The sequence below is a fragment of the Python bivittatus genome, unplaced genomic scaffold (assembly GCF_059951505.1).
Source record: "Python bivittatus isolate LINGU-HERP-01145 unplaced genomic scaffold, Pbiv_v1 ctg000700_np1212, whole genome shotgun sequence".
Lineage (NCBI taxonomy): Eukaryota > Metazoa > Chordata > Lepidosauria > Squamata > Pythonidae > Python > Python bivittatus.
In genome coordinates, this window is record NW_028277098.1 from 14,623,925 (window position 1) to 14,869,746 (window position 245,822).

Consider the following 245,822-nt stretch of genomic DNA (forward strand, 5'->3'; position numbering starts at 1 on the left):
GCACGCATAGAAACACTTCTGGGACCTGATTACACATCTTCTATAATCATCAGATTTAAGATTAAAATTGATTCATCAAAAGATTTTATTTCGAGTGTATCGGACTCCCCAAGGAATGTACTTTAAAGGATAGAAGTCAGATTCTTTTTGTTGGCAAACTTAAATCTTGTGAGTCACTGGCATTTTTCCGAAACAACGTTTTAACCCATATAAGTAGATTTATGGGGAAATCTTTTAATGATTAAAATATTTATGTTATGTTAAATTATGTTCCAAAACTCTGGAATTCGATTGTTTTGAGGAACGATGCCTACATTAGGCATGGGGTGTTTTGAAGAGAATTATTTTGGAAAAGTAGTATTATTCCTGGCCCTCTGCCATGAAATGCTTTATATGTGATAACCAGCAGCTTGAATTGTACTCAGAAGCCCATCGGTAACCAGTGAAGCTAGATTTATTCACTAAAGGAGATTTATTCTTGTTGACTACAAACAGTGACATCAGGGCAGGTCTTTGGAATAGAAGTCCATGGTCCATATTCAGGGGAATGACCTTAAGGTCTCCAAATGGACTGGCTTAGGACATCTCAAAGTAAGAAATAAAATGCACATTTCTATCTCAAAAATGGGGCTCTTTAAAACCATTACATCTAGTCTAAAGACAATTAGCTGCACCCCTGCTAGATGAGTGCCTCTCTGTTGCTTCTCATCTCATTCATCTCCATCAATTTTAAATTCCACAAGAGCTATTTTTGTCTGCCTCTGAATTTCAGAGAAATATAGTGGCCCACCTTTTAAATAACTTCTCCTGTGAGGCCTCTAAGAGCACCTCAATCTGCATAGACCTGCAGGTGTAGCTCTCTGTAGATCAACCTGATATTGATGTCACAGGAATAGATTTTATGTACGTGTGGGTATGTGTTTTCTCTTCTAGGTATATAAGCAGTTCTAGGTGTACAGATTTTTGTCTGACTTTTCCCTTCATTTCCATGTTATTTTCCTCTTGAGCTAGAGGCTATCCACTTCTGAATCACCCTCTCCACAGAGTTGCTCACTTGTATTTAGGTTGATTGACTTTAAATGTGTTCCAGATGCCACTTTCTGTTTTCCCCTGCCTGGCTGCTTACAGATGAGGCATTACTGAACCAATGGCTAATTCCCACCAGCCCCTTAACCCTCTGTAAGCTCTCATCTGTGTCTTACAGAACTTTTAGAAATGGTTGCATCACAACACACTTCCTCAGGCCCCAATGACTGATTGAATCAAGTCAAGAAAAAGCATTTGCAGCTGGTACAAAAATGAAATCAGCAGTCTTCTGCAGAATTGACAGTTCTGCCAGAGCTTATAGTTTTTTCTTCTGCTAGTAACACTTCTTTTAAGTGAAAAGCTTTTATCAACCAGCAGAACAGCCAGATGTTGTTTATACAGACATTTTATACTATTTGGCCTATTCTTTTTTTTGGGGGGGGGGGTATCTTAAATATAGAATTAATTATCTAATGAAAGAGTGAGGAATTAATCTGCCCAGTGGTTGAATTGCAACATACTCCAACTAGACAACAGTGGGCAAAGTTCTTCTCCCTTAACCAAATCCCTGCCCACTGTATTTTCTTTCTTGGATCCATAAAACTACTTGCCTTCTTTTGCAGTGAGAAAGGAGAAATAAAAGAGACTAGGGAGATGAGGCCTGGCTGAGGGAGAAGGAACAAAACCAGGAAAGATTGCTGTTGGACTGGATGGAAACTTTTGTCTCATTCAATCCTGAGCATAAAGGTTTTCCAGGCTGATCTAATGGAAGACAAGGTGTTAACAGGAACTACAGGTTTCTAGTTAGCACCATCTGTCTAAACATCAGGATTCCATGTGCTATGAACTACTGCATAATTCATTTTTCTTATGCAATAGATTATGTTATGGATAGCTGAGTGAACATGTTTAATGTATTACCATGAGAATTGACACTACAGGTGCTTTCTCTTGGATCATGTAAATGCCCTCACTCTAAAGAACATGACAAGATCAAGGATCAGATCCAACACTTATAGTGCAGCAATATCATCTCTGATTGGGTTGCCCAGCAACTGGTATTAGATTAATGCTGCTTCTGGTACTGGAAGCAGTAAAGGGTCATGGTGTGATAGCTTTATCCTTAATTTGTGTAGCCCCTTTCAAAAGCTTTGAAAATAGAGACCATTACTACACCGTGTTTGGAAGAAAAAAATAGCTTTACTTTGCACTGTGTGAAAAAAATCATTTTTTTAAAAAAATCTGTCCTGAATTTCTCACCATTCAGTTTAATTGGCATTATGAGAAAGGGGGACCTCTTTATTCCTTTCCTCCACACCAAGCACAATTTTATAAGATACTGTCTTGTATTTCTTATTCAGTCTTTTTTTCCACCCAAACTAAAACATCTCAGATATTAGGCTAAGCCCTGAATCATTTTTGTTTGCCTCTTCTGCACTTTTTTATGCTCTACACCACCTTTTGGAGAAATAATGGCAGGAATTCTAGATCCCACAATATATTTATATAAAGTAACAGGACAGAAAAGGAGAAGAAACATTTTTACCAATTCCTCAATGTAGGAGGGGACTTCAAACTTGCTTTCTTACTTCAGCATCTTATTTTAGAGTTTTTACAGAACTTTAACATGGGACTGATAAGTATATATACATACATATCCTCACACTATTCTCTTCCAGGGTAAGCAACATTATGCAGAATGCAGAAACGGACTAAGAAATAACATGGAAAATAAATTAAAGGCATAATAAAAAGAAAGTTGCTCATGTTGCTCACACCAAGGCCATTCAATGGATCTCTCTATACTTTCTATCCTTGGAAACCACCCTTCCTTCCAATACATCCACACACTTGTCATATAAATCAATATATAAATAAATAATAGTTGCTGCTGCTTACAAATATTAATGCCTGGCCCCTCCATCCCTGCATTTCAAGCAAAACATTTTTAAAAGAGAACTCTTAATTCAAAGTAAAAAAAAAAAAACTTTTTAAAAATCATTTAAATTAAAATTACCTGTCTGAAATTCCAAGAAGCACAACCAGGGAAAACTAGACAAAACAGCATTTGCCCTGGCAGAGAAAACTCCATACTTTTTTACTAATAGAGTTATAGCAGAGTCATTGAGCTAAGGGCATCCCACTGGGTTCTATATTTCATTTTCTTTTTCTTATATCATGCTATTTAACATCCACATGAAATAGAAAGGGACATCATTCTGAGCTTTGGATTAAAGTGCCAACTGGATGCTGATGACAGCCAGCTCTAGTGCTCCTTACCATCTAATTCCAAGGAAGCAATCATTATCCTTGGACTCAGTAGTGGTTAATCACACCTTGATTACATCCCACCCTGGCTACAGCAATTACTGTGTTTGAAAAGAGTCTAGAAACTTCAACTGATGCAAAATGTGGTGGCTAGACTGCTGACCAAAGCAAGGCATGGAGATCACATGAGAGATCTGTGCTGGTTGCCAGTGGTCTGTTGAGGACAATGTAAGGTGATGGTTTTTAACCTGAAAGCCCTAAACAACTTAGGATCTGACTATCTGAGAAACTGGTTTTCCTGACATGAAACCATGAAAGACCGTGAAGCTCTACTCCCAGTCACATATGCCTTGGTCACCTCCAGAGTGGATTACTGTAATGCACTCTATCTGAGGCTGCCCTTGAACAGTATCCAGGAGCTTCAACTGGTGCAGAATGCAACTGCATGGACAGTTATGTGTGCCCCTAGGACTGTTCCATGAGCTGTATTGGCTTCTGGGTGCAATTCAAGGTTCTGGCTTTGACTTTTAAAGCCCTACATGGCATGGGGCCAGACTATTTGAGGGGCTGACTCTTCCTGATTACATCTACCCATCCCATCAGGTCCAGAAACGTTGCAGGTCCTGTCTGCTAAAGAGTTCCATCTGATGGGACCCAGACGGCATGCCTTTTCTGCTGTGGCTCCCACTCTCTGGAACATCAGTCCCCCTGAGGTGAGGTTAGCTCCATCCCTGTTAGCCTTTCAGAAATCCCTGAAAACATGGCTTTTCCAGTAACCTCGGGGATCCCATGGGAAGCCTGCAAAGTAGTTATATTGTGTTTAGATGGCTGTTATTCTCCTGCACTCTTGCTTTGTATTTATTTTTATGGTTATTGTGTTTTAATAGTTGATGATATTGTTTACGTTGTTGTTGTACACTGCCCAGAGTCACACTCAGTGAGATGGGCAGCCATATAAATTTGTTAAATAAATAAATATGAAATAAATAAATTCTTCAATCATTTAGATCAGCACTTCCAGAGGCTCATCTATCTGGTATGTGGGTGAAGGCTTCTGTTGTGCTGTCCCTAGGCTATGGATGCTTTCCTTAGGGAAGTGTGTTTGACACCACCACCACCACCCCACACACACTCTCCCAGCATTTAGGAAATGGTCACACTTTTGGACATCTCTTTCACCAAGCTTTTGATTGTTCATTGATTTTAATTTTACTGATTTTAACATTCTGCTTTAAATGTTTAAACTTTTTTCTTAAATTTAAGATCCCTTGATATATTTACAAAGGCTTATGTAAGTAATAAGGGTGTGTAGAAATCTAATAAATGAATATACAAGTTTAGATATTTTGCCACAATGATAAAAAATGCATTATTTATGTTCTCATAATTGTAACGGTTGTCTTCAAATTCATTCTCTCTTTTAAACAAAAAATACATGATTTTAATTAATGACTCTGATCCAAGTCACACTGAAAACTTTCTTAGGAAAATAGAAATTTCTATGGATCAGGTGTTCAACAAAATTGGGAAATGAGGAGTAATGTTGGACAACATTTATAATGACTGCTCTTCCACCAAAATATGGCTACAACCTTACAACTAGAGGAAGGGAACAACTCATGCTTTGCATATTGGTGCTCATGATGACTATTCATCTAGCCAGAGAGACCTATGTCCATTTATACTTGCCCCATCTGAATTGTGCTGACAGCATTTTAAGAAAGAAAGCACTTATTGAAATGCAAACAGCATCACCATAACATGCATCTTAGAAGTAAGCATACATGCATGGCCAGACTAAAATAGATGATTGAAGCAAAATTTTGTATTGATCAAGTCATAATTGACATTCAACCCAATGCAATTATTAAAAAAAAAAAAAAAGTATCATTAAACTTGCTGTGCCTGAAGGGACTACTGGAAGCCATGTGAAATCAGGAAATTGACTAATGATGCCTAAAAGTAATAAATTATACCAGTAGCTAGACAGTCAGCAAATTGGAAGGTTGCAGGGATTTCTCTTCAAATATACTTTGTAGGTTAATGTTTTAAATAGTGTGATGTGTATTTCCAAGAACACAAAGGAAAGCAAGGTAAAGGAAAATGTTTTAATCCATTTATTTGACTAAAAATATTCTGGGAGGGGGTGGATTTTCAAATAATAGATGAAGCAAAGAGAGCAAAAATGTAGATTTGAAAGGAAAATGAAATGCCCCTTATAGACTTTTTGCATGAAACAGAAAAAAACGAAATTATGATTTACGGTTTTGATGATTAGAAAAAAGAGGTAATAGAAAAAAGAGTTTTCTTTTTTGTAACCATAGAGTAAGAGGTAAATTTGTATTTGTACTTACAATTGCTGTAAAGAAAATCAGAAGCGACTTCTTTCTATGTCTTTTCATTCTTTCTTTTTGCACTTTTAGCTCTTTCTTTGTTCTCTTTTCTCCTTTCTCTCTCTTCCTTATATTAGTTCTTGTTAGTTTTTAATCTCCTTTTTAAAATTCTTAATAAAAATTATATATTTCTAAAAAAAAAAAAAAAGGAAAATGAAACGGTGTGAAGATAATTGTGGTCCCTAAAATTGCACCTTTCTTCTGTAAAGTATATCAGCAAAAAAAAGAAAGTACATACAAACACCCCTCCCACAGAATTTACTTTCCTTCTAAACAGCTTGAAAAACATGTCTTCTTTCTTTTTCTTTTTCCTGAGATGGCTACAGATGTATATTTCAGACAACTGAGGAAGAGAAAGGCCCTGTTATTCTTCATCAGTGTTCCTGTACTAACAGGTACAGGTTGATATAATATTAGCACAATCGAAGCTCTACTGGTTGCCAGTTTGTTTCTGGGTGTAATTCAAGGTCCTGGCTATTCCCTTTAAAATCTTAAACAGAGGGGGGTCTATCTATAACGCTCCAAATAGAATCTGCCTACCTCTCTGCCTGGTCAAATAGATTCTGGCCACCTAAAGAATGCCTGCAAAGAGTACTTGTTGAGAATTCCCATCCCATGGTACCTGGGATCATTGGGGATGCTAGCATTATGAATGATCCGTGCTGAATTATCAGTGAATATAAGGTTATGTTTTATGATTATTAGATTCGATTTCTGATTTTGTATTTGCTTTATGGTTATATTTTCTTGTATTGTATTATTGTACATTCTTTTTGCTTCTGAGCTGCTTAGAGCTGGAAAGATTGAAGTAGGATAAAAGTATACTGTATATACTAAGGTTTTACCACTGAGGATAACAACATCAGTATGAAAATGGCAACAGGCATTGGTTTGGAAGAATCTGCCCAATTTTTACTTATTTATTTATTGCAGTGGAAAAGCTTTCTCCCCCCCTCCCCCACCAACTTGTTTAAAATGTTTTTCTAAGGGATCCTGAGAAACATACTTATGGACCTGCACAGACATGTTTTCCACAGCCTGGGCACCTTTCAAATAGCTGGATTTCAGCTCACTGAATTCCTTAGCCATCATAACCATTGCTGAGAATGTTTGGAATTGAAGATCGTACATTGGAAGAGCAGTGGGCTGATGAAGTTTGGACTATTCCCCATATAAAGAAGACTGTGCTATAGTGAGAAGCCTGGCAAGAAAAAAGATGGCTCCATGAACATAATTGAATGTATATAAGTTGAACTACAGTCTTTAATGACTTAGCACTCAAGGCCCTATTCCTGGATGGACAAACCTATCAGTTTTAGTTGCTTCTACATCTATTTATTCATGTATGCATTTCTTTATAATCCTAAATTCTTTCTAGCAAATGCATGAAAAAATGTGAATGTTTATAAGTTGATTAAAAAGAAAAGGCAATACCCCCATCTATTATGATTTGAACTAAAATACATCAGATAAAATTCGGCTCTTTCTTGTTGCAATTTCCATCTGAACGTGGTTTCCAGTGGTAGAACATATTTTAAAGCTCCCATTGCATTTATGCAAACTTGTTCATATTTATGGAAGTAGACAGCTTGCACAAAGTAGTTTTCTTCATCTATATTTCATCAAGAAAATCATTCAGGCAAAGACACATTTGGAAGACTGTTCCATATATAGCAGCCTCTGAAGTCCCAGAGATCTTAATTAGCGTAACGGTACTTTAAGCAAGCCCCTTTCTCAATGGAATATCCAACTATCTATAATTAAGCAGATCTGTGTACCAGCATTCTTCATTAGAACATAAATCATCATACAATTGCAAGGAGAAAGTAGATAAAATTAGTGTGATGAAATGCTAGCATTATGCTGTGTGATCAAAGAACAATGTAAGTGTATTGCATTCTTAGTAAAAATCTAACAAAGGAACCCACAGGTTCAGAGTAAATAAGACATTTAAAACAAAGAAAATGTATAGCAATAGTCTGCCATATACACAACCAGATAGATGACAGGAGTCATGTAGGATAAGAATGTCCAATGGGCAAATACATGCATGCCATAGTGAGTAACCTGGATGTCCAGAATATCTGGAGGACCCCAGGTTCCTATCCCTGATATATAGTTTTGCATTGTCATTTTTAAGGATTATGAATGAAGATTTGATCCTGTAATTAAGAGCTTAGACTTTGAAAGCTGTTATTTGTAACAAGAATAACTGCCTATTAAATCTGATTAAAATGTATCTATTAAAACATTGTGGGGTTTTTTTAACCTTGGCCAAGGAGAATCTTCTTGAAGCTCATAAGCAAATCATGACAACAGTTCACTCCTATCTGTTCCTAATACTGTGGAACAAATAATAGAATACAACTTTCTCCTAGGAATTCTATTTTGATTGTATGGCTAAGAAGATATTAGAGCTAATGTATCCTGTAAAACAAATACTACTTAATGAAGAAATAATAAATACAAAAATTGCAATTAACAGTAATTGTCAGAAAGGAGTATAACAAATCACAAGATAAATTCTCAGAGTATTGTAGAACATAAAAAAGGCAAAAATTCCCAAGTAAGCTTTTTACAGAGATACACACAAACGAATGTAACTGAACTGGTAACCTACCTTGATACACTTTCAGATGCTTAGAATTGGGCACTGGAATTCTTATCTTTACAAAACAGCAGCTACAGCTTCTGGATTTGAGTTATGTGCTGCATACCTTATTTAATTTCCAGTGCACTGAAAAAAAGTCCAAATGTATCACCACGTTTCATGAACAATGTGTACTCACTTGAGTAACCCTCATGAGCTATCCATTGATGGTTACTTTTTTTCCTGGTATCAAATGTTTCATTTCTACAAACAGAATGATTTATAGAGTAGGACAAATAGATCCCCAGGGACAGTTAATTAGGCATTGGCCAAGTTTCTAGTTTGCCTAAAGGACAAAAATGATGTTAGCCTTCCAATCTGGTACAATTACCAATGTTAATTAGGGAGGATGATCCTTGGTAATTGGACATCTGGAGGAAGAGTTTCATAAGGTTTTTTGTTGTGTTGTTTTTAATTATGGTTTAGTAACCTTTTGGCAATCCCACAGAGCAATATTTTATTGTTGCTGCTGCAGCTGTTGCCCTTGCATCAAACCTTGTATTCAGAATTTGGTCCTTGAATTATTTAATCCAGATTTGGAGTGCCAGAATACAGTATTGAAAAATGGTGACGTTGTGTTTTATAGTGATCCATGATATTTCCTTCCTTCCTGTCCCTCACTCCCATGCTTTATGTTCCCAAAATAGTTTTTTGTTGTTTCATTATCTTTATAATGACTACTTTCAGGCTTGATCACAAAAGAAAAATAAAGGTAAAGTAGGATTTGGGCAAATAGAGACTGAGTTTCTCATTGTGAGAATGAGAAGAGTTAGAACATGTTCAACCATCTTTATTGTACTTTAATTCAATTATGCCCCTTTCTTGCCACAGACACGCATTTCATAGCATTGACTATAACATTTGGCTTTGTATCAATAAATAGTTTGGCCCTTGGTATTAATTTCACTAGAAAACATGCAAATCTATTGATATGGATCCAGCTGTAACTATGGAACTTCAGCAAATGTACATTTTATAAATGTAACTCTTCATCAATAAATATTACTAGGGGTAATTTATAGCAAGAATTAATTATAGCCTTTGGCACTGGGTTGTTTACAGTTAAACATGTTTAGGTCCCATTGACTTTATACTAAACCAAATTCCTCTATAAATGCTGATATATGGATCAAATGCATTAATAAAGAGAATAGTGCTAATTTCTTTTTCCAGAGAGGCGGGGTACAAATCAATATGAAGGGGAAGAAGGAATAAAGAATATGACTCTCAGTTAAGTGCGAAGGGAATAGAGTTCAATCTCACTTAAGTCCAGTCTTTTAGGAAAGAGGCATAGCTTAGTAGCAGAAGACATGGGTTGAATTTGGAAAGTTCCTGAAAGTTCACATACATCTAGAAAACTGTTCCCTGGAACATTGGACAGTGACTCCCATTCATGGTCACCAACTAATGGACTGGTAGTATGACTTAGTTTAGGGCGTGTTCTTATGTTCCTAGGAAAACACAATTGGAGGTGTTAGGGCTAAACACAAGGAAGGTAGATTTTCTGCACAGAATTCTTAAAGGTCAATACAGTCATAAAGCCAAACAGTTTTAATATTAGTTCAGTAATGCATTTATAATGGTCAACTCACAGTAAGAATATATATTGAAAAAAACAGTTTCTATTCTGTATGTTATAGATTAACTGAAGAACCACCAGTCTTATTTACTGATGTCCAGATGTAAAAAAAATTATAGTAATTTTGCCTAGTCTGCTTTCCTTGTTTTTTGATTATGTTTGGTAACTTAACCAATAACTGAGAAATTGGTTTCATATCTGGGCAATATCCCCAAACATAATTATAAAATCAAATAAAAAATATAAAAGCAATACATTTTATAGCAAAACTTAAAAATAAATTAATACCCTAGCTCCTATGTTTTGGAATCCTCAAACTCTGTTTAGAGTCTGACCTCATGTGGTCCCAAAATTTATTTAAAGCACTTTTTTTAGGCCCTTCATATAGCTGGAAAAAAACATCATTTTTGGTTGCAGCAGCCAATAACACTTTAAATTATGTTCTGGAGTCTGATAATGTTTCAGCTTAATCTAACTCCAGCTCTAATGTAACTTCAGCATAATTTAAAATGACATCTCACAGTATGTTGTAATTTTATTGCTATTTGCTTTTATAAGCCCATATCAAATAAAAATATTACTACCACCACAAAGAAAATTCATTAGCCAAATTAAAACACAGATCATCACCACCTTCATCTCTCTGATGCGGTGAAAAAATTGCTTCTGTTTTAGAGGCTGTGAACAAAAAATGATTTTAAATACCCAAATAAATATCCATGCCTTACATTAACAACAGCAACATGTGTCAGACATTACTCGCTTGTTTCTGGCAGGGGCCATGGCAAATGAAAACAGTATTTGTAAATCTGGACAAATGTCAAGTGCCTCTATCACTCTACTGACATTTTTATAAAATGTCAGATTTTTCTGATTAATCCAGAAACTCCTGCATTTTTCACATTCATCCCATTCTTATTATACGTGCAAACATCTTTTTAAATGGACAAGGCTAAATTTGTTAGCCTATGCTAGTAATTAATATTTTAAGGTATTTATAATTTTATATAGCTTATTCTGTCTGGGTTGAGTGCTCCGTGTAGTGAAAGGATTTTGGACTAAATAGTTTAACATTCAACCATGTTCATGATTTAACTAGTACATTAATTGCTAACATATTAATCAACAAGAAACTGAGGTGATTAATTGGTGAAATAAGAATTAAATAATGAATTAATGTGTGAAGAGTAGGTCCTTATTTAATACTATTTTTTCCAGCATGTGACTGTATTTAATGAAGAACAACACAATATAAAACTTGAATTTTCATTATAAAGATGAATTATAGTTGCTTCTAAAAACTTTACAGTGTGTATATCTCTTCCCTTACCTCAGAAGGAACATACATTGAAATATTGGTAACCTACACATTTATTCAACACTAACAATCTATTAATTGGTTAAAATGAAAATAAGTTATCAACTAAGTTTTACATTTCAATTTGCAGACAAGCAAAAATGTCTAGGTGAAATTGAAATGGGAAAAATGAATGATACTTCAGGGAGCTGAACAATGGAAATCTCCCTCCTTTGTTTTTGCCTTTATTTAATTAAACAGAACATAAAAAGGAAAAGAAGGAAAAAGAAGGAAAAAAGAAGGTGAATAAAAAACAACAAAAATATTATACATATGAGGGCTTTATATGATGTTTTACATAATAGTGTCAATAAACAATGATCGTATTTCATTATAATTATCCATATATAATCTACATTTGTAAGCAACTCAAATACATCAAAGCAATTGAGTAATTGAGGCCATACATTTATCTTTTCAATGTTGAAGGATAAGTCTCTTAACAATAAGAATGGCACAGTAAAGCTATTTCCATTGCGCGACATTCAGTTTCCATGTGTTATGTATATATGTATACATATATACATAATATGGATGTATATACATCCATAGATAGATAGATAGATAGATAGATAGATAGATAGATAGATAGATAGATAGATAGATGACCAAATTCTCAAAGTCAAATGAGTATGCATCATATCAGCTCCACTAGGCAGACCAGACCAAGAAATCCACTCTATAGGAAGGCAAAACTACTTTTATTGAGATTGGCTGTAATAACAGAATCTTACAAATCTGATTATTTTGCACCTTCTCCTCTACTTAATATTTTAGTGAATTAGAGAGGTGTCTGTCTGAGCAACTTCTGAATGTTATCTGGTTGTTGTGAGCTTATGGCAGTGTTGTCCAAACTTGGCCACTTTAAGATGAGTGGACTTCAACTCCCAGAATTCCCCAGCCAGCCATGCTGGCTGGGGAATTCTGGGAGTTGAAGTCCACTCATCTTAAAGTGGCCAAGTTTGGACAACACTGGCTTATGGTTTCCCCATTGTCACCTTGGCAATGGAGCTCTGATCTTGGCAATGGAGCTTTTTTCATGCTGGGGGAAAAAAAAAAAAGAAACCAAAAGGCCAGCCCAGCCCAGCCCAGGAGTGCAGCACAAAGAGGTGTTTTGGTGTAGTGTGGTTCAGGGGCTGCTTTTGGCTTTTTTTTTTTTTTTTGCAGTCGAAGCTCACTTCATCAGCAGCAGGAGCAAGAAGATGGCATAGATCAGCTGAGGCAGCAGAGCGCAGGGGGCAAAAAGATGGGAGGGAGATAGGCAGGTGGATGGAGTTGAAGTACCTGTGCAGGTGTAAGTGCAAGCAGGCTGCCAAGTGCCCGAATTTGGATCACGTGACCGTGGCGGACACTGCAACAGCTGTAACTTCAGCCACTGGTCATAAGTCACTTTTTTCATCATGTTTGTCACTTCGAACCGTCACCGACGAATGGTCATAAATTGAGGATTACCTGTAATGTGTTGCGTCTTTCAGATTCTGATAATAAATGCTTTATGTCTAGAAGGTTAGGATACTTCAGAATCACTTTATTATTTGAGGATATGAAGGCCATTACAGTAACAGATTATTTTTTCCTTTCTTTTCTTAAGCCGATCCAGAATCTGATTCACTGATAGATTATTCTCAGAGATTTTCTTTTTATTTATATAGACTCAGTTTTCCTTCAGATGGTGAGACACTAAAATAATGGAGAATTTTTGAGGATATCCAGTAAGGAAAAAGGAAGCCAGTTCTGGATAGAGCTTGCCAGCTGAAAGGAAAATATGTTGAATTCAAGACAACAATAGTGAGAAAGTATTATCTTGAGGCCCGAAGAAGAATGATTTATACAAAATAGAAAGCAATTCCTGCTTGTCTCTGTCACTAAAACTGTTCTATCCAGAAGAGGGGTTCCAATAGATTAGCAAGCTGTGTACTATGGATAATAAACTAAATAAGCCCTTCTTTCACTTCAGAGGAGATCTTACCTTATTTTCCTCCTGAAACTATTTTTCCCCAGTTTGGGTTTTAGAAAAATGAAATGGAAGCAGAATAATGATCACAATACCAAAATGTGGGGTGATGAGGAAATATCCCTGCAAGGTTTATCACCTGATTATCATTCAGCAGTGACTTCTGCAGAGTAGTAATAATGGATGCACAGCACATATAAACAATAATGATGAAAAAGCCATTCATGTACAAAACCATTAAAAGCTACTTCCAAGCTGGCAGTCCTCTTGCAGATGTTTAATTCATAAGAATTTTGACTGCTACCTTTAAAAAGCAAGCCATTTCTCTTGTAAAAGAGAATTTTAAAAACAATACAAAAATCTACAAAATGGTGTGATAAGCCTAAAGCTGTGTTGAGTAGAGAAACATGGGATAAAATAACCCAAAATAAGTTAACAGGAGGAAGACACGTTTCAAAGATACTGGTTCAGTGGGCCCATTTCAGTCAGCATATATTCTGAATCAGTGTGGCCTAGCAACAATAATCCATGGTTTCACCACATCACATCTAGCCTACTAGAATACACTATCTGTGCTGGTATCTTTTCAAAGATACCAGCACAGATCCAAAAGCTAAATTTCACCATTTGGCTGTTAACATGTAAGAACATATGCATATATGAAGAGTCCTGTTGGATCAAGCCACAGGTTCATCTAATCCAGCATTCTGTATCACACCGTAGCCAGTTGGATGCATCTGGCAAGTTCACAAATGGTCAACAGCCCCCTTCCATTGTCACTTCCGCACAACCAGGAGTTAAGGCATATTGCCTGACCCTAACAAGGTGTAAACAACCATGAGTACCAACAGCCATTGACAGTCTGATTGTCCATGAATCTGTGCAGCCCCCTTTAAAACCATACGCATTGGCTACAACACTGGCAGTACATTCAGTAGTTGAATTGCGGCACTTTGTTTTTTTTAAAAATGGCATTTCTTCCTGCCAGACATCCGTCTCCCTGATATTTAGTTTCAATAAACAATTTGGAGTTCTAACATTGTAAAAGATGGAGAAAACCTTTTTTCTCTCTGCATTATCTTTGCATATACGAGTTTGCATACGTCTTTCATGTCTCCCCTTGTCCGCCTTCATTCTAAACAAAAACTCTCCCCTGCTGTAATTCTCTTATGTGAGAGAACTGCTTGAGAGTTTCTGCCTCATATCCTGACCCAATTTTGTCCATAAATATGATCTGGTGCACTTTATTAATAAAATAATTGCTGATATGGGGAGGGGGTGGGACCTGCTGAGCTCCCATTTCCTTTTTTGGGCTGCTGTGGGCACACCCCCTCTCCTTTAGATGCTTGGAATTGTTCTCCCTGGTTCCTTTGGCTTGGGCTGCAGGATAGATGAGACATCTAGTTTATGCAAAGGCATCCGTCAACATAATGCCTGACCAGTACTTGTCAGGTTTTATATCGGCTCCTTATAAGTACATGTTTAGCTTTTTAAATATATATATATGCTTTTTAAAAAAAATTTAGATGTATTCTGTATTTTATATATATTTATGGTTTTAATGTTTTTTTAAGTCACCCAGAGTCCCCCATTGGGGGGCGGGGGAGAAATTTGGCAATAATTAAATAAATAAATAAATAAATAAATAAATAAATAAAGTTAAACATGACTTTAGTGCTTTTTAGAAGGGAGATTCATAGGGTGAATAGAGAGGAACTGAGGAAACTTCCTCTGCCATGATGACTTATCAGTTGGGTTATTTCTGAGTACAAGTTGAATGCTCTTTTAAAGGAGGACAAAACCTTCATTCAAAGGTAGCCTGGCCTACAGTCACAGATGGGATGGGGAAATGGAGTTGGGGACAGGCTCATCCACAAGGGGATCAACAATGTCAGGACAGCAAGACCAGGATGATGAAACCCTGACCCTTTTTATCTGTGTTCAATGCAAGCAATGCATGTTAAAAAGGGTGCTTTGATCAACTGATCATGCCCACCATTTTGATATTGTTTACACCCACCCACCCCCAAAACATCCCTAGCAGGGGCTATTCACCAATCACCTTAATTTAGCCTGCATTGATTCACTAAGGATTACATTCTGAATGCCTCATTTAAGTAAGAAATTCCAAGGACATCTTGATTTTAGACAAAATATGATGGCAATTCTAAAACAGAACAAATGGTTCAAATTATTCTTAATTGCAGTGTCTAAAATTAGTGGCTCACATGTTGAACAAATTGGGACTAAAAAAGTAAATTAGCTGTGTGTAATACTCTTTCAATATTGTAGTTGAAATTAGGCACTGTTAGTTATCCTTCAAGAAATTACACATTTCATAAACCTAGGACACTTCCAAGTTCTTCTTTTAAAAACTATAAGGACAGTGTCAGGAATTGTATTCACAATTCTTTGTGCATATCCCTGTTTATTTTTACAATTTCACATCTGTAGTGAACAGGCAAACTCTCAGTCCAGCAAGCCATTCCCTTTCCTACATTCACTTAGCCTTTGACCCAAGCCTGTGGTACATGTAGGCAAAATCCACATTCACCCCATAGACTTACCCTAAATACTTGAACAGGCAGGCAGGAGAGGTCATAATGACCATAAAATCCAACTTTCAAAGTATGGGAGGTAAAAAATTTGCTTGAGCTTCAGCCCCACCCCAGCTGAAAACAAAACCCTCCTTTGTCCTAAAACAAAAGGGAAAGAACTGGAGATGTAAAAGGAAGCAGATGACCTCAGAAGGACCAAGGAGAAAGACCATCTGGAAGACAGAGAAAGAGATAAGTAAGCAAGATGGAGACTGGAAAACAGCCACATGGTTTTGGTGAGCTAAATTTGAGGAGCAGAGCTAAGGGTGTCTGGGCTGGAAGTGAGATAAGGAGCCAACCATGAACCAAAATTCTCTAGGTAGTCAACAGGAGCTAATATGAAGTTTTATATTTATATATGAAGGTTGCAATCTGTAAGAGCTGGGAAAAGCTAGCTTGAGAAGTGAGCTGCAGAAATCTCTCCTGTCTGAGTTCTGTGCCAGAATTTATGTTCAGATTACTTTGTTTTCAGGGATGCTAGTCTGCCTAATGGATTCTGATATTTGGAATGTGTCTCCCAATTGTTTGAAGGAATTCATCTTTGATTTTGTAAGAGAAGTTCATTCTCTCTGTATAGGGAATAAAACATTCTCTATATGTTTTATTCCATCTAAGCTATTTGAACCTCTAATCATCTCAACTATGTGAACCTAGCCACTAAATCAAATCACTGATTGTTAACTGATAGTGACTTTCCCTACCTTAAAAGAAAACTGAAGCTTTCTACATGAAAAGCATACTGAATATTCTATCACGTAGCAGAATGTTTGTATTCATTTCCAGTAATGCAGTGAGATATATCAATATGTTTAAGCACATGTGCATTAATAATTCCTTAAAGTATTGGGCTGGCAATCTGATCCCCATAGCCTTAATTTTGTACTGCAGCAAAAGGATAAAAATGTTATACTTTAACATTCTAATTGAAAGAAAAAGGTTTAGAATGATAAAAAAGGACAACTTGCATGAGTCATCAGGAAGATATACAAAAGCCTCAACTTCAAGCTTTTAAAGTTTAAGGCTTAATTTTTAGATTTTAGAAGGTACATATTGACTTCCCTGGAGGTTAATTGAGCTTCTCAATGAAAAAAAAAAACATCTAAACAAGGATTTTTCTGGTCAAATCTCATTTGCATGCATTCTTACCATCATACTCTTCTCATTAGGAAGCTGTGAACTTTAATAGAAACAGCACTCTTTCAAATCATAGCAAATTAGAATTTTGTTACAAAAAAGTATGCCAGAAAGTATGCAAGGTTTAATTGGGCAATTGAACCCCTGATTCTAAGTATAAGTTGAAAGTTCTCTAGATATGCTTTAAATGAATAAGGTACTGAACATTAAAGCATTATTTTATTTTTACCAGAATCTCTTATTCCCTGCAGGAGGTGGTACATTATTCATTTTATTCACAGTAATGGATTTCATCTTAATTTGCTGTGGAATCTGTTATCATTTAACTTTTGCTTCAATTCCCTTTTGTTTCATTTCTTTCCTTGAAAGTATTTGGAGAGGGAATTGCTCAAGGTGATGTAGACATAAAGGTGGGCTCCCACGATGTTTGATAGGGCAGGTGCCTCTTCCTTTAGGATGTTAAAAATATTTCTTCAGCTAGGAATGAATCAGTCTATCCCCAGATAAGTGGCTAAATGGACTGTTGCTCCCCCCAACAGTTTGTCTGAGAATAAATTAAGAGAAAAGGAGGCAGACCAAGGTGAGTCTCTTTCCTCATTTCCAGCTCAATAAATTGATGCTACCCTAATTCATATGAGCAGAGCTGACCTTTCCTAATTTATTACTATGAGCCTGAAGCTCCCTTGCAAATACAACAGAGTATAATTTATTAAGACCTTGGTGCTTCCCAAGTCACTGGTCCCAAAGGTAGAAGCTGGCCATCAATGATTTCTGCAATCACAGACAATGAAATAAAGCAACCCAGAATCTAATTCTTTCCTGAGAAGTTAATATTCATGAATCCATTGGAGGTTCTGAAGACAATAATTGCAACAGTTTTAAATTTTGCTGGGTTCAGTTAATGAATCAGAAACATAAAGAACAAATTATAGCGAAAGTGGAGACTGGTACAATCCTTGCTACCTACCTTTATACTCCTTTGTGAAGGTAGGGTAGTTATGGAGAGACTTGTGCATTTTCTAGGCACCAGGATGTGAAGTATCCAGGTTGTCTATAATACAAAGTACCTTTAGTAGATGGGCAACACTGGACCATTTTTAGCTGCATGGGGAGATACTGACCCAATGCCATGTGGATAGATCAAAAGAGATTCAGATTAAATCCCTGCAAGATGGAATTGCCATTTGTCAGTGATAGATCTGGCTTACCCCAGCTCTGGTTTTAGCTCTTGACAAGGTCATTGTCTGCCTTACTAGGTAGACCAGACAGGAAACATGACCAGATGAGCTAAGATGAGGTAATTCTACTTTATTGTAAAGCTACATTAACAGAATCTTGCAAGTCTGAAAGTACAATTTTCCTGCACAGCCTGATAAACTAGGGAGGGTCTCTTCTGAGCCTCTTGCCCCACCCACTGTCCAGCTGCAGGCTAAGCTGTCTTTTATCTGACCATTCCCTAGGTAGCATTTCTTGGCCCATTCTCCTAAGATCTTTCCCACATACCATTACAGTCACACTTCCCCTTAAGGAGCAGCTCCACAATTTGGGGGTCCTCCTGTACACCAGTACCTGGAGCAGCAGATAAAAGCTGTAGTTGGGGGGTGGGGATGCTTTGCCAAGCTCCAACTGGTGCATTAAGTATAGAATTAGCTGGATTAGCAATAATAAGAGTAGCAATCATGCTTCAAACAGTAGCCCTCCAAGTACCCACTAACCTGCAAACAAAGCTGAATCAGGCTCTGGAAATTGGACTTCTTTTTACATGATGCAGCTCATCCAGGATCTCCTTGGCCAAGCTTCAATTGTACTGGCTAAATATCTCAGCTTCATCCCAGGTAAGGTTGTGAGCTAAGAACTAGAAACCATTCATACTGCTTTCAATGAATACAAGGCTATTGAATCACTATCAGTTACCCTTGAGGAAGTACTTTATTTTTGTCTCAACATGGCAAAACACCTTATTGAGGCAAATGATTCTGTCTCCATGAAATGATAATGCATGGCCAATCTGCTTCAATTAACCACTTTTCTTTGATGGGCATGGTTTCTGCACATGCACAGAAGACACTTGCAGAGCAAATGAACACAGCCATTCCATGGGTTAGACATGAAACTCCATGGTGCTTCAGTGAAACACTTCAAAGATATGTGTCACTCGAGCATCATCAAAACAAAGTGAACCTTCAGATATATAACTAGCCCTAATAAAGACAAAGAGAGCCAGTTTGGTGTAGTAGTTAAGGCATCAGGCTTGAAACTGAGAGACCATGAGTTATAGTCACTCCTTAGGTACAAAACCAACTGGGTGACCTTGGCCAGTCATTCTCTCTCAGCCCTCAACCTTCCTTCAGAATTTCTCTAAAGGAGGAAATGGCAAACCACTTCTGAAAAACCCTGCCAAGAAAACTTGAAGGTACTAAAATAAAATAAAATAAAATAAAATAAAATAAAATAAAATAAAATAAAATAAAATAAAATAAAATAAAATAAAATAGCTTTGATGGGGCTGTTTGGGAAAATGAGCACTTAAATAAGGAACTGAAGCATTTGGAAATAGATACAACAGAGTATCTTTTATTGGCATGTACAACTACAGTGATCATTGGGCTCCTTGCCAAAAAAATCCAAAAGACCCCTGCAGCCCTTACCAGTTATATACCCTACAAAATGATACATAAGAATTACAAAAGGCAATGTAAATTATAACAAAACTTTACACCTTTCCCATCTTAAGGCCTTTCAGACTGGCAAATATAGGGACAGTGTCAAAAAGTATTCCATTGGTCATTTGATAGGGACAATGGAGAGTCAGTCTCCAAATCAATCAAATGACTGTCCAGAGACCAGCAGTCAAAGAAGAACATAGACTAGGTATATGGTAGCCTATTTTGTGCAAAGGAGCAAAGATTCAAGTAGATTCAAGTAGTCAAAGCAGAAAGAAATCAAAAAGATCTGGACAATCAAGGCATGCAATAATAGAACAACAAAACTAATACTATTACCTTTCTACTGAAAAGAAACGTTTCTATGTTCCTGTCATCAGCACCACACTCATCACTAATTACAGACTAACCAGTGAAAAGGGATACTTACATGTAAGACATTAATGTACAGCAGATGTGTTACTTCCATGGAGAATTTCTCTGAAGTGAAGCATGTTTGTGCTTGCAGGATGTTTCACTTTGAACTTATAGCCATTTGGGGGCATCAGCAAGACGTCAACTCTTGGTCAGGAGTTAGGACTGAATGCTGACAAAAGTGACTCAATGTTACTTTGCTGTTGGGCCAGGTTCCAAGGAGTTTGCATTGTTTTCTGGGGCTCATTATAGCAATACTGGCATGGAGAAGATTTTGACTGATCCACAAATCCCTAAGGCTGACAGGAGAGTGGCAAAAGCTGTTTTTACTCTAATATTCCCATACCAACATATTCTAAATATAACATGAAATCATGAAATTTTAAATCTGAATCGAGACATCAATGGATCTAAAATAAATCAGAGCTATCCATGATGTTGGATATTAAATAATTCAGACAAGTTGCTTGTACTTAAAAAGATGATGAGGCATGAAAAATACAGAAATGAAGTATGGGACATTTGTTTTTATTTTCCTTCACTGCTATGTATAGTGTCATATACACAATAGCCAACACAAATTTAAACAGAACAATATGTCTGATCCCCATTAGCTTTTATAGAGAGATACTCTCTAAATATACATTTCTTTCCTTTTCTGGAACTTCCAAAATCATGTGAATACTACTCTCCAGTTTGCCAATATTCTCTATTTTTAATCTGGCATAATTGCTATAGTTATGGTTCTCAGCAATTTATTACACATGTTTGTTCTGCTACAGGGAAAGGATGAGCAACCTATAAAGTATGGGATGAATTTGCCTCTTCATACCAATTTTGCAGTCCAGAGCACCCTTAGATCATGCTGCCAAAATTCAGTAGCAAAAGCTCTGATTTGTGCTCACTTGATTTTTTTTCTTCTTCCTCTTTTGGATAAAGGCAAAACCTAAGGCCTTTACACCTCTTAGCCACTCCCTCCCAACTTCCCCCAAACAAGCCAAAATATTTGGTTCCTCTATCTTTGCATTCTGACACATTATGCAGAGACCTAACTCTCGGGAAAAGCTTGTAATGCTGGAAATGGTGGAATGAAAGAGAAGAAGAGGATGTACAGCAGCAAGGTGCATGGACTCAGTTACAATGGCAATAAGTGCACTGTTAGGGGAGCTGAAAGAACAGGTTAGGGATAGATCATCATGAAGAAAATCTCTCTATGTGGTCGCTAGGAGTCAAAAACAACTCGATGGCACATAATCAATCAATCTATCTTTGCAATGTCGTTACATCACCAGTCCAACCTCACACAGCTCTTAGAAACCAAAAAAGAAATTCAAATGAGGCACACTCTTGTTCTAAGGTTGACAAAAGTTCCTTAAGGAAGTGGCACCAAGATTTTTTGAAATTCTTTTGACCTTTCTCAGAACTCTACTATTGCTTTTGCCCAAAGGATAAAAATTCTAATTTTGTACAAAAAAAAAAAAAAGTCTCCCGTGAGTTAAGCTTGACACCTGCTAAATACAGGGACATGTCTTGGCAACTATGGTTCATGATTGTCTTGTCCCTTGTCTTTTTCAATTCCTCTCTGTAGCCTGCTGCTCTGGGATTTCTTGATTGTACCCCATCCAAATACTAACCACATCTAACCCTGCTTAGCTTTTAAAGTTCATCCAAGCTAGCTGCTGCCACCAAGTGGGCTGAATTTTCTTCTAAATAAATGCTGATGAAAATGGACATTACAAATTAGAGATGTGGGTGTGGGGGAGTCCATTTAGTTTCTCCTTTCATAAGAACTTATCAGTTCACATTTTTCAAATCAGTAGGCAAAGTGGAACACAGTTACTGCTTCATATTTGTGCTTTTATGATGCAGCTCTGCTAATATATATTATTTTATGATGCAGCTCTGCTAACATATATTAGAGAGAAGTGCTCCCTGTAAGTGTATATAAATGGTGCACACAGCACTAAGTATGGGTAAATGGAAGTAAAATTGGGGGGCATAATGCTCACCTTACCTTGAAGACAGGTATTACTAATCATACATAGGCTGACAATGGAATTTTCCTGTACAAGATGTAATAGTGGCTGTTTAAGATATAAACCGAATTCTTGGATAATAAGCTGAGAATTTATTATCTACTCAGAATACCTACTGCTTGGGAACAAGGACTTAGGAACGTTGGCACAATTTAATTGTAAAAACCTTATTTTCTATATTGCTAAGATCTACTTTGAGCTTTTGAGCAAAATAGTTACAAGACAAGTACAAGCTTCAGCACTTTTCCCTGTGACACTTTAGGTGAAAAAAGTAATTGAAGTATGCAGAAAGACTGGCTTTACCATGCTGGCTTTTGGAACTGATTATAGTTATAAGAACAGCCTTCCTTCCGGACGACACCCTTTGATGTAGAATAGAGTTGGCATTCTTTCTTTGATTTTTTTTACTCCACTTCCTCTAAAAATAGCCTAGGAGCTGAGAAGAGTGAATGATCAAGTTTGGAATACCCGGAGGTAAAGCACAGAGAGCAGTGTAGTAGGCTGCTGTTTATTTTGTGAAGCCAACCCAAAGAATTGAATAGAAAAAGAATTGTTTGCTCATGTCTTTTCCTCTAAGATTATATGTATCATTGTCTTTATACACACTTGGCTGAATACCCTTTTTATTTTATTTTTTTTAAAAAAGCTGGACAACTACTCAATTCCTTTTTACAACTCATTTGTTTTATATGAGAAATGTGTAGTCCAATTTACTCATGAATTCTCTCATCTTCTTTGTGAGAAAAAGAGAGCGGTCCTAGTGGGAGAATCTTTTTTTTTTTAATTCTGGTAAAAAGACTATATTTGGGCATCTCATTTAAGAAAAACAAAAGCAAGGTTATATTGGCAAACAATGTGTTTGCACAGTTATTTATACAACATTTTCATATCAGGTAATAGGTATCAGTAATGAAACTCTGGACTCAAACTCTCCCTCTAACAGTCTACCAGTTCTGAATGTCTTCAGTTGCACATAGTGGCCAGGAGAATGTAGGGTACCATCCACAGCACTACACAACAGTCTATCCCTTTGAGCTAGCAGGGGTGATCACTGGCCTGCCAGTAGATTACCTTAAATTCCTTGTCCTGTCTTGTCAATGTCTACACTGAACTTGTCCACTTAGAAGGACTTCATGGCTGCCATGTTGACCATGGTATCTGAACCCACACGTAAACCCACCAGCAAAGCACTTGTTGTATTGGTATTCTGTTTGGCTGGAGCCAGCCATATGAAACTGGAAGAGCTGTGACTTATTCTCATAGGCAGATCACTTCAGTATCTACAGGGGTGGAGAACTGCTTAAATAGTCCTATTTTAATTTCTGTTGGAATGGTTTCCTAAAAGTGCTTAGAGAACATTGTGTCTCATCTGCTGCCAATACTGTTGAATTCTCGACTAATCGGTGGAACCCAGAGAGAGCCCAGACTGCTGACATTATTACTACCCTGGTTCTCTCATTACTACCCTAGTAGAATGACATAGGTACCTTGGTTTACCATGATGTTAAGAGCAAGCATGTAGAGAGATATAAGGGTAGAACAGAAATAGAAGAACTTTTTGGATATATCATATCCATTTGGCCCCTTTTCAAGGCCCATCTGAAAGTCTATTCTGTGGCAATGGCCACCTCAGAATAGAATGATGATACTTTGCCATAATATGTGCGTATGTGCATCTTCTTCATCCAGATGTTAGGAGAGGTTTGCTCTAAGTAATTTTCATCTTTTTTTATTTTTTTGCAAAGTCAATCAAATTTACTTTGATCTAGGCTCCATTGTTGGGCAGGTCATATGGACGCAACCTTTTCTCCTGTTCACATGGATACATTTCAGCTTGCAGAGAGAAAAGACATACAGGGGATATGAAGAGATGTGGATTCAAACCTTGCCCTCACCACTGGCTAATTAAATCATCCAAGTTGAGACTTTCCCTATGCTTAAAGGAGGTAATTAATGCTTCCTTGTGTGTGGGATGTGTTTCCACCTGCTTAAGAAGACAGTTATAAAATCCTTACAAGAAATCTCTCTCTTGACCCAGAATATCAATGTAATTATAGGGCAGTCTCATATATTCCACTATTGGTAAAGTGATTTTAAAAAGTGGTGGCCTCACAGCTCAAAATATATTTGGATTAAATTAAATAGACCCATTACAACTGGATTTTCAGCCAGTTCATGGATCTTTAAGTAGCTTAGATACTAAAAACTACATCTCTAATTGGTAGGTATATTTGTAATTATTGTAAAATAAATACTGCATTTCAAAAAAGGAGATTTCTGTAAAATCACAGACGATGGAACAGTTATAAACTGCTTACTGCAACCCCGCAAATTATCACTACCATCTCCCCTTATCAGCTGCCGTTTTTTTAAGTATGTGTTTTTTAATGCTTTTCAATTTGCTCCTCAGAGATTTTCTTTGTTGTAATGTAAACCAAAAGTATTCAACCCTAACCCTAACCCTAAACCTAATTCTATCCTCTAGTCACAGAGTTGAGTAAAGTGGGTTTTCATATCTATACATACATAGACACACACACACACCGACTTAAGAAAACCAAATGGCAATTAAACACTTTTTTCACTCTCCTATTCTCTGAAACAATTTGAAAGTGGCCCACAATCATTTTTTCTGTTGCTGGCTTCAAACTCCAGAGAGCATTCTGGTAACACCATGAGCCAATAAATGTCCCTTCCTGCTGGTCAGTGGAAAATGTTATCCAGACACTTCTCACTTGTTGAGGGAATGTGAATAACAAAAATCCCCTCATTTCTGTTCAATACAGAAAGAACAAAAACTTTATTTCCAGGATTTGTACAGTCCTCAGTCCTTGAAGGTGCTAGTGTGATCATTTGCTAAACAAAAATCAGACCTATTGGCATAAGCAGAAAGCTTTGTGTTCTGAAGCTACCATTTTCCCATGAAGCACTCACTCTTGCTTATTAAAATGCTCACTCAAATGAAAACTCACTCAAATGGAATCACACCATGATAGAAGTTCAACAACCTGAAGTTTCCACTGAAGACACTCAGGAGGCTCATCCATATATCCTTCTTCCTCTGGCATTGAGATGAGCTGTTTACCATTTGTTGGGGACATGGCATTGGAACGAAACCTCCATTTTGTTGCCAGCCTGCCACTTAGTCACACTGAAATTGGATTAAGGTAATCCCAGAGGAAACTAATATTTTCTGCTGGAAAAGAGAACAATCCTTCTTTTATGTGAATATTGTACGTCACATGAAAGAGTAGCATGGTGGATTTCTCCCATCCAACTGCAGGGCTCTGTGTGTTCATGGTGTTCATCTTTTGGATGCTAGAAACACTATTATTATTATTATTATTATTATTATTATTATTATTATTATTATTGGTTGTAGGCATCTCAAGCTCATTGAGCACATTCTATGAGGCTGATGCCCCCCTTTGTCCACAGACACTCTTTTCGACTTTTTCCTCCAATGTAAATGATACACCTGCCTTCTGTAGCTCTGCCGTTTATTTTCCTTGCTTCTCAACAAGGCAACCTGAGCTAAGGTCCATCCATGACCTTCAGGGTGTTTATCATAATGATGCAATTTTTAAAAAATAAATGGATAAATGGGTCCAAGAGTTGACAGAGTAGCAGAAGAAAAGAGAGAAAGAGAATGAGAACAAAGTGGTAGCCCATGTGAATTATTCCTGAGGAAATGCAATCCTTCCTAGAGAAAATATTCCCTAGTTCGATTTATAACCCCCATCTGTTACTGATTACAACTAATTTTTCCCTGATAGGGAAGCTAAAGCCATCCTTAAATGTTGAAGTTTTTATTTGCACTGGGAGGTAAACCTCCTTCTGAACCAAGAGAACATTCATACCAGTGGAAATAGGTTATAATCCTGATAATTTCACTCCTTCTGTCATCCATGCATTTATATTATATACTTATACCACTGGTTTCAGCTTGCTATTTACAAGTCAAGCACCTGCTACGTATTAAAAATACATTTGTATTTAATAGTGCATGTTTTTTAGCCTTGTATCTCAGGCTGGCAGGTCAATATTTTGGTTTTGTTAGATGCCTTGCACATACAAGATTTTGATATGCTAAAAGTTGGGGACAGGAGAATAGTGTCTTTTCCTCCCAGAGCAAAGCCTTAGGTATAAATGCAGGCACAGGAGAGGTTTTGTTTGACTCTCATCCCCTCAACTTTTCTGTAGGCAGAAAAGCAGCCTACAGATAGTCCTCATTTAGCAATTGCCTCATTTAGTGACTGCTTGCAGTTATGACAGTTATGAAAAAGTACCTTGCAACCAATCTCTACATTTATGACTTTTGCAGGTCTGTAAATCAAAGGAAAGCTGAAGTAAGATTGTAAGCACAGTCACGGTTTCACTTAGCAATCCCTTCACTTAGCAACTGAATTGCTGGTCCCAATTGCAGTTGCTAAACGAGATCTATAATAGCATGACAAGTATGTTTGTATAATAATTTAAATTATTATACTACATTCCTTATACGTTTATCCAGAAATATGTTAAATCACCAAGGGGACATCACAGATCTATATCACAGTCCCTGCTAAATATTAAATCATTTGCTAAGCATTCTATTTATTCTCAAGCATCCTTTGCTTCTACCATATACATTCTTAGCATGTTCAGAACAACCAGCTTTCAACTCCACATTTTTCCAAAACCTTTCATAACGGAAGGCTATTTATGTACTGCACCCTTTATTGAAATCAACGAACTTAGACTACAATTGCTTTCTCATGTTCATATGTTTCTCAATTACATACTGAAAAGCAAGAATCCGCCCAGCATAAAGCAGCACAGCACTTCCCAAATTGTGTTTCTTGTCATCTTGTATATCCTTTCATTCTGACAAACAACTCTACCAGCTTGCTTAGCAAACTAATTCCCCTGTAGGTTTATTTTAAAAATTATTATACACTTTTCCTTTCCCTTGCCATAGAATGCCACTCATCCAATCATTGACACTCCTATGTGTCAGGTCCACTAAGTAGACCCGAGCGGGAAATCAACTCCACAGAAAGACTGGAACAACTTTCATGGAGATTGGCTACACTCACAGAATCTTGCAAGTCGGACTGTGCTATACCTGGGCCCCTTCTTATAGCCCGGTGAATCAGGGAGGTGTCTGCTTGAACTGCTTCTGATTATTATTTTGTTTTCCAGGGCTTAAAAAATGTTTCACCCTCTTTGCCTAGGTTTCCATCAAGGTCATCTTCCTTACTCTCTACACGTGTTAAACAAATTGCACAGCCTTTTCACAATGAAACCACATTGACATCTGAATAATTCCTCAGTTGTACCATCTACAACTGCAGCTGTACCATTTTTCAACATCCTCACAGCATCTAAAATTTTATTTTCCTTGGACATGAACACTTATAGCATTCTCATTGATCCTTTGCTGATTAATTACCACTATATATTGAAGCATAGCATGCAACTATCACCAATTTATGAATTCCTACTTTCATCTGTACCTGCAACAATCTAGATGATACTAATTCATATTTTCTGATACATATTCTGGCCCCTTCATTTATAATTAAATCTCTGCCTTCAGTTCTTTGTCTTTCTGATGAATACAATACCTTGTATTCACCAAGTCCACTCCAGATGATTAGACCACCCTCATTCATATCTATGATATTTGTCCCCTTTCTCTTAACTTCACAAACACATAACTTACATATTTTTATTTCTTTCATTCCATTCATTAATTCATACTCTTTACCCTTTATTCCTTTTACATTCCAAGATACAATATGCTATGGCCGTCACTGCATGGGCCTATACATTTTGACCTTTGCTGCCCATCATGGATTTGTTCATATTTCATACCCAAGTCACATGTAGTAATCCATACCAGTGGTAAGGATACAGTTATGGTCAATTAGGCAGTAAGTCACAAGCACAACCAAAATCTAGTTTTTCCCCAACTATGCACACAATTCTATGCAAATTAGAATCTTTAATCTAGAAACTACCTTGTAAGCCAGTATACTTCCACCATTGTGCTGATGACATCATCATCATCATCATCTTCAAAACACAGAGATTTCAATATTTGGCAATGTATTTGGATTCATTGCTATGGTATATCTGAAGGTGCAGTTTGATTAATGGAAAATAAAGCAAAACAAAAAAAACCCTCATCTACATCTTGGACAGTTTTACAGTAAAGGAATTCACATTTGGAAATGTTCTAAATCACCTTTCCCTATCTTTGACAGATTCATGTGAAGGATGTATTGTAATCTTTTTTTTTTTTTCCAAATGAAATGGATGAAAAAGAGATAATACATATGACAAACATATTCAACCTATATACAAACATACTTTTTCATTAAATCAACCCTTTTTATTGCTTTTTCTTCTCCCTCAATGACTCACATTATGATTCAACAAACTACCATCTGTATACCAAAGACAATTATGTCATTTCATGACAAGATTATTTATGCCTGTTACAGAGATTTTATAGAACTTGTTAACCTTTATTTTTGCAACCAAGCTTGAAATTGCTATCTTGTAGACAATTTTCAATGAAGTCATAGTGAAAATGGAGGCAAACTGACATTTCAGGAATTTCCATTTCTTATCCTCTCATTCATTTATAGTTTTTGTTAATAATGATTATTGTTATTATTCTGATATATTCTTTATATCTTTATGGTAGAATCTATTAGCCTTGAACCAATGAACCTTGGTGTCAATCTGATTTAGGATTAGTTAGCAATACATCTCCTCTTCTTGAACTGTAGGTTTGGAAACAGGCAGAGAGGAAGGTGAATGTATACAATCATACATAAAGAAACATAATCATCATGTTCCAATTTGGGTTTAAAGGTAGCTCCTGGATCTGAAGACTTAAAGCACATGGCTAGCAAATCATCATTTACAGGCCTTTCCATCTGTATGTGTAGGGCAGGTACTCAATCAGGTGCTTTTCAGATGTGAATTAAGTTTTGGTGATAGGAAAATTTACCCAGTAAGCTTTGTGTTTCAATGGAGATATGAACCTGGGTTTTCTCACTCCTGCAGATCTTGATCCAAAATCTCAACACTGGAGTCTCAAACTCTTAGAAGTTTCTATATTGCCTAGACAATGGGAGAGTGTCTTAACTTCTATAGCAAGAGTGTCAATGGACCCTAAACTATGATTTATACAACAAAACATAATATTTAGAATTTATTGGACTCTACTACATGTTGTAGAAAAGGATTGTCAAAAACAGCATTTTTTTGGAGATGTAATGAGGATATTTTTACAATATCCTATACTTACTAAGTTTGAGGAGAAAGTAGTGGACTATATAAATGTGATTGTGTGACAAAAGCTAAAATTTTCAGAGGATACTATTCTTTTGAACTACACACCTAGTCCATGGAATTTGATATCTGGACAATGTAAATGGATTCTCCATGCCCATACTATGGCCAAAAGACTGATATCGCAGCATTGGAAAGATTAATGTATGGCCCCATTCATTCAATGGATTGAAGACCTGATTGCACTTGCCACTTATGAGCAGATTGCTGATAGACGTAGACTTTGTATGGACAAGTATAATGAAATATGGGACTCATTTATATAAAATACAGTAGGTTAAAAAATATGATAGTCACAAAAATGAATTGGAAATATACATGCATCTGAATAATATTTGCATTAGATAAATATATATTAACCGCCCAGAGTCACTTTTTCATGAGATGGGCAGTATCTAAATTTGAAATATAAATAAAATAAATATAAATATAGATTTGTAACTATTCACTGTTATAATGATGTACTATGCTTTTATTTCCTTTGTGTATTTTTGTCACTTTTTTGTAATAGCACTTTTTAATGTTTTTTTTCTTCTTCTTGATGGTGTATTATTATTATTGTGCTTTTTCTTTTTTGTTATTAATTAAAAAGCAATAAAAATTATTTTAAAAAACCACTGGAGTTTCAAATTCAAATTGTCATGAGGACTAGTTCATTAACCCAAAGGCAGCAACAATGATTTCATACATTGATCCCAAAATTGCAAATGAATAAAAATGGAAGAAAATGAAGAGCTTCATAGTATGCTATTAAACGTACATTTATTACATGAAAAAGCATCACTGTAAAACAGATCCATTTCAATTAGCTAGTAGCATGTTTCATTAAACATTAAACAGAATACCAATTTCTGATTTTATTACTGGGTTGATACATATGTCTTCAAGATCATATCTAGGGTAATACAATCTAGGAAATCTATCCCAGAGTTGCCTAGATCCTTCTTTTTTCCCTCTTTCTCTGCAGGGAGAACTGCAGGGATTCCAAGAATGCTCTGGATTATAGTAAGATAGAAAGCCTGTCCGGGTTTCTTTCTGTCCCATCTTGTACTAAACAAAATCAAGGTGAGGTTGCTTTGAATTTCTTTCTCACACGTCCTTCTATCTCATGTCTAAATAGGTCAACTCTACCTTCCCTTACACTTGGGCAGCCCCAGCTTCCCCAGCCTTCTCTCTGCTGCCCTTGCCCAGACAGCCTGGTACTGCCTCAGAAGTAGCCCACCAGAGGATAGTTGAGGATTCCCAGTGGGGACCACTGTTGGGGGCCACCAACTGCATAGCCCAGCTAACCAAACCACACTGTTGCCAGGAGATCCACTGGATTGGGTGGTGAGATATGAAGATGCACTCTTCCTGGAATGCTTTTTGTGACTGAGCATCCACATGGTATCCACCGGGCAGAGAGGATATCTGCAGACTCTTCCCACCCTGGATATAAACTGTTCCACCTTCTTCCTTCAGGACGGCGCTACAGAGCACCTTAAAACATCTAGACATCGGAATAGTTTTTTCCTTGTGCCATTGCTCTGTTAAATACTACATGACTTGATATGGGCTGGACAGTGGCTTCTCCCTTTGAAAAAGTTATTTTACTGTGTAGCGTTGTTACTGTTTATTATTTTTCTGTTGCTATCCAAATGCACCGTTGATCTTGCTGTTCGTCACCGAAGACAAATTCCTTGTATATATTTTATACTTGGTTATTAAAGTACTTTGTATTCTATTTGTATTGTATTCCACCCAATGGCCTTGCTAGGCAGCATTCTCAGTAACTACACAATATTGTTGCAAATTTACAGAAAATGATTTGGATATAGACTGTGGACTGAGTTCTGAGGACTCCTGCCCTCACTACAGTGATTCTCACTAAGTGTAAAATCAAATGAGTGTAACTCATAGTTCTGAGAACTAGCACATCTTATAGGCAATGGATAACTTCCACATGAAATTAACCCTTAACAGTTTGTTCTCATTTATAAGTAGCTTACAGCATTGGTACAACTTGTGTGTGAAAATATCTATTTATTAGATTTATGTCCAACCTTATGTGCAGGATCTCAAGGTAGCATGCTCCCTCCCCCTATTTTTCCCTACAACAAGAATCCTGTGAGGTAAGTATGGCTGAAAGAGAATGACTGGGCCAAATTATCCAATGAGCTTCTACAGCTGTGAGTAGTCTAGAATATGGCTCTTAATCCAACACCTTAACCTCTGCACCACACTCATTTTTATTTAAGGCCAGATCTAGACTGGAACACTTTTCATTTCTGAGACACACAGTACATGCTGTTGTCAACTAGAGTCAGTTCCAGAGTGGTGCCCCCCCTCCCCCCCAGTACTGAGAAATTCTTAAGTAGATGCACAGTGAAAAATTGCTAAAAATGTATTTTTGCCCACAAATCATTTCTCCCACTTGAGGGTATTGTGCTTTGTCAGCCCAATTCAAGGTACTTATTTTGGTATATGAAGGGCTTTACAGCTTAGGTCCAAGTTACCTGCAGGATGTCCTACTCCTGACCAGTTTGCCCTGCATTCTCTAGTCTTAAGAGAGTTTCTTTGCCAAGTTTATCTTGAGTATGTTTAGCGTCAACTCATAGTACTTTTTCAACGGCAGGGCCTATACCAAGGAAGGCACTGCAGGTAAATTTGCCTTCTTATTTTATTTTTAAAAGACTTCAAAATCTATCTTTTTATCCTAGTCTTTTACAACTTTAGAATATGTTATGTTGTTGACAGATTTTTAGGCTGATAGATTTATAAACTGCCCAATGCCAGCATAGATTTACCAGAGAAAAAGACTTCTTCCCTAGATCTTCAGGCAAAAAAAATATTTGAGTTTAAGAAAAGCAAATTGATTTTAATGAGACAAAATAAGGGATGGGGATCAGGAATAAGGAATGGAAAGTGGCCCATTTCACCCTGCTCATGTTTTCAGAGGGACCCATTGCTTCTTTGAATTTTTAAAAGTTTTATTTTCTTTATCTTGTTGCTTAATAAAGTGTGAGATTCTAAGAATTGTTTAAGATACTTTCCTCCCAGGTTTTAACAATTCTGCATCACCTTCCCAGCCTTCCCCTTGTACCACATTCTGGTCAAGATGGTTCTTAATCCTCAAAACAGCAATCTGGAGCTAAGGAGGAAACCTAAAATCTCAGTCTATGAATTCCAGCTGTGAATCTAGGGATCCAAATCCATTTTCTCAAACTGGATCTAGGCAGGCTATTCAAAGTCTACTTCATTTCAGGGAAGGTACCAAAACTAGCAAAAACTGAAGAAATTGGACAGGAGTAGGAAACAATTTTCATTGATTCTGCCCTTTGTGTTATTTTTCACATTGTCTGAGCAGGAAGGGTGTTCTTATAGTTCTCCAGATCAATATTACTTGAGACACCAAGGGACTGTAGGAGGACTTGGGAAGATCAAGTCCCTCCCTGCTTCTTCAAGCACAAACAAAACTCTGCTAAGCATAATGCTGGGCCGAACCCTAAGGGGAAAGTTAAGATATGCAGACCTGGTTCACATCTCAGTTTTCCAGGTTAATAGAACAGAAACCAAATGATGTAAAAGTTAGCATTAATGTTGGTCATGCATCAATAATTGCATTTCTTAGTATTCTGTGTTATAATCATTACTCAAATTACCCTAGAGGAGCACAATAGGTGAAAATATAGCCCCTGACATTCACGCTATTTGAAAAACACTACCAACAAATAAAGGGGTGGGAAACTCTGCTTCAATAGCATGATATATTAACAGTCCCTGACAACTTCGGCTTTTTAGAAAGAGTGATAAATATAAAATGCTACCTTCTCTGACACAGGAGCTGTTTCAAAAGCAACCCTAGAAGCAGAATCCTTTTCATATAAGTAAGTGCCAATATTTTAAAAAGAACAAAAGTTGCCACTCTGAACTAAAAATATTTGTTCTCTATCTCTCATCATGTGGTTCTCTCATGCGGACATAAATAGACACACACATATACACATTCCATTCTATGAAAAAGTACCTGCTTCCTTTCAGATTTTCAGATTATTTTCTTTTTTCATCTCTTTGCCTTTGAATGTAATCAGAACTCCTCAAGGTCCCCTTAATGTATGAAGGGAGTCTGAGTGAACAAGTGAGACCAAAGGTTGGCGCTTGGGTTGTTTTTTCTCCCCATAAACAAAGTGTTCCAATATGCAACGTGCCATGTGAAAAAGCAGTTGTTCCCTAGATTCATTAACTGGTTGCACCACATTTAGATGCAATAACTGCAACCAAACACTTCCGGGAATTGGTGATCAGTCATTTACGCAGCTCTGTGGGAATTCTGGCCTATTCTTCCATGAGTAGACTAAGTAAAACAAGAGAAAGTAGGAGTTTAATTTGTACTTCCCATATAGTGCATTTATGGTCTATCTCAGTTGCAGTTGAACTTTCAATTAAAGTATGCCTATACAATTTGGTCAAGGTTATACCTGATCATAGGGTTCTACTGTAGCTTTTATAGCTCTTACTTTATTAATAAGACTATAATACCCTTATAATATAGTATAAATTATGCTGTGTATCTTTCCTTCTCCTGATATCTTCTATCCTGAACAGGCAAAACAAGAACAGGCTCTAAAGGCTCAACTAAAGATTCTATACTATCCATTAAAAATGCCACTTAAAAAATTATGATTATGTATTTATGGTATATTGTACAGAAATGTGTCTAACCACAAAACTTATTTTCAAGCAATATAAACAACAAGACAGACATAGAAAATATTTATTCATTGGCCTATGCATATATCCCAGTCAATAAATTCAGCTGAATTTAGCAGGGCATGCTTATAGCACTTGGAATGGAATACAGTACAGGGAGAAGAGACCCGGCCAAGGGAACGGTCAGATAAAAGACAGCTTAGCCTGCAGCAGGAATGTGGGCAAGGCAAGCAGCTCAGAAGGACCCTCCTTAGTTTCATGGGCTGTAAAGGGGCCAGGGGAAGAAATGTACTTTCAGACTTGCAAGATTCTTTTTTTAATAGTAATTCTATTAAAAATTACAACTACAACAATAAAAAATTAATACAGACAAAAAAAAATTAGAAAAAGAAAAAGAAAAAATTGAAGGTGCAGAAAAGAAAAGAAAATAGGAAAGAAAGGAAAGGAAAGAAAGAAAAAATAAGAATATCATAAAGAAAAAGAAAAGAAATATGTAAAGGAGTGACTTCCCACTTTCATCACAACAAATATAAACAATTTTAGTAATTTAATGCCTTCTCTTAAAATATAACAAATGATCTCTTCTTCCCATATCCCATCTCTTATCTCTGGTAACTTTTAATGGATTTTTGCTGACATCAGGACTGAACGACGAGGCTTTATGGATTTGTTTATAGATAAGAGATGGGATATGGGAAAAAGAGATCATTTGTTGTATTTTAAGAAAAGGTGATAAGTTACTAAAATTGTTTATATTTGTTGTGATGAAGGTGGGAAGTCGCTTCTTTATATATTTCTTTCCTTTTTCTTTCCTATATTCTTATTGTTTCTTTCTTTTCTATTTTTTCTTTCTTTTCTGCACCTCCTACTCTTTCTTTTTATTCTTCTATTTTTTTCCAGCTTGTATTAGTTTTTCCTGTTGTAATTATAATCTTTAATAAAATTACTATAACAAAAAGAAAAAATAAATCTGCACCCACCATTTTGAAGACGTTTGGCCTTCCTTGGATGCCATTGGTCTCCTGTGTTGATTTTTGTGCCTACATAGCTGGAACCAAGGTTGTAATTCTGTGCTCCATGGGTGGAAAACCTGTGGCCTTACAGATATTGTTCAACCAATAGCAGCCATGAGAGGCAAGGGGAAGTCAGATTGATGAGAGCAGCATTGCAATGTTGCAGTGCTAGCCCAGCACTTTTTCTACGTGCAGTACTACACATGCCCAAAAGTACTGAAATCTTGTAGACATTGCTCCTTATCAGCCTGGTAGGAAATCCTGGGAATGGTAGTAAGTAATAATTTCGAGGTTAAAAGTGATCTTTTTTATCAAATTCTCTGAAAGTATGCCATGTTGCATTCAGTACAATACTATCTTGAGCAATGATGTGGATAAAGATTGAAGTTTTCCTTCATCAATGGCTGTAATTGTCCTTGACTGAGCCTGAACGTATTGACTTCTACATGCTTCCATGTGATAGTCGTAGGGAGTTAGGCAGCAATCAAAAGCAATTACTGTTCTGCAATTTAGTTTGAAAATGTGTTTGGTTTATGCATGTGTTACAATTTATATACTGTGTTGGAAATAACTGAAAGCTACAGTATGTCAAGGGAGCCAGTTTGGTGTAGTGGCTGAGGCATCAGGCTAGAACCTGGGAGACCATGAGCTCTAGTCCTGCTTTAGGCATGAAGCCAGCTGGGTGATCTTGGGCCAGTCACTCTCCCTCAGCCTTAGGAAGGAGGCAATGGCAAGCCACTTCCAAAAAACCTTGCCAAGAAAACTCCAGGGACTAGGCCAGGTGCTCACCAGAAGTGAAAAACTGACTTGAATGCACACACACACAAAACCCAGTATGTCAGGTTTTACTTGTATCCAGGGTTAAAGATATATTTTAAAATCATTTATTTTTGGAAACAGTGGCCTACCTGATCCTTTGTTTTTGTTTGCAGAACGACTGGAAAGTAGCCACTGAGATAAGGGTAGGAGATTTTGTCGGGAAACACTAGCTGGCAGGCTTATAATCTGCAGGAAACAGTTGTTTAAGAAGGCCATTCTTATTTCACATTCACATTTCAAAGGACATTCTAAAGAAGGCAGGAAAATGCTGTTGGAATCTTAGATTCATCATATTCGTTTTAATTACTGATACCTTGCTTTAAAAAAAGACATTTCAACCTCACCCCACCCCCGTTTTAGTTGTAAAATGTTTATAGCATGCTTTATGCAAATAGGATAAGTAAATATGTAGTAAGCACTTGATTGCTTTGTACAGCTCTGCTTATGCTTCAGATTAAAACCAGCCATTGATCTTGCTATCACACCAAAAGAGTAAGCAAAACAAGATTTTTTTCATTGTCTTATTCTGAATCAGGCAACCAGCAGGAGGAGTCTTGGGAGCCAAAGATGAATGTGAGCAAACCTACTGCACTGCTTTATGAAATACACAGCTAATTTGTCTTTTCAGAGAAATAGAATGTTACAGGCACTTGGATATTTCTGAGCATGACTGTTTCACTTCAGCTCCTTCTTGAGAAAGATGGATAGGTCTGATATTGTTTTAAAATGCTAGAAATTGCTTGCAAATGCATGACTAGCTGAGCAAAGTGGCTACTTTATTAGAAATACAGAACCAGATTCTTCTTGCAGACACTTTTAACTTCAAAAACATCATTGGCGGTTGGAATCGTTTGACATTGATACTTGGGTTCTTTCTTTAGCTTAAAACACCCAGTTCCATAGTTCCCTCTGTTACATATTTTGAACCCTTAACGGTATGACTGCTGCCCTACTTTTTAAATATGCAAAATAGAAATCGAAACAAGTATTTGTAAGCATGTGGTATTTGTTCCACTCAGATTTTAAGTGGAAATCTTTGGAATTCAACACTTGAGGCAGTATTCCTTCCCCAAATAATTTCTTTAAAGTTGTTGGCACCCAGTAAATACATCCTTGGCTTCATATATGGAATCTATATATACAAGGATATCTATCTCTCTATATAAAAATCACCTCTCACCCCTATGGGTAGTATGTGTCTTCCTCAATCACGGGTCTTCTACCAGAGGCCTGGGAGTTTGAGGGTTCTGCGCAGTATCTTAGCTGTTCCTAGCACTGCACTCTTCTGGACGGAGAACTCTGATGTTGTTCCTGGGATCTGTTGAAGCCACTCTCCCAGCTTAGGAGTCACAGTCCTACCACCACTGGGACCACTTTGGCCTTTACTTTCTAGTTCATCCTTCAGGCCCTGGTACTTCTCCAGCTTCTCATACTTCTTCTTCCTGATGTTGTCACTACACCACCACTGTCTTTTGGTCCTTGCTATTACCATGATGTCTGGTTGATTGGCCAGTACCTGCCTGTCCATCTGGATCTGGAAGTCCCACAGGATCTTAGCCCTGTTATTCTCCACAACCTTCTGTGGAATCTCCCATCTGGACTTGGGAGGCTCTAGCCCATACACTGTGCAGATGTTCTGTACATAATGCCAGCTACTTGGTTGTGCCATTCAGTGTATGCTGTTCCTGCCTGTATCTTACATCCTGCCACTCTGTGTTGGGCTGTCTCTGAGGCCTCTCTGCACAGTCTGCACCTTGGGTCCTGTCTAATGTGATAGACCTCTGCTTCTATGGACCTGGTGCTTAGTGCCTGTTCTAATAAACAAACAAACAAACAAACAAACAAATAAATATTAGATGCATAAGAAAGGGATAAAAGAGTAGGATGTTTCTAAGGATAAAGAGAGCCAATTTGCTGTAGTGGTTAAGGTGCTGGTCTAGAAACCAGGAGACTGTGAGTTCTAGTCCCACCTTAGGCATGAAAGCCAGCTGGGTGACTTTGGGCCAGTCACTCTCAGCACAACCCACCTCATAGGGAGGTTGCTGTGGGGATAATAAGAGGAGGAAGGAGTATTATGTGTGTTCACTGCCTTGAGTAATAAAGGTGGGATAAAAAACCAAAAAAAAAAAAAGAGTAGGATACAAATGAATAAACAAGGGATTTACCAATGTCATAGAGACTGTAAAGTTCCAGTATATCATTAATTGATTGTGAATGACTGAATATATTGTTTTAACAGCCTGAAAATTGCTACTGAACTCTACACGAAGCATGAATATCAGGAACCATAATCAGCACAATAGAAACCACAAAATGATATTGTAAACCTCAGTAAATTCTGTCCATAATACTAAAAGTTTATTCTAATTAAAAATCGTATCAAATATAAATCCATGTATTGAATTGTAGTCTAGAAATAGCTTCCAATTTGAATTACATTCTTTGTCAGAGCTTTACATATCAGGTTATTCTAAATATTGAAGCATACTCCCACAATTGACAACCGTTCTTTCACAGAGGGGATCAAATGTCTTTTCCAATAAAAGGCATACAGTAGTATCCTTGCAACAGTTAGCATGTACAAAGCTAGTTCAGTAAAGTTTAAGGGAATATATAGTTTATTAAAGGTTAGTAAAAATACTGCAGGTTGGAATGGGAATTCAACATTAAAGGTTTGTTTCATTCATTTTGAATCATTTTCAAAAATGTTGAACTTTACGGCATTGATACTAGATATGAAAGATACAATATGAAAGAATGATTCAACTAGTTCATTATATTTCCAGCAACTTTTTAAAAATGAACCGAACCTTTCAGCAATCAAAACAGGAATAATGTACTGGTAAATCATCTTACACCAATTTTCTTTAACTACAGTATTCAATGTAAATTTAACACTCTTCTTCCAGTGAAATTCCCACTGTTGCATATTTATTTCTGCATCTACTTTTTTTTTACTTCTTTAGTTTCTGAGTCATACTTCACTATCAATTTATAAATAAGATTTAAGAGATTCTCTGGGTTAAATATTGTAAGTTTTTCAAATTCAGTCAAGTCTCTAAGTTTTTCCCTTTGTTTCTGCAATACTTTTAATACCATGCTACATATCTGAGGATACTGAAACCAGTCAGATATACTAACCCACTGTAAAGTAAGATAAGACTCTCAAAAGATTTCATCTTTGTCTTATTAATAATCAAATCTTGCAATCCACACAGATTATTCTCCCTCCACTGAGCAAATTTCTTTGTGCTTTCCTCTTCATAAAAGTAAACACTTAATAGCAAGGCAACAGAGGAAAATAATCTGGGTTTATTCTTTTCCTGTACTGACAATCAATACTCTCCTTATTTTTGCATGTTCTCTTACAAATTGTTCTGTTTGTATCAGCCCAGAGATATTTCTGCAGACCATCTGGAAGTCCTGCCACTTTCACAGAAGTGGCCAGGCTATAAGGAAATACAGACCACTTTGTAATCCATGTCCAGCAACTGGCATGGTAAATAAAAATTAAATCTTGGAGCTGCCACTCTGCCTCACTCTTTTGAATCCTGTAAAATCTTGAATTTAATCCTTGGTCTTTTAGTGGGATATATGTAGTTCATTATTTGTTTATGTCAGTCACTTCATACTTTGTTTTCAATATACAGAGTGCACCAAAAGTTACATAAATTACATTACATGTTTGATTGGTTGCCATTTTCTTCTAAACTTGTTGAGTTACATGACAATAGTAATAAAGAGAAGTCTAACATAGACTCTGTTGTTCAACATGGGTTTTGCTTCCACCTAGCATTTTTCCTCCCCCCCCCCAAAAAAAATCTGTGATAAAGATGAATGGGACTTGTACTTACTTTGTACTGTTATGAAGAAATCTCCAGCTGTATAATCTTCTTTTCCTGGCATTTCCACTGACCATACAGTGACCATACAACATGGAATGGTGACATGATCTTCCAGGAAGTTCCAGAAGAAAAGGAGCTGTGCCTGATGTCTGTGTTTTTAAAAATTGGGATTTGAGAGGGAAGGAACGTGTCATTCAAATGGAATTGAGACAACCATTGAGAAGTGAGAAGGAGAAATAAAATGGAAAAGAGTTTAGAAGCCTACAATCCATTTTGTACTCTTTACAGGTAGTCCTTGCTTACCAACTACTCCATTCAGTGACCATGCAAAGTTATGATGGTACTGAAAAAGGAGAGTTACAACCAGTCCTCAAAGTTGTGGCAGTTGCAACATATCCACAGTCAAGTGATTGTGATTCAGGTGCTTGGCAACTCACACACATTTACATTAGTCACAGTGTCCCATAGTCATGTGATCACCATTTGTGACCTTCACAGCTGGCTTCCAACAAGCAAAATCAATAGGGAAGCCAGCAGGAAGTCACATGGTGTCACGTTTAACAACCCATGGTGATTTGCTTAACAACCACAGCTGCAACTGATGAACTAATGTCGTAAGTCAGGCATGTTCATGTGACTTTTCATTTTATGACCGCATCACTTAGCGGCAGAGTTGCTGGTCCCAATTGTGGTTAGTAAGTGAGGACTACCTGTATAATTATGCATCCTTGTAAACCCTAACTCTTGTAAAACTGCTTTTTTGTGGTGGTGGGTGTGTGTGTGTCTTCTGTTATATAGCCTAAATCTTCCTCTACACTATACAGCAAGGCATCTTTTAAATTCAGGAGTTACAAAATGGTATTCAGTAGGACCAGCAAGGAAAATGCTAGTGTTTTACAAATACAGGCCAGCTCACATATCCAGGGGAAATTTACTTGAACCCTTCTCTGCCAACTTTTAATGGTACATTTTACATTCTGGGAGGCACTTTTTATACAGGACCCCAGGTTCTGATGTTTTACTATTGCTACTTACTGATGTTTGTGTGTGTGTGTGTGTCTGTTATTGCCAGCTGTTATTATTTTCTGTTCTTATTTAGTATATCTTGCTGCATTATCTTTAATTTATCTGTCACACTGAATACATCTTTCTATAGAAAGATGGTGTGTGTGTGTGACAGAAAGAGAGAAAGAGAGGAAGGGAGGGGGAGAGAGAGAGAGAGAGAATTTGTGCTAAGAATTCTTAGCACATAAAAAGTGTTCTTTTAGGAAGCTACACAGAAGGATCTTTTATATATAAGGCAATGAGTAGGGCCAGCCCTACCAGAAGGAGGAAATTACCTTGGCAAATTCCTGTGAGCAATAGTGGCAACTTTCATGATATGTTTTATAGTCTCTTTTGTTGAAAAGTAGAATTAGGTATACCCCACAGCTTGTTCCATGGACCTTAAACTAGGCTAATGGCTTGCTTCTCACAGGGACACTATTCATCCGCCAGTGTTAAGGAAAGTTTCATCTGCCAGTTCAGCTACTTCTCTGCTGCCTGCAATCTTTTGAAGAGGTAATCTTGGGAAGAAACACCACCTTGTTCTTTGCCGTTGGCAGCAAAATGTCTTGGGCCGCTCCTGGCCCTGGAAAGTTTGACTGAGACCCATAAAAGAACAAGAGCATGATTTTCGGGGAGAGCCACTGTAATTTTAGAAAATTCTAGCATGCAATTGTTACTGACACAAAGGGTCCAAATATTCCTCTGCTTCTATAGAATCTGTATTTTGGTCTTAGCTTCTCATGTAGGGTATTCATATTCTAAATTTAGATCTCCAGCTACTCTTAGACTTCCTTGCCAGCTTGTTGGCTTACTTCATACTGTTTCCAGACTGTCTGACCTGACAGTGTATGGATTTGGGGGCCATTATTATTTCCTCCTCTGCACACTCTATTCCAGCTACATATATACCCACTATTTCTTCCATAAAAAGGCTGCCTTGAAGAAGACTGTCTTCCTCACAGTAATTTTCTACAATAGCAGAGTTTCACTTGAACCACAGTTATGTTGTCCACTGAGTCTTCAAGGGATTTTACAGACCAAATTCGTTCTATTGCTTAATTTCATCTCTTCAAAGTACAAATCGCATGAATGTTAGGTCATTAAAAGTATTTGTGTTAAAAAGAAGATATATATGAAGTATCAGAAGCATGATATTGTAGAAGTGTCATGTAAAACAAAGGCTTAATCATTTGTGAAATTCAGTCTGTCAGCCTGTCAGTTTCAATCCACTTCTTGACAAAATCCATTTCTCCTCCCTCTCCAACCTTGAAGAAAATGGTAGACTTTAGTATTGTCAAAAGACATTCCCATACTTGCTACTGTCGATAAGTAGGTATTGTTTTGTATTGCATTGTGTTGTATTGTATCAATTCTATAGCCACTTAACTAAAAGTAAATCCCACTGAAGTTCATTGGGTAGGCTTGGGTAGGATAGCACTGCACATTTAGCCCTAAAGCAATTGAGAAATTCTATAAATAAGCACCTCTCCAGGTATGAACTTTTGAATATACCTATGACCACCTAGTGCCACTTGATTACACTTCAGAATGGCCAAGAGAAGGGCAGCCTCATGTTGATAATTTCCTCTTGGCTCAGTTAAAGTGCTTTCTACCCATTCCTGAGCTAACAGAAAATTGAACCAGCATGAATTTTCCTGTCCCCATTTTTGATCTTAATTGCCTCTTCTCTGACTTTCTTTTGGGCAGCAGTGTCCTAAGGTCATGTATGCAAGGTATGCTAAGTAAAATGAATGGTGTATTCTTCCAGCTTTGTTGTCTTCCCTCTCTATGCGTCAGAAGCCAACAGAAATGATCCACCAATCCCAACAGAGCTGCAGCAGTGGAGCAGGACTTGAGGCAGGAAACCTGAAGTCTTTTAACCTGACATCCTATCTGTCAAAAGGAAGCTAACTTGCTAAAAAACTGAAACAATGATGGTAGGCATGTTCTTCCTTCAAAATGTTAACATGGCTTATAACCCTGACTTGGCTAGAGTGAAGCAAGATTCTTCTCCCCTGCCAGTTCCAAGCATTGCTGAAATCAGATAAGTGGTGTCAAATCAATCTACAAAACCTTTGCATTGCCACTCAAAACTCTTACTTAATGTAGAGAAAAAGGTGGAGAAGGAAGCTCTGCAAAGTCTTGACAAGCCCCACATAGCTAGCAAATCCAAGAAATGAGAACCACATAGATTTCAGAAAGACATTTTTAAAGCTAGTCAGGGGTAAAAACATGGAAACTGTAAAAACAGATTTCTAGGCAGACTTATAGCAAGCCAATTAAGCCATTGTCTCTTGAAAGATTTCCTTCCCACAGCCCCTATATCTGGGCTGGGCTGCCTCATTTCACACCATTGAATTCCTTTTCCTCCTGCTTCCTATAATCTTTCACAAGTGAATAGTGGAGTGTGGAGATGGCTGGCAGAAAGCTCTGTTTTATTCTGTGATTTGCCCTGAAGAATTGTGAGAGACCACTAGACCCTGTACTCTCCCTCTGAGCGTGACTGCAATTCAAAGTCTGCTCACCACAGCAAGCCCCCCACCCCACCCTTCTTCATCTTTGATTTTGTCCTGGCTGAAGGTAGTGGAAAAAAAGGATCACTTTCTCTGTCTCTGCTCCAAGTCCTCAACTCTTGCAACACCTTGTAACTCTGTGAAGCTAGATTTAAGGAGGATCTCTTCCAAGATCACTGTGGAAGAAAAGATCTTCAACTTCCCACCAATTTGTTCCACAGTGGAAGCAACTGCTTCAAAAATGACCAGATTCCCAGGGTTTTTTACATGATAGAAATAGTCTCTTGGAGGAATGAGAAAGGTCCAGGGAATGACAGAAGTCCTGATTCAAGGATTTATTTTTTTTAAGTGGGGGAGGGAGTTACAATCAGCCAAACAATTACATGTTTTTCAAAACTTCTCAGAGCCTGGGAAAAAGGGGTTTAGAAAAATGACAAAGTATATTCAATTGAAATGCAACAATCAAGGGATGGTGTGGGGAAAGGAAAGAGAAAAGCTTTCTAGCAAGAACCTTTGGCCGGGAAAAGAAACAACTGAAACTATTCCCCTTGGCCCTGGCCAAGTTATTTGAGAATCAGAAGGTAAGAAATGAAATTTAAAAAGATGCAAAAAGGGAGAATGATAATGGCATTTGTCTTCAAAGAACAAGTCATTCTTCTCACCAAACTCTTTTTCTTATTGTCAAAAGCAAACAGGCTAAATATAAAATATTCAAGGGTCTGTGTAACCATGTTCTGCTGGACTCTAAAATTGCCTTCCATATTCCTTCTCAAATGCTGACAACTAAAAAGAAAAAGAAGTCCACGAAGGCATCTTTTTTTTTTTCCCCTCTTTTGGGTGGGTGAGGTCAATGGGATGGTGTCTGTCTTTTTCTTTCTTGGAAGCAAACTCATGTTAATTCTCAAGAAGCTCTAATTCTGATCACCATCTAGATATATCCATATCATGATTCTGGCAACAATATACATAAGTATTTTTGTGGTTATTTCACCCACCACTATGTCCAGTTATTAGGGAGAACTTAAGAAATGGAACTTTAAAAAATCAAAATGAAGATAAATACACAGGAATTTGTAGTCATGATGTAATGTTTGTGGAATGTTTGTGTTCCTGCTGAAAAGAACTTAGCATATATTTGCAGCAAGTACAAGCTTGTAGTAGTCCTTGAAAAAAAAAGTTAAAGGACTGTAGCAGCACTTCAGTTGCCAAAAGAAGATGAAGATTTCTCAGCTCAAAGAAAGAGGGTCTACAATAAAAACTGACAGAGCAAGTTACTCTCTGTGGGAAAGAGGATCAAAGACAGGAACAAGCCCAACAGAAAAAAAGTGACTACCAAAAGCAAAATATGTAGAAGATCTGCACTGCTAGAACTCAGAAACATTTTTCAGGCCATCAAAGATGAAACAGGCTCTGAATCTTCAGGGGAAGAAAAGAAGCGCAGAACAGGAGCGAGGAGGGTGGATCCCTGAAGAGCAAGAGTATGCAGTTGCATAGAATCAGCAGGAGAGATCATAGTCTGCTGTTGCCTGCTGACAGCTTTCTCCTTTCGAGAGTATGGGAACATGTAAGAGTATCAGCTAATCTTGACATGATACTAACTAATAGGCTGAGGAATTGGAAACAGCAAGAACATTTGCAGAAAGTGGTCATATAATACTAGAGCTCTTAATTTTAAAGGAAACTAAAGCTGAGTACAGTCCAATACGTATCTTGGCCTTAGAAACAGATTTTAATCCTTTCACAGCAATGGGTCTGTAGTAGAAAAAATAAACTCAAGAAAGATGTGAGGGTTGTTGTTTTTTTGTTTTTGTTTTTACAAAAAATAACATACTAGAAGCATAATTTCAAACAATTTCAGTCTGAAAAAAGATGGGGACAGCTAAAGAAGCCAAAGTGGCTATAAAATTTTCATAAAGATCTGAACACACAAAGAGGAGGTGGGAAGAGGGTCAAACACTGAACACCCCTATCTGAGGTGGGAAGAGGGTCAAATCATTGAGAAAGACTACAGATTAGAACTGTAAAATGGGTGTTAACAAAAATAAAGCTCAGAATGAGCTGAGGTTGTTGCGATAAAATCAGCAAAAAGGTTTTCTTTAAATACGTTCAGAAGAAAAGAAAGGAATCAGTGTACCAGCTGCCCAATGAAGACACTAACATGCTAACAGGGAAAGCTATTACTAAACTTCTATTTTGACTCAAAATAGAGGGCATGTGTTCCACCAGACAAATATGTAGAGCAGAACGAAGGGGTAAGATTGAAGCTTGGGAATGATAGAAATGTGGTCAGGGAATATCTATTTACTTCAAGAAAAATTTAAAAACCAGGCCCTGAGAAGGGCAAATGTCCCGGTATTCAAAAGATGGGAGGAAAGATGGATCTGGGATAGTACTGACCAGTGATATCTGGGAAGATTCCAGATTATAAACAGGTGGATCTAAAAGCATTTTGATCAAGAGGAGTATTGAAAGCAAGTCTTGTCAAACTAAACCGTTACTGGGTAACTTCCTTAATTCCTTAGTGAGAGCCAGTTTGGTATAGTGGTTCAGGTACCAGACAAGAAATCGGGAGACCATGAGTTCTAGTCCCGCCTTAGGGATGAAGGCAGTTGTGTGACCTTGGGCTAGTCACTCTCTCTCAGCCCTAGGAAGAAGAAAAATCTTGCCAAGAAAACTGCAGGGACTTGTCCAGGCAGTTGCCAGGAGTCAGCACTGACATGAAGGCACACATACACACACACACATGCACACAAACCCTTCCTTAATAAGTTATAGAATGTTGCTGACATCATATATTTCATTTCAGCAGAACATTTGACAAAGCTGCCTATGTTAATTAAGCTAGGTGGCATGACAATTAAATGAATATATAACTAGCTTGTAAATTGTACTCAAACAGCATTATCAATGATTCTTCATCAAACTGGAATGAAGATTCATTTGAGGCACCACAAGGTTCAGTATGAGTCCTGTGCTGTTCAACATTTAGAATAATATCTTTATAGCTGTGCTAATTACCAGCAGGACAATTGGACGGATCTTTCTCCCACTGTGGAATTCATTTATTATATGTGTGTGTGTGTGTAAATATTTCACTTATAATAATAACTCAGCTCATGCTTCCATCAGTTATCACTATTTCAATCCACCTATTGGTACTATCGTCTCCTGTTGAATGCCTCCCAGCCCTCACTTATCCTGTAAATCTATCCTGGAGAAAAGTAGTTTGAAGTAGAGAACATTCTGGACTGACACAGAAGGAGGAGGCTTGAGTATTTGGTACCTAGGAGACAGCTAATGAACACAAGGGTTCTGCTGGGTTTTTCAGAATGTGCTGGCTTTGATGCTGCATAGCACGTTCATGGAACATGGATTCTCTGGCTAGCCTAGACAGAGGAGGAGGGAGAGGGTAGACTGACAGACTCATCTGTTCCATTCATTGGAGTACACAAAAATATTTTAGCTCAATATTCTCTCGTCTCTGACAGGCAGACAACTGTACAGATGTTTATGCAGGAACATCTCCCTAGTTAATCTGGAGATGCCAAGATTGAATCTACATGAATCTAATGAAATAATGTTCTTGATCACCCAAATATACAGTAGCTCCTGAGACCAGGAATGCAGCATCTTTGCTCCAGAAAATATTTCTGAACAATAGTTCCCAAGAAGTTCCATCCAGAGTGGCTAATGGTAAGAAATTCTGTAAACTGCCATTCAAGGACATCTGAAGGTCCCCAGATTTCCATCTCTGTGCTAGATTCTATGTGTACACATTTCTGAACCTGTATGTATTAGTGCAGTAAGTTCTCCTCTGCACATCGAAATAAAGAAAACTCTGGTGGTGTCTCAATCACCTTCTGAAGAATGCTATCTTCATCTCCTGGACAGTCATGCTCATACACATAATCACATCTGAAAGTGAAGGGTCTTCTTCACTAAGTCTTCTAAATGCTACTGCCATTCTCTGTTTCTCTGATAATTCATACCTGGTAGGAAGCTTGTTGACATTTCCTGCGGTACAATCTTTTTGTTGATTTAGTAGTTAATTCCTTTTTCTCCCTTTTACAGCTCAACATCTCAACTGAGTCTTATGAATGTCTTTTGTCCTCAACATCCATCTCTCTCCAAACTTTCATAAGCTGTAATTATTTCCTTTGGCTGTCCTTATACGTTCAGGTGGAATTGCTTCTCATATGGCTAGCAAAATGGCCCTGTGCCTTCATTTGCAACACTGGAGTACTTAGTGCCCTCCACAGACTGGGCTATTAGCACATCAGGATCTTTACTGTCAAAGGAAACTCTGTGAATGATGCAATCATGGGGTCCCAAGTGATGGCATATTTTGCCAGGAGCATCTATAGCCTCTTCAGAATACTCCAGGAAATTCACTGTGCTATGCATTTTGATGATAATTTATACTTGAGTTTTCTTCAGTCCCAACAAACCTTTCATCATTATTTATGGCTGGTGATTTATCAAAGCTTTCCAGGAAAGCATTTTCAGGTGATGGAACAAGCAATTCTTTTAAACCATAATTAGACAAAATTATTGCACAGATCCTAATGCACTGAAACTTGTAATATGTTTTCTTGTCAGAAGAAGAGTGAAAAAGCTATAAGATATCAAACTGATGTTTTGCTTCAGTATAAACTGAAAGATTAGCAAGAGAACAGACAGTATTACAGAATAAAGTACTTCATGGATATATGTAAAGATTTCCAGAAAATTCTAATCTACTCAATATAAATGAGCAGGAAAGTGGCCCAGGAATTGCCATTGCAAATAGGCATACCACCGAGATACAAATAAGCATGCACAGCTACAAGTGCGTTCTCTGGAGGTAATTGGGACAGGACACAATGCAGTCTTCTTTCCCTTCTTTCCCTTGCTTTTTGACTACAGGCCATTGTCTATCGCTCACATTAGCAGACCTTTGTGTGCCTTCCATATCACCATATAGACCATAGTATGATCCTGCTTTAAGCAACAGCCTAGATGGCAAGACACAGGATGATTTTGTTGAACCCTATGTTCATCCCCTGGAAACTGCAATTATCAGGTATGCTCCAACAGAAATGTGAATATAAAAATAAGTTATATGCAAGGGAGGGGGAGGAGGAGGAGGAGGAGGGAGAGGGGGAGGAGGAGGAGGAGGGGAGCATAGCACCATAGCAAAGAATTTGGGAGTACACGTGACAGGTGCAGATTATAGCACTGACAAAGGCAGAAAACACTGTACAACTTTCTAATGCAATCTGTGATCTATATATCAGCCTCACTGCTGATGAAAACCTGCTGAAGAAAACATTTACAAATATCTAACAATAGTATGAAAACAAGCTTCACGGTTCTCATTTGATAGCTTTCAATCCCATTGGGTGACTTTGGAAATGTTTGCTTAAGTTCCCCCAAATGCTTGTTTGCTGCTACAGCACTTTAAATTTTCTTCTACATATATAAACTGGATGCAAGTGCAGTGATTCTTGTTCTCGCTTTGAAATGTTTACAACCACCATTAGTACAGCAGCCAGCTGTCACAAAGAATGTCGATATTTCTACTTCAGAAGGATCATAAAGTCACAGTCTCTAAATTTGTGACTTTATTGATTGCCTGTCATTTCTATAGAGTGAAAATCCACTTCAGTTCACTGCAACAAACAAGCCACAAGAAGAATGCTGGGAAGTGGCCTTTTTATCCGCAAGAGAAATATACAGGGCAAAACTCTTTATTTAATTCTTTCCTATATGGACAGTTAATTCTTCTTATGTCTACTTGGAAGCATGCCCCATGAGTTAATGGGATTAAGACCTGGTCCATAGGCAAAAGGTTCTGTGCTGACTGAGCATGTTCAGTCCTTGCCAAGCTAATTGATGGGCTGTCTTTTTAAATGTATGTAAAACTTTCCTCTAAGCCTGATTTGATCTTTCTCTTGTGCATGAATGGTCTTGCTTTGACTATAGGAGGATTAACATTGAAAGAAATTTGATGCCTTGAATGGATTGTTACAAAGATGTAATTATTCATTTGGGATGGATGGAAGAATTCCATACAACTTTAGCAGGTGTTGGGGTTGGGTGGGAGACGAGGTTATCTTACTTATGAAAATGAGAAGTTAAACATTTTTCACTGTGATATTAACCTTTGCAGGAATGGCTGGCGTAGGTACATTGTGGATATGAGATATGTCAACACTGTTTCCAATGGACATTGTGGCCCATGTCCAGATGATACTGACACGCAGCAGTGGTTCAGAAACTTCCAGTATGCCATTCTCTTCCTCTGAGCACCTGCAGAAGCTGTTTTTTGGAGGGGCATGAATATGCATGAGAAAACAGCAGATGGAATTGGCCAGATAATGAAAAACAAAAGTACACTATGCAATGGGAACAAATTGCACACAAAATCTATCTGAAATATCTTGCTGTGTTAGCATAATCTTGGGTCCTACTTAACAATCTCAATGGTTTTTTTTCTTTTCTTCCATCCAAGCCAACAGACTTGATGAGCACTTCATAGACTTAACAAGCAGATTAGACCAATTATGCCTGAGGATTTTTAATTTTTTTTAAAAACAATGCAATATTGTACAGATACGATTCTCAACTCAAAATATCCAAAGTACTTATTAAAAGGTATAATTCTAAAATCAAAATGCCCTCAAAGGTGTGTATCTTGGGTTAAGATGCAAACAAAATGCAAATACAGTAGGGAAAGGAAACAATTAAATTATTAAAATGGGTTGAGCTATTTTTAAATTTCCAGTATTGATTATTACCGTAATAGGAGGATAGAATGAGGTTACAGTATAAATGAACATATGCTAAATATACAGGAAGACATTAGGTTGTTCTTGTCTGTTACTTATACAAAAGTTCAAAAGTGCTTCTGACAGTGCAGGAGTGCAAGTAAAACACTGGTGTACATCTTTTAAAAACAATGGTGTCTTTTCCCATGATCATATGACTACCCTCTGTATTCATTCATTCATTCATTCATTCATTCATTCATTCATTCATCCACCCATCCATCCACCCACCCACCCACCCACCCACCCATCCATTCTAGGCTTTTATGTCATTTAAGTCAAATACCATCTCAACCAGCATACAATCCTATACAAATTGTAAACAGGAATAAAACAACAAGGATAGCAAACCTAATCATGAAACCTCAGCAAAAGATAATAACCTAATCAAATCCAAGCTACAATGCCAACAGCAATGATAATTGTGGAAATATTTTTCATTTTAACTACACATGCAAAGTGTTACTTCATACTTCAGGATTTATACAATCATACACATCAGTTTGTCAGCCTCTCAAAGCCTTGTGTAGCTGGTAAATCCAAGAAACAAGCACACAGAATACAGAAAGGCAGCTTTAATGCTAATCGGAGTTAAAAGTAAAATTCTGAAAACCATAAAACTGAATTCCCAGGCAGACTTATAGCAAGCTAATTAAGGTGGAGTCTGTTTGAAACATTTATTTCCACAGCCCCCATATCAGGGCTGCGGTGCCTTTTTTCACACCAGTTGAACTCCTCCTCTGTCACCTGCTTCCCACAGTCTCTCACAGTCTGTTGGAATGACATTGGTTATTCAGCTGTCCTTCCCCTGGTACCAATGGAAATTTAAAATGGATGCATATTACAAGTCTTGCACATCATGTAATTTAGCCCTAAGGGTAGGATAAATGAAAGTAGCAGATGTACTATTATAATGCATGTTAAGCTGAAATGTTTGCTCTTATGGAGAAGTGTCTGGAACGAAGCTCACATATGTTTTGATCAGGTAGATGAAGAAAGAAAGAAAGAAAGAAAGAAAGAAAGAAAGAAAGAAAGAAAGAAAGAAAGAAAGAAAGAAAGAAAGAAAGAGAGAGGGAGGGAGGGAGGGAGGGAGGGAGGGAGGGAGGGAAGGAAGGAAGGAAGGAAGGAAGGAAGGAAGGAAGGAAGGAAGGAAGGAAGGAAGGAAGGAAGGAAGGAAGGAAGGAAGAAAGAAAGAAAGAAAGAAAGAAAGAAAGAAAGAAAGAAAGAAAGAAAGAAAGAAAGAAAGAAAGAAAGACTGCTTAATGATGCAGATAATTTTGCACTACAGAATAATTAGGGCTGTAATTCTAGGCACATCTACCCAGGAGTGGCCACATCCTATTTCTGAACATGAGTACATGGGAGAGGAAAGTAGAGGAACTCAGTGGCTCCTTCTCCTCTGTCTAATGCTATACACAGAAAGTGGCATTGCATTGCACACAACACATCACCAATAACTTCAGTGGGTTTTTTTTATTTTAATTAGATGTGCAAAGCACAAGGATTATGGATATATATAGACATTGATTATATATCCCTGTCTTTGAGAAGACAATTATTAAGGAAGACAAAGTAAAATCCAACACATTCCTGAATTAAAACTTGTTCAGGGACACAATGGAATGAAGAATGGTCAAATGTAAGTTCAGGTGTACATGTAACAATGTTTACTCCCAGATAATATTTTTGTGGAATTGTTTTTAAAAAACCTATTGATTGATTCTTTGGGTACCAATTGTTGCAAGATCATTCTGTGCAAAAATGCCAGCCAAAAAAGCAAGGCTGAGAGAAATTATCTGAAATGCTAATGTTTGGCATGCTTATGGGAGTAAGCAATGTATTCAGCATTAAAGTGGTCAAGGTGTGTTACATTCTCTAAAGAGCAATTTTTGTTTGTTGGTTTACTGTCTCCTAACGTGATTAGAAACCATTAAAGTGCTAAATTATATTTTTATTACCATTTGCAATGACAGATCAAGCAGCAATAAGGATATATCTGCAATTATGTTTGAATGTCTCTAAAGAAGTTCTTACCACATAGTTTGCTCTAACAGATGACTTACATCATTTTGGCATCACATTCACAAGCAACGTCATGCTGCCATCCTAAGCTAAAACTCCTCATGCTTTAGCACAGCATGTCCTCAATTTCAGTAAGAATTTTGTAAGTTTCATATAATGCTAGAAACTGCACACAAAGATACAATTAGCTAGCTTTCTTCATCATTGTAACTTATACCCATGTGCAGCTGTCTGTGCATTATGGTTTCTAGTTTGCCCTCTTTTAGAAATCTTAGTTAATATTGATATAAACTTCTTTTCTTTGACTTTAAAGGTTTAAGTTATCTAAACATTAGTGTGCTAATAAACTCTATTCAATACTGTATAAATACCACCGTACCCAAATGATATAGTGCACTACTCGTGTTTTATAATAATACAATAAAACAATATATTATATATTGTCAGGCCTAGCCCAAGGAACTCCAAGAGACCATGTAAATTCAGTCCAGCTATGTTTATTAGCTACAACCTCTAGCAAGAATCTTCCCAGACTGAAAACCCCAGCTCCCAAGTAATGCCAGCCACAACATTGTGAATTCCTCAGGGAGGTGCTAGTCTCATCCTCTTGTATCTCCCACGTTCCTCAGGAGATGTAAGAAAATGTTTTTCTCCCTGAGCCTGGCCTTCATGATTCCATTCCATCACACACACACACACACACACACACACACACACACACATATATATATATATATATATATATATATAAAGAATCCAAATACAAGTTCCTTTAAAAAGTCAAAATTCCATAAAATAAGTTTATTGTTCATAGTATATTACAGTCCCTTGAAAAAGTGTCCCTTGTTCAAATACAGTAGTCCCTGGTTAAGAATGCTCAGTTTAAGAATGAACCATAGTTAAGAAAGGAGCCAATTGTAGCAAAATTCGAGTAAAATACACAACGATTCAAGTTAAATACACAATGGTTCAAGTTGAATACCCAATACTACTTATACAGTATTGTACAGTAATACTGTTTCAGCTTACTAAAACATTGATTTAAGGGCAGACCTTGGGAATGGAACTCATTCTTAAACTGGGACTATCTGTAATAAAAAAAAAAGAGTCTTTGTAGTTAGGAAGTCATGAATTCTGTGGAGAATTGAAAAATATTTCCAGATGGTACCTATGAACATATTCTACTTGTGCTGTGAGATATTTCAGTAGTAAATTTGCCAACAAATATGACTTAAGTACAAATCTAGAGATCCATTTTTGGAGCTTGCCCAACAAAACATTCTAAAGGTACCAAGATGAATGTTAAAAAGAGTCTCTGTAGGAAAGAAGTCATGAATATTGTGGATGTTTCCTAGCATGCTAGCAGCATTAGGAACATAATTTAATTAGTTGCTCAGAACTCTCAAGAATGTTGAAAAATATTTCCAAATAGTACCTATGGGCATATTCCATCCATGCTGTGAGATTTTTCAGTGGTAAGTTTGCCAACAAAGTTGTTTTGAAGACAAATCTAGAGACACATTTTTGGATATAGAAGCAACTTTCTGAAGGTACCAAGATGCATTTAAATCAAACCAAACCAACACATGACATAGTAGGTATAGAGCAACAGTTTCTATCTAATCTTAGCATGTGATTTCAGATGTCAGAACCATCTGAAATATATTTTGCTCATAGTTTAAGGGCTCACTAGCTGAATCACAGCTTGAAAGATTTGTTCCGATGCATTCTATTAGTTGGAGGGAGTTATTAGTCAAGGCTGCAGGCAACTGAGCTGATAGTAAACAGAACTTCACACCTGATTTTTGTACATGGAAAAGAATATCTTTTTCTCTCTTAGGCACAGGGTTCCTCAGCCTGCTCCCTTCTCTTCCAGAATGACCTCCTGGGATAATGTTATAAATCAAACAGATTGGAAATTCTAAGACTTTGGCCCCAACATATATGAACCTCACAAGGCCTTGAGAGGCAGTTTGAGAATAAGAAGTTGAGATAAGAAAGGTCCATATAACTGCAGTCTTAAAGCAGAAAGAAGATGACTACCCTAGAAAGCTAAATGCCCTGAATGAAAAAGCTGTTTCCCATCAATCATTAGAGGGAGATAAAATCACTTCTTTCATCCACTTTTCTTCTCACAGCCAGTTGGTAATAACTTAGGTTTGTAGGCTTCGGTACAGAGGGCAAAGGTTAGGATAATACTTATTTCATCCTTTCATTTTGTAAGTTACAATCCTGTTCCTCTGGGAATAATTCCTTCTGGACCTTATGCTACTTGCTCCTAGTACACATATGTATGATTGGATTATGAAAAACAAACACTATATTTAAAAAACCTAAGAATACATCAAACATTTAAAAAAATCCTTAAGTCAATAATAAATAGACCTTATGTCGTCTAATTCCCCTAAATCTCACTAGACAGTATAATTACATATTTTAGTCACCTGGTAGCACTGGCCTAAGCTATATCAGGCAAAACCAGAGGTTTGGTCTTGCTTTTTATGTCACTTATTTACCTATTTACTTTTTTATTATTTTGCATATTTATTTGGTTGCCAATCCTAATCAAATAATTCTGGATGTATAATAAGCATGAAAACAGAAATATCCATATAAAAACAATTTAAAAACCCAGGAAAAGATGCTGAGTAAAAAATGTCAACCAAAGCAAGGACACACAGGGGGTTCCATGAATATTTTGGTGCTAAAGCCTGAAAGCTTTTAAGGCCTTCCAAAAGGACAAAAGGATGGACTGTCTGAACTTCAGCAAGGCAGCTGTTCCTGTGAAGAGTCACAGAGATGACCTTGGAGAAACCATGCAGTGACAGTTACAAAAGCATGTTTTAAGCCTAGGAAATGAAGAAAACATTAAAACATTAAAAAGAAACTCAAAATAACTCCACCTTAACTATAAAAGGTATAAAAAGGAGGGCAGGAAAAAAAAGTGGTGTTAAGTGCAATTTTTGAATGCTTTTCAAAGACAGCCCATGTAGAAAACATTTTAATAGTCCAATCGGGAAATGACTAAGGCTGAAATGACCATGAGCAGAGCCTCTTGATCTAGAAATGGGTGCAACTGATGTATAAGATGGATTTGTGGAAAGGGCCTCTTGGGCTTCTTTGCTGTGAGTCCTGGAAGACACCCCAATTGTACACCAACTTCATCTGGGGAATGGTATCCCATCCAGAGTTAATGATGTAAACTCTCCAGAACTGGGGAGACAGCTAAAACCCAAAGCTACTCAGTCTTGCTAGGGTTGAGTGGGAGTTCTTTCCTCCCCATCCAAATCCTCGCAGCCTCCAGGCACTGGAAGAGAACCTTGACAGCATCATTTAGATGGGCTTCAGCAGAGATGTATAACTGAGAGTCATCAGCATACTGATAAGGTCATCTGTTGGCAATGTATGTGCCAACAAATGACCTCATCCGATGACTTCCTGTTAATACTAAAAGTTCTTCAAAGCAGGTAGCACCATCCCATCCCACAAAGAGGCATTCACCCATGCCTGGATCCAATGAAATGTTGACACCTGGGAGGCCGTAACCAACGAGGAGGAACATGAGAAAACAAGTTGCAACCCAGCTAGTGAATCCTAAAAATTTCAATCATATACTTTTCATTATGATAATCAGGTTTTTCACACAAATTTGCTATGATGGACTAGAAGCATCTGCAGAGGAAGAAATGAAAAAACAGTGCTGTAATTGTGTTATGCAAACTCCTCCCCTAACCCTAATCCTGTGACATCACATACAGTACATATATAAAGGGGAAGAAGCTCGGACTACTACAATACAATAGCATTTTCATCCTGTGGAGACCTTCAAATAGACTGATATTTAAGTCAACATTCTCATGTTTCCCTGTTTTCTATCTTTTAATAATATGATTTTTGTATAAATATAAAATCTGATATTTGTATTTTCTTTCTAGCTTTCAGTTATGTTAGTTCTTTGTCTCTACCAAAGATAAAGGTGAAAAACATACATGATGAGCAAACTTATATAGGTATATATTAATAAAACTCCTGGAAATGATGAACAATGAGAGTGAGAACTGAAACTTCACATGCAAGTGTTGATCCAAAACTGTAACCCTAATCTAGCCCCTTTTAAACTTGCCATTACTTCAGCTGAGTTGGAAGAATAGTTTTCTCCAACCTAGCTCAGTGAAACTTGATTTAATGGAGCAAACTGGGGGAGGCTATGTTTATTCCTCCCAACTGTTATATTGCAAATTATGTAAAATTAACATAAATTTAACTGCTTTCTGATCCAATAGACTTGTCTATTAATTCAAGGGGATTTCCAGAGAGAAATGTGGTCCATTGCATCCAAAGTCTGCTAAATGGGGGTCCATTGAATCAAGATTTATAGTACTCTAAGATGTGTTAGGATTACAGAATTTCCAACATTCTGGAACAGCATTTTATATTCTCCTTCCCTGCTGTGTAACTGATGCTTAGATCTTGCATTGCTGTGTGATAGAGAAGGAAGAGGAGGAGGTATATAAAGACAGGCCTTTCTACTATAGCAGCATCTTCACTGCTATATCCATAGCAGGATTAGAAGTCTGAGTATCTCTTTCATTCCAAGAATGAACTTGTTTTATTGGTTTATCCCAAATTGGTGAATCTAGCATGTGTATGTCTGGCAAACACAATTGCTTTAATCTATTAAATGAAACATTTTATTGTTGCTCTTTAAATTACAGCCTATATGTACAACAATTCTTCTGGAATTATAACTTATTCATAAATCAACCGTAATAGTAATCATTACTTTCTTTTGCTTGTTGAAAAGAAATTGCTCACACAAAACAACTGTAGCGAGAAATGGAAAGAAAAGTCTATTAACAATCTGTTCATGGAAGGGGAAGAAGATAGCCATGGTTTCTTCTAGCTTATAGGCTGTACACATAAAATAGTTCATCATGTTCAATGTGGTTATTGAAACATTCATTACTGAATAAAATAGCAATATGTGAAAAAAAGAAAAAAAATCCAAGATTCCAGTGTTTCTCATGTACCTTGATGCACATAAAGTGACTGCTACCAGAATCTTTAATGGATCAAGAATTTATTTGGGTATAAATGGTGAAATAAATTTGGAGAGAAATGAGAAACATTTTGATAATTTTATGATTATCATTACAATTAATTGTAAAACCTATGGGATCCCCAACTCTGAACTTTACAAAAAGAGGACATTCCAGAGAGTGGGTTGTATCAGTGTCTACCAATTCACATTATATTTATGTATGCCTTATAGAGCATAAACGTATAGAACAGGTAAAACAATATGTGTATATAATACAGTATACTATGTATTACATGTTATCTACTTAGACTATCTATAAATAAGAAGTATTACAGCCATGAAAACAGTGTTAATTTTTAATCGATCTCTTAATATGTAGTGGTAAGAATTTCAGTCTTCTTCTTCCAAGCTGCCAATCAAGCATCTGATGTAATGCTAGAGAAATGGCATGGTAGGAAGACCCAAAAAACAAAGTGTCCAGTATGCAACAAGGACATGATAGATAATGTCTATATCAGCCTGCTTACTCACACTCATAAACCATTGATTTAAAAACTGCTTTCTTGCCTAAATTCCAGAGAAGGAGGATTAAGAGTGGAGGCTCATTGGTGCTTGCTGTCCACCTCTCTTAATCCAAGCCCACCTCCATAACTATTCTCCTAGTATTTCAGGCTGTAGCATCATACAACAATGACATCACAGAATGGATTTTTTTTTTTTCTTTAGGGGGCAATGTTCTATTCTGTGATGAGATATATTTGCCCTCAAAGCTTTCATTCAGTTCTTTCTAGCAGCTTGCCCATCAGGGAATGAGGCACAGTTGTGTCAATCTACAAGGGAATGGGCTTTTGTATTTTCATAAGAAAGTTTTGAAAACACGCACCAAAAAAAAATAAAATTAAAAATGAAATGAAATAAATTGTTACAGGTCTCTATAAAAACTGTATAAATTTACATTTTTTAAAAAAATGGCAGAATTCCAGATATTTTTAACTATTTAAAAATGTATGTTAAACAGAGATTACAGAAATTGAAAAGAACACTTTCAGGAACTCTAGGACACAAGGTAATCTTTGTAATATCCTGTAGGAGAGGTCAAAATCTAATAAAATATTTTTGCCTTCATTTGCTAGACAAAAGACAAGGAGTACAAATGGCTAATATTTCTTTTTGCTCAGGGAGTTCATATTCTCAAATTAACAATTCCATCATGTGGAAGATTTCCACTATTTAATGTCCAAAAATTGTGACAACCAAAGCAGAGTCAACTTGATGGTCAAGTTCACTATTTGATGGCATCTTCTGTTTCTAGGACAGTCAACCCATAGCATGCAGTTCCTGAATCTCTGATTTCCATCTGCCAGAGCCTTCTCCCATAATCCTAAAGCATTGGATGGACAATTTCTGCTTATCTAGTGTCAACAGGCAGAAAACAATACCTTAATTAAGGAACTATCACACCCCCAGCTACACTAGCAGGGCAAACTACTGTATATAAACAGGGAGCAAACCCCACATTCACTAGCATTGATGATATTACCTAGTTGGGTAATGAAACATCAGCAAGCAAACAACCAAGCTCAGAAAGCACCAAGGACTCCACAGGTCTCCCTCTTCTCTGTCTGTTGCTTCATAAGGAAAGTGAAAGAGACTGAGAGGACAAGCAAGCAAATCATGCAGTTGGAGGTTTGACAACAAAGTGCAGCGTATAAAACTTCATTTGAAAAACAACATTCTAAGTGCCATGCTCTATAGTCAGGCCTCCGACATTCCTCTGCTCATTTGAAAGTTTATTTACATATTTAAGAAATGTATATGGCCACCCAACTCAAACAGTTGTGACCCTGGGAGGTGTACAATCAACAAATAAGTAAACTATACAATTAAACATAGCAGCAACAAAAAATAATAGGTGATCAAGAACCCAAATTTCTATTACATCATCCAGGAGGAACTCCAATCAATTTGGCTTCAATGACTGTGGAACAATCAGGTTTTTAAAGCCTTTCTAAAGACCAGGAGGGTCAGAACCACATATACTTTGAAGGGGAGATCATTCCAGAAAGCAGGTATTAAAATAGAAACAGGTAACATTTCTTCAGAGAAGGGGCCCTACTAGAACAGGTGGAATGGGCTGATATCATTAAGAACAGGCAGTCCTGCAAATAACCTGGTAATGTTCAATGTAGGGCTTTATAGGTTGTAACCTGCACCTTGAATTGTGCCTGGAAGCCTACTGCTTTCTCCAGATTTTTTGTTTTTCCTTGCCACCCAAGAGGATACAGAGACATGCATTCCACTTGACACTGGATGCCCAAAGACCGTTACACCCACTGTGGTCCTTGTTGAGGTAGGTAACCCCCAATTCAGTTTGGAATTTATTTTTCCCCCATGTTAACCAGTGTTGGAGATTAGTTTGGCTTTTCGAATGAGGCCTGTCTAGCTTGCTTGAAGTTTATTGTAAAGCAAGGCTACCAATGGAATAGTCCTCACCATCATTAAAGCATGCAGTACCCTCTTTGTTAGGTGATGATGATATCTTCTACTGTGGACAGAGATTTATTGATAATGTTTAGTAGTATTTTGTACTGATTCTGTCAAACATTCTATTTATTTTTCTCCCTAGTTTATAAAACAGCTCTCGCACATAAAAACAGAAATCACAGCCATTATCAGGATTAAATGCAATAACTAAACAGTAAGCCATTAAAGGGAATATATCTAACATATGAGTTACAATCTGTTACAGATTGCTATTGAAATTCATTGGGCAATATGCAAACATTTGGAGATTTTGCCTTTAAACTACAATTTTCTGCTGATTATGTTTTTAAAAATTGACTCCTAAATGGATGCAGAAATGGAAAGAGCTTTTGGATGACCAAAGCAGAAGTGACATTCATTGGTTCCCATCCTAACCACTTATTTCATCTTCTAAAAGCTTTTAGAACATTTTAGAACATTTTGAACATTTTAACTAAGATAGACAACTGAACATTTATCACAGTACTTACATAGAGAGCTAAAAATACAGTAGCACTATACTTACGTTATATATATATAATAGCACAACTCATGTTTTAAGAGAAGAGAACAATGTCTGAGTTTTTATTCTGCCCCAAGAGAGGAAAATCTCTAAATAACCAGCCAAGCATTTCAATTTATAAATGCATACATTTCAACATGGTATCTAAGTTTCCTTTCTCTCTTTTTCTAAAAACTATTCTTGTTGCATCTGTCTTGCGTTTGTTACTTGTTTCTCAGCTGAATTCTCTTCACTGCTCTCCACTCAATTTGCTTTGGAAAGAAGCTGAAAAGTTGCCAGTAACAAAAGCTGTCTTCTATAGAACTGTCATCTACATTGCCATCTATTAAGCTCCTGTACAAAAGGTGGGACTTAAAACTAATGAATAAAATAAAATAAAATAAAAATTTAATAAGCAGACTTGTAAAAATTAGTCTTTTAATAGTCGAATTAGTAATAAAGAGAGTTGTACATGAAACAGAAAATGTGTTTTGTTTCAAGCTTGGAACACAACAATTTAATTGGAGCATTGCAAATGGCCCGTGTTCCGTCAGAACAAGACTCTAAACAGATCAGGTATTCCAGCTGTAGAAAATGGAGCATTGATTGCTCTCTTGTTTTTCACCCTAGGACCTCAAGAGTAGATACGGTAACCTTTCATCTGAATGCTATTTACCACCAAAACTAAAGAAAATGTAGCCAAGACTATAGTTTTTAAAACATTTTTGGAATTTATTTTAAAACTATTTCCTCTAGGAATCAATGAATATAACTCTGCTTCTGCCAACTGAAAAATCTAGTTATTAGTATCATAACTACCGCCCTGTTCTCAACAGAAACAGTTTTTTTTTTCCAATTTCATTCATTAAACCTCCTGGGTTGCTCAGCTAGCAGATTAAAGCACAAAGAGAGCAGCTAATATTTTTTAACATGCGTTTTAATGTTTACATCTCTCTTACAAGATTTGGTGAATTTTTTTGATTTTTAAAAAACTACCTCCTTCATCATTTTTCTATGGGCTGCTGATGCTTCTTAACTGCATGAATAACATTAAAATTACTGCAAGATATAGAAGTGTGCATGGAGCTCACCAAAATTCAACAGGTCAGCCCAAACACACATTGTAGTTGTCATCTTCACATTTATACCTCACCAGCATTTAGCAATACTTCTGTGTAAAGCAAACTACTACAAACACACAAATAAAGCATGGCTCAAAATCCATGGAACCCATCCGTCACTGATATGAACTCTAACTTTCTCACACCAAAGTTAAAAATAACAAAAGCAAATTGCAGTAATTTGTCAGGCTGGTGGGCCTAGAGCTGCAAGCAATTTTCTTCTTCTCTTTGGCCATCTCCTTAATTGCTCCCTTCCCCTTCAAACAGCATAGAAACAAAGGGTTAGAAGGAGGTCTGTCGCTGTACCAGATAGGCTGGAGAACATTTGGTTGAGAAAAAAGCAATCCAATCAATATACAAAACAGCAGCCCAATTGCAATGTTTGATAGTGTCAGAACCCATCAGAAAAAGGTCCCTTGGAAATACAAAATTTTGTTTCACACTTAGAACAAAACCATGCATTTGGAACAGACCTGGAACAGCCTTGAAATAGACCTTTCAGAATACATGTGCTTTGTTTTATGTTTGGAATACTCAGACACCCATTTTGAGGCTGGAATGTTTCAAGGTCAAAACGTCTTGCACATCCCTTGTAACAAGCAACCAGCACTTAATCTAATAAATCTCTTTCCAGGAGGTCTTGCCTCAATAACTCTCCCAGATCATTTCAGATCCAGCTACTTAAATAATGTAACTTTAATGTTGTCTCTCTCTCTCTCTCTCCCCAGTATATATTATTCCCAGGTCCTGAAGTCTAAGGTGATCAGGCTTCCCAGATTCTGGATTTCAGAATAAGTAAAGCTTAGATAAATATTTTTGTTAGCTTATACACAAATGACAATTGTGAGTTTTACAATCTGCTTTTTCTTTAATCTTAGTGTATTCTTGTTCATAGAATTAAATGATTTTGAAATAATTAAGAACCCCATGATAGTTATTCAGAATCATTCTATATTCCAAGAGGGAAGAAGGGGATACCTTCTAGTACCAAGCCTTCAAGCAAAATGGTTTAGAGGTTATTTCCCAATATGGTTAAAGTTTAATTATTTGAATCCAGTAGGAAGAGAATATTTGGAAAGGCCTATTTGTCCTCAATGGGAAAATCCAAGAGGACTGGCCAGAAAGATAGGTGGAAGGAGCTTAATATCAAACCAGAAGCCTTGCTAGTAGATGTAGCAAGAGTACCCAGCTGGAGGATTGTCCTGTGATTGATCTGCATTTTTCAATTAACACCTGGAAGAGACGCTGCTTAGACACACTAGCTCTTCCTATTTACTCTTGCAAGTTGTGAGATAACAAACCTTTTGCTCTACTCCCAATCAGATAGCTATTTTTATCTTTTGTCGTAGCAGGTACCCAGTGCCTGCTATATACTAAATCCTCATTAATATCTAACCTTCTTTTGTTGATGCCTAAACTAAGCAATTCTGGGTGTGGAGGGGTATAAAATTTGACCAACAAAAGCAACCCTTTGCGAGTTGAATTCCAGGGACGGTCCTTGCTGTTTGTGCTCACCTGGCAGATTAGGAATGGCCCCTTGGTGTTGTGTGTATATTTGGAGATAATTTCTTAATAAACTTTCTTCGAAGTGTGTTGCCATCCTGGCATCTCTTTTGGTGTTCTCATCCTTTGGTACCTGTCCTGCAAATCCTAAATTAAGCATTGATGTACAAATTAGCTACAACAAGGATATTTTGGCAAAAGAAATTAAGAGGCCTAGGTACCCCTCCTTGGCCCACTGGTTTTTACAACATATTTACAGTAGAAGATCTAGTGAATCTGATCATTATTGCCTTGAGCTGTCCCCAGTTAAATAAAACAGGATGGGTTGGTGGGAAGCAACAGCTTTTAATAACAGGCAAATAAAGTCTTTGATAAAATTGTGCAGTTGTTCAGATAGAATGTGCCATAGGATTATAGAACATGAACTTTAGAAAAATTTAGATAATATAATGTGAACTTTTAGGGCATTCAATAACTGTCACATTTTCAATCTCTTGCTGCTAATGGAATATCTAAAAGTTATTTAGGACCCCTTGCTGTTGGCGCTGTTGTAGCCTAATGATTTCAAATCGTCAAAGTTTGCTTTCAAAGGCTTGCAGATAAACTCTCCCCCTTCTCCCAAATGCATATATCTTTATTTTATTTCCATTCACCAGCTGCTTCATTTATAACTGCATTTTTCTACCTCATTTTTATTATTTAAATTAACGTATAAAAAGGAAGTGTGTCATTTCTTTCCAGAGGGCATTATGGAGCTGGACTAATCTCTATCTCCAGAGGAGATATTTGCAATGTCCTTCAGGACTGATCAGAGGCCCATTGTTATTCTTCCCATGTCATTGAAGACTTCCTTGTCCTATTAACCATTCCTTATCCTTTGTGTTTGTGTTTTTTCAGCGAGGGAGAGAAGGACTACCAAAAATGGGTACTTTTTAAAGATAACTAGGATATCATGTGGTTACCACAAGTATTTGTAATTTATAGTTTTCAAAGAGTAAACTAGTATCTACAATTTAGCCATTTTACATATCAGTGTTTAATATATGATATCATACTAAAGTAGTGATGTTGCCAAGTTTGGAACAGTGATGAGAATCTTAGCTCCAACTTCCTTGGAAATGCAAACAGTCCTATAAATAAGTCTGGGTTACTCTCAGATGCCCTCTATTCGCTTTCCCCAAATCTTATCTCTTAGCAACAGTGAGGGGGACAAGCATTAATGAAAGGGCTATTTCTTGGGTCCATCATTATACAATAGTCTAAACTCTCTGTGCAAAGATTCTGGAGACAGAGTTTTCCAGGATCTTGAAGTTCTAGTGAGGATTTTGAAGTCTCAGCAAAGTACAGTTCTCAGAGCTTTTCCCTAGCTAAAGCTTGGGGTCTGATGAAAACCAAAGGATCAGTCCTGTTCCAAGTCCTCATTCCGTTGGTGTGGCCAGAATTACAATTATGTATAAGAGAATATAATGGAAGAGTTTGCAAATAATTATTATTCACAACTGTTTTTCCTTAATAGAGATGAGTGGACCAAGATCAGTCTGCACCATTTATGTGTGTAACTTTATCATCCAGTTGCTTTATTAATTGATTTTGCATTTGAAATGCCAAGAAAAAAAATGGCATAAGATTTAGGGACAGATGGATTGACTTATATTTTCAGATATTTGGTCAAGAATCCGTATCACTGAAAAAAGCTCTCATGCTCAAAGCAATGTTGTGATTACATGATATTTCCAGGAAGCACACAGAAGCAGCAGCATTTTTTTCCAGCATTTTTTCTCACAGCATCTGGGTGAAGAGGCCCATCCTGTTGTGAATATAAGGATCTTAAATAACACATACACACACACAATTCGTAGCATTCTTAGACATATGAAAAATTAAATCAGATTGTTTAAAGAAGAAGGCAGGCAGTAGCCAAACTTTATTCCTGCTGGTGTTCATCTTACCAAAGATTTACTGGGAAAAAATATTGGCACACCACACACACACACACATACACACACACACACAGAGGGGGGGAGAGAGAGAGAGAGAGAGAGAGGAATGATAGAGGAATTGGGTTTCATCCTACTTTTGAATGGAGAGCAATATATCTTTAAGGCAATGGTGCATGCTCTATGCAACAATATTGAAATATAATACTTAGAAATGATAGAAATTACAAAATTGCTGCAACTGTACATCTATACTTAGCTAAAATATGCCAACCACCTGCAGCAAATGTTTCAAGTGGTGGAAAACTATGTGAAAATCATTTCAAAGATGTTATACATAGCTAACTATTAGGAATTGTACCAAACATGCCTACGATGACAACCTCAGAGAATCAAATAATCTCAGCTTTGTGTATGTTAATAGAAAGTTGTCTTAACTCTCCAAATCTGACCTCAAACAAGCAGTAATGTGTAAGTATTATTGTGCCTAAATTGAGTGGAGTAACACATGGAAATATCCTTCCATTGAAGAAATGCTTCAAATGTCCACGTTTTCAGTTGTTTGGCAGAGAAAGAAATTAGAAAACAACGCTCAAAGCAGGAAAAGTTATTCGGAGACAGAGTTTGAAGGACTCAGCAGAACATTTCATAAGCTTAAGAGTATTGCAAGGCTTGACTCCCCTAGATTCTCCAGTGATGTTTCTAAACGCATGCTACGTCTCTGGTATTTTCTTAAACTTTGGAGAGAGAAAGAAATGATCTATTAAATGAAGAATCATATTTTTGGCTATTTCAAAATGCTTTCTTCCCCCATTCCATACTTCCAGTCTAGCTGCAGGGCATGATTTTATAGGACTGAATTAAATCCAGTGAGCTACCCCTTCAGGATTTTGTAGTACAGGTTTTATGATTTGAAATAAAAATTGACCTCTTGGACACAACTCTTCGTAAATTGGAGAAGATTGGCATAATAAGAGCTACTTCCATAAATCCTTATCGGCAGTGGGGAAAAAACCCAGACATCTGAGCTCACCATCAGATCTTATTTCTCAGTACAATATCAATTCTTCCACATTGTAGGTTTGATTATAAAGCCATGGTGAGAGTAATTTTCTTTGCTTTTACAACAGCCAGCCACAAGATCATACATGCATTTCTGCTGCTAGATTTGTTTCCTTAATCAATCATCCCCATTTCACCCAAGGCCTGAAGCTACAGTGATGCTGGGGGATGCTGAAAGTGCTAAGGCAGTGTTTCTTAAACTTCTTGCTCTTCCAACTTTTAAAAATTATGGAGGACCCAGAAGAGCTTTTGTTTGTATGGGTTATATTTAGCAATATTTACCATACTAAAAAATAAAATTGATGCATTCATAGAATGTTTATTTATTGAAACATGTAAAAATAACAATATTAAACCCATTGGATATTAACCTAAATGAAGTATTTTTTCATGAACCCCCCCCCCCATATTTTTAACAAATAGAAATAATGAGAAGAGTATCATTGTTTTATTTATTTTTTTGCAAAACTTGTCAATATCTGGCAAATAATTTTGATTTCAAGGACCCCGAGAGGGTCTAAGGGGACTCCCAGTAGTCCTAGGACCACACTTTAAGGAACAGTGTTCTAAGGAATTATATTTACACATGCTGGAACAAATGATGAACATGAGTATATGAAATAGATTATTATTCTGTAACAGCATCTGAGATGGAACTGCCCAGGCCAAAATAAGTGATCAACTATTCTGATCAGACATATAAAAACAAATTTGTGTCGGCCAGATGTTATGCTTGCACTGCATTACCACAGCAGCGAAACAATGGGCCGCAAAGAACAGATTATTACAAACTGCCACTAACATATAAATTGACCCCAAATTCCAGAGATGAGACTGAACCCATTTTTTGACTTCCCTAAATAACACTTCCCCTATTATACTAAAAGAATCTGGTTTTTATTCAGTACAGTATTCTATTACTTCTAAAAACAGCAAAACGTATTTCTAATTTCTCTTTTATAACTTTATTTCCTCTGTTTGGTTATTATGCTTTTATATTGCAGTTTTCTTTGGAAAATATACAAATCAGTTACAATCATATGATACCTGTACATAATAAAAGCTAACATAGAAAAAGCACAATGAGCAAGCTATAGTCAGTAGCCGCAGTAATACCAACTATATCAGCATATAAAATAGCAACAGTAAAACAATAAAACCATGTAAAACTCAAAATTGAGTTTAAAAGATAGATTTTTCAGATGTCTGAGAAAACAAAAAAGTCTTTGTCTGGCATTGGAAGATATTATGATGATCCAAGCCCAGTTGGATTGTGTGTGTTATTTTGGGAGCCCAAGAGGTACTCCCAGTGAGGCATTAATAGTAGAAATGGAACTGGTAACAGGCTTGGTTAGTGAAAATTTGCAACTACCTCAGACTGAAATATCAACAGACTGGTCTTATCCTTTTAATTTTCCATGATAAACCCTCTATCTGGATATCTGAGATGCAGCAGAAGATGCCTTAGTATAGGCTTACATTTATCAATCCTAACTATCATTGGATTTCCCAAGGCAAGGAACATTGTGAAACAGCACCTATGGGACATTGCTATCCTGAGTGATATACATAGGTCTTATAAAAAGATGATGAATCATTGGCAATTTAGAGAGCCTCTATAAATTGACAAATTATGTATATGGACTTACTCAGGCTTAACTGAGGAGGGCATTTACACTAGTGTGCTTTGATGTGGTGGCCTCCACAGTTTTACAGGGTCGATCCGTGGCCATTCCTTTCTCTGAACAAGTTAGTTCAGTCCATGTGGCTGTGGAGAGGAAGAATCAGTTTGCCATGTCTTAATATGCTGCCAATGTTGCAGGGATGCTTGATTACCAGTCAGTACTCCAATTCTTTTACCTTATCCAGGCAGACTGACTTCCTTCTACATTGCTCTGCTGCTGACTGATATGTCCCATGACACTCCAGGTTGCAAAATTTTGCTATCTTACATACCGATTACACAATGTTAGTGCTTTAATTTATTCTAATGGTGACTATTGGTTATTGGGTCATGGTATTTATGGTTCAGTTTCTGTCTTGTTTTACCTTGTATCATTTTTGACTGATCTTTGATTGTAATAAATGGAAAAATTGATATTTTTTACATTTATTTTAGGTAAGAATTAGAGCAGAACACTGGAAGTCTAAGCATCTACAAGCATCTTTAAAATATTTTGGCCAGAAATCTGTAACCTATCTTGAATATGCAACATTATTTCATTTAATAATGAACATACTTAATATGTACAGTTAATATGTACAGTTAATAAATACAGTTAATATGATTGCTCCCCACCTATTTAACAGTCTTCCTCAATTTGGGTGAAACTTGGGTGGGGATTCTGGGAGCTACACTAAGCCTTTTTCAGACTACATCCATTCCTAAGAGCTCAGGCTGTACATCTTTAACCTATGTCAACAGCAAAGTTGTTTTTTCCCAAGTCACCTGTTGTCCTTCTACATCACTATTGCCAACTTTGGTTGACAAGAGGTTCTCCAGGTCTTTCTGTTTTTTCCTATCCACTCCCAGTCTTAGTTGAAGATACCTGCTAAACATCTACCAAGCTGGAATTGTACCAGTCTGTTTCCTAATACATTTGCCCTATGTAACTATGTCTTATTAAATCATATAAATAGAAAAGAGAAATTAAAACCTTAATTAATCCATAGTAGAGATGGCTGTGATACTTGTAAAAATGTGATACTTGTGTTTAAGGAAACTTCAAACCTGCTTTAGAGGTTTAGATATGTTCTCTCCCCCCGCCCCCCTTGCTCCAGTCTTAGGAAAGAGATATAGGATCTCTAAAATTGCAAAATAATAATGGTTCCCCATTTCCCTGCTGCCCCCTCTGTCTAGGAGAATGACTCTAAAGATTAATCATTCATCAGAATCAGCATTTCCCTGAGGATGCTAAATTTTGGAAAAACAGTTCTGGCTGTCAGGTTCAGTGATTTAAATGCCAAAATCAGGCATGTTACTTATTCCTGAATAAATAATTTTGGCATTGGATGCTGCTAAAAAAAAAGAATGTGTTGCTCCAGAAGTGGCTGGTTCATGCATGCTTGTCTTTCTCTATACTTTCTCCAAATTCATGATTACAACTGAATATATGAACTATGTCCACTGAAAAGATTGAGCAGACATGAAGTCACATAAAATTTCTCGCTGTGTTGTATAATCTGGACCATTCAAAAATCTAAGTCATCGCTGACACCTTTAACAATGGAAGAAAACTAAATTGTGCCCCCTCTTCTAAATGCATTAAATTATGTAGGCTTTGCATCACAAGGTTGGATGCCTAAATATAATTCACAATTTGTTTATAACAGATGGCACTGAGCTATTGAAATGCTCAAGGTCAGAATACTGCTATGCTGCTAGGAGGAACTGGTGTTTAGGGAACATAAGAACCCAAGTGGGTTCGCTTATCACCAAATGTATCTCTATATAAAGTTAAAACCACTTTTAACTTAGTCTCTTAAATAAGGCTCGTGCCCAAAACATGTGATTTATGAGCATAGATTAGATGGGAAAATAGAAATTTAAATGTGGAAAATGACAAGTTTATGCTGGAAGTTGAGAGGCCACAAAACTAAATAACACAAATTCTTAAATAATCCCAATCTATTTCTCCAAATCTTGGTTGTAGTAACTAAAACAGTATTCTGGATAAAGTATAGTAACAGAAAGTATGTGAAATGTACTGATTTTTTTTCCCTATCTTTTCATGTCCTATTGAATTTTCTCCCTGGCATCATGGCTGAGTATGAAAGCCCAGTGAGCCAAGTACAATAAAACAAATACAATCAGATGTAAAGTTTATTTAATTCTATCTACCTTCAGCTTCCAAGAGAGGGCTATTAAAAATAGTAAAAGATTAAAAAGATTCTGATACTAAAATTAGTTTTATTTACACCTAGACAGAAAGAGATGAGACGAAAAGATAGGATACACATTTGTAATGTCTTCTTCCAGAAGCTGCAGTGAAATGTATTCTGGCTGCATGGTTGACTATCCCAAATGCAGAAACAGTGCGTTTCCTGCTTTGGACCCATCGCCCCATATCTTTTACTGTTGGAGAAGGCATTCCTAACTCAGCATTCCTGTAGCCCCAAGATATTCAGAGGATGTTTACATTAGCAATTTATTGTGTTACCCAGCCCATTACTGTGGCAATATAAAACCTGTCCACATCTAGTGATACAGTGCCATGACAACAGCTGGATGACCCCATAAATTACTAGGATAGAAATCAGGGTACATTCCAGACAATTTTAAAGACATTCCTTCCTGCATCCTACAATCCTGAAGGCCTGAGTCAAGAGTCTAGGAACTTCCTCTTTGCCTGCAAATGTACCCTCTGGCACTGATTCCACTTGTTCTCTTTGGTTGTGCTCTATCATAGTGTGGGAACAAGCCTCTGCAAATTCTCCTCTTTTGCCACCCCAGAACATTGAATGCTACAGGCAGAGTTCCTGCCCGAGAATAGCTTCTGGCTTAACCTAGCTTGCTAGTCCCTCTGTTCCCTTTGTTCTTAGTTCCAATGAGTGTTTAAAAAGATCCAGCAAAGAAGTTCTTATTCTTCCAATATATCAAATGTTTGGAATATGGATGGTGAAACTCTGGTTAATGTTAGTAATTTGTACATTTTACCTGCAATTCTCCTTGCTCAACAAGAATATGTTTGTACATGTGAAGTACAAACTGTGTATTCCTTCTAATGTCTTCTTGTTAGTGTCAAGTGCAACTCATACCTAACACAGTATTATTGTCACACTGACTGAGCTGCTACTGTGCAAGGTGTATTCCACCAAGGACATCAAATTGAGATGTTTTCATGATTCATCTTGGATCATCTGACAACTATTGTAGCCCAAGTCTCATACAGAATTCCATTGCTGTTCTGCTGACAGAATACCTAAATGCTGGAGAATGAAGGCCATATAAGTCTATATTTAAAATCCTATTGGAGGTCCAAATGACTTCCATTTTGTTTTTTCCTGTATAATCTGCACATAATGGAATGATTGCTCACATTCCTTCTACATGTATTTATTATGTATATGTGTTAACTTTAAAATCTTTGTGCCTGTCAAAGTGACCAATGTCAAATTAGGCCCACTGAAAAATCAACAAAAATTAAGAACTATTAAATTAAGAAATTTAATAAATTTCTTAAAGAGGCAAATGCTTAAGTAACTACCAGAAAAAAATTAAGCAGTACACTCCAGCCATTTACCTTCTGAAACTGGAAGAATTTACAGCTAGGTAGAAGTTCCAGTCGAGAGTTGTAAAATTAATTTCTTTTGGTTGTATGTTCAGAAATTTGGGCATAGCAACAAAAAGGTTCTCTCTCTCTTACACCCTCAGTTCAACCAAATGTAAGCTTAGAATTTTTTTTATTTTTTTTTTTAATATTCAGGTGCAGGGAGACTCATAGAGATACCTTGATCCTAAACATCTTTATGTTTATGCTTTAAATGTCATAATCAGTACTTTTAATTATACCCAGAGGAAAAATGTGGAGCATGTAGTTTTAGAACTATTTAGGACTGTAACTTCTCTATTTGCTTAAAAGGAGAGATGTGTGTTTTTAATTGTTATAAGCAAGGATGAGGCTTCTTTTTAAAAAGCTGTTCCTGGCATAAAAATATTTCTGTGTTGAGTTTTGCAGACTGACTGAACAATTGTATGTAAACACTTACATAGGAATCCCCTTGAAGACAACTTACTGTAGATACTTAACATTTGGCCAACCAGATGTTAATGTGAGCTACAGAGTCTGACTATGATCACATTGGGGCTGTGAGTATTGCCCTCTGTAGTTCTCTGGATAACTTTTGGATCCTTGGGGCTGGTGAAGATGTTTTCCTGGTAACAAAGACTCTGGTCTAGTTATCATTTTATTTGCCTTAAAGTGACATCTAGGTGAATTAGGCATTTTCTGAGAGAAATGAAAGGAATCTCAGGACAACCAGAGAAATTCCTCATGAGAAATGTTTTTGCACTTTTTATTCTTTACCAAATATGGTGCAGCAGTTTTGTGGATAACTGATCTTCAGGGTACTAGTCTTACATAATAAATTATATAGAACTTCATTCCAATGCAGTCTTAGGAACTGACTGTGGTTTTCATCAGAGACAGACATATTTCTCAAGTTGGGAGAAAGTATGGTCTGGTACAGTTACTCTTTCATCAAACATTTAGGCTAAGAATCCTGCAGGAGAAAGAAAATATCTAGACATGTAGCAAGTAGACTAGCTTGCATTTATTTATCATATATTCTGCCTGACCTCAAAGGACTGTCCAAAGGAGATCACCCAACTGCAGTAATAATGGTAACTTGTAATAAAAATAAAACAACCATAAACAATCCTTTAAACCCCAGGCAACTCAATCCAGTAATATTTTTTAAAGTTGAATACCATCTGCAACCCATCAAGGACCAAATGAAATAAAAAACATCCTGATGGACTTCTTGAAAGAGATGTAGGAGAACACCCTTGGCTATCCAGATGAAGTTAATTCCAGGGCAGGTATAAAGGCATAGAAACTTTTTGGTAGTCAACTAAACATTTTCAAAGTTGGAAATCAGTGATTGGGAGCTCACCTATCTTCATAGTAATGGAAAGAAGAGAATTATCTGAAAAGATAATCTCTCTTATGGTAAAGGAGCTTAGACTTCTTTAGTTGGATAGCTCACTCATACTGTAGACCAGCAGTTATATTGGGTAATACAATGGGCAAGGACCAAAAAGCAAATTGAGAAGATGTGGATGAGTCAGGTTTATGGACCCAAGTCCATAATTCAATTGTTTTTATACATCACATGTTCTTCAGAACTAAAAACAAAGTCTCAATAATTCTGAAAAAGGCCAAAACAGGCTCTATACCTCTGCATTCAGCTGATAAAATCATTAGGAGTAAAGTAAGAGATTTGTGCCTTAAAAATACTTCTCCTCCTCCATGAGTTCTACCCCTTGCATGTTCCCAAGAAGAAAACACACTGAGAATTTATTTATGGAAGAGATCAATGTTGTCTTACTGTTTTGGTAGCAGTCAGACTTCTCATGACTAAGTCAAAAGATGAATCATCAAGATGGTTGCTTGGCTTACTATTAGTAAGCTCAAAGAAATTTGCTGTATTTAGCAATTGAAGTGCACAAGTCCGAGAAATGCCATGTATTTATATATACATACATAAACGTGTATCATACTGCTCCCTTTTGGGATAAGCAATATTACGCTCTTACAGAGAACAAATTTTGCTTCTTCTCATTGACATTTGTTTCTCATATCAGGTCGTATATTACCAATGATGTTTTTATCAGACTTTGCATATCCCAAAAATTTCTCCATAATAAATATTCTACCAAGATAGAATACAATTATTTGCTCCTGTTTTCCACCACTTATGCATAACTTCCAGTTATTCAGTCCATTTTCTCTGCCACACTAAATTTAAATCTATGCTCCTTGTTGCATCATACAATCTATTTAAGATATGCTGCAAAACCTTTGGCATCAACAGCATACCAGTGACATTGTCTGCATACAAATATACAAACACATTAATATTCCAACCAATACATCTCTGCTGTCATTGCAAGCATTTCTTATTAATTTATCCATAAAATGCATTTAACAATTAACAACCTTGTCTTAGCCCTTGCTCAATATTGAACCATTGGCTAATTATTCAATTTATTCTCATACATGCTTTATTTCTGTCATTTACAACTTTTAGTGCATTAAGCAACTAATCTTTAATTCCACATTCACAGAAAATATTCCATAAACTGAACCTATTTATTTTATCATAGACTTTTTTAAAATTAACAAATACACTATAATTTCTCACATTCATATATTTCTCAGTAACTTGCCGAAGAGTAAATATCTGATCTGCTCATCCCCTACCTGGCATAAAGCTGCATCGAACTTCCCAAATTTTGCCCACTGTCACCTCTTTATTTATTAAACTTCTATGCCACCTGTGTCACAACAACTCTGGCCAACTCACAACAAGAGACAAAAATAAAAGAATAAAAGATGTCAAAGATGACAAGAACTGGACAGGAATGAAAAAGGAAACAAATTCACACAATCCAAGGGGGTTTCACTCACCTTTGCCAAAGGCCTGGGACAAGAGCTAGGTCTTCAAGCCCCTTCAAAGGTGGGGGGCACCTGGATTTTAAAGGGAACCTCATTCTATCAAGAAGGGGGGCTTCTGGATCTCAGGGGGAACCTCATTCTAGCACGGTGGGGTCTGTATGGATTTCAGGGAACCTCATTCCAGAGGGCAGGTGCTGCTACCTCTTGTATGCATTCAGTCAGAATTCTGGCAAATCCCTTTCCAGGCATCCAACAAACTAATCCCCCTCAAATGTTTGCATTCACCCTTGCTACTTTCCCCTTTGTACAGGAGAACAGTAACCAATAAATGCAGACAAGTCTTCACATATGTAAAACCAACTGCACAGCCGCTCCTTAAGTAAAGCACATCCTTCCTTTAATATTTCTCCAGTTACATCATGCCGCCTTACCAGTTTTTAACATTCTCTCAGCATTTATGTCTTCCTTATCATCTTTTTTCTTATGAACATTTTGAGTATTACTTTTAATTCTACATTTTACCATATCATTATCATTTCCATTAAAATCTCTGATTACTCCTTCCAGCTTTTCATCACTTCAGTTGAGTCCCAAGTCATTTCATCATTTTTGCTAGAAGCTCCTTTGTTTAGTCCTCTTCACCCACTTCCAAAACTTTTTTTTTTTTTTAATTTCCATTAACATTGTGCTACATTTTCTGGGCCTTTTTTTTAATTTAACCATTCCTTGCTCTCTTTCAGTACATTCTTTGCGACTATCTTTTTCTCTGTATTCACATTATGCAATCCCTTATCCTCATTTTTGTAGGAATCATTCTCTATATTCATTTTTTCTCCTACACAGCTTCAATCACCTCTTCATTCTATCAAGCATGTTTTTTTTCCATATTTCCCAGTCATATACAGGCACACATTTATGTGACACTCTGTAACAATTCTTTTCACTCTGATCCAAGCCCCTTTGATACATTTACTTTGATTTTTGATCCAAGCCCCTCTTTCCATACATTTACATTTGATTTTTTTCTGTTGGGAGACAAATCTGTCTTCTAACACTTTTTCATGCATGACTCTTTTTTTTTTCTTTCTGCAGTCACTCTAGGTTCATACTGTGCTTTTCTTCAGTTGTTTACATCCACTACCAAGCGATGGTCTGACCCAGAACCATGCCTGTATCCTTCACTAATTCTCTCAATCTTTCATCATAAACAATCAAATCAATCATGTTCAGAGATTAATAATCATTCCTTGCCATTTGTATGTATGAACAGACTTAAACTTAAACCATGTATTTGAAACAGATACTCACCAATCATCATTCTCATTAACTCATTAAATCCCCAAATGGTGCAATCGCTTTTTCTGTACCCTCTCATTTGATTCTCACCCATCCTAGAGACTACCATGCCTATGTGTGTTAGCATCATATTGTCAAGATGAAAAACTTCAAAAAACTAAGGTGTTTTCATTCACCAAGTGCCAAACTGATCAGGTTTATACTTGGAAAAATAATGATAATCAAATTGAGCATATCGAGGAAGTTAAATATCTAGACATTTATCGGTAACTGTCCATCACCTGGGAATATCAAAATTATGACCTAACAGTATGAGTGCAAAAAGGTACTAAGACTATAATCAAATTTGCTAGCTACCAGTAGCAAACACTTTCATTTAGTTAAAGTTTTGTTGTGCCTCACTAGAGGCCAAAATGCGACTCTGTAGGCTGAAATATTGGCTGAAACACATGTTTGAGGGTGAATCCTTACCCCAGCTTATCTTTGTGGATAAATTCTCTTCCCTTAGTATAATTGAATGGCTGCTGATATTGCTCATCGTGGATTGTTAGCCCATGCCTTACTCATGCTGTGTAAACCATGAGTAAGAAAAATTAGAAAAAGCTATGGCTGAGATGAAACAGATAATGCTTTATTTAGATTTACAAATGATGGGGCTAAATGGAGAGAACTAAAATAAAAATTTAGTCAGATTTATGTATGTGCCTTTCTATAGTTTCTTTTTATACACAGTCAGTTATTCATACTATTATGTATCACTTTTGTATATGTTCATTTAAGCATGGAATCTTATTGTCACTGTGCTGTCAGTGATTCAGATGCTCATAGGATTTATGCCGTTAGCTAAGCAGCAGAATCAAGGATTTGTGGTGTTGCCCTCTTATCACTTTCTTCCTTGGAGGAAATCAAATTAAATAAATAAAGTAGAGTCAGTTTGTTAGAATAACAGAGTCCTAGCACATCTCATAGATCAAAAGTTGGTATGTTACATTTTTAAAAATGTGTCTGCAAGGTCTTCACACTTTGTAATGATACCCTTATCTTTTTTCATTTTCTTGCATCCTTGTAAAGCCATGTAAAGTAATTATTTCCATATTTGGGGGTATCTGCTAGTGTTGTCTTTGAACTCTTACTGTTAGCTTGTTTAATGCAAGAGACCACTGACTGACTGCATCCTGCTACCTTTATAGCTAATACAATTATTCTTGGACCTTTTGCAGTGGTTGGTGCTTTTAGGTAATTTTTTCACCACACTAAAACATTGTTACACTGCTATAAAGCCCTTATCAGCACTTCTTTTATTATGACCAAATATCCTTACAATATTCTCTCAGTCCCACACAGAAGGCATTCCCTTTGGCAAGATTTGATCCCTTTCTCTTGAAGGCGATGGAGGGGAGATATCACAATGACCCTTACCAAGAAAGGCTCGGGGTATGTTCAGTTCAAAGGTTGAGTCAACTTCCCATGTTCTTCTGAGCTGTTATCTGTAATATCATTTTATTGTGGCAGTAGTTGCCATATTCATATCTGGCAACTACTGCTAATCACTCCTATTATCAGCCACGCTCATGGTTTTCTTATTAGGCACCCCATCTAGAGAAAGTTGCAAAATTCTGGGCCATATAATCACTATTAGAAAGACTGGGGTCTAACTAGATCACAATTTCCACCCTGAGTTATGAAGCTCAACAGGCCTTCTTTTAGCTTTAATGATAATGATTGCTACTCTGTTTTCCTCTTTACTTTGCTTTCTATTCATTTTAACCAATCTATCTAAGTTCTTATTGCTCTTTTGGTTTATAAATTTAGTAAGTAAAATAAATACCATGTAAACCAATATACTGTTGTCCATGTTCTGCCACCTAGGAGTAATATGCAGTGTCCTGACACACTGAGGAGGCACACCACGAATGAACGGATATCAATCATGCATCACAATAAGATGATACAATGTTATATTTGTAGGAAATTCACATGGGAACATGGTACAGAGCATATTATTGCTACAGTTTACTACTATGGCTTATAACTCACTGGAGTGTGGAATCAGTTTGATATTCTGAAGGCATATTAGACAATTCTCCAGTAAAGATGGGCTTGGGTGGGGATGGTGTTCTACCCTCCTTCATGTTGGAAGTGCATTCTCCTCCCAGCCAAGTTTGCCAGTTTTTTTTCCCAGCTGCTTTCTGCCTCTGCCTTCATTCCCACCATTTTCTCAAGGCTTATCTAAGGGCAGTGGAGTGCAAGGAACCCCTGAGTGAAGCTAACTTTGCACATCTCATGCTGTCCCCCACCCACCCATTCCCTGGCTAGAGCAGCTGGAAAGAACCAGGGGACAGGGAATTTAAAAGGACATGTGACAAAGCAAGATACCTCCTCCACTTCTCTCTGCTGGTGGATTTTCTCCACATGCTCCAGCCCACTTCATTTATTTATTTTATTTATTTATTTAAGCAATTTATACAGCCTCCCAACTCACTCAGGAGACTCTGGGCCCCAAATACAAAACCCACTACACCTCCTACCCTCCTAGCAACAACAACACATTTACACTAGCCATTTGATGGGTTCTGTATCGACCTGGGATCCCCAGGCCTGCTGGCAAAACTGTGTCTTCAGGGCCTTGCAAAAGAGTATCAAGGTGGGGGCCAGCCTTATCTCTGCAGGGATGATGTTCCATACAGAAGGAGCCACCACAGAGAAGGCCATTCTTTTCAGTCCCACTAGATGGACCTACTTAATGGGGGGGGGGGGGGGGATGCATAACATACCCTGCCTCCCAGATCTGGTGGGTTGGAAAGATGAAACTGGGGAAAGGCGGTCCTTCAAATAACCTGGCCCCAAGCCATGTAGAGCTTTAAAGGTGATAACCAGCACCTTGAATTGGACCCAGAAGCAAATCGGCAGCCAATGCAGCTCCTGCAAGAGAGGTGACACATGTGCAAATCTAGATTTGCACAAAACCATGCAGACCACCATATTCTGAACCAACTGAAGCTTCCAGATACTTTTCAAGTGCAGCCCCATGTAGAGCACATTATAGTAGGAGGTGACCAGGGCATGTGTGACTGCAAGCAGGGCCTCTTGGTCCAGGAAAGGGCATAAGTGGCACACAACCCACAGTTGTGCAAAGGCACTCCTGGTTATGACTGCCACCTGCCCTTCGAGCAGAAGTCGCAAGTCCAGGAGAACCCCCAGATTACACACTGGGTCTGTCTGGGGCAGTGCAACCCCAACCAAGACCAAAGATGGCAGTTCTCCATGGACCAAAAAATCCTAAACCCAGAGCCTTTCCATCTTGCCTGGTTTCACTTTTAGCCCATTGCTCCCCATCCAGACCTTAACAGCCTCCAGCCACTGTGAGAGAGAGGTCATGGCATCCCTTAACTCACCATGGGCTGAAATATACATCTGAGCATCATCAGCATACTGATGATATCTCACCCCATGGTGACAGATGATGTCACCTAGCAGCTTCATGTAGATGTTAAACAGAAGCAGAGAAAGTACCGAACCCTCTGGAACCCCACAAAGCAGGGGCCAAGGCCAGACCTCTCACTCCCTATCAACACTGACTGGGAATGGCCACAGAGGAAGGAAGTGAACCAGGACAACACAATGCCCCCCACTCCCAACCCCCAAAGCTGCTTCAGAAGGATACCATGGTTGATGGTATTGAAGACCACTGACAGGTCAAGAAGAGTGAGGATGGATGCACTACCCCCATCTTGCTCCCACCAGAGATAATCAAAAAGCATGACCAATGCTGTTTCTTTCAGCCTGCATCCCAGCTGAAAAGGGTCCAGATAATTGGTTTCATCCAAGAACCTCTGGACCTGCAGTACATCCACTTTCTCAACAACCTTCTCCAAAAAGGGAAGATTGGAGAGAGGACAAAAATTATCCAACAGGGTGGAATCTAGCAATGGCCTCTTAAGAAGCGGGTGGACCACATCCTCCTTAAAAGGTTGGGGCACCACCCCCTCTTCCAGAGAAGCATTAATCACTGCCAGAACCTACCCACATGTCACCTCCTGGGAAGTTTCCATCAACGAGGAGGGACATGGGTCTAAAACACAGGTGGTTGTGCTCGCATTCTCTAGGATTCTGTCCATTTCCTCTAAAGCATTGGATCAAATTGTTCTCTGATAACCAGTCAAGAGCCTGCTCCTGGACCTCCACTGGACCAACAGCTAAGCCAACGTCTAACTGGGAATGAGTCTGAGTGACTTTGTCTTCCAGAAAATCAGAAAAGGCCTTAGTGTGCCCCTGCAGGTAGACCTCTGTATCCTCCCTCCCCAGAAGGAAACAGGTCACCCTGAAGAGGGTTGCTGAGTGATTAACTGCAGATGCAATTAGTGCAGAGACGTATTTACGCTTCGCCACCTGAATCACCATGAGGTATGCTTTAATGGCAGCTCTTATCTGTGTTCGGTTGAATTTGTTTTTGTCTTGGTGGTGCTCTAGACACGTCTTAATCCATTTCATCCCTCTCAATACTTCATACTTTTCTTCATTTTTGACTCATGAGAGACTATTGTTTCAAAGTATGAAGAGGCATTAGTATTGTATCCAGACAAATGAACTCATGTGGCCCTTCTAACAATTGAGTTTCATGTCCATTAGAGTTGATGCTGCTGCAATCTAAACCACCACTATTTTCAGTGTGCGGGGAAGAACCCTGATGATCATTTCTGCCCTCAGACTTGGCTTATGATGATGTCATATAATGGTAAATGAGACAAAACCTCTATCCATTCAATTGTTAAACTCTCTGCCAGTTTCAAAGCTTGCAAATACAATGGTGAAAGGCATCAGTCTGGGTCTGTGCGGCCGCTGGTTAAAAATATGTCAGACCTGTGGTAGAGGTACATTCAGAGATAAAAATGCTTTATTTTTTGTTTCATTAATCCAAGTTGTTCTTAACAATTTCACCTTTCAAAGTCAAGAAATGTTATCCAAATATGTTTATTTCATCCTTCCTTACTTTTGGCTGCTGCTTTGGTCCTGTTGTAGTCTTTGCTGGTGCAGAACAAAGATGCTAGAGATAATGAGAATCTTCTTGCCTTTAGCCCAGTTGAAATGGTTGAGAGATGGTCATCTAGGTTGCTATTGATTTTCAATAAAATTCACTTTTAATTGAGAAAATTTCCCCACACTCAGGTATATACATTCTTGCGCTTGTTGTAACCTCATTGTCACACGACAACTTTTGTAGTCATTGTCTAAATGTTAAGGAATGGCATCTTTATTTAAGAAATGCCTGAAAGAAAATAATTATACTGCATAGAGGCAATGGCAATTTATTTACCTGATCTGCCTAAATCTTGTCATCTTTGGTAGCTAATTGGATCAACTTTCAGTCAGGGTTCCTATTATTCAACATAGGTCTGTATCTTCTGGCCTGATGAATAATGCATATTCTCCCTGAAAGTGAGGAACAAAGCTCTTCCATCTCAGTTTAAAGATTCAATCTGATCTATAACTTAAAAAGACTTGTAAACTTATCTTTGGTATGTTTCATACACTGCTTCATCATTCCTAGTGTTCCAATTCAGATTTACTTCTTAAATAAGCAAGCAGTAAAAAGGAAATTTGTGCAAGGCCATCTGGGGAATCTGCCCAGGAAAGGATTTGAAATCAACTCTAAGATAGCAAAATGAAATAAGCAAAATGAAATAAGCATTTCCCCCCACAGCCATTTGGATTCAAAGTCGGATTTACCCTGGAAGGTAGCTTAAAGGTAGTTAAGTGACTATAATCACATCTAATCTAGGCAAACATAATTCATAATTCTAAAATATAGAACACCATGTAGATTGCTAATTAATGTATTTGGGTATGTCTTGCAGTTAATGACTCATCTTTGTAATGCTTGTTTCTCTTTACTGTTTGGATTCATTTGACTTGGTGGGTTAAGCAAGTCTTTGGAAAAAGGGTGATATAATGTAAAAACATTAGCTAATCAATCTGAATTTTCTAGAATTAAATCCAATGCTCTAGCCTGTGGTCTAGACCAGATATTGGAAAGGTTACACCATTTCTTTAAAAAAATTGAATACCATACATACATATGTGCATAATATATTTAAAAATGCAATACATCATTGATATTTTCTTATTATGTAGACATTATCATTCATTTTGCCCTTCTAAAGCAGTTAAAGATAAAAGCAAGAAATATAAATATCACACTAACAAAATGACAATCAACAAGATAATATAAGCAGGGAAAGAGAGAAAAATTTAACATCTTATGAAAAGTACAGCAATGTAATAATATGAAAAAATACAAAGCAATTACTGTGACAAGAATACTCAGGCAAACACAAACTTCAGATAGCAAACTCGTATTATCTTGCTTACCTAGAAGTTCAAAACACATAAATGACACCCACACCCAAGGTAAAAAAAAATTAAAAAACAACTCTTATTAAAGAAAAAAGTGGTTTCTTATGGACACAAAGGAAAAATATCTTAAAAGATGCAAATCTTTTTTTAAAAGAGGACTTTCTATCCAAAGCAGATTCAAAGATTTATAATCAGAAAGTCTATGGTGATAAGAATTTTCAATCATATAGGAGCTAAGCTTCTAGACACGTAATACTGTAAAAGGATTAAGATTCCAGATAAGTCCTCCATGGTTTTGTTGATGAGCACTGCTGGAAATGGTGCAACCCCCAGTCCCTCAAAATCTCCTAGGAATATTTCTACTTTAGGTCTATTTTAGGTCTCTTAAGGTGAATACAGTATCACTATTTGTACCAACTTAAGGCAGAGATCATTTAGACAGCTAAATTGTTCCTAAAGCCAGTTATTTATTTTTAGATTATCTTACCTGTCAGCCCTGATGTGTGATAAAATACTTAGCAGAATCACCAAAGATTGAGTTCACATATCATGATAAGTTACCATTGAATTTATTTGTTGAATAAGCCACAATTAGCTAGGCTCACTCAAAATGCTAGACAGAAACTATATTTCAGTCATTAACCAATAAAAATACATTCAGTAAAACAAAGCAAAGTTAACCCTTAACATCAGTGACTACTGGGAACCATTTCTGGGCAAAACTTACACATAGTATAGCAAAAGGTTGCTACTTTTAGAGAGATAGATTTATCCTGATTATCTAACAAATAATGCAAATAAAAATTATCAGAGTGCCCTGGAAATTTAGATAAAAAAGAGGTAATCAGCTGATAGTGAATGTCCCTATACACTTTTGTAGTACAAAAGGGTCCATTCAATTCTTACCATAAAATGTGATATTTTTAGACTTACTCAAGGTATAGAATAAGTGTGACCCTCTGCCTTTCCAATGAATAATCATCTCTCAGGCAGTATGTATGCACTCTAAATTCACCTGCTTCAATTCATCCCAAGGTAAGATTTTGAGTATTACCACACGTGGGAAAAAATTCTGCATTTGCAGCAGGAGACACCCATGTGTTACTATTCCATCTGCTATTCTTCCTCACCTTTCAGCTCCTTTAACTGGAGGCTTTCTGCACCTTTAACTACACATGATTGGATGCACCATTGCTATGGGATAAGAAACATTTTCTTCTTCTGAGCCCCTTTGTACATTCAAGGAACACCAAAGCTGGAGGTAGAGGACTCTTACTGACCAGCAGTGCTGACTGGATGAGCTTGGGCAGAAAAGTGGAAGGTGCTTCCTAGGAGCTTACAAAATAGAGAATGCATTTTATTGGAGATAGGGGAGCATGCTATGCTTAAAATATCTGTGGGATGCTATGGAAACAAAATGAGTAGTGATGTGACAGAGGTGATCAAGAGGGAATTGCTCCCATGGGGCAGCACAAACAAGGAGGCAGCAGGCTGATGAAGAAATGTGGAACAGAAAACAACAACCATTTCCTCTGCCTGTCAAAATTATAAACAAAACACAATGCCATCCTGAGAATCAGAAAATAAAATAAAAGTCTCTTTCACAGAGGAAAAACATTGTGTGGGACACTGAAAACAGATTTTGGCACGGTATTATGAATATATGCATTGGCATCAGCTGGCACCAAGCAGCCCTCTGTGGCGTTCAGCACCTAGGAGAGCTCCACAGAGATCTCAATATGTTCACAGCCTGTTCCTCTTGGATGTTGACTATAAAGTCCATATTTCCCTTTATACATAAATACCCCACACAAAAAGAGCTTTCCTTTATGCATATTGGCTTAATATGTTCTAGGTTTTTATTGCTACTACCACTGCTGTTGCTGCAGCTACCGCTATTACTACTTTGCTTATGTACTGCCTTTCTGTTCAAAAGCTTCTGAAAAATAACAAGGTTACCATGGCTTTGATCATAGGCATTTGAGTTAATGTTCTTTCAAGGCCACACTGGCTATTAGATAGTGCTGTACAAACAAGACCATTATCAGGAAAATAATGAGGAGGGAAGGGGTAGCAACTTTTCTTACAATTCAAAAGCAAAAATTTAGTGCCAGTTGTGATGTTTTATGATGAGCAGGATATTTGACTCAATCTTTATCTGTTGAGCACACATTTTATCTCCTGTACATTTAGATGAATGGTCACAGTAATATACCAAGAGCATAACAATGGCTGTGTGCAGTGTGAACCAAACTTTTTATAGGAACATTTAATTTAAGATATAATCAACCATTATAATATTAAGATTATATTTTTACAATCATAAAACTATCAAATTGTTGTTTCAAACATACAAACCAGATCAGTTTGAAAGTCTGATATGATCTGACCAATCAATATTTGAACTTTCATGAAATTGACACAATAAAGATTTGCATGACTCTAACCTGTAGCCTTTGCTTTATCACTAAGCTATAACAAAAACCCATATTACTTTTGTAGAAATTACATCATTTACTTATTTAATGTATAAACTATCTCATTCCAGAGACTCTAGGCACTGTACAGAGTCAAACACAGAACAAAGCACATTAAGAAAAAAAACTACAAAAATGGAAAGCAATAATGATGGCACACATTATCCTTTAGCTGTTTAATCACCAAAGGTTCCTAATAGCTAAAAAGCAGTTAACAATCAATTTCCTAAAGTGATTAGAAAAGGAAGTATGTGAACCCAGTGTCCTTTTGAAGGTACCGACCATGGTTTGAGAAAAAAGATGGATATTCCCTTGTTTCCTACAGCTCTAAACCCACCAGAGACCACTGTCTTGCAGTCTTCTTGCAAGGAGCAACTGTCTGGAGCACTTATGAGTGATCTCAAGTCCTCTCCTTGTCCAAAGAGGAATTACAAAGAGCCGGTCTACTTGTCACTCTTCATTCTGCGGCGATTGTCTTCAGTTCGCCATTTCTTCCCCAGAAGTCTCCCTTCCCATCATAACTCCTGATGCTCCCTATTTCCCCAGGTCAGGCAGGCAAAGTTTATTTGGGATAGGCTGTCTCAGATATGCAGTCTCCAGGCCATATCGAGCTTTATAGATACTAACAAGCATTAGAAACAAAATGGTAACTAATGCAGTTCCCATAGCTTGAAAGTGATCACGTGGTGTCATCAAATCCCGTCCTTGCTTGCTATGGAATGTGAATTTATCTTGCTTGTAATACCAAACCCATTTCTGAAGTTAGCTACATCTTCTCTAAAGGTCTTCTGTAGGTCAGATTATAACCTGTATTGCTATACTAGCCTCTGCTCCAGACTATGACATGGATATCCATTAATTCTATGCATTAATGGAGTCCTGAATCGATTTAATAGACATGCAGAACACTGCCTTGGTACGCTTTGTTTGTTCTGCTTTTGAAGTGAGCAAATTGCCTTGTGCTATTTTTAATTGATTTTCTTTTCATTTCATAGTTCTCAAAGCCAACGATTGAAATCTGCTAGGCTTGTTTTGCACATTTTACTTTCTGCTAGCTAAGGGTTAACTTTTAAACATAATTCCTATATTCCTTTTCAAAAATTTCACTGAAGTGATTGATTCATACAGACCTACGTAAACACATTACAAAATGAGGGAAGACTTGGAAGTTGCTGTAATGTAAATTTCAGAATTACACTGATAGGTAGACAATATATTAATTTCAAACAAATAGCTTTGACCTTAATATTGCAATCTAAACATGTGTAGTTAGATGTCCATGGGTTCAGTGAGACTTATACTCTGGTACGTATCTATAGCAACTGTAAGCAGTGTGTGTTCAAGGACACTTCTTGAAATGAAACAGGTTCTCTATTTTTAATGTTTTAAAAAATGAGCAGCTAGCACACTGAACAGCAAAGCATCAGCCTCTAGCATCTTAATGAATTACAAGAATGCCTCAGGGGTTACAGAGGCCCTAAGGCATTCCACAAAAATTAAAATGATGGGTGAATGCAACCTAATCCTTTGCTAGGAAGTCTGACTCTTTCTCTAGAAAAAAAAAAAGGCAAAGATAAAATAGGCAAAATCAGGCCACCAGGTGATAATAGGGAATAATTTCAATGGTCTTTCCTTGGTAAACACTGCACCTGAAGGGGAAGAGAAGAATAACCCATTAAACCAGCCATATCCTTAATGCGATTCACTACAGCAGCGGCATCTTTCTCAAGTTAACTCAAACGTCTGGGGGAAAGAAGAGAGCTGCTGCATAGAGGCAAAATACCTCTTCCAAATGATTTTCAAAGTGTGTCCATCCCTACTAAAAAGTGTTAGCACTGAAACAGAAGAAAAGAAATTTCCCTCCTTGTGCCTTGCTCTGAATCTTAAGCATTACAAGAAGCATAATCCTAGCTAAAAAAAGCAGCCATACGCATTGGCTGTAGATGCGATTGATTGATTGATTGATTGATTGATTGATTGATTGATTATGTGCCATCAAGTTATTTTCAACTCCTAGTGACCACATAAATAGATTTTCTCCATGACAATCTATCCCTAACCTGGTCTTTCAAGTCTCCCAATGGTGCACTCATTGCCACTGTAACTGAGTCCATCCACCTTGCTGCTGGTCATCCTCTTCTTCTCTTTCCTCCCCAGCATTAAAGCTTTCTCCAGAGAACTAGGTCTTCACATAATGTGTCCAAAGTAGCACCATTTGAGCCTGGTCATTTGTGTCTCAAGTGAGGACTCTGGGTTGATATGTTCAACGATCCATCAGTTTGTTTTCTTGGCTGTCTACAGTATTCTCAGAAGTCTTCTCCAACACCAATATTCAAAGGCATCAATGCTGTTCCTATCCTGCTTCTTTGAAGTCCAACTTTTGCTTCCATAAAGTGTCACAGGGAATACCATGGCTTGCACAATTCTGATCTTTGTAGGTATAGACTCGTCACAGCATTTGAATAACTTTTCCAAGGCCTTCATGGCTGCTGTACCAAGTGCTAGCTTGCAGCTACTGTTGTTCTTTTACTGTTGGTGGTTGATCCTAAAAGGCAGAAGCTATCTACCACTTTGATATCTTCCCTGTCAAATCTAAGGGTAATTGTTCTACCTATTGTCATTAGTCTGGCCTTCGTCATATTTAATTTTGGTCTCACTTTTTCACTCTGCCCTTTGACTTTTACTATTAGGGCTTACGGATCCTTTGCATTTTCAGCTATCAGGGTAGTGTTGTCAGCATAGCACAGGTTATTGAAGTTTCTTCCCTCAAGTTTAAAACCATATTCATCTTCTTCCAATCCAGCTTCCCTCAATATATATTCTGCATATAGAATGAATAAATAAGAGTATGCAGCCTTGTCATACTCCTTTGCCAACCTGGAGCCAGTCTGTTTCACCATGTTCTGTCCATACTGTGGCTAGTTGACTTATATATAAATTTCTCATGAGGACAATGAGATGCTCTGGAATTTCCATTTTTCTGAGCACTTTCCACAGCTTGATTTGATTGACACAAAGGCTTTCTATAATTGATGAAGCACATACTGACTTGGGGCAGGGGCATTCTTTGGTTTTCTCAATTATCTAGCGTGCATCAGTAATAATGTCTTGTGTTCCTCAGCTTTTTCTAAAGCCTGCTTGAACATCTGGCATCTCTCTTTTCCATGTACGGCTTTAATCTGTGTTGGATGATCCTAAGCATTATTTTGCTAGCATGTGAAATTAAGGATATTGTACGATAGTTTGCACACTCTGTTAAGTCTGCTTGTTTTGGTATCAGAATGTAGATTAACCTCTTCCGATCAGTTGGCCACTATGTTATTCTCCATATTTGCTGGCGTAGCTTAGTTAGAACCTTGACTGATTCTTCTTCTGTTGCTTGCCACATTTCAGTGGGTATTCCATCAGTTCCCGTAGCCTTTTGACTTGGTAATGACTGGACTGCTGATCTAACTTCTTCTTCTAGTACTAGAGGTTCTTGTAAGTAGAGAATATCTTCTAAGGTACAGGGTGAGCTCCTGTCTCCTCCCCAGTTCCTGTCAACCCAACAGTTCGAAAACTCACGTGAGTAGATAAATGGGTACTCTCACTCCGGTGGGAGGAAAAATGCTGGCGGTGCCTTGCAAAAAGGAGTCGGGAGCAGTTGCCGGTAAGCATGAAACCGCATGCGCCCGAAAAAGGCGCGAAGCAACGGAAGCCCCGCCTCCTGCGCTCGCCAGCATGGGCTCTGCTCTGGGAAGGAGGCACTGGCAAACCACTTCCGAAACACCTTGCCTTGAAAACTGCAAAGGACTTGTCCAAGCAGTCACTGCAGAGTCGGTAACGACTGAGCACAGATTAAAAAAAAAAAAAAAATCTTGGATGTTGACATCTCTACTTTATAGTGTTTCAGTTTACTCCTTCCATCTTCCTTTGATCTCCTTTGAATTGGTTACTATCTGTCCATTGGCATCCTTTAGCATACCAATTCAAGGTTGGAACATTCTTCTGAGTTCAGAGTTCTTTTGAAAGACTTTCCTTGTTTTTCCATGGCTGTTTTCATCTTCAGTGTCCTTATAGATATTGTAATACTGCTTCTTGTCTCTTTTAACAGTTCTCTGAAACTCTTTGTTAAGTTCCTTTCTGAATTTTTTTTCTTTCTTGGCTCTGGCTTCTCTTCTCTTCTTGGCAGTTTTCAGTTTATTCTGACACCCAGTTTGCTTTCTTCTCCTTCTTCATTTCTGGCAGTCTCTTTTCACATTAATCTTAATGACGTCTTTATGTTCATTCCACAATTCTTCTGGTTCTCTATCAATGAAGTTCAGGACTTCAAAGTGATTTCTGATGTTCTCCTTGAAAATAGCGGGTTCAAGATCATATTGTGGAAGCTGAGTGACTTTCTTCTTCTTTAGCTTAACTTGGAGCTTGCACATAAGCAGCTCATGATCTGTTCCACAGTCAGCACCTGGCTATGTCTTTGATGCTATAACTGAGCTCCTTCACCTCCCTTTGGTAATAATTTAGTCAATTTGATTTCTATATATTCCATCTGGTAGTGTCCATGTATAGAGGCATCACTTTGCTTGTTTAAAGACAGTGTTAGCTATGAAGAAATCATTGCAGTGGCAAAACTTAATAAATCAGTCTCCTGCTACATTTCAGTTTCCTAAGCCATACAATCCAGCTTCATTTTCTTCTTTCACCTTTCCAACTTTGGCATTCCAGTTCCCAGTCACAAGCAGAACATCTTGCTTGAATATTCTGTCCATTTCAAATTGGACTTGATCATAAAACTCATCAATCTCCTTTCCTTCTGCATCAGTGGTTGCAGCATAAACTTGAATGATTGTCATATTAAAGGGTTGTCCATGAAGTCTAATTAATATTATTCAGTCATTATTGCATTGTAGCCAAGAGGCAAAGATGTAGAGGCAAAGATAGAAAGATAGAAAAAGAAAGTAGAGGCAAAGACGTAGTCATATTCCAGTCAGAAGTTCAAGACAAAGCTTTTGGTATCCGTATCAGTTCTCAGAAGATCACAATCATTGTCAAAGCTGTGGCAAAAGTCATGTTATCCAGTCACTGCAAGAACTGGTTTCAAGACACAGCACAATCCAGGCTGGACTATCATAGACATAATTCATTATCTGAAGAAACCCAGGCAAAGATTTTTTTCAAAGAAGTTCCTTGTCTCCATCCAAGTATAGTAGATAGTTCTTAAAATAAATTTGCTTATTGGTCTACTACAGAACAGCCTACATGTAACTGGACCACTATTACTAAAGTCTTCTTAGCAATCTAGCATGTTATTGTCCCTTTGCTCTCTGGCACTCACTTCAGAGATGATAGCACTCTCATGGACTTAATGGGTGCATCTGTTCTTCAGATTGGAAGATGATTCTGCCAAAACCTGAGAGATAGTCCCAGGCTTCTCAGGATTCATCTTCCGAAATTCTTTATCTCATCCAGCTTCTGCTCCTCCAAGGTAGGAAGAGAGATCTATGATTCATTATTTTGCTTCATGGAAAATGAAAAATATGGAATCCACAGATGAAAGATTCAGCTGCTTGGGCTTCTCATACTTTTCTGGAGTCCTCATTGAGGCTAAATTTATGAATGGCTTCTCTCCATCCTAAGCACTTGTTGGTATTCTCTGTAGCCAAATGCCTCCAATACACACCTATGTTTTCACTAGTGACTGTCTCCATTCAATGACGGTAAGACTGTCTTTTTCCAAAGGTAAGTATTTGGAAGAAAAGCTTGTTTCAATTCTGGTAATCCATGTTATAAAATGTTTCCATTGCAGCCATGTTGTAAATTGGCACACCTTGAAATCTATTTTATGAGAATGCACCTTACATACTTTGCAATTTTTCAGATTGGCCCCAAAAACTTCCTCAGCCTGATTTAGGGTATTGCAATTGTATAATACACTTTTTAATATTTGTATCCAGAACTAAGCTGACTAATGTATTCAGAGGAAATTACTCCCAGGTAAATGGATATATGTCTTCAATTTTACACTGTGATTCTGGACATATTTATGTAAGAAACTTACAGCCAGTGAGACTTATTTCTAAATTAATCATGAACAAGATTTCCTGATTACTCTTATTTCCACAGGAAGTATACTGAAGTAAGAAATACTTTCCATATACCTGTTTTCTCAACTTACAAAACAAATTTCTCATAGCTGTTTTAAGATACCCATATCCTAGTGGCTGGATCCAGGAATCCCCACCTGCGGTCACTCCTTGCTAGTCTTCTGTAGTTGAAATGTTGCATTTCCAGTGTGATAATATGTTTAGATCCATATAACAGGGGGGAAAGGATATCCACCAAATTTCCTTTGCCTCTAGATCCCTGAGAACTGCAAACAACCTAGAGATAAACTTATTGCTATCAAATCACAGCAACCTTCCACTTCACTTATATTAGATTTAATAATTCCCAGCATCATCCCTGAGGCTCTAGCTCATATGTTGAGTTTGACAGAGAAGCATCAACCAATAATATCTGAATGTATAACATGCCTGTTGCTATTTCAGAAGAATAATTATAAGGGGTTGAAAGGATTCCTTTACTGAATTAACTTGAATTGGGGTTTTTTCTTTTTCATTTTGTTTCTTTTCTTTAGCAGAAACATTCTACATTGATTTTAGGATTATCTAAAATAGATTATAATTTTAACAATAGTGTACAGACTTTACAGTCAGAAAGTTGACTAGCTAAAAGTTGGACCAGCAACTTGGAAAGTTGTGTGCTTCAGAAATAATTTGGAAGGTCCTTTGGCCCTTATGTGAGCATATAATCTCTCTGCTGTTAATGAAAGCATCCACTTTTTTTTTTTAGGGTTTCATACAAATCTGGTTGCTGTAAGATCTACTTTAATAAGTTGATGCATTAAAGCAACTGCATCCTTTTCAGTCATCCTGGAGACACTATCAATGTGGACACTAAGAATAGAATGGACTTGATGGCAAATAATCAATCAATTGAGCAATCCTTCCTTTTCAGGCTCTCACAGAAGCCTGAAAAAAAAAAAGATGTGGATGCTTTCATTAATATCAGATAATTTCTGTATATCCAATAGAAGAGAATATATGTAGCTCAGGGTTGAACTGTGGAGTCCTTGGTGCTCTCAAGCTCAGAGACCACCAAGGACTCCACAATTCAACCCTGAGCTACATATACGGTATTCTGTTCTATTGGAACCATATATGGGTGTCAAACAAAAATATGGCTTCAGAAAGCATGCAAATGGGAGAAATTTGCATATAGACAAACCTCCACCAAGGAACAACTATACTTTCTGCATGAATGCCTACAACAGCATGCCTTGCTCCCCACTGTCAGATACAAACCTCCAATAAACTGCACAGCTAGAAGGAAAATCGCTCAAAAAAGCAGCCAAAAAAATGATATAGCTAATGATCATGGATGTTCACCTCAGACTAAACCAATACCAGCACACCATAGATAACCTGAAGGAGCAACTGGAACAAACCATGACCCCGACAACCATCATCAAGGCTACATCCCAAGGACAAGCTGAAAAAAGGAAACCAAAACTCCAAACCAAACTGCTCAGGCTAAACCCCAGAAGCAAAGAGGAACCTGAACCCAAATGGGTAGTCAATATGTCCAGCCACCCACTATCCACTGCAGAACACAATATCCTCCAGAAAGACCTCGACTATAACATAGACAATGCTAATCAGTTAGAATTCTGTACAGCCTTAAAAACAGCATTTAAAGCCACAGGGCTTGCCACAGAGACACAAGAAAACATAAGACAGACAATCATACCACAGACCACAAGAACACAGAATCAGAACCAACTCAAAGCAGAGGACAGAACAGCCCTCAAAAGCCTAAAGTAGGACTGAACCATCACTAATCTCCCAGCAGACAAAGACCAAACCACAATTATCATGGATAGAACAAAATACATACAATAAACCAAAGAATTACTGGTGGACAAAGAAACCTACATCCCAGTAAACACCAACCCAATACAGAAACTTGATAACCTGATCAAGAGAACCCTCAAAACCTAACCAAGAAAGGTCAATTCACAAAAGAAGAACAGCAGTGGATGAAAAGCAATGGACCCATCCTTCCATGCTTTCATGGATTCCCAAAAATACACAAGCCTGACATACCTCTTTGTCCAATTGTATCATTACCAGGGACCCCAACATATAACATAGCAAAAGAACTTACAAAAAAGTTTGGACATCTCACAGAGGGAGTGAATATCCTATCAACTCTCCACTACAGTGCTTCCAGAAAATCAAAAACCTAAAAACAGAAGATGAAATTATGGTTTCATTCAATGTCACAGCACTCTTTATGTCCATAGATCCAGAACTAGTGAAAGAATTGATGGCACCAGTACTGCACAACACACCCAATGTAGCCAAGCACACTAAGATTGAAATACCCAGAATCGCGGACCTCATTGGGCTTTGCCTCTCTACCTACTTTCAATTTGATGGACAAATATACCAACAAATCAGATGAACATCCATGGGATCACCACTCTCAGGACGCATAGCAGGGACTAATGCAGCATCCAGAAACTATACCACTCCCACACATACAACCTAAGATATGGATGCGGTATGTACACACATTCATCATAATAAAAAGGAACAACTGGAGAAGGCACATGAAGCCATCAACATCTTCAAAGGAATAGAATTCACAAGGGAAGAAGAAAACAAACTGCTACTCTTCCTGGATATCCTCTTCAGCAGAGGAAATGACGACAAATTAGAAAATGCAAGTCTATCGAAAAACAACCATGCTAACCAAATGGCCCATTACCAAAGTAACAACCTCACTTTCCACAAGAGGAGCTGTGTAAAAACATTATTCAAAGGAGCACAAACGCACTGCAGCAACCCAGAACAGCAGAAAAAAGAAACAGACCACCTATACAACAACTTCCAACAAAACGGATATCAACGCAACTTCATCAAAAAGTGCCTGACCACTCAACTTGCTACAACACAATGTACACAAGCTATGAAAAGGCTAACACTGCCATACATCAGAAACATCTCAGAAACAACCAAGAGACTATTACAACTACATGGCATATCTGTCGCTCACAGACCAACTAAAGCCCTCCAAAACATCTTAAGTAAACCAAAAGACCCATTAGTAGCCCAAGAAGGAAAAACAGGAGTCATCTACAACATACAGTGTAAGGACTCCAACAGCCACTGTGTAGGACAGACAGGCAGAAAACTAGCAGAGCGCATCCATGAACACCAACTAGCAGTCAGAAGACACAATGAAATTTCCTTAATCTCACAACACATGGACAGATTCAACCATAGTTTCAACTGGGAAACTGTGAGCATCCTAGACCAAGCTAAATCCAAAAACGCTAGGGAATTCCTGGAAACATGGCATTCAGATACATCAGCCATCAATAGACGCATAGAGATAACCACATTTACACCATTCAAAAGAGACAATAAAAAATAAGAAAAATAAGAAGGAAACAAAAATACCAGAACACATCCTCTCCAGCAACCAACACCCAGATAAGCAGGGATTAATATCAGGCAAACAATCTATCAGAAAACAATAGTTCCTAATCAAGGAACTACCAAGACAAAAACCATACCCCCACCAACACTGGCAGGGCGAGCTACTGTATATAAACAAGGAGCAAACCCCACATTCAGCAGCACTGATGAAATTACTTAGTTGGGTAATTAAACATCTGCAAGCAAACAACCAAGCTCAGAGAGCACCAAGGACTCCACAATTTCTGTATAGTTGGTGAATGGAATGTAAACATATTATCGAACTCCACTGCTGTGTAAGGTCCTACATAAGAAGTTTTATCTTCTGAGCTTTTTCTCTGATGTTCAATTCCCGTATGCAACTTATAACTTACTAACAGCCCCGCATCTGCACCTGCTACAAATTTTAGAAAGGGTCAATGTATCTTGAAAGGGACATTAGCACTTTCTTTTAAATTACTTTGAAAAAGCTCAGTTTGAATATGTATGACCTTAAAACTACCTGGTTCAAAAAGCAAAATGTATCACGTAAGCTTGAATGTGAGTATGTTTGTGCAACTTAATCAGCCTTTGCTATAGCATTTGGTGTAAGGTTTACCCCGTTCGTCTAGAGAAAATCTCGCGACACGTGTGTTCGACAAAGAAGTTTACTCAAGCTTAACGCAGCAGTTACAAACAAAGCCAGGACTGGCTTGGCACATTTCATGACACAGTTTATAGTTCTCCCCTTCCCGCGCTTTGCCCCATTGCTAAGTTAGATATTGCAGGTTGCAGATTACCGATTGCCCCCGTAATCACCCCCTGTTACTCCAATGGCAGGTTCAGCCCAGTTCCCATTGTCCCTTGATCGCTATGCCCCGCCAGCGTGGTCGTGTTTCCTCTGGGTCCTTTCAGTTGCGTGCAAAGCCGGGGTTTTCCCAATTGCGCACTGATCGTCTTTCCATGAGCCACGGCTTAGTCCTTTGTCTTGGCGCTCACAGCTCATCAGAGTGGATACAAAACGTCCACTCTATGGTTTTCCTGTTAAGTGGGCGCAGGTGGCCCGTTAATCCACCGTGGCTTTCACTTCCCCTTTTTTCCCCAGTTTGCGAGCGGGCAGTAGAACTGACTCAGCGCGGCTGGGCAAGTTCCTAGCAGTGCCGTGCCAGCTGAACCTGACATTTGGAAGTACATTCTGATGAACCCAAAAGGGACTTGACTTTCAATAAGTATGAATAACCTTAGATAGCATAGCATAACTAACTTTTTCTGGATCACAGCCATGTTGTTAAATTGACAACAATTTTATTATCTTACAGGTCCTGCAAGATAAAAATTTATGTCAGGATTAAGAGTTAATTTTGGGCAAGCTCACATTGTAAACTCAGGTTTTCTTTGCTTGCTTCCCTTACACACCATTTCTCTGCAATTATTTCAGTTAGACGATAGACTAATTTGCTCATGCTCACACAGTTCAGAGAGTGGTACTGGCAAATTTCTGCACAAAAGTGGTTGTGAAGGAAAATAGCATTACATGTAAATGAAATTATTCCGAAGAACTAAATGTGTGATAATTTATTGAATTAATCTGGAGTGCAAATTCAAACAAACAAGCGTGTTTTTAAAGTCAAAGAAACTACTTTTGTAGATAAAGAGCTTGTTAAAAAGTAAACATTTACACTATACTGAGGAACTGAGCAAATATATGCTTGACTTGTTACAGCTATCATGGTTAATTATTCCCAAATATGACTTTTGAATAAACTTAACAAACTTAACATGCAAGAAATGTTTGTGACTATAAACCTGTACTGAAATATACAACCTAACAGTACTCTTTGTTTCAACCCTGGTTTCCAACCTCTGATGAGAACATAAGAACAGAGTTTCAATTTTCCTGTGCTTGTTCAAACATATGTTTATATATATGCTGAGGGTCCACAGTTGTGTTAGGGTTTTTCATCACACACATAGCATCTGTATGCAACAAGATTAGATGCATAAAGTCTGCTCTGATGTTCCAATCAATGTACAGAGACTGGAGAGTGGGGCTAATTAGCATAGCCCTACTTCATGAATTCAAAGAACTAGAAGAAGAGAGCTTCCATTAGTATTACTACTGTCTTTGCTGGAATGTGGCTAATGATAATTATTCAAAGAAAGTCATGTTCCTGATGCTTAGAACTGTAAGGAAATAAGTTATATTTGAGATGATTAGTGATGTGTGATCCTTTTTCTTCATGCACTTATGTTAGGAATGGAAATTTCTGTTAGCTTGAAGATTGTCCTGGCTGTTGGGTAGCCTTGAGGAAGAGGGTGATATCAGGGAGGGGTAACAGGAGAAATTGTAAGTTTAAAGCCTCTATTTTCCTCCTTAAAAATAAACAGAGGCCAAAACTATCCTAGGAGATCTCCAAGAGGACTGTGAAAGAGGTGGGCACATGTGGTCCATGGGCCACACTTTTCATATCCTTGATTTAACTACAAAGCTTACCTGGTTGGAGTTTGTATCTTATTGCCAAACAGCAGAAAACAGATTGTTATGTTCTTTCCTGAGCATGCTCAAGGAGGAGGCTATTCACACTTATTTCACCAAGGGTTCTTTGGCTTCCTGTGAAATTGAATGGGCTGTCTCTGACCAGGTTTGTAAGAAGAAAAATGTAGACCAAATCTCAGTATTACATGGCCCATCCAGGAAGCACCATAAAAGAAGTTATACTCATCAGTAATCCTGATGCTGCTGGTAAAACTGCACCAGGTTTTTAAACCACAAAGAAGAGGTTGAGGATCTCAGCCACCTTATAAAGCTTTCAAAGTAAATGCAGTCTCTATTTCCCCTGGGTCCTATCCGGTGAATTTCTGCTGATTTTTAAGTTTAATAAATAAATGATAGGAAATTTTCCAGACTGGAAATCTGTCGGTAAAGTAGAATGTGCAATGAAGCTTACTTTCCCTGATCTCCATATCTGTAGTGAACAGATTGGTCCTGTTCGCACAGCATGCTTAACCCAATCAGTTGCCAACCTAGTCAGATCTCCTTACTGATGGTTCTAGCTGCCCAGAGTGATGGAAACTGAGTCAAAAGTCACCATACTGAGAATACAGAGTCCCCAGGAAGTGCTGGTACTCTATGAGAGAGTCTTGGTAAAAGCGAGTCCTCGTAAAGCTTCACTATGGGTGATGAAATGTTCATTTGTTGTTCTGGTAGGTTGTATATAAAGTGTTAACTAACTAGATATTTATAAGGAAGGAGAGCAGAAAGCCAGAAGAAAGCAAAGGGGGGTTAGGACAACACAGAGGTGCTGCCTCCTTAATTTAAATGTGTATTTTTCCTGGTACCACACAGCTGCTCTGTGAGCCCAGAAAAGATGCAGCTTCTTTAAGGAGCTGCTGAGAAGTACAGCAAATGTGTCCATGCTGGATCTAAAGCACCTTTCCCACTTCAGCCATAACCTTACAGAAAACTTAGCAGCCCTGATATTGTAATTCTGAAGGAAATAAATTGGTAAGAGAGGGGTTATCATAAATAAAAAAGAAAGCTACGTGTAAGAATTCTAAGTTTATTATTTTGGGTGGTGGCAGTATGATGTATTTATGTATCCCCATATAGAAAAAGATCACATCACTTTTGATTAAATACAGTAAGCCACTTTTGCCATAGTCCCTCACAGACTATAAGGGTTAGGGTGCCATATTCAGTTTTACAGCCCACTTATTTTTCTTTAAGAACAGAATAGGCCAAGCTGGGCAACTGTCCCATTTTTTGGACAGGTTATATTACTTTCATGATTCAGCAAAACAGCAGAGGGCACTTCCCTGAACAAGTCAAGAGCTGTTTTGGGTTAAAGCCAACCCATAACATAAAACTGACCAGGTCTAGGTGTACACATCCACACTATCCATGATTCTCTTGGGCAAGCAAAGCCACTGTGTCAGATGTGTCAAGACTACATGGACAGTGAGGACTGTGGTGGTGCACCACACACACTATAATATCCACTCTGCCAGAGCGGTGGATGAGGATGATGAATGAGCCACTGCAGCTACTGGCACCTGCCCTAAAGGATGGGACATTGTCCAATTATACATTTTCTTTATTTACATAGAGATTTGTGTCATGCCTTTCTAATGTCAGATTTTACAAGAATTCTTTATCAGGCAGCGTATTTAAAAAAAAACAAAACTAAACTAAAAACACCCTTAGAAAGAAAATTGGCAGAATATAATTGTGGTTAAGTATGGACTTAACTGGCCAGCCTTGTCACTGTCCACATTCAGTTTACGGCATATAAATGAAGCAGCTTGAATGTGCTTTCTTATGTTTCTCAAAACACTAAGGTCTGCTTACTTTTTTGTGATCTACATCATTGACAGACAATTGACAGTCAATCAGAATGTGCTCTTCCCAAGCAAAAGAGGAGCACAGAAATGTTTCAGCCAATCCATGTTTGCCAGCAAGGAATGTCTTGTCCTACCTACTCAGTTTTACACCAAAATACAAATTATTTCTTTTTCTTTAAAATTGAAAAGGAGAGGAGAGGAGAGGAGAGGAGAGGAGAGGAGAGGAGAGGAGAGGAGAGGAGAGGAGAGGAGAGGAGAGGAGAGGGGAGGGGAGGGGAGGGGAGGGGAGGGGAGGGGAGGGGAGGGGAGGAGAGGAGAGGAGAGGAGAGGAGAGGAGAGGAGAGGAGAAGAGAGGAGAGGAGAGGAGAGGAGAGGAGAGGAGAGGAGAGGAGAGGAGAGGAGAGGAGAGGAGAGGAAAGGAAAGGAAAGGAAAGGAAAGGAAAGGAAAGGAAAGGAAAGGAAAGGAAAGGAAAGGAAAGGAAAGGAAAGGAAAGGAAAGGAAAGGAAAGGAAAGGAAAGGAAAGGAAAGGAAAGGAAAGGAAAGGAAAGGAAAGGAAAGTTCACATCTGCTCACCATGGTGGCATAACCCCAGGATAGCAATACTGCATGTGGATTCCTTGATGTAGTCACACCATTTTCCCATCATGGTGGGATCCTAAGACTCAAAGGTGGAGCAAGCTAGATAGCCTTCCTGATGACTGTGCTGCCTATCCCACACAAGACAATATTGCAAACCGCTCCCACTTCTGAAGAAGGCTTGCTGCTTCAAAACTGGAATTCCCATTTTCCCCAAATGCTCTTGGCTACAAATGGAAGATGACAAGACATAGTGTGCTGGGAATCAGTCTCCATATCTGATGATCAGTGGCTGGGAGGAGGGCTCAAGTCAATATAACATTGCAATATAATATGGTACATTGTGTGGAACAGCTTTTGATAGAATGTTCCATCTGTGAACTCCTTTCAGAAACAGAAGTTGTGTTATGTTATATCAAGAGCTTTCCCAAAGAAGAAGAATTAAGCAAATAATGATTAATTTCCCCCACGTCTGTAAACATAAACACCAACTTTTAAAGTCAAACCATTTTCTATTCCTTAGTAAGTAGAATTCTATTTGGCTTGTACTGGTAGGAAAGTAGGGGTAGAATCTTGTAGTTCTTTGTATAAGCAGCAGAAAAAAAGACAAATGTATTCAGCAATGAAGAATACATAGACATCAGTAAGAAGAGAAAGAAGGGGCAATGCTGGTGCATTGATAAAAATGTTTTAATTTTGCTTGATAAGCTATATAGCAGAATGATTCTTCAGTGGGCTGTGAAATATGAATTGAGTGTTTTCACATAGTTTAAATTCAGGAGTGATGATATGGTTGAAGTTGGAATTTACTTTCCTCCAAACAAGTTAATAAATGTGGCTTTAACTGGGTTTTTCATAACTTTAAAGATGTACTAGAAATCTTCCTACATCCCAACTTCAGCTGTTAATAAAAGCTTGTACTTTCATAAACCCCAAAGAGCTTAGAGAATCTATACAATTTCCCCAGATAATACCTGAAGAAATTTCAGAGAGAATAAAGGAAAGCCTACATTTGTGCCCAGAGGTTAAAAATATGAAAGTCTTGTGCAACTTTTAAAGCTCTTTGGTAAGATCTGCTCCTTTGGACTTTTACTGTGAATTTAATTTGGCCTGGTGAGTTTAAAGCGGAGTTTGTGTGTGTTTGTGTCTATGTGTGTGTGCATATATCTTTTCAGACAGGTTTACAGATGGAGCTTTACAGAGGCTATCAATGACAAATAGAAAGTAGATAAACCTTGAAACCATAGAAGTGCTATGTCTTCTCCTAAGTAACTGTCACTAACTTGAGAAGGAACCCTCTATAGATTAGCAGGCTGAACAAAACATCAAAGTAAAAAGTGCCCCAGGAAAATTCTGGAAGGTTGTCAACTGAAGCGCCTGAAAAATTGAACAAATAAGTACAAAATTTGTAATCTCCAGGAGGCTATGACAGATGAAGGCTCACAGGCACAGACTACTGGTAACAGAAGAATTCAGTGGAATTATTCCTGAAGATATTATGTTTCCTTTTCCTCTTTTAGTTGTTTAATCTATGAACTAAACAGCTGGTTTTATCCCTTCCATTGGTGATGTTCCATTTAAAAATGTTTCTGTTTGCTTATTATTAACTATTAACATCTCTGCTTCCCTCTGCCCCCACCCCAAGTCCTGCTGTACTGTCTCATCATGATAGGGAGTGTTCCTGGGAGGGAGGGGTGGAGTATGCTTAGACTGAACTCTAAGAGTGTGAAGGTTATCCTAGCTGCTCAGTGAAAGTCAGCAGGCACCTATGTTGGGAATCAGCAAAATAGGAAGATGATGGAGGTGGCTGATCACTTTAGTGACAATGGTAAAGCCATAATTTGTTACTGAATGGGAGAAGGCAATGGTAAATAACTCTTCTTTTTACCAATAAAAGTACATGGATAGGCAATATAAAATGATATAATGCTCAGATGATGGGCCCTCTCAGCTTGGACAGAACCCAACATGCTACTGAGGAACTGTTGAAGCTCTTTCAGAGTACGAATGGTGTTTATGATATGGCTAGATTAAAGTCTTCAAGATGTTGCTGATGTTGTCATGCAGGAAAAGAAAATTCAAAGCTGCAAAGACAGAATCATAGAGGAAATGTGAAATGTAAGAAACATAAACATGGGAAGGCTCAACACAGTGAAAGATGAAATGAATCAACTACACGTTAATGCCTTAGGCATCAATGGACACTTTCATTCAGAAGTACATACTGTTTAGTACAAAAAACAGGGCACAAAGAAACAAAGAAGAAACAGTATTGCTTTCATAGTCAGGAGGGATATATACCCAAGACAGTACTTGGGTATGATGCAGTCAATGACCACATTATTAGACATTATGGGGAACCCTTTAGTATGATTTTTATCCAAGTTTATGCTCCAACCACTAATGCAGGAGAAAAGGAGTTTGATGGGTTTTATGGTCAAGTTCAATATGAAATGAACAGAACATGCATGTACAATCTGCTGCTTGTGGTTGAGGAGTGGAATGCCAAAGTTGGAAATAGTAAGGAGGAAAAGTTGGACCATCATGATGCCTTTATCACTAGATGGAGTATACAGAAATTAAAGTGACTATATAATTGGCCAGAGGCAGCATGGAAACAGATGACAAACTGCTCATGTGCAGGCTAAAGCAGAAGAACAAAGCCAACCAGTTTCCACAATACAATATTGAGCATATACCCACCATTTTCAAGGAGAACATCAGGAATCTCTTTGACATCCTGAACTCATTGGTAGGGAACCAGAGGAACAGGGGAATGAAATCAAAGAAATTATTAAGGATGAATGTGAAAAGAGACCAAGAAACAGAAGAAAGCAAATTGGATGTCAGAACAGAGTAGAAATTGCTGAGAAGAGAAGACAAAGTCAAGAAAGACAAAGATCTCAGGAAGAGAGTTAACAAGGAATATGAGAGAGCTGTTAGAAGGGAAAGGAAGAAGTATCACAATACAGCTGTAGAGACATCAAAGAAGGAAACAGACACAGAAAACAAGGAAAGTCTTCCAAAAGATCTCTGAATTCAGAAGGAAATTCTAACCTCAAACTGGTATGCTAAAGGACACCAATAGCCAGACAGTAACTTACACAAAAAAGATCAAAGAAAGATGGAAGGAATATACTGAAATTCTGTAAAGTAGGGATGTCACCCTCCAAGGTACCATAGAAAATATTTCTTATTTACAAGAACCTCTGGTATTAGAAGATGAAGTTAGATCATCAATCTAGTCATTGTCAAGTTAGAGAGCTACAGGAATTGATGGAATATCTGAAGAAATGTGGCAAACACCAAAAGAAGAACCAGGAAAGGTACTAACTAAATTATGCCAACAAATCTTGAGAATGATACAGTAACCAACAGATTGGAAGAGGCCATTCTACATACCAATACCAAAGAAAGGAGGCTTAACAAAGTGTGGAAACTATTGCACAATATCTTTAATTTCACAAGCTTAGGATCATCCAACATGGATTGAAGCCCTGCATAGAAAGGGAAATGCCAGATGTTTAAGGTGGCTTTAGAAAAGGCCAGGAAATATGACACATTATTACTGATGCATGCTGGATAATTTAGAAAGCCAAAGAATACAAAAAGAAGTCAATATGTGCTTCATTGGTTATAGAAAGACCTTTGATTGTGTTGACCATGTCAAGCTATGAAATACAAAACCTATCTTTAGAGGGACCATATACTTCTTTGTAATGTTTTGCAACGCTAATACTTCTATTTTAATCAGGGTACAGCAACATGAGCATCTGCAGGGGGGTAACTGGGGGACAAAGTGACATCATGTGCAGCATAAGCTAATTGTGCAAATTACTCAATTACTTCCTTCATTTTGTGGAGGCAAAATGATGCAAGGAAGAAATGTGTGCCATTTGTACAATTACATAATGTTGCACATAATGTCATTTTGGCATCATTGTAGGCTCAACCAAATGCCTGTGTACAATAGGACATCTTATTTAATCTACAAATAGAGAAGATAATGCTACTTTTCCTTTAATTTTACAAGGTTGATAAACCAATATGAAGAAGAACTAATGTGTTCAATAGTAAAATTACTATCAACTGGTTTCAAAATCTCCACGAAAAAATATCTCAGCATCTAAAATCTAGCCACATTTGTTTAGATTGGTTGAGATTTTTTTTTTAAGTAGCAGCGTATCAGCCAAGAAGATTTATGTTACACCAGATTAAGAGTACCCCCCAATACATTTCTGTTAGAAGCAAAAACCCAAATATTCTACCTTGTACGAAGTCCAACACTTTAAAACTTTTCAACATACCATTTAAAGATAAGGTGCTGCTTTTAGAACTCTAGCAACCTGAAGCTGCCACCTTCTCCTTGCTGCATGGAAAGTCCTGAGAATTAAAGTTAAACTATTTTGATGGTTGATACAATTCAAGTTGTTAGGGCCATTGATTATTTTTCATCTCAGTAGGTGGGAATTAACATGCATCCTGTTAGGCATTGCCCAGATAGCATCTTGGTATTCAAAGATGCAATGGAAGAGGCTGAAGAGGTTCTGTCTAGCCAAGTCTGTTTCAGTTGCAAACACTTTTTTTTTTCCCTTCTAAAATATGTGAGCAAGTCTGTTCTTGTGTGGAAAGGTCACATATGACTAATAATAGGATGGCAAGACAGATGATAGCAGTTTTCAAAATGTAATTAAGATGGGGAATTTCTAGAGGTCTGTGGTATTTTGCTATTCCCCCACTGTAGCTGATAAACTCAATTGGCTGCTCACATATCATTTTAATATCACATTAGAAACTATCACTGTTTATTTTGGGCGATGTAAATTATTTTCTGGATGGAGGGGAAAAAAAGCTAATATTTTACAGCATACTTGTATCTCTAAAAGGGATCTGTGGATAATTTGAATTTATCATTTTCCATTGACAATTTTGGTCATCTCCCAGATTTTCAATAGTTTAACTAATACATATTCTCAGACCAAAACCTCTGGAGATAATCCCTCCATATTTCATTTTATTTGTCAGGCAATAAATTTCTATTAAAATCTTTCATTTATGGCAACAAATAATCCCTACAACCACATCAATATTGCTTTCCTCTTTTGCTATCTTCTTCCATGATTTAATTCTTCCACTTGCAAGCTTGTTCTCATCCACTATCATAACTTTGTCCATTTACACTAGAATGAAGAAGTAAGCCATTTTTATTTTAAACTCAAGAGAGCTACAGCAAAGTTGCAGCTCTAATATTTGCACTTAAACCACATAGAAATTGATGGGAGCAAATGAGGCCAGCTCGCTAATGAACAACTACACTGTCCATATTGGCTGGTGCAGGAGTTCTCAAACTGTGGGACTGGATACCTCTGAGCTTGGCAAACAGCTTGGAGATGATGTCACAATCTCGTTTAAACCTGATCAGGCTTGCACAGGCAAAGTGAGACCCCTGTTAAACCTTACTCCGAGCTTTGCTCTCAGCGTTGCCTGCACAAATACACAGTGGGCAGTTGTGGATCTGCAAAGTTTGCCTGCCTCTTGGATATACAGATAAAAATGTTAATTCTTAAAATAAGCGGCACATTTATTTTTTGCCTAACTGCCTAGTCAAGGGAAATCAGTCATCTTATTCATAGGAGGGGAGTTCACATAAACTGATTTATCATTTTATGGGGCTCCAGCACAACAAACATTGAAACCCCTGAGCTAGTCAATTTTTGTTGGGGAAATTTCCTTCCACTTGACCCCAGTCAGATGGATGGAGAAATCAGCTTTTGCTTAAGATCAGAGAAGGATGCTTCTTTATCCTGGTAACTTTCCCAGCTTGGCTGGTTGAGAATAAAGTGGCATGATATGTATCTGATTTGTCATGCAATAATAAGAAAACCCAACTGCTGTGAAGGTAACTAACAGTTATTTATACTGTACTATGCTTCTGGCTAAGTGTGGCTAAGCAAGTGATCCATGAGAAAGTTCAGCTCCCTAAGGAACTAAACAATTTTCAGACCATCTTCTCTGAAGGAAGGGAAAGTTGTCAGTTTGGTTGATCTTACAATCTGAAATACACTCACTGGGGTCTCAGAAGGCAGAAAAACCAGAGCCAAACTCAGCACAGTCTTTTAATACCATGTTTCTTGTACCCAACACAAATTTATTTTTGGAAAGCAACCACTGGAATCTCTAGTCCTTTCCTTCCATTCCACAGGCCCAAGCAAGATCTCCCAAAGGTATTAATAGTTCTCATTAGCTATTAATGGGAAAACATGCAGATTTCTCTTTCTTACCCCAACATTGCATCCTTTGGCCTTCAACTTCCCAGATGGACCTGGGAGATCAATCTAATATTGCTATGTAGAGTTAGACTTAAAATAGCTGCAAAGATAGCTTTGGATGTCAACCTCCAGTCCATGGCTACTGCAGGGTATAATAGTAATAGCATAAAGTATTCCTATAGGACTGTAGGGTTAACTTGGAGTGACACATCCACTGTTCTTGTTCTCTTTGCAGCTTCTTGATTATGCACCCAAAAGTAGCAGTTCCTTACTCCTTGGAGTAAGTACTGTGTTATCCATGCCAAGAAGAATAGCCATTTTTTATTTGTGTTTGTCTGTTTATTTACTGAATTTATACCCTGCTAAAATCTCACAATTCTTAGCAGAATTCTTGGCAGCGTGCAAGTTATGAAAAGGAACCTATCACAATATCTACAGTAGGATTAAAACACAATCATAAACAGAGAACAAAAATATAAATAACCATATGCACCATAACCATAAAAATAAAAAAGTAAAAGTTCATTGAAAATCACTGGAACATTCTCTGGAAAAGCTCTGTTTTTAATAACTTTCTGATAGCCCTCAAAGTTCATCTGCAGGTAGATCATTTCACAACAAAGGCTGTGCCTTCAGTGCCTTCTAGCCTCAGCTCCCCTGACCTCCCCGGAGTGTGGGACCATGACTTCTTGTATGGAATACTGATCACCTAAAATCAGAAAGGTCTATTAATAAGCAAATGCATGATGAGCAGCTCCGCCATATCATGTCAGCCGCACTAGGTAGACCAGACCATGAAATCAACTCCACAGGATGGCTAAAACTGCTTTTATTGGAATTGGCTATAACAACAGAATCTTGCAAGTTGGATTGTGCTGTGAATTAGGGAGGTGAATGTCTGAGCCCCTTCTGAAACTTACCTGCTTTCTGGACTTAAAACCTAATTTAGCCTCTTTTGCCTAGGTAACAGCTTCTGCATCTTTCTATCAAAGTCATATTCCTTACTCTCTGCATTGATGCTGACGTTGATCTGCTGTCATCTAGCAAGTTCCTGACAACTAAAGAGATGTAAGGTGAATTTGCATTCTAGCTTTCTGGCTGCCTTTAATATTATTTATACTTCTTGTATTTATAAAAAATAATGCAATAAACCCTAATTCACTGAACTATAAGAAAAAGGAGGAGGTACAACAGAAGAAATCCCACAACAAGCACATTATGGCCAGCAATTATCAAAAATAACTAACAACAAATTGGTCTCCAGTAGATTGGAGAATATTGAATTTTCCTGTGATTTTATATTGATTTGCATTATTTGTAGCAATGTTTATGCAGGCAAGAGAGTTCTTTATGACAAATGTTTTCTGAACCCAGCAGCTGAGGAATCAGGGCAACCACAGGCCATATTGTTGTAAATTGAAGGGGCTTTCAAGGGATACGTATTCCTTATCTCTGAGAAGTTTAGACACATTTCATGGAATATTCACCAAGCATTCCTCCTTATTTCTCCCACCTCCATTTTTTTCTCCCTCAAGCACCTTACTCTGCAGAAGATATTTAAGATCCAGCAGGAAATGCTAAAGATGTCACATATCCAGCAGAGATGAGGATCAATTGCAGCAAGTAAGATATATCATGGTTACATTAACCACTGTGTTTACCCCATAAATTATTCCCTGTTGTTAGTTAAATATATCATTTGGGAATGCACATCCATCTACACTGCAATAGTAAAAGAGAAGAGGGGAGGACAAGACATTAAGGAGAAAAAAAAAATGATGGTTCAACAGTCCAGACCTGATAACAGTAATAGAAGAAAGTGACTACTGGTGGCTAGTTAGAATGAAATAATGAATGTTTCTTCAGATTTCATTCACAAAACCCTTCTATCTAACAGGAGTTAAATTGTCTCTCCCTTCATTAAACTTGGTTGATTTACCCTTTCCTCTTATTTGGCCCAAAGTATAATTGAGTACGTTAAAGGATGGTTTCTCTGAGAGAGGAATAGGGTGGTCATGCTTTGCAAAGAATAGTCCCGTACTTTGGAACTGGGCGATCTAGAACTCATAGACTATATAATGAAACAATATGTTACTTGGATCATCTATCAACAAAATATGTTAGTACTCCAAAGGTTCTCTCTATGTTGCCTTTATAGATTTGAAGGTAGCTTTCAATTCAACTCCATTGTTTCTGCTTTCCCCACCAGATCTAGTAGACAGGGCATAGAGAGGACATACTCCATGTCCCTTCTATCAAATAATGCTGTCTTGATGGATCTCAGAGTCATATTGTAGACTTAATCACCAACTCAGTGCATCCTGGGCCTGGAAAGAGCTTGAGTAAAGCTGAATTTAAGATCTTAATGTGCAAAGGGACAGAGTTATCACCTTACAGCACTTCTATTTCAATCTCATCTACCCACCTTTCACCACCCCTATATATATATGTTCCAAATTTGTCCACAATCACACCAAAGGGTGTTCATGCTGACATACCTAGACACCTTCCCCTCAGTGGTGCTAATAGAGAGATATACCAGTGTTCCTTTCAAAATTGACGATGTATCTATCCTGATAATGAAATTGGGACAGTTGCTCATATACTCCTGGTTTGCCCAATCTGTCATTCCTGGAAAACAGAAAGAGATAACCCATCTAATTGCAAAATAATCCAGTTGGCACCAATAAAGAACAGTGTGCTTTTTATTTGTTTGATCCTCCCTCCCTCCCTCCCTTCCTTGGATTTATATAGCTGCTCATCTCATGTAGTGACTTAAGCAGTTATCTTAAATGTCTCTTCTATCCATGATGTACATAGCCCATTCTGTATCCATGCACTACTAATATGCAAGCTAGCTATAACCTACAGCAGTGTTTCTCAACCTTGGCAACTTTGAGATGTCTGGACTTCAACTCCCAGAATTCCCCAGCCAGCATGCTGGCTGAGGAATTCTGGGAGTTGAAGTCCAGACATCTTAAAGTTGCCAAGGTTGAGAAACACTGACCGAGAGGGAAGGTGCTAACAAATCCTATGGATGTATTAAAACATCTTAAATAACACGCTGGGCTGCCTGAATCCTGGCTCTGGTAAATGGCCCATCTTCTGCCACTGCTATGAATCAATTCTCACTGCCTGAAAGAAGAAAGACTTGGCTTGCTCCTCCTGTCCTTTCCTATTAAGTAAGTTAAAAACAATGCCTAGGAGCAAAGATACTGATGTCGGTTGGACAGAATCAAATCTGCTGCCTGCTGTGGATTAATGAAATAGGCAGAAATTAATAAATGGGGCATGCTCCCTGGTTATCAGATAGGAATAAATTTTTGCATTGCTACAATAAAACCACTACGTTCTGGCAAAAACATAAAGAACCTATTATTGCTAACCTCATTTGTTACATGTGCTAAGAATACCCTCGGAAAATATAAAATATCTGGATGCATAGAAATGACCATACATAGACAGCATTTTTATTTAGTGCGAAGACTGAGCTGTCATTAGCCCTCCAGATAAAGTGCAAATAATGAATCTGGTTAGCTGCACAACACCATCTGTATGAAATATTGCTAGCCTTGGCAATTTGTCTTACATTGGTAATGTTTTGTTTTACTTAGGAGAAATAGGAAGTGAATGCTTACTAGAGAACACATTAATACTTGAATGCTGCTCTTGCCTATTAAAAACCGATTGTCTCATTTTTGTGTCGGGTTTATATTCCATCTCTTCTCCAAGAGCTTACCTCTTCCCTCATTTGATCCCTACAGCCCTGTGAGGTAGTTTGGGCTGAGATGAAATGTCAGGCCCCAAGTCCCTCAGTGAGGAAAAGTAGCTTTGGCTGAGAGAGGACTAGAACAGTCTCCAGACCTTAATTCTCAAAATAAAGCAAAATCTTGAAGCCAAACACAGCTCCTAAAGGTTTCATGAACATATCCTTGTTGCTTTCTTGGCAAGAAAATGAAAGTGGCTTCTGTGTTTCTTTAGTCTCCGAAATAGCCTATAGCCAAAGGATTTCTTAAGGTTTCCCATCCAAGGACCAACTTGACACTGTTGGATTCATCATCCATGTCCACCAAATTGTTTTTTTAACGATGCAGAATAGAGGAAAGATCATCTGATGTCCAAATTCCCATCTCTATTCTGCTGCTGTTATGTACATAAAAAAAGGTAACGCTGGAATAACCAAAGACAATCTCTTTGGGACTGTCCATGTTAATTACCCATGGCATTGCTTCCAGTGGCTTATGGATATATAGATGCCTATTAGTTCTCTCTTTCTCCCTCCCTCCTTCCTTTCACCTACAGTACTTTTCCCCTATTTTGCTGGTTAACTTTTTTTTTTTTAACATTTGCTGACGTTCAATAAACATGAAGTTAACTGCAGTGAATCGCATATGTGCTTGCTCTGATCTGGATATAGGAACTGACTGGAAATGTGCTAGGTGCAAATTAACTTGGAAATTACCCACAGGTTTTAACTGGTACAACCTTGCTTAGCTTTATTGCCCAGACAAAGCCTTCTAGATGCTACCACTACATTAATGTTTTAATATCAAGGAGGTCAACTCATAGTCACAGAGGTGAATCCTACATTATTAGGGCATTATAGGAGTCACACAGCAGAATCACACAAGCTGAGGCCCCACAAAAGCCCTTCCAGAATTTACCACTGACCTACAATTTTTAAGGAGGAGAAATTATTTTATGCATGGAGGAATGATCACATTAACTACATTTAAGTCATTTAATGTAATTTTAAATTTAAATTAGACTGAAATTTAATCAAATTTAGTTTTAGGTTTACTGTTAGAGTACAGCCTCCACACAACACTCAAAGATCATGAACAGCTTTTTATCTGAAAAAAGCAATTTACCTCTTTCATAAAAGGATGTAATCAAAGTGAAAAGTTTTTATATTTAATAAACTGGGAAAGAAATCAAATTCCCCCTCCAAAATATAGTCTCCCCACTGAAGACTGCAACCCAAGTGATGGCTATAATCATAGCAATTAAAAAAAAAGTCAAAGATTTATGACAGGTGGAGGAGAAATGATTAATGTCATATGTGATTTGAGCCTCTGTTAAAATATACTTTAAGTGCAAAAATCATTAGCGAGCAGAGGTGTAAACACAGTACAGGCTTTACAGATGATAATGTGACTACTATGCATTGCTAATAGACTTAGCCTATTCTTGTGTGAAAAGTTAATTGATTCTGATTAACTCAGCAGCTCCTAAAATACTTACATATTTTCTAAGAGTTAGCACTGCTTTTCACTGAATCATTTCCCTTGGTGACAGAAAAAGACAAAAAAGGCACAATCCAGAAGTTTGGTGATTAAGAGCAAGTTCACACTGTGCAAAGTTCTTGCATGAGTCACTGAAATGAATAAACCCAGCACAGTAAAGCATTCCAGAACAAATTAAAGTTTCTTCCAATTTAAAAAATAATAAAAATATTAAACTAAATTACTAGTTTAGTCAAGGCTTCAAGAATTTTCATTCCAACATTAGTTGGAGCTTATAACCATCCATGCAACAAGTTAACTTTCTGGATCTTACTCTGAATCTAAATAAAGGACATATAAGCAACATTAAATATAGGAACCAAATGTTAAATTAGTTGGATATCATGAAGTCTTGTTTGATCACTGACAGTTGTATAGACCAAGAGTTGTCATTTCAACCTACCCTAGCAACACTCAATATCTTCTCCAAGGACATTCAGGTGATGTCCCTGACTCTTCCCCCATATTTTATCTTCTCCTTTTACTATTTCCCTCAACTATCACACAATAATAACTGCATCATACTTAATTGTTGCATTGTTTGGGGTTAGTATATAAGGCAGGGTAGTGATCTACAATTCCTGAATCCCCTTTCATGACTTTCAGAGCTTCCATCTGGTCATGTTGCTAAAAACTGAAGGCACAAGCAAGGCTCCACAGATGAAAACTGTAGTGTAAGTTTCAAAATAGGCACATCACACCTAAAAAAACCTTCAGGCTTTCCACCAAAAATTAGCCCTGTCTGATAATGTGATATGGACCCTTCCCTTTTACATTGCTCGGCTCCCTAAAAATTCTTACCTTGGCTCTTGGCCACCATAAAACTGCCTATTCGTAATCAAAATTAGTTGTAATAAATGTTCTAAAAGCATTTATTGGATCATTTAAAATTGGTATAATGGAGGAAATATAGTCAAATTATATATTTTTGGTGTCACGTGGAAAGTATGTTATAATGAGAAGGTGAGTTCTGAGTGAGTTACATATTTCATCTGCATCATTAAAGTGAATTTTAAAAACTGTATTAAAATAGGACAACTGGATCTGGAACATCTGTGGAAAAAACAATCCATCCGAGCTCTGCATAATTGCTTTGCTTATCACTGGAGACCATATTATATCTCAAGAACACAATGCAATTTGTTACAGGAAACGATGTAACTGTTACTGTTCTGTAGGACAAGATTCACTATTTTTAGAATCTTCATAAGAAAAACAGAGTAGGTTTTGCAGTACAAGATTTAAAAAGTAAGGAATTCTGAAATAGCATTCGCCTATAGTTTTCCTTCACAGGTTCTTCCCATTTTCTCAGCCGAATCTTTAGATTTAGCAGTACGGATACTTTCTAGATAAGACAGAGATACTACCATCCCAGTCAGCACCTATGGCAGCACTCAGTCAAGCAGAATAATCAAATCTCCATGAAAAATACACGGCCAGTTGGGGTTCTACACAATTTAAGAAAAAAGAAACGTTGAAATATGTTGCAGTTTAATTGTGAGTGTGGCTCCTCAGCCAGGTGCTCACTGTGGCATTGCTATCCTTCCTTGCATACAACACCTGGAGTTGTGGGCAGATCTAATCTGTTATGGAAAGAGTCCAGTTGGTTGCCTTAGAGATCTCTTATTTCATCCATTTATATTGTACTTACCACATCTTAAAATTATATCAAAATGGTGTACCATGCGGATTCTTTTTTTTTAAAAAGCAAAGTTTAAACTACCCCTTTGTCTCTCCCCCCCGTATCTCCACAAACAGACACACACACACACACACTTACTATTTGCATAGAAGGAGAGAGTTGTACCCTCAGTTAAAACACTGAACACCAGAAAATGATCACAAAGGTTGAATAAAATGCAACTAGGTGACAGCTGTTCTTTAACAGGGACCTGAAGCACAGCAGGGTTTGCTTTTGAAATTGTTCATATCTTTTAAGCCTCTGCCATTTATTCTGGCACCTTACTCCCCATACCTTTCTAAATGGAGTTCCCCAGCATGTCTAAACCATTAACTTCAAACATGTATGAACATCATCATTTGGGGTTTCATCATTTGATTACTCAGCACTTGATACCTTTTGACTAAATTTGTGCATAAGGCGAATCCTTTGGGAACCACTTTTTTAATGCTCAGGCCTGTACACGTTATGTCTTGCAATGGTTTTTACACATATTGCTCTTCTTTTAGCTTATTGTGATTAATAAACTTGTCTAAATTACCCCAATATTGTATATTATGGCATAGCACTAGTGAGAAGGAAGCTGACAGCTGGAGGTTATCGGGGCAAAGAAACAAGGCAATGACCTGTTTAATATTACTTCTGTCCAGTTGCAATAAAGATTCTTATTCAGCCATGTCACATTGAATATCTGACACTTCAGCAGAATTTGAGCCTTGTAGCCAAGTTAAACTGTGTAAAGTTTGTAATTAGAGATTTACAACTGAGTCCTGGTCTGACACCAGGTAGGGACTAAGGATAAATCTATCATCTATAGCCTCTTTTATTTTAATTCAATATACTTTGCCCCAAAAAGTGTAGTTAGGATGACAGATGTTTACATTTTTGTAAAGTGTACATTTTGTATTATTATTGTAGAAGTGGCCCTTTAGTTCTGTGCAAAATAATCCTGCTCCCCTTGAGACATCACAGATCCAGATCATCTGTCTGAGTTGAGATAGCAACTCAATGTAGAAAATCAAGCCATTTCACCCCAATGCTGCACACTGAAGCATGAATTGGATTGACTTAGTTCAGGTGGCCATTTTGAGGTGGCGGAAAGTGCTTTTGGCTCATATGTAGCACATTCCCAAAGCCCCTTTTCGTGTCCAGATTGAAGTAAGATCACTACTTCAATCTGGCACTTTGAAAGCGAGTCCAACTTGAGTTTGGAGCTTCACTTTGAATGAGTGCTTTGGTTGACTTTTCATCAAATCCACTTTTGAAACTGCACAGCCTGCCTATTAGACCACTGAATTTAATCCTTTGGCCATGGCAGGAATCACATAATTGCTCCATCAAACTTTGGATGGATTCTTGCCAGCAGTTCTTCAGGATCTCTAGCTTTACTTGGACATCCTAAACCTGAGACTTTTGATATGCACACCTAAACCATATCGCTTCCCAAGTGGTTGATGTCAATGACAGCCAGAATTTCAGTCACAAATCAGAGATGCACGTGAGTGTAAAACAGCCCTAATCACTTACAATTCTCACTCTTATTTAATTGCATTTTTAAAAAGTCTCTTGCAAGATTTATGCATGTTACCAATGCAAGAAAGCCACTGCTTATTTTTGTTTGTTTGCTTGCTGGCTTGTAGGCTTTGTTAGCAAAGTGATTTATACTGTTGGTTGTTTTAAGACAGAGCAATTTATAATCACAGAGTGAGTGAACAGGTGAAAGATAGAAGTGCTTCTGAGATATGTGAGCATTGCAGCAAGGAGGAAAAGATATATCTATGTTCCCTCAAGCCATAAACAGAACTGTATTATCTAACTATTATGATTTTCTAGCAAACCTGCATAGTCTGCTGTAATTTATTCAGTGTAAGGGAATGCCATTAAATATTAGTATCTATATTTCAGTCACTGACCAGCATTTTTTATAATTTTTGTAAAGGGCTTACAGGGCTCAAATTTAGATGCATAGCTATTTTTTAGATGATTAATAGAAATAAATAAGATGGTCCAAACTACAAAATATTTTTATGTTTAAAAAAGCAAATACTTAAAACTGACTAAATTATAAAATTCCTTTGTGAATAAAATACTAAATTACTAAACTACAGTGGGTGTGGGTGGGTGGGTGTGTGTACACACAGACTTATATAAACTTTATTGTGGACAGTTGATTTGTGAGATGTAACAGAAAGGCATAAAAATATAGAATCTTTTTCTATAAATATAGAAAGCATAAGACAATTTTGTATATTTATAAGATCCTAAAATTAGGAGGGAGTTTTCATGTATAAAGCAATGGCAGCGAAAAGAAATTTTGCAGCTCTCCTGGAGATGGTTATGGCTCCAGTCTGAAAGTAAAAAGTAAATGCAATCATACTCAGAACAGGTGGAGCTGAGCAAGCAGATTTAGGGGTGCAAATTGCTTTAGAAAGGACATCAAAGGAACATAACACAAAGTTCCTCCAGGTTTGCTCAGCAAAAGGGCATTGTTATACCTTTCCTCCAGTATCTCAAAGTAATTTCAATCCAATTCAAAGGGATTTCTGTGACATAAAGTCACATTTCTTAAATAAGTCAAATAATTCCATGCTTCTTCTTTCTCAGTGGGTATTTCTTTATTGAGACCTATAAACAATGCAGTATCCAACACCCGTTTCCAGTTTCCTAGTTCCTCAGCAGTTCTAATCCACTGTTTTTATTCTGAATGATTTTTTTTCCAGCTTTAGCATTGCATTAGTATCAGCCTGATCACTTCTTTTAGTCACAGCTTTCATGCTCATCATCTTCAAATTGTTTTTTTCCAAAATATTTCTCTAGTGTATTAATGACAAACGATTGAAATCCTCCCTTAATTTCCAATTTTTTCTGTGTCCCTGCACAAGACACTTACTTTTCTATTATTCTTTTAAAGATTTCTTTAGCCTTTCTTCTTATCATGTTTTTTAGCTTAATTTATTGTTCCAAAACAGCACAGGGTTTTTTTTTTTTTATGAATTAAATCTTTCTGTTACTCTGTAGAACTTACTGCCCCAGTAAAGTTCCCATGGAATGTATTCCCACCAGTCTTCTTCTAGGTTGAAAGGCAGAACATTTCAGTCACCTCATAATTAAGGTATTTGAACATCACATCCCTTGCATGAAAACTTGACAGAATTCTTTGAAATCCATTTGTTTCCTAATTTGGTACTTCTTTCTTTTATGTTGCTTCCGATACTGTTGCCATAGAGTTAAAGAACATAAAGAGGTTTCAAAGGTCTTCTAGTCAGTTCCCCTACCAGAGTAGGAAATACCCCGCATTAAGTCTGAAAAGTCAGGAACTTCACAATTGAGGGTGCAAAACACTCTGCACAGAGGTGGGGAGCAGGAGGGACATAAAAGACACTGCTGAAACATTGCTTCCATCTATCTTGTTTATCCAGATGAAATGCTATGGTGTTGGTAGTCTGTATCTCTGGAGATAGATGTGCAAGGCAAAGCAAAGCAAAAAGTCTTCTACTAAACAAAAATATTTACTACTACCGTCACTGAGATTGTTAATGAAAGTCTCTGCCTCCACCATTATTACATGGTGGTTATCCCACAACTGTGATTCTTTGTGGTAACTCTCCCCGTTTGGTAGGATCCATAACTTTGTAGCCAACATTTGAAGGTGCCAACATTGACGAGTTTTAGGCACTGGTGAAAGGCTTTCCTGTGTGAGCATTGCAAGTGTTTTAATTAAAATCTATAAAATGGGTGCTTACCCCATCCTTCTTTTTCATATTTTAAGTATCTAATTGCTTCAAAGGTTGCAGTTGGACTGATTTGTAGAAGAAATTCCTTTGAAAATTGCTTAATACGCATGTATTTGTCTAATATTTATTATTTTAAAGAAATGTTATTATATTCTGCCACCACTATTTCATCTCCCAACTGCTGAGCCCTCTTCTGACTACTATTATGACAACTTGAACATTTACACACACCAGTATGAATAAAGAAATATGTATTCTATCTTGGTTTGTTGCTTGCTATATCAGCTCCTGATCATCTATCTGTTTCTCAGAAAACAGGACATATATAAGCTGATTAGAATGCCTGTTACCTTAATTCCTTCTACTCATTAGACAAAATACAGTCAAAAGAAGAAGAAAACAGGAGCATTTGTACTGATCTCTCTTTCAGAAGGAATCAGTGAGATATGCATCCTTTTGGGGTAGAAAAATTAATGAGATGAACAATAGAATGTAATTTGAATATGCCTTTGGAGAGTTCTTTTACCTGGCTTTAATATAAGTTTGCTCAATAGAAATTGAGCTAAGAATGCACCAAGAAAGCAATCAGTACAGCCACGAGATGTCTTCATCAAAAAGCATATTCCTGTCAGGACAAATAAGCCAGATCAGTTACAGAATGATAAATTAGAAGTCCCTCTACATGATCTTCTGTCTACTTCAGGATCGTTTTTTAATAGGTTGCCAGACAGAAGCCTCAGAAGCCTACAGATAGGACATGAGAGTAATGTCCTTGTGGTTCCTCTCCCCCAGTTCCTACACACAAAGATATACTGCCTCTACATGTTGAGGTTCTGCTGAACTGTTAAGGCTCATAAAAGCGAATTTTAACATAATTCATTCCTCTCAGCTTACCTGGAAATCCAGGTATAATCAAAGGCTGCTTTCCTCCCTCAGCTTCAACTTCCCAGCTTGATATAATTTTGCTGGATGAGGAAATGGGTGCTGACAGACTGATCCAGAGCTCCATGGAACATTCCATATGCCTTTAAAACAACAAAAGCAACATTCTTATTAGTTTGCCTTGTTTTGTTCTGATGCTACGTTGAATTCCGCTTGGTCTGCTCCTGTGGTCCATGCCTGTTGTCCTTTGATCCCTTAATGCTGTCTGACTATATTTCTTTCATTCCTGATGCACTGCCTGAGCACAAAACAAGCCCTCATGATAGCACCAGACTTAAAAATAGCCCTTAAAAAGAAGCATTTTAGGGATGCTTGTTGGCTTCCACCAGAACATACAAGGGGAAGAACTCATGACAGATAGAGGATAACCTGTTCTCATTCAATATCCTCATTCCTTCTTTTAATTCCTCACATACACTACGGTGTAGACCTGTGCAAATCCTTCAGGAGGCGCTTCACAATGCATGGGAGCACTTACCAAGCACCTCTTTTTGTATCATTAAAGCAGCTCTCTCTCTTTTCAGGCCTGTGTGCCTTCTTCACAAAAAGGCTTTTCGATGGTATCCCCTACTTTATGGAACTACCTCTCATCAAAAATATGAAAGATCCACTTGATCAGCTCTTTCGGAAAGGCTATACTGATAAAGAGTCTCCATTCTGATTGATTGATTGATAGATAGATAGATAGATAGATAGATAGATAGATAGATAGATAGATAGATAGATAGATAGAGACAGACAGACAGACAGACAGACAGACAGACAGACAGACAGACAGACAGAATTTTTATTAAAGAATGTTTTTACAAAGTTAAAAGATAAACAAAAAAAAATATAGAAGAAAAGTAAGAAAGAAAGATAAAGGAAAGAGTGTTGAAAACAATAGAAAGTGAAGAAAAAAATACTTAAAGAAGCAACTTCCAATCTTCTTTACAGCAGTTATAGACATACTCGATACCATTTCCCCCTTCAAAATTACCTAACATAGTTCCTTTCTCCCATACACATCCCTTTTTAATCAGGAAATCCAGAAATCACCAGTTCATTTTTATCCATTTTCATCAAAAAGTCCACAAAGGCTTTCCATTCTTTAATAAAAGTAGTTGTTCCCACCCTAATCAAACAAGTCAATTTAGCCATTTCTGCAAGTTCTATCATCTTCACAGTCCACTCCTCTGTTGTGCATATTTCTGTATTCTTCTATCTTTCTGCATATAAAAACCGATATATTATTAATATTGGTTTCATACAAGCTGAAACCGGTTTCAAATTCCCAATCAAAGAATAGAAAAAATGTATCAGTAAATAAACAAATGCCATTTAACCATTCCACTTAAGTTCACTTAACTTGAGTTTTGAAGTTATACTCATTATTTTGTACTTCAATCTTTGTTTCCTGGAAAATTTGCTGTGCAGTCAAAGCCATCTGCTTTCCCATTCTGTCAAGGGAACACTTTGATGTAATTTTAAAAGGTCTGTTAATTTTCTTTTGTGTATGTTTTGTATCAGATTAACCAACAGTGATATTTGGTAGGCAACAGTTTGTACCACTGAGCAGTTTCTTTCTGACATGAACAAAGGAGTAGTTTGGATCAAATTGTCTTAACCACCTGCTGATATTTTCATCCAATTTTGCAGCATTTCAATGAATCTGCTAAGCCATTAAATATGAAAGCAAGGGCCTCTATCTGTGGGAGGTCATCACCATGATTGTTAACACCAAGAGCCAATGTGGTAGTGGTCAAAGTGCTGGACTAGGACTTGGACTTGGGGAGTTTAAGTTCAAACCTAGACTCAGCCATGAAAATTTGATAACTTTGAACTAGACATTGTCTCGGCCTAACCTAACTCATGGGGTCTTTTGTGAGATAAAATGAAGTAATAATCATGTAAGAAGAGAGATATCTTGATCTTATTACATCTTGATAGAGAGAACTCCACCTTCTAAATCTAGCAAATAGATATAAAATAAACAGTGTAACCTGATTCTAGAACCAATTATTTTTCTTCCCCCCCACCAGCCCATTCCACTGTTCCCCAAAAGTTATCACATAACCATCCATATTGTGGTTGTTTCTTAAATTGAAAGTACTGATTAACCACCACTTTATTTACTATAAACTTCTTCCATGCCTTTGTTCCTTTTAAATGTCCTGTTCTTAAAGCTCTAGCAAGAAGGATGTCAAGAAGAATTTTTTCTTCTGTACCAATCTACAAATATGTCAAAAGCTGTCATTTGCAAAAGGGGAAAGACCTATTCTCTATTGAGATCAAGGACAGGAGAAGAGCTAATGGGCTGAAATTAAAAAAAAAAAAAAGATTATTCAGTCTAAATATTAGTTGGACTTTTTGGATGGTAAGAACTACTAAACTGTGAATTAGGCTGCACAGAACAGTAGTGGATCCTTCCTTGCTGGATGTCTTCAGATAGAGGCTAGATAAGCACTTGCTGGGAATGAATTTGATGATCATATAAACTTCCTTTGAACTCTTGCATCTATGGCTCCCAAATTATGTCACAGTTACAGATTTGAAATATAAATACTAATAGGCAAGGGAAATAGCATACAAATTCAGCTGATCAAAGAAAAGGGAGAACTTTTAGATTTACCAAAGTACTAAAAAATCCTCAAGTTAAAAAAAGGAGGCTATTATACTAACTATGAATGTCCTTAGAGGATAGATTAGTGGTGGAATGTAAAGTCCATCATCATCAAAGTCATCAGCAAGGCACTGCAGATCATTGGCTTGGCAAGACTTGTGTTGGAAGAAGATCACTACTTTAAAACAGGAACTGCTAAATACAATGTTAAGTTATCCCTGTAGATGGCTGGAGAGGAGTGGAAGGCAACATCAGGAGGAGATAGCCTCTAAATACAGCAAAGCGGTTTTGTACCATAGTCAGAGAGTTTATGAGAATTAGATCAAACCTTACTAGAAAAGAAATAAAGCTTCATTCAGAAACTGAACCTTAAGTATTTTGAGAGCAAACAGACAGAAATCCTCTTTAAACTATGTTGGATGCATCTTATAAAAAATTAAACTATCTACCCCTAAAGGATCTCCTGCATTATCAACGTACACACACATACAAAATGTCCAGCTTTGCATGGCGATCAATCGATAGTGAGGGCCTGGTGTTCTGGCAAAAAAATATGCAGTCTCTCTGGGAACCTGGAGCTCCAACTTGGCTAGTGAAATGGTTTGATTTTATTATTTTTTCCATCTGAGGACTCTCCAGCCCTCACAATTATTTACAAACCACTGACCCAGTTTCTGCATGCTCTGCACCAGCTGTTTTGCATACGCTTGCAGATAGACCATATCAATTTTTGATATGTGCCTTGACAACTTTTACTTTTCTGCTTTCCAGCTCATCTTTGCAATTTTACAGGTGGATCTTATCTATTTTGGTTAGTACTTGGAAGATGCTTGCTGAGATTCTACTTCTGTTTTCTTATTCTGAAGGCTGGATTGAGAATGTTGACTTTTTCTCTGGCATGATCAGCTAACACTTGATTATATCTATGCCTATGATTATTGTCCATCCTTTTGTCCCCCAGACCTGATTATTTCTGCGTTAAGTCTGAGTCTTGCTTCCTTTGGTCACATAATCTCTCTTCAACCCTCAAACGCCAAGCTAAAAACCAAAGATCTATACTCTATGCACTCCTCTCCCAAAAAGAGCTCCCTTATGATTGCAAGAAATGGAAAACTGCACACAAGTATTGTAAGCATATGATTGTATGAACATTTCTTCTGTATCCAAGATTGCATTTTTAGGTGACCCTATAAAGTATGTATAAAGTATGTAGGTGAGTGGGTGTGTGAAACCACCAAATGGGTACCACATGACATAACAAACAGCACTGAACACAGTTCACTAGCAACCATATTCTTCTGATCAACAATTCTTGTGAAAAGTGATTGTTTTCAGAACACCTGAAAATGAGCTATGCTACTGAATTTCTGAATTACAGAAAATACGTACCCTAAAAAGGTAATACAGAAAGATTTAACCTAAAATGCTTGTATTAGAAAAATTTACATTTAAAAAAAATGAGAAATTTCTTCTTATTCTTCTCAACCCAAGGAAATGTTTAGAAAGAAATTATGTAAAGGAAACAGGACTCTGTCTGTCTGTCCATCAGCAAGATAACTCTTTGAAAAACAGAATGGAATGGGACCAAATTTGGTATGGTGGGAGAACTCAACAAAGGATAGATTGAGTTCGAAAACTGGGCCAACTTCAGCTGTGGGCTGCATGGAAAATAAATCCAGAAGAAAACAACAACAACAACCAATAAATCCCTCTGAGATAGGCTGTTGGATTGCCACTCAGAAAGTTGCTGATTGCTCCACTCTAAGCCCCCCTCCTTCTAGTCATGTGATCCAGAGTGCAACCCTCATAGGCAGGCCAGAAGGATACCATGGCCAACAGTATCAAAAATGTATATCAGAAGTTCTAAGAGGACAAGGATAGTCACATCACTTTAATCCATGAAAGAGACCAAGGCAGTTTCCATCCCATGCCCAGGTCTGAACCCACACTGACTGCCAAATAATCCCTGTCCTCCAGAACCCTCTACAACTGCAGCCCGCTCACTTTCTTTTAGAAATAGGATAGTTGTCCAGTTTTGTTGGATCTAGGCCTGGCTTCCTAAGTAATGGGTGAACAGTGTGTCTTCAAGGAGCTCTGGCATTTCCCTTCCCTCAAAGATGCACTGACTTCAGCCTGGATTCAACTGCCAGTTTTCTCCCTGGCTGCATTAATTAGCTAAGTGAGGCAAGGGTCCAAATCACAAGTGGTAGAGCTAAATTCATTGAGGATTCCATTCACTTCCTCAGGTCCCTCAGGTCCAAAGCTTCCCAGATAGTAGATTGTGTCCATCTGGCTTCCAGCTCAGAGCAAATGTGAGTGATTTTATACATGATTTTATACATGAAATTGGCCAAGCAATCACAACTTCACTGACTGGTTCTTTCAGCCCATATTTCCAAAAAGTGTTGAGAACACTTTAAAGGGTGTTCAGTATTCTGGGAATATGATAAGAGTGCAGAAGTAGTCATGCAGTGAGAGTTGCTGCCATGCAGCTTGGCCCAGCATCACAAACAAGGATTCACACCTGGCCATCTGTGGAACAGCTTCTTGCAATAACTAGGATCTTCCAACATACAATTGCAATACCACCTCCCTTGCCCTGGGATAAGGACTAATGCAAAATATTACACACACACACACACACACACACACACACACACCTTCATCTGACATGTTTCAGAAATATAAACCAGGTCTGTCCTCCTATCTAACAATTAACTGTGCATCAAGATGGCTTTATTACAGATGGATTCTGCACAAACAGAAACAGACACACACTCACACAGATGCAACCTGTTACTTTATTACACAGAAGAAAATACAGATGTTTCCTATGGGTACTTCTGATAAATTGGTTTTGAAAAATTCCAGAAGCCATGCTCTGCATGTTTTTCCTAATGTGATCATTGAAGGAGAAGGTCATGTCATGTTAACCTCCTTTGGAATATCCTTTAGTGACTATTTTAGCTTCTATTTTCTTTGTTGAGCCTTTGGAAATGAGGTTACTGTAGCAATATCTGGGAATGTGGAAATCCATGTATGTCTTGATCCTGTCATTCTATCAATTTATCTTGGTCAGGAGACAGGATGTAATTAAATCTATAATTAAATAATAACAAAACTAGCTATGCTAGATTTTTACACAGCCAAAAGATGCCCCAAGTTTATTTCATGTTTTGTCAAAAAGCATGTCTTATTAAATGAATATTATATGTATTACAATGCAAGTATAAAGTTGATATTACCACTGGAGTTTTTAGAAAAGCAATGTCTAGACATTTCTTATTAAACAAATTCAATTTATCACAGTAGGTTTCAGAATCTTGAAGCAAATTATTTCTACAAAAAATAATACTAATCTTAAAATTCTCATTAAGCTCTCATCTGGAAGGAAAACTACTGGCTACAAACTACTATATCAATAGACATGCACATGGCATTTACAATTTCCCATGCACATATCCATTATCATTTTATAAAAGCTTATATCACTTTTCACTTGGTTTCAGATCTGTGAATTCATTCATGGCAGACGTTTCAATCGATTTAGAATACCACATCAGTAGCTATTTTATTAAGGCTTCATTTCTGCTTTTACTTAGAAGTTGGTAAATTGAACAGAATGATAGAATAATTCCAAAATAATATAGATGAGTATTTTAAGAAAATATCTCACATGAGGAAAAATCCAACATTTCACATCCTACTGCCCAATCCAAGCACATGGTAGAAACAAGTATTCCTAAATAGTGGTCCCTTCCCTGATCAATCTGTCAGACCAGTCAATAAGTTCCAACAAAGAATTACATCGATCGCTTAGCATAGTTGAAAGACAGAATAGACGGAAATACAACAGGGGAAAAAAAAAGACATAAGCAATGAGGGATGAGGGAAGAGAGTGTGTGTAATGGGAGTCTTTACAAATTTGATATCATTGATCTTCCTAAGCCACAGTACGTGGCAGCATGTAGCCAGCCATGGTTGTTCCCATAAAAGCTAAACAGGGTAACACCTAGTTAGTACTTAGATAGGAGACCAGTAGGAAATTCTAGGGCAACATATTAGACTGGGAAGTAAAAAAAACCACAAAAGAAAGCAGTAACAAACCATTACTGCTTTGTATTGTCAAAGGCTTTCACAGCCAGAATACGATGGCTGATGTGGGTCTTCCGGGCTGTGTGGCCATGTTCTGGAAGTTTTGGTTCCTAACATTTTGCCAGCATCTGTGACCGGCATCTTCAGAGGACAGGTGCACAGACAGGAGCGGTTCTCTCTGTGCCCAGGATGATGTGACCCTTTTGTGGGTATTTATGGCTGCTTGTTTTGGTGATCAGCATACATGTGTATCTTCCAGGGGATTAGGCAGGTCAACAAAACCTGGCTACCAATCCTGAAAAATACAGCCTGCAAAAGGTCAATGAACTCAGCTCAACCACCAGGACGCATGAATAATTCACACAATGAACATGCTAATCACCCTCAGCAGCCACTCGTTAACCCACGTAACCTCCCCACCTGCAGGCACCCTCACTGCTCCATAAATACCCACAAAAGGGTCACATCATCCTGGGCACAGAGAGAACTGCTCCTGTCCTCTGAAGATGCTGGTCACAGATGCTGGCAAAATGTTAGGAACCAAAACTTCCAGAACATGGCCACACAGTCCGGAAGACCCACATCAGCCATTACTCCTTTCTTTGCCAAGAAAACAATATGGGTGCATTCATGTACTTACCAGGAATTCCGTTTGAGTTGAGGAAGACTATACCTTATTCGTTTGTGGGCAATATAAATGAACCTGCAGACATTGCAGATACTGTAATTTCTAATTCTGATTTTCATTTTTTTTTTTTAGAAACTTGCTGGTTTTGCCAAAAACTTGAGGAGAATTTATGCAAAAGGAATAGGCATTCATAAGGGATTATAACACCTATTTCTGAAGGCAGTGGAGCTGATAGTTGGTGGATAAACTTATTGGCCTTTCCCATAAAATAAATGAACTCGCTGGTCTCCTCAGTTGCTAGCTCAGATTAATTAGTGAATGTGGCTCACAAAACTTTATTACATATCTACCCAGGATATGAGACTGGGCTACAGTGAGATGGAACAAACAGGAAGGCAAAAAGTTCTCTTTTAAGTTCTCAAATTCCCTTCAAGATGCTGACTTTGTAATGACTAAAACTACTTTCCCTGAATATGTAGCAGACCTGCTGATCTCTGAATCCATTGCTTTTCCCATCTCCTGGCCCAACCATAATGTTTTATATAAATTTCAAATATGATTTGTTTTGTTTCTGGCATAACTTTCAAGGCACCACCACTTGAAATGGGGCAGCCCTTCCCAGAAACACTTCTGAGCACCTGTGGAAAGACCCATATCAGAGCTTTATGGAAGCCAGATGCAAAATTGAATTCATCTGTTTCATTTCCCCCAGGTAATTGTGAATTACCCTACTATACCTTAGAATGTAAGCTTTGACCAGATCAGATGATCCACTCAAATATAAAGAAAGAACAAAGATAAACTCTATTTGAAAGCCAGTTTGGTGTAATGGTTAAGGTACCAGCCTAGAAACTGGGAGATCATGAGTTCTAGTCCCACCTTAGGTAGAAAGCCAGCTAGGTGCCCTTGAGCCAGTCACTCTCTCTCAGCCCTAGGAAGCAGGTAATGGAAAACCACTTCCGAAGTCTTGCCAAGAAAACTGCAGGAATTTGAACAGGTAGTCACCAGGAGTCAAGACTGATTCAAAGGCGCGCGTGCGCGCACACACACATACACACACACAAATCCCACCTCTATTTACTCACAAAGAAAATGACTGCAGAGTCCTAGCATGTTCAAACTGAACACACAAAATTCTGAATGAATTCCTGCACTCAACCTTTCAATTTCTCCCTGCTTCTTCAATTTTCTTGCCCCATCCTTCCCCCAAGGGGAAAAAAAAATGTTCTCTCCAGACAGTGATAGTGGGTGGTGTACTGAAACTGGAACAGGCACCAGAAGGCAGACTTATCCACAGCAGCTGGAGATCACAGACTGCAAATCCCACAAACTCAGCCACAAGGAAAATGATTGTCTCCTCCCACGGTAGCAAAGGATGGCCTGCAGCTTCTCCCTTGCTTGATGGTGCCGCTAATAGTGAAGGTGGCTCTGAAACCAGCTTTGAATTTTGGGCATCAAGTTTGATTTTGAAATGCTTCAGATGTTTTTCAGTAGCTCCCACTTGGTTAATTGCTTAGGGCCTTGGGATCTTAGACTCCATCCATCCTAAGTCTGTTCTGCTAACCAAGTGAGTGAACAGGGAGTTTCTGCTGCAGGTTCCCTCCTATCAGGAGGTACAGTAGCAGGAGGGGCAGAAGCAGCCTGTCCCTTGAGTCAGGAATGGCTTCCATGTTTATGGCCTTCCGGAGAATAGTTAAAACCTGGCTTTTCTGGAAACTCTTTGGTGATTAAGCAGCTAGAGGATGGTCTGCGCCATTATTGTATATAATTGCTTACAGTTTTATTGTTTTTGTTAGGCTTTATACTGGGTTTGATTTTGTGTACTGCCTAAGGTGTCTGGAATGGGGAGGTGTATCAAATAAATAAATGGCCCTACCTCTGTCAATGGAATTTTGTACACCAATCCGACATTTTATTTTTTCTGATTTCCATGCAAGTCCCTAAGTACTGTTCTTCTTTCCAGAAAGAACAATGAGTAATTCCATCATGTGAAGTGTATGGGCATATAATTTCTACCAAGTGCTTTGTTCACATGCTATGGAACTTCATATTTAATAGGCCCTAACATGGAATCCCTTCTCCCTTGTTCTGGAAAGGGAATTAAAACCTTCATTTTTTTTCCTGTTCATATACAGTTGTGCTCAGAATGATGTATATTTAGCCTCCCTAGGTAAGACTAAAAAAAAAAAAAGTAGACTTCTTTGGGAAATTTTTTAAAAAAGGAATAAGGAAAAAAATCCAAGAAATAATTAGATCAGCAGGACTGTTTTCCTATCATTGCATTTTTCTGCATCATACAGCCAAAAGGAAATTTAAACGCTGATGAGAAAAAAACATGCCTGGAGCTCTCCAGTTGAGCTCCACAGGACTGAAACTGATTATTATTTATGTGAGAGAGCAAGGGGAGGGTGGGGACCCAAAACACCAAAAATGCCTATGTTAAAATACTGTTAAGGCCCCATGGCTTACTGTTCCTTTAGTATAATAATAGCAGTAGATATAACAAAAATCAGTGGTTAGATTTTGCAAGTGTGGACTGAACTCTGTTAAATGTTTCCAAAATAAAAGGTACCTTTCATGAACAGAAAGTAAAGCAGTGCTCATCTTCAATCTTACTTGCTTGTCCTTTCCCTTTGTACTCTCCTTTTCCTGTTTCAAAGTGGGTCAGGACCTTCTTCAATGGTTCTCATCCTTCTTGAGTGGCTGGTTCTTCAGGAAGGCATTTGGGGATGAATGAAAATGCTATTAACCACAAGTGGTGCTGCATTGGGTTGGTTGTAATCAGCTGTTATTTAATGGACGACACTATATATTGCTAATTCTTAACATCTTATTTTATGTTAGCCTGTCCTAAGCCATACTGACTTTACAGAAATGCAGCAGCATATAAACTGACTGAATAAATGAATATTTAAATAAATCAGGTAAGCATCTGTCTCTGAATCCAACTCAGGATCTTAGAAATATTTGAGGATGCTGTTATGATCTATACCTTGAATCTTTTCATGATTCATAGTGATTTCTCATTATCTAGGAAATCTTAGATTGGTTTTTGACATATGATTTTCACATTTGGCATCTATCTACCTACCTACCTACCTACCTACCTACCTACCTACCTACCTACCTATCTATCTATCTATCTATCTATCTATCTATCTATCTATCTATCTATCTATCTATCATCCTTACCAGAGATGAAATTCATAAACTGGCTTCCTTTTCCCTTAGATGTCTATTCCATATCTTTGCCAAAGCAGACCTTTAGTTTGATCCACCGTGGCCTTTCTCATGTTCTCACTGTGTTTATATAACATGGTGATAACACAGAACAAGGAATGAGTTGTCTGAAAGAGAAGGAAAACTGGGTCACACATTTCATTATACAAGCCAACAAACAAGATAGACACTGCCTAGGAATCTGATCACAACCACATACTGTGAACAAAGAGCACAAACACAACACTGAACAGGACAAATATAAGTGGAGTGTTATGATCCTCATTTATTGTAACATGCAAAAAAATTCCAAGGACAGTCCCTTACTTCTCCAATAGGCGTCAGAACATTTTTGCCTAAAGTCCTGAAGAGCGAATCCTAGCAGCTTCTACTAGGTTATATTAAAAAGAGTGATCAGGACTGGCAAGTGACAGGAAGTTTTGTTAGTGAAAACTTACCACTAAACGTGCACATTTCAAAGTTGTAATCTAAAGTTAGACAGTCCCACTGCATTCAATTACCTTATCTGAATTTTCACGGTGTTAATCGGCAGAATTCATCAGTGTTTACCACATCAACCTTAAAACCTATTGCATTTTCAGACAGATCCAAGTTTACATTAAAGCTCAGCACAATTGCATTATATTATATCACCTATGCATAGCCATTCAGAGAATTAATGGATAGCCTGAAGCAATTCATTATCTCTAAACACTAGCAACCTCCATCATAAGGGTAACAGGGAAAGTATAAGATAAGACTGTCTACTACTCTACCTGCCAACTTGCTGGATAATTTTTTAATAATGAGTTCTGTTTATTTCACAAATAAGACTATTTTGATAATCTTGCATTCCTATGTAAATATAAAATACTGCTAGAGGTGTTTTAGGAACTTTAATCTCCATATGAATCTGGACAACTTTTTGATTGCTTATGCCCACTGGACAACAATATCCCTGATTCAAAATGGATTCCTTCAGAAGCTCATTTTTGCCTGCATTTGAAAAGAAATGTAGCCAAAGGTTTCTCAGTTAAGACTGTGCCTTCTAAATGGTTCCAGTTCAACTTCAGATTGTCCCTTCTTTAAATGAGTAATTCAATCATTCTGTGATAAGGATGATGAGGAGAAGGATGAAGACATTATGGTACCACATATTAGACAGTGATTCTAGGCAGACTCATTATTTATTTCAGTATTTACAATGGAAAAAACATGGCTTTATTAGATGTCTATTACATCATCATCAATGAAATTCTAGTTGATTTATTATGTGCCAACAAGTCATTGTCCTTAGCAACCACATAGATAGATTTCCTTCATGATGATCTGTCCCTCACCTGGTCTTTAAGATCTTCCTTGCTGCTGGTCATCCTCTTCTTCTCTTTCCTTCCACCTTTTCCACCATAAGAATCTTTTCTAGAGGGCTGTGTCTTTGCATAATGTGTCCAAAGTAGGATAATTTGTGCCTGGTCATTTGTGCCTCTAGTGAAAACTCTGAGTTCATTTGTTTGATGATCCATTTGTTTTCTTGACTGTCCATAGTATTTTCAGGACCCTTCTCCAAAAGCAAAGTTCAAAAGCGGCAATACACTTCCTATCCTACTTCAAATTGCAAGAATTTGCTTCTATAAAGTGCAACAGGGAATACCATCATTTGCATATTTCTGATCTTTGTAGGTATAGACACATCAAGGCATCTGAATATTTTTTCCAAGGTTTTCATGGTTGCTCTACCAAGTGCTAGTTTGCAGCTTATTCCTTTGCTGTTGATGGTTGATCCTAAAAGGCAGAAGCTTACTACCACTTTGATATCATTATTAATTTTATGGCTGTTGTTGATACCCAATCCAAATAGCTGTTTTACAGCTAGAACCTCTAGAATTCATAGTCAGTATAGCAAAACCAGAGTTGATGTACCAACACATCTGGATGGGCACCAGGTTGAGGAAGGCGGATGTATAATTGTTTTATATTTGCTTCAGAGCCATAGGACTTGAATTACTATGAATTCCTAAAATTCAGTCCAATATATGCTAATGTAAGTAACCTTTTGGAATGTCCTGGCTTCATGCAAGAATCAAAAGTAAAGTAAAGCATTGATAGCAGATGGCTGTCAACCTCTCTTTGAACACATCCACTGAAGAAAAGCCTCCCTACCTTACTGGGTAACTGGTTTCATTATCAAATTGCTGTTATTGTTAGGATTGTTTTCCTATGCTCAACCAGATACTGTATTAATATTATGGTTGGTTGCACAGTCAGGCAGTTTAGACTGGATTTGGCATTTTTATCCACCTATTGAGTCCTTTCCAAGGACCTGGGATAGACAGATGTTGTTGTTTGATGGTCTTAATGGTATTGTCACAGGATGTAAGCTGTTCCAAGTAAAGCTGTCTTTTGCAATTGACTGATGGTGATTTTGTCAGTGCCAATGGTCTTCGAGTGGTGCTCCAGATGTTTAGGGATTACACTCAAGGTGCCTATTACTATTGATACTATCTTCGCTTTCTTTTGCCACAGTCATTCTATTTCTATTTGCAGGTCTTTGTATTTTGTGATTTTCTCCAGTTCTTTCTGTTCTATTCTGCTGTCTCCAGGTATTGCAATGTCTACTATCCAGACTTTTTTGCCTTTCTTATCAACAGTTGTTAAGTCTGGGGTGTTTTGTGGCAGGTGCTTGTCTGTTTGAATTCTAAAGTCCCAGAGCACTTTAGCTTCTTCGTTTTCTATTACTTTGTCTGTTTTGTGGTCCCACCAGTTCTTGCTTGCAGGCAAATTGTATTTCTTGCAGATATTCTAGTGCACCATTGTTGCTACTTTGTCATGCTGTTGTTTGTAGTCAGTCTGTGCGAGCTTCTTGAAGCAGCTAACTAGGTGCTCCATTGTTTCTTCAGATGATGATGGTGGTGGTGGTGGTTTTATCCTGCCTTTTCATATATAACTCAAGGCAGTGAACATAGCTAATACTCCTGTTTCCTATTTTCCCCACAACAACAACAAACCTGTTAGGTGGGTTGGGCTGAGAGAGAGTGACTGGCCCATAGTCACCCAGCCAGCTTTCATGCCTAAGGGCTCACTGTCTCCTGGTTTCTAGGCCAGCACCTTCACCACTACCCCAAACTGAGTCTCAGAATCTACCTTCCTATAACTCAAATCTGTTATTGCATGTACGCTCAGTGGTGATAAGAAACAGATTTTGGCCCTCTGTGTGTTAACTAATCAAGTACTTGAAGAGTGCTATCATATCCCCACTCAGGCTCTCTTCTTAAAGGTTGAACATTTCCAGTTCCTGCAATCTTGTTTTTATAGAATCTAATATTCTGATCATCCTTACAGCCTTTCCCTGCACCTGTTCAAATTTGTCTAAATCCTTCATAAAGTGTGAGTCCCAGAATGAGGAATAACAAACACAGAATAAAATGCAGTAATTACTTGAAGTAATATTTGAAATATGGACATTTGCTCTGCTTCAGTCATCTGGCACTTCACCTTGTTTGGCAGGATTCCTCAATCATAATACTTAAAGGTTTGGCCAGTTCCCTCAACAAGTCCATTCCATAGCTTAGGATGCAATTCATCTATTTTTGGAGATGTAAACTCTTGAACCTATTCAGAGAAATAGGCATTCCCTGACCATATTTATATCAGTCTCATGTTATAGTCCCGCCTATTTTTCCAGCTCTTCATGATTACCTAGTGGAACCCACACCCACTTATTAGAGATATCCAGGCCATATAAAGAAAACATGTTTCTATTCATTTGAATAATTTATTTCACAATTCAATTCATTTTTTTCAACTTTTTTCAGAGATTAAAAATATTACTCTGAAAGCACAGTTTATACACCAGTCCATTTTCATATTTTGCATATAAGAACATAATTTACTATATATTATACAAACAAAAATATAGTAGTACAACCCTAATCTCTGTGCTGATACCTAGTGATGATCATCACATACAATTCCTGATTCTTAAAGTCTACTTTGTTAATTCTCATGCCTTTGTATTCTTCAGTAGGCCTCTTCTGATATTTAGTTATCAGAACTACAAATAATTATTTTATTTGTCATTTTAACTCTTTTGTCAGATAGGAAAATGACGCTGTTGTTTTTAACAGGGTGAGATTTCACAACTCCATCATTACTTGAAAGCCCATATTGATTTTAGGCATGGAATACTTAACTGACTGAAAAGACTTGGTGTTCTTCACTATTTCACAGGGACAGTTTATATTTTGGCTTCTTATAAGAAAAGTCAAAGCCTTGTTGGAAGTTTATGAATGATCTAATCTTTTCAAAATTATAACAGCTGTTGGCTGCTAGAGGAAGGAAGGAAGGAAGGAAGGAAGGAAGGAAGGAAGGAAGGAAGGAAGGAAGGAAGGAAGGAAGGAAGGAAGGAAGGAAGGAAGGGATTCCTAGTACAATACTGTTAGTATATGAAGGCAAGTTTTAAAATGGTCTGCTTACCTCGGCTAAGCAGAGATGGTAGCAAGGGCCAATAAGATCTTTTGGATTCACTCCTTGGAGCACAAAAATCTACACAATCTATACTTCCTTTTGGGAGACGCTGAGGTTGAGAATTCTTTGGTTTATGAAAAGCTAGTTGTGAAGACTAGAAGTTGGGGACAGAGAAAGGAGGTTCCAATGTGGGAACTCAACCCTTGTGGCTGGAGTTTTTCTCATCTCTGAAGGGCAATGTGAACAATTTTATGGTCTTTGGAATGTGTTATCTGCCAGAATTGTACAAATCTTTGAAGGAATACTTTGTTTCAATAAAGTTCCAAGTAAATTGAAGCTGTCTCTTTCATTATTAAGAGCAAAAGGAAGTTACTATCTTGCTTCACTTTCTTCCATTTTCCAGGTTCTCTTTAGTCTCTTTGGCACTTGCAGAAGCTGGGAAATGTGCTGCCCATAGAAGTATCTTCTAGATCTTATGAGTTTTGTTGAAGAATGCTCAGAAGAGATGCAAGTCAAGACTCTCCTTTCAAATTTTACCAGCAGCAGACTCTGAGTTCAGCTGACTGCTCCTGAAGAATTTTTTTTCCAGCCTTCTCAAACACACACCAAAGCTAGAAGAGGCTTTTACAAGTGACAAGGTAATTGACATGGGACTGAGGAAGCTCTGAAGCAACAATCAGTGCTTCATCAAGGCAAATTGCCTTGCCTCTTTGCTGCAGTGAAAAGAATCTTGGCACTTTCATAGCACAAGTCTCCCATCAAGGAGTATCTAAGTCACTTCACACAAACTTACCTACCCCAAAAAAAAGCCTTGAAGGGAAATCTATGGCCCTCTAGCTTATTATGGGGCTATAGATCACATCATCTCTGACCATTAGCCATGAGAGCTGAGGCCAATGGCATTTGGACTTCTGATATGATAGACATCCATTCTGAACCTTGATGTTGCCAAAATGATGAAATATGTTTTGTGACATCAGAGCACAAGTTCTCCCTTTTGTGCTTGTATCAAGACATCAAGACTCAAGTACATAAGGAGCAGAGTTTGCATTACAGTGTTACAAAACATAATTCTCTCTTGCCCTCTATGCATGCCTATATCTGGAAGGACTAAGGGGAAAAACAGATCTGCTACAATATGAGATAGGTTTAAAGAAACACTTAGAAACATATCATAAAAGTTGAGAAAAGCTGAAACCATGGGAAAATTACTAAACATCCACAAGACGAGGGGATGGGTATTGATGTAGGGATGAACAGATCTGTCCATTTCAGTTTTGTTCAGTTTCTTGTTGTTGCTTTCATCCTGTACTCACATGACAAAAATAATAGCAATCTTTGATGATGTTTGTACTCTATCCTGATCTATATTGCTGCAAAATAATACAAAATATATCCTTGTATGATAAACAAGACTAAGGAAGTTCTAAGGGTATTATCACTTACAAAAATGTAAATATTTTACCAAACCGGTAAAGGAACGTTCATAGATTCCTGCCCCTTTCCCCTAGTTTTGCTGCTGCCTTTTCCTTTCACCATCCATTAAGGAAAGAAAATAACAATTTAGGCTGGATTGACCTCAAAAATTGTTTCAAGGGAAACAGAGATCCCTTTTCCTTCCCTTCTTAGATATCAAGCACTTATTTACAAAATCTTTAAACAGGCAGAGATTTATACAGGCATGCACGCTGTCATAACTATGTCATTCCTTATACTTGTTATTTTCAATGGGAAAACAAGCTGAAGACTTTTTTTGACACATGAATCTTTTATCAATCAGATGTATAACTGATATCACAGTTGTACACAATAGCTACAGTATGTACATAGATATTCACAAACAACTATCTTGTTTCCTGTAAACCAGGCTTCAACACTAAAAAGACAAACATTTTATTTTCAGTTTTATTCCAACATAGTTCAAACTACCAATAGAAGAGAATATATGTAGCTTAGGGTTGAACTGAGGAGTGCTTGGTGCTCTCTGAGCTTGGTTGTTTGATTGCAGGCATTTCATTGCCTGACTAGGTAACATCATCAGTGCTTGTGAATGTGGGGTTTGCTCCCTGTCTATGTACAATAGCTTGTCCTGCTAGTGTTGGTGGCGGTGTGGTTTTCTTCTTGGTAGTTCCTTGATTAGAGTATTGTTTTCTGCTTGATTGTTTGTTAATGCAGTCAGAAGACACAATGAAAACTCCTTAATCTTACAACTCATGGACAGACTCAACCATAGTTTCGACTGAGAAACCGTCAGCATCTTAGACCCAGCTAAATCCAAAAATGCTAGGAAATTCCTGGAAGCTTGGCACTCAGACACATCAGCCATCAATAGACACAGAGATAAAATACATTTACATATCTTTCAAAAGAGACAGTAAGAAAGCTAAGAAGGAAACAAAAAGACCAGAACACATCCTCTCCATCAGCTTACACCCAGATAAGCAGGGATTAACATCAGACAAACAATCAAGCAGAAAACAATACCCTAATCAACAAACCACCAAGGAGACAAACAATCAAGCAGAAAACAATACCCTAATCAACAAACCACCAAGGAGACAAACAATCAAGCAGAAAACAATACCCTAATCAACAAACCACCAAGGAGACAAACAATCAAGCAGAAAATAATACCTTAATTAAGGAAATATTAAGGAGAAAACCACATCCCCACCAACACTGGCAGGGCAAACTACTGTATATAGACAGGGAGAAAACCACACACTCACAAGCGCTGATGATGTTACCTAGCTGGGTAATGAAACATCTGCAATCAAACAATCAAGTTCAGAGAGCATCAAGGACTCCATAGTTAAAACTTGTGTTGACAAGAAGGGACAAGTAGAGTTACTGCAATGAAATAATTTACTTCCCACTACAATGAGTGTGACAAAACATTTTGAAGTCAGATGCTGCTCCTCTTTCACAATTTGATATTAACAATTAATAAAACTGCAATACTCGGCTTATCATAGTTTATGGGGCTCTACTTGTCATTTTGGTGCCTTCAAGTCAGTGTTGACTCCTGGCAAATGCGTAGACTACTCCCTGCAGTTTTATTAGCAAGATTTCAGAAGTGGTTTGCCATTGCCTCCTTCCTAGAGCTGAGAAAGAGTGACTGGCCCAAGGTCACCCAGGTGGCTTTATGCCTAAGGCAGGACTGGAACTTACAGTTTCCTGTTTCTAGCCTGGTGCCTTAACCACTATACAAACTGGCTCTCTTTATGGGGCTCTTAAGGATTTCATAATCGCAGCCACGCTGTAATATATTTTCCTTTCTTATTTTGTGTTGTGTGGTGATGCAACTGCTCCCAAGTCTTTATAATGACTGCCTGTTTTCTCTTTGAAAGATTGTTGTTTTCAAAACACAGATGTGTAGCTTTTAAGAGCTCTATTGTCAGGTAGACAAGTGTTCAATATTTGTATAGTCACTTCAGTCTTCTTTCCACAAGAACAATATAATATTAATAACAATGTTAATAATAGGCTCCCATCTACTCCATTTCAAATATAATTGAAGGTATTTGCAATAGAAGAAATCTAAACAGACAGAAATTATATGTTAAGCATTTTTCTATTTATCTGCACTTAATTTTAATTACCACAATAAATAAATGAACATACAAATTTTTTAAATAATTCAAGGCAAGTTTCTAGCAGAAAACTACACATTGTGTAATTGCATATACTTAGACTGCACCTGAATGGTTAAGTACTATTTTACTTTAAGTGCCAGGTATTGAGGAATATAAAATTCTTGGGGCTTTTCAGTTTGAACACTCACATAATATAAGTACTGTTAATCACAAAGTCAGAACTCCAATTCTATAGAGCTTCTTTAAGTTATTTTTGTTCCTGTTTTCTTCAGTTTCTTCAGGAAACTTCCAAAGCAGTTTACAGTAAAAAAAACAATACAAAAAAGATTAAAACCATCCCAAAATATTACAAAATCCCAAGCAATCCAATACAAAGAAATAATAAGGGCAACTATGATGTGAATTATTATTTATTAATCATAATACTTTGTCAATCCATGTTGGGGTCGTTATAAAACTCATTAACACTCTACTTCCTAATCCATTCCATATTCTAAGAAGAAAAAAACCTCAAAACACAATAAATCCCACCAAGAATACATTCATCATTATTTCAAATTGAACAAACGATAGATAAAATTAAAATAGTGAAAACATCAATTCTGGAGAGAAAAAGAAAAAAGAAAACCTGATATATGGCATTGAATTCACATATTGAAACCGATTCAGTGACATAAGATTAGGCAACCTTCACCAGGAAGGCTGGATCATGATTTTCAGAATTCCTCTGTTCAAATTTCAGCCTTCAGATACATACAAATTCATCTATAGTGCTAGATTTCCATTTGGTACATGTTTGTCTTTTTCTACATTTCTGCTTCTACCAGTAGCTGGAACTGAATTTAGTGGCTACAACTCCCAACTTACAAATGTTGTATTATGCATTATTTTAGAATTGTAATTATGACTAAAATTGTGTACTTCACCCATGATCGCCATTTTAAAGAAATGTCTGCTTTGCCAAAAACAGAAGAATGAAGCTATGTCCCATAAGTTGACATAGGCTCCATTGGAATGCATTTGAGTCTACTTGTTTAAATAAATAACCATCAATCCAACCAGTCTGATTTGAACCAATTTAGACTAAAAATTCTGCACATACAGTTTTTGTCTAGAGAGACAGTTTGGTGTAGTGGTTAAAGCATCAGGTTAGAAACCAGGAGACTGTGAGTTCTAATCCTACCTTAGGCATAAAGCCAGTGGGTGACCTTGGGCCAGTCACTCTCCCTCAGCCCTAGGAAGAAGGCAATGGCAAACCACTTCTGAAAATCTAGTCAAGAAAACTGTAGGAACTTGCCCAGGCAGTTGCCAAGAGTCAATGTTGACTCGAAGGCACCTCCCCCCCCAAAAAAGTAAAATAAAATTGTCTAAATCAGTCCAAATCATATTGTCTGTGATATATCTAATATGATTAAACTCTTTGAATCAAATTGGTGATTGAATTGGGAGATTCAGTTGAATTGCCTTTGAATCAAATCTCCAAATTAAATTTTAAAATCAATATGTAATGGCAACAGAGTGTGCTTAGCTTTGAGATGGATTATACACAGGAATAGCTTCAGGATAATGATCAATATAATTTTGATTATCAGTTTATTTATCAACCAGTATTAAATACAATTAAGTATACTGCTGGAGTTTTCATACAGCTGCGTCCTTTTTCATTGTTTTAGTTGGCCCTGATAGGGATATTACTCAAGGTTTTGGATTCTTTAAAAAAGCTAATATGGTTGTTTTCGTTAAGACATTTTTTCCCCCATTTGTTTATTTAAAAATGTTGTTTTTTGCACTTTGGAACAGAAGTTTAAATTAAGTTCATGGTCACCATGACATACATGGGTCTGTCCCAAGTCATCCAGGGCCTGACGCATAATAGTGGTCATATGTCTGACCTGGTTTTTCTGTCGGAGCAACAGCAAGGTGTTCTGGATTTGGGGGAGATATTGGTTTCTCCCCTGTCACAGTCAGATCACTTTCTGCTGAGCCTCTGCTTCTCTGGCACCACCCCCATCCACAGGGAGGCTGGGTCTTTTAGATTGGCCTGCCCCAGATGACTGATGGACCTAACTGGGTTCCAGAGGGAGCTTGAGGTTGTTTCAGAAGGTGTGTTACATGGTTTGGCTGAAGCCTTGGTGGCCACTTGGAATGGGAGCGTGGCTGCAGTTTTGGACCAGATCATACGTGAGCAGCCTGTTCATATCCATGAATTCCAGAGCTCTCTGTGGTTTATGGATGAGCTAAAGGAGATAAAGAGGGTGAAGAGATAACTAGAGCGCCACTGGCGAACAAGAATGAAAATGATCAAACATCAGCTAGAGCTGCTATTAGAGCCTTCCTCATGGTGGTAAGGGTGGCAGAATGTAATTATTTCCCTGCCCTTATTGCGTCCACAGAGAGTCACCCAGTGGCCCTGTTTCAGGTGACCCGGTCCCTCCTTGGAGGGAGTAGTTTTGGGATTCACCTACAGGATCACTGTGAAGAATATGCTGTGCAGATAAAGTCACTCAGATTTGCTCCGCATTGGACTCCAGGCTTGTGGCAGGGCCAGTGGAGGTTATGGGGGCTTGCATGGTTATCTGGGAGGAGTTCAATCCTGTTGAACCTGAGAGTTCTTGTAGCTGTTAGTTTGGCCACTGTATTAGATCCATGTATTAGATCCATGCCCCTCCTGACTGGTCAAGGCTGCCTGGGAGAGGACATGTGATTGCGTCTGGGCGGTGGTTAATTCTTCCTTGAGGGAGGGGGTGGTCCTACCAGCTCTTAAGGAGGTGGTGGTGGTTCTCAAGGGACCATTGCTCATCCCAACGAATCTGGACAGTTTTCATCCAGTCTCCAACCTCCCCTTTTTAGGGAAGGTTGTGGAGAAAGTGGTTGCATAGTAGCTTCAAAGGGCCCTGGATGAAGCAGATTATCTGGACCCCTTTCAGTCAGGATTCAGGCCAGGATATGGGACTGAGACAGCATTGATTGCACTCTTGGATGACCTCTGGGGGAGCAGGATGGGGGTAGTGCATACATCCTTGCTTTTCTTGACCTCTCAGTGCCCATTGATAACTTCGATCATAGTATCCTTCTGGATCAGCTTCGGGAGTTTGGGGTGGGTTGCACTGTGCTGTGCTGGTTCTCCTCCTTCCTCCAGGGTTGGTTCCACTTGGTATTGATAGGGGGGAAAGGTACACCCTGGGCTTCCTACTCTGTGGGGTGCCACAGGGCTCAATCCTCTCTCCCCTCTTATTTAACATCTACAAGAGGCTGCTGGGTGAGGTGATCTGACAATTCAGGGTGCGGTATCATCAATATGCTGATGATACACAGCTTTATATCTCCACCCTGGGCTGCCTGAGCAATGCCGTGGATATCCTGTCCCTGTGCCTGGAGGCTATAGGAGCCTGGATGGGACTCAATGGGCTTCAGATCAACCCATGCAAGACTTAGTGGCTTTGGGTACTTGGGTCTTCCAGTGTCAAGGTTTTTATATCTTTGGTCCTGTATGGGGTGGCACTGCCCCAGATAGGTGTGCACTCTGGGGATTCTCTTGGACTCATGGCTCCTGCTTTTGGTTGTGTGCCAGTTGTGCCATTCCTGGACTGGAAGTTTCTGCTCAGTCACTCATGCCCTCGTGATCTCCCATCTGGATTACTGCAAACTTGTCAGGCCCCCTCCTGGAATGCACCCACTCCTTCTTGATAGCCTTGATCTCCCACATCACTTTCCTCCTCGTAGATATATTCCATCACAAATGTGCTCTACATGGAGCCTTCATTGAAGAGCATTCGGAAGCTTCAACTGGTGCAGAATGCTGCTGCATGGGTAGTAATTTGTGTGAGATACTCAACACATGTAACACCACTGCTTCGTGAGCTGCATTGGTTGCCAGTGTGTTTCCAGGTGCAATTCAAGGTGCTGGTTGTCATCTTTAAAGCCATTCATGGCTTGGGACTGTGTTACCTGAGGGACCATCTTCTCCCAGTTGTTTCTACCCATCCAATCTAGTCTGACAGGATGGGCATGCATTGCGTCCCATCAGCCAAAGAATGCCAGCTGGTGGGGACTAGATGTGCCTTTTCTGCCATAGCCCCTGCCCTCTAGAACATTCTCCCTCCAGATATTCAGATGGTCCCAGCTCTGTTGACCTTTCGTAAGGCCTTGAAGACCTGGTTATATACCCATGCGTGGGTTCCCAAATGTGTAAAAGGCCCCATTTCCTGGTTATATTAACATGTATGGTTTATAGTTTTTCTTGGTTGCTGTATATATTTATTTTTGTATTGTGTTTGCAATTGGTTTTAATTGATGTTATGATTGTTTGCTGCCCAGAGTCACTTGTTTAAGATGGACGGCCATAGAAATTGAATAAAATCAAATATATATATATATATATATATATATATATATATATATATATGCCATTTCATTGAAGCACACTAGCTAATGCTGATTCCCTTTTTATCAAAGTATTTAGGAGAATAAAAATTATTTTACCTGATGCCAAAAGATGCCATGTGGGCCTCACCAAGGAAGGGGTATCGCTACTGAGAAGCCTCTTTCTGAACCACCACATCTCAGCATGAGAAAACAACTAAAGCAGAGCTTCTAAAAACTATCTTAGAAGTTTCTACAGCATTAAATGTGCTATTACATAAGGACATAAATGCTTGAAGTATTTTTTAAAAATCCTACAGTGTATTTTATGTAGTTTTTGAGTCAGTACTTTTTATAAGAGGGCTGCTATTAAGCAAATCAAAAAGGCAAATGCAGGGTGTTATTCAGTTTTGAGCGTATGAACCTCAGTGTGTTTTAGCAGAGATACACAGTGGCATAATTTTGCCTTGCCAGCATATCACCTGATTTCAGTAGAGGTTGTTTATGAATTGTTGCATCCATAACTTCCAGTGTGAAGAAAATGGTTTATCTATTGCAGAAAATGCTAATAAAATTCACAGTAATTTGCACTTTTAACAAATAATTGACAGGTATAGCAACATTTCACCTTAGATTATCTTTGTGAAACTGTGAAAACTACCTGAATTTGCAGTGAGAATGAAATGGATTACAAACTCAATTATCTCAATAAATCTGAGAATGCTTGCTAAGTAACATTTTCACTTTTTAAAAAATTCACTGATATAACATGACAAAAAAAGACAAAATAGGGAGTCAGGGGAAGACAACACTTTATGTGACAGAACAAATTAGCAAGTTAAAACTTTCAGTATAATATTCTCACAGATTTTGAGAAAAGAAGAAGTAATTAAGAAATTCTGAGGCTTCTGGGGCACATTAAGTAATTAAAGGTCTGAAACACCTTTAGGGTTTGATGCACCATTGAATAAGTCTTGTTCCTATCAGAAGGTAGGTGTCGCTAAAACCAAATTTAGACTGGGAGATTGGTTTTAAAAGGCAGTTACAACAACTGAAGTTGGAGTCTTGAGATGATGATGATGATAATTAAAATTTATATGATATAAGCTGTTTAGGTTTAGCTTTACCCATCTTATCTCTATAGACATCTTCAGGAGTTTTCTTGCAACAGAACAAATCTATTGCTGACAATGACACAACATTCTGCTGTTTTGCACCTGGTACCACTTCCCTTTCTGTTCCCTCCCACCTGACAATCTATGTCAATTTTAAAGAAAAGAAGAGAAAACTACTCAAGATTCCAGCACAAAATGATTTTTCTGCAGAAGTTTAGAATCACAATTTCAGCTTCATCTAATGGGCAGGTAAGAGCTAAGCTATCTTCTGCTATTGATTAGAAAGGATGATAGAAAACACACCCACACAAATCAAGAAAAGGGTCTTGTGCTTTCCCCTTTCAAATATTTCCAGAAGCCATCGAGCTTTGTTAGTACTTGAAAATAAATCACTTTAAAAAATAAAAGAAATAAATGGTTTGCCTTGGTTTGGTTTTATAGGGTGAATCACCAGATGGTCATTGTCATTTTGAATAATTTTGAACAACCTATTATAAACTTGCTCAAAAAACCTAACATTAACATTTTGTCATGGTAATATATAACTTTGGACCTGAATAATAGAAATTAAATGCATCTGAAGACTACCAGAGACTCCTTTACTTAAATAACAATTTACCTAATTTTTAAATCTATTGAAATGTGAACAGATGACAGAATCTTTCACATTCTCCAAAATGCAAATGGATATAGCTCCTGAATAAATTAATTTTTGTGTAATTTTGAAAAGTTTTTAACAACTATTTTTTAAAACTACTTAATTATCCCTTGTTTATAATTTACTATATTTATATAAACAAAATGTAATTTGTATGTCAATGTAACAAATGCTAAATAGCTACAGTCTGGTGACACCATCCTCACCAGATAGGTAAGAAAATAATAATAATCTAAATCAAACAGTCACAGTGAAAACAGCACAAATAAATGGGGAAATTTCTGCATCAGTGAGCACTGAAGCCCAATTATAATTCACAGTGCTTTTAGTGGTATATAGGTATCTGTATCTTCCATCCATGCTGGTTTCTTTAAGCTAATCAGCAGGAATGTCCTTGAAAAAGTGCAAACTGTGAGTCTCCTGCCTTCAAAATCCCATCCTGACATCTGTTCTGATCAATGGAGAGCTCCATTGCTCAAGATTTTCCATGTTACTAATCTGGCACCTTAATCCAAAAACAGTACAAATGTAAACTACTTAATGTGTTGAAAAGGAAGGATTCAATGTCTGTTCTTTATAAATGATTTCTGAAAATGTTCAAAGATTCCCCTGGATGGCATCTACATGGCATGAAAGAATAGGTTAACCCATCGTCAATTCTGTGTTTCCAATTCACCACAATATGCTCAAGTAGCACTACTACTTTGTCAGCTGCACAGGCTCCTTAAAGGCTGGCTTTGGGTGCAAATAGAAGTGCTGGTTATCACCTATAAAGCCCTTCCTGGCCCAGGGTTGTGTTATTTGTGGCACTGCCCATCCACCCATCTCTGATTCTTTCTGTACCCCCAAGATACAAGGTGACCATGTTTCAGGCCCCCTCTATAAAGCAATGCCATCTGGTGAGACCCAGGAAATATGCTTTCTCTGTCACAGCACTTACCCTATGAAACAGCATATCTCCTGAGATTTGGGTGGCTCCCACCCTGCTGGCCTTTTGAAGGGCCTTGAAAACCTGCCTTTTCCCCTGGGCTTTGGGCAGGGTGGTAGATGAGCCCACTTTTGTAATGTTTGACATTATGACTGTGAGTAGCCTCAACTGTATTATGTTCTCTGTGTTTTTATTTTTTTTCTTAGTTATCTTATGTTTTTCTGCATGACTCCTATGTAAGTCACCCTCAGTTGACGAGGTGGCCATATACATTGATTAAATAAACAAAACAACAGATAAATAAATATTAATATCCAGATTAAATTCCCCTATTTCTGATTACTGCTTTTATAATTAATATATAAAAATGGAAATTAAAGATACTTTTACGATTAAGAACCCTCAATGATTGAGGCGTCCAGTTACTGTTATTCTGAAAAGACATCTAAACCAGTTCCCCCTCCTTCTGGACTAAATTCCTCTGCCTTGGATACACGGGGTTCTGTTTCTAACCATGATAAAATAATGAAATGTGCATTATGATACCATGACACAACCTCTACCCTTTTGTATTTATGTTATGACATACCCAGGTATATAAGAGGTGGATTTTGCATTGCAATGTTTTGACACACATGTCGAAAACCCTCCTACCCATCCCCAGCCCTTGTCCTCCCTGCCTAGCTTTCACTGCCATCTGAGTCCAAGTGATGGCCCACAGACTTCTCAGCAAACAGATAGACCCCAAGGGACATTCCCCAACATGCCTATTGTTTTATCTTCCATTACTATACAGAAAATGACAGAGCTTACAGAAAAAAGTTGTTTGTTATCCAGAAGCCAGCAGGTACAGTATGTCAAATCGAGTCAGTACTTCTAGATTTAGGTACAAGATTGCTCTCCGTGGTCCTGAATTTACAATCGTGCCTGGGATCCTGCAATCTGTTTTGTCCCAGTCCTGCTCAATTGACTGTCCCTTGCTGTTCATTCTTACCACACCTAAAGAATATAGTGGAGTTTCCAGTGGATCGTGACACTGAACATCATTCACAGAGCTACAACATTTAATTTGGTTAATGATGACTATACTCAGATTTTAGAACTTTTCCCAAAGCAAAGACCTGAAATGTGGAACTAAAGGTGCCTCTAATCTTCGGTTCATAATTTTATAGTTAATATTCTAACATTCATCCTCTACTGATTTTCATCATGTAAGCAAACCAAAAATACATTTTATAACTGCTGTTACATTTAAAGAAATAATTCAATTCTGTTTTCCACCCAGCTTGAAATTAATGAAAAATCTTAATATCCTAAACCCTGGTTTCTGAAACAGGTTACAGTACTGCCCCCTCTCTTTGTCTCTCTTATTCAAACCACAATTACAGTTGCAATGTACTAATATAATCTTTCTAGTTCTATAAATTCAAAAGATTGGCAACCTGAACATATCTGTTAGATTTTCAGTTAAGAGCCAATGTTGAAACATAATTCTTCTACTGTTGTTAACCATTTTATTAACATTATGATTATCCTGTAATCAATATATCTTACAAAATATTCTAATAACTCCTGCCACAAACATGGATGCTCACTCTCAAATTAATCCATTAAAATATATTGCACTAGAATGTGTTTAGTTGTACCAGCATGTGTTCATTGTGAGGGTTTTGTAATAGATGTAAACTATTATCCTGGAACTTTAGTAGAGTTCTCTTAGGCATTAGCATAGAAATGGAGGTTCTTACACTTCAGATATGGTTAAATCAGGCAGCTATTTCCTCTTCAGAGGAAGCAGAGACATTGTCATCTGAAAACAGTTCTGAAGAAGAAAGCATCAACTATTTCTATACAGCATCTGAACCAAAGTATGTATCTAGAACTCCTCTGAACCTTTGAAAATGCTGGTAGCTTTATTGTAGTTCTGCTTTTAGAACAGGTAAACCAAAAACAAGATTTCTTGAAAAGTCTCAATTCTTAAATTAATGAGAACGGATGTTAGGGTGATTTAGTGAAGCTCTGATAATATTAAACTGTAAGCACAAGTGCAGTTCGGAACAGCACTTTTTCTTTGCTCTACCTCCTACGGTCTATTCTTGTGTCTTTATTCTTGAGTCCTCAGCTCTTGAAATTTAGCATGATTCAACTTTCACTCTATTTCACTGCTTTGAGTAATAGCTGGACGCACAGTTCTTCAGTGTTAGTTCACCTTTTTTATTTCCTCATCACATTCTAAATCTACAGTACTGATTATATTTGACAGAGAGACAGATTCTGGACTGCTGGTAGTTGATTCTTACCTAGTATTTGATAGTCCTCATGGATGAGATTCTTGAGCAGAAATATCAGTATCTTCTGTGGCAACCTACATGATGTGTGCTTTCTCTACTCCAAGTTAAGATGCTGTGACATCTCCCTGAATCTACCGAAATGGAATATACAGTCCACCTTCCCTTAAGTTCTCAGAGAAAGAGAGATACAGATGATACATTTTGTCATTTCCACATGTATAAGGTTTTACATGATTTCCACCCTTCTTTTGGAGTGGGGGATTTCTCTACACAATGTATATCCTTCCTGGGTGGTATTTTCAGTTAAACTGACCATCAGGAGGCAATACATGACTGGCTTCATCCTATTTGAGACTCTTCAGCTATATATAGTCAGATATTATTCCAGGGGGTTCAAACTCTCTACCAGCAATTGAACTCGCAGGTGTTTTCACTTCAGATTACTATATACAGTGCATTAGCTTAATTACTATATACAATGCATTAGCTTAAAAATCTGGGTCCTGATGCTCAGCAGTTTTGCAGATATTGTATTCTTCCTCCCTGTGTTGTCTTCATTGCCCTTAAGGACAGGGCATGGTTGGTTCAGAAAGCAGCTTGCCAATTCTATTCTAAATGGAGTAAAGATTATTTGAAATTGTGACCTAGCTCAGAATGTGTTCATTCTATGCACACTTCATAGGTTGCCCTTTTCTCTATTCTGCCTGAAGTTGCATCGTGGCAACAGCAGTAACATTTGTTCACTCAGAAATGCTCTCCTGGCAGTACTCCATCTCCTAGAAAGTCATTGATGCCTTACTACAGACTTGCAAAAATGAAGAATATTTTCTAGGTAACTGTAAGGGATAATAAATACAATTGTCAAGTATATGAAATAATGGTTTGGTCCATTGTTTTGATTCAGACTCAGACTTTTGGCATGATCAACACAGAAACAGGTCCACTGTGACAGGTTCCAGTCCTGATTTCCCCATGTTTTTCAACTGTTCTGCACATAGACATGCTTCAGAAAAGCTGCTGAATGAGTGGAGGCAGTTAATTGAACCTACCCCCATGATCCCATTCCCCTCTACCTGATATACGCATGTAGCAGAAATGCAATTCCTTGAAAAAGAAAAAGGGGGTAATTGCAGAAGAAATCAGTTGAATCAGTGAGCTGAAACAGTTGGTAATCTGCAACTTGTGACAACATAAAATGGCAACATTTAACAGATCATTTCTAATTAATACAATAGCTGTAATTTGACCAGTCTGAACAAGTTAATGGATAGCTGTTGAGACACTCATGTAAATTGTATCATAGATGGAGTTATTAAACCATTATGTGCATTGGCCTGGAGTTTGTCACAATTAGTTTGCTGCAATAAGAAAACCAATATGAAATTATACAATGTTCATAATTTTGGGCACCAGAGTTTAATTGTTGAATAAACAATTAAAAGAGGGCTGTGGAGAGGTTACCTAACCTACTTGGAACATGAGATCTAAGGCTTTTGAAATAGCCAGCTTGGCTCCAGGTTTATCCAGCAGTTTTCCATTCCAACTCATTCCCAAATTCCAGTACATAATCCAGAGGAAAAAAATGGAATTTCATTCTTAAAGTGATAGTATATTACCTTGAGAAATATTTTTTAATTATCCAGTTCAGGTATCTGACTCTTTCCTTTATGTTTAACTGAGAATAGTTAGAGCCCTGCTGATGATTACAGCCTTTCACTGCTGATCTCGTTTTTCAGATAGGAGGTATAGAGGATGTATATCACTTCATTGTAGTGGCATCCCATACCAGTCTTGTAGCCCTAGCCTTCTAAAGAGTGGAACTGGCTAATTCTCTGCCCAAGGAAGGAGAGAGGGATTCTCTTTTATCACACCTTCTTGAATCCTTTTTGGTCATCCCTTCTGACGACAATGACTCCCAATAATCTCACAAGCCAGACTCCATTCTTTGTCTGAATCTGATGTGACATACACAGTTTTGTTTGCTTTTACTCTAAATGTTAGAAACTGCTTATTCAGTTTCTGCGGCATTCACAAAATCCATAGTAATCCTTAATGCCAACAATTGATGTTAGGCTTACACCTGTCCTTACACCTCCCATGATCTTACCACTGGGCTGTGACACTGTACTTGGGTAACTGATGGTAATCTGATTGCAAGGTACTTTATGATTAGGACCATGTCAAGCTAGTGTTATAACCATTATGCCACTGAGAAAGAACTGGAGCAGACCTTCTGGGGGAAAAGCTGGGAAAAAGCAAGAAAATAAGCTTTTTCTTATGGTTGCTATGCCTGCATATATGTGCACTTTTATGCTTTAACTTTGTATATAGTATTATTTTATCTAGTGGTTAAATTTTTGAGGACTACATATTGTTTGTATAATTCTAATGGTACCATGGACATTTTATTAATGTGGTTGTAACAATCGCAACAGGCAAAATATATACATAGATATCAATGTAATTTTAGGATAAAAGATGTAGATACACACACACACACACACACACACACACACACAAGTATATATGTCCAGTAAGACCCACCCATAAAAATGAAAGTGATTGACAATTGCTTTTATGGAGCATAAAGCGGAAGGGCAAAGCAGTAGGGATTAGTCAAATAGTGGGAGGGCGAGAGGGCATGGTAGCCTACTCTCCACCAGACTGCATCATTTCCAAGCTACTGTCAAAGGAACTCAGTCCAGACAGGGTTTTTTGTTCTTAAAGTTAACTTAAGTTAACTTTAGGCTTAGAGTTAAGCTACTATCAGCACAGAATAGAAGTAGGTTAAGTGAGAAGTGCAGATATTTTCTCAGCCATCCAATCCATTTTGCGGGATTACAATTAAGATTAGGAGATGACTAAAATGGAAAAGGGCCTCCCTATTATGCAGAATATCTGTAGAGAATTCTGTAAACATATAGCTACTGCTAGTATAGTTCCCAGTTGAGAGAGCCAATGGAACAGGTATTCTAAGAGTGAGGCTAAAGCAACCTTGGATTCAACTGATTGGGAAAGAGATGTAGCTCAAAGAAAGAATCTATGTTTCAGGTATGGAAAATCCAAAGGATAAACTGGTATTGCCATATAAGACTGGGAAAACTCCTGCTGGAAACTTTGAAGAGCAACGGCCAGTCAGTGTTGATCTAAAAAGATCAGTGGGCTCCTGTAGTAGCAAATACAATAGTTTCTTATGTTTGTATAATGCTGTGAAGTTCTTCCATTCAATGGTGGAATCTGAGATTACCTTAAGGTGCTGAAAGGCATGTCCCATGACTGACAGATGGGCTGTACTATTAATGGGAAGAAAGAAAACTCAATTTTCTTCACTAGCTAGTATGAGTGACCAGAGTTGTGGGTAGGTAGTTGATCTGGGGCACTAACCTCACGCCACATTTTAGATTACACTGTAAACCAGACACTAATTATTATCATTTCCCACCATTTGGATATATAATTTTGTTTATTTTTAGAATTGTTTATTTTATTTCTGATTTTGTGCAACTAGGTTTTCAGCCAAGCAAAAGATAAATCGCTTCCCTTTGGAGGATATGATCTGCATGTGTTTAAGCAGAAGTGATTTGCTGAGTATTTTGTCTATCTGTTGTTCCCTCTGCAGTTGAGATGCTCATCATCTGTTGGGTCCTTAATGCTGTTGCCTCAATCTATAGTAAAAAGTGGAGGAGACTCTAGTCTCGTGTTCTATATCACTTACCTTAACTGCAAAATATTTCCTATCTCAAAATTGATTTTTTTTTTAATGTGGAATCATTGTGACATCCACTGACAAGTTGGTTATTAAAATAGCAAGGAGAGACACTGTTCTTATTTTCTCTCCAGAAAGAACAGACCTCTCTGCTGAAGTGGAAAATAAACTCATCAGCCAGTTTTATTTTAGGACAGATAAAGAAAATAAAATGCTAATGATACATCCACCAAAAATCAAGTTATCATTTAAATAGAATAAAAATAAAATATTTGGAAATGTTCTAAGCAGAACAGCTTCATGGGAGATGAGATCTATATGTATGAGAAAAGATGAAAATGCTCCTTTTCATAGGAATAAGATTCAAATGGCTTATTACTTCAATCATGCAGCAGGAATGGACTGGGGAAGATTAAATGCTTGACAAATCTTCTCCCTTCCTTCATGAAAGTCTCATGAGAGTAAAATAGCCTTTATTCATGTCAGTGGAGTCTATCAATCTCTCTTTTTCTCTCTTTGCTTTTCTGAATGTGATGTGATTGGCAGTTTGATCCTTTGGCTGCAATCCTGGCTTCTTGGGAAATAAGACTTATTAAACAATGTGATAGCTTGTGGGCAAATATGCATTAAAATTGGGGTTTTAATTTATAAATAATTTCAACAATACATGCAGTTCTATGCCATAGATATGACAAATTTGGTTTATTGTAGTGATTCTCTCCTTTACGTTTATTCAGCAGGTGATGAAAAACTCAGAGAGTCTGGCACATAATACATGGCGAATTTATCTCCTACATGAATTTTCCTTGAAATAAATGGAGCTACCAACATTTCTGCAAAAATTCCCTTGGATAGGACTCTTGAAAATGTGCATCACCAACTTTGCTCTAGTGCCAAATACTGATACTATTTCTTTTTCTTCCCAAAAGAAAGAAAGAATAAAAAGTGCAGGCAAAAAGAAGAAAGAAAGAAAAAGAAAAGAAAAATATAATAAAGAAAAAGAAAAGAAATATATAAAGAAGTGACTTCAAACCTTCATCACAACAAGTATAAACAAATGTAATAATTCTTCACCCCTTATAAGGTTAAAGAGATATCTCTTCATCCTATATCCCATCCCTTATTTTTAAGCAAATTCATAAAACATCAAATTTTCAATCATTGTGTCAGAAAAAAGTCCATAAAGGGTTGCCAGAACACTGCAAAAAAAGAAAAAAAAAAAAGGTCTTATTTCAACCTTGATCAAATAAACCAACCTTACATTCCTTCCTTTTACTTCTAACAGTCTTAATCTTTAGTTCAATCAAATATTGTTGTAGGATTTGATTTCTCTTCAATTCTTCTTTATACCATTGCATAGATTTCTTCAAGGCGTTAACAAGCTTGTTTTGTAGATCCAATAAGAAAACATTTTCCAGGTCATTTTCTTGGTTTATCATTTGTATTTCCCTTTTAATTTTTAAAACTTCAGCCATTTTTTTTCGTATATCTGTAAAGCATACTTTTCCAGTCATTCTCTTGGCCTGTCATTTGTAGTGACATTTTTTAGACCCCTGCTTCTATGGATCTGGTGCTTAGTACATGTTCTTGTGCTGCCTCAGTGCTGTCTTTTATTCCAGCCCTTTCCAGCCACTGGTAGGATTTCCCAATTCCAGCACCTCAGCTATCTGTCAATGGTACATCCCATGCAGGGGCTTGTCTTGCCATGGCACTTCCTCTGCTTAAACTTCCTCCCATGTCTGCTGCTGCCTCAGGCATTCTCTCAGCAGCTCATCTTTGGGTGCCATCTTACTGATCTACTCCTGGACGCTCTGGGTTCACCCAGGACAGTGACTTTGACACTCACCAGACCCCTTCCACCCTCTTTCCAACTGGTGTACAGTCTCTGGGTGTTAGACTTGGGATGGCAACCTCATACATTGTGAGGAACCTCTGGATCTTCCCATCTGCAGTCTCCTTTGGCCAGCCAGCTCACTATACCATCAGGCTTTCTGATGACTGGCAAGGCATACGTGTTGATGGCATGGATCTTGTTCTTGCCATTGAGCTAGCTCTTCAGGACCTGTCTTATCCTTTGGTGGTACTTAGATGTTGCTGTCTTCCCTGCCTCATCATTGTGGTTCCCAAGTGACTGTGAGATATCAAGGTACTTGTAGCTGATCTATATGTCTGCTATGTGAGCCACTGGTAGTTCCACCCCATCGGTCTTAACTACCTTCCCTCTTTTTACTACCATCCGGCCACACTTCTCCAGTCCTAATGACATCCTAATGTCCTCACCATAGATCCATGTCAGGTGGATCAGTGAGTTGATATCTCTTTCACTCTTAGCATACAGTTCGATGTCATCCATGTAGAGGAGGTGGCTGATGGTAGTTCCACTCATGAACTTGTATCTGTATCCAGTCTTGTTTAATCCAGTCTATCTCTAATCCAGTGATTATCTGGCTGAGGAGGTTCAAGCCTATGCAGAACAGCAGCAGGGACAGTGCATCACCTTGGCATATGCCATATTTGATGGCCACTTGTGCGAGCTGTCTTGAGTTGATTTCCAGTGTTGTCCTTCACACTTCCATTGTGATGGAAAGTATCTACGAGGAAGAGAGTGATGTGGGAGATCAAGGTTATCAGGAAGGAGGGGTGCATTCCAGGAGGAGGAAAGAGGAAAGAGGCAGCATGGTCTGCAGGGAGAGCAAAAGAGGTTCAGGATAGCCACTCCCTAGAATCTCACAGGATATATCCACTAGTTGCTGTAGTATAGATTTAGTTTGGCAAGATTCTGTCTATAAGGTGTAAGCTAAGAAAGGAACTGGACTGGACTGGACTGTTTCATCATTATTCTTGGGCTGGGCCTGATACCCACTGAGTTCTTGAGGAAGGTCCTTAGTGTCCTGTTGACATTTTATAGTGCCAGGCATTCACAGATCCATGTGTGTAGCATTGAGTTGTAGGCTTTCCTGTAGTCCATCCAGGCTGTGCTCAGATTAGTCTGTCTAGACCATGAGTCTCAGGTGACCGCTGTATCTAAGAACAACTGGTGCATTTGAGTCTCTGGTGTTCCCAATGCCCTTCTGAGCTGTGCTCATGTACTAGCCGATATAGTCCTGTAGCTTGATGGCTATGATACCTGATAGGACTTTCCATGTTGTGGGGAGGCAGGTTATTGTCCAATAGTTGGATGGAGCTGTTCCCTTGTGGGGGTCTTTCATGACCACACTGTCCTTCCTTGTGTTAGCCAGTTTGGGTGGGAGCCTGCTGCTAGCAGCTGGTTCCTCTGTGCTGCTAGGCATTCATGCACTGCTGTTAGATTCTTTAGCTAGTAGGTGTGGATCATGTCTGGGCTACGTGTGGTCCAGCTCTTCATGTTCTTAACCTGCTGTTGGATGTCTGCTACTGTGATGGTGACTGGTTCCTATTCTCGGAGATTGCTGTGATCTGTTTTCAGGTCCTGAAGCCACTTTGCATGGGTATTATGTGTTTTCTCTTTCTCCTATATGTTCTTCCAGTATTGTTCCATTTCTGCTGTTGGAGGCTCTGCTGTTACTGTATTGTTGCACTGCAGTTGGGAGTACACCTTGGATGGTTCCTTGGAGAACAGGGCATTTATCTTCTTGGCCTCTACTTCTCTAGTGTATCTCCTTAACCTGGCAGCCAGTGCTGTGAGGCTTTGTTTAGCAGGCTCTAAGGCTTCAGATGGAGTCAGGCCTTTGTATTTTTTCAGTAGTATTTGTATTTTTTCAATCTTATCCTAAATCTCCACACCGTTTTGTAGTTCTCCTGAATATCTTCTCTCTGAGTTGCCTTGATCTTAGCCTCCAACCTCATTTTCCAGGGGTATATACTGCTGTTCTTCTTAATCGTGTAGCCAAGCATTTCCAGGATTACAGTGGCTGTAGCGTATACCAGTTCATTGGTTTGAGTTATGGTGGTAGTAGGGATTGTCTGGAGGGCTCTAATGGTATCTTCTAGCATACTATCTGATGATACTTTTCCACTGAGCCTTGGTAATCAGTCTCAAAGGTTGACTGTAGCTAGTTTATCCATAATCTTATGCTTCATATAAGCTGCTGTGCTCTGTAATGGAGGGTATGGCAGTGACATTCCAGCTTCAGGTGTTGGCTGCACATCCAGTTGTTCTTCCAGCTCTGCTTGGGTCCAGGATGTCATGTGTAATTGGCCTATCTCAGTTTGTGAAAGCAGCTTCCTCTTCACTATGTTGAAGCTGTTTCTCAGTTAGTGTGAATATAGGTCTTGTGTCCATCCACAGTTCCCTCATATATTTCATATATCCCCTCTTGTTAGGTCTACTGTTGTAGTAGCATTCCATCAATTCTAGGTTCTCTTGTCTCATCCATGTATCAGAGAGAGAGAGAGAGAGTTTGATGACCCTATCAGTCTTCAGGGTTTAATAGTTTCATGTCTCCCCAAATGAAAATATGACTGTTCATTTTCTGCCCTCAAAATAAAATAAAATAAAATAAAATAAAATAAAATAAAATAAAATAAAATTCTGTTTTATCTTGGAGGTAATATCATGGCAAGCAATATTTTAAATAAGGCCAATGCATGGCAATTACTAGTATAATTAGCATGAGATAATTGGGCCTAAGGGAATAGAAGTATTTGGCTATTGCTTACACCTTGTAACATCCCACAGTGAAAATTATGAATTCTTCATAATAACACATGCTATAATCAGGACATCATTTCCCAAGCTACCTGAAGCCAACCAAAGTTCTTGAGGACACCATAAATTGTTTCAGTCTTTTCACTTTCATTTAAACTTGAAGTGAAAGGAAGGACCACAGTGATCCTAAAGAAATATTAGTAGACTGGTTATACTGGTCAGCAGCATCAGTCTGTCAATTTCTCTTCTTCATTTTCTCTACTTCAACTTCTCTTTTTTAAAAAAAATCCAGATCTTCATTTTATCTCCTATTGTAATGCTACTGCTGCAGGTAGGACTGTGGGGTGGGGACAGGACTTATTTTCTTCAGTTTCCAGAGACATGTAATTCCTTACACATTCTGAAGTAGAGTTTAGTCTGGTCATGTTGCATAACTGTATAAGGTATGGAGCTAGTCACCATAATCTAGCAGTTCCACTGGCACAGGAGAATGAACGATCACTTGGCATTAAACATGCTAATTTCAGTGCAGATCTGCAGGCAGAGGGTTTTGAGAAATGCCTCCTGTCCAGACACTTTGGTCATCTTCAGATGCCTTTCTGTCCCCTCCCAATGAAGTTGGGAAAGTGGCTTCAGAGAGAGGGCTTCCTGAGTTATAGTGCCATCTTGTGGAATACTGTCACCCTGGAGACACATCTGGCATCTACACTGGTGCCCTTCGGTGGCTATCTAATATGTCCCTCTTCCCTTAAGTATTTTTATAGTTAATTCCAGAGTTAAATCTGCACATTATTGGGAATAGTGGCTGTTATTTTGAGCCCTTCTGGTGTGTTCTATGCTCTATTGTATTCTATTTCCACTGCTTAAGGATGCATTTCTCATATTTTAAATTATCTAGTAAGCTTGTCAGTTAGTTTTAAAAATGTACAAATATATAAAATGTATAGGGAAACTCCTTCTATTGTAATAAATGTTGCCCTTTCTTGCATACTTCGAAGAATTATACATCAGAAGAATTGTTTATCTGCTCTGATTCAGATTTTCTCTCTATTAGATTAAAGTAAGCATAACTATGATAAACAATATCAAAGGATGATGATGATGATGATGATGATGATGATGATGATGATGACAACTATCAGCCTGAATCAGTCTACTGCAGAATGAAGGATTTAATAAGTAATCTTCATTAAAGATTATAGACCATAATCTGCCAAACTGGTTCAATGCAGGTTGGTAGATGGATTGGAGATAAGAGAGAGTGACTGGCTCAAAGTCATTTGCCTGATGAGAGAGAGAGAGAGAAATGATAGATAGTGTGTGTGTGTGTGTGTGTGTCTTGATTAAGTACCATCAGGTTGGTGCTGACTCTTAGCAACCATATAGATAAATTTTCTCCATGACAATTTGCCCCTCACCTGGTCCTTCAGGTCCTCCAACAGTGCACCATCACTACTGTAACTGAGTCCATCCACCTTGCTGCTGGTCATCCTCTTCTCCTCTTTCCTTCCACCTTTCTCAGCATTACAGCCTTCTCCAGAGAGCTAGGTCTTTGCATAATGTTTCTGAGTTCAAGCCTGGTCATTTGTGCCTGAAATGAGAATTCTAGGTTGATTTGTTTGATGATTCATTTGTTTTCTTGGCTGTCCATAATATTCTCAGGATTTTCTCCAACACCAAATTTCAAAAGTGTCAATACTTTTTCTATCCTGCTTCTTCATTTTCTTCCATGAACTGTCACAGGGAATACCACTGTCTGCACCATCCTGAGTCCACCATACCTATACCTTTGTAGGTATAGACACATCAAGGCATCTGAATGTTTTCTGAGGCCTTCATGACTACTCTACCAAGTGCTAGTCTGCAGCTTGTTTCTTGATTGCTTTATTCTTTACTGTTGATGGTTGATCCTAAAAGGCTAAAACTATTTACTACTTTGATATCTTCATTGTCAGTGCTAAGGCTGATTGTTGTACCTGTTGACATTAATTTGGTCTTCTTTATATTTAATTTTAGTCCCATTGTTTACTGTGCTTCTTGAATTTTACTACTAGCGCTTGCAAATCCTTCGGATTTTCGGCTATCAGAGAGTGTCATTGGTATACCACAGGTTATTGATGTTTCTTCCTCCATTTGAGAAGAAAGGGCAACTAGAACATCTACAAGGATCCTGTGTGCAATATCCTAGAAATCTGGTGGATAAAGTTGCTTGGATCCATTCTGAGTTAGGTTCTGATTTGACAGGTCAAGTTGAGTTGACTGATGCATAGTATTGTCCTATTATGGGGGAATTGTTTGATCCTGAGGAAGTAGACAGGTTTCTCAGAACTGTTAGCCTGCCAGCCTGTTTGTTTGATACTTGCCCCTCCTGAATGATTAAGGCCTCCCAGGAAGTGACATGTGGTAGGGTCCATGAAATAGTGACTTCCTCCTTGAGTGAATTTGGCTGGTTGGCACTTGAAGAAGATGGTGGTACATCCCTTCCTCAGGAAGCTATGACTGGGCCTAACTGTTCTGGATAATTTTTGTCCAGTCTCCAACCTTCCCTTTCTAGGAAAGGCTGTTGAGAAGGTGGTTGGGCTGCAGCTTTAGAGGGTCCTGCAAGATGCAGCTTACCTGGACTCATTTCAGACAGGTTCCAGGTTGGGGAAATAGTATACATATGGCATTAATCACACTTGTTGATAACTTCTGTGATGATGTAGTTCAACCTTCCTTGTTTTCCTTGATCTCTCAGCAGCTTTCAATACCATTGATCCTTCTGGAATAATTATGGGAGTAAGAGGCACAGTATTGCAGCAATTCTCCTCCTTTCTCCATGTCTGGTTTCAGTCAGTGTTGATGGAGGGGACAGGCTGAGTCCAAAACACCTGATTTATGAGTGCCACAGGGTCAGTGCTGTCATTCCTCCTCTCTAACTCTTGTTAGAAAAAGCTTCTGGGTGAGGTATTATTAGCATACTTATTTTTGATAACACAGATAAGATTTTCTGCTTATAGTGAGGATATACATTTAATAAACTGGAGGTTGGCACAAGTCAACTTTTGAGGCTAGTTTCCATCTAAAAATACAACTGTTGATTTAAGATAACTTGTGAGCCAGCATCTGCAAGTGCTTAAGCAAGCTATTAAGGAGGCTTACTTTTGTTCAGGGGCCTTGGTAGTTTGGAGGTCTTGGTTCAGGTATTTGTTTTACTAGCTGTTCAGGATGCTGGCTATCACCTATAAAACCCTTCATGGCATAGGGCCTGGTTATCTCAGGAACTATCTTTCTCCCATTTTTTTCTGCCTGTCCCATAAGATCCAAAAGAATGTGCAGTCTTTGGTGCTCACTGAGTTTGGTTGTTTGCACTGATGATGTTACCTAGTTGGGTAATGAAACATCTGCAAGCAAACAACCAAGCTCAGAGAGCACCAAGGACTCCACAGTTCAACACTGAACTACATATATTCTCTTCTGTTGGATCCAAAAGAGTGTGCTCACTTTATGTCTTACCTCTGAAACAAGCCTTCTTATGGGACCCAGGAAGAGGGACTTCTCTGTTGTGGTACATGGCCTTTGGAATAGTATCCTCCCAGAGGTTTGAACAGCCCCAATCCAGCTTTCTTTTATACAGGCCTTGAAGACCTGTTTTTTTCCCCAGGTCCTGAGATAGAGTAGGGTACAGGTCCATGGATTGAAATATATTAGGTTTGTTCATGATGCATGTATGTTTCCCCATTTATTTATTACGCTGTGGTTTGGGTTTTAATTTATATGCTGCCCAGGATCGTTGTTGAGTTGAGCAGCTTTAGAAATCTACATTTAAAATATCCATTGCATACAGGATTTGTGTTAGCAATAGTTATTTTTCACGTTTTCCTAAAGAAACTAGCCAGGGAAGGGAGGACTCAAGGCACCTGAGCTTTTAACAGATTCATAATAGGCAGACATTCAAAAATCTACTTTTCTCTGAGTCATAATGGGAGAAAAACGTCTATAAAGCATCTGCTGTCACCCAGCTAGTAAAAATGAACAAATCTGTTTCCATCCTCTACCCAAAACTAACTGATAATCTTGTATCCAGTCTGCTTTATGCAAAGCCTGCACTGTATATTCTCAAAAGTCTCCATTTCAAAAGGAGTAATATTTGAAGCACAAGAATATATTTGATACCGCCAAACAAATTGCACAATTAGAAGGGCAGCAATTAGTCAAAATGCACCACACAGCAATCAGGAGATATAAAGATGTATGCAAGGAAGTTTTTTTTAAAAAAAATCATAGAATTATAGGGTTGAAAGGAGCTATTGAGGCATCGCCTCAAAATCCCTACATCTTGCAAAACTTCAGAGTAAGGCATCCATAATGGATGGTTGTCCAGCCTCTACTTGAATGCATTTAGTAAAGAAGAGCCTGCAACAACTCTGGACAATTGGTTTTAGTGTCAAATTGCCGTTAGGGGTTTTCTCAGTAATCAATTACTATTCCAAGATCTTTTTCACAAGTACTGTTGTCAAGTCAAGGTACTATACCTTTGATTTCTGTTTCCAAGTGAATTATTTTCCAATTGTCACTATCCAATTGTCTCTGCTAAGTTTCATTCTGTTATTTTCCACCCATGTCTGCCTATCGAGCATTTACTTCTATGACATAAGGTTATAGTTACCCCACCCAGTTTTTTGTCACTTGCAAGATAAGCATTCCTTCTACCTCTTCATTAATAGTCATTAATAAAATGTCAAAGTGTACAAGGCTCAGACCTGAACACTGTGTCACTCCAATCAGGAACACTTTTCTGTTTGATGAAGAGCAGTATTTGATATGATTTTGGACAGCTATGTGTCCACTTAATTGTCAACCCATACACTCCACACTTAGCTAGCTTACCAATCAGAATGTTACGTCCTATGTTTTGTTAAAATCAAGATACATTGTCTACAGGGTCTTTATAATCTATTAAGAAAATTATCCTATCCAAAATATGAGTTAGTATTAAATTAGCAAGATTTGTTCCTTGCAAATCCATGTTGACTTACGGTAACTACTAAGCTGTTTTTCAAGGTGCTCACAGGTTGATGGCTTTACAGTCTGCACTACAGTATTCCTAGGTATCAATATCAGACTGATTGGTCTGTAAATCTATGGTTCCTTCTTTTCCCCTTGAGGAATATAGAGATATTTTCTCTCCAGTTATTTGCCACTTCACATTCTATGGGATTTCTCAAAGATAACACATTGAAATTCAGCCAGTACTCTAGGATGTAGTTCACCTGACCTGTACAATTAAATTCACTTAAAGTAAATAGGTATTCCTGACCATAGTTTCACCAGCCTCAGGTTTCATTCCCACTGCTTCTGCCTCCTCTTCACAATTGCTTAGTGGAACACATCCCCTCTTCTCAGAGAAGAAAAGTTGAATAGGTCTTTTTTATTACATATTTTCATTTCGCTATCTGAGTCATTGGTATGGTGTTCCTTTTCTCATCATTTTATTTAGAATGGATCCAAGGGGGGCTTTTTTGTTCTTAGTATTCTCAGCTAATCTCACATCATTCTGAATTTTAGCTTTCTTGGCACTGTTTCTACTAATCTGGGCCTAATTTCTATTAACCTTGGTCCTTGGTGACTTGTCCCTGTTTGAACCTTCTATACATGACCCTTTTGATTTTTCGATTTTCATTAGGTAGCCACCTTGGCATCTTCTGCTGTTTTTTTCTCCTGCATCCCAGTTTGTGAATATGTCCTTTTTTAAGGAACTTTCAACTACACTGAGCACATTTTCCCAACAGCTTCTCCTGTATGGAATCCTATTAATTACTGTCCCAATGGTTTATAAAGATCTGCTTTTCTGAAGCCAATATAAATATATTAGAAATCCACCATCTTGCTTCCTGTCTCTTTTTTTCTTTGAAAACTCAGAGCTTGCTGCATCTGTGAGGGTATCAGAACTATTTCAGAGTTCAAATACTTCAGATAACTTTTATGTCTTTTGTTTTTGATTATCAGTCATTTCCATTTTGCTGGGTCCTTTATTCTCCTCCTTATGGAGATTTGCTTCAGCTGTCAGCTTCTGTTATAGTGCTTCCTTTATTTGGTCTAATAAATCTTTTTTCCTCTTTTGTGTGCTGAAGTGCATCCTTAGCTCTAGTCTTCTTACTTCTTCTTCTAGCTTTGCTAGAAGCTTTCTGCAAATACCCAGCAGGTTGTTACCTGACAGGAACACAAAAATTCACTGGTATTTCAGGTCATGACTGCAGAATCATACCTATTCATTCTCACTTCAGTTTCTTAAGGATCCACCACTGGAAAGGGTTTTATTCCTTGGGTTCTCTGGTTAGTTAATTACAGTACGCATTGTTGACTTAAAGGGAACATTTGTTAAGGGCCTTTCCTTAAATTCTCCCACCAAACTCTGCCACCAAATTTGTGTTAGCTCTCACAGTTAATTTGCTCAATAAGCTTGTACCCTGGAAACTGGCAGTCTTATATTCTTCTTATACTCTCTACAACAGTCTCTGCTTACTCAGCATGAAGCAGTCATTCAATCACTCACACTGGGAAATCAGTAGCTATTCTGAAAAAAGCCAGTTCACTCCACACTGCTAAGTACGCTGACTTTCAAAATATATACATATCTCTTTTGCCACTTCACTTTTGTCTTTTCCTCCATTGAACTCTGCTGCCAAACACCTGTTTCCTTTTCCTATTCACACGCCCACTGAATGGGTTCCATTATTTTTATCTAGAAGCAAAATAATCTGAGTCCATTAGGATTGATTCATTTATTTTACATTGTTTTAATACTGTCAATCTAATTACTGTGGGAGTGTACATCAAAGCCTTTCAATTTCCACTTTAAACTGTGTATAAAAGTATATATGGAGAGAAGAGTTGTCCAATGGGCATTTATTAGGGGTAGTTGCACTTTAAAATGCATATTAAGAAAAGCTGCACACAGAACAACTTAATTGGAGGAAAACTGTGGATGACAACAAAGGACTGTTTTCTAGAATTTTGCTAACAAAATTGACAGCAATGATGACAATGTTGATGACATTGAATAGAATGGAATAGAATGGAATAATAACTGGACATCTTTGACAGTGTTTCAGGTTGGATTTAGGCTAATCTGTGCATCCTTGTTTGGAAGTTGGATGGAAAACCTCAATAGAAAACTATGTATCTGGACTATAAATAATGGGGAAAGTACATTTTTGTTTATAATTCTAAAGTGGCTTGTAATTTTCTAGCCAACAGACATGGTTGAACCCACTCGCAAACAAGGGGATACTGATGTCCTGAATTAAAATGGAAGAATTTGGAAAGAAGGATATGTTTTTAAGGCACCTGAGAAACAAGTTGAAATAATAAAATGAAATGCTAACTATATGAATGGTAAAAAGAGGAATTTAACCTTAAAATGTATGCTGTTGTTAATTTAAAAACATAAATGTCAGGTCTGTCTGTTTTACAAGGTTCCTCCACAATTCTGTTTGCAACTAGCACAACAGTATGCTGAAAAAATTATTCTTTCTAAGATTCCCAACATTCAAATGATGTGAAAACGTGTGGCTTTGTTCTGCTGTGTTGATTTGCTTGTGGCTGAATATTTTATCTGTAAATTGCTCTGAAAGTTTCCCCTGCTGGTTTTTCACATCCTGAAAGGTGGTGACTTGGCCTGGCACAGTTTTGTAGTAAGCCTGAGGGAAATTATTCCTTACATTAGAATTTATGAGGACGGTTCAGCTATAATATACCTTTATTGTGCTATCTCCCACACAAAGCTCCAAATGAAGACTACACAGTTAAATATTTTTTAGAATGCCTAGGCACAATTTGTCTTAGCTTTCCTGAATGTCATTAAAGTTCAGCCTGAGAAATTATTACATCAAACTTTGCTCTGCTTACAATAGTGAAGCTCTCCCTGTCTGTAAATAAAATATGAAAAAAAGTATCTGTAGTGGTGGGAAAATATATATATCATTGCAAAGAGCAAATTTACAAACAAAACTGCCAAGGACAGTTTATGGCTTTAATTTCTTTCATCACTTCTTCTGCAGTGGGAGAATAAAATTCCTTTCCTCTTGGTTATTGTCCCTTCCTTCCTTCCTTCCTTCCTTCCTTCCTTCCTTCTCTGAAAGGGCTGATTATTTTATAGTGATTGTACTGAGAACATATTTTAAAAAAAACCCAACTATAGGCAGTTTTTACATCCCCTTTTATGTGATTCATTTTAAGAATGCAAAGCCTTGGAAGAAGTTGCATTGCTGGAGTAGGGCAGCATATACATTATTAATAGTAGTATTAGTATTATTATCAGTATTAGTATTAGTATTGTTATTATTGTTGTCAGGCTTCTTTGTCACCATACATTCAAGTCAGAAAAACCTAAATCTACCTTCATCTAATACTCCCAAACCAGTCGTTATTTATAAACTGAGTTTGGGTAAAATGTGTTTTGCTAATTTGTGGTCTGGTGTGCTGTACAAGCTAAGCCACTGTGGTTGATTTATGGTTCCATGTATTGGGCAAAACCACATAATTTGTATAAATCAGGTTTGATTAACCATATTTTAGCACGTTGTGCTAAGTATCAGTAGGGATATTGAGTGGAGACATTTTGCAAGGAAAAGCAGGGAACACTTTAGCAGAGAGGTACTTAAACCTTTGTCCAGATGCCATTTCTTCCCACTGCAATGATTTCTCTTTTCTCCTGGAAGTTTGTCCTGAACTTACATTGTGCTATCATTGCTAGTTTTCCCTTTTTTTCAATCTGATGCCCTCCTAATATGTTGAAAAACCTCACCAAAGTTACTAATGAATTTCCTAATCAGCCTCATTTTGATCAGCTTACCAAACAAACACCAGGGTGTTGAAAATACTATACCCATAATTCTGAAAATCTAATTTCTTACTGTTTGATTTTTAAGATTACATTACATTTAGGCAGAAAGTCTGTAACGCTCAAACAAAATAAGCATCAGCCAATTTTCCAACGTTATGGCTGGGTTTTATTTCTTGTCTTGCTGTTTTGCAGGGAACTTGCTGGAGTAAGTGTCCCTTTAAGGTACATTAACTACATCTTCTACAGTGTAACTCAGTTAAGATGAGATGCGGTATCACTAGTAGACAATGGATAACAAAGGACCTGAAAAATCACAAAGGTTTCCTAGGAGTCTGAACCACAACAGTAGCTCCAATTTAGCATTTTAGAATCAAATGAATGGGTAGTTTCCAGACCATTTTAGTTTCTTAAGATATTCCTGCTAATTTCAATAAAGAATGTTTCGAGTCATTAATTAGACAGAAGCTTTGCTGGTGGTTTGCTTTCTCAGCAGTGCAGATAAACTAAAAAGGGAGAGGGACTCTAGTGTCCTCCAGAGATCATTGGACTGCAACTCCCTGTACTGGTTCAAACTAATGGGATTTATAATCCAAAACTTCAGGAGAGCAGCTGGTTGCCCACTCTTGTTCTAAATAAGGTAGAAAAGAGAGAATGAATGAGTTGCATAATATGCTTCTGTTCATCTTCAAATATTTTTAAACAAGGTGAAAGACTTCCACAATCTACATCAATGGTGATTTCAACTTTTATTTTCTTAGCCTTGTTTCTCCTAGTCTTGCAGGTGACACTGGTCATTGCATCATTTTAAGTAGTGCAGTTTGCATAAAAGAAGCGTGCTTTTATCTTAGGGAACAGCACATGTTTTCTGTTTTGTTCATCTTAGCAATTTATATTCTCATATATTAAGCTTATGAGCAGATGAGTTTGTAGGCATATTAAAAGCTCTTGGACATAAAGGATTTTGTGATACAATAAAGTTTCCTAGAACTGCTTCAGAATGAAGGTGGCAAATCCCTGGAGATGGCTGGGAGATTTGTAGTGGCTGGGAAGAACACGGTTTGAGGCTGGACAGCAGAAGGGCTGAGGAAGCTATTAGGTTTATTCGTTGGTTTATTTATTTATCAAATTTATATGGCTGCCCATCTCACAAAAAGTGACTGTGGGTATCATATAACAGTTAATTAAAACAATAAATACATAAGAACAATCAATATTAAAAATATAAAACAGTTGTTATTAAAAAATAAAAATCATGTGGCACAAGGAAGAGTGAATATCAGGCACAGTGATGGAGTAACATTTCACTGGTCCCCTGGGACCCCCAGGCCTGATGACAAAGCCATGTTTTGAGGAACAGAGGTGTAACACGGGCTGTTCTGAAAGCACACATAATTGCCTGTGCTGCTGCCTCACACACCAGCTGAAGCTTCTGGATACTCTTCAAGGGCAGCCCTATGTACATTACCTACAATGGAAGAATGGATCATGAAGATGATGGAGTTAGCTGAGATGGCAAAATTGACACTTTTTGCAGGAGACAGAAAAAAAGCAAATTATAATTTATGGATCTGATGATTAGTTAAAATAATAGGTTATACAAAATATGTATGTCAAGATGTAGTTTAAGAGTAAGAGGTCACTATATGATTTATCTGTATCTGCTGTATAAGATACAGATTCTTTTTGTAATTTTTCCTTTTTCCCCTTTTCTTTAATTTTCACCCCTTTTGTATTCCTTCTTTATCTCTAACTCTCTTGTTTTCTCCTTTTCTCTTTGATTATTAGTTCTTGTCTGCTTTTATCTGTATGCTTTTTATAACTTAATAAAGTTCTTATTAAAAAAGGGGGGGCAGCCCTATGTAGAGGGCATTACAGTAGTTCAGTTGGGAGGTGACTTAGGGCATAAGTGACTGTGAGCAGAGCCCCCCAATCTAGAAATGGGCACAACTGGTGCACAACATGAAGCTACGCAAAGGCCCATCTAGCCATGACTTCGAGCAGGAGTCATAAATCCAGGAGGACTGCTAGATTATGGACTGGGTCTGCCTGGGGCAGTACAGTCCCATCCAGCATAGCCCTAGAACTGGAAGGCCCCAAAACCCAAAGCCAATCAGTTTTGGCTTTCAGTTCAGCTGAAGCCTGTTAGTCCCCATCCAGACCCTCACAGCCTCCAGGCTCCAGGATAAGATTTTTACAGCATTGCTTAATTCACCAGGAAAGAGATAAATAATTGGGTATCATCAGCAAACTGATGATACTTCACCCCAAGGTGACTGATGAGCTCACCCAGCAACTTGATGTAGATGTTAAATAGGAGAGGAGAGAGCACCAAACCCTGAAGCACCCCACATAGTAGGGGCTGTGGGCAGGACCTCTTGTCTCCAATCACTACTGACTGGAATCAATCCCAGAGAAAGGAGGTGAACCAGCATAATACTGTGCCACTCACCCCAATCCTCTGAGCCAAACCAGAAGAATATCATGGTTGATGGTATCAAAAGTCACAGAGAAATCAAGTAGGGCAAGGATGTAAGCACAATCCCCATCCTGCCCTCACCAGAGGTCATCCAAAAGCAGGACCAATGTTGTTTTCATCCCATATCTGGGCCTGAATCCCAGCTGAAAAGGATCCAGATAATTCATTTCTTTCAAGGTCTTCTGAAGCTGCTGCACAACTACCTTCTCAATCACTTTCCACAAAAAGGGGAGGTTAGATACTGGATGAAAATTGTCTAGTACAATGGGGTCCAGCAATGGCTTCTTGAGGAGGGGGTGAACCAAAGCTTCTTTAAGAGGTAAAGGAACAACTCCCTCACTCAGAGAAGAATTAATCACTGCTAGAACCCTCTCACATGACACCCCCGGGCCACTTTAACCAGCCAGGAGGGGCATGGATCTGAAGAACAGGTGGCTGAGCTGACAGTCCTAAGGACCCTGTCTGCTTCCTCAGGTCCAACAGGTTCAAACTGTTTCCAGATAACTGAGCAAGACTCCTCCCCAGGCACCTCCTCTGACCCTACAAGGCCGGTATCCAACTGTGAGCAAATCCAACTTTGATAGATGCTGAAAAAATTCTTCGACACACCCCTGCAAGAGGTTCTCCGAGGCCCCCACCCACCCAGAAGGGCTCATGTCACCTGAAACAGGGTTGTGGGGTAACTATATGTGGATGCAATAAGGGCAGAGAAGTACTGACACTTCTCTGCCTTTACGACCACAAGGTAGGTCTTAATAGTGGCTCTAACCCATGTTCAGTCAAGTTTGTCCTTTGCTGAGTGCCAGCAATGCTCTAGATGTCTCTTCTCTTGTTTCATCTCCCTCAACTCCTCCATGAACCATGGGGAGTGATGGGATCCCCAAGAAGAGAGAGGTCACATGGGCACAATCTGATCCAATGCCTCAGCCACCCCTTTATTCCAAGCAGCAACCAAGGCTTCAGATGGATCATGCAGCAGACTAGCAGGAACAACCCCCAGCTTTCTCTGAAACCCATCTAGTCCCATCAGTCACCAGGGGCAGACCAATCTAATGGGTCCAGCCTCCCTGCAGTGGATAGTGGTGCTAACTGGTAATCACATGGTAATCAGGGCATGATCTAGCCATGAACTCCCAAGCTACCTCAGACTACTCCTAGAAAATGCAGCTTAAAGTCCTCCAGGACCATAAGTCTGGGGAACTCCACTGCCAACCCAGAAATGGAGTCAAGGAGCTCAGGCAGGGAGGTTGCTTTGCATCAGGGAGACAGGTACAACAGCAACTACTCCAATTGATCGCTACAGCCCAATTTAATGAACAGGGTCTCATATTTGGTGACCTGTGGTGCAGCACCCCTGAAAGTCTTAAGAGACTCCTGGATGATAATCACCTCACTCCATCCCTGCCCCAGAGTCTCAGCTGGTGCCATACCCAAAACCCAGCTGGGCATATCTCTGAAAGGCCTACCCCCACCCCCACTCTACACCCAGCCAAGTCTCGGTGACACATGCCAGGTCGGCCCTCTCATCAAGACTAAATCACTATTGAAGGAGGCCTTATTGTAGATTGACCTGGCATTTAAAAGCAGCAGCTGAAAGCCAGGGCCACTGGTGACAGCAATCAGCCAGTTACCAGACAGAAAGGAGTTGATGTAGGTGACCTGAACAGTAGTGTTGAAAACTATGCAGGCTGAAACTGGAAGACAAAATGGAAGGACAGTGGAAGAAAGAGAATTGGAGATAAGATGGAGATGGAGTACAGTGGAAAAGAGTTAATGGAAAAGGAAGAAGGAAGAGCAGAAAAGAAGAACCCGAAGAACATGGGTGACATAGGTGTCCAACCTCTACTTGACCATATCCAGTGAAGGGGAGCCCACCATCTTCCTGAGTCACTGGCTCCACTGTGAAATTGATCTTTTCCTACTATTCAACTAGAATTTGCCCTCCAGTAACTTAAATCCATAATTCTGCATCTTGCCCTCTCATATAATATGATATTAGGTTTAGATCTTTCTCTGTGTGACAGCCTTTTAGGTGCTTGAAGATACTACTGTACCCCCCATCCTCCCTTTTTTTCTTCTTCAGGTTCAACTTTCTCACTTCTTTCAGTTAGTTTTCATTGGGCTTCATGTCTAGTCCTCTGATCATCCTTGTTACTCTTTCTGTTAATCTGTTGCAGGCTATATGATTTTTCAATGGCTTAACTCCAACCCATAAAAATGGTTGTGTTCACATATAACTCAAAGCTAGGCTTTATAAACTATGTTTATTAAACAAGCCACATTAAACGTATACACACATTACACTAATCCATAATGGGTAGCTTCACATTTCACACGAAGTGAAAAATAAGTAAGAGGCTTTAGTGAAATGGGTAAATATTGAAGGATTATCTCAGGCCTCCACAGAGCTCTTGTCACGTTCTCCTTTCTGAATCTATGACTCCATTTCCTGTTTGGGAATTAAGACGAAACTCTTCTTCTCCATCGTCTGCCTTGATTTTCTGGAATGAAATAAGACCAAAGAAGACAGACTTTTCTGCTGTAGCTCCCTGTGTCTGAAACTCTTTCCCTTGAGAGATACACTTATGGCAATCTTTTCATAGCAGTGCAAAATAAAAACTGAAGTTAGTTTGTGGCCTAAATGTTTTTTCCCCCCGCCTTAGGAAGACATGGACAAAAACACAAGAATAAGAAGCATAATGTCATTACTTGGTCCGAGAAGGGAACGGCAATGCAACTGTTTCACCTCGATCCTGAACAGGAATCTGCCACAGTCTGCCTTCACTTTGCTGTGTGCGTCAATCCACACTGATGCAGCAAAGCACCCAAGATAGATTGCTCTGTCTTGATAACGAGGGGGTGCTCCATTTCACCAATAGTGAAAAGTAAAGCAGTATAACTGCTCTGCCTCAGTGAAAAGAAACAGAGCATCACTTTTATGATTCACATTTTCTAGGGATGCTTCAATTAAAACTTAAGTAAAGAATACCTTCAAATAACTCCACAGCCATTAAAATGAAGATATCTGTCATCTGGAGTGATGACTTTCTGCAGACTTTTTGTGCATCTCCAATCCCATTCCTTATCTTTTTTTCCATGTTGCTTGGGCCACTATCCACTCCTCCTTTGCCACTGCCACATCCACCCCAGCACATTCCACAGGACCCATGTATAGTTGTTGATCCCACAAAATTTAGTGTAAAATCCATCTATAAATTGATTCCCAGCATCCTACTCCACCGCCAAGGATGGGACTATTCTCAGGACCAAATGAGAAGCTATGTTAATTATGGAAATGCAACTGACATTTGCAAGGGGGGGGGGGATTGTTCAGTTTTTGCTATATAAAGAATGGTTGTGGAGAGGTCTGAGCAGCATTGGGACTCCAGTGATGAGGAAGGAGAATATAATTCTTGCCCTGGTTATTGAAGGCCTGAGAAAAATCCATTCTCCCTCAAAGACATTTTCAGTGAGCATTATCATTTCACCAGCCACATGCACATATCCACAGAGATCAATATTCTCTGGGTAATATAACCACAATCATAATCAGAATTAGTATCTATAATCTGTTCATTTTTTTTTCCATTGGCCATAATCTTCATTCAGCATGGAGAACTGGAGACTCTTGATTGTGTCCCTTGAAATTTGGGGGAAATCATCCTGCCAATTTCCTTCCACATGCCTCTGTTTAAAGTGCAGTATTGCGCGAAATATGCTGCATTTCCATTTGTAATTACAGTAAGTTAGCTCTGTAATATACTGTGTCCACACAAAAAACTTTGGGAGGTCATCCAGAAGTTGCATCATAATTGACTACATCATAATTAAGAGGAAGAAATTATTAAATGCATGTGAATATTCATATTATGCAAAAATGTCAGAAACTCTGGAAAATAAAGCAGCTCAATAATGGTGAAAAATGAAGACTTAATGTGACCAAATGTGGCTGTGTGTCCATGTTTAGCAGTATTCCATGCTGATAAGAGAAACAAAGGATGCTTATTTCTTAGTGTTTATTGATTCTGCTTGTGCCCAGCAGCATTGTTCAGAGTTAACCATAGTCTTTTGGGTGAGGAGATAGAAGAGGTAGCCAACAGCTACTGTGACATTTTTTTCAAAATTCTTTGCAGATAAAATCACTCACATTCATTCAGTTAGATGCTACTTGTGCAAAGTCTGGCGAGATGACTCATCTAATGTCCTATGACAGCAACTGAGATTCATTTGAATATGTTGAGAATGAGGATATGTGGATAAGGTGCTCTTGTGGCATGACTGCCACCTCCTGTAGATTGGACCTATGTTCCACCTGGCTCCTTTGAACCATTGGACAGAGTATGTTTGGCTGGATACAGAAGATAAGGAATGCCATTCAGTGAGGGGGGAACCATCATCTGCTTTGAAAGCAGTGGTGAGGTAACCCTTCCTAAGGAATCATTTCTTGATCCAGCTATACAGGACAAAATTTTTGCCCAATCTCCAATTTTCCTTTTGGGAGAAAAGATTAGGAGAAGATGGTAAAGCTTCAGCTATGCAGGATCCTAGAGGAAACAAATTATCTGGACCCCTTTCATTCATATTTCAGAACTAGGCATGGAACAGAAATAGCATTAGTCACTCTGATGGATGACCTGTATTTGGATTTGGATGGGGGAAATACACCTCTCTTGGTCTTATTGGACCTCTCAGAGGCATTTGATATCATCAATCTTTATAACTTTCTGGACTGTCTGCAAGAGCTGTGGGTAGGAGAGATGGTTTTGCTATGGCTCACCTCCTATCTGAATGGAAAATGTGCAGGGAAATAGTGGTTGAGGCCTTGGCTGTTTCAGTATGGCATTTAGCAGGTCTTGGCTCTACAGACACACACACACACACACACACACAAACACACACACAGGCCCCCAACCGTGCTTTTTAATATTTACATGAATATGCTGGAAGAGGTTTTCAATCAGGTGATGTCAGCCCTTCAAGGTAGACCAGGTTAGGAAACCATACTACTTACTATAAAGTTATAGTAACAGAATCTTGCAAGTCTCAATGTGCTTCCCCCTTTCTTTCCTTTATCTTTGAGAGAACTAGGGAGGTTCTTGTCTGAGATGCTTTCTCAGGTTACAGTTCTCTCCCAAACTCAGGTTTCTTCTATCTGACCATTGTCTTGGTAGCAGCTCTTCCTTTTGTTCCTCAAGGCCATTCCTTCTAACCACGACAGATGATATTCAATGATTACTGAGGATGCTATGGAACTTTTAACTAAATATCTGGAGGCTATAAGGGTCTGGATAGGTCAAAACATATTCAGATTAATTCCCTGCCAGATGAGTTGCTGTTTGTAGTTGACCAATCTGCTTTGATCCAGATACATAATTTGGTTCTGGATGGGATGAGACTTCCCTGAAAAAGCAGGTCCATGATTAAGGGTTCTCCTGGCCTTGTGACTATTGCTCGAGCAACAAGTAGAGGTCATGACCAGGAGGGCCTTTGCCCAACTCCAACTGGTACAACAGTTGGAAGCTTTGGGGATTGGGGACCCCTTGCAACAGTTACTCATACTCTCATTATTTCATAAAGCAATATGGTTTACACAGGGCTGCCACTGAAGATGATTCAGAAACTGCTCTAGGGCCCCAGTCTGAATGAGTTTAAGGTGGCCCAGAAACAAACTTTTTCAGGGGCAACCCTCACATTATGGAGCAAGTTGTCTGTGAGATAAAGGAGCCACCACCTTGCTGGTTCTTCCGTAAAGTTGTAAAAATCATCTTATTCCAGCATGCCCTGGGATGGAAATAAATAAATGGGTTTTTTTTAATTGAACTTGATTTTATGTTATGATCATGATTGAGTCATTAAAAGTAAGGATAGTACATAAATATTGTAATAAATAAATAAATAAATAAATACATTGTTTACACCGAGATAGACTTTTCCAAACTCTCTATAAGGAAAGGAAATGGAAGTGAGACTACCCAGTTGCATTTTCATTGATCACGAGAAAATAATCAGTCAGTAATTTATTTGCCATTCTACTTTTGAATTTCAATGTCAGCTAAAAAGTTAGGAAACAGTGTGCCATTAAATTTCACTGACGCATCCTATTTTCTCGTACAAAAGATTTAAAAATACAATAATGGCATCATCTCATCTCATACAAGTAAAGTTGTCTACCTGCAATGAAATATGCTGTCTTTTCTCTAATAAATGAAAAATCTCAAAAGCTGATAGCTCTTCTTTGAACTTGCAGATGATAGAAAATTGGGAGGAATGTTTAAAAAAACCCAGGCAGCTAATTCTGAATTGATTTCTAGATATCCTGAAATCTATTTTGAAAAGGTTAAGATGATGAATTCATCTAATATTTCCTTAGCACTTTTGAAGCTATGCAACTGAATTACAACCACTATTTCATAGAGATCCTAATGGGCTCTTGCTTCATATCTGTGCTACTTCATGTTAGATAGCAATTTCTTGGATGTAGTATGAAAACTTATTCTTTTCACTATTAAGATGTCCATATTTGCCAATAAAATGATAAAGATAAGAATTGTTTGTTTAATCTACTTTTACTGGAATATATTTTGAGGGTGCACTAAAACTATTGTCACAGTTTCATTTTGCTTATACTGAAAAACATAATTTGGTCTACTGATACAAGGAAATAAACTATTTTCATAGTATATGAAAAGGGAAGTGTTTATTTTAATGCCCAAGCCACAAAAACATAACACAATTCTAATTAATATTAATTTGCAAAAACTTGGATGCCCTTCCTAGGTGGAATTCCTTCCCTAGAATGCCTCTCCTTCTTCCCAATACATTTTATTTAATCCATTATGTCTCACAATTTATCCCCCAGAAAGGGACTCTACAAGTATGGCTACACTCAATGTTCTCTCGATTGCCAGCTTACATTCTTCAATACTCTACAGAAGTTTGAACAGGGGAGGGGGGTTCATATGGAATGGAAACAGGGGCACATGCGGCAAGCTGAGATATTGTCAAAATGAGAAAGTATGTGTCATGACATCATGATGCAAACTCTGCCCTTCACAAACTTGCATTATTTTATTATGGCAATGGAAATATTAGTTCTCTGTTGCATTACGCAAGATTCTACCACTGGGCATCAAAAATTGTATGGGCTACTTAGAAATAGTGATCACTGGTGCCCTGTATATTTTATTTGTTCCACACAATTCTTCTTATAGAAACATAGTGTTAAATACTGCAAAGCTAAATCCTGAAAAATGTTTGAAAATTGAAGTTGATCCTGAATGTTACAGCCAGATTATTGGCTAGATGGCTAATGGGAGCAAATGATTACATTGTTACTACTTTATTGGGGGGGGGGGTATGGCTTTGAATACTGATAAATTTTCTTGCTCAGAAAATCCCTAATTAGCTTTAGATGGATTATATTCCCATGAAATGAGCAGGTTTATAGTCTTGGATTATTCCTTGACTCAGAGCTCCTCGTAGAAAAAGCAGATTGAGGCTGTGGCAAGGAAAGCCTTCATCCATCATTACTTATGTGCCATTTGTAGCCCTTTCTGGAACAAGAGACCCTGATGCTGGTCACTCTATCCTTGTCCTTCAAGACCATCTGGAAACATCAACTGATGCAGAACATGCTTGTCTTCTTATGAACAAATCAAACCTAAATCAACAAATGAACAAATCAAATCAAATTTTTGTCATATTACAACTTCATAACAGGAGCTACATTGGCTAATTATTTGTTTCCAGGTGCAATTCAAAATGCTGATCATTGTCTATAAAGTCCTGTGTGGCTTTCAACATGGTTATTTCTGAGACCACCTACTCCAAGTGGAATCTTCTTTGCCCAGCTGAGAAGACATATTGAATCTCTATTTACTAGAAAACCCAACAGAAGGGAAATCAACATGTGCATTTTCTGCTGTCCCTTCTCCTTTGGACCATTTCCTCTGGAAATTGCCTGGATTGTTGAGAATATTTAAGAAACTGGTGAAGACGTGACTGTTTTAAGAAGCCATTGGGGACTGTTGGAACTTGTGACCTTAGAATGCTTGTCCTGAGTGTAAGAGGTGGTATTATGGACATGATGAGAATAAAGTTATGATTCTTTTTCTATGCTTATTTTGTTGGTTTTATTGAGTATTTTGTACTCTATATTGTGACTTGTGAGCTGCTTATAAATGATCAGGTTGAAATAGCACAGAAGCTATAGTAATAAATAATAAGTAAGTTTCTTGAAGATCTAATCTTAAAATGCATCATTTCAATTTTTTTTTTAAATTTTGAACCAAAAGAGAATATTGAATACTGTTCTAATTTACATGTGAAACATTGACTCTGGATTAGGTCAGTCCATATTGGAATTCATAAAAGACAGAATTTTCAAGAACTCTCAATGCCACCCCACATGGCCCTGATCTTCTAGTGTAATTTGAATAGTGTGAAGGGAGCCAAAACGACCATACTTGAAGTGTAACAAAGATGTGGATGATACCCAGTTTTTATTCCTGTTCATTACTGTGATGCGTCATCTCCAATTCTCAGCTTCATTGTTAGGCTGAAAAAAAAAGTGATTTTGCTATCACGTAATATAAAATATCTAGATTCAAATATTTATTATGTAAGCCAGTGGTCCTCATTCACCTTTTAATTGTAATAAATACGATTCTTTTCAGTATGTTTCTGATAGCTAACTTGGAGATAATCAAGCAGAAAATGGTGGTGATAACTGTTCAATGCTATTTTGGGATGATCACCAGATGGCAGGGAAGAGATACAGAAGAATGTAACTCTTTTCTGTTATCTAGTGTTGCCTAGATTCTTGTAGCACAGATCAAGTAGCTCTAGGCAATGGCCCTAGTACATGGGTTAGATTTCTTGCAAAATGTGATTCAGTACTTGAAATGATCAGATGAATTCATATCTTTCATTCAGTGTAGTAAGAAGTAATTAAAGTATAATTTCAGAAGTTGTTCCAGATGTTGTGAATTCCCACACCCTTTCCTTTACTGGAACAGTGCTTTCAATGGTCAAAAACAATGGAGAGGAAAATGGTCAAGAATACAAGACAAACTAGGGATGGTTCAGAAAAACCTAAAGTTTCATTTAAAGCCTCTGTTCATTTAACTGTATCCTGCCCACAGAGATACTATTTGATAAACTGCTGTTGAGGCTATAACTAGAAGACAGGAAGGTCAGCAAAGGATATAAAATATGTACATATCTAAAAGGAGAACTGGAAACAAAAATCTGGAATGTCTTGTGTTACAGTATAATGCAAGTAAGGATTGCCTTATTTATACCAGTGAAACAAATTTGGGTTTTGGTGGGCATATTTAGGATCAGCATGAAGAAAATGGAAAAGAGATGTGTTTAATCTATTTATGTCTGTGCGTGTATGTGTGTATGTGTGTGTAAGATTCATAAGGCCACTCAACTCAAACAAAATGACTCTTTTCATTTGGGAGTGGCTAACTGATGTTCCAGAAATCCCTTAAAACTTGTTTTTGTCAGCAGGCTTGGGGTTCCCATGGAAATAGCCTATGAAATGGCTATATTGCATATAAGATCTTGGAAACGCTTTCTCATATTTTTTTTAGCTATATTTATGTTTTCATTGTTTAATAGTTTTTAAAGTTTTATTTTTAATTATTCTGTTTTTATTGTATGCTGCCCAGAGTCACATTTGTGAGATGGGTGGCAGTACAAGTTTGATTGATAAATAAATAAGTAAATAAGTAAATGACAACTGCAGTTATTGTTCCAAGAGGAACTTCCCCACTCTCCCACCACCATATTAAGGGTATGTTGAGTTGTATTATTTATAACTTGACATTTGTCTTCCCAAGATTTAATTTAACACCACAAGCAGCAATTCAAAATAACCTTTGGAGGAGATTCAGAAAGAGAGAAGGAATTTTTTTTTAAAAAAAAACCTATAGTAACCTTTTGTGTAAATTAATTGTTGGATACAATCTGAAATAACATTGTTTCCCTTCATAGTCATTCCAATGTGAAATTCTACAGTACATTTATTCTGTAAATCATGTCGGAAGTTCATTTTAGAAAAGTGACACATAGGTTCTTTAAAAAGGCAGATGTAAGCTCTGTTTGTTTGTTTGTTTGTTTGTTTATTTATATATCACATTTATATAGCCACCCATCTCACCCAAAGCGACTCTGGGCAGCATACAACAATTAAATAAAATAACAAATAGATGAAAAACAATCATTATAAAAGATTAAAAAGTGATTATTAAAAAGCATCGTCAAAAAGTTTAAAAAATTTTAAATATACAAACCCCACGGAGAGACAGAATATTAATCATAGTGGAGCCATCTAAGAATGTCTCTGGTTCCCAAAGACCCCCAGGCCTGATGACACAATGAGGTTTTGAGGGACTTCCTAAATGATAACAGGGAAGGGGCAATCCTAACTTCAGGAGGAGGAAAGTTCCAAGCTCTGTTTCAGAGTATCCAAGGGTCCCTCTACACATACCCCTAATTCTGGCTGGAGGATGTGTGGCTAAGTCTGATGCAGCCTTCCTCTCATCCCCAACTCATAGCTGACATCAGCTGACTTGGGTTTTTCTGATCTGATGTGGAAATTGTATTTTTCATCATCTCCTGATGCATGCCATGCTATTTGCATGACTTGTGTACCTTAGAAGAGAATATATGTAGCTCAGGGTTGAACTGTGGAGTCCTTGGGGTTCTCTGAGCTTGGTTGTTTTCTTGCAGACATTTTGTTACCTGGCTAGGTAACTTCTTCAGTGCTAGAACAGAGTGGAGCTTGCTCTCTTTATATACTGTACAGTAGCTTGCCCTGTCAATATTGGTGGAGGTATTGTTTTCTCCTTGGTAGTTCCTTGATTAGGGTATTGTTTACAGCTTGATTGTTTGTCTGGCGTTAATCCTGGTGTTAATCTCTGCTTATCTGGGTGTTGATTTCTGGCAAGGAGGTGTTCTGGTCTTTTTGTTTCCTTTTTATCGTCTCTTTTGAATAGTGTGTAGGTGTTGTTTATCTCTATGTGCCTGTTGATGGCTGACTTGTCTGAATACCAAGCTTCCAGGAATTCCCTTGCATTTTTGGATTTAGCTTGGTCTAAGATGCTGACAGTTTCCCAGTTGAAACTACGGTTAAGTCTGTCCATGTGTTATGAGATTATTGAGTTTTCATTGTGAAAACTTTCGACTGCAGTTGGTGATCATGGATGCGCTTTGCTAGTCTTCTGCCTGTCTGTCCTATTTAGTGGCTGTTACAGTCCTGACACTGTATGTTGTAGATGACTCCTGTTTTTTCTTCTTGGGCTACTAGATCTTTTGGTTTACTTAAGATGTTTTAAGATGCATGGATATCCATTTTGTTGGAAGATGTATAGGTGTTTCCTTTTTCTGCTGTTCTGGGTTGCTGCAGTATATTTGCACTTGTTTGAATAATGTTCTTACACAGCTCCTTTTGTGAGAAGTTGGGTTGTTACTTTGGTAATGGAGTACTTGGTTAGTGTGGGTTGTTTTCCAACTTGGGTTTTTAATTTGTCATAATTTCCTCTGCTAATGTGGATATCCAGGAAGGGTAGTGTATTGTTGTTTTCTTCTTCTCTAGTGAATGTTATTCCTTTGAATGTTGATAGCTTCATGTATCTTCTCCAGTTGTTTCTTTTTTATTATGATGAAGGTGTCATCTACATAGCAGACATCCATACTTTTGGTTCTATGCATGGAAGTGTTATAGTTTCTAGATGCTGCATTGCAATCTCTGCTATGAGTCCTGACAGTGGTGATCCCATGGGTGTTCCTCTGATTTGTCGGTATATTTGCCCATCAAACTGAAAAAAGGTAGTGAGGCAAAGGTTGATGAGGTCCATGATTCTGGGTATTTCAATCTTGGTGTATTTGTTAGGTCGGGTGTGTTGTGTAGTACTGCTGACATGGATTCTTTTCCTAGTTCTGGTTTTATGGATGTAAAGAGTGCTGTGACATCAAATGAGACCACAGTTTCATCTTCATCTATTAGTTCATCTTTGATTTTCTGAAGGCACTGTAGTGGGGAATTGATAGAATATGTGTTCCCCTCTGTAAGATGTCCAAGAATTTTTTGTCAGTTCTTTCACTATGTTGAATGTTGGGGTCCACGGTAATGGTACAATTGGTGGGAGAGGTATGTCAGGCTTGTGTATTTTTGGTTGTCCACAGAGAGCAAACCCCACTCTGTTCTAGGACTGAAGAAGTTACCTAGCTGGGTAACGAAACGTCTGCAAGAAAACAACCAAGCTCAGAGAGCCCCAAGGACTCCACAGTTCAACCCTGAGCTACATATATTCTCTTCTTTTGGTACCACATATGGGAATCAAACGGTGTCATCTCCGCTACTCCATCCACCCTAGAACCTTACCCGGAAGCTTTGGAGTTTTTATTTCTGATCATGGAAATTCTGGTTGCCCAGTCCATTGGAATGGAGCACAGCAGTGAAGACAATATGATGATTAATAAAACTGAAAAGGTGCTCAAACAAAATATTAAGAATTTATTCAGTCCTTTTCATTCCACCTGTTCACTGGATCAGGCAATGCATCCTGCCTTCCGTCTTCTATCTTCATGAGAATCTTTGACACTGATTTGGTAAAGGGGCCCAAGAACATCTTCATTTGGAACTAGCCACTCCCAGTCATGTTTAGCACACAAAGCACTCCCCTGCTCCACAATCTAGTTCTCCTTTAATAAAAGGAGAAAGCCATTTAGCAGTTTCAATAAGCAAATGAAGACTTCTGTCAAACTTTTATTTCTGATTTCTGGTACATACACACTTCACTATGGAACTGGGAAAGCATGGGATAGAACTTACAGTAGTAACACATTTGTTCTACCAAAAACATCTGTAAATCTTTTTTTTTTTTTTTAACCTAATGGCAATTTGCTATCAAGATGACTAATTGGTTTGGATACTTATGTGTTACTATGATATATGATCTAATACAAAATATGTCTTCTTATTTTATAACGGATAGGTAAACATACCATATTATATCATCAGAAATTCTTTCTGAATGAATGTATGTGCTTAAGTAGAGATTTCCCAAGTTTATGGTATTTTTAAAATTGGCTGTAAATCTTTAAACAAAGAGCAACTCCACTTCACATCACCTCTATAAATTTTAGAAAGGCCTGTCATCCTAGTCAGCTACTGGTATCACTGCTTTGGCTTCTGCTTCACTCTTTTATGTAGCACTCACTGCTTCTTTGTTGTAGAAAAATGAGTTATAAATGAAGTATGATCCAAAGACGGAGCTGGAATTTAAAAAAGGAAGAGCAAAAGTTGAGCTTTTATGTATGACAGTTTGAAGCCTCATGCTTTATTCCAAAATTCCTTTTTGGTTATTACAGATAACTCAGAAGTACTCAACAGACAGTGAAATCCTAGGCCACTGTTTCTCAGCCTTGGCAACTTTAAGATATGTGGACTTCAACCCCCAGAACTCCCCAGCCAGCATGGGGAGAAATTGTCTTGTTCTAGAAGTGAAACAAAGGAAGACAGAGAATTACTAGATCTGGGCTCTCAGCAAATTCTTGTATATATATGTATGTATTCATTTAACGTCTATCCTGCCATAATCTAAAGACTCTTGATGGTATACAAAGCAACAGTATGATGACACATCCATGATATTTAGCATTAAAAGACCCATGATCATCTTCGTCCACTGGAGTTGGGTGGCTTATAAAATCAAATAAATCGAAAAATGAAATCACTACCACCACCACTACATCTGGATTTTATCATTAAGACATGTATATAAAACAAAATCTTGCTACTTGTTACCAATCCAGAACTGGATCCTAGCAATTATAAAGGGAACAATGAAAACGACAAAAAAGTAGAGTAGAAATGGCAACCGAAATTCATGCATTGTTTGATCCAGGTTTCTACTATTTATCAGCTAGTTTTTTCTTCCTTAGAACCCTCTTTATTTGGGATGGTCAAAACACAAAATCCATTGCACAAAAAAAAGTGTGGGGGGGGGGAACAGAAGAACGCAATTTTGCTTTAATTTTTTGTTTGTTTTTTAGTCTACAGGCATAGATACAAAATTTATAAATAATTGCTGTCATTTAAGTAGGTGTAGATCACTTCAATGAAGTGACCTGTGTATCTTCTCTGCTTGCTGTCTATGTGCTAATTCGTAATAAACAACTTCCCAGGTCTCCCTTTTTATGATTTTTTATCTTCAAAATAGGACTTGGATGGATAGCCCTTAAAATAGGGAGCATCCTTTGTAATGTAAGAGATGGCTATCTGATAGTTCTATTAAGTAATTATATTAATAAGTTCAAGTCTGTGTTTTAAATTGTCTTGAGAAAAATATAAAAACATACCAAAACCCAAATACCTGTCAAAACCCATCAAAAAATTAGAGGCAGATTTATGTACTGATTACTTAACGTATATCCTATCTTACTGCTTACATAAGCACAAAAGGTAGCTTACAACTGAAATATAAATACTGTATATACACATACATTGCACTATTCCCTTTCAGGGTCAGCTCTATTGTGCAAAGTATAGGAAATGAATAAAAAGTAGTAAGCAAAAGAAATTAAAGGCATGAGGAAAAGGAAATATAGCTAACTCTAATTTATGCAAAAGCCTACATTATACCTCTCCAGACCTCCTTACCTGCAAACCATCCTTGCTTTCACCCACATCTTTACACCTTCATATAGTGCCTTTTCCTCTTTAAATTTCTCATCTCTCATTTTGAGGATCTGATCAAATCCATCCAGCTACAACTTTCACTCATCACCCATTCATTCTTGACTCTATCCCCCATTTCCATTGCATAGAGCTTGCTGTTATGCTTACCTTAACATCCCCAGCTCCTACTTCCACATAATAAACTGGGCCAAATCACACTAATACATTTCCATTTTCACCTCTTTAGACAAACATTCATTCCTTGCAGGAGCATGCAACCTACCATCTTTCTAGCAGTATTCACATATCTTAATATTTCTCCAATTTGTCTCCCATCTTTAGTAAATATTCTAGCAACGTATACAAATTCATCTACTTGTCAATAGTTTTTCATCCTTTATATGTAACTTGCAGTCATTCACTCCATTTGCACTGCCAAACACAACCAGCTTTGTGTACTTCTTGTTGTATCATGCAATCTATCTAACATTTGCTGCAAATCATTCAGATTCTCAGCCAGCATTGCTGCATATAAAACTGCATGCACATTCACACAATCAGTATTCTCTTAATGACAATAAAAGCATTCCTTAAACTGAGGAAAATTGGGTGGAATGGTTCAATGGAAATCAAAGCATATTTCTAATCATACCTGGTACAATACCATCACACACATACATGTGCATGCATGCGTGTGCATGTGCACGCGCACAGACACACAGACACACAGACACACAGACACACAGACACACAGACACACAGACACACAGACACACAGACACACAGACACACATATATATATGATGGCATTGCAGAGAGAGAGGGAGGAAGGGAGAGAGGGAGGGAGGGAGAGAACAAGCAGCTGGATAGTGTAGTAATTAGAGCACCAGCCTTTGATGCAGGAGACCAGGGTTCAAATCCCGGCTGGTGGGTTACTGGAAGAAACCATAACCATAGAAAACACATATCACCCATAGGGGTGAGAGGGGATTTTTTTTTTTTAATGCAATACAGTCACTTATTAAATCCAATATGGCCTGTCCTTTCCATATCATTATTTCAGGCGGGGTTTCTAACCCTCAGTAGGTTTTGCAAATATTAAAATTCTGTATGTATTTATGTATGTATGTGTGTGTGTGTATGTATGTATGTATATATATTAAAAGATAGATATTTTATATCTTAAAGGATATAAAATGGGTATAACCATATCTCTTCAGTATGATCAATGCAGTCTGAAGAGAATTTAAATTTATCGAGAGATTAATATAATACAGGCATTTTTTCCATAAACTGGATGAAATGAACTGGAGATTTACTGGAAAAAAATACAAAAAGTGGGGGGAAATGATACAGATTCATCCATCCCTACATGAAGTGGAATAGAGGGGGAGAGTACACAGCTTGGTTCTTACATTTTGCCATCCTGTGACTTTATTCCTAATTTACAAATCTATGTGTGAACTAAATATACATGAGGTTTTGAGAGGACATAAGATTGCACTGTAAAATGCTGAGACTTAGGAGATATCTGAGGTTGTAACATTAATTTGATGTTTATGACAGGGCCAATAGCTGTACTCAAACAGTAGAAACTCTCTGGATTCCTAACCAGCTCACATTGCCATGGGAACATGGATGGAACTTTTATGCGCTCATATTATAGTCTGTTCATAACCACCGTGATCCTCATGGATGAGACCTCAAATCTCTACTTGACAAACCTTGGCTATTTTCATTTAACTTGATCATTGGGGAACAAAGCAAAAGAATTTATGATTGGCTCAACAAAAACATCAATAAATCAGTTAGTGGTAGGAAGGCTGCAGAACAGGAAAACAACAAAACAGAAATATACCAGAAGTACTAGAAATAACCTTTCAATTGTAAAGAGCTTTAAAAAAACAATCTCTATCAAGTAAAAATCAATAAAGTCTTATAGGTGGAATGGAGGGTTAAAAATAGCAGGAAAGAAAAAAGGTGTTAAAAGAAGATATAGCATCCTAGAAAAACAATTTTAACATAGCAAGAGTATTAAGGTGGGATAAAGCAGTAGTCCTGTGTGATCTTGCCACTTCTGAGAAAAAATGAACTAAGGAAATATGGACTTAATCAGAAGTCACCTTTGAATCAGTAGAAAAGACCTGTTGTGATGAACAGCTCTTGCTTCAATTGCTTTCGGATATGGGTAATAAAACTTTTCCATTTTTACTGGTGCTTTTCATGAAGTTTCTAGTTTCACAAAATGAATTTGGAGTATATAAGTTGATGATCTACTCTAAAGCTCAGTGCTACTGTAGATTTTGTTCCATTCAGCAAATATGCTTATCTTTCAAATGTTATTCTATACCCTGAATTTTGCACTTAAATTCTCTAGGTCCTACATTATGTGACCTCCCCATCTTATTCCTTTCTATAAAAAAGCAAAATGCATTTTTTTGCATCAGCTTTTTATCAGAGATAAAATCCCCCCCCCCCAGATTTTGTCTCCCATCCTCTTCTCTCATAAGTCAGTGTTTCTCAACCTCAGCAACTTTAGGATACTCATTAGTGTACTTTTTTCATTCTTTCCAAGGAGACATAATTCCAGGTCAGATGGATCCGTAGAATTTTGTGGCAGAATGTTGTGATTCTGGCCCTAGACAAAACAGACAATGAAACATTTTGAATAGGCTTTAATTGGACAATGGATCTTCCAAGAGACGTACATTCCAATGTTTGAGGCTCACTGGCTTAGCAAGATTTAGACTAAGGCAAGCTTAATTAAATTGTATAACCAGAGAAAAAAGGAAGAAAACTTATAGCAGGAGTGTAAATGTTTCCGGTCTGCAGAATCTAATTGGTATTGTTTTGTCTTCATAACAAAGAGGTAGGAGAAGGAAGATAATAACCTTGTGGGTGGCAATACTTGTCTCAGGGAATAAGCTGTTCCAAAGGAGGGAAACAGCTAATTATTGACTGTTTAGACCAGGGTTCCTCATGGCTGGCTGGGGAATTCTGGGAGTTGAAGTCCACACATCTTCAAGTCACCAAGGTTGAGGAATCCTGTTTAGACAATCAGGAATCAAACATTCTTCTTGCTAAAAACTATCACTCAAGAATCCGCTAGTAAATTAACACTTTTTTTTTTTTTGCCTGCTCCTAGGTACTTCCACATTAGCTTTTTTTCAATGAGTTTGCTCTCAGATTCACTGATGATTGATTATATGCTATCAAATCAATAGAATTTCTCCAGGATGATCTGTCCCCACCCTGGCCATTCATTTCTCCCAATGATGCACCCATCACTGCTGTAAAGTAGTCCATTCACCTGCTGCTGGTCATCCTCTTCAACACAATTGAAGAGCTTTCTATAATCAGTGAAGCATATATCAATTTCTTTGGCTTTCTCAATTATCCAGCATGCATCAGCAATAATGTTTCTTGTTCCTTGGTCTTTTCTAAAACCTTGAACATCTGGCATCACCCTTTCCATGTAGGGCTCTAATCTGGAATGGAAAATGCTAAGCATTATTTTGCTAGCCTGTGAAATTACAGATATTATGTGAAAGTTTCCACATTCTGTTAAGTCTCCTTTCTTTGGTATGGTTATGTTCATTGACCTCTTCCAATCTATTAGCCACTGCATTGTTCTCCAGGTTTGCTGGGATAGTTTGGTTAGAACCTTTATTCATTTTTCTTCTGTCATTTGCTATAATTCTGTAGATATTCAATTCCAAATGACCAGGTGCTGATTAAACTTCAACTTCTAGTACTAGAAGTTCTTGTAAATAAGGAAGATTGTCTAAGGTATCTTGAATGTTGACATTCTTACTGCACTGGATGAGATTCTGGGCAGACCACAAGATAATTCTGGTGATCTCCTAATTTAGAGGCAACTCTGCTGCAGACAGCTTCTAAGGTGCACAAACCACACTGTTACTTAACTTGTATAGAGAAAATAAATGCCAGGGGCAAAAGATTAAACTTATGCACACACAGTCAAAATAAAACTTAAGCCTATGCAATATTTCTAGCAAGAATTTTTTTACCTTTTGTGTCAGAGATAGCAATTTCCTGGAAGAAATTTCCCTCTCTCTCAATTATTCCCCTCCACATTCCTGGGGATTGTTATCAGTTAATTAACTTTTTTTAAAAATAACTTTTTAAACTTTAAAACAGAAACAGTAAAAACTAACAAGAATTAATGTTAAAGAAAGTAAAAAGAAGAAAGAATGATTAGGGGAAAAAAGAGCAAGTCAAGGTCAAAAGTGCAGAAAACAGAAAAGAAAAAAATTCTGACCCAACTCAAAATGGATACAAGTAACAGTATACATCAAACTCTTGCTTTAAGTTTACAAGATAACTTTCATTATTTCTGTTTACCCATATTATTTCTAATCATCAAATCCATACAACATAACTTCTTTTTCTATTTCCCACAAAAAGTCCAAAAAAGGTTTCCAATTAACATTAAAATTACACAGTGTCTTTTCTTGAATCAAAGCCATTAATTTTGCCATCTCAGCCAACTCCATCAACTTCACCATCCATTCTTCCATTGTAGGCAATGTCATATCTTTCCGCCTCTGTGCACATAAAAACCTTGCTGCTGTTATCATATATAAGAACAAAGTTCTATGAGATTTTTCCCAACTGTTTGCCCATCAAACCCAAAAGAAAAGTCTCTGGTTTTGATTGTATGTCAATCCCTAAAATCTTCTGAATTCTCTTGTAGCTGGGAGTCAAGAAGATGTTAGCTACTTGAGAATAACAACTTAAATCCAGTACAGATGCAACTCAGAGATGAGGAATCAGGTCCTGAACTTGTCAAGGCCCAAAGCATGGCATTACCTAAAGAAGGCTGAACAGTAGAGGTTGAAATGTCTCCTTGAGAGGAAAGGGTGTCAACTCCTCTACTTAGGCAAGACCTCCAACTCCAGGTATTTAAGAGTATCCCCCAGGCCCCTTCTCTTGGTAAAAACAACTCTCCTCTTCCTTTAGCCTCCCATTCTTGCTTTCTCCTGATTCCTTGTCTTACCAATGGATCTTTGGCTTATGACCTCTGGACTGGATACTGTGGATATCTTTGACCCTCACACTATTGCTCTTCTTGACCATATTTAAGCCATAGTTACAAGTGAGAAGTACTTTCTCTGCAGACCATTCTTTACCTAATTTACAGCCCACAGCTCTAATATTAACTGATTTATAACAAGCTTGATGAATTTATTGGAAATGTGTTAATTGCTTCCTGTTTGTTGCTGCTTAGCTTAATCCATGGCAGCTTTAATTCTCTGCCTAATCTCCTTACCTATGTGATCTCAAGCCATGCTTCAGTTGACTTAATGTAGCCGAGATGTGGCCAGCTGTTTCTATATGTGGAGTGGGGGACTTGCTTGCCCATTGACTACAGGATCAGAATGCCTTTGATGTTGCTGAGCAACATTATGTACTAGAAGGAGCTCATTGCTGTATACTTGGTGTTTCTGGAATAGCTGTATAAAATGTCATATTAAGTAAATATTCTGTTAATGAATATAGGAAAACAGTTTTTGCTAGAGATCTATTGATAATTAGCTTTGCATGCAGGGAAATCATATGGTTCAGGTAAAAGAATACATAGGTAGTAATCCCTGTAGGAATAATAACACACAAGCAGTCCAATGAAATGGTTAAAGAGAACATCTTGGAATAGAAGACAATTCTCTTGCTGTAATTCACTAAGCTCCCTTCTGGTGGTCTATCTTTCTGAATATGATAATCCTCTGTCAGTACAAATGGAAATTATGTATTGCAATGAACTGTGTTAAAGTTAGAATAAATCTTGCTAGGTGACTTTTTTCCAAAATGGCAAACAAGTTTGCCTCAGCTGTGTTATTCTTTTTGTTTCGTTGCATCTTAGCTATTAGCCTTCCATCATTCTGACACCTGCCTGCACAATAGACATCAAGCATCCGATGTTTGATCCAAAAAAAGACTGAACTGCATATTTAAAGAGGGCCTGTTTTGAGTAGCAAGAACAGCTCTCTTAACTCCCAGTAAAGGGAATTCTCTTCTTTGCACTACAACCTTGTTCACCCAACCCCACCTGCTTTATGGATGGGGCATACTCCATTATCTGTCCAGCTCCTGAAAAGCTCTTTACTCATTCATGTTGGCTAAAGTGATTCCTGCTAGCAGTACAGATGATTAACTGTGGGCTTTCCTGCTGTTCTCAGCCAGCAAGTAGCTATTTGTGGCTCCAGCAGATGTTTCCATTTTCTGAGGCTTTGAAATCCATAATTGGGCTAGAAAAATAGCTCTGAGTTCCTTTTAGTGTTCTATGCATTTTATTCATATAACACTGCGTGAATATGGAGACTAAGCAGATTCAAGTCTTATTAGTATTAGAATGGGACACACCTGTATGGAATGCCCCAGCTAAGGCCAGACTGGGAAATATTTAAAAATCCATGAAAAATAATGGAAACCACTTATTTTATTTCTGCCAAGGAAACAAAATCGACATCTTCACTTTCAAGAGTTAAACACAACTTGAAAGAAACCTTAGCCTTTTTAAGTGTGTGTAAGTAGCCAAAGTGAGAAATAGTGATGGCCTACTGAACTCTCTTAAAACCACTGGCTAAACTGCTGGAACAACATGGAACTTTCCAGGGAAGGTAAAAACACATTATTAGAAGAAAATGTGACTTAACAGAAGCATCTTAGTCAACTTTTCTTTATTAGGAAGCTGGAGCGGGGGAGAAGCAAGAAGCTGCTAAACACAAAGAAAGCAGCAGCTATTGTGTGGCAATAATTTTACATAAAAGACAATGGCAGATTTGACAGGGCTTTCATCAGCAACAATTGGAATGAAGCGAGAAGTCCAAAAAGACAGAGAAAAATAGAACCTGCACAATGAATCACTGAAGGAAATGGGGTGGCTGTGTACTGTGGATGAAGAGAAAATTATAAGCCTGGGTGGATCTTGAAATGCTTTTCCCCGTGGGGATGGGGTGTTGTTCTGCCTAGATATGGTGAAGTACATTGAGTCATTCCACCTGCCTAAAACATCAAGGCACAGCCACAATGAACTCCTACTACCTGAAGAAGCAATATAGCTGCTCTGTTCTAACAAATAGAAGCAGGGTGATGCTTCTCTTTCAAGGAGCAGTTGGCTTAAATCTCTGATGAATCTGTAGGGCTCTAGAGAATGGAGTTAAGAGCAGGAGCAGATAAAAGAGGAAACTGATCAGTCTGGGCAAGAAGAGGATGAAATCTCACATAATTATTTGGATACAGTCTTTGAACATTATAAACCTAAAGGTGGTAAAACGACCTACTTTGGGTTTGTTTGTTTTTTTAAGTACTCTGAGTTACACGATACGAATGTATTTCAAATATACTTTATTGGACAAAAATAAATAGAATTTCATTTTAAAAATGTTTCAGTAATGCTGTCACTGTTAATCATCCGAAAGCAGCATTAACACTGAACTAGGAAATCAGTCTCATATTGTTAATACTTTTCTTTATTAAGCTTAAATAGCTTGGAAGTAACAGCTACAGAAGATGACAATTCAAATTTCTAAAATGTCTATTTTATATTATTAATTCTGAAACAGCACTTTGTTCAAGTTTACTATTGTGGCTACCATATGTTCTTATAATTGCCAAATATGTGGGTACTGAATTGATTTTCAGTTTTAATTCTTTCTATAATACAGTTATGGCCATTTTCTTTTTGACTCTCTTTGTCTCTATGTGTATACCATGGATGTTGCAGTGTCCGTGAGACTCTAGATTAGTGTTTCTCAATCTTGGCAACTCTAAGATGAGTGGACTTCAACTCCAGAATTCCTTAGCCAGCATGGCTGGCTAGGGAATTCTGGGAGTTGCTCATCTTAAAGTTGCCAAGGTTGAGAAACACTGTTCTAGATTATCACTTCAGATTATCTGTGGAATATGCTATTCATACAGGATGACAACAGTTGGCAGAGTTGCATTTAGAAGGGTTAGACCTCAAGATCCTAACATTTCCTTGATAAAATCACTGATGTATCTCAGGCCTAGAGCACTTTGAGAACCCCAAATATATGGGAGGAGCATAAACCAGTTGATCAGATATCTGCAAACACAATGCACAATCAGAATTCAGGGCTATAAATCTAAGGATCTGTATATGAAGCTTTCGTGCTTCAAAAATCCATAGAGAAAGACAGAGAAATAATGTGAAAATAGATTGTGGCTAATATAGCCCTGCTATTAATTTGGAGCTCCTAGGCTTGGAAACTCAGTTACTGAACAATTCCACTGGACCCTTCCCAGCTCCAGTATATTCACTTAAATAATGTCGGTGCCATGTTATCTCTGCCCAGGACTATAAACAAGGTAGGCCAGTTTCTAACCTGAGAAATATAATAAAAATAAAAGAATGGTAACCTTTATGAACAGAAAGCAGATTTAGTATTAATATTATTCAAACCGTTTTAAAGAAATATAAATGGTTCAAACAGAAAAGGCTTAATATAATTCCCTTCCATTTTTTTCTGTACAAGTGAGTAAGAATAGCACTGGAAATAAATGTGTTGAATCTCTTTTGTATCAGTGTCAAGGCTTGTGATGATAAGGTTTACAAGCAGCCCACTCCTTTCCCTCTGTTTCCTTTCTCTCTTTCCTTCCTTCCTCCCCCCCCCCCCCCCCCACTTTTGCATGTATATGTGTGCCCTCAGGTCAGTCTTGAAGATTTCTTGGCAAACTTTTTGGAAGTATTTTAGCATTGCTTTCTTCCTAGGTGAAAGAGAATGACTGGGCCAAAGTCACCCAGCTGGCTTCGTGCCTAAGGCAGAACCAAAACTCACAGTCTTCTGGTTTTTAGCCTGGTACCTTTCATCACTATACCAATATACCAAACAGGCTGTATCTCCACCATGACACATATACAAATCATGCTCCTTTCTCAGAGTTGCTACAATACTAGCCCTTGCTGAGGGCTTACAATCTTAAAGTAAGTATACTTTACATCAGGCTGGTTCCCCTTGCTTTTCCATTGCAGAATGTCCAGACCAACAGCTCAGATTGTAAAGCATCAGCTTGCTGTCTTAAAGCAACAGTACACATTTAAAAAGCTTATCGCCTTTCCTGGGGACCAATTCTTCTCTCCTTCTGCCACCACTGACCAAGTACCTTGTCACTACCAGGCCTCTCCATTCCCATTGTTTATCTGTGGGATAAACAGCTGGCTGGGGAATTCTGGGAGTTGAAGTCCACACATCCTGAAGTTGCTGAGGTTGTTAAACACTGCCCTAGTCACTCCCCTCATTGACTGCCCTAGCAGTTGCTTTCCTACGTTAACCATTGCTTGCCAGTCCAGTCTCCTGCTATCCTGTGATCCAAAGCTGTTCCTCTTTCTTCTGCTGCCTGTGTAGAAAGGGACCTTGCCAAGCAGAGTTCCACAAGGAGAAAAACTTCTGCTTTCTTTGTTCTCCTCTTTAATTCCTCCCGGTCACGTTTCCTTATCTCTTTTTGGAGAAACCGAAAGACCTCCTCTTGCTCTTCTGATTTGTGAACTGCTTTTCTTTAATTCCCTCCAAGCTCCCTTTTTTCTTGACTCTTTTTTCAGAATCCCTTGCTTCCTCTTCTTCTGTGCTATGGCTCCTGTTTACTGCTGTACTTCAGTTGTCTGTTTGCACTCCACTCCTTCACTAATGTCTTGCACTTCATGCCATGCAGGCCATTTTTAACCACTTTGCTCTACTCTTTCAGGCTTCCTGCTCTGGATGATGCCATCCTTTTTGCAGTTCCTTCTCTGCCTTTCTGCAGTCACTGTCTAGTTCTTCCTCTGGCTTATTGCCTGAAAATTATACTGTCCCATCTCCGTAGTTCTATTTCTCTTTATGCTTCAATGAATTAACTTTCTTGCAACCTCTAACTCAAAATTGTCCAATAATTACAGGTTAAGGAAGAAGAATTTTTTTTTAGCAGGATGAAATTATTTCCTTCTATGCTTTCTCCTCTAGGCCATATCTAACTTTATACTCTGGGCTCTCAGAAGTCAGAATCCTCCAACAAGGATCAAAACTCATCAACTTCAGGCTGTCAGAATAGTAAGTACTGTATAGAGACACCTTTGCGCCCTTCTGTCTTCTTTCAAGGTTGTTTGTCTTTTAGTTTTTCTCCCATTTTACACAATGGAAAGACTTTATTTAGACCAGCCAAAGGTCTAAGTTTCCTCTGGGTCAGCAGTGTGGCAGGAAGTGAGAATGCTTTGGATCCATTGGATCTGAAGTTTCTCCCACTTCACCCATTGCTCACCTCAAACACAAAAAGAGCTTTTGAGAATTGTGGTCCCCAAAACAGGCAGGAGTGGAGACTGGAAAAGAAGTAGGAAAGAACTCTTTCTACAATCTTGGGGAGGGAAGCAGTTATTCAGTACCTCCTGTGATTCTGAACTCCATTTCTAAGCAGCTACTCAGACTGATGACATAATGTGAATCAGGACATGAATCTACTCTGATTTCAAGAAATGGGAACCCCTTATAGACTTTTTGTGAGAAAAAAATGAACTTGTAATTTATGGTTTTGATGATTAGACAGGAGGGATTATAGAAATAGGAGAGACATGTAACTTTAGAGAAAGAGGTAAATTTATAATTGTACTTATAACTGCTGGAAAGAAGATTGGAAGCCACTCCTTTGTATCTTTTTTCTTTCTTTTCTATTTTTCTTTTTCTTTTTTCCTTTTTCTTCCTTACTTTATATTTGTTTGTATTAGTTTTTATCTTCCTTTTTTAAACTTTTAATAACATTATTAAAAAAAGAAAAATAGATGGGAGATGAACATTTCCTTTTCCCAATGCACGTAATTCCTGCTAGTCTTGATGTTTAGCCAGGTAAGGCTTTAAGGCAGAGGGGGAAACACTTTTTTGATTGAGTCCACAATTTTTTAATTCCAAATGAGCGAGGCCAAGATTTTTGTTTTCCTGGTCTTGGGGAAGGTATTTTGAGTTCTTTCTTTGCCTTTTAAAATATGCCATTGTTTAGGCTTCTGCTGCAGCTTTTGTGTTTCCTGGTTCAAAATGGCCATCAATTTTCAGCAGTAATTGGCAGAGGGGCTCCTGAGGTCACAATAGTTTCATCCATCCTTATTCTAAGAAGAAAGAGAGATTCTTGTAAGGTCATAGATAATAGAGGTTATTTCTGATATTATTTTCCCCACAAAATAATTTGATGTTTCAAAGTCTCACTGAATGAGTGAGGAGAATCTCACCTACTTCTATAGGATAGACCATGATGATTGCTGAGGTGGAAAGGTGAGGAGCTCAAATTAACTCTACAGCTAAACAATATTTAAAATTTTGTAATGTTCACCTGTCTTATGAGACAGGCTTTTATAAATCCTTTAAATTCATTTACAAGCTGAGCCTGGATATCTTCACTGTCATCCTTAATCTAATTAACTATCATCATCATCTAAAACTAGTTTAAGCTGCATCATATCTCTGTAAGCAAAACCATTCCTTGTTACAGTAGTCATACTTTAGAGGAGGGTTTGTTTGTTTGTTTTTACAGAATTAGTATTCCAGAATTGTAGGGTATATTTGTTTTATTTACTCTTAGGGTTTATATCATACATTTCACTGTCAAACTGGGCTAAGAATAAAATTTTGGTTAATATTTTCATGCTTACTAGTAACTATAATCCTACAGAATGATATTCTAAAATGGAAAATTATTACGTGTGCTGATTGTATTATGAAGACTTTACAGAAATGAATATACATATTTTTATTCAGACTTTTGCAATATATAACTGTATACACAGTGTAGAAAGTTCATTTTTAATCTAAAAATGGTAAGGTGATGCTTAGAACAATTGTTTGTACATGTGCTTTTGTCATCAAACTATTACCAGCTTTAACCAGATAGTGCCTAGAAGGTCAGATACTGTACAACTAAACATCTGGAATTAAATGCAATTAGAAGCCAAGGATTCAAATGATGCAGCAGGATTGTAAACATTAAAACAAATGGTTTATGCAAATTCAAAGTTAGTAAGAAGGTCTGTTGTCTTTACTGAAAAAGAAGATAATCAAATTGGATAGTTTCTGTGCTTTAGACCATGACTATGCACAGTTCTATTTGGTAATGATCATCATTTAAGGACTCCATCGTGCGTTGAACTGACTTATTTTCTCCCATTTAGGCACCACCACTGCCCCACTACAGAAAACACTAGACATTTGCAATTAACTTTATTGGCAGCAGATTCAATCCATAAGACAAATCTGAGGCAGGGGGAGGGGGGTGGATCAGTCTGTTATGTGCCAAATTCCCTAGCATTAATAATCCTGCTAAATTCACTTAAATCATCTACATTCCATTATATCAAATGCTTTTTTGCTTTTTAAGATGACAGAAAATGCAGTGACTACAGCTGCAAGTTTCTGTCCCTTCTGGCACTTGCTGCTTAGCAATTTCAGATATATTCTGGGAAATTTTACATGATGACTTGTTCATGGAAAAGAAGAACCTCCTCCGGGCTTTGGATATTACCCAATAGTGAACAAAACCTTCATTGCGGTGCAGAGGTTAACAGTGTTGTGCCTGTGATTGCCAGAATGCCCACTGGATTCTCTCTAATCAAATGTCATTGCTCTCATGTGCATTTCTCAGGGGTGTATTCCGGCACCCAGGAGCTAGTCAGGAGCCAATAGGTTCTTTAGTATTCAAAGGCAATAGGCTTAAATCAGGAGGAAATGCCAAAAAAGATGTTGTAATAAATATTAAGAGAGTTAATAGAGAAAGAAAGATATACCATGTTCCTTCAGCATTCCAGGAACCCCAAGGTAGACCGTCTGGAGCCAACAGTTGTGCAATACCCTCCTGGGACTTTGGGACTATGCTAAGGTTCCAACTATCTAGGGAAAGGGAGAGAGGATACTTGGACAAGCTAGTTCTTCCTATTTGCTCCCTGGAAGGGCATGCCACTTGCTTGCCTAGTGCAGTGTTGTCCAAACTTGGCCACTTTAAGATGAGTGGACTTCAACTCCCAGAATTCCCCAGCCACTGGCCTAGTGCAAGCTGCAAACCAACAGGCTCCCCACTCTGACTTAATATGTAAATTGCTAACCGCTTTGACTTCCAGCTCACACCTCACTGCTAAAGACTTAACAAGGCAAACAGCCTCTGCTCCTGTGCAACTGTCTTTGTGGATTCCCCATTGTCTGTCCTCATGCTTTTTCCCCCTTCATTGTTTATAGAATCTAACCAAATAAACAGCTTAATTCCCTTCTGGTCAATCTTCCCCAGACTGGGGTGAGCATTCCAAGGGGTGGGGTGCTATAAAATCTGCCCCATAAAGGTAAGCCCTTTCGTGAGCATATGGCATTCCTCTTCATTCCTGCACTCACCACAGTGGATTAGGGTGAAGCTCTCTGACATACTAAGTATATGGACTTAATTAATAACTCTTCAGTGATTGTCATCCTCCTGGCATCTTCTGCTATGTATTCCATTTTTGGCATCTGACCCACCAATGCTAAAGCCATCAATAGCAAATTGCTTCAGCAAGTTAAGTAATCTTTTCTGCACAGGTATGTATAAAGGGAAAAAGAGTCTACAACACTAATTCCTCACCCATCTTCTGCAATGCCACTACAGGATATACACTTGATTTACCAACAGCTCATTTAGCAAAGTGAATGGGGATAATTTGGAGCAGATTTTTATTTAGATTAAGTAAACCAGAACCTGCTGTGTTCTAATTCAGGGAATCTACAAAGTTCTGGTTATGATTCATTTCTCCAGAATTCTGTTTAGCACCCAAAATGCAGCAAGGAATTTATTCCTCTTAGTCAATGATGGACAATGTTGGAGGCTACAAGTTGCACAATTGAGCCACCCAAGCTTTCAAAGAAGGGTAGGAGCTAGATTTTGGAGGGGGGGGGTGTCCTTTTTTCTCTAGAGCAATGTTTCTCAACCTTGGCAACTTCAAGATGTGTGGACTTCAACTCCCAGAATTCCCCAGACAGCCTGGAAAGACTACTTTAGAGCTTCAAAAGTCGGTATGGAAGTAAGCGATGTCTGGGAGACAAACCATTCCTGTTTTCACCTTTAAATCCTTCTGAATTTTTTTTCAAAGTCAGACTGACTAAAACATGGCAAGCTTGGGCTGTTTTGAGGTGTGTTCTGATGTGCATTAAAGGTGGAAATGTGAACAATTTGTCTCTCAGATGTCTGCTATTCCCATATTCACTCTTGAAACCTAAATAAACTTTTAAAGATGAAATAAAGGCAGATCTAAAAATGGTTGGTTTGGAGGTGGATGTTTTGCAGGCTTAAAGCTTGAGGTATTCACTTTTTTTGCATCAAACTTTGCATGTTATTTCAGGGTGCAGAGGGGCTGCATGTTGCCTTTGGACCACAGGTTGACCACTTTGTCTTAGGTAAAAGCTTTTGTCTTTGTTTTGTCTTCCATTTAATGCAATTTTTGCTTTGAAATTTTCCTGATATTAGAATGAGCACAAAATATAAGCAATTATAATGCACCTGTCTTTTATAATAAAATAGTGCAAGTTCCTTAGACTAGTTCCTATTTTGCAAACTACATTTTACCTGACCTAGCATTGCTGTCATGATGAATCATAGCTTCACTTCACAAATCATGCTAACTTATATTCAGTTTTAACCCTGATTCATAGTATAAGCAAAAGTGTCCTGCGCTGATTCCCATGTAATTGAAAGTCATAAAACATGGTTTCAAAATCACAATGGCGAGATTGACGCATTACATTGAGTCACAATATACAAAATATGCTACAGCTTAGTGTGATGTGCAAACTCAGTAGTGAAACACAGACTTCACTTTTAATGTAGTGGACTCCCACAGAAGATCTGGCAACAAAAATGCAAAATTTATCTGATTTTTAGCAACACTGCATCTCCAAGAATTTAACTTGTACCATATGGACTGTGAAATCTCTGATTCCAAAGTGCCAATCAGTGCAGCATCAGATACCAGCAAGATACGTCAAGAGATAGACCAAGTCTCCTAAATATTGGTTCTGTGCCCCTTAGATGATGAGCTTTGCAGAGTCCATCTTAAGTATGTAATTCAGTTTATTTTGCAAATTACATTGTATATAGGATCGAAAGAACCCAAAATGTTTAAAAAAAACCCTGAAAGTCATAGAAAGTGAAATTGAGAAATTCATCTAGCCAGGCAGGAAAGTTTCAATGCTTAGTGCATTCAAGACCTACAGTACATATTCAGCTATGGTAATGGTACTGTTTTATTTATTGTATTTATTTACAATTGTTTTCTATATTGCTTACTCAGCCAACTCACAGCTTACAATAAAATGTCCATAACATTCAAATATTAAAATCTTTTAAACAATCTATTAAAAAACTGTGCTGTAATCCAAACCCATTTTCCAAAAATCCAGTGAAAGAGAAAGGTCTTCAATTACTTCCTAAAGGATGAAAAAGTGAAAAAAAATGGAGCCCCCCCTAACCTCAGATGATATGCTGTTCCAAAATGAGGAGGCTACCACTGAAAATGACATTTTCTGGGTCCCCAGCCTTCTGACCCTTCTAGGCGTGGGTACCCGTAGTATCCTCTCCAAGTCAGCTCATGTAGCTACAGATTCTTCCTAGAGAAAATGGACTTGAAAATAGCAAGAGCCCCAAACATACATGATTTAGGCTTGTCTTCACTTATTTTTGTAACTGAATGCTCATCTCTAAAAACTACAATCTGATATTCTCATATGCCAATTGAATTTCACCAATATAGATGGATGAGAATTTGGTGCATTTAAAAAAAAAAAAAGAATGTAGCAAAACAATTTCCTTTCCCCCCCCCCCCCCCATAAATGTGATGGGAAGAATTTGGAGTATGAAAAGAACTTGAGTATAAAAGAAGACAGAGATATGGAAAATCTTTTGCCATCATTAGCCAAGACGATATTACCAATTCTCTTCTTCAGTGATCTATATGCTTATTCTACCCACGGGAAGTACATATAGGGTTCACCCAGCAACAAATGGATAAGGCAGCAACTTGATACATACTGACCCAGCTGTAGAGACCCATGGAGGTGGCCTTGAAGAGAATATTCGAAAGCCATTACAAAAACAACAAGGGCAGAAGCATTCCTCAAGCCCTGGGGAAAGAAAATAGTATGAGGATGATACTCAGTCTGGCTCCTCCTTGATTCACTGGGTTATAAGAGGGAGGGAAGGTGAGACACAAATAGACTTGCAAGATTCTGTTACTATAGCCTGTCTCAAGTCTAGTTCTAGTCTTCCTGTGGAATTGGTTTCCTGATCTGGTCTGTCCCATAGGACTGACAATCCCAGATAGATGGTAGGAAGCAGGAAGGGAAGGATCCCAGTGACCTCTAAATAGATTAAATCCTTTGAGTACAATTGCGCATGTGTGAACATGGATTTGTAATCAAAAGGTTTATTCCATGGTACAAGTATTGCTGACCTTACCCCAAAAAAACCTCCTGGATGTAGGAAGCTTTCAGTCCAGAGAATATTAGCTGCAGGAAGGCAACTAAACACTATGCATCAGCACACAAACCATTTCCATTAAATACTTAATAGCATGAAGTGCCAGCTCAGCTTTTCTCTTGAAAATACAATTTTATGGGATATTTAGATTAATTTTAAATATTTTACCACATTTAATGTACTTGTCTGGAAGGTCATTTATTCATAAATGAGCTCCTCCATAAATGTGTACATTAATCTGTTCAGAACCATAAGATGTGATTGTCTCCTGAGTGGAATTATTGCAATGTAGGCAGAGATTTCATTTACATGCAATCCCATTAATTAGCTTATCCTATGTTTTATAAACATTATTAGCCAAGAAATCAAAAATTGCTGGGAATCACTCTTAGCTGGGCACCGCTTTCACTCTCCAGTTGGCAATCAGAACATAACCTTCTCCAAGATCTTTTCAACCATTACTTAGATCAATGGCTTTAATGCTCTTGGCTGTGTGACGATGTCATGAGAAGGTCTAAGTTCCTGGCTATCCTAGCTACCTCTTGTAAAGTACAGCATTATAATCTTTGAAGGACATGAAACAAACTCCAACTTGGGGAAGGAATCTTTAATTGTGAGAGTAGATTGCACATCATATGTTTGGGTGACTGAGTCACACATGTGGCTGGAAGTAATTTTAATAGCTGAAGACAGTGAATATGACCCAAAGTTCATCTACTAGAACTGCTTGTATGCCTTCAGGTAAACTTGTCAGTATGTATCAAGTTGCTGCCTTATCCATTTGTTGCTGGGTGAACCCTATATGTACTTCCCCTAGGTAGAATAAGCATACCGAATTTTTTCGCATAGGTTTTCTACTGATGTTTTTTCTATAAGTAAATTTCATTCCAGGTTTGCTGTGTTTTATATTTTGCTACTGTTTCATATTTCTTGATGGAGGTGGTTTGCCCCCAAGATAGAGAATTACAGGATGTAAAAAGTCTAAACTTCATTAAGAAAACAAGCAGGAAAAAAACTGAAGAGAAAAGACCAATTCTAATTAATAATGTAATCAACACAAATTTTAAATTCTTAAATTATGATCTGTGGGCTTGTAAATGTCCTTGTTGTGGGCTATATCCAGCAATACTCAATTGTCCTTCACCACTGCACTGGATTTTCTCATACTCCTTGTTTACTCAGAAGATACCCCCACCTGCACTCTTATGGGAGCAGATTTAGAGAGACATGCAGGATGGAGGAAATATCATCATTTCACTGATGAATACAAGTAAATGATTATAAAATACATTAAATCCAATAGTCCAATATTTTTCAAGTCTGTTTCTCATAAAATGAAGATGATTCCTTTAAGCATCTGTCAAAGAGAAATTGAAAAGATTTCTTCAGCCTATTCAAAAGCAACATTGATTCCATGTTCTACTAAAATTCAAGCATCCTAATTATTACAACTATAATTTGGATCCTTTTCCCCTTTTCTTATGCTTTGGTTTTATACTTAACTACGTAAATCAAATGACAGATATAAAATTATTATTTTAAAAGAAATATTATGGAATAGCACAATAAGCAAAAGTACGTGTCCAATATCCTCTTTAAGATAACCTGGGGCGATGAAAAGAGGAATGTTATTCAAAGTATTGTAGGGTAGTTTCTGTATTTAAAATATTTCAAAGTAGGATAGTGAAATAATTTATATATCAAATGTCCTATCGCAAATGCCATTGCAAGTCAGTATGATGTGCAAAAGTCACCTGTGGAGATTGTTGATGCTTTTGACAAAAGAAATGTTATACTAGAATACTCTAAATTCCAAAGTGAAGAAAATTCTTGAAAGCTCTTAATCTGTTTTGATAGCTCTAAGTAACAATTTTGAAGAGTCAAAGTAAGCATTTAAATGTCTGCTTTCATATAGCATAAGCTAAGAACCTATGCTTCTAGATGAAAATAAATTTGACTGCAATTTGTGTATGTGTGCGCACACACACACACACACAATATACATACACAGTGAAACTACTAAATCAACTATACCAAAGCAGCACCTGTTTCATGTTACCGCATATTTAATGTGATCACTGGGACTAAAAGCCAATTATTCTGTAGTGTGGTTTGGATCCAGACCTAGAGCAGATCTATTGAAATCAGTAGTTAGGTACACAGTCTACTGAGATCACAGGAATGCACCAGAAATTTCATTCAAATATTAGATGTCTGAAAACAGAATAGGAGATCGATGAGTATGGAAATTCATCCGTTCCTCTTTGTCAACAATCCCTAATATATCATTTGAGAAAGCTAGCAAATGCCAGTTGATACCTTTAATTTATAATTGCAGACAATCTAATCAAACAGTTTCCTTGCTGTTACAGAGCTGGACATTACATTTTGCAAATCTCATCTTGTTTACTCTCATAAAAAAAGACTGTGTAGCAGAATAGGTCAGGACTGTTTCCAATTTACCAGCAGAGAATTGAAAGAAGTTGTTTTACCCATGGCTTTCTGGTTAGTCCATTAATCAGTTGGGATCTGAATTCAGGGAACATCTTTCAATCTAGTGTCCATTAGACTGAATATAATCCAAAAGATATGCTAGTGATTTAGTTATATCAAAGGTTGGAAGAGATGCATACACTTCGTGGCCTGGCAAATAGCAGGTTGGTTCACCTGGTCTGCATCTATTGCATATATTCATCATGGTTATGTGACTTGTTATTGGGAGTGGAATGGAAGAAAAGTGTTCCATTCACCTTCCATCCCCACATTGTGTAGATTTCTTAGATGCTGACATTTTTGAAATGTCATAGTTTATGAGGAAAAAATGGAAATCCAGATAACATGGCAGGCCAGAGTGACCTTTCCATAAGAACTTGATATGAGTTCTCAAGCAAGCTTAGGAAGGAATTTGAAGATAGAAATCAGGTTCTAATAAGTAACTGAAAGCTTCAAAGGTCAGAATTTTAGCAAAATTTGTGTGAATATATTGAACCTAGCCACTCTTTATTTTAGAAAAGCCTACTTGGTACTTACAGTCTGCAAAGTACTTTCAGACTGCATAATAGCCAAACAGTACTGACAGTTTTAATTTAAAGTTTGTCATCATTTTTCCTAGCATAGGTAGAACAGTCAGACTAAAAGAGCAACAAATACTGAAAATTAGTAGCCTGGCACATGTAAGTAAATTCCCGCTAAGTTTCTTGGGCTGAACCTGATATCAATCTCAAGCTGGGGTGTTAGATTAGCCCCCTGGGGATCCATTGCCATACTTCAAAATTCCTCCCTCACGATGGGAGTATAAGTCTGGTGAGATTGATGTCAGGTTCAGCCCAAGAAATTTAGCAGGACAATTCAGGAATAGTTCAGTTACTTTATTAGCCTACACCTACTAGACAGAATCTTGCCAGACTAACTCTAACCCCTAAAGACTGCAACTAAACACTCCGAATTCCTTAGGGTGGTGCCAGTCTCATCCTCTTAGCTTTCACATGCTCAGGCTGTGGGATGAGAAGATGCTTGAGATTCTTCTCATTCTCCCCATGACCTTGGACCTCCTCACTCAAGTCTTCCATCACACTACCCTTTTTGTCATCAATCATGTTATCTTTCTAAACCAGCTTCAGGAGTTGGGAGTGGACAGCACTGTTTTGCAGTGATTCTTCTTCCTCCCTGTCTTGTTCCAGTCAGTACTGTGGGAAGTGAGATCTAGTCCTATCCCCCCTTGTATGGGGTGCCTCAGGGCTTGGATCTCTCACTGCTCCCCTTCAACATCTACATGTAACCACTCAGTTATACCTCTCCATCCTGGTCAGCCAAATGATACTGTTCAGGTGCTTACCCAGTTCTTGGAGATTGTGAAGATTTGGATGAAGAAGAACTCACTCTGCTTCAACCGTAGCAAGATGGAGTGGATTTAGGTTTTTGCCCCCCCCCCCCCAGATCTGTAAAAGTGTCATTTTTGACTCTCAAAGGTGTAGCACTTCCCAGACAGAGCTGATGTGCAATTTGAGATCCTCCTAGACCCATAGATCCTGCTCAAGGAGCAGGTGGCAGCTGTGGCTAGGGGGGGCTTTGCACAGATCCATCTTGTGTGGCAATTGTGCCCATTCCTACACAGTCACTTAATGTCTTGATCACTTCCTAGTTGGATTACTGCAAAGTTCTCTAGATGGGTTACCCATGAAGACTATCCAGAAATTACAACTGGTCCACAATGCAGTGGTGTCGGGGATACCCCTCGATCTGCTTATATTACACTACTGCTGTGCAAGCTGTACTAGCTTCCAATTTCTTTCTGGGTTGTCACTTTTAAAGCCCTGCATGGCCCAGGACTAGATTATATGTGGGACTATCTCTCCGTGAGGTCAGATAGGGTGGGCGTACTCCAGATTCCTTCTCTTAAATGTTGTCATCTAGTGGGATCTACAAAGTACACCTTCTTAGTAGCAGCCCTATGTGGTGGTATGTGGGAATGACCTTGGGAGACAGATGGAAGATCCACAGGCTAGGCAACAGTCTAATAGACAGCTCAGTCTGCAGATGGGGGAAAAGCATGAGATGTGTTTCAGAAGGGACCCGCCTTAGTTTTCTGCAGACTAAAAAGAGAGGAGGGGAGAAATACTTTCAGACTATCAAGACTGATGTTAGCCCTTTAAGGTAGCCCAGACAAAAATCACAACCAGGAGCATCACCACTATCTTTATTGTAAGGTTACATTAAACAGAATCTTGCAAGACTGAAATGCTTCCCTTGCTTTCCCCCCACCTGCGGACTGAACCGCCTCTTATGGACTGTTGTCCAGGCTGTGGGCCTTCCTCCTGTCTCCCAAGGTCATTCCCACATACCATCCATCCTGGCCCTTGGGATCTAAAATCTAAGAACCTGTAGGACCAGACCCACTGGGGGAAAAAAAATAGCCAATTTTTAAAAGATAGTATCAAGCTTATCAAGCTTATCTCTAAATGTAGAACAGCATTCTTAATACATCTTGAAAATACAAACAGAGCTCTAACAACGGACAGCTTCAAGAATGTCAAACTTTCTAAAAGTATAGTCTTGGACACCATAGAGAAGTTGAGAAATGACCTTGACTATGAAGACTTTGCATGCTGCAAGGGTAAAGCTTTTTCTTTTGTATGGAAAAAGTTCAGGAGAGCTGAAGAGCCATGCTGCATAATACTTGCCAGATATAAAAAGTGTTCTCTCCAAGACAGTGGGGCCTGGAACAGCACTCCAAGGTATTTATAAATGCACACCTGCTGGATAGTATTCCAATTAATTTACCAAATATAGATTTTATCATAGTTTTGTGCAAATAGTAAGACTTTAATTTTCTAATAGTATACTACTAGTTTTTCCTCCCGTCAAAAAAAAAAAAAAAGGCTAAAGTGCTCATGGCCTTCTGGTTCCCACATGAAGGATGGATATGATTATAACACCATTTGAATATAAAATATCTGGAACCACTTGTCTTGCTAATAGAGGGGTGATGAGTGAAGACAGAGAGGGTCTGGATTACTGAGTTAATATACATAATATACAAGATAAAAAGTAGGACAATAAGAATACTCCCCTGCCTCACCCGCTTGAGTAGTGGTAGATCGACAGAGATGTGCCCAAAGGGAGCATCTGACTGTCAAAGTGGTATTGGAATAGATGGAGTGAATGAGAAGCTATCTTTTAAATATTGAGGACCCCCTTAACTTTTACTACAGCCTCATCTTTGGGATTAAATTGAAACTGATTAGAAATTGATGAAGGCAGTGAAAAGGAACCTCTAGACTGGGAAGAGTATTTCTTAGCTAAATGGTAGAGAACCAGACCATGGTTAAGAATTGACTGGTACCCTCTGAAACCTGCCTGTTTCTCAATGAAGAAGTTTTCATTTTCAACCCAATCCAATAGGTTTAGGTAGAAATCTTTGGCATATAGCTTTCTGGTTGTGTTAATCAAGTTGAAGAGTATATAGTTGGTGGAGTCTAGTCTATTTATTTTTATACAGCAGGATAACCATGCAAAACATGCTAATATAGATGAAGAAAACATCCAAGAGTGGGGCCCTTATTCTCCCTTGGTAATTCTGGCGGAATAAAATCTCCTAGAATTTTCCAGGCTTAAGTTGAGAAATAAGGTCCTTGATCTCAGATCTGGATACAAGAGGCCAGTCAAGAAAAAAACATTTTGAGAGTAAGTCACAGCTGGATTTTCTAATGATTCTAATGTGAAAATACTCTGGAAATAGTTCTCTCAAGATCCTACAGGAATTTGGCAGTCTGGACCAATGCATCTATCATTAAGATAGCTATTAACTAAACACCAGGACCAAAAAGGGTTCTTGAGCTTAGCAGCTTCAGTTAAACTCCTATCTCAAACTTACCTTTCATTTTAGAAGAGCTTTGCAGATCTCTTTTTGCTTTATAAAACATTCTTGAGGAGCTGTTAAGTCAGAAAATATTTACTGCAACCAAGGCCTTTTTTGCTTCACTGTAATCAGTATCAAAATAGGTTTTGAATCTAAAATGAGGGAGGCTATGACAGTCTGAGGGTAATTTTGATAGAGGAGCCTAAAGTGTGAGGACAACAGACTGATAATAACATCTGCTCAGAGGAATCTGCTAGGCAGATTTGAGAGGGAAGCTGAAGGAGGAGATGCAAGTCAGGAAGAACAAGCAGGTCTTGTGCTACGCTGGAGGACCAGTTAGTCTGAAGATGCCCTTTGTTTTGCTTAAGGCTATAGAAAGCCTTCACAGAATGTCGTCTCATCCATAGGCAGAATGCCAAAAGCAGTGATAAGCTGGCTACAACTGCATCATACTTGGACTCATTCTGCATATCAGGTTGAGTCCCAGGGCCTTGCTTTGTTAAGGATGGATATGAAGAGGAATCACTAGCTATAGGAATATTGTTAAAGGACTATGGAGGCCAGAAGAGGCAGAACTAAGCAAAGGAACTGCTTTTTCATCATAAAAAACTTGGATAGGAAATTTGGTAAGTAGCAACATATGGCATCATTTTAAGCAGCCTATGAAGGGATAGTAGTGTCAGCCTTGCAAGATAGTCCAGAGAGGAAGCATGCCAATTCTACTTTATTGTAAGGTTACATTAACAGAATCTTGCAAGCCTGGAAGCACATTTCTCCCGTCACCTTTGCAGTCCAAGACACAAGGCAGGACCCCTTCTGGGATTCCTGCTGCAGCACATTCCTGCTGCAGGCTAAGCTGCCTCTTATCTGACCATTTCCCTGGCTATGGCTCTTCCCCCTGCCTCCCAGCAAATAGGTTGCTTGCTGATCAGTAGAATTCATGTGCTTCCAGGCAAACTTGGGAACCACTTGACTATGAATAGATCTATTTGCTGATACTGGCAGCAGAGAAATTGTCCCAGGGAAGTTACAATTGTTCTTTTTGAAACCCATTGGCTGGGACTGATATGTACGTCTTATTGCAATATATGGAGCATAACCTGGTTTATTTGCAAGGAATAAGTATGTTTCATGAGCTAACTTCGCTTATGACTAGAGGGTTTTATGAAAAGCAGATGAAGCCTGTCTTACAAGGGAGGAAGAATGTTTTTGAGCACCACTATCAACTTTCCTGTTTTATTAATCTGGAATTGTTTGGCTTTCTTTCCCAGAAAACGTTGCTTAACTGGGATTGTCACATGGGCTTCGATGAAAGCAGAGAGTCTTTTTGTGTGCTTTCGAGCAAAAGCCTCAAAGTCACTTTTTAATGAGTCCAAGTTCTTATTTATAGAAGCCAATTGCTCAAACACCAAGATGACAGTTTGAGCCCTAAAAAGATATTGTTTAGCCATAAATTCAGTGGAGCCACCCTAGAGGAACAGCTTCTCCTAGTTCTGTCTCTTCATAGTCTTATTTTGTGTAGGAATGATAGATGAATTAGAAAGGGGGATGAAGATGAAGGGAGGCTGGTGGTGGGAGGTAGACCATAGTTTAAATCATCTCTGAGAGAAGTAGAGAATTTAGCCACTGTTGTTTTTCTAATTCTGTTTGATGATCGCATTCAAGCACCTCAAATCTGTTGGAAGCAGAAATAGGAGATGAACCACTTACAGCTTTCTTGGATAATAAAAGTTCTTTTATTGAAGGGTGTTTAGCTAACTTAGGTGAAGGCTGACTCCTGGGACTGGCACTGTGGCATTTCTTCCTTTTGCCCATTTGCTCCAGGTAGATTTCCTCTCATAGCTTCTGTTAAGGGGGCATATAGCACAAATTAGAATGCATGAGAAACATAGCTCAGTTGAAGGGGCAGCCGTTATTCTGCAAAGAACCAGTGAACTGCTGAGTTTGGCAATGGAACAGGGAAAAGCATACTTCAGAAGTGGAGCAGAGAAACAAAACATGCTTTGAGGTACTTTGAAGGTGAGTGGGAAATGAATGGAGGGTGACATTATCTGCTTCTACTCTTCAGAAACAATTGTCTGCCTGTTTTTGGTGATGGGGCAACCAGGCAGTGTTGTATTTTCATAAGAGGTCACTCGTTTTATACTACCTGTGAATATGTGAATCAGAATGTAGGTACCACTGAGCACTTGCATTTCTCAGAATTGTATAATGCTGTTCTTTGAACAAAAGAAAAGGTAGGAACCCTCCCACACACCCCCAAAACTTAAATGCTCATTTAAAAAAAAAAAACGACAAGAATTAAATAAGCTTTAAATAAGCAAGACCTACTTGAAAAAATGTAATGACTCCAATTTGCAGAAATTATCCTAGCTTAATGGCGAGGGCAATAAAAATTAATCTAGGAGTTAGGCATGGGTTGCCTAAGTATATTCTTATAAAATATGGAAAGAGGGTAAGCTTCAGAGGCATCCTCAAGCAGGGGGTATGTGTGTGAAAAAAGTAAAGATTGTGGGTACAACAATGTGATTGAAGTCCTGCCCCTTTTTTAACACGTGTCATAGTCATACTATTCATCTTCCTTTTTTGGAAAAAAAAAAATCTCCCCTTGTAGACCCCTCTGTTAAGCTTCAACATCTTTTGACTACAGTGTCATCATCTCTTGCTGGATGAGAGAGATGGCAGCTGAATTCCTATGCATCTAATGGGTGCCACCTTGCCTACCTTGGTTTAGCATCTAAATTGCCATATTAAAATGCACTCCCTAAACCAAGTCTTCAGATTAGCTAATTTTGAAGATACTCATTTTTTTTCAGTTTTAGGAACTTCACTGGCATTTCAGAGCCATATTAAATAGAAGCAACAATCAGACTGCATTTTTCACTCTGCTGTAATGACATGCCTCATGCTTCAATGTCTGCAAGTGGTCCCAGTGTATACTAGCTTACAGTGGCAGCTTATCAGTATATTTAATCAGTGATGTCACCAAAAAAAACCCACGTGGTGCAGACCTCCTCCACCAGTGCTCCAGGCACGGTATCTTGTGCTTCATCTCCCAAAGGACCTCAGTAAACCAATGTGTGATCTCAGATTGGCCCCCAGAAAGAGGCCACTTAGGAGCCCTTGTATCCAGTGGAGGTTTACCTGGAAAGGATACAGGTGTGTGGAAGACATATTAGAAATGAGGGCGCTATGGAATACTACCAATGCTATAGATTCAGAGGTAGAATACTATTGATGTCATAGATATGATTCATAACAAGATACAGAATCTTTTGAATAACATTTCCAGGGACATTAGGACAAAAGATTTTGTACAACTCAGGATGAATGCAAATGGACGGAATCACTCTCTCTTTTTTTTCAGGAGGCACAGGAGTGTTTTAAATGTTGAATGCATGTTACATATGTGGATATGTTGTGTGGTGTGGATCTACAATTAGTGGTCACCATTGCTCAGAATAGAGAGGGAGCTGGTCTTAGAAAGTTAAACACTATGCTGATCAGCCAAGTCCCAGAGGGGGAAAATATATATACATCATTGGTCAATTTCAACATAGTCAATTTTTTATATGTTTTGCATTTGTTAGGCAAAAGATCATTACTGGAGCTAGATATTTCCATCATAAAAAGGGCATTTCCACCAAAAAGATAGTTGACTTTTCACAGATACATGCCTTTGAAGACCTTGCTGTTTTATAGGCAGGCATTTTTATCACAGGTAGCCCCAAAATGACATTGTTTATATTGGTATTCAGAATCATGATTACAGGATTAACAACATCAAAGATTTCCTGGCCGGATGAACACTACTTCTGTGAATTCTGTCATATCCTCTATTACCATAAATTTACCAACAGCTGCCAATACCACTGTTATGCATGTCTAAAGTGAGTGTGTCATGAAGTGGATGTGGAGAGGGCAAAATGCAATATGTGCATAGTTTTGCCATTCTAAGTCCTGCCTCCAAAGATATACACATTTGGCAAAGAAAGGGAAAAATATTTGTAAGGATAATGTATGGGATGACACATGTGGGCTCTATGTCTTTAACCTCTACAAAAAGGATCAAAAGAGAAAAGGTGGTCAATGCTATGAAAAGATTGAAAGCACTGAAAGGCATTTCTGTGTTCTGAATTCATTGCCTCAACCAGTAGTAGGCATGAAATATATTGTTTATGATTTTGAATGTTGTCAGGGAGCAGGTGATGAAAGTGACACAGCACAAGTTCTGGAGTTGACGTCCACACATCTTAAAGTGCCAAGTTTGAAAAACACTGCTTTAAAGAAAGGGTAAGGAATTGCTGAACTGCATGAGGTGTAGCATTTTGAAAGAAAGACATGGACACAAGTTTCAGTATATACCAGCCTACATCTCAGACAAAAAGAGGCCAGTGGGCACCTTGATTGGTGCAAGATGGTACCGGATAAAGACCAGTATATTTAGGATTATGAAAAGAAGGAAAGTATCGGCTTATGACATGAGCATATCAAAGTGAAGCCTGCCAAGGACAAATTGCCAAGCTCTTTTTAAACTCACTGTGTGGTCACTTTGAGCAGAGTACCAACCATGCAGCCCCAACCATAGTAACATCCCAAGAGGAATTGTTCAAATATCTTTTTGTGCTTTTTTATGAAGTTTTTTCATCTGATGTTATTGAGAGAGACCACCACTGTGATGCGGCAAACAGGCAAACACCACCCCCAAAAATCCACATGTACTAATATACTAATTGCTTGCGGTACTACAGCTTATATGTAGATGTATAGATTCCTGGAGAGTTTGAGCCAGAAGTGACTGTATCATGACACTGATTCTGTCATCTTTATCAGCAGGGAAGGGGTGTAGACACTATCATTACACAATTATTTAGGGCAATAGACAAATGAATTCCCACCAAACACCATGTCATCAGGTTCAAAAACATATGGGTGTGCTTTATCAGAAGGGAAAGCAATACTGAAGGTAAAAGAGCTTACAATGAACTGTGCTAATTGTGATAAAATTAACTTTGAGAGCCTAAATAATTTGATAGATGCTTACTGCTTGTCTTAGGGGGAAGGTAAGAAAAAGATAGCGTTGGAGCAGCCAAGGATTGTTAGGGTTAAGAAACAGTGGGCACTAGAAACATGGGTACTTTGGAAAACTCTAAAGGTGGTACACAAGAAAAGTCTGCTAAAGGGCTAGGATTATTGTACACAACTATACAGTTGTTAAACATGATGGATAAAATTGTACACTTTGTTAATCCTCTCTTTTATTGTAAGCGGGCTGTACAATTCTGGAGAATCATTTTTTATCAAACCAATGTTGGAACATGGAGATGCTAGGCTGTCTCAAATACCGCAAAATATTTCATTATTTTACAGTTGTTGGCAACCTTTGTCTAAAGAACTACTTAATAAATTTCCATATATTAAGTTTATGGAGGGTCTTCCATCTTCTTTGAAAGATAGCTTATTTCCACCAAATAAGAAAATTTAGCAGTGGCAGATGATCCTCAGCCTGTGACCCTACTCAAATAAAAAAGGCCTTTATGTGGCACGTGCATCATAGAAGCCTGAGAATTATTCTCGTTCTTCAAAAACTGTTTTATTAAGATAAGAAAATGAGAATGATCACTCTGAATTCCAAATACTTGGTTTTATTCCATTGTCCCCCTGACCAGATGTAAACTGTCACACTGGTATGGCAGATGTACCCCACTAACACACAGTACTTTATCAAAGTTTCCAAGCTGTCACTCATAACCATTATGATTACCTTTTGGTAAGTTTGTCAACATTACCCTGAAGCCTACAGACTAAGAACAGGCCTTTTCCCACATCACCAGTTTATTATTTGCATTATGAAAAAGAAGAGTAAAATGCAGTAGCTCAACCACTAAGACCAGTTCTGCTAGGATGTTGGAGAAGTACACCAAAACTTGGGATTTAAGACATGGGAGGAAGGACTGGACCAAAGCCAAAGAAGGCCATCTTATACAGTGATAACAATAATCTGGGGGCAGCAATAGCAAAAATAGCCCTGAACACATTAGAAGAAAGTTATCCACTGCAACCACCCCAGTTCCAAGCCTTAAAGAGAAAGAAAGGAGTCATTAAAAAGTTGAGTGATAGAAAGGTCTCACTCAGAAAGAAGCAGCAGATCATCAAGCAATCAGGAGGTTTTATTGGGTGTTTACTAGGTGTTATTATTCTGCTGCTGTGAAGTACATTTGGTGGGTAAACCATGGACCATGCTGAGAAAATGCATTGGGTGCCATGTCATCAGATGGAATAGCTTTGAAGTAGAATGCCTACTATTGGGACTATAGTTGTTAATTGACAGGATGGTGAGATGCGTTCTTCGAAGAACAGGTTCGAAGTTTATCTCTTAACATGATTAGAATGAAATAAGCATTTACTTGTGAGTAATATGTAAATCAGTCAACTGTGATACAGATTGAAGACACTATCACTGGCTCAGATATTGATATGTAGAACATAAGGGTCAAGATGCCCTTGACTCTACTGTTCCTGTTGGAAGCATTTGTTTTGATTTAAATTCTTTCACATGTTGTTGCATTATTCTTTCTTTATCTCATGCGATCTAGGTTAGAATCTCAGAAAGGTCTCAGAACGATAAAATCTTCTATCAACAGAAGCGAGAAGGAATAAAAGAAAAGCCTTCCTTCCATGGAAATGAATTAAGATGGATGGCAACATTTCCAATACACCAGCTCTATTCCATACATGGGAGCAAAACTGACACATCTACTGTTGCCCACACTTTTTCCGTGATGTTCTTCCACAGCTCCTGTTGCTTCAACAGCTAGTTGCATGCTCATGAACACTGTGCTTCAGTGTGACATTATTATATTCTGCTGTTAGAGAAAAAGCTTTTTACATAAGTCATTTATATGACTACCTTGAAGAATTCACATAATTTCTATCTCTGCTCCCTTTCTGTTGTTGTTTTTGTTGGCTTATGGATGGCTGCAAGTATTCAACAGTGCCAGAAGTATCAATAATGCCATTTTCAAAAAGCTGGCAGAGTTATCGGGGGAAACTTCTCACCTACCTTTTCATTTCTCCCCACACCTTTCTGTCCCCCAAAGGAGATACCTGGTCTATAGAAATCAAGCCTTGATCTTGAGGGTCCAGACACTATGCAAGGTTACATGCTGAACCAACTTCTACTGACACAAAAGCATTTAAAGCTTTTGAAGTTAGCATGTCTTCATTCAGAAGCAGACCAAGCGAATATACAGCTATACATTTGAGGATAATTGGTCATTTTATATTCTAGTGGGAAGGATGGAATTTGCTTTCTGGATTCAAAGCAAGGAGCAAAGTAGGGAAGGGTAATTTGCTTCTCACTTGTCACTAGTGAGTAGCACTATGTTTATTGGTGCCCTCTGACTAGAAGCCATCACTTAATGAGAGTTGGCACAGCAGCGCTTTGGGGCATGGACACCTGTAAACCATCTCAATATCCCATGCAAGACTGTTCCTTGCTTTGTCTCCCAACGTTAAGGAGGATTCACAGATCTATATATTAGCATTTGATCTTTGCAGTTTTGTCATCCTGTATAGTGAATTGCAGGCCAAAACAACCCATCTGAGTTAAACTTTTCATAGCACAATACCAATAACCTTTTCAACTGATCTCAGTTCATGTGTCTGCAGGACACCATATTGGAATAATCAAGAAATTCTGTAAGAAATAAATTGTTATGTCTGCCTTTGTGAAATCATGGTTCAAACATGCTAGTAGCCAGAGGTTCATTTATTTTTCTATAGGGGCAACTTGGCATGCACTAACAGAAAGATGCAGCTGCTATTGTGCCCCTTTGCATAGTAAACATCAACAGGTAAAATTATGGAGCACTCCAGTTAAATAGAACTTGAGATCTAGGTACAAAATAAGCAATGACTGCTTCATGCACTCATGGTCTTCAATTGCTTTTCACAGGCAGCAGAAAAATCAAACATCAATATTTTATACGTGTCTGCTTGAAAATAAAATTTGACACATAGAATCCAATGTTACAGTATTGGGGAACTTTCCGGAGAAGATTTTGAAACTGCAGAGGAGGCTGTAGGCATTCAATTTCCTAATTCCATCTCTATGAGGAGAGTCAGTTCTTTTCACAGAAATACAGCACCGGATTCCATTGACTGAATTCCATGGGATTTACTTCCAGGTCAGTCAGCATAGAATCGCACTATAAAAGATCATTCCGCATTATGGTAAAAGTAGATGTCATTTTTATTATGATTTTCCTCACACAAACTCTGTTCTTCAGCACCGGCATTGCAATTCAGTAATTTGTAGAGATTGGACATCATAGCAAACTTTAACACAGCAAAATTTCCTGATTCTTCTCCCCTCCCTGCCACAACCCCCAGTCTCCCAGTTTGGTCTTTCCCCATTTTTGGCAATTGAAATATGGCATCATAAAGCATTTAATATTTAAGTATATGAGAACTAATCCCCAAGAAATTTCACTGGGTTTATCTAAATTCTTTGTGTTCTCCTGCAAATACAGAAGTTTCAGTAAAGGAGGAAACATCTATATGACAAACTTCAGAAACCTTGTTATTTACTTCTATGTGAAGTTCCATGATAACTGGAGAATTTTCAGGGGGAGTTCTGAAATATCTCAAATATACTTTCAAATTTCACTTAATAGCAATTCTAATAAATATGAAATAGGATTGTGGTAGAGGCTTTTGAACTGTCCCATTGCCAATGAAATTACCTAAGTTGTGCTTTTGTGAACACTTTTATGCCCAGACTCAGAATAAAACTTCTTCCTGAATACTAACATTTCATTTATACATTTCATGGCCAGTCATTAGTTCATAAACAATATGTGAAGAAAGAAAACAGTATTTTTAACTACATCCTGTGTGGTTTATTTTCTCTCTCATTCTGAATATGATTAGTGTGGTGTAATTCACAAATCAACAGGGCAAAAAGGGTTGCCCTAAGAAACATCTCTTCCCCATAGAATATTAGCCAATAGAAATTCAAGTACCATGGGTTTTTAAAGAAGTGGTGGAAATTATCATGAACTATATGCTTCCAATCATTCTGCTAGAGAATGATCTATCCATATGGATTGGAACCCCCGGATACATATTTTGAGCTGTGTTTTAAAATATTCATCCTCAGGGGAAATTTCATATTTACCAGGTCTGGTGAGAGATACAGAACAATACACAACATTCTGGAGGACATAGAGTTAGGCTAACATACAGTTCCCTTGATGCTGATATTAGGAAACCATAACTGTAAATGGACATTTGCTTCCTAATAATTATAGACTTCCTCTAATTCATTAGATATATTTCCAAGTCTGTGAAAGATTGGATGAAGGTATCTCAAACCATCTGAGATAGGCATGAAGTGTCAATTTGATCCTAGAAGTCTGTATCAACCTTAACTTTATTGTCAACATTCCCACATCATGTTCAACTACACTTTTAAAAAAATCAGCTATGACCAACTTGTGTCTCAGAGGTAATTCAGAACAACCTATTGCCTTCCCCCTAAACAACAGATTGTGAACTAAAATGGGAAGCTGCTTCCCAATGGAGCCCTAAGAAAATATTAATGCAGCTTGATAATTAAACTGTAAGGTGACTTTAATCTATCTCTCAGCAGTACTGGGAATTCTACTGGAAGATACAGTGTCTTAATGGTAGGACACATGCTATACCTGGCATCATTATCTTCATATTTGTAGAAGAAAAATCTGAGAGTGTTGATGGGAAGAACTCTGTGTGAAATCTGGAGTGCTGCTGCTACTCAAATTAGACAATTTTGACCCCAACAGACAAAGAATCTTGCCTGGTATGAAACATCTTTCTTATCCCTGTCTAGGTCTGATGAAAACTTCTTTGTGTATTAATTCTTTGTATGCATGTGTACACCAGCCACACACACGCATGGAGGGAGGGAGGGAGGGAGGGAGAGAGGGAGGAGGAGGAGGAGGAGAGGGAGAGAGAGAGAGAGAGAGAGAGAGAGAGTAAGCTATGCAAGGAATATAGAGTGCCCATAAGATCCAGTCAGGGGCTGCTTGATTCAGCTTATGGACAGATTAAATCTACCAGAAATCTTTTCAAAAGCAAAAACGAAAGCTCAAAACCTGTAATTGTTAATTTGGAATAACATTTGTTCTGAAAGGAGAAAACCCACCAAATTTCAGACAGTAGGTTCATGGTTGGGTGTGTTTGGATATGTAAAGGGATGTTTATAGATTTGGAGGTAAGAAATATTGTTTAGTAGGCAGTATTATGGAAACTGTAGTAATTGTAGATGCCCTTTGGCAAGAAACCTGTCTAATGTCAGAGAAATTAATGCAAAACACTTGGAGATAGGCTCTTTTCATTTCATGGAACCACAAAATTAGTCCAAGGCATCCCAATTTATTGTCTAGAACTTGAAATTTATTTCTAGTTGATTGGTTCATCCCTCTGCGTCCAATTCAGTCTTCTCCTTCTAGCTTCCAAGAGGATATATCAAGCATGACAGTCTTTGTCTCCTTCCTTAGTTCAGACATAGGAGATCTGTGGCCATCCAAACATGGTTGCATTATAGCTTTTCCCAGTTCCCTACTATTTACTGTATAGGGGTTATATAGAGCCAAATAGAATATTTTAAAAAATCTGTTCTAGAAACAGAGAAGCCTTTTTCTTTATTCCAGCAGTATCCAATCTGAAAGTACAAAAGCAGGTGACCATACAATCAGTTAGTCATGCCAGAATGGGCAGTATGAAAGTTTAGTTCACTTGTTCAGTCTGACCTGATAAACCAGGGTTAGCATTTTGCAAGCTTAGAATCTACTACTGTCACCTAATCAAGTTGAACTGGAAGCTATGAACACATTCTCTAGTGTGATATGATATTACACATATCTGAGGAAGTCCAGCACTTCTGGCATGCTTTCGTATACCATAAAGTATAAAATATTGGTCACTATTATTGGGTTCCTAAGTTAAAGCTGTTCAAATGCTGTATGACTACATAGAGAACTGGAATCTTAACCATTGGAGTTGGAATTTTGAACTAAGGCTTTGCCAACACCATAATTAGATTTTTCAGTTCCATTCATGTTTGGTCATGTCTCTTTCCTTAGAATAAAATATCAGAAACATAAAAAAAAATGCTTGCAAATATTTTGACCTCTCTGGAGGATTCCTGCCTTCATTTAAATTACATTGACTTAACATTCTTAACTTAATGAACACCTTCTTGCCTTTTAGCCTTTTCCACAGTATGAATTTGGCCTTCAGAAAAGAAGAGCTCAGTCCAATAAATGCACTATAATAAGAAAGAAGGAAAGAGAAGGAAGGGAGGGAGGGAGGGGAAGAGGGGGGAAGAGGGGGGAAGGGAAGGGAAGGGAAGGGAAGGGAAGGGAAGGGAAGGGAAGGGAAGGGAAGGGAAGGGAAGGGAAGGGAAGGGAAGGGAAGGGAAGGGAAGGGAAGGGAAATCTCAGAGCTTGTAAATGTGCTGGGGTTTTGTATGTGTGTGATGGAGAGGAGAGACAAGAGATAAAGAGAGAGTTTCCAAGACTGTCCTTGGGTGTTCTGATAGAGTGTCCTGATAAGATGCTTACTCTATTAAAGCTATAGTGATTCAAATTTTCATGCATCATTTGACAGAGAAAATGAGAATTTGTAGAAGTAATAGCTAATGTAAAGTATATTAGTCTGCAATGCAGTTAGACAGGTGAGAAAATGAAGTTTACATGCTGATGCCATAAGGAAGAATACCAAGACACAAAAAGAACCTTTTCAGATATATGAATTTGTAATGAAATAACTGTGCCTGACTTGAACTCTGAGTGGGAATGATGGATCCACTGCAGTACCTTGATGGGTTTAACGTCTTCCCCAGAAGAGAAGGAGCTGTCCGAGAGCACCACAGGTGGTTTCTACACCTTCCTTCATAGTGTTCCTGATAAAACTTTGATTGGCATCTGAAGCCATGTCAAGAATGGAGGGGGGAAAAAAGAGAGCTAGATCACAGAGACATTGAACCACTTCTGAAGCTGAGCGATTTGTCCAAATGTACCTTTACTTGCTTACTTATTTACTATGTCAAAAAAGAAGGCAAAGTTTTTATAGCATCATTGGAGCATGTCAATCTATCCAGCGTTGAATCCCATTCCACAACTTACACAGAGGTATCCGGTTCAACAGTCTTCTCGGCTGTGCTTTGCTTCAATTGTTTTTTCTCTTCAATCTTATGCAGTTGCATCATTTCAACTCTTTAGCCAAGTTGGAGAACATCTACAAAATTCTTCAGAGCTTAAAGAAATCTTTTTGTTTCTACAGGGATCTACAAATATATTTCTAAACAATAGACTTCCTGACTGATCCAACTGTACATATTCAATTAAATCTTGACTATCTAGCTTCCTGGTTTATATCTTAAATAAGACATTTAATCCAGGAGTGGGGAACTTGTGACCATCCAGATGATGTTGGATTACAACTCTTAGCATCCCTAACTACTGGCTTTGCTGGCTCAGGCTGACAAAAACTGGAATCAAGTAACATATGGAAAAATGCAAGTGCCCCACCTGTTTTAGTTTAAGCTGTGAAGGTTGCCATATGAATAAATCTGAGAAGGAGTGAAAAGACTGATGAAATGGCTGCAGTTCTTTGAAGGCACATATAATTTCCTTTAGGTCAGTGTTGTCCAAACCTGGCCACTTTAAGATGAGTGGACTTCAACTCCCAGAATTCCCATGGCTGGCTGGGGAATTCTGGGAGTTGAAGTCCACTCATCTTAAAGTGGCCAAGTTTGGACAACCCTGCTTTAGCTACATGAACAAGGAATATTTGGAAATAGTTTTTTGTGATCATTCATGGGAGCGCAATGCACTCAGAACAATGAGACCTATTAGATAAAAAGTTGTTATGAAACCCTAGAAATCTTTGTATATCAGGATTTAGAGGATATATGCATGAATAAAGAAGCATGTGATTCATTGTGTGCATTTTTTTCTAAGCTTATAACTGCTGCAGAAAGGGGGCTTGAGCCAAATATACAGTCTAACTGAGAAACTGAGCACAACTGAAATTCTTTGCCCCTTCAGAGTTTGGGGATGGAGAAGAAGACCGTCTCACTGAAGTATAGAAGAATATTGTATAGGTTAGCATCAAAATGCATGAAAACAACCTGAATTTAAACACTGATGGTTTGAAACCAAAGATTGGCAAGTGTTAAAATGATCTGTTGCACAGTCAGTTGTGAAAGTGGCTTCCAGTGACAAAATATATTACAAGCATTAAAACTCCTGAGCTTTGGGGGCACATCATCACTACAAGGGCAATCAGTATTTGTATTTGATTTCTGCAGCACTTCATTGCATCTGTAACTTGATAGCACTCATAAGCAATAACCTGAAATGCCTTTCAGAACAGCCATTTTCTCTTATTTACAAAAATGGGAAATAAATAATTTTAGGTGCCACCAGTTTCATAATGAAATAAAGTGAATATGGCAAATATACATAATGAAGCACCATATTTCTAGTACTTAAACCTGAAAAGATGAATTTTCTGCACATAAGGAGTTGTTCCACAAAAGCTCACTTTGATCATTTTTTCTTTCTGAAATACTTTTTCTTCACTCTTGAATAAGAGTGTATTTCATCTGGACAGATAGAAGGTTGTTCAAGGGCAAGCCAAAAGAATTAAGTAAAAGTTTGGTGGAAATTCTAAACATTCCAAAGATCCATAACAAAGGTGAATTTTATTTGGAAATTGCTGATGCTGATCTATGACCATAATGAACAATTCATTCAAAACAGGTGAGTTGACAGTCAACCTATATTGTCTTTTGATTTTACTTGCACTTGGATATTCTGTTGGAAATTAGGGAAAATGAAGAAAAATTTCACACATAGGATGCATGGATAAGACCTGAGATAAAAGCTGTCTCTGAGTTTATTCTAAAATGAAGCCTCAAAATGAATTTCTGAGTTTCTGGTTGGAAGAACTATGTTAAAGATTAACTAATTAGTTAGAGATTAACTAATCTTTAATTTAAAATATTTCTAGCCTGCCCACTATTCAAAGGATCTCATGGTAGACTACAATTCATAAAAGCAAGATAAAACCAAAGTAATTAAACCAAAGTAATAGAGTGTGATACTTAAGAGGTGCATGAATGCAGATTGCATACAACTGAGAGACCAGTATGAAGCATGTTGAGGTGGTATGATTAAATAGAGATCGTGACTGAGGACTGAATAGCAAAATAAATATACATGGGAAGAATGAATGAATCAAGAAGGGGAAAAATATACCTGTCTGGCCTCCACGGGAAGAGTCTTCCTAAACATGGGTGTTATAACCAAAAGGCCAACTCCCACATCTCTTGCATCTTCACATAATGCATGTTTCTCAGGTGAGGGATCTGAGGATTCCTTCCTTCCACTCCCCAGATCTTAATATTTGGGTAGATACATATTAATTGAGACTTTCATCAAGTAAAACTCCTTAAAAATCATCAGTAAAAATAGAAGTCCAGCCATTAATGTATGGGCTATCAGTACACTACTTGCATGGGATTATGAGGGCTTTGAAGGCTCTTTTCAACCATCTTCCCCAAAATTGGCTGAAGTGTTTCCTGGTTGGCCAACTTTGGGATCACCATAGCCTTTGTTGAAGCTACCCAACCTGGCAGACTTTTAGCAAGTGCCAAAGGTGCTCCAGCCACCGTACCTTCAGGATTGCTCAGTCTGGAAGAGATTTCTCAGTTGATCTTCACAGCACATGCTGTGGGATTCCCAACAGCCTGTCTTGGCACTACCCAGCCTGCAAGTTTCCTCTGTGTGCAGAATCTAACCTACATTTTAAAAATCTGACGAATGCTTTTCTTAATACTGTAATCCCACCCACCCACCCCCACCCAGAGCTCAATACAGGCACCCCATTCTCTCTTTTCTTCCAGCAGGATACATAGATACAACCTCTACAGCCATTTACTCAGTAACAATGTAATCTAATATGACAAACTAGTAACAATACACACACACGCACATACAACTACAAATACAAAATGGGCTACAAAATAAGACAGGATTACATTTTTATTTCTCTATTACTATTTTATTATTCTGACTTTTCATTATCCAGAATGATACTAGAGTAAAAGAGCATGTATGTGGTGAGTATATGTATGGGTGTGCATGTATATACTGTGTAATATGCTGTATATATACTGTATATATACTAAGAGAGATATAGAGATAGAGATAGAGATAGATTATTATTATCATCCTTTGAGACAGAACACAACACCAAAAACAGTTTCAGTCCTGTAAATGAATTATATTGCTACTGCAGTTCTTGGTGCCTTGTAAAATAACTGCAAATCGGATCTTCTGTTTCCAGTCAGAAGATTACAGACTAAATCAGAAGAAGATACAAAAGAGATCTAAAGTGGTGAATAATTTTGCACATTTGAACATATCATATCTTGAGTTAGACTATTGATCCAACTAGACCAGAAATGTTGTTGCTGACAACACCACTCTAGTGTATCTGGCAAATTTCCTATTACCTGCTGCCAATTCCTTTAGCTGGAGATATAGCTGGGATTTTTTTCCATATTCATTATCACTGACTGTGTTATGGCTTCTCCTTAAATAAGATTTAGAAGGCCTATAATAGGAATGCTATTTGCATAATCTGTAACTTCTGAGTTTTATTATAGTATAGAAAAGGGGCACAGTATAATCACAATGAATTCATATACTGTCACACACTCACATATACCGTGTCTATGACACACACATCTATCTATGTCACCCACTCAGTAGAATTTACTTTATTTTTACTTAGCTGCTTTAGATTGTTGAACTACCATAATTATACACACTCACATTTATAACCTGAAGTCTAACTAATTACAAATAAAGTACTTCTATTAATAATACAGAGGAAGCTGTTTCTATAGCTCTGCATGTTTTCTCACTGGCCTCTGATAAGTTTCTCCATTTCTCAACAGCTAAAGGGTGGTCTTTCTCCTTGTCTTCATCACCCTGTTCTCATTCCTTATCTTTCTCTTCAATGGTCCTGCTTTACACTGCTGGCTTTTCCTTTTGTCTTTAGCTGCTCTTCTCTCCTTGGCCCTTTTTTTGCTTCTCCTTCAAGCATTTCCTCCTATCTAGCTTCTCAGTCTCCTCAGTTGCTGTTATGGTACATGGGAATGACCTTGGGAGACAGGAGGAAAAGCCATAGACTAGGCAACCATCATGCAAAAGGAATCTCAGCCCACAGAAGCAAAAGGGGAGTGGGAAGCGTCTCAGAAGGGACCCTCCCTGGGGGCAGGGGGAGAGGTGCTTTCAGACTTGCAAGATTCTATTCCTGTTATTGTAAAATAAAGGTAAGGTTGGGACTCACAGTTTGTGTTTCTTGTCTGGACTACCCTGCAGGGCTGACAGTTGCAGCCACTTCTTGTGAAACATCTGTGTACCCTTTTCTTCCCCACCCCCATTCCACATTGTTCCACTTTTCACAGCTCTCTTTCCAAGGGCCTTAGAATCAGACGTAACATACTCTTGGTAGACAGGTGGAGGCACGGACAAGCATTTTGGAATCCTGGCCATTTATGGAGCTCCAAGATGGGGTATGGAAATGGGAAGGACTAAGCACGCAGATCTCTGGCTTCCCTTGCATGCAGTAACTTGCTTGATTAGACATGAGAATTTCATTCTACATATTGTAAGAAAATCTGACTCTTCAAAACATAGATCAGAACATTTCCACAACTCATTCACTTCAGTGGCACTTTCGGTAGATTATTGCCCTGTGATGAACAAGATGAATATGGCTTAAGAGAGAATTGAAAAACCATCAAAAAGATTCCTGGCTAATCCTGATAGATAAATCTCTCACTCAGCACAGACGCCACGTAAAACAACAGCATGTTTTCTCTATCAAAAAATATTCAATAAAGTAAGCAAATCATGTCCTTCCATTTGGTCCTACCAATGTCTGCTCATAATTGGAATTGAGAACAAAATAAATTATTTAACTTTATAAAAGCTCTTTCTGTCATGAAGTCCAGCAATAGACAAGGGGTTTGTGTGCCTGCTTATATGCAAAGACTTTTAGTGAAAGAGTTGCAGTGATGTGAAGCACCAACTCAAAGCTGGGGGGTTAGTGGTAATCCAGACACCTGATGCAGAAAAAGAGATGAAAGATATTAACAGTGTTCCAAGGCCATCCGAATGAAAAGGCAGGGATGCCTAAATGCCCTTTGACTAAACAAGTGCATCGCTATCCCATAAACTAAATGTAGTTTTTGATGCATTATGATTTGTTAGAGTTAAAAGCAGCATGTGGGAAACTATTTTAAAAAATCAGATTGATAGAACAAGAGACATTCAGTCTATCTAAGGGATGATTTATGCTTGCCTGCTTATTAAGGCATGGCCTAACCTTAGCCTAAGCATGGCATGCCAGAGGCTGCCATTAAAAATTGGCATGGGAAAGGGAGAAAATAAATGTAATTTACTTGAAATGGATTAAATACAGTTGCATGTTTAATGAAGCAGTGATGAGGTTTTGGGCTGATGTTTGCGTGCTTACTTCCCATGTATTTAATGATTCCCTCTTTCTGTTACATTAAAAATGGTCATTTGGTAACTTTTTATAAAAGTCATTGGGAACATATCCAAAGCTTGGAGGAATCGTATTTGATTCCTCAGAAAACTCAGGTAGTAGACACTTGTCATAAATGGTCAGAGGTTCTCATGCACAAGTTTGCTTTCACTTTGATTTTTATGGCTCAGCGGATGGATATAAGAAGAAGATTAGATTCTTATTAAGTTGTTTGAAAGGCATCGGATAACCTAGCATGGCAAGCAGACCCTCAACACAAATATCTTGCAACAGAACAACCCCAGGAAACAGAAAAGTACTAAATGTTTTAACGTGAAGCAACTCACTTTTCCATGAAATGGATGGAGACCTCAGCTGAAGCATCATAATATAAGAAGAGAAGGCTATAGTTAGGCATGTGGAGATCAGTGGAAATTCTGATCCATCCTTATACTATTCTATTTTGTACAGTTTGTCATCAAACTAACTTTTAAAGTTAAAAAATGTTTTATGTTGTTTATATGCATTTTCCTAGGCTACCAGATCTGGGCTGCCAAACTCCAGATATCCACTCAGTGCTCTATGGGCACTGGCTTAAAACCAGATTTGGATCCACTCAATGGACACAGGCCACACTTAACTAGTTTACTCATCAGTGTCATGGGGTACTTTGTGAAAACGCTATGGAAATAGTATATTTTAATTTCCACAGCAAAATTAGTCTCATTAGGTTTGATCTTGACAAATCTAGGTTGACTTATTAATAATCACTGTATTGTATTCAAGGTGCATGCAGATTCATCATTAAGGATAATCTAGGGCAGAACGATCTCTTAATTCTTTTTTAAAATGATGAACAGAATTTGCCCTTTTATAATCATCTGGTACTTTATTCAATCTCCAACTTTCTTAACAGTAGTGAATACAGATGAGGCCAGACCCTGACCATATTCCTTCAATATTCTGAGAGAATACATCTAGCCTTGGAGTCTGAACTCTTTCAGGATCAGCTGGTATTACTTGACTATGTTCCTGAGTTGTTCTGGTCTTCTCAATGGAGGTAAAGCTTATCTATGCAATAATACATTTGAAATGTGAATTTCAATCAAATTAATGTATGTTACATGTGCTGCACATTTCTATGCTTTTATACTATCAGTTCTCAAAAAAGGTAATATTAGATCCATCCTTCCTTCCTTCCTTCCTTCCTTCCTTCCTTCCTTCCTTCCTTCCTTCCTTCCTTCCTTCCTTCCTTCCTTCCTTCCTGTAAAGCACAATTTGGATTGAAAAATGCTGAAGGAGAATCACTGACTTATTTCGAGGGTGACTTTTTATGTGACATCAATGGCTAAACAACCATAAAAGAAAATACATAAATAAATAGCTTATTTGTCTATAGGACACAGACAGAGAAATATTGTTATTGTTATTAGAAATTCCAGAAAGGTATCTCAGGATGATAACTTAGAAGATGAATAATATTCTCTGGTAGGGAGAGTTGTTGATCAATATTTGTTTGCTTATTGTTGAACTAGAAAGGTGTGATCTGCCTACTGTTAAAATTATTTGTGTTAGAATGCCCAAAACAAAGGAGAAAAGTATGATAGTTTTATGAAACTTAATAAATAGAATGTATTTTTTATTTTTTTAAATATTTAGTTTAAACATACATAGTTAACAAAACCATCTTTAATTATAAAGAAAAAGATTCTTTAAAAAAATAAAAGTACAAGCTAAAATATAAAGACTAAAGACCTGGCTCTACCAGCTTGAGTGGGGCAATAAGAGCTCTAATCAATCCTGGGGGTGGCTGGCACCCTGATGACACTCCCTGAGCTACTCGCCAATTCCATGAATTCTTGGAATTTATTTCTTATTTATTTAAGACTGTTTTTATATTGTATTTTAATTTATTTTCTCTTCTCTGTAAACTGCCCAGAGTCACTTTTTAATGAGATGGATGGTGACAAATTTGATATATAAATAAGTGATATATAAAATAAACCAGAAGAGAAAGGAGAAAAAAGAAAAAAAAATCTACCTTATATATTATACTTATCAATAGTTATTGATTTATTAATAAATTCACTACTATAATATGAATAATACAAGATAGTATTATTAGATATCACAAAATATCTGCCATAGTAACATACATTACTGCATCCTTTGATTAGTAGAAAATATTGCCTTTTCCAAAACAGATAAATCAAACATTTCTGACAACCATAACTTGAAATGTGAAATAATATCATTTTTCCAATCTCTTAATATAATTCATTTAAGACACACGCACACACACACACGCACACACACCCATGCTTGATACAACCATAATTCCTGATAAACAGTCAAATTCCAAAATTTTGGTATATAATCCAACATTATGTTAGTGTCTTTTACATTGAAGGGTTTTCCCTTGAATTTGCTTATATACGGTGATACGCTATCCCAAAAGGATATCAATGATCACATGACCATATCATATGAGTCAGTGAACCCCCAAGTTTTTAACACCTCCAGCATAAACACTCTGATGGTGTAATGGTCTGTGGGAATATCCTTCAGAGAAAGAAGGAGGAAGAACCGCAGCCAAGGCAACAGTCAGATAAGGGACATCTCATTCCACAGAAGGAATGGGAGCATGGAAAGCATTTCAGAAGGGACCCCCCCTTGTTTACTTTGGTGAGTCCAATATACCCTAAATTCATTTTTTTTTTTATGAATGAACCTTAATCTCAAATCTGTAGTTACCATTTAAGATTTTGAACAATATGAAGCCATTGATGAGGCTTTATCAGAAATTCCAGTTCTTTAGTCCATGCTTGATAAATCCCAAAAATGTCTACTTTAAAAATATTCTTGAGCTTTTGATAGAGATACTGTATTTGTCCATCAATAAGATGCCCCCATGTACAAGACGACCCCCACTTTTCCAACCCCAAATTAAGAAATCAATATTTTAAAGATAGTGCAGAATACATTTTTATTTAGTAATTAGGTAACATTTACCTGATACACTCAGTGGGAGGAGGTCCAAACTGTCTCTCTGCAGCTCTATTTCCATGCTCTTTTGCATAACGGATTACATTCAATCACGAGTGAAACTGCTGATAGCTTGTCTCTGCAAACAGACTTCCTCTAATTGGTTTGTTCAGCATTAGCTGACGTCAGTTACATCAGGCTCGTGATTGGAGGAAGTCTGTTTGCAGAGACAGTATGGGCAGTTTCACTCGTGATTGGAGGCTCGTGATTGTAGGAAGCCTGTTTGCAGAGTCAAGCTATTTCACTCGTGATTGGAGGCTAGAAATAGGAGGAAACCTGTTTGCAGAGAAAAAGTATGGGCAGTTTTGCAACCGCACGGTTCTCTCCTTGGCTGACTTCCTTGAATAAGACGCCCTTCAATTTTTAGCATAAGGATTTTAGAAAAAAGTATCGTCTTATAGTTGGAAAAATATGGTATGTTGTAGGTTTTAATTCTTTCATGGATTCCATCAAGTAAGAAAGCAACTTGGGTGTCTTTGAGGCAGCCAAAGCATCTAGTCCATATTGATCCCTTAGAACATGCTTAAGCTGAACATACCTCTACTGTTGCGAACTGGGGAGACTAAATTCAATCTGAAGTTAGGAAAAATCCTTCAAATAGTCATTACATAGTAGCTGATTTGAAGTCATGATCCCATCTTCTGCCCAAATATTCCAAAAGAATGATTTATCACCAATTTTCAAAGTAGAATTTTCCAAAGAGTTAGATATTTGAGTCGCGTTATCAAAACTCAATAGAATTTCTTAAATGGTATCACACACTCCATTAAGTATTACTAGCATTTCTTCTGGAGCAGCAGTTTGTTAAATCCGGAAATCTAATGCGCTGAATCAAATATGCTAAGGAAGATGTAGACGGAGCTGAACTGGAAATTATTGGGTACCAAAACAAATCATCAGCTGCTGATTTTTCCCAGCAATCCAGCAATTTACATATGGGGGGGGAAAGTCTCTAGCAAAAAAAGGTTGAAAAATTGATTCTCACAAGACATATTCTTCTGATGGTAATTATAGAATACACAAAAGATTTCACTGTTTATGCTCCATATCAGAGTTGTGTTTGTTCATTCATAACTCCATCCCACCCTGACTCTATATAAATCAGTAATTAAGCAATGATAAATTTGTATGAAAACAAACATTTATTTTGTTACCCTTTAGCAGGGTCCAAAATCACACAAAGATCAAGCAGACGTGAATATAACTTTTCTTCAGACTTCTTGGCAGATTGCATGGAGGCCAACGAGTTTAAGGGGGTAAGTAGCATCATTCTCTATCCATTTTCAAGCCCATAAAAGTTCAAACGAATGTCTGAACTGAAGTAGAAAGGGCACAGATTCCAAAGACATTGCTATTCATAAAATGGGTAATAATTATTTTAGAATGTATGATCACAGCAAGAAGGAGTTGCTTGAGATGGTCAGCCATGCAGTATATATTTAACAGGCCATTTGCTTTTTTAAAATATCTACTTTGAGAGCATTTCTAATCCTAGTGCTTTTCTTTTCCCACAAGCTTTGCAAACTACCAAAGAACCAGACATGCCAAAGGAACAAATCCAGCACGAAGAAAACTTTTTTTAAAAAATGCAAATGACCTGTGTATAGTCCTATGTAAAAGGTGGCTCACTGTGATGACCTGGCTCACAGTTCTGCTGAGCTAAAGACACCACTGGAGCGTGTGATGCAGATTAGCAATGCCGTTAATAAAGATGGGGCAGAGAGAGGCCAAATGTTTGCTAGCGTCTGAAATGCTGCAGCATTGCCTAAAATCTCTATAATGCAGCTCTCAGAGACAATTCCAGAGACTAGTCATTTGTGAACTACCAGCACACAGAAGATCCGTAATTACATTTATGCTAATTTTGGTAATACTGCAAATGAATAACACATCATTGTGAGGGCTTCTAATTAGAAAAATATACATGGATATTGGCATGTGCCAATGTAATTTGCAGAAGAGAGAGAGAGAGTCCACTTAGTTCACTGCTTATATGAAAAACTTTAATTCAATGATATCAGTGTGACTGGGGGAGAGATGGAGAGTATTATCTCTTTGTATCTTGCTGTTTGCCTAACATTTTTTTTTTAATCACTTCTGCAAAAAAAAAGGGACCTTTTTCTCCAACTGGCAGCAAAGAAAAATTAATTGCAGCATGAGATTTCTCTTTTTGTTTAATATGACTTTTTTAAAAAAGGAAGGAAGTATATTTAGATCCAGATAACATACAGCATAATTCAGGTAACTCATTATAAATAGGTTCCCAAGTTCTTCCAAAATTTCTCATCCAAATCTTAATTACCAAAAACGAAAAGTATCCATAGTGTTACATACACTGAAGGAAGTAAAGACTATAACCCTAATGTTAAAAAAAAATGTTTATTTTAATTTATACAATGGATGGCTGGTCATTGGCTAAAACAAATTACTTCTCCATGGGCATTTGCTCCAGTGAGGCTACTGTAATTGAATTTTCTATAATATGTATTACTTCCTTGCAGACATGGTACAGAATTTCATATCCAAATCTACAGAGCCCTGAAGCTCTGAAGCAGAATGCAGTCGTGAGTACGTCCCTCTGCCTCCAAAGAGATCCAAGCTGTGACTTCATTTTGCCCTTTGGAAGAAAGGTCACTCTTAGACACCCAAGGTCATAATGTGCAGAGAGCCAGGGCCACTCAGCTATGCAGAAACACACATGCTGGATTTTAACAGAAAACTGAAGGTTTTGCATGAAAAATATGTTTTTCTGCCCTTCTGACTTTGTCCCTTGATGGGCCAAAGAACTTTCAAGCAACCATTAAGATTGCTGATTTAAATCAGTTTGCAATTTAATCTGAGTCACTCTTGTTAAGGCATGTCATAAATATATCAAATTTTACATATACCAACACTCAAGGTAGCTTGTAGCAATGCATTATGATGTACGTTATGGTCAGAAAAGCATGAAATAGGAGGAAGGATAGCTTCATTGCCTTCTTACTGGGATTTAAGAGACATTTTAAAACAAACCTTTAATTGCATTATTATTATTGTTGTTGTTGTTGTTGTTGTTGTTATCCAAAAAACCCCTTTAATTGCAGTCCAAAATTAATCATACATTATTCATTATCCCATTACACTCTCACCTTTCCAGTGCATATGCATTATCTTCCACCATTTAAGAACAATAACAATATTTTTAAAAACAAAGCTAAAAAGCAAAAACAAAGATTTATATATAAAGACTAGTACGGAGGGAAGTTATATTAATGTAAGATTTCCACATCCTGTATAACTGGAGTTCTGCCTGATGCAAATTCTACATGCATAATAATCACGCCAAAGGATTTTAAGAGCGCTATTGTAGTGTAGTGGTTAAGGTGTTGGACTAGGAGTGAGGCCACCCAGGTTCAAGTCTGTTCCCAGCCATGGAAGTTTACTAAACAAGTTGGGATAGTCAGCCTCACTCTCTTAGTCCAACTGTCCTCACAGGTTTTTTTTTTTCTTTTGGGGGTGAAGGGGGGATAGGTCTTGTACTGTGCTTAGATATTAACAAACAAATAAGGAAAGCTAATATTAAAATACTAACATTAGAAGTTACAGTCACTGTTTAAATATTGGAGATAAGGCAAAATGCAAGGTCCCCCCCCACACACACACACACATCCCTCACACATTCACACCTTACTTGATGTATGTTGGATGCATGAATAAAGACAGATAAACAGATGGCAAAACATGGAAAGATGAAAATGGTTTAAACAACAACAATATCCTCACCCACATCATTGCCCAACCCATACAATCATGGAAGGTAGCCCTCGACTTCCCCAAAAGTATTGCATGCTTCTGTCAACCATTAAAAGCTGCCAGCCTCTCTGCTAATGGTATTACAGCTTTGAATAAAACTGGATGTTGCCTGAGTAACTAATCAGTCATTTACACAACTTGCTTGATATTAAATGCTCAGTCCCTGACTTCTCCAAAACATCTTGCTCCAAAACATCTTGCTTAGACCAAGCTAAATCCAAAAATGCAAGGGGATTCCTTGAAGCTTGGTATTCAGACAAGGCAGCCATTGACAGGCACATAGAGATAAACAACATCTACACATTATTCAAATGAGACAATAAAAAGGAAACAAAAAGACCAGAACACCTCCACACCAGCAATCAACCCCCGGATAAGCAGCGATTAACTCCAGAATTAACACCAGACAAACAATCAAGCAGTACGCAATACCCTAATTAAGGAACTACCAAGAAAAACTACCCAACCCCTTCCCCCCAACACTGGCAGGGCAAGCTACTGTATATAAACAGAGAGCAAAGCCCACTCCATTCTAGCACTGAAGATGTTACCTAGCTGGGTAATGAAACGTTTGCAAGAAAACAACCCCAAGGACTCCTCAGTTCAACCCTGAGCCATGTATATTCTCTTCTATTTGGTATCTTGCTTTGTTTCTCAAAGAAGGATGCCAGTAAGTCCAAGAAAAAGTACCTTATGACCTTATGAGAACTGTCATTTATGTTCTATATCTTAAACACTCTAATATTTCCCTCTCCTGCAAGGATTATTTATTGACTCAGGGCATGAAATTTATTTTTAGACACCATCAGGCCAGCTGACAACATTTCAATTAAAAATTGGGTTACCAGATCTGGGTTACAAAGATTGAAGAGACTACTACAGTAGTGTGTGTGTGTGTGTGTGTGTGTGTGTTTCCCCTCCAGTCGACAACTGGATCTGTGCAGCTGGTAGCCCTAATAAAAAAAGTATGGGTGAGAGAAGAGAGATTTTAAGGTAGGATCTAAGTTGTATTTTGAATTATTTTCAAATAATTATTTGAATTATTTTCAAATTTTCCACTAGATGGGGCCATTACAAAACAATTCCCTAAAAGACCAGCTGAAACAAAAGCACCTTTGTTCCTTTTGTATTGATTATCTATTCCAAATTTTATTAGTTGCATATGCACATGCCCACAGCTAATATCTATCCATTTCAAATTCTTAATCTGTGCAGCCAAAGTATAAATCAAAATCATATAATCAAATCACAACATCAAACAATGAATCGAAACACATATCGTTCGAAAGCAAAAGAAGCTTAAACAGTCATCACAAGGAAGTCTAACAAGATCATAAGGATGACTTCGGCTGTAATCCTACAAACGTCTCTTTGGTCACACATTCCACTCAATGGAACAAGACTTACTGCCACTCATCCTATAAAGAGTTTTTCTCCCAATTTGTTCTCATGCCCAGTGGATCCCAAATATATTTGGAGAAATAAAACTGCTCACTTGCTACATGGTGTGAGGGCCATGGGCCATGGGCCATGAGAGAGACCTGTTTCATTTGGAGAACATAAGATGAGCATGTACCAATAGGGTTTGGGATCAGATTGTGAAATGTGAAATGTAGAAAGACAATAAAAGAGAGGGAGAGGGAGAGGGAGAGGGAGAGGGAGAGGGAGAGGGAGAGGGAGAGGGAGAGGGAGAGGGAGAGGGAGAGGGAGAGGGAGAGGGAAGCATCTCTAAAGCCCCTAGGACCAGGTTTCACTAAGGAAACTTTAGGTGAGGGGAAATCCATACCAGAATAATTAAAAGTGCCCTCAACTCATTCGATGAGAAGTTGGATGGAAAGCAGGGAGCTTCTTTTAGGTCATCAATTGAACCTATGAATAACAACAACAACAACAACAACAATTTAATAAATGAAATAAATAATGAATTGCTGCTAAATATCAATAAGAATTTAAAAATCTTCATACAGTTGTATCTTAAATCTATCTTCTCCTTATACTTTATCACAGAGCTGGGATCTCCTGGCCAACGCGTGATCCTCAGAATGCTATTGGGCACAGCTGCCATGATTTCTGAGCACTCCCTCTCCTTGCTAGGGTTGAAAGGAGTTGGAATCTCTTCCATACCCCAAAAAAGGATGTCTGCACACTTCCCTCTCTTGCTTTATTCACTTCTATCTCTAAGTTTCTTGTTTTGTTTTGTTCTATGTTATTTTATTACTATTGTAGAGCATTCTTCAACAATGGCCTTCATATAACCTGCAGCAATGAAACACAGCCAATCAAATGGAATTAATTCATACTTTTAAAATATGCAAATGAAATCCCCCCCCCTTTTTAAAATTTTGTATCAGCACTGCTTATCCTGGCATCGGGTTTCTACACCTCATTTATATTAGGAAAACCAGGAGCAGCAACTTAGTCTCTATTTTGTAATGAAGTATGACATGTTAAGAGGAATGATGGAAAAGCTAAAAGCAGATCATGTTTGCCAAAAAGGGGTGCAGTACTGAATCACCTGCTAGGCCCAAAGAAAGATCTGTCAGCCATAGTAAGGCTGTAGTTGGACAAAAGTGCTTTGGAATGTTCCATAAATCATTCTGATTACAAAGGAATCTTGGAATACCAAATGGCATATTCAATGAAGTTAGAACAAAACATCAAAAATGCTGCAAATACTGAATTCTAAAAAGAGGACATAAGAACCAAAACAAAAACCACAAAGGGGATGTTTTCTGAGCGTGAAGAAATAAATGAGCACAACATCCCTGTTGGACACTGTCACGTGCTGAATGCTGCATGTTAGAGGTCACGTATTGTCAAAACTTTGAGGGCAAACAAATCCAGTGTCAGACAATGATGCTGAGTGTTAGATATTTAGCGATGAACCTCAGCCTTTTCTCCCATCAACTGGGCCCGAGTGTTGCATAAAGCATCTACCTGGAGGTGACAATCTCTTAATTAGCAGAGGTTCATTATTGACTTGAGAGTACCTTCACCCCAGTTCTTCTTATAATGAGCTTTAGTGACCCAAAATATGATGGATAGGAGGGAAGAAATCACTCACTTTGAAACCAGTTAGTATCATGGTATCATTCAAAATGTGACTGTGACTGATTTTTCCTCCTAAGTCCCACATAAGTCCCAATAAGCCTCCAAACCACTATTTTCCAAACTGACTGATAAACATGAGCTTCAGTGTCTCCCCTTTCAATCTAAAATGTACAGTACTTGAATTGCTATAGTGAGAAATAAGAGTGGAATTCCAGGGTCTTCTCCCCTTCTGCACCTAGACTCTCACTTGCAGGAACGATCGGCCCTCTCACCACATGTTGTAGTTCTGCATGTACTTTTGGGTGCTCCAAAAGAAGCAGAAAAACTTCCTACTCAACTTTGCTGGAGTAGCAGTTGTTGACATGGGAAGAAACAAATGTGGAGTTTGTGGGTTGGCAGGAAAAAGTAGTATAGAAGTTGAGTCCACTTACATGCAGAACTCTAGTTAGTGATTTTCAGTTAAGACAGAGTTTGAGAAATTTGAAGAGCAATGAAGAGTCTTATGGAACCTTAAAGACAAACAATGTTTTAAGGAAGAAATATTCATCAGCTACAGCCTGCTTTAGCCAATTGGTAGCTCACCTACGGAGGAATTGTCCAAGCTTAAGTTCTTCCTCTTGAATTTTTGTCCAGATGAAGGCCTCGCTGAAGATGCAGTCTTTTGAGGTTGCAGAATCACCTTCACAAAGAATAGGTCTTTCTGTTATAGCCTTAGTATCTTGGAATGACTGCCCAGAAGAGAGGTAGCTGAGCCCTCCCTACTTCCTTCTGTAGGAAAGTTACAACTTTCCATACTCAATCTGCCTTAGAAGGCTAAAGTGTCACTGAGATTTGACAATGAAATATCTTTAGCTCAGCAGTGGTGTGCAATATCTACCTCAGGATTCTTGTGGGACTGGGACATGGAAAGAGAGAGTATTTGGAACCACAGAGGTGGTAGCACATACAGTGGAATGTAAGGGAAGGGTTATAGTCACCTGTCATATCTACAATTCTCAGAGATGATGCACCAATATGTTATCCAGATACATTTTATCTTTTTTTTTCTTTCTTCAATTTTTAGTATAAAGGGTTGCAAATACTTGAAAAATTAAGTTCATAAATTTCAACATTCCCTACAGAATAGAAGAGCAGAACTGGTCTTTTGCCATGAGGATTCATATCTCTTTCCCTACTACAAAATAGCTTCTTACTCTGTACCGTAGATGCATGACAATGACCATCATTCCAAATCCCCTCATCCATGCAATTATTAAAAGGACAGGAAGGCTGATGCTTGAAGAACAGAAAATAAGGATAAAAGGCAAGTGAGTAGATTTACCTTGAATAATCCAGCTAGGAAATAAACTGTTCTTGAAACATGGTTTTGAAAGAGTCTAGACAAGTGCCTAATAAATTGGAAACAAAGCTCCTCCTACCATACCACAAAGAGGGATTATAGATAAACTGAAGTATGATTTAGAAATGGGCAGATTTCAGAACAAACAGAGCTTGACAGTTTTGAGATGTCTGTCATCATGGGTCAATAAAGTATGTCTAAGTATATAGCAAAATGTTTTCAAAGTCAACAGCGTATAAAAATGCTAGTTTTGTGGTTTTTGAAGCTACACTGATAGCAGTAACTCAGGTGTGTGTATATGTATATATATATATATACTATATACATATATATACTGGAGAACTTCAGAAAATAAATACTTTCTAAAGTCACTAAATCATTAATGCTATTAAATATAATTAATGATTGGGAGGTTACGTTGGCAAGTACTTAAAAGTACTTAATTCCCTTCACGCGTAATAGAGCTATTTGTTATTCAAATTGCAGCAATCATTATGAGTGAAAGTGGTTTCAAAAGAATGCCAAGTCATTAATGAAAGTCCAAATTTTGAAACAAAGTAATGCAAATCTTTCCAACAAAGAAGTAACTAATATGCATAGAACATCACTGTGGCTTACATTAAGAAATGGCAGGAAAAATTGGAGCAGGAATGACTCTAAGGGATAGAAAATGTTCCTCCCAAAATAGTTTCTGTTCACCCATTTTCTCCCTGTCCACCTAGCTGAACAAAATCAACAAAATGTCAAACATTATGGTCATATATATTATAATTGTGTATTTTTCTTTTTAAAGCCTTCATCCATTCCTCTGTTCCAGTATAAGCAGTCAAAGCTGATTCAGTCAGGAGAAGACACTGGCCAGAAGATACTGGCCAGGTAGTGAACTGGGAGGGATGATGCGCAGACCACCTCCATTGCAGAGTTCAGCCAATGAATCTTGGGTATTTTCACCAACTTCTGCTAGGATATGTTCTACAAGGTGTGACAGAGAAACAAAACTAGCCTGAAGATTGGAAGGTTTGGCCCAGTCAAAAAACATAGCATTTTCTGAAGTATTTTTCTGAATACATATGGAAATGTCACAAAAGCAATCACTGACAATCACAAAGCTTTTTGTGAAACAAAATGCCTCAAGGAAAAGCAGATTAGGAAGCATTCGGTAAGACTTGCTCTTCATAAGAACAATCAGCAAGAGAACTTTTTCCTAATACTGAGGAATAGTGATGAGGCTGTCATGAGTCATCAAAGTCTGTTGAAAATAGATTAGCTTCTTGCCTGAACAACTCAGTTTCATTGATAAAGTAAATAAAGTGACATTAATAGCATTACTTCTGTAAGTATTAATTATAACAAAATCTTTGTTTAGATTCTTTTCTACTCCTTTGCTCCCTCAGGCTATTTATTCTAGAGCGGTGTTGTCCAAACTTGGCCACTTTTAGATGAGTGGACTTCAACTCCCAGAATTCCCTAGCCAGCATGGCTGGCTGGGGAATTCTGGGAGTTGAAGTCCACTCATCTTAAAGTGGCCAAGTTTGGACAACACTGTTCTAGAGTGTCCATTGTAAAAGAGTCATGTGAATGATAGAATAAAGCCATCACTCTATGGCTACCATATTTGGGCTGCAAAATACCAGGTGCCACCAAATGGCAGCAAATAATCAGAGTTTTCCTTGCATCGTTTTGTTGCCATCTAATAGTCATCTGGATATTTGCACCCATATATGGTAGCCATAATCTATATTTACCCAAAAGTTAGTCTAGTGATACTTAATGGAGCTTATTCCTTAAACCAGCATGTGTGGAATGGCAATCTTACATCGTACTAATATTTGTATTTTACTTTTCCTTGCAAAGAATTCAGAATAGCGTTTTGTGTGATAGTTTTGGCTGAGTTAGTCAAGACCATCCAGAAGTGAACGGCTTAGAGATTCCTGCTTCTTAAGATTAAAAAAATCATCATCATTGTCTGAATTAAGAGCTGTAGCAATTAAGATAGCTGCAACACCTTATTCTCCTGCTGTTGAATGTAATGTGAAGTTCATAAAGCATTTTTGTTCATGGGTGAGGGCAGGCCAACATTTTATTTCATTGCAAAATGTAGTATAGGGCTCGTTTACATACTCTCTATCCAGGATTTAATAATGTTAGTTTTAAAGCACTTGTGAGACACATATGCCTGACATTTTAGAAATTCAATTACCTAAAGATTCAGCAAGGTTTTGCTTTGCTTTGCTTCAACTCCTTTTAAAAAATGGTACTGAAATGCTTACTACTAAATATGGTTTTTAAAAATGATTGAGATGTTTGCCAAGGAGCAGAATTTTAATTTTTGCTGCTTGTATCATTATGATGGTATCCTTGACACTTTGCTTCTGTGTCTGAAAATTCTACCTGTTTATTTAGTGTGAGGAGTGTGGATTGCTAGGCATGCAAATATGTCTGAGGTGAGGGTGAAGATTGATATAGTGATTGCTAAAGATACAGATGGTTCTCTTCATAAAAACTTAGTGGTATTTTTCTTTGTAGTTCTTAGTGGGAAAAGGGAGATTATGTCATCTCCAATATGAAAGTTTTCTCAGACATAGTACGTGATTGTTCCACCCTTTCACCTTCCTGATACTATACTCCCTGCCTATATTTGAAAGACAGTTCAGGAAAAATTGAATGGAAGTTTAAGTTTAAGCAATACTTCTTAACAGTATTGCTTCTATAGCTAAGTAAAATGTTATTATTCAACATTTCATTTTAGAGATAACTATTATTATTATTTTGTTGGTCGCACAATCAGCCAGATGTTTTGACTGGATTTGGCATTTTTATCCACCTATCGATTCCTTCCCAACAACCTGGGATAGGCAGATGCTGTTTGATGGTGTTAAAGGTACCATCGCAGGATGTAAGCTATTCCGAGTAAAGCTGCTTTTTGTAACTGACTGATGGTGACTTTGTCAATGCTGATGGTCTTCAAGTGGTACTCCAGATGTTTTCGGATTGCACCCAAGGCACCTATTACTATTGGTACTATCTTTGCTTTCTTTTGCTACACTTGTTCTATTTCTATTTGCAGGTTTTTGTATTTTGTAATTTTCTCCAGTTCTTTCTCTTCTGTTCTGCTGTCTCCAAGTATTACAATGTCCACTATACAGACTTTTTTGTCTTTCTTATCAACCATTGTTAAGTCTGGGCTTTGTGTGGCAGGTGCTTATCTGTTTGAATTCTAAAATCCCAGAGCACTTTAGCTTCTTCATTTTCTATTACTTTGTCTGTTTTGTGGTCCCACCAGTTCTTGCTTGCAGGCAAATGATATTTCTTGCAAATATTCCAATGTACCATTGTCGCTACTTTGTCATGCCATTGTTTGTAGTCAGTCTGTGTGATCTTTTTGCAGCAGCTGACTAGGTGGTCCACCATTTCTTCAGCTTCTTTGCAGAGGCAGCATTTGCTGTCTGTTGCTGTCTTCTCAATTCTGGCTTTGTATGCATTTGTTCTTAAAGCTTGGTCTTGTGCAGCCAGAATTAGCCCCTCTTTCTTTCTTCAACTTTCCTGCTCTTAACCATTGCCAGGTCTTGTTGTTATCTGCTTTGCCTGTTAATTTTGTGTGTGTGTGTGTGTGTGTGTTTGTGTACTGGCCATGTAATACTTCCCATGTCTCTTTTCTATTCTTCATTTGGTCTTTCTTGTAGGCCAGTTAGGTCTCTTAACTATTCAATAAGCCTTCATGGTATACTAGTTTCAATGCATTTTGTTCACTGTCCTTCAGACATTCTCCCAATGCCCTTTTTTCTTCTTCAACTGTCTGGTGTACTTGCAACAGTTCACGCCCACCTATGCTCCTTGGTACGTAAAGTCTGTCAGTGTCACTGCATGGATGAAGTCATGATTCATTGTCATTATTTTTCTGGTCTTCCTATCCAGGGTTTCTAGTTCTGCTTGAGTCCAGTCCACTATTCTAGCTGTGTATCTAATGACTGGAATTGCCCAGGTGTTAATTGCCTTGATGGTATTTCCTCCACTGTGTTTGGACTTTAAGATCTTCTTCACTCTTCTGATGTATCCACTACTAATCTTCTTCTTGACTCCAATGTGCTTGATGTTGTCAGCCTAAAGGATGCCCAGGTATTTGTAGTGATCTTCTTCATCCAGACTCTTGATATTATTTCCATAGGGCATCTTGATTCCTTCAGTTTTCACTATTTTTCCCCTGTTGATGGTAAGGGTGGCATATTTGTCCAGTCCAAACTCCATTGCTATATCTTGGCTGTATATTTGGGCAGTGTTGAGCAATGATTCCATTTCAGATGGTGTTTTTTCATGCAGTTTCAGATCGTCCATGTAAAGGAGGTGGGACAACCTGGCAGATGTTTTTAATGTTTGATAGCTATGGCCTGACTTGTTCAGTATTGTTGACAGAGGAATCAATGCAATGACAAACAGTAGTGGTAATAGTGAGTCTCCTCTATCACCATTGACCAGCAACTGTGTCTTCCATTATGCCATTGATCTTTGCACAAAGCTTCTGATGTTTCTACTGACTTCTTATATCTAGGCACTTGATTATCCAATCGTGTGGTAGGGAGTCAAATGCCTTCTTGTAATCAATCCAAGCTACATTCAAGTTGATCTTCCTTCTCTTGCAGTTTTCCAAAATCATCTTAGGATCTTTTGTCCCTCTGCTGTTTGGGTGGTTTCTTTTCTGCTCAAATGGAAAGAGTTTGTTTTCAGCTAGATGCTGTTGGACTGCATCAGCTATCACACCAATTAGCAATTTGAAAGTTGTTGGTAAAAAGTAATTGGCCTGTAGTTGCATGGTGCTGCCCCTTTTGTTGGGTCTTCCATTATCAGGTAGGTTTTGCCAGACATTAACCAATCTTCAATTTCACCTCCTTGCAGTATGTTGTTAAACTGCTTGGCAATGATTGGGTGCAGACCACTCAGGTGTTTCAACCCAAAACCATGCAGTTCATCTTCACCTGATGCTGACAAATTCTTGATCTTCCTTGCCCTTTTCTCCATCATTTCTGCTGTTATTACAAGTTCTTTCATTTCAGCTTCTTTTTATTCTTATCCACCTTTATCCAAGCTGCATTCTTGTTGTATTTCTTTGGGTTGTCCCATAGCTGTGCTCAGAACTGCACTGTTTCTTGTTTGTCAGGTGTTGAATGGTTCATTGCAGTCTCTCCATTGATGGATTGGTAGAAATGTTTCTGATTCAACTGAAATTGGAGATTCTGCCTATAGTGTGTAATTCATATCTGCTGATCTTCTTGGTTATAGCTGTTAATTGCTGCTTTATTATTTCCAGTGCTTCCTTGGTCTTTCTTGTTTCCAGGTGATATTTCTTGATCAGGTATTCTTTGTTCTTCAGCTTCTTTTCTTTCATCTGGTCTAGCTTGCTTGCATCTGATCATAGCATGCTGATCTTATTGTCCAACCTGATCTTCCATTTTGGTGGTGCACTATTTGGCTTTTTTTCCCGTTTATTGATTTTGCATCCAAGGTATTCAGTTATAACTGCAACTGTACTGTACATTAGTTGGTTTGTTTGTTGCAGTGACCTGGTGCTTATATTTGATATCACAGTATTGGCATATTTTAATACTTGTGCTAGCCGTTTCTTTGTAACCAGCTTCAATGAAGGCAGCCTTATTCTGTTCTTTTTGTGCTGTTCTAGATACTCAGTTATTCTTTGTTTCAGTTCCTCTTGTTTTTTAGTTATAGGGCTTTGTTCTTTCTGAGTAGAAGGCAGAGGAGAGGGTGCCTGGTTTGGGAATAAAAAAAATTCAGTAGCTATGCTGGCTTCCTCTACCCCTGACTTCCCCTGATTTCTCTCTACTGTCTGAGCTACTTCTGGCAAGGTTTCTATTTCTTTGTCCTGGGTAGACCTCTGCAGTTCTTCCAATTCTATTTCTGTGAATACTTTATTTGTGTTATAAATCAACACTGATCTGCTAGCTTCTGTTCTGTTACTTCTGATTCTGGATGTTGTTCTTTCCAGGACTGGTGCATTCTTTTCTGATATCCTCTTCTTGTTGGACTTGATTTGTAATAGCAGATCATTTTTTCTTTCTTTCAATCTTCATATATTTGCAATGGGTAAACAACTCTTATTCCAGTAGTTCTGCAGCTGCTGGCCCTGGTTGCTCAGCCAACAGTCCTAAGTCCTGTAGCCCACTTGTCACCAGATGTACAGGAACTAGAACATCTAGTGCAGTCCTTGTTGATCCAGGTGACAACTGATCCAGTATGGGTTTCTGTAAATTACGTCTCACCATATTGTTTATGGGAGAAACACTCTTCATCTGGCTCCTCTGATGAGACCTGTCCAGTATGGTTGAACCTCTAGCATAGCTCTCATCCTCCTTGGAGCATGCAAGCCCCACAACCACATCAAGGTAGTGGCCTCACTGGGCAATTATTATTGTTGCTGTTGTTATTATTTCAATTATTAAAGCTGATCTATACATATTGTTAAAAGCCTATTGTTTCATTTGTTCCTGTCTTCCTTAAAGCTAGTCAATGACAGGAATTTAGGACCAATTTAACAATAACTTACAAGCTAATTTCCTCCCTCCATTTCTTAGTTTGTCAAATCTGTGGTTAATTTCCTGAATTTTTCCAATTAAAAGGTTTACTGAGTCAATAAGCAGACGCCAAAGCAATTATTCAAATAAGGACATTTTTCTTACCCATCAATATAATAGCTTGATAGAAAGCTCAGCAGGACAGAGTACAAAAAGAGAAGAAAGGAAACAAACACAAAATCCACAAATCCAGTTTTCATCTTCTTCCAGTATCAGCTGTAAAGTGTATTTCTTACAGTTATTGTAGATATGTATTCCTTGATAAAGCAAGCATGTACTACATTTTCATATATATATATATTTGTGTTGGAGATTCTTTTAAGATCCTCACCATGATTTTAGCAGCTCTATATTTTTACCATTGAATTTTTCCATGTGACTGCTTAAAGTTAAAGAGGGATTTCCAGTATTTCTCTTTTCCTTTTTTTTTTTTTTTTAAATCTATTTATACCTAGAGAAATTGATTTGTATCCCTGGGGACAGGGAGCTGATTTCTTTAGTCACATGCCTCAGTGCTATAGGGCTAGGAGGTGGTACTATATAATTTGTTTCATTTTTATCATGTTGTTTAACTTTTAGGTGCCAGTGAAGGCAGCTGAGTATCAGAGCCCTATCTCTCACACAGAGGTATAATGGTATCTAGGAATGACCTTGGGAGACAGATGGAAGATCCACAAACTAGACAATGGTTAGACAACCAGCAGCTGAGCCCACAGAAGGAATGTACACATGGCAAATGTCTCAGAAGGGACTCTCCCTAGTTTCTTGGACAGTAAAGGCAAGGGGGGAAGGAGAGATGTATTTTCAGACTTGCAAGATTTTGTTATTGTAACCTTACAATAAAGTTAGAACTAGTACTTCTGAGTGTGCTTTTTGTCTGGACTACCTTCCAAGGCTGACACTGGGTTTAGGCAGAGGGCACTAGGGGAGGTGATCCCCTCCCAGAAGATAGATGGCAGCAGCAGAAACTACCAAGCACCAAGGCAGGAAACTGAGGCCAGGGTATGTTGACCCAGATGGCTTATAAAATGATAGTTTGAGACTTTTAAGCCTTTCAGCACATGGGTTCCATCCTACTACTACAAACTTCATAATGATGAATTACATTTCCACAACTGGACTATTCATATTATGTGATCCATAACCTGGTTTGAAGTACCTAAATCTAGGGACAAAGAATATAGTCACAGAATTCAGTTGTTGCTAGTATTGTTGGATGCTTGACCAGGAACTGTAGAATGTAAATATTTTAGCCAATCTTGAGGCTTATTAATCATAGAAGATGCTGCCGCATAAACTTTTCTATTTAATTCTGCAGCTGAGCAATTTTCCAAGGTTTGTGGATATTGTTGTTAGTTCCAATTAATTTATTTTTATAACTCATGCCCCAAAGTCCTATCAGAAGTTCTTTTAGAATAAAACCCTGGATAAAATTAAAGTCAGCTCTTCCATTCTGGACATTTATCACTAGTTGTTTTCTTGAATATATGCAAAGGATCATCTGATGTTGATGCAAATGAACTATATGATTTCCATTTCTTCTCACCAGTCAACCTGAACCACACAGGAAGCTTAAGTGAGCCAAACTAAATGTGACAGTAATGACTCATCTACATATATGTAAGAGCTACAGTACAGCATGCAATTGCATCTCTATATTTTCCTTAATTATAGACTGGGGAGGGACCATAATGGATTGTCCTGCATACAGAGTGAAACTAATCTCTTCCTTTTCAGGCTTGATAACGAGGCCATCTTCACCTGCATAGTTAGAAACTTTGGGGGGGGGAGTTATTTGTTCTTAAGGCTGCTGCCTCCATGTGTATTTTGGGGAAGGCACAGAGAATTTGGACTGCAGATGCAGCTCAATTTGCTTTTTTTGTTCAGGGCTCTACGAATAACAATTGTTCAATGCATCAGTAAATCATTAAGAAAAAATAAATAAAAGTATGTTGAAAGCACATGGAAATTAGAAACTCTAAGCCCATAGGATTTTGCTGGATGTCTGCTAACCCTAACCCTAACTGTGGTGGACACCTGGGGAACATGGTTTTCGATTCTAATGGTACAAGAAATATACAAGTAAAACTTTTCCTCTTTGACTTGTCTAACTGCATTCTACCCTTTCTATCCATATTTTTCTTCCAGTTGAATGCAGTTCCGGTATCAGACATTAGCTTGAGAAGGAAGGAGACAGGTAGCATGAATGTAGAAAGATACATTTCCTCATCAGGTGTTAATGCCAGAGGTGTGACATCTTCCTTTTTCTGTGGTAATACATGGATTTGCAAATGTTACATTATATTGAGCTCTGATGTGCCCAAAGTCACCAATAGGTAACTCCCGAGGGAACTGCAAATGAGACCCATAAATATTTCTTGAAACCAACATAGCTGGTGCATCTGCTGATCCATGATGCTTCATTACAGGACTAATTACCCTGAAAATGCATTTTGCCTTCCTGAACAGATGACTGCTTCTTAGACACACCCAACAATTCCTGACTTTATTTAGCTGGCAGATTAGAAGCCATCTTTTTCAACCTTTTATGGGGCAGAGACACTCTCTACCCCACCCCCACCCACCCCCACATCATACAAATGTTCCATCTGTGTTTATTGAGGGAGTATCTTAAATCTCTGTTTGAATTCTACCATCAGTTAAATCGCTTACTAAGACTGAGCAAAGATCCTTCTCAGGAGGAAAAGAAAAGCTTCCAGTCCATGCATTAGAAGGTTTTATTAATCTTGGTGTGTGTGTGTGGGGGGGGGGGGGTAGACATGGCATATTCTTTTTTAGATGTATTTTGTTATGGTGCTATTCAAGAATAATGTCTGTTGTCAGAGCAGAGCTCATCTCAAGCTTTTGCAAAATCATCCTTTATCCCTTCCAGAGTTAGGATGGAAAAGGTTCTTTGGAAGAAAGGGGAAACATATTCCCCAGTGTTCAAAGGCAATGATGGCATTTCTTTCAAGAAAGGGCTAAAGATTAAATTGAACAGCTTGTCTCTCTTCAGTCTTCACAAAATCACAAAGCAAGAGTCCAGGAACAAAGAAAACTATGGCACAATTTCCTGAAGTTTAGCATATATTTTAGAAAAGGGTGAGGAACGAGGAAATCTAAATTCATGCCCATTCCTAAGTTCCAAAGCTAACATATTGAAGTGGGGTGGGGGGTGGGGTTGCCTTTGCAGCCGAGCTAGGAAAACACCATTAGCTCAAAGCAAGAGGGACATGTATGCAGGATACCTTGAGGGTATTCAGGAAAGGGTATACAGCCACCCTAAGGGTATCCAGGAAACCCTGAGGGTCTCCAGGAAAAGGTCTACAGCTAAACCGGTTCAACCTGTCTTGTGTACCTTGAGGGCATCTAGGAAAGGGTCTACAGCCAAACCGGTTCAAACTGCGGTTCAAACTGCCTTGTCCCTGTTAACTATAAAAACTGAGCTTGTATTTCCGGTGGCATGGCAAAACCCTGGCATATTTGCTGCCTATGCTTTGGGTTGCTGACCACCCAACTTCCTTTTATTCGGCCAAATAAAGAGCTGTTTCTTTCTAAGAGCCTTCTCCTGAATTCTTGGCATTTGATTTCTCTGGGATTCAGGGTTGCAAACCTTACAATATTAAAGCCATGATGGAGAACCCACAGTCCTACAGGTGCCAACAGATGCAGATTTGCTTCTCAGAATCATTTACCCTCTCTTCTGTCTCTCTGTTGTTTCTCCATCTTGAGAGAGAAGAAACATGTGATGGTCACGAAGCAACATTTCCACCTAGTCATTTATGCACACATTATCCATTCTCTCTCATACTTACTCATAGAGGGAGGGAGGGAGGGCGGAGAAAGAGAGAGAGAGAGAGAGAGATCACATTGTCACCTTATTTTCTTTATTTTTCTTCAAGCTTCCTCTCCATCTGTTACTGTTATATGGTGAAAGATGAAGGAGGAGAATTGCTCAAATTGGAAGTCAGTCAGGGGACAGGAGCTATTGATGAAGGTATCAGTGGAAGTCATCATCCTTGGAGAGTTAGGATGCCAGGAAAAAAGGATGAGGGTCCCTTTGTTAACAAGCTCTTTTTGCACTAGTGACTTATTTAATTTATAAATTGCCCTTCCTCCAAGAACTTGATTATGCAGTGATCTCTTACATTATCCTTACGAAAACCTTATTAAAGTTAGCAGCTGGCCAGTCACCTAGTTTGCTTCTTGCTTGTACAGGGACTCAAGTGTTCCCTGTCCAAGGCTAGTGCTTTGTCTTCTGTCCTGCCTCAAGAATAAATTGAGCTAATGTGTTGGGCTTCAAGAAAAAACAAACATATAGGAAAAAGATGATTAAGCAGCTTCCTGGACTTACAGCTAGCAAAACTATAGAAAATTATGCCCATAATTTAAATTCTCTTTTAATTTAATTTTATTGATTTGATGACAAGACTAAGATTGCAATATGAAATCTCATTATCAAAGTTATTCCCTCAGGCAGGGAAAGATTGCCATTCTGTCTGCTGAGTAATTATTCAATAGAAATTGGACAGATCATCATAATCCTTGGAGCTGTGTACTGGATGTCAATGAAGAGGTTGATGTAAGTTACCTTTGTTTATATGATTTGTCTAGATCTGAACCAAACAATGGCTTCTGTTCTGGCTGACTGAACATTATGGCACTGATCTTTAATGACTCAGTGAGAAACATTTCACCTAGTGTGCAGGAATGAGGGGGCAATACAGGATTGTGGGCTCATTTCTGTCTCAGAAATCCATATTTCTCTCAGAATACGCCTTCAGAATCCATATTTCAAACTGAATTTCAATGAGATCATAGACCTGAATAGCATTCTGAAAAATGTAGTATCTCTGGGACATGATCACAACTTAACAAGGCCCAGTTGTTGCATGTATATCTACTATCCTAGCTTACTGTTAAATTAATGGAGATTCAGAAGAACGTAGGAAAAAATCTATAGCTGGAATGCTTATACAGTAGCTAGATTAGGAAATATATCAAAACTGAAACAGTACAATAAATAGAAAGAAGGTATCAATTAATGTTTTGTATGGTAGTCTGTATGATTGCACCTTCATAGATACCCCCACAGCATGCTCTACAGTGCACTCAAAATAGATCTGTGCTACCCTGCTGTCTACACAGTTTTAACATGTGACTTTCCAAGGGCCTTGAATGGTCATTCACTTGGCTGAAATGCCAGCCTTCCCTAACGTCATCCACCAAGTAAAAAGCCTCCTTCAGTTAGCATGCACAACACTCTGTTATTCAAACTCTGCATTTTTTCTTTTTTTTTCTTTCTTTCCCATCATACTGTTGACTGATTTTTTAAAAATTCCTTCTTATTACTATGGGTTGAGCATTTGTTCTTGGACAACTAAGTGCTACTAGGTGGCAAGGAGTTAAGGTTGCTTTTGTATAACCATTGTTGAACAGCTGGAGTGTGAGAAAGGGGGGTAGCTGTGGGAATCGGGGTGCAACCTGTAAACTACCCCAAGAATACAATGTGAGGAGAGGAAGCAAGGAACCAGGGGTCCTCTAAGTGGGGCAGCACAAGGAATGGCATTCCTTGACACATGAACAAGTATAAAAGCTGATTTCCCCCCCTTACACTAGTTCTTCTCTCTCACCCCAACCTAATCACAGAGTTGTTACAGAAAAAATAGTGGATATTGTGTAAGCTGCTTTGAGCTCCTGTACAAAAAGTGGGATATAAATCAAATGAATAAATAAATAGATCATTACTATAAATCCAGGAGAGGCAAGTCAGTTTCACAATTGTGCACTCTCTAGGTCCACCATCTGACCTTTCAGCCACTAGTTGGCAGCAATTTTTTTTTCCTCTGTTGGTTGTTTGCTTGACTGCTTATTAGGTTGGCCAGTAGGCTGCAAAGAAGGGATCTAACATATATACCAACCAAAAGAACTGAGTTTTACGTCAGCCCTTCCATGGAGTTTGTGAAGCCAAAAACAATATAGTCAATGTCAGGGGCATGTGCTCTGCAGAAAGACTGCACTGCTTGATCAACTCATTTACAGCTGACGGGGGGTGGGGGGACAGAGGACTGCTGCAGCCACCAGAGATCCGGTCCTCATTAGTGGATAACTGCAAGCCTGCTTATTTCACTATCTCCCTGTGGAATGACAGAAGGACATTTTAGCAAAATGCGCAGTAGCTATATTAGCATCTACCTAAATGAATGCAAAAATGCAGGAAAATAACAGGTGGAAAATTGAAAATTTACACACACATATATTATCTTTTTATTTCATTCTAGAAGGAAGCTGAAGGAATCACTCCATAGTATGCTGCCAATAATGAGGAGGAGGAGGAGGAGGAGGAGGAGGATCCACTTCATATTACAGTATATATTTTAACACAAGTGCCCTCCATTCACTTCAGGGTTGTCTACGGGAGGGGTGGGGAGGTGTCAAAATCTGTAAAATGGCAGGCAGGGCTTTGATTGCAATGCTGTACCTGGCATCTTGCAGATTTTGATACACACACACACACACACACAAAACACCAGTAGAGGCCCCTGCCTCACCTCATCCTGAAGAACAATTCTCACTCTGACTGTATGTACAGGATCCTCATGACTCCCACCCTAACTGTATTTAAAAGTTATTTTAAAAAGTGTTTTTCTCCCTCTAGGTCTTGAGTTAGGATGGGTGGTGAGCTTTGATGTGATTCTATATGTTAGTCTGAATGCTTTCTCTCTTCTGAACATGCATTGCTCTTTTCTTTGTTATACTGTTCTTGCTGGTTTTAATGTTGTAAGCCATCCAGAGTCCTTATGGAGTTAGGTATAAATATGACAGATAGATAGATAGATAGATAGATAGATAGATAGATAGATAGATAGATAGATAGATAGATAGATAGATAGAAACTGTCTTTCAGACAGGCATTCTACCTTTTTGCTTTCACAAATCTTCCAGAAGACTAAATGCTCTTGGTTATTTCTCTATTTTACACAGTGTATATATCCTGTATGGCGTTTTCATTTATACTGACCACCAACAGGCAGTACAAGACTGGTTGATTCCTGATTAGGAATCATCAAATATACGTACATAGCCAGATTTCATTCTGTGGGATGCAAACCCTCTCCTGGGAATGAAACTCATGAACCACTGCAATTTATGTAACTATATAGAGTGCATTAGCTTTAGAAGCTCTCCAGGACCTGGTGCTCAGTGTCAGAAAGAGACTTCCTATTGTATCTGTATTGTATTATATCTGAACAGACTTACTATTGTCCAACAGAAGTACTGAACAGTTTTTTGAGCCAAAGGCCACATTTCATATAGCATGATTGATGTGCACTCTACCACACACAAATACACAAATAGAAACATTCCCCCCCCTCCAAAAGAATCCCAGCAGCAATAACAACAAACAAACAGGTGTTAACAATGGTTGATGCACTATGGAAGCCTACGACTATTCACCGAAAGAGACTTTCAAAAAAATTGTAAAGTATTTTCTTGTGGAATAGATATTATGAGAAATGTGATGGCTGGACCAAAACTGAGCTGTAATTACAGAAGTTTTAGAATCTTTATTTTTCATTATGAAATGTTTGGAGCATGCTTGTGAAATCAATGACAATATTCTCTAATATATTACACTACTTTATTTCTTGATATTAAACAATAAGGAAAAGCAGATAGTAAAGCCAAGTAAACTGAAGTATCATACCGGGCTCATTTAAAACCTTTCCAGATTATAAATATAAAGCAATTTTCCATTGAGCCTACAATCAATCATTTTCCACATAACTTTTCTCATGCTCAGTCACTAAGACAAAAAAAAAAAAAAAAGATAAAACATACCCGCATTTTCCCAGTTTCCATGCACATTACTAAATTACTCCTAAATTAATTACTCTTGAGTGGAATGGAAAGGAATTGCTACTTTCACATGAGGGATCAAGCTGATACTCGCTGTCCTCATTTCCTACCTCCCTCTCTACTTTCAGCTCAAGTCTACCAGGAGAAGAGAAACATACACATAGCGTTCTGCCATGCTCAAAAGGAAAAGGACATGATTACTTAAACAAAATATTATTGACGAGGTTCTTCTAAACTGAACTCAGAGTATTAAAAAGTATCTCAACAGACAGATTTATCAGGTTTTACCAGCCCTGTAATTCTTCTCCCGTGCGCATTATTTGGAAGCAGGGTACATGTGTACCTCCTCTGTGACAGCAGTTGCGCTATAGAACAGCATGTCCCTTGAGAATAGGATGGCCCTAATCTTGTGGGCCTTTGAAGGCCAGGCTACTACTTTGGGCATTGGGCAGGACATTGGATAAGGCAGCTGGAGGACTTTGTTTAAATGGTCATTACTGTAAGCGTTACCACATTCAGCGCCAAATGAAACTCTCGCAAAACACAGGTTCAGCCAAAGTTTACTCAGGTGTAATGCAGGTAGATACAAATAAAGCCAGGGTTGGTTTGGTGCGGTTACATAGAGCGGCTTTATAGGGTTTCCTCCGTGACCCAAGTTACCCCCTTTTCCTGCCTTTCTCCCCGTTGCCTGGGTTACTGGTTTGCCCGGGGTATTCTTCCCCTTGCCCAAATGGCAGATTCAGCCGTATTTCTTTGTCTCTCTGATTGTTGTCCTTTGTCTGTGGGGTTGTTGAGTTCGTTGGGCTTTTCTTCTGCAGGCCAAGCCGGGGATCCTTAATTGGTGCTGCGCTTCCTCTGTGGTTTGTGTTGCCTGGGGCACTTGAGGGAAGCCGGCTTTGTTACAAAGGATCTGCTCCTGCCGAGTTAATTACCGTCACCTGCTGGCAATTAATGTGCGGTTTG

At 38.0% G+C, this 245,822-nt stretch overlaps 1 pseudogene; it reads right to left on the reverse strand.

The window, feature by feature from the left end:
- Window positions 1-129,354: 129,354 nt before the first annotated feature.
- LOC148214134 (uncharacterized) lies at window positions 129,355-235,225 on the reverse strand (annotated as a pseudogene).
- Window positions 235,226-245,822: the final 10,597 nt, after the last annotated feature.